Source organism: Astyanax mexicanus, chromosome 6 (genome assembly GCF_023375975.1).
Source record: "Astyanax mexicanus isolate ESR-SI-001 chromosome 6, AstMex3_surface, whole genome shotgun sequence".
Lineage (NCBI taxonomy): Eukaryota > Metazoa > Chordata > Actinopteri > Characiformes > Acestrorhamphidae > Astyanax > Astyanax mexicanus.
This window is the reverse complement of record NC_064413.1, coordinates 23,425,682-23,669,474: the sequence shown is the minus strand read 5'-3', so window position 1 is coordinate 23,669,474 and position 243,793 is coordinate 23,425,682. Positions and strand designations below refer to the sequence as shown.

At 37.5% G+C, this 243,793-nt stretch overlaps 3 protein-coding genes across 8 annotated transcripts in view; 2 read left to right on the top strand and 1 right to left on the bottom strand.

Moving 5' to 3' along the window:
• Window positions 1-6,349: 6,349 nt before the first annotated feature.
• On the top strand, window positions 6,350-80,948 carry lama1 (laminin, alpha 1). The gene is made up of 63 exons (XM_007232015.4): window positions 6,350-6,643; window positions 13,966-14,136; window positions 14,441-14,553; window positions 23,257-23,499; window positions 26,524-26,703; window positions 27,520-27,609; window positions 28,560-28,677; window positions 30,078-30,256; window positions 30,747-30,852; window positions 31,662-31,819; window positions 31,941-32,081; window positions 34,460-34,627; window positions 35,834-35,938; window positions 36,075-36,289; window positions 36,807-36,918; window positions 37,011-37,121; window positions 40,567-40,694; window positions 41,259-41,345; window positions 41,945-42,156; window positions 42,676-42,782; window positions 43,429-43,609; window positions 43,727-43,863; window positions 44,301-44,534; window positions 45,075-45,218; window positions 47,800-47,982; window positions 48,224-48,409; window positions 49,539-49,666; window positions 49,834-49,954; window positions 51,113-51,253; window positions 51,967-52,085; window positions 53,262-53,348; window positions 53,454-53,647; window positions 54,816-54,958; window positions 55,085-55,186; window positions 55,274-55,385; window positions 56,429-56,585; window positions 57,027-57,237; window positions 57,827-57,943; window positions 58,419-58,582; window positions 58,723-58,861; window positions 58,993-59,095; window positions 59,668-59,784; window positions 60,669-60,851; window positions 61,687-61,841; window positions 62,015-62,158; window positions 62,249-62,382; window positions 62,519-62,666; window positions 63,705-63,829; window positions 63,938-64,088; window positions 64,229-64,373; window positions 64,576-64,717; window positions 64,845-64,959; window positions 67,095-67,262; window positions 68,720-68,871; window positions 69,546-69,728; window positions 71,471-71,660; window positions 73,311-73,417; window positions 76,299-76,488; window positions 77,338-77,490; window positions 77,738-77,891; window positions 78,870-79,003; window positions 80,263-80,479; window positions 80,603-80,948. The coding sequence occupies exons 1-63, from the start codon at window positions 6,583-6,585 to the stop codon at window positions 80,764-80,766; spliced, it is 9,279 nt and encodes a 3,092-aa protein (XP_007232077.3). The 5' UTR covers window positions 6,350-6,582; the 3' UTR covers window positions 80,767-80,948.
• Window positions 80,949-81,834: 886 nt separating this feature from the next.
• On the bottom strand, window positions 81,835-135,335 carry arhgap28 (Rho GTPase activating protein 28). 3 transcript variants are annotated; one of them, XM_007232016.4, is made up of 15 exons: window positions 135,122-135,335; window positions 108,334-108,518; window positions 107,236-107,456; window positions 101,707-101,782; window positions 101,067-101,239; window positions 99,067-99,232; window positions 98,880-98,971; window positions 95,951-96,028; window positions 91,315-91,474; window positions 89,670-89,752; window positions 87,007-87,204; window positions 85,180-85,314; window positions 84,361-84,488; window positions 84,205-84,269; window positions 81,835-83,221 (listed from the first exon to the last, which is right to left on the bottom strand). In XM_007232016.4, the coding sequence occupies exons 1-15, from the start codon at window positions 135,244-135,246 to the stop codon at window positions 83,130-83,132; spliced, it is 1,977 nt and encodes a 658-aa protein (XP_007232078.3). In that variant the 5' UTR covers window positions 135,247-135,335; the 3' UTR covers window positions 81,835-83,129. The 3 variants fall into 3 exon arrangements, with proteins under 3 accessions (XP_007232078.3, XP_015456446.3, XP_015456447.3); XM_015600960.3 differs by lacking the exon at window positions 135,122-135,335 and adding an exon at window positions 128,258-128,371; XM_015600961.3 differs by lacking the exon at window positions 135,122-135,335 and adding an exon at window positions 117,621-117,749.
• Window positions 135,336-206,817: 71,482 nt separating this feature from the next.
• LOC103026439 (L3MBTL4, histone methyl-lysine binding protein) overlaps window positions 206,818-243,793 on the top strand; it is a 162,655-nt gene continuing 125,679 nt past the window's right edge. Inside the window, exons 1-7 of one of the 4 annotated variants that reach the window (XM_049480330.1) lie at window positions 206,856-206,895; window positions 207,450-207,583; window positions 227,408-227,507; window positions 234,175-234,266; window positions 234,358-234,412; window positions 235,874-235,962; window positions 242,933-243,037. In XM_049480330.1, coding sequence (XP_049336287.1) covers window positions 234,189-234,266; window positions 234,358-234,412; window positions 235,874-235,962; window positions 242,933-243,037 — 327 coding nt within the window. In that variant the 5' untranslated portion in view covers window positions 206,856-206,895; window positions 207,450-207,583; window positions 227,408-227,507; window positions 234,175-234,188. Of the gene's footprint in view, window positions 206,896-207,449; window positions 207,584-227,407; window positions 227,508-234,174; window positions 234,267-234,357; window positions 234,413-235,873; window positions 235,963-239,116; window positions 239,271-242,932; window positions 243,038-243,793 lie in introns of those variants that run through there. The other 3 variants (XM_049480331.1, XM_022673370.2, XM_049480332.1) reach the window with 3 other exon arrangements.

The following is a 243,793-nucleotide window of genomic DNA, read 5'->3' as shown; positions in this document are numbered from 1 at the left end:
AAAAGTAAAAAAACAGATTGTCTGGGTCATACAGCACTGCTATAGGGATGTTTTAAAACTTTCGACAGGTAATGTATTTGTTGTTGCATCTTTTTAAAAATGGGGGTTGTTTTTATATTATCCATATTTGACGTGTTTTTTTTTTTTACATTTAAGTCTTCCAGCCGAAGAACCAAAGCAGTTCTACAACAGAGCAACAGTTTGGAGATGTGAGGGCACTGCTGAGTAGTAGAAAATATATTTAAATAAATAATATACACTGATTTAGGGGAGCTGATAAGAATTTTGCCTGGATTAAGCCTTCCTAGAACTGGCAAATATACGGCTCCGGCTGCTGGTGGAACAGTTCACAGTGAAGTCAACAACCAAACCTGTGTTGCTCCAACATTCTTCCATTCCATGTTACACCTGGTGTTTAATATCCAAATTGTCCACATGTGTTACATTAACTTTCATTAAAAAGATCTATCTACCTGTGTCTCACTGACAGGGTATATCTGTCAGTCTCTCTGTCTGTTTTTACCTTCATTAAACCACTCATCCATCCACCCATCTATCACTCACACACACGGGCACACACACACACACACACACACACACAGTGTTTTCTAACTATCCTTTCTGGCTGCCTCCCCTGATTATTTCCTAATTATGTGTCACCTGCAGCTTCTCATCACTTTGATAATTTTTCTCATCTTCTGTGCCTGGCTTTGATTGGCTGCACAGTGCTGTTTATTGGCTCCTGGTGCATTTCACAGCCACGCGCAGGCCTGGCACTGTTAGCAGTGGAAGAGCAGCTGGAGGCTGGTACCCATTACTGCCCCGAGCATCCAAATAGCCAGGGTGTTCTGCCAGGTGGGCCCGCAGCCTCCTAGAGGATGGTGCACGCTGCCAGCCGTGAGCATCTGCAAATAGGCTTCAGTTGCATCTGCTGCTAATGGAGACTCAGTGTTGGACTTCATCTCTTCCATTAGAGCTGTGAGGTTTAAAGCACAGTTATAGGGAAGGAAATGAGGACGGCTCGGTGTGGTCATGGATGCTGCGGTGGTAAAATGTGAGAGCTGTTACGTGTTAGCTTAGAGAGGCTATTACTAGGCTTGTATACACTCGCCCCTGACCCAGCGTAAATGCTGTTGTCTCAGGGAAAGCAGCTCTTCTGATACTGAACAAAATAAAGCGAAAATTCACCAAATGTAGCAGTGTTTTGAAGCGGTTGGACGGTTGTTTGTGCATTGCTACAGAATAGAGGTCTCTAGAGGGTTTCTTCTCTACTAATGAAATTCTCCATCAATGGTCTCTCAATGTTGTTATTAATGTCACATTCATTTCAGTCTGAAAATTACATGAGAAAATGAACAAAGCATAAAAATGTGTATTTTTATTGGTAGATTTAGCTGGGAGTTAAAGCGGATTTTTTCAAAGCCTTTTGCTGATGAGATGTTAGGTAATGAAGGACTAAATAATAGTTTGAGAAAGGTGGGAATGACATAGCCTCATTTTGAATCAGACAAGGGTCATTTTATTTCATTCAAGAGATTTTGTAATCAGAGCCAGCAAAAGAATTACAGATATAGGTTGACTGGCACACCTCCCAAGTGCCGGGGATTCGCATTCAACAAATTCTACACCATGCAGAACTTCAACTGGCACATTTTAAAACAGCTGGCACGTTTAGTTACACATCTTAAAGCTGCCGGCACACCAACCAGCACATCTTAAAGCTGCCCACACAACACTGAGCACATCTTAAAGCAGCCGGCACACCAACCAGCACATCTTAAAGCTGCCGGCACCAACCGGCATCTTAAAGCAACCGGCATACCAACTGGCACATCTTAATCTTAAAGCCAAACACTCCATCCCGTGCCATTCCTGGCTGCCTGGGCCTCTAAAACATAGCACCCTAAAGCAGGCACTTTATTTGGCAAATCTTACTCACCTTTACCTAAAGCTGCCAGAACATCATCCCGGAACATCCCACAGCACCCAGCACACAACCTGCCCTTCTGCTGGTGCCATTCCTGGCTGCCTGGGCCACTGACACAAGACATCCTTTAACCGGCACTTTAAGGCAGCCCTTTAACTGGCACAACTTACTCACTTTTACTTAAAGCACCCAGCTCACCACCTGGCTCACCTTAAAACAGCCGGCACCCCATCCGGCACATCTTAAAGCAGCCGGCACACCACCTGGCACATTTTAAAGCAGCCGGCATACTACCTGGCACATCTTAAAGCAGCCGGCACACCAAAGTATTTAAAGCACACTAAACACCACATCTCAAAGCAGACTGCACTTCAACTGGCACATCCTAAAGCAACTGGCACTAAAACCGGCACATCTAAAACCAGTCGACATGTCAACCAGCACAACAGAGCAGGTTTTCCCATAGACCAACGTTCAGTGTGTTACATTAACTTAACATAGCAAAAACAAATTACAAAAAAATAGAAATACTTTTTATAATTGCTTAATAATTATGTTATAATAAAGCTTATTTACAGGAGAGGGGAAACAGCTGTGTGTGTTTCAGATTTAAGAGTGCTTTTATAATGTAGATTAAGTAGATCTATTAAACAAAAAAAAAAAGGATTAGCGCACTGTTCACATTTATACCACAGAGGGTCAGGTGTTACCCTGACCTGTTCAATTTCACCGGGTCCAGATCCATTAATCAGATTAATAAACTACAGTCAATCAACAGTCAATACATCTTTACTCCTACTAATGTGGAGAGACCTACAGTACCGGTCAAATGTTTGGACACACCCAAAAAAGTGATTTAAAGGATACACATTATAGTCCTGGCATCCCTGTGTGATAGGTAGAGTTGTGCATACTGTGTTGGAACTGGAAATGGCTAAATTGAGGAGAAACTTTAGGGGAAAAAATAGGTGTTAGTGGACAAGACAATTATGATTTCCTGTTCTAAATTAAGACTCACTGGACTTCAGCGAGTACAGACTCAGTCTCAGTTCCCCGGTGACTGAAGACATTCTCAGTCAGACAGTTTCCATGAGGGCTGCTCAGAGCCGGTTACTGCACTCTACAGCCACATTTCATCAGATCCAGATGTCTCTGGCAGAACCTGAAACAGCTGGAATATAATCATGACTGAGGTGGCTTCAGTGAGGACATCATGTAGTTCTGAGACACTTGCCTGCCCCCTGTTGGTTTTGGTGTGCTGTTATATTTCAAGTGGGCAGAAAATTCCTTATTCTACAGGCATTTCCAAGCTCACAGTATTGTAAGTTAACATTAAATTAATTAGAAGAATGAATGTACTAAAACTTAGTACAATCATTAGAAAAATAAGTGATGTAAAATCAACTATAATATTATGTTGTAATTGATAGATAGTCCTAATTAAGGATAATATGTTTGTGAAGTTTTGTAACATGCAAGTAACAATATATGGTGATTAGATACTGGGACTGGTGGATTTTTATTTTTTTCAGGAGCCTCACTCATCCATGCTCATCTCTCAGCCACTAGGTGGAAGCATAGCAAAAGCATAGCAGAAGTTTGACCCCGAAATATTACCCTGATAAAGGAAAGAACTAAAAAGGAAAACCTTATTTCAGTAAAATATGTATTTATATCTCCAACAAAGCCAACAAAACTTTCCTTGATAATGTTCCTGGTCAAAACTCAAATTTATCTTGTTTTTTTTTTTTGCTGTTACTAGAAAACTCCTTAGAAGTCTCCCTTACTACCAATATTTGTACCATAATTCTACCTAAAATACTCAAAACATTGTATCCAGAATATGAAAAAAGAAAATTGTACGGAACAGGGGTGGGCAACTTATTTCCCCAAAGAGACACATGATAACCTGTGATAGTTTTGTAGGACCAGACCAACAATATGATCTAAATTTGTCTCACTGTTAGTTTTATCTCTTTATAAAATGCAGTAATTATAATTTTTTGTACTTAAAAGCTTCATCTTTTTTTTTTAATCTCAGTCTATTGTTAAAGAAAGCTGTCAGTGTGATAATTAAATAATATAAATGATAAAAAAAATCATATAATAAACAAGTGATAAATACATTCACAAATAAGAATATAAGAAGAAAAGCAGCTCTCCCCTGGTGCACTACCTGTAACACAATGATACATGCAGATTTTTGACTTACAAATGACTTGAGTAAAACAGTAAAGCTAAGTATTAGTGGTTAAACATTTCTTTTGTTTTGTTTTTTTGTTTTTTAATAAAAATATCAATTGTTGTTTTGTGTGAAAAAATAACATGCTGGGAGTAAAAACGTCATGCTGCATCAAATATGATATAGCACTAAACATTTTGGTTATGGATTTTTGAAAAATAACAGGACGGAATGAGATTATATTAAAACAGATGCACACTGTTAACAGCCGCACACATGAGCAGGGATTCAGATATAAAATCAAAACTGTATCAAAAGTACAAAAGTATTTGGTGGAACCTTAAAACTGTTGTCAAGGTTCCCCCTTTAGGAAAGCCTGTCTCAGAGGGAGTGCTGTAGGGCACACTGTGGGGGGCAGTGTAGGGCACGGCATCTAATTTTCTTCAATGTTTTTTCCTTATCTCCATTACAAGGGCACATCATTGTGTATTACATTTTAATGAGGCATCTAAGTTGGCACTGCATGAGTTCTTTTCATCAGAAAGGCACCATAAGTAAAGCTTGAAGTTTATCCTATTATGAGGGTCCCTATAGAGCACCACAAGCAAGACCTGCCCAAGCTAGACAAGCAGCACGACCACTATCACCAGGCTGGTCCACCAGCATGACCAGCAAAAACAAGCTGGTCCACCAGCAGGACCAGCAAGTTCAAGCTGGTGGACCAGAATGAAGAGTGTGGCCAGACTGGTCAACCAGCATGACCAGCAAGAACAGGCTGTCCACCAGCACGATGAGTATGACCAAGCTGTTCAACCAGCATGATGGTTAACCTTCTGGCTTACCATGTCACTTTAAGGGGTCACTTTTAAGAAAAGCAAGTGTGAATACAGGCGTTTTAGATTTATTTATGGTTATCTGTCTTCATTTACATACCTATTACATAAGTATTACATATATCAAACACAAACCCAAAAAACACAAGACAATTAAGCCTAGTTAAAACTTCAAAAAAGGTCTATAGCACTATCCTGATGGGATTAGTTTCTTAGGGGGTCCTGGGGTAATTTCTTCTTTTAGGGGGGACCCTCTGTGATTTAATGCCTGTCTGGAACAACCATGCACGTTTTTTTCTCAGACATCCTTTGAGACATGTATTGGCTGAATTACCTACTTTTTTTTACTGCACTCCATGGTCCTCCGGTAATTTTAGTCTCGTCCATACGGGCATCTCTAAGTTTCGTCACCTCGTGTTTAATAAAATAGCTGTTAGTTCAGTGCTATTATACTGCCTAATTACACTTTGGGCACACATTTCCACGGATATCCACATAAACACAACAGCGAGTGGAAATGGAGGAGCTACTGAACATGATGTCATATGGCAGAAAAAGTCTAAAAACTGTTTTTTCAATTGCAGTCGGGATGCAGGAGTTTTATCGCTGAGTAGAAGTATGAATTTTTTTTACAGACTTCCCCCTGAGAAACTAATCTTGTCCGGATAGGGCCTTTTGACTAAGACCTCTTATAAAATGAAAAATTATGTAACTTTGCAGCTTAAGGAATTGCTTAACTTAACTTGTGGTTTAAAAGATTTAAAGATCTTCTATTCAGATAGGTAGGTAGGTAGGTAGGTAGGTAGGTAGATAAATAGAAAATATGTGAAAAATATGCATTAGAATCTAACAGATAAAAAGGGAGTGTAATGATGAATAAATGACTGTGCAAGAGGTGCAGGTATGACAATACTGAAAATACATGTGCATATCACGTATCACTGTATAAAGTTTCTAGAGTGTCCAGGAGTACAGAAGTGTCAACGATGCAGATAAAACCTCTTATTTAAGTTATATAGCAATGTGTACACTTTTGTATGATCGAATTGGGTATTAATCAAAGTGAATGTAAAGATGTATTTTTGGTTAATAATGTAACAATGTTTAGCCTTTTTATTTGTTCAGAAAATAGGGCCTATTGATCTGTTTTTGTTAACTTTCTTTTTCTTTTTATTGGCTTGGTTTGTTCGTGTTTTAAATGTAAGTTCTTCTGTGGTTTAAAGTGATTGTTTAACTGATTAAACATTGTAAAAACTATTTCAGATAGAGGAGTTAATGAGTTAATGTGGTAAAGACAGAGGATTAATCCATTTGAGTGAGTGGAGGGGTGGAGCTCTGAACCCCCCTCGAGTTTCCCGCGGATTGGTACATTCCAGCCGGCACTTTGTAGCGGGACAGAATGAAAAGTTGAGACAAAAGTAAGAACTGAATGAGAGAGCGAGAGAGAGAGAGAGAGAGACAGAGACAGACAGAGAGAGGGAGCGCTAGCTGAGTACATACCATGAAAAGAAAACGAGTTTAAATTTGTTGTTTTTTTCTGAGAGATTGTAAATTGTGCAGGAGTTTATAGTAGAGGACCCAGTCCCTCTGTTCCAGGGCTGCTGCTGCTGCTGTATCTGAGTTTATCTGTATTTGGAGACATGAGGCTCGTCCTGACCGCACTGCTACTGTGGGCATCCTCCGCCGAGTGCCAGCAAAGAGGTGAGCTGGAAATAATTCTTCCACTTTTGACTCTGCACTTTCTCTCAGTGTCCACACACACACACAGGACCCGTTCACAATACTGCGTGTTTCTGAACTACAGGACTACAAGCTGGAAAAGTGCAGAACTGAAAAATATAAAGAGTGTGAGGCTGAACTGTGGGCTGAGGAGACTGTGTACTATAGGGCTGCACGATATTACAAAGAACTGGCATTGCAATATTTTTATTTTAGTGGGAAATATTTATATATAGTGATTATAAAGTTTTAAATCAAGGATTTTCATCAAAATATCACCAGTAGGGATAATTTCTTACAACATTTTGCACTGATTGAATCCAACTCTTCATTATGATTACATCCAGTGATGCACCAAATATTCGAAAACCAAAATTATTAGTCTGAAAATGAAAAAAACAAACAAACATAAAAACAGTTTTTGTGTTGGACTGAATACAGGATAAGATACATATACAATACATATATATATATATATATATATATATATATATATAGATAGATAGATAGATAGATAGATAGATAGATAGATAGATAGATAAACATGTGATAAACCTGTGAAAATCCATATTCAGTATTCACCCCTTGGCTGAATGTGTCACAGTTTGTTCGGGTTTCAAAATATTTTGATATACACAAAGTTTATTTTGCCATTTAAGCTCTTCATGTCCAGCTAATAAGCAGAAATGGTACGAAATCAAGTATACACAATAGTTTTGTGGTAAATTGCCAGGACCTTTAAGGAAAACAAATGAACTAAAAAAAAAATAGTGTTGTAATGAAATGGAAAAAAAACCCACTTTAGAAATTGATTTGAAAAATTAAAGTCAATTTACACAGACTTTGTGCTGGAACAAATTGTGTTACTGAGCTCTCTACTGCAGCATTTACACACTTACACACAGCACATTCACACTTACATCATAATAACTAGAAAAAGACAGAAACACAGAGAACTCTGTAACTATTAAAATTTTAAGTATTTGTTTAGGGAAAATACAGGTTAAGCTGCAGAGTGGTTTCCTACACATTCCAAAGACTCTTGGAAACTGGAGAAAACTAGTACAGAAAGACGTCTGGCTGACCCACATGGCAATGCCTTTAACTCAGTTTAATATTCAGTTTCAATAGTGAAGAGAGAATTATAAGTCAGAAAGGTGCATTAATAAAGTCATTGCTAAGATGAGAAAATAAAAAATCAGCTTGTCTGGGTTATATCACAATGCTACTGGACACCTAAAAAGTAAGAGTATTCTTAAACTTCTGACCAGTAGTGTATATTTGTTTAATTTCTGCTATTTATATTGTGACATTATTGCTTATATAGAGAATATGGAAAATGTGAATTTTTAGAAAATTTGACTGTACACCCGGCAATGAATGTCCTTCAGTGTGGTCATTGTGCCTGAGCACATATTGAGATAACAATGCTAAAACAATGCATTGAGCAGCTCTACTGTATAGTGTGTTTCATATTTAAGGTCCAAGAGTTCAAATGGAGACAACAGCTTTAGTTGAATTCCAGACCATGGACCAAAAATCTAGACTTTTCTCATATTTTTTTATCAGAATTTTATAATATTTTAGCAAAAACATCATAAAAAATCATTCAAAACCCTTAACTGATTCAGAATCAGCCTCTTAAGTTTTTTTTTTTTCTGGAGCCTCTTTCTGGCCACTGAAGCTGCCCATCGAAATTCAATGAGAAATTCCTGAACACTGTTGAATGGGAATTGTTATGGCTGACGCCTCTCAGAGCTAAAGAACAGCAGTGGCAACATGCAGAGGTGTCCTCTTCTCAAAGACACACGGCCACATTATCATATGGCCATTGAAGCACTTTTTGTTGATGCTGAATACATTTCCATGAAATTTGTTAAAGAGACGATACTTGATTTAGGCTAAACACTTTGTCCAAAAAAAAGAGGAGTCTCTTCACTAAATGGCTGGTCGTTGGACTTTGCAGTGTTTGGGGGTGTCTGTTTTGTTATTTATTGACCTCCTCAGTCAGCAGTGTAGTTACCATTAAGCTCTGGTATGCATTTCAATTACCTCTGGATGACATAAACTGTGTAGCTTTCTTTACTGCCTCCTAACAAAGAGCTCAACCTCCTTAGACCCGGAATCAAATTAGAGGATGTTAACACGCCGCCCGGCCTGCGTCCATCAGCATTGTCACATTAACAAGGTTTCTAAACAACTAATGTAGTTTTCATATATGAGCTGCTGCTGCTGCTGGGGTCAACAGCACTAATAGGATTGTAACTGTGGTACATTAACACTGTTCCCCTAAGAGAGAGAGAGAGAGGAAGAGAGACAATCGCCACTGAATTCCAGCTATCAGGTTTGATCAGTGAGAGTGTGTAGTAACTGTCGAGTGCTTTGAAGTGAATACTGTTATCATAGACGCCACTTTCATCTAGAGCTACTCAAAGCCCTCCTATTCCCAAAGGCTTATTGAGTATATATTCCACATATGATCCCAAAGCCACCAAAGACAATAGGACTACTCTGCCTGCTCTACTGTAGCTCAATCCAGCTTTTTTTCTCACCAGCCAGATCTCCTTCAAATCTGTGCTCCGACTTTCTGAGTAAGAGGCACTGCAACTAGCTTGTGCCAATAGGTTTTGCTGGCTTTGATTGAAGGAGAGTCTGATGAGGATGAATAAAATCTAATTTTGTTGTGATCCATGCCTGATAGCATTAACTGTTTCAATCTAGGGCTGTGATTTACATGTAGTGATCACTTTCACACCCTCTTGTACTAATTCAATCATACCCTTCAGGGCTGATAAAATGATGGTCATGTCTATTTTTTTTGGATTACAGGGTAAATATACATAAACACATATGTAATAATAGAAAAACATATATTTGTTGAGATTTTTAAATACAGCAAAATAAATACATTTCAGAAAACAGCTCAATAGTGCATTCTGCCCTTCAGAAGACCAACATATACATTATCAAATATCAGTCAGTATAACTGAATATTAGTCAAATATACAGATCTGGAAAAAAATAGAAAAATTTACCAATTTACCAAATTGAAAACCTGAGGAAGATGGATGATCACAAGCCATACAACTAAGCTGAACTAATTGCATTTTTGCACCAGGAGTGACTTAAAGTTATCCAAAAGCAGTGTGTAAGACTGGTTGAGAAGAACATGCCAAGATGTACAAAAACTGTGATTAAAAATCTTTGTTATTCCATTGATTTCTGAACTCTTAAAACTTAATAAATATGAACTTGTTTTCTTTGCGTTATTTGAGGTCTGAAAGCTCTGCATATTTTTTGTTATTTCAGCCATTTATCATTTTCTGCAAATAAATGCTCTAAATGAAAAAAAAAATTGAATTTGGGAGAAATGTTGTCCGTAGTTTATAGGATAAAACAGCAATGTAGCAAAATCAGTGGCCTCTTAATTTTTTTCAGAACCTATAACATGGAGGTTTTTAAACATTTAATAAAAATTCAGTATACAAGTGTACATAAGTATACTTCACAAATGTAGGCACATGAGCCTTTAAGTTATTTTAAACATGTCTGTCCAGTGTCTTTCTGTTGTCTCCAGCTTGTCGCTGACTTAGCTTGAACTCATGATAACCAATCTTATCATGTATTGAGCTGCTGAAAAGTACTTTTATTTTTCCAGCAGACAGGTCACATTCCTAGAATGACTAAAATCCCAGCAGAATTAGCTTCTTTAATCCTGGGCTACTCTGATGAGTTAACCTTTGCGAGGCGCTTTGGTCTGGAGCAGTCAATCATGGGGATGCTGTTGTCCAAACATTGTGGCACGCTGAAGCCGGAGCCCAGCTTTCTCACAGAAGAATGCTGGCCTCTATGAGCTGTAGAGTGGGGAGGGGGTGGGGGAGCTGTAGGTCTCATCTCTGTCATGCTCTGTTTTGATCTAACCCAAAATCCATTTGATGCTGTCTGGAAAGTCTAAATAGAGAGCCTTTTTTTGGACAGGAGTTGGTTCAGGAAAATGCTGTACTGTAAATGAAATTTCTGATCAGATTAAACATGTTTAGGTTTGGTAGGTCTAATATTTATTGAATGGTACAAATGTTTCTTAGAAGAGTCAGTAGATCTGGATTTGAGGGAACTACTGACTTCATTACACAGAATTCAGTAGTTGCACTAGGTGTAGTAATGGATACAGTTTGGAACATGTAATTGATTTAATATTAGTGACTAAAAGCTGAGTTTATCAATGTAGTTTCCCATTAAATAGCTGTAACAATTAGTTTTTTTGTATTTTCTAAATAGTGCCATAAATTTATATGGTTTCCACCCTCGGTAACCAATTTTGGTACCAGCTATTTTGAAATTATCATTCTAATTTCCTCATAGTATGTCATAGTACGGTGATTTTTTTTTTTTAAGAAAAAAAAAAACTATTTTTTTAACCTAAGGAGTCTTGCTTCCTCCCAGGGATGTATGTATTTGTTTCTGCTTCCACCTTTGGCTTTACTGGATTTACTGGGGACTTTTGTCTTTTTCTGATTTCTTTACAGCTCCTTTGGGACCCTGTCAATTTCTAAAATCTCAAAAAACTAAATTGATTTCATTTTAAGCAAGTCCAAAATACATTTCAGCTAAAATATATGAAAACCTTTGAAAACAATGTACTTTGTTCTGACGCTTTTTTTTTGGTAACATCCCTTATTATGTCTACTTATTTGGCAGAATATTAGTTTTTTATCAGTATTTATGCCATTTAATTGATGCTCTTATAAAGAGTGACATTTTAATCAATTTACACAGAGGGCTCCTGTTAGTGTAGCATGGGCTTATCAATAAGGCCTAGTCTGCTTTGCGAGAACGTCAGTTTCTAAAATCACAATACAAATAAATCTGCCCTAATTAAATATTTAACAACTCAAAATTAATATTTTGAGTAGAACAAAAGCCTGTATTGTCACTAAGTGAACTAGATATTTAGAGAGAAAAAAATACAGAAAAAGCTAACCAGCCTACTGGATTGTGGGCCTATAACATGCAAATTAGAGCCGTCCAGATGTGCTTTTTATTTAGGCCAGTTGCTCGTCATTTGTGGCTGGTTTGAAGTCTGATCTACAGCAGTGTTTCCACAGTCTGCTGTAGTTGCTGACTAAGCTCAAGCTCTTTGGCGTCTGTAGAAAGTTCTGTAGAGTGCTCTAGGTCAAAGTTCACTGTGAATGATTGATCTTGCCTTTATGTTTTAAGCTTAAACTGAGGTGAATGTTCAAGTCTTTGGCTTGCAGCTAGCTGGAGCTAAACCCATGCACCAAATACTTTAGAGGATGGATAGAAAAGCTGCTGCTGCTGTGTTATAACATTCCACCACTTCCTTAAGCTCCACAGTATTAGCCTCCCTCGTGTAGTTTGGAACAGTGTGGCCAATGAGTCTGCTCTCGTTTAAAGCGGTGGTCTTTGCTTCAAGTAATGAGTGGTCAGGACTAGAAAGGGATGGGGGTTATCTCCAGACACCAAAAAGGCCCGCTCACATGAATAGATGGCTGCCATTGTCAATTGCCCAAGACATAGTCATTTGGACCATCAATGGTTGGTGCAAACGCGTGGGCGGGTGCCGGGGGGTCACTCTTCAAAGACAGACCCTGCGGAGAGAGGGAGGGAGGAGGGGTGGGGGAGAAAATTGAAAAGTAGATGATGTGTGCCGACTGATGCTGGGAGACGCCTGTTACCAATTAGAATGGCTGAACTTAACAGTAGTGCATGTTAAAGGATTAAAGGGTTGTTGATCAGGCCTTGATTCTTTTCTTCTTTCTGAAGATGTTGCCTATTGTCTTCATTGGGCAGGGACTGCTGTCTATAAGAACTTTGGTGTCAGATAGTTAGTTATTTGGTCAAAAAAAGGATGATAAATAGACTCGTTCTCAAAAAACGTTGAAAAAGTAGTTTTAGCACCCAGAAGGAAGTGTTTGATTGCAATACCATTCAGACAGAAGATGAAGGTTATTAAGAACAATAAATGATTAAAAATAAAGATTGATATGGGCAACAATTTAAAACTAGTGTGTAACATGTGTATCCCATGCAGCTTGAATAATCAGGCAGTTCCGGGAGATGTTGTGGTTGAGCATTGTACCGGCATTGGCCAGTATACCAGTTCATACAGTATATTGGAGGGGAATTTAGAACCGGTATGTGTTTTTTTGTTTAGAACAGCCCCACCAAAGTAAAACTAGAAGAGCATCATAGTTAACGCTAACCAGTTAGCATAACAAGCTAACATACTGACTATAGCTGAGCAGAGCCTTACGCTCGCTGTCCTGCTTGGAGAAACATGAGAACGGCACTCGTGGAGCCTCTGCTGCTGCTTCTTGCAATATGAGTAAATATAGTCCAGTTTAAATATGTTAATACTGTAGCTTGAAGAATAATATTAATGTAGACTGAACTGAATGTATTTGTTAACTGGAGAACCAAGGGAATTTTAATAAACTGATAAACAGCTACTTAAATACTGTAATGTCTCTAATGGATTCAATAATAAGTTAACGTTAACTTATTGTAAATTGAATTTAAACTTGAGTCTAACTTGTGCAATAGAACTTTTGAGAAATATATTTTTGAATGCTTACATTTTTAGTATTTTAGGTTTATTTATAATGTTTATGGAACTACTTAAAATATTTAGTTTAGTAAAATAAGCCGTGTTAAAGTGGTGGCCTTAACTCTTTTTAATTTCTATTGTTTACATTCTTCAGCTGTTTTCCTGATAATGAAGTCTGATTCTATCATATATTGTGTAAGTTTGTGGGATAAAGTAATCAAAATCTTAATTTAAAGCCTTAGTTTTTAAATATGTGCTCCTAACAGTACAGTATAAATCTATATTGAAGCCCAGTGATGCAAAATAAATATTAATAAATAAATAATAATAAAAATACAGTGATATACCATGAAACCGTTAGAAGCTTACAATATACCGTGATATGCATTTTTGGTCAAACCATCCAGCACTATTGTAGTTTACATGTCATTGTGTACCCTATAGCTATATAGCTACACACTTAGCACGACATGTATAGTCTCAGCTGTGATTGGCTCGAAGGTGTAGGTTTGAAGCCGAAGTTTTATTTTGGGCTTTAGTCAGTTATTTCCATCTAGACAAAATGTAGATGACCTGTCCACCTAGTTTCAACTCTGTCTGTCAGTTCCATCTGGGTGTAACTATTTTTTTCTTTGAAGATGAGTTTAAATATGGTGCACTGTACCTTTGCTAATTGTTGGTAAACTTTGTGCGTCAAACCTTCCAAAGCTAACAGTACTTTCTTCTGTTCCTCAAGGTCTCTTTCCTGCAATCTTGAACTTGGCCAGTAATGCTGAAATCTCCACCAATGCAACCTGTGGAGAACCTCTTCCTGAGATGTACTGCAAGCTCGTGGAGCACGTTCCTGGAAGGCGAATCCGTAACCCTCAGTGTCGGACGTGTGATGCTAACAGTGCTAACCTGAAAGGTATGTCCAATTAGAATCTCTCTGATCTGAGATATTTAGCCTGTATCACCACCAGCTGCAGTTCCAGACATGTGATTTACACTTTAATGACAGAGCCAGTGTGAGTCACAGACCTGAGCTGAGGCCTCTTCACAGCCTAATTCATTACCTGATTTACGATGTGTCAGGAATTACACAGTAGAACATTTCTGACACTGAGTGCTATTTGGTTGATTGATGGATTGCGCTGCTTGGAAAACGCTTAGGACTGAATTTTGGAGACATAATTGCACCTGTCTGAGGATGCTGTTTTTTCTTTGAACAGAGAGACATCCCATAACCAATGCTATTGATGGCACCAATCAGTGGTGGCAGAGTCCCAGTATCAAGAACGGACGTCAGTTCCACTGGGTCACAGTCACTCTGGATCTTCGACAGGTAAAACTACAAGCACACATGCACAAAATCACTATGGGATTATCCGCAGATATATAACAGCTCTCATATCACGCATATAATGCATTTAGCACAAGTGAAATAAAATCTATATCAAATAAATAAACAGACTTTCAGCCTTTCCAGGCCTAGACATGCTCTGCCGAAATCAGACCCCAGGGCTGTAAATGCACTACAGTCAGTTTCCTCCTCCTCATCATCATCATAAAGGGCTGACTGTCAGCAGCTGCAGCAGTCCTGTGAGCTTACCTTACGGCCAAGAGCACACCTGTTACTGTAGTGCTGTAAGGCTGATTTACGTCCATGCACTGGATCCATTACCTTACCTCATAATGCTGTCTGCATATGTGAGTCTAAGAGTGTTATCTTAAATCTTCACTAAGACCTGACCGGGTTTCACTTGTACAGCAGAGTTTGAATGGAACTAGAGGCTACCGATGTTTAGGCTATAGAATGTGCTAGACACAACACTTGGTATTTTAATCTTTTGGTACGTTAATATTTAACCTATTACATTTTAAAGTCTACAGCTCTGGTAAAAATTAAGAGACCACTTCATTTGCTGAATCAGTTTCTCTGATTTTGCTGTTTTATTCTATTAACTACAGACAATATTTCTTCCAAATTCCAAATAAAAATATAGTCATTTAAAGCATTTATTTTCAGAACAAGAAAAATGGCTGAAATCGTAAAAAAGATGCAGAGCTTTCAGACCTCAAATAATGCAAAAAAAACAAGTTCATATTCATACAGTTTTAAGTTCAGAAATCAATCTTTGGTGGAATAACCCTGGTTTTTAATCACATTTTTCATGCATCTTGGCATGTTCTCCTCCACCAGTCTTACACACTGCTTTTTGATAACTTTATGCCACTCCTGGTGCAAAACATCAAAGAAACTCATAATTATTAAGTGGTCTCGTATTAGTTTTTTTCTGAGCTGTATGTTTGGTTAAAAAGACAAAGACAATATAATTTTAGAATGCACAAGCTTGAGAAATATAAGATCTTGTTCCTACTGTCAAAGCAAGCCAAAATAGTCAACAATTTGCTATTAGAAAGAGCAAAGTTTGAGTCATTTTCAACAAACACCCAAAGCAATGATAACTTGATCACAATGACTTTGAGATTCGAGACAGGGGGATCTCTGGGAAGCACCATACCCAGAAAATGTATGATGCACACATGGTCAGTTTCTCCATGTGGAAACCCTTGGCTCTGATGGCTGTATTGTCTGCTGCACACCACCAGTAAAGTGAGCATTTGATGGCTATTGGAACCAAGTATTCAGAAAGACAGACATCCCATTTCTCCTGCAACTCACTGGATTCTCCCACATATTGATAGCATCTTCCTGATACTTAGAAATTCTGTACAATATTCCTGAAATCAGGTGTGCTTGCTTACTTTTTGAGAGTGTTCATGCAAAACAAATCAAGATGAGTGTGACCCAGAGGCATCATCCTGATTGGTCCCTTCTTGTAGTTTAATAAAATCACATTACATGAGTTGAACAATATAATATATAAAAAAATAACGCATTTCTTAAGAGAAACTCACAATACTGTTTTTCCTTAGTATATTTTCTTGGCCTGGTTTGTGGTAAACTTAGCTATAACGTGAAAGTCAGCAGCATGAGCTGCAATACAATAAACAGTGATTTGTTTTATGTGTAAAATGTTACAGGGTTGCTTACCTACTTAACTTGTTTCAGTTATTTTCTATGTGGATAAGCTGGTTATGACAAAATGCATGCCGGTCAGTGCTAGGCACAAATGCCGATGTAAAGCCATGCCTTATGCGCTAAGCTGCTCACTGATTCCAGTGGACTTTGATGTAAGCTAGAAATGATCTGTTATGGTATGTGTAAGTGTGGGAACATACATTTGAACACTTGTTATACCTCTGGCCTTTAGTCTCTGCTTGAAGCCTGCTAGTATATCAACAGCACTATGCTAACAGTCTACAAAAGTTACAAAAGTAACATGAAATACCTCATTTGGAGGGAATGACAGTGACCATGATCACACAGAGTTCATAAACTCCACCCCCCCCCCCATGCCCTTTATTGTTTGTGCTTTTAGCCTAAAGCAATTTTCAGATGTAGCCCCCTCTGTAGCGTAGAGCTTAGTCCAGCATTACAGCCAAAAAAACTGCAGATCTGCAAACTCAGGCTTGGATTCACAATTCCAGCGCTGGAATTTAAGGCTCAGTCCAACCACATGAAAAGAGGTGAGTTTAGCCACAGGCATTTTGCTAATCTGGGGTAAAGATGAGTCAGGCTTTTGTCTGAGTTGGGGAAAGCGGGGGAAGGGTGTGCAAAGGGGGGGATGGACACAATACAGGCCAGGACAAAGCAAGCCAGCGTCAGAGAGGCCAGACCAAGACCCCGGGGGCCTGAGGGCATGCATAGAGGATTATCAGGAGCTACACAAGAAACTAAATATAGTAGCACCTGGAGGGGCGAATGGTTAATTATTCAGCAAAGGAAAATGCAATTAGTAACCTGGTGCATATATTAACACTGGACTCTCAGGTTTACTGTTGACTCTAAACTCTGTACAATGAGTTCTGATGTTTTACTTCTTTCTTTATAAAGGCAGACAGTCCAAATCTGATATTGGCATATCTAGATGGTAGGGCTGAGAATCACAGTGCATCTCATGATATGATATTTTAAGATAGGCTGTCAATTTGATTCTGTGACACTCAGTATCTCACAAGACAATTCTCTACAATTCTTTGACACACAGCTCTGGAAAAAATAAAAGACCACTTAAAAATGATGAATTTCTTTGATTTTACCAAATTGAAAACCTCTGGAATAAAATCAAGAGAAAGATGGATGATCACAAGCCATCAAATCAAGCTGAACTGCTTGAATGTTTGCACCAGGAGTGGCATAAAGTTATCCAAAAGCAGTGTGTAAGACTGGTGGAGGAGAACATGCCAAGTTAAATTAACACTTAACTTATGTGAACTTGTTTTCTTAGCATTCTTATTGTCTGCAAATAAATGCTCTAAATCAGTGGTTCCCAACCTATGGGTCGCGACCCAACCTATGGGTCGCCAAAGATCCACGATGGGTCGCGAAGCCCTCTTGATTTTAAGGGTTTTAATATTAATACTATATATAGTCTAGGGTAAGCAAAATTCGCCGCGCTGCGCTCTCTCTGTCTCTCTCTCTCTCTCTGGCGCGCGCGCGGGCGCTCTCTCCGGCAGCGCGGAGCTGAATTCAGCGCGAGGCTGAATATAATAATATAATAATATAAGAATATAAAACTCAGTTTAGTTAAATAAATGAAAATGAGTGAGGGCCTGTAAAGTTAATCAATTATTGTCCAATATTTGGACAGGTTGAGGTTTTGGTGAGCTGTTTTACTGATTTGAAACTGAAACTGAAATTCTTTTTTTTTGTTTGTTTGTTTTTATTTTATATAAATTATTTTTTATTCATTTTAAATAGTTGTATTATTTTATTGATCTAATTATTTTTTTCTTCATAAGATAAAAATTCCTTATGTTTTATGTATCAATTTTTCCTTTTTTTCAGTTTTTATTTGTCATTTCTAAACCCCCCCCCCCCCACCCCAACCCAATTATACACTTACATCTTTTACATTTGGGGGGGGGGGGGGGGGGGGGGGTATGTTGGGTCACCAAAGCTTACAATGGTAAAAATATGGGTCCCTGAAGAAAAAGGTTGGGAACCACTGCTCTAAATGACAGTATTTTTATTTGAAATTTGGGGAAAATGTTGTCCGTAGTTTATAGAATAAAACAACAATGTTCGTTTTACCCAAATATACACCTACAAATTGCAAAATCAGAGAAACTGATTTCAGAAACTGAGGTGATTTTTTTCAGAGCTGTATGTGTTACTAAATAGGGTAAAATACTCTCAAATAAACAAATACTAGAAATTATGGATTTATTGGTGTCAGGTTCACAGAATTTCACAACCAATATTCTTCACAGCAGTTTTACCTTGTGGAGTAATGAAGAAGTAACTTTATAACTTTATAAATTAAATTGGAGGGTAAGTCTTAGGGAGTTTAGAGCACCATGGTTTCAGCAGATCTGACTTAATTAAGAAACAAATCCAAAGACCAAGCCATGGGTTCTAATGGATCAGAGGGGTCTCATGTACTTCTGCTGAGCTAGAATTAAAACTGTGTGGTTAGATAGTACACCTCCGCTCTAGTAGTTTATGCAGCTTTAGTACAGTTCCTGTTTATATACTATATTATTAGATCTTTCAACATTCAAGATTTCTGCACTTTGTCTACAAAGCTTTACCATTCAAATGCTTCAAACCCACTCCACCACCTTCCTCCCTCCCTCCCCCAACAACATGACACTCTGTCCGGTCTAGAGGCCAAGCTGACCATGCGATTCTTGTCACCTCTAGGAACCGTGTTAATGCACCATGTTTACAACCTCATCAAGAAAAGCCTCATTTTGGAGAGTGTAGAGAACAGGTTGTTAGCGTGTGTCTGTGAGGGCCAACACAGCTGGCCTGATCGGACTGTAGGTGTTTGGACAGCAGAGTGTGTATGTTTACAGTGGACTGTGACATGGGGGGTCTAACAGGATGAGAGAGACCCCCAAATGGCTTCCTCTAATGTTTGTTTGGCCTGGTGCTGTTAATTGGATCAAGCGCTTGGCTCCCTGGCTGAGGGATTCTATGGGATTGGCATCGGCAGATGAGCTCACTAATTTGTCACACCTTTCCCTGATAGAGAACGGTTTGCTTTGGGGGTTTGCAGAGCTGTGAATACAGTATGGAGCATTTTTAGCCATGTGGCGGTTCTGGTGCTTATCATATCAAGGATTGTTCTCATTTTGTCTTCTGTTTTCTTTGGAAAAGGAGAAAGTAGCCTTGAATGTGTCTTCTAGACAAAATGCTTTATTAATGGTACTCAAGGATAAGTGATAGCTTATCAGAGGGGGTTGACCATGATGTCACTTTAAAATAAACTGTACACAATTAGAGGATCATCAGTTTTATTCAGAGATTTTGAATGGACAAAAGTATTGGGAGACCTGCTCGTTCAATTAGTGCGTTTATATACTTTATCATTAAAAAAATATTACTACAGGACATTTTTCAATGTTTGTCAGTAATCCGATCAATGAATTTACATGAACTGAGCCACAGTATGAACATCGGTTTCTGTGTCGCATTAAATAATCATTGTTTATTTGTTTTCAGTACCAGGGTCTGTTTTTAAACATGCACAGACTAAGAAATTCGAGATCACTTTACATGCATGCACTGCGAAATTCAGTAACTGAGTTAAAACCTAGATTTCTTTATCAGATTCCTTAATTTGTGTTTAAGACCTGTGTAAATAATCAGTTGCAGTAATCTGATCAGATTTTGAGTGCATGTAAATGCACTCATTGTTTCTCCTAATTAAAGGCTTTAAAAGGTTAATCTTGCTTTTGTTGGATTAACTGTCTCTACTGTCCATTGAAGACTTTGTACTGGATTTTACAGCATTGCTGTAAGGATTGGATTGCATTCACAGTGGAGCCTATAGGTTGTTTTGGTTTGTCTGCTCTGGACAGTCTAATCATATTAGAAATGCAGTGGGACTGGACAAGCTGTGTGTGTGTGTGCAACTTAAAATTAGAAATATCCACAAACCTTTGGAATTCTTGAGTGTATTTTATATTTTGTTGTTTAATTCATATAGATGTGTTAAATTAAATATGTGTAAAAGCTTTAAACTCAAAGATTTCCCCTTGAAAGTTAGATTTAATGTCTTTTTAACTGCGAGAGCTGCTACCCCTGTCCTGACCTGTGCTATTTTCCATAGCAACCCCCCTCTGATATCTCAGGAAGCCACCATATGATTACCATATGCATATAAAAGTCATTAAACATGTCAGAAGTTGTTGGTTGGGGAGCTGAACCCTCTAATAGAAAGCCACCCACTCCTTTGATTTCTATTTTGCAAGCGCCTTCATACATCTTGTCACGACAAGGGGTCTGGAAAGTCTGTGGTCTCCAGATCAAATGTGAAGATAAGTGTGCATTTAAGACGCCTACTTTCTTCCACATTCATCTCGAGGAAGTCCCTCAGAGGGCTCGGTTCCGTCCCCATTCTGCCGAAGAGCCTGCAGGCCGGTATTGACTGGGCTGAGGATGTTGGCATGTTTGTTTGTCTCATCACCTTGACATTGCTAAGCTGTGAGCAAACACAGGACTCGGAGACCACCAGGGCAACAAAGCAAAGGGCAAATGGAGGAGAGGATGAAACGCGCTCGTGATGCAGAGCGGGTGTTGAAAGCCCACTGTGAACTTTGAAGCCTGTGTTTTCATCCTAAGACAATCAGTCCAGAGCGTCTGGCTGGTACAGGTCGAGCCCCCGCTGGTGCATTCCTGAGGTCAGTAGAAGGGCTTGGATTCCTACAGACTCTGGAGAGGGGAAACCCGCATGTCAATTAAAGTGTGTAATTTTGGGGGTTGTCTGTAGGGCTACAGGGTGTTGTGGCTTTTATTAAAATCCATTAGAATGAGGCCAGTTGTCATGATAACTGGTTATCCACTTAAAATTCAACATGTGGCCTTCACTAGAGGTGGGAGATATGGACGTAAAATATTATAAAACATAAAACATGTAAAACATTTTGTGCGATAAATCAAGATATTCTTCGCAATGTGACTGATTTTTTTTTTATTAAATTAAAGAACTACTACAAAGAGAAGTTCATAGTTTTATTTAACATAATAGTGTTCTCATTTTGTATAAGAATGTACCAAATTAATTATTATATCTCTTTTTTCTCCAGTATTTGATACACAGATTATTTATATTACAGTATATATTGCAATATCATTTTTTTTCCAATATCGTGCAGCCCTAATAATAATGTAAAAAAGATGTTTTAATAAAGTAATAAAGTATTTAAGTTTAAAGTATTATTTAAAAACATTGTATACTAAATAATGTGGCACATCTCTAGACCAAAATATGAGCAAAATATGTATATTTTTATTTTCTTAATATTGTCCATTGTTTTTGTTAGTAAGTAAACCCCCTCATTAAATGTACATGTTTTTAAACTTTGTCAAAACATTATTGTTAATTTATTTGTTTTATATATTAAGAGTATTTAAACATTTTGTATTTTAATTGTCTGGTAAACATTTAAATTTGTAAAAGGTCATTACTCTTTAATGTTTTGTAATTGCATTGTTATGCTACTGCATTAAAATGGTGTTTATCAGTGGCATAAAATGGACTTTAAATGAGAAAAAATATCATATTTTTGTGTTTATCATATATTTTTTTAACAATATATAGTCCAAACTAAAAGTTTTTGTGGCAGGCCTAATTACAACTGATTATTTATCAAACAGAGTAGGTAAATCAGAAGTAAATGTAATGGAATTAATTGCATAATGCTTAATGTAATTAGTTCATATAATACAGTTGAAACAGTTTAGCAGAAGCAGAGTAATAACTCCCATCAATGTAAGGGTTAAAAAGTCAGTGTGAAACGTGAGTGTTCACATCTGAAGTGGGTTTAGAAGACTGTGAGGAGAAATGAGAAGCAGGTTTGGGACTAGGCCTGGATTTCCCGTCAGGGGTTTTGGGGAAAGGGGTGTCATGAAAGAGGGGTTTTGTTCAGAGAGCCTGTCGGAACCTGTTCTGTGTGAAAGGTTGGAGAGACAAGGAGTGGGAAGGAGGAAGACAGACGAGAGGAAGACACAGGCGGCTTGCCTTTGCAAGATCAGCAGAATGTGCAAAAAAGACTCTGCTGTGCACGTTAGAGGAAAGATACAGGCCAGAAATAGACAGAACGACAGACAGAAAGACTAGCATTCCCTGGAAGACGGTTAAAAAGCTCTCCATCCTAACCTGCTCAAGTGTAAAATACTGTCAGTCTGCACAAAAACAAAGGAAAGACACAGCAAAGATAAAGTGTGTGGTATTAAAACGGATGTGGCAAAATTATTTGTCTTTAGCAACTACACATATGCCAACATGCCACATGTTATGGGACAGAAAATATTATTGCGTCCCTTTTGATTTTGCCTTGCTGAACTGACTTATAGGAATACGTGTGGGATCTCCTGCATTGAATATTAGTATGGTTCTAGCCATGGCCTGTCATGATAATTACATTATTATATATATCATCATATACAGCTCTGGAAAAACTTAAGAGACCACTTAAATTTCTGAATCAGTTTCTCTGATTTTGCTATTTATAGGTATATGTTTGAGTTAAATATACATTGTTGTTTTAATTTATAAAATACGGTTCTCCCAAATTCCAAATAAAAATATTGTCATTTAGAGCATTTATTTGCAGTAAAAATGAGAAATGACTAAAATAACAAAAAGATGCCGATCTATTAGACCTCAAATAATGTACATCAAACAAGTTCATATTCATAAAGTTTTAAGAGATCAGAAATCAATATTTGGTGGAATAACCCTGGTTTTTAATCACAGTTTTCACGCACCTTGGCATGTTCTCCTCCACCAGTCTTACACACTACACTGCTTTTGGATAACTTTATGCCATTCCTGGTGCAAACATTCAAGCAGTTCAGCTTGGTTTGATGGCTTGTGATTGGCACATCCCTGTATATAGTTGCTCTTAGCCTTTAAGATAAGATGCACTGAAATTACTTATCTGAAGTATGTATTTTCTCTCTTAACAGATCTTTCAAGTAGCTTATGTCATCATCAAGGCAGCTAACTCTCCACGGCCAGGAAACTGGATTCTGGAACGTTCTCTGGATGGCATCAATTACCAGCCCTGGCAGTACTATGCCATCAGTGACACGGAGTGTCTGACGCGCTACAACATTACCCCTCGCCTCGGCCCTCCCACCTATAAGAGAGATGAAGAGGTGATCTGCACCTCCTACTACTCCCGCTTGGTGCCTCTGGAACATGGAGAGGTGAGTAGCTCACATTGATTACTGTGATCAATTTGATACTGTTGATGTGGTGGAAGACTTTTAGTCCATCTAGGCTTTTCACAATAGTTGAATTATTGACATGATTGGCTGAAATTTTTTTGCTGACCTCAGTATTGAACATTGTGTTACTCAGCAGCATTATTTAACTTTATATTTATTTTATTTTTGGTATTTGCACATTAAGGTGTATGATTTGAATATTCTTAATAATTTTTATTGTTATTAAGAGTTGTATTGTTATTTTGTTTTTTTTACGTATGACTAGTCCATAGGTGTTAATGTGAAAATTTTCAGATGTAGTTTTACAAGCATTTTTATAATTTTGTTATTTTTGCTCAGAATAAAACAAACTGATATGATTTATTTTTTTGGGTGTATGTCACTATGATGCTTAGAATAACATTGCACACCTAAACATTGCTTTGTTTTTAGTGCAGTTGCAAGATCATTGTAGTTAAATTTTGGACAATATGTTGCCCCAGAAATATATTTCAAAATCAATATTATTGTCATTTTAAGAGTATTTCTATACCATAGATATAATGATAATATAATACTGAGAAATTCATTTATTATCCACATTACTATTAAAGAGCAAAGAACTTTAAACTACACTATATAAGGAATATAAATAAAAATCTTAGAATTCCAAACATATTAAATAAAACCACTTGGTTGTTTATAGGAGATTCTAGGCTTAAAATGCTTAATTATTAGAAGCAAAGATTAAAATAATTATTTTTTTACTATTGTTTATTGCCCATTTTGTTTATTTAGCAGGATTACCTATCAATATGTTTATTTTATTTCTGGTATTTGCATATTATGGAAGACGATTGAATATTCTTAATAATTAAAAAATATATTTATACCCTATTCTAGTAGTCTAGCTTTATATGTTTTTTTTTTCTGGATGAGCAGCTGGTCTTGAGCTGGATTTTTTAGCAGGGTTATTATGCTATTGTGTTTTCATTTGGTGGCACTGGGGTCTTGGGTTCAAGTTCCTATCTGTGTGGAATTTTCATGTTATCTGTATATTTGTGTGTGTGCATACTGAGTGTTAAGAATTGTGTTGAAGGTTGATTGTGAGTGTCCTTAGCTTCTAGAAAAGCACTACATAAGGAATTATAATAATAATATTAATTATTATTACTATATCAATGGTATAAAATGTGCCTTAAATGACATTGGCCTGCTCAGTTCTGTGTTCAGCTGTGTAACCCAGGTGTTCAGACAGAATCACAGCGGTAGGTTAGTTGAATGTGTTGCTCTTGTGCTTTAAGGACCTTTATTCTAACAGTATAAAAACCCAGTCATCTCAGATGGTTCTAATTGTGGGGAATGTGAATTTGTGAATGGGAAAGTGCTGTGGGTGGGGGGGGTTCGGGGGGACCCATGCAGTGAGTGTTAGTCTGGCAGTAGTCCAGTCTAGAGGATCTGACTCGGCTGTGGAACAATAAACAATGCTTTCTCAGTGTACCGGGTCCATTTCTGAAACCCACTGAGCAACAGAACAAGAACTGCTCCACTGACTCAAATATCAAGCTTTACAGGAGTTTGGGGAGTTTGTTGTGCAGACTGTGAGTGTTTAAATCTGTAATTTTAGTAGTGCCAGGTTTGGAGAAGTAGATCAACATACATGGTTGTTAACATAATTATGTCAATTGTTCTAATGGTTTTTCCAGATTTGACCCAACAGCACACCAAGCAGCCTGCAAAAGTTAAACTAATATTTAAATGCACTTACATTTTATTATTATTTTTTTTTAGATTAAATAGGATGCAAAGGGTATTGTTATTTTTTATGTGTGACTAGTTCCTTTTAGCTGAGGAAAAAAAAACTATGACTGTAAAACTGGCATAGACTTATTTTTATAGCTGCACCTATATTTGCCTAAAAATGGCAAAATGATTAAAATGTTAAAAAATGAAATGCAAATATTAAAATAATAAATTGTTTTACTACAGTTTAACAAAGATCTAAATAAGTTTAATTAGTGAAGTTAAAATTAAATAAAACATAGATGTTCTTTATTATTTTAGTTTGCATCTTTTATCCTTTCTTTACTATTTGGAAGGCAAAAATAGTGGATTAGCCAATCAGCTAACTGGCGATGCTAAGCGCTAACTGGCGAAGATAACAGTTTTTTGAGCTGAATTAATGGCTGACGTTTGATAACAGATGGATAGCTGTGTGTTGGTTAGATTAGTAGGTTTTGTGGTTTGATATGATATGTGGATAATGGCTTTAGTTCACTCCCGTCTTTAGTTATTAAACTCAGAACACTGGAATGCAGCTAGTGCAGTAAGAATTGGAGAGTGTTAGCTTGGATGCTAACTAAATTCTGAGGTATTTTAATGGCTAATTTTTTTTTATATCAGAATGATGTTACTGTGCTGGTTAGATATGGTAAGTTCTGTTGTTTGATATAATACGTGTTTGATGTCTGTACATTACTCAGCTCTTCAGTTATAAAGGTTAGAACACCAACACCAGGTTACAGTGCCGGTCACTGCTTGTTTTCACTTCTGTGTATTTATGTGTTTTCCGTGTTTAAATCTGAATTCTGCTTTTATTCTTCAGTTCTGTCTGTTTCTCTGCATCACAGAAATCTAAATCTAATCTATTACATTTATTTTACAACTTCTACACAATAAATGTGTTTTATAATACAATAAATGTGGGTGGAAATATATATTAAGTCAAGACTGTTTATGAAAGAATTTTGTGCTTTTGAAATTGGCCTGTTTCAGTCATGCTAGATTTATTTTCTTATGACATACTGGATACAGTTAGCCGTGATGAGGGGAAAAGAGCGCCATCTACCCACCCAGAGAGAGCAAGGCCAATTGTGCTCTCTCAGATCTCCGGCAGCCGATGGCAAGCTGCATGAGCGGGATTTTGAACCAGCAATCTCCTGATCATAGTGGCAGCGCTTAGCCTGCTGGACGACTCTGAGCCATTCCATGATATGTTACAGCTCTGGTTCTCTCTTCCCTCAGATCCACACGTCTCTGATAAACGGCCGGCCTGGTGCTGATGACCTGACGCCCGAGCTGCTGGAGTTCACCTCCGCCCGCTTCATCCGCCTGCGTCTGCAGCGTATTCGCACACTTAATGCTGACCTCATGACCCTCAGCTACCGAGACCCCAAAGATGTGGACCCCATCGTCACTCGCCGGGTATGATTAAGCTTTTAGTTTTTATTCAATTTAATGACATTTATTTTAGCCATTTATTTAACTTGAAAAATAATTTACTACTTTTTATATATTGTTAAATCAACAATGTGAGTAAGTGTGTAAATTGGCTACAAAAGTCCAATTTCCAAACAATAAATAGAGTTTTCTGCTTCATACGCGAAGTTAACATGAGTTGCCAGATTAAAGCAACAACGAGTCTTACTCTGTAGCTAATTAGTAAATATATATGTTTTGATGCCCAAAATGCCCATCTCTCTTACACTAGTGGTGGGGGTAAATTACATCGCTATGGTTTGCAACCGTACAGATACCTAGTGATTACCTGTTCAGCAGAAAAATAGCCAGTCTCTTTTCATGGTTGCAGTGCGCTTGCACTTGCATGCTGTTGTCTATACCTGGCAACCCTGACTGTGGAAAAGGGACTGGTGAATGGTACTGGGGAGATTTCTGTGACATACTGCACAGTTCTAATAAGAAAATACTGGCTGAAACTCTGCTAACAAGAGCTGCCAGTGCTTAAACTCATGATTTATTAATATCTGATGATACATCCTGATCATGTTATGAGTTACTACAGAAAATATCATTCTTAATGGTATAAAATCATACATTCATACATGCTTTATTACTCTGTTTATTATATATTTGTATATGTAACACTGAGTCTGTTATAAAGTGTTATTTAGAAAGTCTGCTTTACCTAAGACCTCACAGTGAGCTACAGCAGCCAATCAGTGTGAGTTTTGTGTTATGTAATGCGCTTCTCCCTCTCTGTGCTCTCTCTCTTGTCTACAGTATTATTATTCAATCAAGGACATCTCAGTGGGCGGGATGTGCATCTGCTATGGCCACGCCCAGAGCTGCCCCTGGGACCCTGTCACCAAGGTAACGACAAACACTCTTCAGTTCTCAGCCAACAAATTTCAACACGACCTGTCACTCAAAGGAGATTACATTAAGAGTGTGAAATTCCACCCTGTCAAGCTAATTGATGGCACCCATGGCAAACATATTGCTTTTAATCTTATTTTATGATGTAGTTCATTGGTACACGTTAATGTTATTACGATATATTTTAGCTAGAGATGACAGAGCGCTGTGGTAAATGATGCAGTAATGCTGCCGCGCTGTGTAGATATATTGGTAATCTCTTTATAGTGAAGATGATTATATGTCCTCCTACATTTGAGCAAGAGTTTTCAAACCAGCAGGGTCTTTCAGTAAAACAGTCAGACCCCCGTGGTTTGGAGGAAATGATCCAAATCAGACTGTGTTAAGCAAACCTTGTTGCCTCCACTTTTTACCTCATTAACAGTGGAAATCACGTTAACAAGAGGCTGAGAAAGCAAGCGGTAAACTCTGGCCCCCTTGACTGGGTTCTTAACAAGCACACACACAGACACACACACGCTGACACTCACACACACACACACACAGTGTTAATTGGGTGGTGGTTGAATTTTGGCCTGGGAATGTCTTCAGTGTGTGTGGTTGGTGGGGGATTCCACAGTGGTGTTCCTCTGATTGACAGGCTGTGTAAATGGAGAGCATTTCCTTTTGCCATTTGTTTTCTCCACCCTCCCTTTTGTTGCATGGGGGTCTTGGGGTTGGTGTGTGTGTGTGAGAAAGAGAGTAAAGAGAGATTTTCCGAGCTTTCAGAAATGTAAAGCTTTTTTTGCCCGTGTCACTGCTTTGCACTCTCTGTACTTAGAAAAGTGTAGTGTGTTACTGTGTATTTGTGTGTGCGAGAGAGAGTAAGTGAGTGTGTGTGAGTGTATCCAAGCTAACCCTCTTATATTCTCTCTCTCTTTCTTTTTCTCTCTTTTCTCCTCCAGAAACTGCAGTGTGTGTGTGAGCACAATACATGCGGAGAGAGCTGTAATGAGTGTTGTCCCGGCTACCACCAGGAACTGTGGCAACCTGGGACCATATCTGATGGCAACACATGCGAGAGTAAGCCTGATACACATCCACAGCACACTACAAAAAAAAAAAAAATTGGGGTTTACAAAGCCAGTATCTAATGTTTTTTTGCTTGTAGCCACCATTCCTACATCTTATTTAATAACAGGAAAAATGTTTGTAATTCAGCGTGTTCTTAAAATAGCGGCATATGAAATTTCTTGGTTACAGAATTTGCTTGTGTATAATTTAATGAATCTTTTCTTCCTTGTACTTAATGCATGTCGTGTTTAACAGTTGAATAGGTGTTCTTTTCGTAAAATTCTTTACCCTTTTTCTTCAAACAAACATGGGATCACTGTGGTCATAGTGTTTTTTTTTATTAATCAATTGTATTGAACATCACAATCTACACATAAGCAAAAACAGTAGACTGTTGTTCTATGAGAAGACAGGAAAGAAATATGAATATAACAATATTATGTAAGGTTTGTAATCAGAAGAGACATGGAACAGAGAAAATAGAATAAATGTAAGTAATAATGAGTATGGTAGGCTCACAATATTGTTAAGTGATTAAATAAGTATGAGGTGTGCTGTAGAAATGATCAGTTTAGAGCAGGGGTTGGCAGTTAAGTTTGGCCGTGAGCCAGATATTTTCCAAATCATTATGTGACGGGCCACAAAAAAAAATCTGTATTGGACAATGAAGTGTAATCGGATTAGTAGCTCTCCAGCCCAGAGGGTTGTTAAACCCAATTGCACAGTTGAATTCAAAGCAGGTAAACCCAAGAATAAAGGAAAAAATAAATAAATAAACACACTGCTCCTTACGCGGGATTGAACCCTTGTCATCAGGGTCAAGGTCTAATACATTATCACTGCCCCGGCTAGTAGATTGGGACACAGCCGGGGAAAAATGCCCTCATAAGGAGAACGGGCAAAAAAACAAGAACAGGCGGAAACATTTTATTTTATTTATTTTTTCATTATTGTCCATTATAGTTCATTATAGTATAACCTCACAGGCTTGATGTTTAATACTTGCGGCCAGAGTGTTCATTAGTTAAGGTCATATTTCTGCTGTAAAATCTTTGCTATTTTTTACAGAATTAATTGTAGCCTTTTTTTGTATATTACTCATCTTCTACTCACTCTATTGTTCACAGCAACTATAAGTAGGGTTTGCCCAAACCTTTGAATGCCATTACAAGAATTAGTCTAACTTTTTTCCTCCTATTTTTCTTCTGAAATTACTTCTCCAATGTCCAGATTACCTTTAATATTCTGATGCTTAAAAACAGCCAAACCTGACTCTACCTCTTTAAGGGTTTTAAGCACAAGGTTTGCTTAAGCACTGAAACTGTGGTTCTTTGCTGTGTTTTCTGTTTCCTCCTCTGCTTAAATGAACACATCTCCTTTCCCTCTCTGTGTTCTTTCTCATTCATCAGAATGCAACTGTCACAACAAGGCAGAGGACTGTTATTACAACCAGACCGTGGCTGATCTGAAGATGAGCTTGAACACACACGGGCAGTTTGTGGGAGGCGGAGTGTGTATCAATTGCACACAGAACACTGCGGGGGTTAACTGCGAGACTTGTGCTGATGGATACTATAGACCACACAAGGTACAGAGCTTTGCGTGTGTGTGTGTGTGTGTGGCCAAATAAGCCCCCTTCCTCTCATGTAGCACCTGTTTTATTGCCTCTGAAGTAAATCTGAATGGCTGGTGTGTGTGTGTGTGCTCCTGATTGCCAGAGCAACAGCAGGTACAATAACAGTTTACCGAAAGGATCATAATGATGGGAAGGCAAATAAAGAGTTTATGGTATCAACATTGTCCTTTATGGTGTGTTTATGGTAGTAGCATTCCTAAATACTGTGGTAAAAGTTGATGTGAATTCAGCATGTCAGTAAAGTTGTTGCATGAGGCACAGTATATCGGCTTTATTCAGGCAGTGTGGTAGATTGTAGCATTGGAGCAAGATTTGGGATTTGGTTGTTTTCTATTGTAGATATGATCATACTGCCAACATCCATGCATTACATGTGTGATTAAAACAGTTAATACATTGTTTTTGTTTGCTTTGTGTTTATCTTTGTGTTTGTTGCTTTCAGATGTCCCCATACGCTACAGAGCCGTGTTTGGAGTGTAACTGTGATATGAGAGGCTCAGTCAGCCATGTCTGTCTAAAAGACGACAAGCATGCTAACCCTGGCAAAGGTACAAACATGCACACATAAGGGCTGTAAATGTAAATGTAATATTTTTTAAAGCTATGGATTCCAAAATATTTGCTTATTTCCTGCACATATTAACATTACCATTTATATTTCTGCATCCCCATTGATGCCACTACTCTTCATAGCCAGGACTCATAGGGGGCATTATTGGCCTTGCTTTCTAAGAAGCGTCATTCCAAATATGTAATGAAAGAAAACAAATACGACTCTAAAACTCTAATGTGGTCATACCTGCCCAACAGGAGATACTCCTGAACATCTCCTGAAAAAAAGACATCACAGAAAGATGTAAAATGATGTAAAATTGATCAAAAAGCAAGTGTAATGGCCTAAACATACATAGCTTGAATAAAATTGTTTTTACAATAAAGTTCTTCTTTTGTTTTGCCCGTCCCCCTTAAAAACCCTGTCTGGCGAGTTTTCAATAGTTTGAAATCTTGATTTTGAAAGAATGGGAGGCCAAATTTTAAAAAAAGTTTCAGATACATGTGGATAGGCCCTTTCTGTCCTCCAAACACTAAGTGTGATGCTGACCAGTGTAAATATCTAATAATTGTAAGCAGGTTTTATTGTTCCTGGCTTTATGTGACACATGCTAACCTTCAATACTCCCTTGTGGAAAGTTCTAGTGGGTTGGAATTGGAAATGATAAATTGATCTACCCCCTTTTTCTAAGTGACATCTTCCAAAAATAAGTAATAATACCAAGCAGTAATTTTTTTAAGCTTATATTCTCTGTTGGCATGTTTAGTTCTGGATCAAACCGCTTCTCTTTATTTTCTTCTGCAGGTCTTCTTCCAGGTCAGTGTGTGTGTAAGGAGGGTTTTGCTGGAGAGAAGTGCGATCGCTGTGCGTTCGGCTACAGGGACTTCCCCCTGTGCACACGCTGTGAATGCAGTCTAGAAGGCAGCCATAACATCGACCCCTGCAGAGAGTGCATCTGCAAAGTAAGACCCCCTATAACTAATGGGAAATTTCATTTGGGCACAGAATGCTTTTTCAGACCTTTTCTGACCCTAAAGTCGTTCCTCCTGAAGCTGAGCAGCTGTGTTGTCTGTGTTTCTGCAGGTTAATGTGATGGGTGCCAACTGTGACCTGTGTAAGCAGGGCTTCTACAACCTGCAGGCCAGTAACCCTGAGGGCTGCACTGAGTGCTTCTGCTTTGGGGTCTCTGATGTGTGCGAAAGCTCCACCTGGAATACATCATTGGTATAAAAACACACATTTATATACGCACAGCAGTTAATAACAAAATGTTTAATATGCAAAAAGGCTGCTTTGCTGCAAAAGCCTTGTATCTCTATTATAGCTTTTTATATTTTGACATATTGTGAATCTGGCAGTAGTTAACATTGTATTACAATGTTATGGATAAATTGAAATGCTCCATAATTAAATTGGAATTTGTTTTATTGTTTTTTGATAACTTTGAAATGTCAAGTCAAGTCAAGTCAAGTAGTTTTATTGTCAATACTGCATATGTACAGGACATACAGAGAATTGAAATTACGTTACTCTCCTTCCCAATTTTACAGCAAGTACAGATAATAGATATAATAAAGGAGAATGGGAGACACTATGTGTACAATACAGCAGGGACACAAATAGACAAACATGAGACAAAAACAAGGTGCAGTGGTGTGGGGGAGGAATAGATATATAAATATAAGTAAATAAGTAAAAATATATATATAATTATAATATAAAAGAGTGGGAGACACTATATGTTCAATACAGCAAGACACAATAAACATACGAAAGACAATAGTGCAATATTGATGGTGATCGAGATGGAATGACAGTAAAAATAGTAAATAACAGTAGTGCAAATACGGTATATGGTATATAGCTTAAGGCTGGTAAAGTGAATGGGTGCGTAAGTCCTTGAAGTTCACAGTTTAATTAAGTGGAATTAAAGTGCGTATTGACAGTGCAAGTATATCAGTAGTGCAGGTGTTGTGTAGTGCAAGTCCGTTTGGAAGGGACCAGTACTTTGTGCATTGTAGTGCAGAGTTTCAGTACTTTATTAGTGGGGGGGTCAGGATGCTGAGTGAGTGTGTGCTGGGGGCAGGATTGGGATGGGGGGTAGAGCAGGAAGAGAGTTCAGCATCCTCACAGCCTGATGGATGGGGCTGTCTCGCAGTCTGCTGGTCCTCGCCCCGAGACTCCGCAGTCTCCTCCCTGAAGGCAGCAGGCTGAAGAAGCTGTGTAGTGGGTGAGAGGGATCTCACGCCAGACGGAGGGCTTTCCGTGTGAGGCGGGAGCTCTACAAGTCCTGAAGGGAGGGGAGAGAGGTGCCAACAATCTTCTCAGCTGCTCTCACGATGCGCTGGAGGGTCCTGCGGCAGGATGCTGTGCAGGCCCCGTACCACATGGTGAAACAGCTGGTCAGTATGCTCTCGATGGCCCCTCTGTAGAAGGTGGTCATGATGGGGGTGGGGGCTCCAGCTCTTCTCAGCTTGCGGAGAAAGTAGAGACGCTGATTTGCCTTCCTGGCCAGTGACGCTGAGTTGGTGCTCCAGGAGAGGTCCTCTGTGACGTGCACACCCAGGAACTTGGTGCTGCTCACCCTCTCCACAGCAGTTCCGTTGATGAACAGAGGGGTGTGCAGTGTGTGAGTTCTCCTGAAGTCCACAACAATCTCCTTGGTCTTCTCTGTGTTCAGAGAGAGATTGTTGTGTTTGCACCAGGAGGCCAGGCGGCTCACCTCGCTCCTGTAGTGTGACTCATCGTTGTTGCTGATGAGACCCACCACCGTCGTGTCATCCACAAACTTGACGAAGAGGTTGGAGGTGTGTGCTGGTGTGCAATCGTGGGTCAGCAGAGTGAACAGAAGGGGGCTCAGCACACATCCTTGGGGAGCCCCTGTGTTCAGTGTGGTGATGCTGGATGTGCTGCTGCCAACCCGCACTGCCTGTGGTCTTAATTTATTTTACTCCAGTTTTAGTTATACAGAGTGCATCTTTCTAGTGAAATCTAGTGAAACGTTTTGTATTTTTTATTTTTGCATATACAGCTCTGGAAAAAATAAGAGACCCCTTAAAAATGACCAAATTGGAAACCTCTGGAATATAATCAAGAGGAAGATGGATGATCTCAAGCCATCAAACCAAACTGAACTGCTTGAATTTTTGCACCAGGAGTGGCATAAAGTTATCCAAAAGCAGTGTGTAAGAATGGAGGAGGAGAACATACCAAGATGCATGAAAACTGTGATTAAAAATCAGGGTTATTCCACCAAATATTGATTTCTGAACTCTTAAAGCTTTATAAATAAAAACTTGGTTTTTTTTTGGCATTATTTGAGGTCTGAAAGCTCTGCATATTTTTTGATATTTCAGCCATTTCTATGCTCTAAAATACACTACTTTTATTTGGAATTTGGGAGAAATGTTGTCTGTAGTTTATAGAATAAAAGAACTGTCCATTTTACTCAAACATATACCTATAAATAGCAAAATCAGAGAAACTGATTCAGAAACTGAAGTGGTCTCTTAATTTATTCCAGAGCTATATATTAAAAAAAAACACATTTTGTGGACTCTTAGTCATCAGAGCTTTTAATCACTTGTTCTGTCATTCTACAGATCATACACAGAGATGGCTGGCTCCGACCCTCCATCCACAACACCCCAGTTTTCACTGCACCGATCACTGAGGACAATTTCATCATCGCTAACAATAATGCTACAGCCACCACAAGCTACCTCCATCAGTCCTCCTGGTCTGCTCCAGAGTCCTTCCTAGGCAATAAGGTTTGTCTCTCTCTCTCTTTTTCTCTCTCTCTCTTACACTTCACCTCCCTGCCATCTCATCCTCACGTTCACATTAATAGCTGCTGCCCTCTAATTACACCTGATCGGGGACGGACTCGTTATTACATTATTACATTTAGAAATAATTAGCTTACACATGACCAGGGCGACTCTTACTATTTGTCGCCATTGATCCCCAGGGTGATTAATGAAATTGAAATAAGTAATTATCCCTCTAACACTAACACCAGCTCTAAGTGAAGGAGAAGGCAATTATCATTAGAAATGACTCTCATTTAGGGGTCCTGCTCTCATGTTCATACTGAAATTAAATGTCCAACAGGTGTCCAGCTGTTGCCTGCGGCTGCAAATTTGTGTTTCTCAGATCATTACTGCAAGAGGCTTATAAAAAAACATTCTCATAACAAGCAGCTTTCAGCACGCGCTGAGCTGCGTGATTTACTCACACACTTTTAATGATGATAAACCTCCATCCATATTCATTTATATTTTAAATGTAATACATTTGGTTCCACTTTAAATAGTTTATAATGACTGTTTAATTCTTTATTAACAGTCGATGAAATAACAGTTTAAGTACTTTTGATGTAGTAACTGTTATAGTGTTACAGTTGTGACTGTTATTACACAGGTGTACCTCAATAGCTGTAACAACATATTCTCTATTTTATTTATGATTATGCACTTGTCATGAGATGATTATTATTGAAGTTATGAAGTTAAATATGAGCTGCTGATTTTACAACTTCCAGCACTACAAATTAATCCACACCAGCTGTTCTGCTGTGATCCATCTGTAGCAGGAAAATCTGTGAAGACAGTAGCTAAAATTTTATTATGTGATTATTCATGTGTTCTTACACAGTTATTAGCTTTTATTATAAAGAATAACCCAAATATGTGCACAAGAAAGCTGTGTTACAAATGACTGATGGCCCTATCATGCAAAACCTCATATTTGCAATCTCATTAATGTGATTTACAGAAAAAAGCTAAATTAAATGTAAGAATAGCTTATTTCAATGAGTTTTTAAAAAACATGTTTATTGGTCCTGTTGATGTATAATGTTGACAATATAAAAACAGCTGTTAAATTATGTAAAAAAATCGAAAAATAGGAATAGAATGAAAGTTCTTGTGCAACTGACTATGTAAAGAATTAAAAATGAATGATTTTCTCCGTAGCTGACCGCATATGGAAGTTTTCTGAACTACAGTGTGGCGTATGATGCGTCTGTCGACAACAACGTGGACAAAACACTCCCATCACATTTTGATGTGGTCATTCAGGTAATTTACGTCTCCATGCACTGCAATTCTGAAACACAATAAAATGTTTGAATCCATTTATTTATTATTTTTTTTAAACTCTCACTTCCCCTCTTTTTTCTCTCTTCCTGTGCCCTTTGACTCTGTGTGTCCGCAGGGGAACGGGAGGAGCCTGAGGCAGCTGCAGTCCCGGCGTGTGTTCCTGAACCCTCACATGGAGCAGCATGTGGTGCTGGAGTTCCTGCCGCACTTCTTCGTGGATATGCACACGGAGAGAAGAGTGCAGAGAGACGAGCTGATGAGCGTACTGGCGGATGTAGCCAGTCTGAGGATCAGAGCTCACCTCAACACCAGCGTGGACGGAGTGCTCCGGTGAGATGGGGTTTTAGTGGTATCAGGTGGCGGTTCTTCTGGACTGGTGGTCCAATAGAAAATGAGCTGTGCAAAATCACAATACTACACTTAATTTAAGCTCAGCAACAGAAATCAACCCAGATTCTTAAATAAAAAAAAATGTATAGAAAAAAAGCGTTTTGACATAAAATGTTTGATTTGTATTTAAGAAAATATTTATTTTAAAATTAAATTTTGTATTTTACTAGATTTTCTATTACAATTACAATTAGAATTTTAAGTAACATTTCTCATCAAACTTGAAATATTTTTATGCAATGCTTGAATAGAAATCCATAAGATATAGTCATGTAATATCAGGCAGAAAATTAACAATATAATGCTTGTCTGTTAAGGAATTTGCAAATGATGTACCAATGAAACTGTATCATCTATAGCAAATGATTGTCTGCCACAAGTTACATTGGGGTGGGCCTTCGTTAATCTTGTTTATTGTTGAATGATATAATAAAAATCTATTTTTTTTTATGTACAGGTTAAGCTCTGTGTCTCTGGCTGTCGCTGACCCCATATCCAGAAGTGCTGCTCCAGCTCCAGATGTTGAGCAGTGCGAGTGCCCGTGGGGCTACTCAGGGACTTCCTGTGAGGTAAGAGTGGAGCAGGTCCTCAGTATCCATGTTGTTAATTGAATATTTAAGGCAGACTGTTTCTTACAGACGTTCTGTTTCTTCCTCTGCAGTACTGTATTTCTGGATTTTATCGAGTGGGAGGAATCCTGTTTGGAGGAAACTGTCTGCAGTGCGAGTGTAATGATCACGCCACTGAGTGTGACATTAACGGAGTCTGTCTGGTAAGTGTTCTTTTGTATTGTTTACATACTTGACTTATTTAAGAGCTTGATTAATTCCAGCATCATAATAATTGCATTGTGCAAGACTTGCAGTGTCATATAAGGCAAATTAAACCAAACACAAAAACACATTAATACTGTTTAATTTTTCCATGACTAACCATAAAAACAAAAAAAAAGAAAAAAAATTACTCTTATCTTTAATTCACACAAGCGGTTCTAAGTATCACAATATGGCGATAATTTTATATAATATAATATCATATGCGCTTATATTTGTGAATAATGTGATCAATATTATACCCTGAAATATCATGTCATATCACCCACCCCTAATAATCACATCAGGGTACTACTTTTTTGCTGTTTTTAGTCAAAGAAATTCAAACAGTTCATATTTTCCATTATATATTTACTAGAGACTGATAATATCTGTCCAGAATCAATTGTTTTACTTTAATCCTGCATATATGAATATATTTGGAGTGCATTATTAGTATCATGACATTCTGGATCATTGATTTCTTTTACAAATCTGACAAAAAATAGTTATTAATATCTGAGTTAGGGGTGTGTCATATAGGGCTGTGACGATAATTTTATTACCGCAATACCGCGGTTATGGGACGTCACCGCGGTGATGAGCTCATTACCGTCATTACCGCATTTTTTTATGGCTGTCAAATCTGATTGACTGCGTTTTGAGCGGTAGTAAAATGCTCCATATAAGCACAACTGTGGTGAATTCAGTATTAATATGTCAAGTGTAAGTCCTACACTATAGGGCTGTGCAATATATCAAATATATTTTGATCGCGATAGATATTGGTGTCAAACGATCTCAAAATTCATAATATCGAATATAATTTTTTTGTCATTTATCTGTGCTGCCGCTGCACTGGCGCGGCGGCGAATGGGTTAAGCAAAACGCGGTGCGTGGTACTCATTGAGGCCAGAACAGCTCTGGAGTCTCCTGCTCACTTCGTCTCCATTGAGGCTGCTGAAGAGAGTGAAGATTAGCAGCACTAATATTGGCTCGGAAATGGAAGCTAGGGCAGGCTCAGTAAGTTGAGAAAAAAGGAAGAAAAAGACTCAGAACAGAAGAGAATCATCTGCAAGTTTTGCCGGAAAGTGGTGTCTGCACCTCTCGCCAACACATCAATCTAATTCACCCACCATAAGGTAAACCATAGAGCCATGTAAGGTGTTCCGTGGTCACATTTTGAGAAAGTAAAATATATTAATTCATTGTCTGGCTGTTGGCTGTTCTGCGTGAGCACCGCGGAGAACGCGCAGCATTGCGCCTCAGTCTTGGGAAAAATAGTAAGGTTGGTTGAAGTGTAGTTCAAACAGCAAAGCAATGATATAAAACTATAACCACCATCTTTACTGAAATGTTGTTATCTGACCAAGTCTGAGGTAAAATGCGCTGCGCCTTGTCTCTTTCACAGCACGCGGAACTGAGTTCAGAACCGCTACAAATATAACCATATAAAACTCAGTTCAGATAAATAAACTTCAGATGAGTAAGGACACGTAAAGTGAAACAAAAATTGTCAAACATAAAGGACAGGTTTCTATTATTTTAAAATGGAACTAATGTCTTTTTTTTGGTCGGTTGTCTCTTGCGAGCCGATTTCTTAACGTCACGACATTTTAATCAACATATTATATGACGCGGGTCCCGTCAGGATATCTTGCGGCACAGACAGAACTGAATTGTTATTGGCGGGAACAGGAGTTTAATCAATCCAGAGGATGTGGGAGCACATTAATAAATAGTTAAGAAAATTGTAATAATCACGCAGTGATTCTCATGCACGCAACAAAAAAACCCTAAGCACGAAAAAGGAGCGGAGAATGGACCGACACGCGCACACACACACCGATTTTTTGTTTTGTAATGTGGTAAGAAACGTGACCGCACTATTCAGCGCGGTTTTAATAAATATTTTTTTTAATTTTAAGCACTAAATGTAATTTATTAAATTTATTTAGGACCGCGGGGCAGGTGCGGCAAAACTGTGTATGTGGCGGGCTGATGCGGGATTAAAAGAAGGATTTTTTTTGCGGAATGGTAACGGGACAAAAAAGAAATGATGTCTGAATTAATTTCCTCCAATCGAATATAATTTAACATGGTTTAAGAATATAAAATAATTTATAAACAAACGAAATATTTAATATTGAGCTAATAGCCCAAGTGCAAAAATACAAAATCTGTAATACTCTGCACTGCACAATTCAAACGAAATAGCCGTAACGCAGCTGCGCTCCTGCCCTGATGCAGCCGAAGCCTGGTGTGAGGCAGCAGAAATTCTTGGGGTGAAAACTACATAACTACACAACATAAGGAGACATAATGCACTCCAAATATTCAGGAGGGAAGTGAAATAAATGATACTGTACAGATATAATCTGTATCTAGTAGATATTTAATGAGAAATAAGAAGAGTGTGAATAAAAAAAAAAACAGACGCCTATCACAGACTTCTTGAGCCTTGAGCCCGAACGGCCCGAGGAAAGGGGTGAGAAATATATTTTTTTCGGGGCCGGGGGTCAGTGGAAAATTTTGCTGTGGATTAATTCGTCTTTTTTTTTTAAACGAATATTAGAATATTCGCTACCAATTACTGCCGAATATCCTGAGCTCAAAACCGCTATTCGGGCCAGCCCTAAAATAGATCTATGGATGGAGAAGGGGGAGGCGGACAAGCTCCTCCTTCAAAAAGTCTGCTCGGAAAAAGACAGGTTAGCTGTACAATGACGAATTATACAGGCAGCATATGTTCACTTGTTATGCTGTATTTATGGTTTATGTAGAGGTTGTGTGTAGGCTGTATGGTTTGAAGAATAAAGATTTGTTACCAATAAATTTGTGGTGATTTTTTTTTTTTTTGGGGGGGGGGGGGGTGTTTTGGGGTCTCGCGGTTAACCGCAATATCGCGGTGATGCGTCAGTTTTTTACCGCGGTTATAAAAAATCAATACCGCCCCAGCCCTAGTGTCATATCAAATTCAATAATAAAACTTAATTTTTGACATTTGACAATTTTTTAACATTTTGTTGCAGTAGTGTATTCTTGAAATATTTTTTTAACTTAAGTGTTTTGTCATATCGTGAAAAGTATCGTTATTGCGAAAATACAGTGAAATATAGTGATACTATTTTAGAGCCATATCGCCCACCCCTAGCCCTAATACATTTGGTGTTTATTTGTATTAGGGTAAAACCTTTTTTTTAATTTCATGAGTATTTCTTAATTAAATGTCTTTCAAAGCTTAAGTTAAAGTGATAAACATTTGCATCTATTAATTTATAATGCCTAAATAGTCCATTTGAAATAGTGTGCAGACTAGCCCTGTGATGTGATTGTGTGCCTGTATGAGATTGAGTATGTGTGTCTGTGGTTTGCAAAATACTGAAAGTGTGTTTCTCCCCCAAGGGTTGCTCTCACAACACTACAGGACCCCACTGTGACCAGTGCCTGCCAGGTTACTATGGTGACCCCACAGAGGGCACCGCAGAAGACTGCCAGCGATGCGCCTGCCCGCTGACACTGGCGTCTAACAAGTGAGTTAGTGTGTGTGTTTGTGTGTGTTTGTGTGTGTGTGTTTGTGTGTGTGTGTGTGAGTGCTATTATGCAGTCAGCTCTCAGCTTTGTGGAATTTGTGGGCTTGGATTCAACCCGGAAGTGAGTGAGCTGAGAATGTTAAGACTGCAGGACTGCAGGCCAGGGCTGGACGATAGGACACAAATGCATTACAATAATATTTAGAATAAATAGAATTGGCAATTTTTTTTTTTAAATAATAATAAAACAATTAAAATGAGTGCATAAATAAATAAGATTATTAGTACTCTAAAAAAAATACATGTATAAAAACTTTAAAGTATTTATCATGTTAAACAGTATTCTCACAAAATTCATTTTATTACAGTGAAACTTGATTTATCCATATTTTATTATAGCGTTTAAAGTAATTAAACATACAGCCACTGAAAATAATATTTTTATTAAAGACTTTATCTTAATGTATCATGTCATACTATCCACCATAGTGCCTACTGTCTATGTGCAAAATGCTGAAAAATATTTATATACTGGACTGTTTTTTTTCCTGTTTGGGTTTGCAGCTTCAGCCCTACCTGTTCTCTACAAGGTCCTGGAGAAATCATGTGTGACCAGTGTGAGCAAGGATACACAGGGACAAAGTGTGAGAGGTATAGTGTGTTCATGTCTGACAGATCATAAATAAATAGACTGAAATGACTTAAATCATCCCCAATATATTATAAAACAAAATCATAATAAAATCACACTCCTGCGGCTCCAAGTGGTCCAGCGGGCTAAGTGCTGCCACTATGATCAGAAGATCACTGATTCGAATCCTGTTTATGTAGCTTCCCATCGACTATCGGAGCCCAGAGAGCGCACAATTGGCTTGCTCTCTCTGGGTTTGTTGACGGCTCTCTCTCCTCAAATCACTCCAAAGGGTGATGTTGATCAGTACAAGGCATCTGTGAGCTGATGTATCGGAGCCGAGTCGCTGCACTTTCCTCCGAGGGTGCTGTGATGCTATTCAGTAATGCTACATCATGTGCTAGTCTTCACCCACCTAGTGATAGGGGGAGTCCTAATGATTGGGTTGGGTAATTGGCCATGTATATTGGGGAGAAAATGGGAAGAAAAGAATAAATAATTCACACTCCTCTCACAAATCTTCACTTTGTACTTTTTTCATTCAGCAAGGCTCTTGGTTTTCTTCTGAAAGCTTGTTATTTTGTTAATGGGTGTTCTCTCTCCTTCATGTCTGCTGCAGGTGTGCTAATGGATATTACGGGAACCCCACTGTCGCGGGACAGAAGTGTTCTGTGTGCGAGTGTAACGGTAACGTGGACCCGTCAGAGCCGGGCCACTGTGATGCTGTAACTGGCGAGTGTCTGAAGTGTGTGGGACACACCTCGGGCCGACACTGTGAACGCTGCGAGGACGGATACTTTGGAGATGCTGTGACAGCTAAGGACTGCCAGGGTATGAGTATAAAAGAGCTTGACTTTTTATGATCAATGGATCTGATTTTTTTTGTTTTTGACAGTGTAAACATCACATGGTTTATCAATCACAGAACATTTGTAGATTTTATTTACGAAATATCGTCACTCTCTGATGTGGAAAAAGAAGTAACTGCATTTTTGACCATTTTACTACATAATTACATACATAATTTAAACCAACTGTGCCTTACGCTGGGTCAAAATTTCTTGAATAAATGGACCTGAAATAAACTATTTTTTAATTGATAAGTAAGTTTTATCTCTCCCCTGTAAAGTAGCTGTTTAGAAGATGATTTTCATTAGACAGCAACGATATATTAATATATATTAATGTATAATCCTCTGCTGAAACACAGCAACGACAGTGAATAAATACTATAAAAATATGTGAATAGGGACATCTAGTGGAACATGCTGGTATTACATGTCTTTGCCTCCATTTTCTCATGCAGATGTGTTGTAATTTGATGTTTTTTCATATTTTTATTGTCTTTAGCTTGCGGCTGCCATGCAAACGGATCAGTCTCCAGTGTTTGTAACATTATAACTGGACAGTGCGACTGTAGGGCCAATGTGGTGGGAGACAAGTGTGACCGCTGTCAGGTAATAACAGAACTCTTATTATTACTCTAAAGCCCTATTTGTACGGGATTAGTTTCTCAGGGGGTCCTGGGGTAATTTTTTCTTCTTTTTTTTTGAGGGGTCCTATGTGATTTTATTCCCGTCTGGAACGACCATTTATGTGTTTTTCTCAGACATTCTCTGAGAAAATTACAGACTGAATTATCTACTGTTTTTCGCTGAACTCTGTGGTTCCAAGATAATTTTGGTCCGGACTCTGAGTTTCTTCACCTTGTGTTTAATAAAATAGCTAATTGTCCGCTGCTACGCACTGTAATTACACTTTGGGCGCACATTTCCATGAAGATCCATGTAAACACAACAGCAAGTGGAAATGGAGGAGCTACTGAACGCCAAAATCTCACTAGTTCTCCTGTTTTTCCAATAGCAGTCCTGATGCAAGATTTTAATCACTCAGTAGAAGTGTGGAATATTTTTTCACAGACGTCCCCCTGAAAAATTAATCCCCTCCAGATAGGGTTAAAAAAAAAAAATCAAGATCTATATTTAACTGATATCATACTAATACTTGCTATTGAAGCAGTGTCATCTCTATCATCTTAATAACAGAACCAAGATAATACATGTTGAGGATGTGTAGCTAATGAGTTGTTTTTGTGTTGACCAGGTTGGGTTCCATGGCATTAACAGTGGTGATGGGTGCAGACCATGTGAATGCAGTCAGTCTGGGTCAGTCTCAGAAGCGTGTGAGGAAGACGGACAGTGTCAGTGTATTGCCGGTGTATCAGGTGCTAAATGTGATCGCTGCCAGCACGGCTTTTACAACTTCACAGATGGCGGCTGCACACGTAAGTGTTCACGTTCTGTAGTTCTATCTGTTGTCTTTGCTTACTGAGTATACATAGTCCAATGCAGAATAACTGTAAGTTGTGCTCACCCAACTAATGTAAACTTTCAATGTGCAGCTTGTGACTGCGCTCACACACACGGAAACTGTAACGCTGAGACTGGAGAGTGTATCTGTCCACCACATACCAGAGGAGAGAAATGTGAAGTGTGTGAGGAAGATCACTGGGGTCACGATGCAGTAACCGGATGCAAGGTAACATAGATCAAAACTACACACACATTCACTTTCACCCACACACATACAGCAAAAATAAGAGACTACTTAAAAATGATGAGTTTGTTTGATTTTACCAAATTGAAAACCTCTGAAATATAATCAAGAGGAAGATGGATGATCACAAACCATCAAACCAAGCTGAACTGCTTGAATTATTGCACCAGGAGTGGCATTAAGTTATCCAAAAGCAGTGTGTAAGACTGGTGGAGGAGAACATGCCAAGGTGCATTAACAATTTGATTAAAATCCAAGGTTATTCCACCAAATTTTGATTTCTGATCTCCTAAAACTTTAATGCTGTCCGTAGTTTATAGAATAATAATCATTTTACTCAAACATATACCTATAAATAGCAAAATCAGACAAACTGACAACAATTCACGATGCATCTGCCTGTGTGTTTGTCTCTGCAGCCATGTGAGTGCAGTGTGGATGGCTCTAACTCGTCTCAGTGTGATCTGCTAAATGGTCAGTGTGCGTGCAGACCACACTTTGCGTCCCAGAAATGCGACCGCTGCGCTTTAGGCTACAGGAAGTTCCCAGAGTGCACTGCATGCAACTGCAACACTAACGGCACCCGTGAAGACTTCTGTGATGATGAGCTGGAAGTGTGTGGATGTGAGGACCATGGACAGTGTGTGTGCAAGGTACTGTGAGCAAGTGATCAGTTCTAGATAATCATTATACTGTATAATGATGATTTCCTGCCACCTGTGAAACACTGATAGAATAGATTCATTGGGTTACAATGCAATAAATATTTCTTAACATAACAACAATATTTAAAAATCAATATAAATGTATATTATTTTTAAATATTATTTAAAACAATATTGTTAGCTTAGCTTAGCTTAGCTATTTTAATTTTCTTAGCTTAGCGTAGCTATTTTTTTCCAGATGGAATGCTCATTATGGGTTTAAAACAGGGTCTCTGTTGTTTTTTCAAAAAATTGAGATATTTTTACTGGTAGAGTAATGGTACCACATTACGGAATGAGGACAGTTTGTGTAGTTTGTGTGTTAATCTTTTGTAAAATATTATTAAATGTAATATTATTGATGATTTATTTATGTATTTACATACTGGTACTTATTTTCTCACATGTAAAATTGTCTGTGGTTATGTGTATTATTGTATATGCATTATATATATTTATATGTTTTTAATGTCTATCTGACTCTCTCAGGATAATGTTGGTGGAGGCGGTTGTGATGAGTGTAAGACCGGTACTTTTGGTCTCTGGGGCCAAAATCCATCCGGCTGCAGCCCCTGTTTCTGTTTTGGGGTCTCGACTGTGTGTGAGGAGCTTGGCGGACTGGTCAGAGTGCCTGTGAGTGCACATCTTTTTTTAGTTTCCAGCATTACATCATTATTATATTATATTTACATCATATCATATTTTACACATTGTATTATTTTGTAAATGTCATTTTGGCTCATTTCTATTGGTTAATTTCTGCCTGATTTAAAAAGCAGCAAAAAATAATTTTTGTATGACGGCAATATATTATTATATTATTATTCCAATGTAAATAAATTGTGCATACCTGTTTAAATGAGCTACTTGCACATAAGTGGAATTCAGACTTACATACATAAATAAATAAATAAATAAATAAAATATTCAGGGTTTGTCTAAGGGTTTGCAGTTTCCCATACATGGACTAAACCTAGTGTAGGATTTCATCGTATTTTAAATGGAACTATGACAGGCCTAATCCCTGTCTGGAAAACTATATTTAAGCAATGACATGAGAAGATACGATCATAGATACATTGCTGCATTGTTGTAGCTGTGCTGTTTGGCTTGTAAGCGCTGAATCTTTGCTAGGATACCTGTATGTGGTGGAGTAATACATGGAGAAATTCGGTTACAGTGCATTACTGGCTGATAACGTCACTCATCGCCTCTCAGCCAATCACACTGCAGGGTCGGGACTAACTGTGGTATATTTATTTCTTAACAATTCAAAATTGAGACTTTAATTGACACCTTCAGATTTAAACAAACTTTATTAATGATTAATAAATCAGAGCAATGAAACACTTCCTGCTAGAATTGGAAAAAAGAGCCAAACACTGACTGAGTGTAACTGTGAGGGCCATTGTTTATGGATTTAGGGGTGAAGCCTCAAGTAGAGACTGTGTGAAGCACCTGCAGACTTCCAGTTTGGCTGGAGTACAGTCACAGCCCATCTGTACTTCAAACACTGAAACGAGTGTAATGAGGGAAGACTGTGGGGAACAGCAGTAATGTAGTATTAATTAGTGGAAAGTGGGTACAGTATGGAGAGAAGCAGAATGGCAGCCCCATCTGCAGTGGCCCTGAAGATAAGCACTGTTCCATTTGTGCCTGTCTGAAGGATATGACCTTGTTTTTTTATTATTATTTGTCTGTGCCTATAAGTCATGTAGCCAAAACAAAAAGAACGCCTTGCTAGGAAGATATTTTTTATATATTTTTAAATTGATAAGAACGAACGTGCCAGGTGGCCTGAAGTCCGCCATGATAAGATTCAGTGGCAGGTTGTAGCTCTGAGTTGTAACGTAGTAGGTAGTGTGGGTCTGAAGACTTCTAGGCTTTTAAAGAATGCGTGTAAGGTGTGTATTTTGATGCTTGCTGCAGGAGGAAGCCAGTGGAAGGATCTTAGTGAGTCATATGAGAGAACTTTGAGTAGCTTTAGATACAGTGAACAGGCTTAGCGCTGAGGATGCTTTGTAGAGGAGGAATAGAATATAAAGTAGATACAGTTACATACTTCAGGAAGGCTGCATTCGTTTCGATGCAGTCGATGCAGTTAATAAATCGATGCAGTTAATAAATGACATTTATAAATTTATATAGTTGTAAAAGCCAAATTTCTATGTAGATTTTCGCAATGGGGGCTAATTTTTTTAATGCTTGATACTGCTTCAAAAAGGAAAAATCACACTAATTTGTCCCATTTTCCCTGACATTTCAATAAGAAATAGATTATATCTGCCCATTAATTTATTTTATTTACATTTTGGCTACATAACGTGCATTATTCATATCTTGAAAATTTTGCATTACTGACCTCTAGTGAAGTTTGGTAAAAAGAAATCCTGTATTTTGTAAATATTGTAATACAGAAAACAATACATTTCTTAGTAGCCCTAATTAGGAGTGATTGGGTCCTAAAATAATTTCATGATACTTCAGGGTATTTTTTCCAATAATAATATTTTTGGTAAAAAGACAAAATGCTAAAAATATTTGTTCAAGAATATACTACTGATATACTAAAACAAATAAAATAAATGTTAAAGTTTTATATATATAGTATATAGTATATAGTATAACAGCTTCAAACCTTCAGTAGAAACAATACATTTTTATAAAATAAAAATATTTTATAAACAACATAACACAATACTAATGCTATTATCAAGATTTGTATTTTTTCTATCTTTTCAAATATGATTGTGCTATTGTTGTGAATGAGACGATATTGCACACCCCCTGCACTTTAATTAATTTAGTTCATTTTAATTATATTTGAATCATGTTTTATTCATGCTTTATTCTTATTTTTATTTCCATTTTTATGCATCTCTTTGTATTTTCTAATTTGTAAAGTGCTTTGAATGACTATTGTGTATGAAAGGTTCTATATAAACAAATTTGCCTTGCCTAATTGCTATGTAGATGACAGAAACAGATATCAATATTGCAATGTCATTTTTTTTCCAAAATCATATACCATAGTCCACACTGATATACACATGCTGAAGGGTGATTTAAATCTGACAGCCATGGAAACAAAAACTGCAGTATTATTGGATTTTTTTTGGAAAATAAACTATATGTTATTACAACAGTTAAAATAAACAGCTCAGCTCAGCTTAGAATGCACATCTAAAATCATGAAATCTATTTTTCCTGTTAGATCACTGTGGGTCCTGAGGCTGAGCGTCTGCATGTAGTGAGTCAGAGTGACCTGAAGGGGACGCTGGAGGGTGTGTATCACACAGAGGGAGAAATGCTGCTGGATGTGACTCAGCTCCAAAGTGCCTCCTCACTCACTGGGCCTTATTACTGGAGACTGCCTCAGCGTTTCCAGGGCAGCAAGGTAATACCATGCACTGGACGTCACGGACTGAAAGCAGTTCACTAAATAATGATGACCTTTGATTGTTTTATTGGTTAACTAATTTATGCTGTTGTTTTACTAATATTATGTTTTACTTGTTTTAATAATGAACATGTTTAATGGTCTGAAATAGATGCATTGTTGTGTATAATTTCTATTATATTGTAAAATTCTATTGGAAACAGCAAGTAAATAAAATACCTGTTATTTTTCCTCATAGCTGTTGTCCTATGGAGGCGATCTCTCGTATTCTGTAGCTTTTGCTGCTCTGGATGGATCAGGTCTGTCCAATTACGAGCCACAGGTTCTGATAAGAGGAGGCCATCTAAAGAAACTGGTTATTTACATGGACATGCCTGCTCCAGAGAACAGCATCCGCACCACCCAGCGTGTCCCTCTGACTGAGGTTAGGAGTAACCCTTACTCGCACTTATAACAAAGCTTTCATTGCTGTGTATCTAATTAGAAATGCTACACTAATACTGTGCAGGATCTCCCTTTTTTCTTTCAGAAGAGAAGAAAAAACTTTCAGAAAAAAAAAAAGTTTAAAAAAAAACATCTGCTTTGTGACATGCAGCATTATTGCGCTGTAACCAATAAAAGATGGATTAGTTGAATTGCGGCCATAAAATGATGCACATGGTCAGCAACAATGCTGAAATATAATGTATTTTGGAAGATTACTATAATCCAGTAACAATGGGCCCATATTTTACCAAAATCTGATTTTTTTTTTACTCTTCGTACACTTCGTACACTAATAAACAAAAGCAAAATACAGGTTATTTTGTATTTTTGAAAACTAAAATATTCGATAAGGACAGTTTTTATGCAAGGTTTTGTTGAGTCATTTCGACAAAGTCCATTTCTAGTTGTCTATTTATGTTACATACAATGTCCAAGATGCTGTTAAAGCAACATTTGTGTTGTATTTCTACTTAAAATAGCAGCTTCAAAATCATTGTAATTTGTTATAACATGGAAATTGTTGTTGCTGTTCCAAGCTCACCCTGCAGCTACGTAACTGCACTTTGTATCTCTAGTGGAGCTTGAGAGAAGTGAATAACATTGCTAAAAATGGATTTTAATTGTAATATTAATCTGTGTAAGTCAGTCCATATGCTTCTTTCACTTTTTGTGAAGTTTCTGTCTCTTTCAGTTTGTCCAGAAATGCATGTATAAAGTGTGCTCTTTAAGTGCCACACTACCCGAAAGGAAAGAAATACCAGTTTTCACAAAATGCTTCTTTAACAAAACTGGCAGTGTTTTTACCTGAATGAAAATTTGATTTAATCACAGACATAATCTCTAGAAAGATATAAATAGGTATATATATATACTCAGTCCCTTCTGCATTAAATGTTTGATATATATATATATATATATATATATATATATATATATATATATATATATATATAGTATAAATGAAAGTCTAGTAGAGAATCAGCAGGCTGATTTAGCTTTAAATAGGTATTTTCTGAGGAACAATCTGAAGCTGAGTGTTAATCAGTAATCTTTCTTTTCCTGAACAGCACAAGTGGAAGTACTTCAACGCAGTGTCTGAGAAAGCTGTGAGCCACGCAGATTTTATGTCTATCCTGAGCAATGTGGAATACATCTTCATCAAAGCTTCATACGGAACTGGACTCCAACAAAGCAGGTCAGCACCCTGACCAGAGACCTGTCTGATTACACTTCTTATTCTTATTAAGTTACATATTAATATTTTGGTTCTGATGGCAAATTATCTCTTATTTTTATACATGCTGCAAATTTCTACTTGTTTTGACTGTAGTTCTAATGATTTTTTTTTTCTTTTTACACCAGAATCTCAAATATCTCCATGGATACAGCCGTGGAGGCAGATGAGGCACCCGAGGGCACGCCAGAGGCCAGGCTGGTAGAGGCCTGTGAATGCCCTCCAGGATACGCCGGTTTGTCCTGCCAGGTATCGCCATCGTTTCTTCTCTTACACAATTATACTTCTAATCTGTGGTCAGTGTTTTGGTATATATTTGTTCTGCATGGTACCTGCACTACTCAAGTCGGCTTGCTTTTTGGTGCCTGGCACCTGGTTCAATTTAATATTCACTGTAGCTGGTAATGGTGCAGCTTTCGTTGAACTCTTTTATCAGGCATTCCAAAGAAAAGTTTGTAAATTTTCAAAAGACCATGCTGTAATTTTACATTCTGTCACTGTGAATGAAATGTAAACATATATGTGATTAGTACTGTAGTTTAACCTATTAACATGCCTTGACCCATCTACAAGCTACACAGGTATAGATAATACAAAACTCATAATCTCTAAAGTAAAAAAAGTTATTTACATTCTGAAAATTTGAGGGTTTTGAAATCTTCTACAGGACACTTGGAGAAGCTGCATGTTTTCTCTCTACTTCACCTAATAATTTCAGACCAGTAACAGGAACCAACCCAAATTCTGCGTGTTTAAAAAATAGATGTAAAAACTACACAAACATAATGAAACTAAAGGTTTGGAAGTCATGAACTGTTTCATTTGTATTCAGGATGTGTATTCATTTTAAAATAAAGTTCAGGAAAGAGCCAATTGTACGATTTTATTCATTATATTTTGACTCTAGCAGATTTATTTGATTATTTTTCTATACTTTCTATTACAATTACGATTGTAATATTCAGTAACGTTCTTTGAAAGCTTAAATAGAAATCCTCAGTGTTATTATTTTAGGCAGAAAATTGAAAAAAAATCCTGGCCTGTTAAGGGGTAAAATTTTTAAGAATGGCTAGTTTGTGCTAAATGGAACTACAAACTACAACAGCTACTAAAGGTTCCAGATTCTAGATACTAGGCAACAAATGGGCCTAAAAACAGAGTAGTTATCATGCAGCGTAAAAAGTGCCAATGAAGCAACTGAAGGCAACACTTAGCTCAGATTATACCACAAAAGCTATATTTACAACATTTATCTCTGCATGGCATCGAACAAAAAGCTAACTGAAGGTTGGTTGTGGCAGTGTAGGAGGAGTGATAATGATGGTATTTAGAAACCTGTTTATGAATATGAAGTGGGCGTGTCTCTGTCTTTAACAGTGTTTGTTTGTGTGTGTGTGTTTGTTGTAGGAGTGTGCTCCTGGGTACTACAGACAGCATGTATCGGAGCTGAATATGAAGGGTATGAAAAGGCCTATGATGCAACCCTGTGTGCCCTGCAAGTGCAACAACCACAGCCTGGCGTGTGACCTGGACACGGGCAAATGCCTGGTGAGACAAATTTCTTCATATTGTATACATCTGGATTGTACTGCCTTAAGACCAGAGCACACTGTCTCAAGATTTACTCTATATTCCTAGTCTATTTAACTTAAAAAAGAGGAAATCTTCTCTTGACCTCAAAAATTTTGTCTCTGGATTTTGGAATGACTATTGATTGGACTAATCTCTGCTTGTGTGTGTAGCTTCAAGGCTTTTCCAGATCCAATTTCGTTTTTTTTTTGAGGCACACCGGATTATAAGGTGCACTATCAACGAACGTCTGTTTGCAGCTAATGCTGCTCCAGCCCTGGTGCTGGAGAACTAAACTGAAACTCCTGTCCTGTATAACGCTGTACTTCAGGGGAGTGGCTTTACTGCTTCTTACAACCTGAATGGTAAAATTCATACATAAGGTGCACTGAATTATAAGGCACACTGATGATTTTTGGGTAAATTAAAGGATTTTAAGTGCTCCTTATAGTGTAAAAAATATGATAACCTTATCCACCTTATTGAGGCCTTTATGGTTAGTTCATTATTAGGATCTATAATAAATCTACAGGTTTGTTTCTTGGTTCATAAATCAGTATTCTCTGACCCTTTGAATGCTTTGCTGCCCATTATGAATAGGAATCATTCTTGACTATATTTAAAATTAAAATTTAAATATTTTGACTGTAACTGCATTGTACTGTTTTAATCTGTTTTCTCATTATAACCAGGGCTGCCAGCACAACACTACAGGGGAGAACTGTAACGTGTGCGCTCCGGGTTATTACGGTCAGGTGAAGGGTTCCATCAGTGACTGCTCACTGTGTGCCTGTCCACTGCACAGCAACAGGTAATTCCTACTACTGACACTACTCAGCTTAACACTGGATCTGTAAAGGACATAGTTTCAGTTAAACATGATATTGTTATGCTATTTCTTTTATATACCATAATTGTTTTTACTGTATGTAATTAAGTGCTTTGTTTATATTGAGCTACATATACAATGCACTACAGATTTTGTAAAATAAACAGTAAAGTGTATTTTAGATGTTTAATCTAAGATTAGTATGTTTGGGAGCAACATTAGCTGATCATATGATAGAACACACTGTAGATTTGTACATACAGTCAATTTAGTCAATTTAGTACTGGAAGTAATCCAATAATGTATTACAACTTCAGGGCCATTTTAGAAACATCTAAAGCTTCTGTGTATTTCTTGCTTCAAAAACTACTGTATGCTTGACAATAACTTCCACAAAATATAAATCGGAAGGTAATTATTTTTTTTAAATAAACAGGTGTAAAACTTTAAGTTTAGCTTTTGCACTTTTGACTTTCTTTGAATTTCTTGACTTTTTTCAATAAATATATCATTACAACGTTATAAATTCATCTCTGGAACCAATTAGGAGACCACTTCAGTTTCTGAATCAGTTTCACTGATTTTGCTATTTATAGGTATATGTTTGAGTAAAATGAACATCAAACATTGTTTTGTTCTAGAAACTACAGACAACATTTCTCCTAAATTCTGGGCTGGAATAATAAAGTCCAGAAATCAATATTTAGTTTAATAACCCTGGTTTTTATGCATCTTGGCATGTTCTCCTCCACCAGTCTTACACACTGCTTTTGGATAACTTTATGCCACTCCTGGTGCAAAAATGGCAGCTTTTGAAAAACCTTTCCTAATCTATTATTAAAAAATCTCGTCCTCACTGGTATAATTAAAAAAACACTCAGTCGGCCTGTAGCTACTGATTACTAAACATGTGTGAAAACAATACAGCACAAGGGCTTACCAGTATTGTAAAAAACAAATATATATTTCTGAGCTTTTCTATTGATGCATTATTTGTGAAATTCTTTCATAAACAGTGTTTAATAGTGTAGACATACTGTGATACTTTATATTTACACAGATGTAATGACAACAATAAGCTCTTCACTTGAGCATGTGCAGCCTTTGGAAGGTATAAAAGGGATGCTGATTGTCTGTTATTTGTGTGTATTTGTGCAGTTTCAGCCCCACCTGTGTGCTGGAGGGTGTTGGTGATTTCCGCTGTGATGCCTGTAAGCCGGGTTATGAGGGACGCTACTGTGAGAGGTAGGCTTGGGTCTGTGCTCAGACACTCGCACACGCTTAGTTTGAGCACAATTGTGAATTTATGGGAATACAGTGTACCGAGGTTCACACTCTCTCCTCCTGCAGGTGTTCACTGGGTTACTATGGTAACCCTTCAGAGCCAGGCGGGAAGTGCGAGGTGTGCCAGTGCACAGAATCTGGCTCCCTGCACCCAGTGTGTGACTCACAAACAGGAAAGTGTGAGTGCAAGGCCGGGGTCAGGGGTCACCTGTGTGACCAGTGCGAAGATAGACATGTCCTCTCCAATGACCAGTGTTTGTGTGAGTATCCTAAAAAACACTCAGACACACCCTCTTTTACTTCATACACGCCCTAATGTACACCTACTGCAATGGACCCAAATGGATCCTTAATCCCTGCTTAGAATTAAACTTTATAGAGAGAGACCAATAATTTGGTGCGCCTTATGTATGAATTTTACCAGTCAGGTTGTAAGGAGCAGTAAAGACACTCTGCTGAAGTACAGCGTTATACAGGAGTTTCAGTTTAGTTCTCCAGCAGTATAAGCATTAGCTGCTAACCGCACCAAGCGCTAGCTCTTTTACCATTCAGAGATTAGTATTATTGACCTGTAGTCTGCTGCTAACCCTGGCTTTAGTGGAAACATGGAAATCTAAGCTTACTGTAAATAAACGAAAGCACTTCACTCCGCAAAATAAACAGTTTTCAGAAGAGAAATCTGTGTAGAATTACATCCAGCGCTTGTTTGACTTGTCTGACTTGTCTAAAACTTTTTTTTAAGAATTACATTTTTGTTTGCTTAACTTAGCTTAGCTTTACAGGTCTCTCCACCCAGTGGCGAGACCTGCTGAATTAGAAGGGAAACATGGCGACACCCCTGTTCCTTACTAGTGCCGCATAAAATGCACTTTATAATCTGGTGCGCCATAAAATTGATAGTGCACCTTATAATCTGGCAGCTCTGTTGCCTCAATAACGAAACTCACAATTAATTTTGTTCCACATTCAGCTCATGTAAGGAGCTACGAAGTTTACAATATATTATAAGTGCATCGTGAGAGTCTATAGTGGTCTTAAAATCACAATAGAATTCCACTTTACATCCTTAATAGAGCCCTAAAAAGCAAACATGGATCCATTTCAGTCACAACCATACGCTCATATTCTACCCATAGGTTTTAATTATCTTTCCACTATAATGACTCTAATGTGAGGCAACAGTGTGTAAACATGTATTTTATAGTTCATTGTTTCTCTTAATGAACTTATTTTACAAAACGCTTTCATGTTGTCGCTATTTAAATCTAGATCTTTACCACTTATGTTCAATTAAATGCTCGGCTGATTTAATGGCTTATCATTAAGTTGTTATGTAAACATAAGCAGCTCTAAAAAGGCCTTTCATCTCCCTTTATGATGGATGGCATAGTAAAGAGCTTCATACTAGCTAATGTCTGCTTTCTCCAGCATGTGATGATGGGTGTACTGGCCTGCTGCTGGATGATGTGGATGCAGTCGAGGCCTCCATCCAGTCTTTGAACCTCAGCGGTGTGATCCTGGCACCCTACAGCCTGCTGATCAGCCTGGAGAACCAGACTCAGGAGCTCCAGGTAGGTGCCTGCTTACCTTGATTCAAAATTAAATCAACTTTTCAGCACAAAAGCAAGCATGAACTCAATTCTCACAAAGTATTATTTTTGTTGTATTCTATAAAACAACCTCTTTTGTCCGTTTAGACCGCATTCTCATTGGAGCGAAACTCATCAAATCAGCTGATAAACAAAAGAGAAGAGGATGTTACCGATCTCCACAAACAACTGGATGAGCTTCAACAGAAGGTTTTAATTATATCTAATCTCTGATCTATTGGCTGAAAGTCTTTGTCATCTTCTTTAAATCTGTGGTCTCTATTTTTCCACATCCAGGCTGAGAATATATCTGCTGTAGGAGAAAATGTTCTGCAAACTTCTGAGGAGAGAGTGAATAAAGGAAAAGACCTTCTGGATGTTATTGACAAAATTCACATTGCCATCCAAGGTAGGTCTCTGATATGACAGCATTTCTAATGTAGATATTGGACAGCCCAATTTTATATGTACATCTATTAGGGGTGTACTAAATACAATATTTGTTGTACACGTTTTTTTTTTATTTAAACACAGTGTCTGTTTTTAATTATTAGTTTGCCTGTCAAGATTGGTGTCAGAAGTAGTTCGCCCACTAGATCTATCGTTAGATCCCACAGTTCTGATAGGATAACCCTTGTGAAAAGACATTAAATATACTATTTTTATATTTTACTGTATTTCCTTAAAATGTGTTTTTAAGCAATAAGCTTTAAAATAAACGTTGAATTAATCGAACATATATGTAGTGGCATTAAATACTGCTTAAACTGTACTTTAGTCTATTTTGTTCCAGTAGTGTTTGGGTGTACACAATATGTGCATCAAAATGCAAAGTAGTACATTTACAATACACTTCAAGTGGATAAAAAAATGATGTATAAAAACACATACTTAAGTCTACTTAGGTTTGCAGAAGTTATATATGAAAAAACACAACCTAATGCTTTTGTGTTGGATGAAGTTGCATAAGTTGTTTCAAAATAGTACATTTAGTATGCATTTAGGTATGTATTCATTTTAATGCTAAAAGTATGTACTTTTCCATGTTAAATATACTTTTAAAACTATACTTAAATGCACTTTTCTTTTACAAGGAAAGAAGTAAACTTTTCTGAAGACGTATTTTATAAGCACGATACTGTGTTTTATACTATGAGAGTTTTCCTAAAATTTGATTTAAGAAACATTGTAAAAATTGCATTGCTTACTGTAAAGCAATATATATTACAGTCTTAATTGTAAGCTCTGTATTGTGATATGTGTCATATCACCAGGTTTTTTCCCAATGCACATCCCTATTTTCTATTTTATCTCCCTTTTAATTTAGTTTTTTTATTTTGTTAGCTTGTTTTTTAAAGAAATGTAATGAAATAAAAAGAACCAGGACCAGTCTTTACAATTTTAAAGATATCAGGGCTATTTAAACATGTTGGTTGCTTGTGATTGGTTTAGTTCTCGAGGAGAATGTGGGAAATCTCAACATGACCCTGACGGAGGAGGTGGAGGAAGTAAACAGCACCACACTGATGGAGCAAATGATGGCTCTGATAGAGAAGATGAAGACGATTGATCTGTCCAGCAGAAACACCACTGCAGATGATGAGCTCCGGTAGGCCTCTACACTTATTTTACTCTGATACTTTTGTGAAAATATGTCAGAGACTAGAATATACTATTAATGTTTTAATAATAATAACAGCATACAACTGAGAAGTAAGGCAAATGAATATTGCTATGTTGTTGAATTTGATTTCAAAATCTAGTAATTTGTTTAGAACAGAAGTACACTAATTCTAAAATATAATTTACTACCAATCAGGCTGCTATAGCAAACAGAAAGTAACAAAAGCTATAGCAATGTGATAAAATCCTCATTATTATTCACTAGAATTAAAGTCTATGGGCAGTATGAGCCAGACTGTGTGTATAATGTGTACAGTTTATACAGATACAGTTAGCTTTATGAATATATAAATTTGAACAGTAAATCTACTAGAATGCAGCATAAACTGCTCAGTGTGTGACATTGGGCTGGGTATTGTGTTTGCAGTGCTGCAGTGGCTGTGCTCGAGAGCATACAGAAGGACGTGGTGGAGCCGTCTAATCGTACTCAGACCCTGAAGGAGAAGATCTCTACAGCACTAGCCAGACATGACCAGCAGCTCATGGAAGCCCAGGATCTCCTGAATGCAGCTCAAAGCCACAATAATCATACAGAGCATCTTCTGAAGAACATTCATACTAATATAGAGGAGTTTACGGTAAGAGTTAGTCTTTTTTGTGTTATTTGGTTAAATATATATACTAGTGCATCTAAAAAAAAATTTAATATTATATAAGACCAATTGGTACTTTTGGCAGTGTGCCAAGTCCTGCTGGAAAATGAAATCCGCAGTGTTTCTGTGAAAACACTGAACTGACTTCGGACTTGATGTAACACAGTGGATCAACACCAGCAGATGACATGACTCTCCAAACCATTACTGATTGTAGAAACTTCACACTAGACCTCAAGCAGCTTCATGCTTCCCTCTGCTGACAATTTTTTGGAGATGTGGATTTCATTTTCCAGCAGGATTTGGCACACTGCCCACACTGCCTAAAGTACCAATTGGTCACATATAATATTCTAATTTTCTGAGACGCTAATTTTTGGGTTTTCATTGGCTGTAAGCCATAATCATCAACAATAATACATCTGTATATAATATGAATTTCACATTTTTAACTGAATTACTGAAATAAAGTACCTTTTAATTATATAAAAAAAAATGAGATGCACTAGTACTTAATAACTATTTTTTATTTAATTAATCACTTTTTAAATTAATTACTTTTTATTTACCACAGTCTTTACGGCACAATGTGAGCAGTCTGAACCAGACAACAGTGACCAATCTAGAGGATGCTCAGGATCTTCTCACTGATGCATTCAGCATTGCCGGAGACTTGCACAACCTCACAATGGTAAGGCCTTATATTTCACTGCTGCATCTAGTTTGAATGTTTAATAAGGTAAAACAAACAAAAAGCTAAAATTAGTTTAATAATTCTAATAATTCTAATTCTATTTATTTAAATTAATAATATTTAGAGATCTACAGAGATGTTCTTAAATGTGATTAATTAAAGCAGCAGTCCGTATTATTTCGTTTTTAAACAGAAAGCAGAAGCGTTTCTGAGTAGAGAAGGGATATAATATTGTGTTTAATGGTACCAGTGTGCTCAGCCAAATATATTCATTCTATAATGTCGGGTTGCTTTTCGTGGGAGTTCTACTGGCCACGTTACGCATCTTTACATACTTGCGTCGCACGTACAGCCTCTAAAAGAGGATCCAGCTCAGTTTAACTGAACATAAGCGGCTGGTGGAGCATTGGAGACTTCAGAAGGGCTCATTTACCTATAGTAATGATGATGCTGTGTGTTTCTGTCTGATTAGAAAGCAGAAGAGGAGAAAGATGAGCTGGTAGAGTGGAGCCCCACTCTGAGGAAGCATGTGGACACTCTAGTGATGGAGCTGACCAAGCGAGACGCACTGCAGCTAGTGTACAGAGCAGAAGACCACGCCCAGGCTCTCAGCAAAGAGGCTCAGGCGGTCTACAAGTGAGTGCTCGTGTTTTTACATGTGTCTTAACAATAAGCTTCCCTTTATCGTATGTTCTTAGTAAAGAACACTAAAGGTTATTTAGAAATAAACAATCCTCCTGTAACATTTTGTGATCTGCTGTTTTTATATTGTGCAGTACGCTGACTGGAGTGAGAGAAGCCTCAACGAATATCACCAGTGCCTCCCAAGTCAACTCCAATATCAGTGATAATATCCACCAGGCCGAAAATCAAGCTCTTTCTGCCAATCAGACTGCTAGCTCTGCCCTTAGCCTGGTGAGTCATACAGTACACACACAAACCCTTGATGGCACAGTTGATTAACTCAAACCAATTTTTAAACAGATTAAATCAAATTATCATATTGCTCGTCTTGTACTTTACTTTTTTTTTTTACCACTTAAAAGATTCTACATGTGAACGAGTCTTTAACTGAGCTGGGCAAACAGGCAGTCCAGAGAAGCTTCACAATTCTTAACGACAGCGCAGCTTTAAACAACTTCACTGAAGGTAAACAATCACACATACAGCTCTGAAAAAAATTAAGAGACTACTTCGGTTTCTGAATCAGTTTCTCTGATTTTTCTATTTGTAGATATAAGTTTGAGTAAAATGAACATTGTTGTTTTATTCTATAAATTACAAACAACATTTCAACATATTTACAAATATTGTCATTTAGAGCATTTATTTGCAGAATAGTAGAAATGGATAAAATAACAAAAAGATGCAGAGCTTTCAGACCTCAATTAATGCAAAGAAAACAAGTTCGTATTCATAAGATCAGAAATCAATGTATTATCAATATCATGCATCTTGGCATTTTCTCCTCCACCAGTCTTACACACTGCTTTTGAATAACTTTATACCACTCCTGGTGCAAAAACTTCCTCTTTTTAATATATTTCAGAGGTTTTCATTTTGGTAAAATCAAACAAAACTCATGATTCTTAAGTAGTCTTTTATTTATTTCAGAGCTGTATACACAAATACACATACACACAAAGTTAATCTATTACTCCATCAAAAGAAACCTTGTATTTGTGTGTGTGTTCATATTTCTTATTAATATTCCTTTACAGATCTTGCACAGAATGTCAGTGATGTTAATGGCAGACTCAATCTGGTCAGAGCAAGAGTGGACAACTTCACCCAGCTCCTCCCTGACAGCCTGACTGCCCTTAGGAACCTCTCAAATGGTGGGTCTCAAACTACATTTGAAACATGTCTTCAGTCAAGTTTTCTCAAGCTTCTGTCTGATGAAAGATAGTTGCTTTGAGATTGAGATTATCTATGGTATAACAAAGTCATTATAATGAGAATGTAAAAATATGAATATAAAAAAGGGAACAAAAAAGTCTTCTAGACTGAAGAAACACATGAGGAACCATGTAGTAACTTAAAAGTGTACAGTGAAGCATGTGAAGCCTTTACATGCTCTTATCTGGGGAGCTGTTAACTTGTGGTTTCTGAGGCTGTACACTGAGATGAACTTATCCTGTGCAACAGAGGAAACTCATGGTGTTCCAGTCCTGGGGTGGTTCTGATGAGAGCCAATTTAATCACAATGTTTTTGTTGGTCTTTGCGACATTCTTAAAATCTTTTGTCTTAAAAGTATTTTGTCTTTACTTAGTTGAGTAATTCTTGCCATAATATGGATTAGAATATTAGTCAAATAGAGCTATTCACTGTATACCTGTAAATCTACCTCTTCACAACTTTACAACTGATGCTCTCAAACACATTAAGAGGCAAGAAATTTAAGTAATTAACTCTTGACAAGTTCAGCACAGCTGTTAACTAAAAGCCTTTCCAAGTGACTCTACCTTATAAAACTGACTACCCTAGCCACTTTTACTATAAAGTTTGAAAACACCCTTATTTAAACCAGTTTAAAAATGCTGTCAGAATGGCCACTAGAGGGCAATACTCAATAAAATAAAATACTTTCAAGATTCAGACTGTTTGGTCCTGTGAAGGCACATGACTGGCAAAACAGATTTAGATTTTAATATTTAGTGTATTTTATATCGTATGTTGAGTTTGAGGTGTTTCTGAGTTGTGTTCCTTATGTACACACAGGAGGCAGAGAGCTGGTCGTGGAGGTGAAGCAGCAGGTGGAGAAGGCCAATGCTTCACTGCAGAAAGCTATAGAGCGTCTGGACGACTACCACATGAAGCTGGAGGAGTCTTCCTCAGCTATAAGCTCAGCCAACAGCAGTGCCAAGACTGTCAACAACATGGTTAAAGACTCAGAGAACACAGGTAGGATCCTTTATACATGTAAATGATTCCATAAACATACTCTGTGGTAAGGGTTAGGTCCAGGATTAGTGTAAATTTAAGATTAGGTTTTGGGTTAGATTCATAGAGAATCAGTACATTTTTTGTATTTACCGTATTTTACAGACTATTAGGCACATTAGGGGTGGGGTAGGTTAACTAAGTTAATTAAAGCTAAGTAAACAAAACTGTAATTCTTATATTAAAATATGTATATATTTTTTCTTTTAAAGTCAAATTTGTGCTGGATGTTAGTCTACACAGATTTCTTGTCTGAAAACTGTTTATTTAGGTGAATAAAGCGCTTCCGTTTGTTTACAGTAAGCTTAGATTTGCAGATTTCCACTAAGGCTGGCTGCAGCAGCATTAGCATTAGCATTAGCGGCTAACCGCAGTTAGAGCTAGTAAATGCAACCCGAAAGCGATATAGTCGCACTGGATTATAAGGGCACTGACAATTTTTTAGGAAAATGAAAGGATTTTAAGTGTGCCTTCTAGAACGTAAAATACGGTAATAGACATTTAGTCGAACATTATGTAAATGTTGGGTGAGCATCTGTTTTGATGGCAAATAGTAATACAGAAATGGTAAAATAGAATATATTTTGGAAAATGTGAAGTTTCTCTTTCTACAAAGACACACAATATTATATTTCAGATTAAGGAAACATGAAACAATGTAGTAAGAATCCCTATTAAAAATACAATATATCTGTTTTGTGTCTGGTGGTTTAATATTATGATTAATATCTAAAAAAATCGAAACGTTTTCTTAATGTTTTGTTTTTCTTTCTTTTCTTTTTTTGTTAAAATTCAGCCAATGCTGCTGAATCTAAGCTTAAGGAAGCCCATCTGCGGACAGAGAGACTTTTTGACAGGCTGAAACCTCTGAAGACACTTGGAGAGAACTTGAGCAGGAACCTGACAGAAATAAAGGAGCTGATTAATCAGGCCCGCATGCAAGCAGCTTCAGTAAGCGCTCACAAAATACAGTATATATATATATATATATCTTCCACTATGCAGTTGTACTGCAACCCATGATTTCTAAATTCTGAAGTGGTAGATGATTCTATGAGTCTTATACTTTATCTCATGAAGTTGTAAACACTAACTAATCTGTTCTGTTGTGTTTTTTTTTACAGATTAAAGTCGCAGTATCAGCAAATCGGGATTGTGTGCGAGCGTATAAACCAGAGGTGACCTCCAGCAACTTCAACACCCTCACCTTGACTGTAAAGACAACTGAACCAGACAACCTGCTGTTCTACATGGGCAGTAGTTCCAGTGTAAGCCTTCCTACACTCTTGCACTTCACTCGTATTTAAGATCTTTCCACAGGGTTCACTTGTTGATTGGTCTGTTTGTGTTGGTACCAGGTGGACTTCATGGCGCTGGAGATGAGGCATGGCAAGGTATCCTTCCTGTGGGACGTGGGCTCTGGTCACGCTCGGCTGGAATACCCCAGTGTGCAGATAAACAACAATAAATGGCACAGAATTAATGCCACTCGGTAGGTGTTAAGGTTGTTTTCTACACACATTGATCTTTGATTGGTTGTCAGGATGCAGAGAAACACTTTGCTTGTTTTGGCATGTTTGTTTTTTAAATGCACCATTAATATAATTTCTGTTTTAATCTCTTTGTAGATTTGGAAAGCAAGGCTCCCTCACTGTTCAACAGTTGGACTCTGAGCCAATGCCTTCAGTAAAGACCACAGCCCCGGGCTCATCCACTGTCATGGACATCAACAAATCCACATGGGTGTTTGTGGGAGGCCTGAGCGGTCAGGTTAAGGTAGGTGAAGTTGCTCACCTACACTATTATCGTATTTTTCGCACTATAAGGTGCACCTAATTTTCCCAAAAATCAACAGGGTGCATTTTATTCCAGTGTGCAGTATTAGCATTAGCTGCTAACCACAGAACTAGCTCTTTCACCGTTCAGAGGCGAGAATTAATGGACTTTAGTCTGCTCATTTACGGTGTTAAAACAAGTTACGTGGATGCTTACTCAAGGATGCTTACAGTTGCATTCCACACACACTCAATACACATCGGTGAGAAGCGGCAGCCAATCACGTACAGCGTGCTCTTTACCGGAAACTACCCTCCACTGCATCGTGTCACGCACACATTTACACACCAGTTTAGAGTATCCAATTTGCCGATCTCCATGTTCCCTACTATTGTCGCTTAAAATGCAGCTTATAATACGATGTGCCTTATAGTCTGTAAAATATAGTAATGTGACAAACCAAAATACTGGCCTCTATTATTATTCATAGCTTTTAAATACCTTAATTAATCCAATCACAAATCTGAGATTTATGAGAATTACTTCACAATCTCTCATTACACAATAAAATCATTTAAACTATTTGGCAGCTGAGGTAAATACACAATGGGAACTTTTTTGGACATGGATTATGCTTGGTTTTAGACTATATTTTCCTTTCAGTGGAAAATTCCAAAAAGGTATGCCTTAATTTATATATTGGAAACCTCCCCTATATGTTCAACTGTTTGTGGACACCACATCTAATGAACGCATTCAGCTACTTTAGGTTGCAACCATTGCTGACATAGATGTGCAAATACACACACACACACACACACACACACACACACAGCTTGTCTAGTCTCTATAAACCTATCAACACCATGCCTAATGCCAGGTGTTGGCTAAAGGGGTAAAAATCCAGCACTTATCCTTGTAGCAGTGGATCTGTGTTTTCTGGAATGATGGAGCATCCTTCAGTACTTTTATGATAAGTTCGGAATTTAGGGATGAGGTGATTTTAAGCTGACTTATGTTGTTTTAAATTATTTCTAGAAATCCTCAGCAGTGAAGATGACTCACTTCAAAGGATGTATGGGTGAAGCCTCTCTGAATGAGAAGAACATTGGCCTGTGGAACTATGCTGAACGGGAAGGAGGGTGTGGAGGGTGCTTTAAAAGGTAATGTCCAAACATTTATCACTGCAGGCAGATATTCTAACAAAATATATACATTTATTTACCTAAAACATATACTATATGTGCTCTAGTAATATTATGTGTCTGTAGTCCGCAGCTGGAGGAAACTTCCTTCTACTTCGATGGCAGTGGATATTCAGTTGTGGAGAAATCTCTGCGCTCCATCTCCACCAGCATCGTCATGTTCTTCAAAACTCTCTCACCCAACGGCCTGCTGCTCTACCTGGCCTCTAATGGCACTGTATGTTCCTAGCTGTTTAAACAATCATATTATTAAGTTTTTTTTTATATATATTATTATGTGACATGTCATGCTATAAACATACGATTTGCTTCCCTAAAATCTTCTTTATTGTTGATTAAATGTTATATGTCTTACAGAGAGACTTCTTGTCCATTGAGTTGGTAGAGGGTAAAGTACATGTGACCTTTGAATTGGGCTCTGGACCTCTCACACTGACCTCCTCCAAAGCTTACAACACTGGAGTCTGGTACAAAATCGCTCTGCAGCGGAACAAACGCAAAGGTGGGCTTTGTTTTTCATTGAATTACATAATTGTGGTTGACTCTTTTAAACAATTTAACAATATTGTGTTTAATGGTACCAGTGTGCTGGAACGACCATCCCTGCTAAGCCTAATATATATTTCTTCTAAAATAAGGCCAGTATTAATAGTGTTTTAGATTATGTATATGACAGAAACATATTAAACCTCTTCTGTATGCAGGATACCTTGCTGTGATGGCTGCTGACAATGCCTCAGAGAGAGAGGTGATGGAGGCGGAGTCTCCTGGAACTGCCTCAGATCTCAACCGTTCAGACCTGGATCCTATTTATATTGGTGGACTACCAGCTTCTAGACCAATCAGGTACTGTGAGCAGAAACACATGTAAACACATATGTTTTATGTACTCTGTTTAAAGTCCTTCAAAAGCTTTAAAAACCTCTTTGGTCATTAAAAAAAAAAACAAGCTCTTCTCTCTCTCTTATTTCAGGAGGCAGGTTGTAGCCCGCTCGTATGTGGGCTGCATTAAGAACGTGGAAATCGCACGCACAAATTTTGACCTGTTGAGGGAGTCCTATGGTGTGAAGAAAGGATGCATTCTAAAGGTAAGACGCACAGTGAAGTTGAATAATGACATGCTTTCCAAAAAAATTACTTTCCAATCATTTGAATGTATTATATTTTCTGTAGTAACAACTTTTTTTAACCTCCTAAGACTCGAACTCTTGCATGCCATGCATTTTTATTTTTTTTCTGAGTAGTGTAAAAGCAAAGAATTGTTTTACATGATGTAGCTTCTAAAAAATGATGTACACATATGAGGACCTTAGTTTTATATTTAAAAAAATAATAATTAATTCGCAATTAGCAATGATGTGCAAAACTTTATTTATTTTTTGTCTGAACACAGCAGCATTTTTTTGCCTGAGTGCAAAAAAAGTATAAACAACAATTGTGCCTCTTTGCGCAATATGGCTCATTTAAAGTGCTGCTTCAACACGAAGACATAAAGTAAAAAACATAAATATTTACTGTATTTACTGTTCATTTACATTTCTGAACAAAATCGAAACTGTAACGCGTGAAACTCTTCTGCCACATAAGAGGAAACCAGGCTCTTGTAGAGCAAAATTTAGTGTGGTCTAGACCAGTGGTTCCCAACCTATGGGTCGCGACCCAACCTATGGGTCGCCAAAGATCCACGATGGGTCGCGAAGCCCTCTTGATTTTAAGGGGTTTCATTTTAATACTATATATAGTCTAGGGTAAGCAAAATTCGCCGCGCTGCGCTGCGCTCTCTCTGTCTCTCTCTCTCTCTCTGGCGCGCGCGCGGGCGCTCTCTCCGGCAGCGCGGAGCTGAATTCAGCTCGAGGCTGAATATAATAATATAATAATATAAGAATATAAAACTCAGTTTAGTTAAATAAATGAAAATGAGTGAGGGCCTGTAAAGTTAATCAATTATTGTCCAATATTTGGACAGGTTGAGGATTTGGTGAGCTGTTTTACTGATTTAAAACTGAAACTGAAACTGATATTATTATTTTTTTGTTTGTTTGTTTTTATTTTATATAAATTACTTTTTATTCATTTTAAATAGTTGTATTATTTTATTGATCTAATTATTTTCTTCTTCATAAGATAAAAATTCCTTATGTTTTATGTATCAATTTTTCCTTTTTTACGTGTTTATTTTATTCATCTATAGTAAATGTCAGTTTTTATTTGTCATAAAATGGATTTTAAGAAGAGATTTTAACTTTTATTTTTAAGAATGAGAAGTAAATTAGGCCCAATGCAACAAAAGTCCTTCTATATTTTCTTAGAAAACTCTTACTTATTTTCTCACTATATTTTAAAGGCACTTTTATACAGTCTTTGTGTGCAGGCCCCTTTGTAACTTTTTTCATTTTATGCAGCATTTTATTGTCTATAATAAACAATGAGACAGCCAACAGGAAACAGATCCTCTGGAAAATATATGAGAACCTTGTCCAGTGGGCTAAGCACTGCCACTGTAATCAGGAGACTGCCGGTTCAAATCTGTTAATGTAGCTTGCCATAACTAGTGATAGGGGTCCTAATGAGTGGGTTGGGTAATTGACTGTCTATATTGGGGAGAAAATGGGAAAAAATGTTGAAAAAAATAATATATAAAAAAATCAACATGAAAAACGTAATATTGTTAAATTAGACATTAATACTAGTGTTAATGTAACTAGATTACCTGTATTAAAGTTAAATTAGGGTTTACTTACTAATAAATAACTCAAACGCTTACATTTAGAACCACTAGACTGAACAACATTCATTTACATTGCCAATAATGACCACAAGAGGGCAGTCACTTGCTGTTCATGAAACTGAAATATTGGGAACACAACAATATGCTATAATAAATTATTTAATAAAAATAAGCTGATTTAAATATGCACATTAATTCCACACGAATATAGATACTATAATTAGCACGAGTAATGCAAAAGTATATTTATTAAAAGATAATACATATGTGCAGTGTACTGTATGTGTCTTGTGTGAAAATGTCCACATTTATATCAAGTACATTTCAATGCACTACTTTTGCAGTGTACATATGGGCATTGTTATAGCTGTGGGGTATTGGGAATGATTAGACATCTGTTAGTGTATGTAGAGAGCTGAATTTGAGACAGATTGAGCCCACAGGCTTGCTTGTATGACACTGAGCATTAACGCGTGTGGCGTGTGTGTGCTGCAGCCTATCCGCAGTGTGTCTGTGCTGGGCGGAGGATACGTGCAGATGCCTGCTGTCACTGTGGGTCCTCAGACAGAGATCATCAGCAGCTTCTCCAGCAGGAACAGCAGCGGCCTCATCCTGGCAGGCTTTAACTCCGCCTCCGGACGCAAACGCCGGCACACACAACAGGTACCAATCACACCTGATGCATATTTATTTCCAATGAAAATTCTGTATAGAATCTTGTGATGTGTGATAAAAGTGTAGACTGAAAGATTTACATACAGTTTAAAATGTTTCCCCCCTACTTCAATCCAAACAGTGCTTGGGAATAGATATTACACTTTATGTAATTCCTACAGTCTAAACTATTAACACACATCATAGGATAAAAAGTAAAAGTAATTATGCTGTAATGTGTAATAAAAGTGTCCTAAACCTAGAAAACACTTGTATGAAAAGTGTGTGGTTTGGTGTTATTCACAATAAATGTTGAAATATGGCAGATCTGTCTAGGTTTCTATTTAAATGTTTATATCCTATTTAAAATCTTGGTGTCCCTAAAGCATTGGCAGGCAGTATGTCTTGAAAAAATGTAATGTCTTCAACATGGGCTAACAACTAGGGCTGGGTATTGTTTTAAACTAATTTGAATTCGATACCGATACCCAACCTCCTTTTGCGATACCTTTTCCATATATACAAAAAAAAAAAGACAAAAAGCAATAATTATTTTTACACAGTATACAGCTCTGGAAAAAAGAGCACTTAAAAATTTGTTTCTTCGATTTTACCAAATTGAAAACCTCGATGGATGATCACAAGCCACCAAACTAAGCTGAACTACTTTAATTTTTGCACCAGGAGTGGCATAAAGCTATCCAAAAGCAGTGTGTAAGACTGGTGGAGGAGAACATGCCAAGATGCATTAAAAAAATTGTGATTACAAACCAGGGTTATTCCACCAAATATTGATTTCTGAACTCTTAAAACTTTATAAATATGAACTTATTTTCTTTCTGATTTATTTGAGGTCTGAAAACTTTTTTCAATCTTTTTGTTATATCAGCCATTTCTCATTTTCTGCAAATAAATGCTCTAAATGACAGTATTTTATTTGGAATTTGGGAGAAATGTTGTCTGTAGTTTATAGAATAAAACAACAATGTTAATTTTACTCAAACATATACCTATAAATAGCAAAATCAGAGAAACTGAATCAGAAACTGAAGTGGTCTCTTAATTTTTTCCAGAGCTGTATTTATTTAACAATCGACAAGGATAATCTCATTATCATACTGTCACCATGATCGGTTTATTAAGAACAAAAACAGAATAACTTTGATGGCTTAAACTACAAATATTTTTCCCTAAGCATACTGCTGGATGCATTTCAGTTTTTAGGAGATGTTAATGTAAACTTTAATGTCAACTTTATATAAGAAATAAAAAAATCTTTAAAACCTTTTTTAATTTCAGTGACGGTCTAAAGTATTTTATTCAAATGTATTAAACATTTGCAGCATTTCTTGTTGTATCTCCATTATAATGATATGTAGCTTCTAACGTCTTGCTTCTTCTGTTCGTTAGTCTTTTGGAGCGGTAAAATGAAGAAATGGTTTTTAACCCTCTGTCTCTCTTTCTAGTCTTTCCTGGCTGTTATGCTGGTGTCAGGCCGATTGGAAGTGCACGTGAGCGTGGCAGAGGGAGCAGGAGTGCACAAAGCTGTTATCAAATCACAAAGTGGCACATTCAGTGATGGGGAGGAGCATTCTCTTATCCTACAGAGAAACAAAAGGTCTGACACAGCTCTACGCACTGCATATTCTGCTACATTCTGCTACATTTTAAATCTAGGCTTTGCTTTATAAAGTATAATATTCTTGTTATCAGTTTATCAGTTATTTATGCTTTGAGCATTAACACTAAAAGAACATGCTTTACACATGCATTTCTGGACAAGCTGAGGGATACAGACCTGGCACTGATAATAAAAAAAAGCATGTGTACTGATGAGATGGGGTAATATTACAGTATTTGAAACTAATTTGACTTGGGTTACTCAGCGTGACGTCCTTCACGCCTCACAAGAGTAACGTATTGTAATTAGTAGTGTGCCAAGTCTGAAATAATAATAGTAGAGACTCTATTATCTCTCTTAAGAATCAGTGAAACATCACAGCAATTTTTAAGATATAATTTTACGGTACAAATGGTACTGTATATAATGTTGCTTTAATTACATTGTATTGGTTATGTGAGTTAAATGTACATCTGATTTGCATACATCTGTATGTCGTAGCGTCAAGTTTGCATTTGTTTAAGTGGCAAGCAATGCAAAAAAATATATATAATAATAAATGTATACAGAATGAGTACACTGTTATCAAAAGCATTAATTAACATTTAAGCTATAATTAGTTTGACTGTTGGATTTGTTTGTAATAAATGTTGCTCTGTGTGTGGATGCAGGACGTTAGCAGTGTATGTGGATGAGGAGCAGCAGGAGACAGTAAGGCTGGGCTCTGCTGCTGAGAAGGTTCTTTCTCTGAGTGATTTCTATATCGGAGGGGTTCCAGAAAGAGAGGCCACTGCAGTGCTCACCTTCACCACCTCCTTCTACGGCTGCATCAGGAACACGGCGGTGGATGGCATGTGAGTTACAGAAACAGCACTGCTCTGACTCCTGAAATAATCTACTGAAGCAGCTACTTTACCTGCAAAAATTAAAGGCTCTTAAACACATACTAGAGGCACTTAAACACAAAGTAAACATACACACTTCATATACAGCTCTGGAAGAAATTAAGATACCACTTCAGTTTCTGAATCAGTTTCTCTGGTTTTGCTATTTATAGGTATATGTTTCAGTAAAAAACAAAATTTCTCCCAAATTCCAAATACAAATTTTGTCATTTAGAGCATTTATTTGCAGAAAATGAGAAATGGCTGAAATAACAAAAAAGATACAGAGCTTTCAGACCTCAAATAATGCAAAGAAAACAAGTTTATATTCATAAAGTTTTAAGAGTTCAGAAATCAATATCTGGTGGAATAACCCTGTTTTTTAATCACAGTTTTTATTCATCTTGGCATGTTCTCCTCCACCAGTCTTACACACTGCTTTTGGATAAAAATTCAAGCAGTTCAGTTTGGTTGGGTGGCTTGTGATCATCCATCTTCCTCTTGATTATATTCCAGAGGTTTTCAATTCTGTAAAAATAAAAAAAATCATCACTCATCAAGTGGTCTCTTATTTTTTGCAAAGCTGTATACTGACATATAAAGTATATAATTCATCACTGTTATAACAAAATCCATAATATCTCTGAAACTGCAATTTTCTTTTCAGTATTTTGTGTAGTTTGGGTTTTAGACAGATATGTTCATTTTGGTGCTTTCCTAGTAGAATGAATATAATTGTGTAGCATTTATGTTTATCTATTTATCGTGGAAATATACAGTTGTGCTTAAAAGTATGTGAACCCTTTACAATTGTTTTATATTTCTGTTTAAGTATCACCTAAAGCATCTTCAGATTTTCACATATTATAAAAGTAGATAAAGAGAACCCAGTTAAATATTAAACAAAATTATTATACATGATCATTTATTTATTAAAGAAAATGATCCAATATTACATATTTGTGAGTGGCAAAAGTATGTGAACCTTTGCTTTTTTAGTATCTGGTATGGCCCCAGGGTATAACTCCTCATAATTCTCCTTTGTTTGTAAAGAGCAGACTTATAGATAGATCCCTGTTCTTTAAATAAAACAGGGTGCTCACTCACAACTGATTGTCATTCTGTTGATGCAAAATTAACTGCTAATCCTAGAGGTTCACATACTTCTGCCACTCACAAAAATGTAATATTGTATCATTTTCCTCATTAAATAAATAAACCAAGTATAATATTTTGTTTTTAGATACTTTTAGATAATCTGATCAATCTGATGATGTTTTAACTTTCAAGCACCACTGTACACATAAGAGGAAACATTAAGATTAATCTCACCATTTTTATTTCTCTGACTGTATTCCTTTTTTATAAAAGTAAAACAAATGGTCAATTAAATGTATTGTTTTCTTTGGACACATTTTTGCAATGCTACACTGATGCACCATACAGGAAGAGTCATTCTCTGAATATGCATGATGTAAACAGAAACTACTACCATCATGTAGTCTGCCTTACAGTCTGCAGTTCAAGGAGCACGTATGATTTGTGTGCAGATAAACAAACCCAGTTGTAGTCACCAGGTAACATTCCTCAGATTCCAGTGTGTCACTTGGAAACGAGACGTACCTGAGCGTTTGAGAAAGTCCCCTCAGGGTACATGTTTAGGTAGTGATAGTGATAGCCAGTCCCCTCACTAATGTCTGTGTGTTCTGCAGGCTGCTGGACCTGTCAGGAGCTGTGAAGTACGAGCAGGTGGACCTGGACAGCTGCTTGCTGGAAGAGCGGCCCAAGCACATAGTTCTTCCAGACGAGGGCGACGTGGAGTCAGAGCCCACCGCTCAGCCCACACTGCGGCCTTTACCACCCCACACTGAGCTGAATGCTGCTAGCCCTGGAGCCACCACTGTGAGTGTATAAACACAGCAGAAACACACGTATAAGCATGCTTTCAGACCCTGTAATAAATACTATAGTTGCATTCCAAAGGATAGGCTGCAGCTGAGGTAGGGTGGGTCCTCGGTAGGACTGTACTATGTTCTATTTCATTGAGTATATATTTCTACTCCTAGCTCACTGGGTCACATGTATGGAACAGCCTGTTGCATTGTGTCTGTGGCTTTATTATACATTTTTAAACATTTATAATTAACATTTTCATGGTGCTGGTGCTCCCCACATTGTATGTGGCTAAACAAGGGCTGGGAAGGATACATCAGTTGCGTCCTTGACATTGTTTAAAATATAGGCTGCATTTTAAGGCTGTACACTAAAGGGTCCTACACTTCCGAAGAGCCTTGTAATGACAAAATATCTGATAAATGCAGCCTAGGACGTTCAAATGGTTCTATAAAAGATGCCATAAAGAACCATATTTGTAATAGTAATTTTAAGAAGTGTTTAAATTGGTAAAAAATCTGTAAAGCTTTTTTCATTGTTCTTTACATTCACACATCTCTATTACAAACATTGTGCTCTATAGAACCAAAAGTGAAAAAATAGCATCACTCAAAGAACCATTTATTAAATCACGTATGTTTACGGCTTTTTAGGTATCTCATATTTAAATAATTTATATTTAAAGACTTCACAAAGTGAATTATATAATTAGATTGAAGGAAGTTATGCTGTGTTCCATTTCTGAATTAAAAGTAAGTAACCAGTCATCACTGAGTTCAGTAATAAGAGGGCTCTACAGCACATTAACAGTAGTAAAAACAGCTGCCTTTTACAGTTTATTAGCACTATTAGACTATCTATTTGTGTCTTGTAAAATCAATTGTTGCCCAAAATACAGTATATGCATATTAAAACTTGATATATCGTCCCTGTCCAATAAAAACAAGTATCTCCATTTTTATCATTTTTTTCTTTTTCTTACATTGTGCCAAAATGTCTTGATGAACGGACCAAAATAAATACTTCAAAATGACCTGAGATAAACTATTTTTACATTGACTTCCATTAAAAGTTTAGAAGGTTTTTTTGTCTCTCTCCTGTAAAGTTGCTGCTTTGGAGATACTTGTTTTTCATTGGACAGTGATAATATGCATTACTCAGCAGTATCACTAACAGTGCTAACTTGAGACAATGCTAACAATAATGATTAAAATTGTGATTTTTTTCGTTGGATTCACCATAAAACACCAGTAAATGATAGAAAATCGAAGTTTTTAGTGCGCAAATATGGCTTTATTTCACCTGATCACCCTTAACGTCATTCCCAGCTACAACATCTGACTTTACAGGCTAATTAAACACAGAATTAGAAAGAATGGTAAACATGTTAGTCATATTTAATAATGAGTTCAATTATACTTTCAGACTCAATGGTTTGATATCAAATGTGAGAACAGAACATCTTGTGGCTAGGTGTGATGCAAAAAGCACAGGAAGTCTCGTAAACCCACAGCGTGCTATATTAAGCTCTTCTACGTGTACAGAAAACTCACTGTGAGGAATGTAGCCACTGCACTGCATGCTTCAGATTCCTTCTGACTTCTGACTCATCTTTATGATCGTGATAAGAATGCTGTATCTCTGCCTGTGCTTTCTCAGTGTGCTGCTATGGACCAGATGGGAAGTATTCCAGAAGCCCACCAGTTTGGACTCTCCAGAAACAGTCACATGATCATCAGCTTCAAGAATAAGACTGTCAGGTCCAGGTAGGTCGTTTATAACCTCCGGCACAGGGGGCAGAAGTACACAAGTCACATACTGGTATTTAAATAGAAGAATAAATACTCCAGTAAAAGTATAAAATTACATGGTTCCAAATGTACTTGTAGTACAATAAGAGTCACAATAACAGTATTTATTACAGCAATAAACAAAGTTAAATGGTAACTAATAGTTAAAAGCTAATTATTAATTAACACCAGTTAGGACATTAATAAACATTACAAAATTTGAATGATTAACAATGTTGTAAATAATAATAAATGGAGACATTAGTTAAAGCATGTTGTAATGACTAATAATGTCTTAACTAGTGTCAATTAATAATTAGCTGAGATATTCCATCATTAGTACAATTAATTAATGTACCCTTGTAGATAGTGTTATCATTTTAAACTAGCAAAATAAAAAAATTGACACTGCCCATTTGAAATCAATGCCTATACTCCAGTAATTTACAGTATTCCAGTAATTTACTGGTTTTAGAATACGAGTGGAATAAGAGATAAAGTTTACACAAAAAATTAACATACTGAACTTAGTCTGCGTTGTCCATTTAATTTGGAAAGCCTTTTTTTAAGGCCACTGAAAACACCAGCATTTCTCCTTCACATGACTGATTGATTCCTCAGTATTAATTCATATCAGCCAATATTAAGCCTTATAAGTAGGCTAGTAGATGCTTCAGTAGATACTTTTGAGTAAGCTGAGTATAACAGTGGGAAAAAAAACTGTAGATTAAATGTAGTAGATTTACCAAGTCATCAGATTTAATATACAGCTCTGGAAAAAATTAAGAGACCACTTCAGTTCCTGAATCAGTTTCTCTGATTTTACTATTTATAGGTTTATGTTTGTGTAAAATGAACCATGTGATTTAATTCTATAAACTACAGACAACATTTCACCAAAATTCCAAATAAAAAAATGAAAGAAACTCTTATTTTTTTCCATAGTTGTAATTATCAGATTATCATAAACAAACTGCTTTTTGACACATTAAAAACAGTGATTCAGATGTATCTGACAGAGCAACCTCTGATACACACTTACAGCACACACCTCTGATAACCTGTGAAATGTGGGGAGTAGAAGTGACAGAAATAGTAAAGTAAGAATAGTCACTTAAGAAAGTGACTTAGGTACAGTAACAAAGTACTTAAAGTACGTCCTTACCTGCCACCTCTGGGCATGTAGGATCAGTTAGACAAGCAGAAGTGCTCGTAATCAGAGCCCTTCCTTTGTACCCTTTGAAAAATCCTGCTGTAGTAACAGGGTCATTATCTTGTCTCTCAACACTTTGCATTAATGCTGTCATTCTTTTCATTTATAATCCAGCTTGTTCTCTCATCCTGTAAAGGTGCCACTGGGTCCTTTAGCAGATATGCATAAGCATTTAGTAGAGGAGCAGGTCAGAGCTGGAGAACATGACCTCATATTCCCAGTGCACTGTGTCTGTTGAGTTGTGCATTATTCAGGACGCCCGAGCCTGGACCTGCTTACTCAGCCGCTCCTCGCCTTCTACCATTACCACACATTCAGATTCACTGACTGCTCTTACCACAGATTAACACACTCCATCCCATAACCTTATCATTAACCCTGTGTCCATTTTAGTAACATAGGGGCAGTTAATAAGGCTTCATGCCTTTTGATGAAGGAAATCATGTTGGATTGTGAATCACTAGCTTTATTGGCAGAAAACAATAAGTAATCATGTTTCCCCTTAATAGATATTATATGTACAAATATTTGTGGACATCCCTTTTAATGAACACATTCACACTTTAAGCAGCAACCATTTCTGACATTGTTGTGCAAATGCACACTCACACAGCTTGTCTTGTCCTTGTAGAGAAGTATTGCAATAGAATAGAACTCTCTGGAGCAGATGAACATTTAGCTATTGGCACCCTGCCTAATGTCAAGTCTGAGCCAGGGGGGGTGTAAAGCCAGAATTAAACTGTAGAGCAGTAGAGCTAGGGTTCCATCCAGTACTTTCGGGATGACCTCCTGACCTCCTAACTAATGCTCTTCTTGCTGAATGCAATTAAATCCTCACAGCAATGCTACAAAGTCTAGTAGAATGCTTTGCCTGGACAGTAGAGACAACAAAATCAGGATCTCTCTTTTTTTAACTCTTGATTTTGCAAGAAATACTGCTTTTGTCTATGTAGTGTACCTTTTGTATATAAGTAAATATGATCAGATTTTTTTCAGTCAAAAGCTTGTATCTCAATTTTTGCTGTTCATCATTATTTGACAAATTGTGCATCTGGGAGTTTTACTTTGCATTGTCTCAAAATTGAATGATGAATTGACAAATGGAACTGCTGCAAAATATTTTTCACAATAACTTCCATTAAAATATATTTCTTTTTCTGCTATTAAGGATATATATTTTTGTCTGGAATAAGAGACCACTTAAAAATGATAAGTTTCTTTGATTTTACCAAATTAAAAAAACTTAAATTGAATATAATCAAGAGGATGATTGATAATCACAAGCCATTAAACCAAGCTGAACTGCTTGAATTTTTGCACCAGGAGAACATGCCAAGATGCATGAAAACTGTGATTAAAAACCAGAGTTATTCCACCAAATATTGATTTCTTTTTTATTTCAGCCGTTTCTCACTTTCTGCAAATAAATTCTCTAAATGACATTATTCTTATTTGGAATTTGGGAATTTGGCTTCGTATTTTTTTGGAATAAAACAACAATGTTCATTTTACTCAAACATATACATACAAATAGCAAATTCAGAGAAACTGATTCAGAAACTGAAGTGTTCTCTTAATTTTTTTCCAGAGCTGTAAATATAAAATATGTATTAACTTATTCAACTCTCTTCATTTTCTATTCAGTTTCACCGTAGAGCTGTCCATCCGGACGCTGGCTCCCAATGGGGTCCTGTACTACATGGCTAATGCTAACCAGCAGGATTATGCTGTGCTGCAGCTGCAGGGTGGCCGGCTGCTCTTCTCATGTGACCTGGGGAAAGGCCCTGCCATCACCACCGCCCACGCACACATCAGTGACGGACAGTGGCACACTGTGAGTGAAATCTATATCTAGAAATAAAGAGTACAGAGTTCTGTTTCATTTAGGTCCAGTCCTATTCCTCATTTGAACCCTACCCCTTGTTTTCCAGTGTCACCCTTCCCCTCAGAGTTACAAGAGGAAGTGGATAAAATCCACTCCCTAAAAAACCAATACAACATTAAAATAAATAGTTATTTGATTATAGAGATTTAAAGTTATCTAATTTGACTTTTAATCAAAACAAGCTGAACTGCTTGAATTTTTACACCAGGAGTGGCATAAAGTTATTCAAAAGCAATGTGTAAAACTGGTGCAGGAGAACATGCCAAGATGCATGAAAACTGTTATTAAAAAACAGGTTTATTCCACCAAATATTGATTTTTGGATTTATAAAACTTTGATTATGAACTTGTTTTCTTTGCATTATTTGAGCTCTGCATCTTTTTGTTATTTCTGCCATTTCTCATTTTCTGCTAATAAATACTCTAAATATATAATATTTTTATTTGGAATATGGGAGAGATATTATTCGTAGTTTATAGAATAAAATAACAGTGTTTATTTTAAAAATAACAAAATTAGAGAAACTGATTCAGAAACTGAAGTGATCTCTCAATCTTCTCCAGAGCTGTATTTATACAACCCTGCTGTAAAGTAATTATCTAAGCATCACCACAAGCATTTAACGCATGAATGCCCTACATGTGCAAATGAAAAACGACCACTGAATCTTGAAATAAAAATAAAAATATTAAAATAAATATTACACACAGTTTAATATAAGCAGGTATTCAGTTATTCGTAGTAGATTGTGTTCTGTGTTGGTACTCACGCTTGTGTTCGTGTGTTCCTGTACACAGGTGAGGACAGACTTCGGTAAGAAGAGCACTCTGATCAGTGTTGATGGGGTGGACTCTGAGCGCACTGCAACTAAAGGCCACACTCTGGATGTGGAGGGGAAGCTGTACTTGGGTGGACTGCCCACTGGATACACTGCCAAGAAGATTGGAAATGTTAGTGTTTGCAAATTCTGTAAAAGAATAATAGGAAGCTTTCAGATTAAAACTTGTTTATGGCTTTGAGATAAGTAGTATCATCAGATTTGAGTTGTTTAGTTAGGAGACAATGTAATGCCTTCTGCTTTCCGTCCTGCAGAGTCTGCTATAAACAGTCAGGAACTTCAGGCTTCATATTGTTCCCATTCTGCACAGATATGCTGTATCCATAACATACTGTTTTCTGTTTGGCCTCTGTGTGCAGGTGACTCACAGCATAGCAGGCTGCATGCAGAAGGTGAAACTGAACGGTGCTGAGGTCAATCTGCAGAACACAGCTTCATCCCACCACACTGGACTCTGCTTCACCTCTGCCCAGGAGGGCACCTTCTTCAACGGCTCAGGATACGCTGCCTTCGGTCAGTATTAAACACCAGCCTGTGAACCTGAGAGCATATACAGCTCTGGAACAAATTATGATACCACTTCAGTTTCTGAATCAGTTTCTCTGATTTTGCTATTTATAGGTATATGTTTGAACATTGTTGTTTTATTTTATAAACTACAGACAATATTTCTCCCAAATTCCAAATAAAAATATTGTCATTTAGAGCATTTATTGGCAGAAAATGAGAAATGGCTGAAATAACAAAAAAGATCTCAAATAATGCAAAGAAAACAAGTTCATATTCATAAAGTTTTAAGAGTTCAGAAATCAATATTTGGTGAAATAACCCTGGTTTTTAATCATAGTTTTCATGCATCTTGGCATGTTCTCCTCCAGTTACACATTGGTTTGATGGCTTGGGATCACCCATCTTCCCCTTAATTATATTCCAGAGGTTTTTAATTAGGTGAAATCAAAGAAACCCATAATTTTTAGGTTATTTTTTTCCAGAGCTGTAGGTTTTATTCGTTACTGAATAATACAGTACATGGGACTTTTACTATGTCCCATGATTTTGCCACATCCCGTCGAAACTAAAGATATGTGTGTGAGGTCTGCTGCACTGAATGTGAATGATTTCTGAGAGAGTCACTTGTTTGTTGACATGGACAATTCTAGACAGATGCCACCTGCCACAATCATTACCACTCACTGCACTGTCCACTGCGGATGCTATGGCTGTTGCTATGGATGTTATTCATATTATCTTATATTAACTTGGAATCTTTTTGCTGTGAAGTTCCCTTTAATAGATACAGTATTCTGCATGACATCAGCATGAAATTCAACATTATTATGGATAATGTGCTTTCAGATTAATAGCTGAATAAAAACTGGAGTTTAATTTAGTCTAGAGATTTAATTAGAGTAGCATTAATTTTCTGGTAAAAGCTGTGAGATCTACTGTGGTCATTAATGTTGCTCTCTCTCTCTCTCTCTCTCTCTGCAGTGAAAGAGGGTTATTATGTGGGTTCTGACGTGACGGTGAGTTTGGAGTTCCGCTCTACGGCGCCGGAGGGAGTTCTGCTGGGGGTGAGCAGCACCAGGGTAGATGCTATTGGACTGGAGCTGATAAATGGCCAGGTAAGAATCACTGTGGCCTCCTTTGCACTGCAAGACCACATGGAAATTAGGGATCCTAGCTCAGCTGTACAGGGCTAGGATACTAACTAGGATACATACAGATTTCTGCTGCTCCCATCCAAAGCCTTAATATTAACTGAATTAATAAAATTTAGTGCTTGAAATTTGCTTGTATTTATTAAAACAGCAAAATAGCATCGGATAGCGCTGTCCCATTTCTTACCACAGTTCAAACACATCATCAGGTGAATTGGAGAAGCTGAAATTGTGTGGTGTGTGTGTCTGTCCATCCTTCGCTTTGATATTTATCAGTAATATCTTGAGGGTTTTTCTTGCTTGCATTGGCTTTTAACTTAAAACTGCTTGTTTTTTTCTTTGCAGCTTTCTTTGAGCCAGTCATGCGTCTGTTATGTTAGATATAATGTTTTATATAGTTTGATTTTAAATTACATTTCTTTGAGTTATTCTCAGTGCTGAATGCATTGATCACTGGGTAAAGGGATTGATTTAGGAATAAAAATTAAATACAATTTAATTTATTTAAATTAATGAATATATGCATTATTATTGTTATTATTAAATTATCTTTATAAATCTTACTGATTGATTAGCTGCTTTGCTTCTGTTCATTATGCAGGGAAATCTTTGCGTAATTTATTTTAATTAATTTAATAAATATACTTTCATATACATGAATAAATTCTACATGCACATATGTGGTCCCCCTTCCACGTCGCCTGGATTGATTCAATTCTGTCCTGCGCTGCAGGATATTCTGAAGGGTCCCACGAGTCCCTCTTAGTCTAGCATAGCTTTAGCATTTGTTTGTTTACCAAAAGACTGGTTGTATCAAACTAGCTTTAATTTAATGATGTTGCATCATAATGCTGCGTGGCATGTTGATATAAACTGCTGAATTGAATTTAGGTTCATGCTAATTTAATCTATCTCTTCTTTCCTCTCCTCTCCTTGTCAATCCCTACTTTTTTTGTGTGTGGAAATAGAAAGACTGGGTTGGTTGTCGTCACATGTCTGCACTTCCTATACTTATCATTTATAATTAAAAGTGTTTTGTAGGGTTTTGTAATTGCAACTGCATGACACTTAATAAAACCCTGAAGCAGTGGCAGCAGAGAATGCTTCTAGAAAACTACATATAGTTGTCCCCAGTTAAACACACAATATATTTCAGAAGGATGATTTACATTTCAGCAGATCTTCTGAGACTGATCATCGCTCTGATTGTGCTCTTTCTCCAGGTGGTGTTTAATGTGAATAACGGAGCCGGGAGATTCACGGCCGTGTCCAGGAGCAGAGGGCTGCTGTGTGACGGACGTTGGCACACCCTGGTCGCTAAAAAGCTGAAGCACAGTCTGATTCTGATTGTGGACGGCTTGACCGTGAGCACTGAGAACCCCCACTCTTCCTCCACCTCTGCCGAGACCAAGAACCCCATCTATATTGGAGGATATCCAGGTACAGCCCCCTTTATATCACACCCACAACTAGATTTACACAAATACATTTATCCAAAGCAAAATGTTGTTTAGTTTCAGTCAGATTAAATTAATGTATTCTTTCTCTTTTTCTTAAACCCAGCTGGCGTGAAGCAGAGCTGTCTGAGCTCCAGAGCATCATTCCGTGGCTGCATGCGAAACCTGCGTCTCACTAAAGGTCACATCACAGACAACTTAGACTTCAGCTCGGCCTTCGCCCACCCAGACGTCTCGCCACACTCCTGCCCGGCCTCTCCCGCCGCCTGACCCCTCCAGCACGTTCCAGTGTGTAATGATTGTGTAAAAAGGAAATGTAATTAATTTTTAATATTTTTTTTATTTGTTTTTAAAATTATTTGTGAATCTGATGTCCAGTTCAGTTCTACTCAAATGTTTGTCACCACTGACCTGTTTGTTAATGAAATGCAATAAAGTGCTCAGGAAAATTCTTCCTTCTGTTCTATCCATTTTATGTTCGCAATCAATAATATTAATTTCAGTTAAAGTTTAAAGGTACATTTTTTTTTAAAATAAGCGATTTCTGTGATCAAGAAAATCAGACCTCTGGTAAATCATTTTTTTCACTTTTGGGTTATACCCAAAATCCATGACAATCCATAAAACCATACCAAATCACATTGCAACCCCAAAACAACCACCTAGCAGTATCCACAAACCACCTCCACAGCAATCCTCCAGCAACCACTAAAGCAAAAATCTCCCTGCAGTATTACAGCAATGAACAGGCTAACCATTAACAACACAGTATAGACTGATAATGATAGCTAACAAGCTAATCTCTAAAAACACAGACTGATAATGAAAGCTAACAGGCTAACCGCTAACAACATAGGCAGATAACGATAGCTAACAAGTTAACTGTTAACAACAAAGACTGATAACAATAGTAAACCGCTAACACAGCACAGACCGATAATGATAGCTAACAATCTTAACTGCTAACAACAAAGACTTACACAGCCAATGTGATATTTATGGAACACTGGCTTAATACCGTGGTATACTGTATTACCCTTATATGCCCAACCATAATGCCCATACGAGTAAATGATTTACTATAATATACTTATTGTATACTTATATCATTTTATAGATTTCCCTGCTTTAACACACACCTGCAACACTGAAAGAGCTTAATAAAGTGCAGGGAAAGCACTAGCTAAATGCTCAGCGTAGGGGCGGAGGCTCCAGGACTAGTATTGAGAAACACTAATATTCATGTATTAGTAGAACTATATTATTGAGGTTTTCAATAATACTTCAGTTGTGAAAGTGTGTGCGCTGTACATCTGAACAAACAGACAAAGTCGCAAGTTTTTAGGGTCATAATAATGTTAATAAAAAAGAAAATAAAAAAATCATTTGAATGTAACATCAGAGTACATTACATGTAACAGTTTACAAAAAAACACAACGTATTTTGTTTCTTACACTGTTTTTGACAAAGTACAAAAAAAGAACAAGTTGCAATAATTAGGTCTTCATGTGTTTAAAACTCATTAAGAACAATACTTAATTACAAAAGCAACAGAGTGATCATAGTGTTGGCAATCAGTGGAGATGCGGACGCAGACTGAGCCCGATTTGGACCACACTCTACATAAGACTTCCTTTTTTAACTCGGGTCCAGGTTTAACTGGATACCCGGCCCACAGGGTAACGTAAAACCAGTCCTTATTAGTTCATTCAGGCAAAGCCCAGCCAAGCCACAGTGATCCAAACTCTCCGGCACGGAAACCCAACGCCTCACATGATAAAGAGCCTGTTTGGCAGACTTCTAATCTCTCTCTCCTTCTAGTCGCCAAACGCTCAAGAGAGTTCCACTCGGACTGTAAATCCACACTCCACAGGTTACTGTGCAACAAGGTTTATAATGTAGTGCTTTAGAACAGCATGTGTGCAGACTGAGTTCATGCAGCACAGTGACACACAGCCGCTCCATCCAAATCAGCGCATTTAACTTGGCTTTAAAATGTTCACTTGCCTTTAGCTAAGAAGTAATAACAGTAATAATGATAATAATCACTATAAGACCAGTCCTTATACTGTACCTATATGTCATAACTTCAGATGGCTTTACTGTGAGCATGCAGCATACGCAAATAATACAAAACCGGTCACGGTTTACATGGTAAAATCACAAGACAGCAGGATAAATTAGTTGTATAAATATTATATGTACATGCTTCTTTTTTTACACTTGATGCCTTGTAGGCAAAGGGAAAAACATGCTTCCACAGAAGCCCTGAATCATTAAAAGACCTCTGCAGATAAGAGCACACGTTTTTGGCTTCAAAACAATCCCAATGGCCAGCATTGCGTTGTGTTGATCATGTGTGACGCAAGCCTTGAAGGAAAAACAAACAAGAAAAGCCCTCTTTTCGGCGAGAGCGCCTGTCTGGAATCCAGATTTCCACTCGAAAATCCTTCTAAAAGCTCAGTAAATTCCTGGGCTCCGTTGTTGAGAACGCGTGTGTTTAAAGTGTTAAAGTGGAAGGAGGTACGGCCAAGTACATCCTCCTGTTCCCACGAGCCTCGCACTGAAGTGACCACAAAGAAGTCGCTGCTGTAGAATCCTTAGTTGACCTCGAGTTGTAGCCTAAACATCCTCAGGTTGTTCTGGACTTTAAGAGCCATTCACAGTGAGGATTCACACGGTACACCTCCAGTAAAAGAGTGTCCGGATCCAGACAGCGCTCCCCTGCAAACAGAAAAGAAAAACAAATGAGTGTTGAGTTGAGTTTTTACATCATGCGAATCTTGACGTTGTTCTGTATACTGTATCAAAATAGACCATATCAGAGATGAGATGATCTAAATGTGTGATTTTATTCCACATCACTTCTAGTCGATGCTACTTATTCATGTAAAATACACCCAGACAAGCAGACATTCAGACAGACAAAGATTGATTAAGATTAAAAGCGAGATCAAGAATTAGATGGCGAGATATATAAAGATGTATAGAGAGAGACTAAGAGATAGAAACAGATCAAAAGAGAGAGAGGGATGGAGAGAGTTTGAGCGAAATAAACAGAGACAAATTGGCATAGAGACAGAAATTAAGAAATAGATAAACAGATTGAGAGAAAGAAAGATTGATAAGTATAGAGAGATAGATTGAGAAATAATTAAACAGATCGAGAGAAAGAAAGATAGATAAGAATAGAGAGAGGGAGATTGAGAAATAATTAAACAGATTGAAAAAAGAGAGATTGATAAGTATGAGAATGAGAAGTAGATAAACAGAGAAAAAGAGAGATTGATAACTATATAAAGAGAGATTGAGAAATAGATAAACAGATCGAGAGAAAGAGATTGATAAATATAGAGAGAGATTGAGAAATAGTTAAACACATCGAGAGAAAGAGAGATGGATAAGTATAAATATATTAAGAAATATTTTAAAAGATCAAGAGAAATTTATTTGAATTTGATTTATAAATATAGAGAGAGATATTCAGAGAAAGATTGAGAGAGGGAGATGGGGATTAAGACAGAGACAGTGAAAGAGTAAGAGAGATAGACAGACAAATAGACAGACTGAGAGACATACATACAGACAGACACCAATACAGAGATTAATATACAGAAGGGAGAAAACGAGAGCAAGAGACAGAGTGAGACTGAGATGAATAGTAAAATCAGATGGAAATAAAGGGAATGTAAACAGCAGATACTGACCTATGTTGCCGCCGACCTCAAACAGATAACACTTGTGTCTTCTGCTGGTGGTGTGAGAGCCCTGCCTGGAGAAGAGAATGAAAGATTTAGAGACGATCATGGTCTCTAAATCTGCTCTGAATAAACTGTAGAGAAGAAGATGATCTCTTCACTCACCCGTCCTCAAAATCAAAACGTGCGATCACGTCCCGTGCCCTCGTCTCACCGTCCAGCTGAATCGCCATCGACACCTTGGCGTGAAGAGGTGCCTGCACCCGGATTACACCTTCCCGAAGATCAGTCACCTGCGAGAACAATGCAGGAAACAGAGCTGTAATGTTGTAGTAAAAAAGGGTAATAAACAAGTCATCATAATGTAGGTCTATCACGATAACTTTTTTTTAATAAGAGGATGATCTATAATCCCAGGTAAAATGTAAATAAAGATATTGGGACAGATCATGGACAGGTATTAATTCTAGTCGTAGACTAAATTTTCTGGAAAACTAGGCTAAAATCCTGTTTGGGAAACTTTGTATTTACTGTCATTTTTATGCTGTTAATACAGGTTAATGATATTATAACAGCATATTAATGCAATTACACCATTTTAAATCATAATAAATGTTTAAATGTTAATAAATACCAACAGTGTTACTGAAATGTAAATATGGATGGGTGGATGGATGGATGGACCACTTTACTAAGGTAAATTCACAATTCAATATGCTTAAACACATAAATGAATAAATAAATATATAAATAAATAAATCATTTAGAGCAACTAAGCTCTACCAATCCATTAGCATATCAGTAAATATAAATGCAAGTAAACACAAAGGGTTCCTTATAAAAAAATATTTTTTATATCCACATATATCCACATGTATGATAAACTGACAACATAATTATTGTGACAGATCAATCATAAACAACAAGATAAGTCCATGAATGTATTAGTTTGACTTCTAGCAACTGAAAGATATAATATCCCACCTCGCTCTTCTCCTTCTCTCTATCTGTGGTGCGTCTCCTCAGCAGCTTCCTCTTGGTCTTCTCTGAGCTGGGGGTCTTTTTGCTCATGGCCATCTCGTTCATCTTCCGCACGTGAGAGATGAGGAAACAGGGCACCTGAAATGAAGCCAGAAGAAAAATTCCATGTCAGGGGGGATATGGTACAAGAACTCAGACTGGGATTTGGGTCAGTTTGATCTCCGTCTCCCGGATTACGGATTTACAGTATTTAGAAAGCCATTCATCTACAGACTCAGACTGAAGAGAATTTAATACTGTGAAAAACTGCCCAGATAAAATGATTCCTTATATGGAACTGACAACATTTATCAGACCAATACTGCTGGTTGCTTTTGCCCATTTAAGAACAATATTTTTTTTCTTTCACATTGGACACCTTAAAAGGGCCCATATTTTATATAAATGTACTTATAACATTTGTCTGGCTTTACGTATAAGAGACACTTATAATTCTCTTTACTACAAACTGTATTTCCTCCCTCATAGAATTAGGCAGGCTTTATGCCTGATAAATGTACATTAACTTGTCTAGCACTTCTTTATTACATTTAGATTAGGGCTGCACGAAACTGGAAAAAAATTACATTGCAAATGTTCTTTTTTCTGCAATATATATCGCAATATTAAACAATGCAGGGCTCATTACGTCACCAGCCACACCCCCACACATGCGCTGTTTCGCGTCTGGACCGATCAAGAGATGAGTCAGCGCAGAGCACTCAAAACCCGAGGAAAACAGCAAAGTAACAGTAATCAGCCCTTTAATTAGGCATTTAAATGGCTTTTTAAAAGGTAAATAAGAGAGTTTTTTCTGGGATTAAAAGCATAAATTAAGCTGTAACTGGAAATATCTGCACAAAACTGTGCTGGGGCGAGGTGCACAGCTTTCGACACATGCGCTTACAAGCGTGTGCCAAACCATGTGGATGGAGGCCATGCGGTTACCTCGTGTTACCTGCCCCACATGAGCTTCTTAGGCAGCAGCAGCCTGTCACTTACACAGACACAGAGACAACACTGTGTATCTACTTCTTGTGTCAAGATTTTAAACATTGCAACATGACGTGTTTGATTTAATTGCCTTAAGTGACATCACATATCATGCGATTGGACTATTGCATGTGCACACATCTCGATGATAATGCTTAGTCGATATATTTCGTGCAGCCCTAATTTATATCCTTTAAAAGGATAAGGTAGTGTATTTAAGTTACTGTTGGGCTCACCTCCAGAAGGCCAAACAGCCAATTACGTGTAAATATGACTTTATAACAATGACAAATTCAAACATTTCTACACTTGAAAGAATTCTCAGTTTTATTAACAGTAGCTTTTACAGCTTGTTTGTAAATTAATTCTGCTATTTTTTTCTCTCAGGTTATAGAAACTGCAGTGAAGTGTGCTAAACGAGTTTGCTAGTTTAAAGCATGACATCAGTTTATAGCTTTGCAAGAAGAGAAAGAGGAGAAGGGGAAAAACTCTTAAGAACTTTGGGCTGGAGTTTGGACAGTTTCAGCCTGTCAGAGGAAGCGAGTCCTCCCTCTCCTAAAAGTAGATTTAGAAGAGAAGTGGTGGTGAAGAGTTGTATCCTGGTGATCTATAGGATGTTAGCTTGTGTATGTCAACTAGAACAGGACAATATGACCATATTTTATCATATCATATGATACATCTGTAAAAGTGATAAATGATTAAAATCTCTTTAGCATATTGTGATACAATATTGTTTCCATATTTCCCAGCCCTATTCTCATCTACACTGTGATGAATGACTGGTGCTAGTCTTACCGTCCACAGCAGGTCCTGGTGCACGATCAGCAGGCGGACCAGGTGAGCTGCTCCTGCTGCTCCCTGCATCTCCTCCTGTCTGGAACTCTTCCCCCGCCAAGTGAAGAGGTTCGGTGCCACGATCATGGATACGTTCCACAAGCTCATACGGTTCTTCTCCTCAAAGGCCACCACCTTCCTAAGGAACTCCAACAAAGCCTGATTGATAGAATATGATAGAACCCCATAAGTCAGCGAAGGTAAACAACACACAAACTCTAGAACAAGAAAATACAATCTGTTTAGTTATAAACACTCCACGAGTTAAAATAGTTCCATTACTGCTCTGTTTGTAGCTGCGCTGTCTGGCTTAAAGGCGCTGCATCATTGCTAGATTACCTATATGTGGTGGAGTAATACATGGAGAGCTTCGGTTACAGTGCATTACCGTCTTATAGCGGCATTCGTAGAACGCCTCTCAGCCAATCACATTGCATGGTCGGAAATAACTGTGGTATAATAGAGAATAATTCATTTTGCCTTGCCATGAGCACGCTGGCCATTGTTCAGCCACTTATAGATTTTCACCTCAAATTTCCTGTCAACGTCTAAATCCTCCAACCTTCTGAGACAGCTTAATAACACCACCACAACCATTCTTCTACAGCCTTGAGTCATGTTAATGGCATTACTGACATTTCACAGCTAGTAGTGTGTTTGCTTTCTGCTGTTTGGAATGAGGATGACCTGTTTAAAAGCACATATTTTGATTTTTTTTTTTCATGTTTCTTTTTGAGTCTTTGAGCAATGACGTGCTCAAAGGGCAGGAATAGTCACGGGGCATTTCCTCTTTTGGTTCCTGACAATCAGGTGGGGAGCTGAATAAAATGATGACCCAGCAAAGAGCCGACATTCTTCAAATAACAGTGGAGCTCTGGGACAAATGGGCACCTGTTAAGCTATATCAGCTTTTAAATAATAGTAAGCCATAAGCGTAGCTCTAAACACATATTAAAAGCTGCCATATTTCAGCCTCTTCTCTTTGATGCAGCTTCAGGAGACAATGAAATTATAGCTCACAGCAGACTCACCCAACCGGTTCTTCAACTGTAAGCTCATTCAAATGTGTCTGCTTCCTCAAAATGAACACACACACTCACTGACATGCCTACACACACACACACACCTCTAATCTAAACTCCCCCCATAATTACTTTACTACTGCACACTTTAGCCTGGCGACTGCCTGCAAGTGGCTCAGAAGACCACACAGCACTCCTCCCATAGAGTTCAAACAGAGAAGGGTACCAATTAGCAGAAAAGGAGAGGAAGCAGACACAAAAGGCCTAAACACCTTCAAGTCTGTCTGTCCCCATGCAGGACGGTTTAGTGTGTCAAAGCCAAGTACAGGCAATGGCCGATTGCTTAATTGGGTCCTTTGGGTCTTTTATATGAGACTTGATATAAAAGAAAGTATGTTCTAATATACCCACACAACCCACACTGCCTCATTTAACCTAACATTGTTTCTTATAATGGGTTTACTAATTTACAAATTCATAAAACTTAAAATTTTCCTTTCATTTTTTTTCCCTATAACAACCAATGCAGTCCCCTCACATTTGTTTGGCCCAAGCATGACCTTTATTGTTGCTTTCGTTTTATTTCTGCTGACAATTTAACTACATTATACAGTATTTCACTTAACAAAGCAAATTGAAAAAAAAAACAAAAAACGAATGTTTTATTTTAGTAAAAATCATGGTACCATTAAATCAAGCATTTCTAGGCCTCTCACAATCAATACAATAATTTATTATACAATACACAGAGGACATCACCTTAAAAAATAAAAAGGAATAATTGCTGACCAGACTGAGCCTGTACGCTGACTTTGTTTAAAAACAGTATTTTTAGCTCATTTATGTTATATTTATTCAGTATATTTAAAAAAAAATAATAATTTAATGGTTGAATATTCTTAAGAATTCATTGCTCAGTTAAAGGTGTAACTGAATTATTCTACTATATAATCACAAAATCAGTGGAATAAAATGGTCTTAAAATAAAAGTACTGTTTGTTGCAAATATTGTCTAAACAAATATAGATCTTGTGACAGGCCTAGGTTTGATTTGTATTAGAATGTTAATTCCTAAGATTTACAATGAAAGAAAATCTTAAATACTTACAAATCTCTACTCAAATGACCAAAAACTTGTAATCGTGTAGACTAAAATTAAAACACTTTAAACCTCCACATGCACACACAATCTAACAGTAGTGATTACACCATGATAACACACCCAGAGTGGTTGGATGCCACCTCAGTGTTGCTGAGTACCCTAGCCATCACTGCCTCTTCTGGGGATTAAACCAACGATCTTTCTTAATAATCTTATTAATGTATATTGTCAGTACGATAAAAAAATTCTACCACAATACGAGAAAATATCAATAGATTGCCCAGCTGTATGGTTTGTGTGTGTCTTCATTGCCCATCACTAAGCATCAGTTGTGTATATAAAACTAGGATGATTAAATTTAGAGGCTAAACTCTCCTGCACTGCTGTGTAATGGCTATGAAATTCAATCTCAGGACAGAAAAATACTTTTATATTTGATCCAACCATCTGAACCATCTGATAACCGCAGCTGTGGGGCATTGGGTGACAGAGCAGCTTACCTTCAGAGTGTCTCTGTTAACTTCAGGCAACAGCAGGACGAGGAGGTGGAGGGCCTGCAGCTGGTGTTTGGGCGAGGAGATTTCTAAAACACCAGAGACAGAGCTGTTAATATCACCACACACACACACACACACACACACACACACACACAGACACACACACACACACAGACACACACAGACACACACACACACACACACAGACACACACACACACACACACAGACACACACACACACAGACACACACACACACAGACACACACACACACAGACACACACACACACAGACACACACACACACACACACACACACACACACACACACACACACACACACACACACACACACACACACATATACACACACACACACACACACACACACATATACACACACACACACACACATACTGCATACACACACCCACACCTACAGAACTGTGCTCAGTGATAAGCAGTTATCTGTTGGCCAACAGGTACAAAGCGTTCCATTTAAGTTTGATAACAAAAGTAGTTTGTGGTGCTGAGAACCACCACACAGACAGCGGACAGACAGTAAGGATGTAGAAAAACTGTACAGCTATACAGCTCTGAAAAAAAAGAGACCACTTAAAAATGATGAGTTTCTTTGATTTCACCAAACTGAAAACCTTTGGAATATAATTAAGAGGAAGATGGATGATCACAAACCATCAAACCAAGCTAAACTGCTTGAATTTTTGCACCGGAAGTGGCAAAAGTGACCCAAATCAGTTTGTAAGACTGGTGGAGGAGAACATGCCAAGAGGCATGAAAACTGTGAGTAAAAACCAGGGTTATTCCATCAAATATTGATTTCTGAACTTCTTAATATTTTATATATTTTAATATTATTTTAATATTTTCTTGTTTTCTTTGTATTATTTGAGGTCTGAAAGCTCTGCATCTTTTTTGTTATTTCAGCCATTTCTCATTTTCTGCAAATAAATGCTCTAAATTACAATATTTTTATTTGGGAGAAATGTTGTCCGTGGTTTCTGAAATAAAACAACAATATTCATTTTACTGATTTAGAAACTGAAGTGGTCTCCTCATTTTTTCCATAGCTGTATATATTGAGTAGCTTTTTTATATATGATTTGAACAAATAGACCACTGGCTTTGTTTGACTCTGAATCCAATCAGGATTTCTGTTTAAGAGAAATGACTGGAAAGTGTTCCAAAGACAATGAGTTACATATGAGTGTCATATGTAAATTCTTTCCCCAAATGCCACAGAAAACATCTCAATTACGCAATCACTAAAAGTAAATGGAAATCTGATTTTGTCACATTTTTGTCACGTGGTATATCCAGAGCTCCCAACAAGGGCATGGCATTAACCACAGAGAGAAATCTGATTATGTTGTGCTGAGTACTGATAAAAGTGTATCAAACTATAGCATACTTTCGATTAAAATATATGAAATAATCAAAAAGAATCTTGGTAAAATTTGCAATTCCATGATGAACTGAATCATTTCCTAAAGTTATAAAACTAAATAAAACATGGGACAGCATGTGTTCAAAGATGAATAGTCCTAGCAGAGTATTTTTCAGGTCCACAGGCTGTGATTTATGGAGGCTGAAACAGTAAGTGTAAACAGTAATTGGAGGAGACTCACTCTGTGCAGCAGTGAAGGCAGGCAGGTGCTGCAGTGTGAGGAGAGGATGCGGCAGCTCTCTGATGAACATCTTCAGCAGACCAGCTGCATCGTTGTGCCTCACCTGCTCCCAGTCAAAGCTGCCATCATAGAACTTAGTGTCCAGCTCCTGCCGCAAGTGCTGTAGAAACACACACAGCAAAACGCTCAAAATTAGACTTTACACACACTATCTTCTACCTCATGAATAAATAGACGAACAGGGGTTCTTTTTTTAACTTTTCTTCAAACGAAGCAATCATAAATACACAAATACAGCTCACTGCAAATAACGAATCCAGGTAAATAAAGCTAAGTGAATAAACTGTGCTTACAGGCTAGTTTACTGTCTAAACAAGCATTTTCTCTGCACCATTCAGCTTTGCTAATCAGTTCCACACGTCCATCGGTCTGCAGCAGATGTGGGTCCCCCACGTTAGCATAGTAAGACCTAGAGCGAAGTGGTTTTCCTGCAATGGCGCCATACAAATCAAAGAGAGGCCATGGCCCCTTGAAAGCCATGTTCTAAAGGCTTGTGGGACAGTAAACAGCATCAGGGTCAAGTGTTGCAGGAAGTATTGAAGGTTTAGTGCTTTTGCAGTACTATAGTATATACATATATACATACTCTTCATCAGAAATCATTAAATAGTTGCACCCAACTTGTGGAAGTGTTGGATTGCAGTGGTGTTCAGAAGGAAGATAAAATGTTATCAGGGACAATAAATGATTAAACCTTTAGACTGACATGGGCAAAAAACAAAATATTATAAAATTCCATGTGTTCAGCATTGATTATACATGCAGTTCCTGCATATTTTGTGGTATGGCTAAAATGTGTCCAATAGCAGTAGGGGACAGTGCCACTGGGCATGACACTGTATTTGTGTCTTTGAGGCAAGCTCTTGAGAAGGCAGCAGTATGTGGATGAGCATTGTCCTGTTAGAAAGGTGAACCACAGTAGAGCTTAGATCGAGCCCAAAAAATCCAGCCCGTTTCAGCCCTTTTTAAAAACATTTTCTGGCTGTTTAAATAAGCGAAATCTGTTCAGAATGATGTTAATGAACATTGCAACACTGAAGAAGCACTGGCCTGTTATTTAATTTTTTTTTTTTTTATTAAGAACCGATCTCCCCGTCTACTCCAATATACTTAACAACAATGTCTAAGAATATAAAACCCTTTTTGATCGAACATTTATTTTTTTATTTTAAACATATAGCCTAAGTGCAAAACACATAAAACAACAATAAGGCTATGCACTGCACAATCATTAAAACAAAACAGTCCAAGAACAATAAAATAATTTCCAATTACTTTCATCTACTCTTAAAATAAACAATGTTTTAGAATATAAAATACTTTCTGAATAAACAATTTTTTTTATTTTAAGCATAAAGTAAACAACATAAACACATAAAACAGCAATAAGTCTATGCACCGACAAGTGGAGGAGCTCAGATGTGTGCAGTGCTCACTGCTCAGTTCCAGAGCTGCAGGATTATAACATTCTAACTTGTTCAACTTTTTATTTGATTTGTTACTTTACTATTTTGTGATCATCACACCATAGATTTATATAAAATAAAAACAGCATTAAAAATCAGAACCTGATCCAACCCGGCCCAAAGAAAGTGGTGGGTTAGGGGAGAGAATCTAAGCTCTACACCAGAGTATGTGTTGAGGAAAGGTAGGGCAGTTAGTTGCAGAAACATATTTATGTCACGTTGGAATAAAGGGAGCTCCAGGTTAAAGTTGAAAGAAGACGGCTTGAAACCGTCACGTCACTGGTTTGATTCTCTAGGGCAGACTTAAACACTCTCCCTCAAAATTTACAACTGAGATGTCTTTAAGCAACCTCCGAATCTAAACCCCAATTATTCCCTGGGCACTGAGATGGCTGCCCACCACTCTGTGTGTGTGTGTGTGTGTTCCCACTGCCCAAGTATGTGTTCACTGCAATTGATGAGTTCAATTCACAGGCTAAAATCTGTTGCTGCTGCTGTGCAATGATAACATCAATACAATGACAATATACATCTTTATCAGATTTGGTGTTTAAACTGTAACTTTAATCTTTTGTGTGGTTTATCTGTATTGTGACAACCCCGGTCAGTTAAAGCCTGTACCATTCACTCCCAAATTCATAAACAGAAATAAATTAGATAAAACTAACTGTTTTCTTTTAAATAACATCATAGGATTCCTTTGTGAAAAAAAAAACTTAAATAATGCTGAAATATGTCTGTACTTAATTTATGCTATTTTGGAACCAGTAATTTGTACTTAATTACTACTTGTTTGTAGTTATACATTTAGTGCTAATTTATATAATTTTACTCAGTATATTAGTCATGTTATTGTCACCACTATTTAATACAGTTTAAGTATATTTGTGTGAGCTGTCCAACTAAACATTTAAAACATAACATATTTTACAAAATCTAGATTTAACGTTATATTCATTTTGAGGTGTGTATATAAACTGGGAAAAACAAAAGCAAAATATCTCATTTCTGCAACATCAGCTGTTAAAAGTTATTTTACATACATAAAACTTTTTAAGTATAATTTTCCCTACAGTACAGCCATTTTGGCTCCTAGAAAACATTTAGTAAAAGTATAGTTCTTCATAAAATAATACTAAGTATATATTTTTATTAAGTACATCACCAGTAAAAAGAAAATGCACAGCCAATTAAAGTATCGTTTTTAAAACTATACTGAAATACTGATTAAGCAGGTAAAAATGTAAATACAAGTAGCAAAGGCATACTTTAATTGTTCTTTATATAGTTTTGGTACACTATTAATTATTATATTTAAATACACAACTTTTTCCCCTCTAATGACTTTTGGCATGCCATTGTACAATTCAGGCCTGCATTTTAAATGCATTTGTCCACATATGACAGGAAATGGTTTCCATACAACATTATGAAGAATGTCTACGTGATTAACTTTAATCATGTGCTGAAAGGTACAGCTGCTCTTTAAAATTCCCTTTCAGGGTCCATTTCTGCCAGCGCTGGTCTGGATTAGAGTCAGGACCACCTGAACGAAGCCCAGCACTCAGGAGACTCTCCCTGGAGACCCGTCAGCAAGCCGACACCATGCAAACACAGCAAGCTTTAATCCATTCCGAGCACTCACACATGGCACAGTCAACACAGGACACAAAGAGTGTGTGTGTGTGTGTGTGTGTGTGTGTATAGGGAAGTATAAAGATAAATGGCAGTGGTAAAGGGAGACGAGACAGGAGGAGTGTCGGAAATACTCCAGCCTGTAAAATGCTTAATGCATGGGTCATCAGGACGCCACATGTGCCATTCGTTCTGCACTCATGGCACACGACCACCTAATGACCTCATTGAGGCAAACAAAACTAGAGCAACATGCTGGCTTTGTAATGTCGAGTGAGATCAAGTCAATCAAGGCAAGAAATGTGCGGGTCTGGGGAATTTCAAACCAGCTGATCCTGATTTACAGGAAACCTAGATTTGGACAAATCTGTGGTGCTTCTGTTTCCTTTTGGGGAGTAAATAGTAGAGGAAATCCACAAGCAATGTGTTTTACTATAATTTAATAGTTCACTAATGCAGTTGAAAATAGGACCAAAATTCTATAGTGTTTACAGTATAAATATATCTGCAACTGATTTGGTGTTACTTTTTTTTTTTTACCAGGCCAAAACACAACTATTTTGACAGCTTTTAATATACTCTGATTACAAAAAATACTAAAAGCCACTCAAAAAATAGTTATAATTCGACCATTTTTTGTGTGTGTTTTCATTACCCTGTGACGCCCCTAACTCCTGTTAAATGTGGACCAAAAAAAGGCATAAAAATCAGAAATATAAAAAGGATTTTTAGAGTAGGGTAGTAAAGTCAGTATAAAAGTAGAGTTAATGATGATTCTTGTATGGGACAAAAAAGCAGTATAAAGTAGACTGTATATAGATTTATATGGGTTTGTTTGTTTGTTTTTTTGTGCCATGTCAGCAACATTTTGGCTATTTTATGGCATCAAGAATGTTCGTGACTGAAGCATCACAGACAGAAACCTCTTCCTTCATAAAAAGGATTTCCAGAAAATTAAGTATTTTAGTATTAAGTATTTTTTAATCAGTTCTTTCATATTTGTAACCCTATAATATTTATTTCTGGTGATTAAAAGTGCAGGGCAGTCTATTAAGATGTGTTTAGAAGTTAAACCAGTATAAAAGTAAATATATAAGGGCTTGTATAGGAGAAGTATGAGAGTATATCAGTAAAACCACCAGTTTGAAAGTATAATGTATCAGGTTTAGCATGGGAGTAAATTCAGTATTAAAGTCTAAAAGGCTATAATTATTTAAAGGGAAGTGAAACTTGTATGAAAGAATAGTGTATTCTATTTTCTGTGGAAATGAAACCAGTATAAAAAGTAGAGAATCGTCATTTGTACATATAAACGTATAAAAGCAGAGTGTATGAAGACTATTATGGCGATATATATATATATATATATATATATATATATATATATATATATATATATATATATATATATATATATATAAAACCAGTATACCCTAGAGTGTATAAAAATTTAGACTAAAGTAATGTGATCCTACCTTCACTCTGGAGGCGGAGCCAGGCACTCTAAGAATTCCTTCAGTCTGTAGCCCAGTCTGTTCCAGCTTCGACAAAAGCTGTAAATAAACAGACAGATAAACATAAACAGAGAGTTACAGATATCACATTACATCATGATGTGATCTTTCTAATCTTGCCGGGCTAAAGAGGTTGAATAAGGTCCGGCATGTGCTCAATAAAGCTGTGGCATTCCACATCTGCTTACTGCAGCTTGTTTTGGTCTTGTTGTTTTGCCTGTTTCTCCAGCTGCTTGTCTCTCAGGCTCTCTGTGACTCTAGCACATTGTTCAGAGATAACCCAGTGGGCAGCGGGAGCTTTTTTCAGCATTCCACTCCATATAACAACAGATAGAAGCTGCTTTATCTCCTGCGCTGATAAGTCAATCAGACTGTGAGACTCGTGTTGGAGTAGTGAAGCCTAAACACAAACACTCCTCTCCTCCCCTCTTCTCTCTCAGCCCCTCTTTCATTCCATCCCATACTGAGCACTCAGTCCCCTGCAGCGCTGAACACCAGAGACAGACAGCACTTGATGTAAATACAGCTGTTTAGAGTTTAGATGATCAGAAACTGGAGAAAACTCAGAATTATGCGCAGCTGTAAAACTGCGGAAACTCTACTTCTTACTAAACGCATGGTGGACATTTCAAAGAGCTTTCTATTGAGATGGAATAATGATGGAAATTAATATACCCGGTACTTGTGAGTACTATGTGTGTGTTATACACAGTGTTAGAATTTTAGAATGACCAGTATACATTATCTAAGGCTTTTTGTCTCTTAAATAAACCTTTTGTTCTTATTCCCAAAAACATTTTTGATTCATTTTGGAATAAATATTACAAATTACATTTGTTGTTCACTGTTATTAAAGAATAACTCCCAGCACACCCACAAGCTCACAAACTTTACATTAAGTCTAATAGATGTCTAATTGTATGATTTATGGTTTTAAAAGTTGGACATATCCAATTTTCTGTAGAATATATATATGTATATATATATATATATATATATGTATATATATATACATATATATATATATATATGTATATATATATACATATATATATATATATATATATATATACACATGTATATATATATATATATATATATATATATATATATATATATATATATATATACACATACATATATTTAACCTTTATTTAACCAGGAAATCCATTGAGATTAATATCTCTTTTTCGAGGGAGACCTGGCCAAGGTGGCACACCATTTCCAGTTACAGACAAAGTACAATCAGACAGTTCACATAAGGGCATTCAACATAGACAAAAAACAACCAGTATATAACAACCAATATATTTAATTGGTCCCAATGTGCTGATCAAATATGTTATCTCTGATATAAAAATGCGTATAACATGTGGAACGCAGTGAGATACATAAACCTACATGTTCATTTTGTATGAAATGTTGTGAATAAATGAACAGTATCTTAATTACTGACCAAATCATCTATTGTGAAATTGAGTGAATCTCCAATTAGATTTTTTATGAATATTAATGAATGTTTTAAATAAAGAAAACATAAAAGTCAGTTTTAGACATACTGTGTGTAATCTAGTCTGAGGATCACATGGAGTTAGGGGATAAATATGTTGTTTCTGGTTTAAACAGAGTTTAGTTGACTGAACGTTTTAAAATGTTCCCGCAGCTCTACTGCAATTGTACAATGGGCTGCACATGGCATATACAACTCTGGAAGAAATTAAGAGAGCACTACAGTTTCTCTGATTTTGCTATTTATAGGTATATGTTTGAGTAAAATTAATATTGTTGTTTTATTCTATAAACTACGGACAACATTTCTCCCAACTTCCAAATAAAAATATTGCCATTTAGAGAAATTGCTGAAAAAACAAAAAAAGATGCAGAGCTTTCAGACGTCAAATAATGCAAAGAAAACAAGTTTATATTCATAAAGTTTTAAGAGTTCAGAAATCAATATTTGGTGGAATAACCCTGTTTTTTTAGCAGTTTCATGCTCTTGGCATGTTCTTCTCCACCAGTCTTACACACTGCTTTTGGATAACTTTATGCCACTCATGGTGCAAAAATTCAAGCAGTTCAGTTTGGTTTTGATGGCTTTTTATTATCCACCCTTCTCTTAATTATATTCCAGAGGTTTTTAATTTGGTAAAATGAAAGAAACTCATCATTTTTAAATGGTCTCTTATTTTTTTGTCCAGAGCTGTAAATGTATTTACAGTAAATTGGGCTTATACGACCAACATAAATGAACATAAATTGTAATTCATGCATATTTAAATAGTGTTTCCTGACACAAGCCTTCACTTGATTACATAGATATAATATGTTTTATTTAAGTAATCTATAGCAGGTACTTCATAAATTGTGATGAGTTCATTTTCTGTATTTTTGGAATATTTAACTTCTTCCCAACCAAAGTCTTACAAACTCCTTCACTAAATTACATAGTGGAGAAATAATCAGCAGAGTAAACTACTTTAGTTAAGGGTTTGGTTTCCTCACAGAATGTAGACAAGTAGTGTCCTCCTACACAGCAAAACAGTGCTGCCCAAAGAGTGCAGCCAAGAAGATATACGTCAGACATACTAGGAAAAAAAGACAAGCAACTTCACTCCAAGGAATCTGCTGAAGCAATGCTGAACCCCTCGGTACAGTCTTTCGGGAAGAGCTTGTTAGGAAGGTAAAGAAAAAAGGGCCGAGCAGGGCAGAATAGGGAGGGAGGGAACAGTGACCTAACCCTGACAAGTGCTGACCACAAACTTTCCAGAAGAAACACAGTCTGAAAGCTTCCACTTCGGGAAGACCCAAGCTCATCACTGCACTCCCTCAAACTCACACTCCCCTGCCCAACAAAACAAAACCAAGCCCAAAAACAAGATAAGCTACGCACCTTTTTAAAAACAAGGGGGATTTTGGAACCAGGAAATTTCTTTTGGTCGTTTTCCAACAGCGTGTTCAGAGGAACTCCAAAAATGCCAGTTTCTGCAGAAAAGCAAAGGGAGTGTTTACACCAATCAAAACACTTCAAGAAAACAAGCGAGGAAAGGTTAACACAACTTTAACACAGTGATACTCACCCCGTACTCTGCCCCGGACAAATCGGTTCCTCTTCAGCTCGATGCCCAGGGCGTCATAAAAGGTGGTCAGCTCTATGAGACAGATACAGCCGATCTTCTTCATGTCATCTGAGGAAAGGTCGTATACTCTGGTCAACCCCTGCTTGGGCTTCACAATCTGAAATGTCTAAATAAAAAAAAGGAATGAAATAACAGACGTTACCATCGATGAACATGAACATCAACAACAACATTTTGCTTTATTATAAATTGTCCTTTGATTATCGTAAGACAGAGAGAGAATAGGGTCAAATATTAAACACATAACTGAGTCAATGACGTGATGCTTACATCATGGACAACTGCATTATTTTCTATTAAAAAAAGGTTTAAATGCATAAAATGATGACATTTATCAATCAATCAACCTTTATTTTAACTCGGAAGTACATCTCATTTTTAATATAGCCGGGCACTTTCAAATACAGGGATTAATTACATTTAATCATTTTATAATAATAGTAAATAAAAAAAGATAAAAATTTAAATAGAATAAGAATAAAAAATGATAACAAAACTTGATTTAATTAAGAAATTAAGATCAAAATATGACAAGATTAATACCAAAAAAGTTAGAATTAAGCCAAAACTAACCTTTACATTGTAGAATAAAAATGAATAATAAAATAATAATAATGATAATGTATTAATAATAAAAAAAGATCTAATCAAAATAAGTTTAAAAGAAATAATACAAAACTATTAAAAAAATAAAAATATAACAAAGAAAAGAAAGGAAATAAAGAATTAAAAGAAGAAGAAAAATAAATAAAAAATCAGAATAAATAAGATTAAGTAAAACAGGTAAACAGGTAAAGGCTGTCTGAAGGTGGTTAGATATTAAAAGTTTAAAATGACTGAGTGACACCAGTGAGCTGAGATTTAATGTTTCCTGTAGTAAATTCCAGCTCGCTGGTGCACTGTAGCTAAAATCAGATTTTCCCAGTTCAATGTTCAATTTATATGCAATATATCTCCTATACAAGTACTCAATTTAACTTTTCACAAAATGCAAAAATAGATAACTGTCATTTGTCTGTTATTTATGTTACTTACTAAAAGTAACATATGGTGCGACCCATAATAGCAACAACTGTACTAAAATCTTTAAATAATAAAAAAATAAAGGACAAATTTCTGTGGCTAAAAAATGAATTACAGTCACTGACACAGTATGCTTACATTGATTGTTATTTTCTAGAACTTTCTATCAGTTTTATTTGTTTTACAGGACAAATAAGGGTGTCGGCTACAGACAAAGTACTAGAGACCCAGACTTAAGTAAATGTACAAGTACTTTATCAAATAAGTGACTTTAATAGAAGTTAAAGTGTTCTTTAAACATCATACTTAAGTAGAAGTACTAAAGTTTCCAACATTTTTTGTACTTAAGTAGTATAAGTATATTTAAAATGTTCTACTTAAGTACTGAAAGTACAAGTACAAGTATTGTGTAAATTTTATTTTAAATGTTTAAGCTAAAGGACGCTCATAAATGCTTTGGATGTAGGAACAACACATGAACAGGAATGAATAGGATAAAGAACATTTACATAAAATCTTAAATTAACTCTCTAAACAAATTTACACAAAAGAGAAGCTAAACAGTAAGCTGTTAGGATATTTTAACAAATTCATTCAAAGGCCAAAGGATTAGAGCACCCTAATCAAACCCGGTGATAGTGCAGAGAATCTACTGCACTGGCTTTAGTGATAATGTGGTTTTGGAATGATTCATAACATTTCTATAATTTTATTTATTTTATTTTATTTTATTTTTTTATTACAGCTAATTCTGTTGGATGAAAAAAAAGAACTAAAATCACTTAATCCAACACACAGGAGTATCTTCTGCAATTGTGAAATGTTTTCTATTTTTAAAAATTGTGAACCTACTACAGAAGTTCTTTAATTAGGAACCTGTGTTAGTATAGCCCAATAGTGTCCTTTCTCACACTCACCGGTAAATCTCTGTCCCCTTTTCTGATCTTCTGACAGTCACGGCAGTCGCGACCCTTCCGGTGAGCCGTCACGCCCTCCGAGTACGGCACCTCAAAGGACAAGATATCTGGCTCCAGCTGACACTCTGATACACTGCTCTCCACAGGGTTGAAGGTTGGACAAGAGTGACGGGCTATAATGTGGACACACATAAACAGACAATCTTTAATACTTAAATCTAATAATTTATTACAATCATTAAAATATGCACTGACAGGCCAGAAGTCATAAAACAGTAGTTTAAATTGATCATGAAGTGCTATATAAGCTGTACGATGGAAATAATTAGTTTGAGTGAGGCAAGATAGTGATTGCCAGGTGGATGGGATAATTCATTTTTTGATGAGATAATCCAATTTGTACAGTGTCACATGTTTATAATAAATAAATCACAGAAGGCATTACCAACAACAGTGGACAGCACAGTGGGTGGAAAGGACGGACTGTGAGCAGCAGTGTCTGTCTAAAAATCTGTGTTCTTTAGATTTCATGGGACATACTAGTTCCTGTCCCAAGACATTTGGAATATGTATTAGCACACAGCTTCAGTAAAATATAAACCAACATTTCATTCATTATTATTTAGCATTCCCAACTAACCTTTTGGTGGTGTCCAGTAGGGCAGTTTTGGTGGAATCTGGCCATTTGTGGACATGGCAGGGGCATGTTCAGCAGGCTACAAGAACAACAATAAATATCATGATTAATGACAAAAATTAAAGGTAAATTAGGTAAATTAATTTACTAAACATAAGCAATTATACGGGAAACAATAAATGTCACAAAGCAGCTTTACAGAGATACAGGTCTAAGCCTCTTACAAGTGATAGTGCCAACAAAAAGACGACACCTTGGGAGGAACCAAGACTCAGTAAGAGGAATCCATCCTCCTCTGGTTGACCCAGACAGCACAAACAAATAACAGAGGGAAACAACCGTATACAGAGATAATGTGGATCTATAGCTAATATAGAACAAGGTTCTGAGTGTGAGTGGGTGATGGGCACATGCTCAGTGTTGATGTTAATGTAAAGAGATAATGGAGAGCTACAGCTAATGCAGAAACAGTTTATGAATTCTGAGTGTGAGTAGGTGATAGGCACATGTTCAGTGTTAGTGCTAAAGTCCAGACAGTTTAAACATCCATATGTACAGCTATGAAGTGAGGTAGGAATAAATCAGCACATGGTTCTAGAACAGGAACGAATCACAGCATCCAGCAGTGCAGTGGACAGCAGGGCCACTTACAGTACAAATCATCGAACAAAAGTTTTACACTAAACGGTACAGTTAACAATAGCACTGTTGACCCCAGATGAACTCCTTTGCACAATTCTGCTGTTCTAGAATGACCACAATGACCACAGCCAGTTTTTCCATAGGTTAGACCCTTATATGGGTATACACTGCAGCTTAGGGAAAGCGGTCAGGTTGAGTACATGAACAGCAGGACTGAAGAATAAGCTCCAACAAAGGCCTCAGATTTCTCTGTTCAAAGCGCTGAAAGACCACCCATCGGCCTCTGCTGAAACCCAGTCTGAAAATAGCTACGACCCAGGGGTTTAGACTAGAGCGTATATCCACTAAACTCTCTGGCCTTGAAACTTCCAATAAAAGTTCCCAGTAAAGAAAGAGAGTTAGAAAAAACAGATGCTTCTCCTGCATTACATACACTACTGATAGCATCATTCAGCATAACTCTATTATCTCAATTCATCTCTATAAACTTTAGAAATCTGCAAAAACAATTAAGGCTACATAACATGCATATCTATCGCATATCTGTTGAACATCCATGCAAAAGATAATCAGCACAGATTTGTACCATTATATCCAAGATCCAAGCAAAGCAGTCTATTCCAATGATGCGCATACAAACACAGGATCCCAATATTTAAAGCGTGCCCACAAATAAGCTGCTGCCCTCATCATCATGACACCTGACCAAGTTTTATTTTCATAATCGTCACAACCTCCCACTGCCCTTCATCTTTATTTCATTGGAAAGGCCCATTACAAGCCGTCAACCTCTTCCGTAAACTAGACCGCATTATAGGAACCACACTTGGTATCAGTGTTGGGTTTCAGGCCTGCATATAAAGAGCATATCCAGTGTGTATATGTGTGTGTGTGTGTGTTTGAGGCAGAATGTGTCTCAGCTGCCAGTCCAGCTGGCTATGAGTCACTGCTCAACACTCAGTGCCAGACACATATTCTCCCTCTCTCTTGAACACTATTTGTTGGCCAGATGACCACTAAACCATTCCAGGACACCATATTTTTGGATATATGATATAAATGCACTGCAGCATTCAAGGACTAATATGTGCACCTAATGTTAACCACATTTCCATGCATGTAGTCTCTCAAAAACAGTCATTCTGGTCAGTCCCTGGCAAGCCAGCCCACTTACTCATTCCCCACACGCAGGATCTTAGTCACAAAACTACAATGTGGTGGTCTAGAGAGCCTCCTTTACACGGCTGGCATTCATGGATATTTGCCTGCAGCCATTATTCAGTCCGAAGCTTGCTGTGACAGCTTCATGCAGACTGTGCTAAAAGTTAAAACAAAGCCTCAGGCCTTCTGTGCTGTTAGTATATCCTCACTGGATTTGAATAAAGTGCCATCCCATAAAGACAATGAATACCTCTTGGATAAGTCAATACTCAAGTAAAAAAGTATTTGTTATTTTAGGGAAAATCTGACCTATGTAGAGGTAAAAAAAAAAAAAAACACGCAAGGGGCAATATTATAAAGCTTAATATAATTTTCAATTCCATTTTATTTCATTGGTTGAAATGTGAGGTCTAATTTAACAAATTTCACATGGTGTGGCTCAGAGAAATAAAATTAGTTCCACCTTGCAATGCCCTCTAAAAGAATAAGCCTCAACCAACATAATTTATATTAAATGCTACTTAATATAACTCAATGCTCTTGTCAGCTATTTCTCGAAACTGGCAACTTTACAGGAGTCCTAAGAAATGGGCTGGGTATTCGGATTTCCAAACTAGGGAGAAAATGGAATAATTTTTTAGAAAAAATCAAAATGGGCAAAAAACAATTATCTAAAAGCGTTTAGCTCCAATTGTTGACACAGATGTCTACACACAAATATACACAATAGTCTAGGATTCTCTGGTGCAGACCATGATCCTACTGGTACTATGCCTAATGCCAGGCGTGAGTCAGAGGGGTATAAAGCTCCACAGCATTAAGCTGTAGAGCAGTAGATCCACACAGGGCCAATTCCCTGGAAGGCCAAAAGTAGTAATGACCTATTTTTTGCCAATCTCACTAAAGCCCTCATCACTAAATGCAATCAAATTATCTCAACAATGCTCCAAATCTATTAGAAAGCTTTCCATGGATAGTAGAGACAGTTCTGCCAAAACAAAATAAATTAGCAGGTGTCCAAACACTTTTTTCATATAGTGTACATCATTAACAATAATTTCCAACATAACACAGACATTAAATGACCCTTAGAAAAGACAGAGACGCATATTAAGATTTTAAATTTAAATGTGATGTTTTGAACCTGCAATACTTTACTAAAATGCTTATGCCTATATAATATATAATAAATAATAGCCTAGTAAACATGAGACATCTGGTTAAAAGCAACTAGAGAATTGCTTTAAAATATAACTAGTGTCTGTCTAGCTTCTAGTATAGCAGCTCACTGTATAAGATTATAATGTATTTTTTCTTAAAAAACATTTAATGTTCAGCAAAGTTCAAAAAAGGTTGTAAATTGCTTCCCCTCACAAATATAGCTAAAATACTATGAGACAGTTTCCTAGACAGGGATTAAAGGCTTGGGTTACTCAGCATTCTAAATAGAGATTTTACAATGAAAAAAAAAACAAATTCTACAAATAGGCTTAATTCCTCTTTATTGAATGAAATTAGGAAATAATCTGAAAGGTAACTATCACTCAAAGTTGTACTCAAGTTGTATTTTTTGCACTATTAGGCACACTGGTTTATAAGGCACATTATTTGACACTAATAAGTAACACAGGTGTTGCCATGTTTTCCTTCTAATTCAGCAGGTCTCGAGGTTGGGTGGGAGGTTAAGTAAAGCAAAGCTAAATTAAGTCAACAAAGCTGCAATTCTTAAAACGAGCACTGGATGTTAATCTACATAGATTTCTCTCCTTAAAACTGTCTATTTGGGTGAGTAAAGCACTTCCGTTTATATACAGTAAGCTAAGATTTGCAAATTTCCACAAAGGCTGGAGCATTAGCATTAGCGGCTAAGCGCTAGTAAATGCTGCCCGACAGTGCTACTCTGAGGAACCCTGATTGTTCCAGTAAGCCAGAGTGATATTAGCTAGCAAATCATCCTATGTAGCTTGTTTTAACATGGTAAACACGCAGGCTACAGCCCAATACACTCACGTCTGAACGGCAAAAGAGCTAGTGCTTAGCATGGTTAGCGGCTAATGCTAATGCAGCTTCAGCAATGCTAGCCAGGGTTAGCAGCAGGCTGCTCCTTAAAACCTGATTGGTAAAATTTTATACCAGATAAGGTGCACTGACGATTTTCAGGACAATTAAAGAGTTTTAAGTGTGCTTTATAGTGTGAAAAATACATTATGAATAACTGAGTATAAATAACTAGTCACTACCCACTTATGGCACGCTGTCTGACTCTGTGTGGTGTTTTCCATTCTGGCTTTTCCACATACCAGCCTCAGTCAGTGGGGCAAGTATGTTTGAAGATGAGCAGAGAACAGCTGACCCAGCAGTTGGGTGCAGCGACGCTGCTGCTGTCTCAGGCATGCTGAAGAGACCCCAGCCTTCACCTTCCCCCCACACTAGACACAGCTGTCACTCATGCCTTCAGCATGTGCTGAAATGAGACGGGCACATGAGCATCTCTGGCACTTCGGCCACTCCGACTGGGTTTGAATCAGGAGCTGCACTATCAGGTCGCAGACAGCGGACAGAAACACAAACAGCTTAGCAGGCATGTGTGGGCAGCAATAACAAGAAGCATCAAATTCACTTTATCCCAAAATATAATTTGCCTTGAATGCACAAAACAAACAGTGGTGTACTGTTCAATTTGACAGCTTTAAATGTGCACCCACACACATTCTTCATCTAGAGCACAGTCAGCACTGTGTCTAAATGTCCACAGAAAAGGTCCTTTCAGGGCAGACAAGGCAGACGATCTGTTCACACTAGTGACACATATAAGTCATATAAGGACAATAAAATTTTGTTTTGTAAGAAAAAAAAATAAAGCTATTTGCAAGTAATCAGATCAGATTTTTTTTCCAGACATTAAAAACATATATCTATTTTTATTTCAAATTACCTCCAAAAGTGTTATAGAGCTGATTTTATGTGATATCCTGTACAGGCCATCAAAAATCAATCAATCAATTTGGATACAGTGTACATATGATTAACAAAAGAAAAGTGTATTAAGTACATTAAGTTCATACAAGTATACTTAACATAGAAAAGTACATACTTTTTAAAATTAAAATATGTACTTAAATACATACTAAATATACTATTTTGGAAAACTTATGGCAATTTAAGTACAGTTCCTAAAGAATTTAGCTTGTGTTTTTGAGTGCTTTTTTCATACAACTTCGGCGAACTTAAGTAGATTTAAGTATGTGCTTTTTAAACATAATTTTTAACACGAAGTATTTTGTAAATGTGCAATTTATGCAGTATTTAATTACACTATATATATTTTCTATCAACACAACATATAGTGTAAAGCATATTGCTTAAAAATACATTTTATGGAAATACAGAGAAAGTATATTTAATGTGTATTTTCATAAAGTGCATTAAATAAAAAAATAACTTTTAGTGTTCGTTCACCTAATTTAAACATACTTTTAATGCTCTTAAGTATACTTTCTTTTTACAAGGGTTGCTAAAAATCTGATCTGGTCTGGCAGTCTTAACAAAACCTTCCACTTTCTGTTCAGGAGGGCTTTGCTAGTTAGCTAATTAGCTGGATCAGATGTGGTGTGAGTAGGGTAGTTACAGAACATGATGCCACTAAAATGTGCAGGACAGGGGGTCCTCCAGAACAAGGGATTGGTATCTGCACCCTAGCTGACAACTTAAATCCAGTCTTTTGCTCACCGATGTGTCGGGAGTGGAGAAAACGTCTCGGACGTGTCGTATGGGCTGCTTGTTCCTTTTGCGAAGAGTCTGTGTGTAGTTGTCCAGGCGCTTCTTCACCATGGCAGCCTGAGAGCGAGTAAGTGTTGAGAGGAGAGCTTCGGTAGGGCTGTCAGTCGGAGCTCCAGACACCAGCGTGGACAGACCAGCTTCGTGCAGCCACGCTTCCTCCAGCTCTGCTTCTGAAAAAAACAGAGAAGTACAAGAACACTGCTGTCAGAATAAGGATGATTCTGAGTCAAGCTTCCTGCCCTTTTTTAAACATGGAATCACTTATGAAGTCAAACTGGATTTCCCCACACACAATATGTTAAACACAATATTTTTTCACTTATTTTTCTTCTTCAATGATAATTCTGCTTTCAGTTTAAAAACTAAATAATATGCACTGCCACTTCAACTTTTTCAATAACTACATTTACATGGCTCGTGTCATAGTAGCTCTTCTTTTGGTTCCTCCCAGACTGGATATCCCTTGTTGTCCTCGCACATTGATGAGTCCTGGGTGTCCAACACCCTGCCTGCCAACCTATCCCACAAGTCTGGCCATTCTGGAGATGCTCTGCCTAAGCTTTTATCAAATTTCTTCACACTGTTCCATCTGACCATTTTTTCCTACCACCAACATTACCATAAGAACCGACTGTTCAGATATGTTCAGAGATGTTCTCAGACTTTTACACGAGCCATTGTTACAGAAAATCTTAAAAAGCGTTTCGCACCATCTATGAGTTGTCTTAATGATGGCTCATCAATGTATACAGCTTTTTTTATAAATGTAAAACAACAAACGAACCTAAACAGATATGAAACAATCACTATGAATTCTTCTACTAACTGATCTTTGTAATCTTAAAGAACTAATTTATTTTTACACAGACTGGCAAACTTCTTAACTACTTGAACTACTTTTTATACAACCTTCACTTCAGTGTAAACTTCAAGGTGTTCCCAGATTTTATTAAATAATACCATTAAAAGCCAAACAAAATAACACCATCTCCACCCACAATATTAAGGACTGTGGCTAAAAATAACAGATTAGATTTAAATACTCACCGTCCATACTCCCCCTCTCGATCATCTCCTCTTGGCCTCCTTGGCAGTCCTCCTCGATGTTCCTCATCTCGCTCCAGTAGTCATCCATGGAGTCCTGCGAGTCTCGCGACACGGAGCGCTCCGGAGGGGACGGAGGCATCGCCTCTGCCGAACTCATCCTCGCTAAGCCCCGATACGGCGCTTTCCTGCCATAAACAAAACAGTGGGAGTGTGCTTACTCAAACCCATCAGCCTCAAGCCTCACGTCTGCTGAGGGGGAGTCGCTAGAGAAGAGGCATTGTGATATAACACAATGACAGGACTACATGCCTTGGTGTGAATCACCATGGAGGTGTAAATGTAGGAGACAACATTAGCGTTACTGCAAAAAGAAACAGAAATGCAGTGTTCATACACCCACGGGGACGCAGGCACAGATAGGAGAGGAGGCATATATTATCTCTACACTGAATCTTAGATTTACAGAAAGATGAGCCAGTGGATTCGTCAAAAAACATAATTGGAAGGCGCCAGTTAGGGTTCTTTGGAGGACTGATAGAAGGTGCATAGAAGAGCCACTTTTGAATTAGTAAGGAGCATTTAGAGCATTTATTTGCAGAAAATGAGAAATGGCTGAAATAACTAAAAAAATGCAAAGCCTTCAGATCTCAAATAATGCAAAGAAAGAAAGTTCATATTCATAATGTTTTAAGAGTTCAAAAATCAATATTTGGTGAAATAACCCTGTTTTTTCATGCATCTCGGCTTGTTCTCCTCCACCAGTCTTACACACTGCTTTTGGATAAATGTTTGCCACTCCTGGTGCAAAAATGTAAGCAGCTTAGTTTGATGGCTTGTGATCAACCACTTTCCCCTTGATCATATTACACAGGTTTTCAATTAGGTAAAATCAAAGAAACTCATCACACAAGTGGTCTCTTTTTTTCCAGAGCTGTACAATGTAAGAATGTTCTGAGCTAATTAAAGTTTGTCAAGAAACATCCAAGCCAAGCACCTTGTTTTCTTAGAGTCATAGTCACACAAACAGTTTTTTTTTATAAAAAAAGCAGACATTGGAAATGATAAATCATTTTTAAACAAATAAGTCAATACATAAATAAATAAACATAATTTTAAACAATCAACATACCGACTCATTCACATAAACATGTTTACTGTATGATTACTTTATAAAATAGAATTTACACAGTTTATATAATTTCACTAAACTATCACAATAAACAATACTCCAAATTTGGTGGAGCTCAATTAAATTTTCCTTTAAATCAATGTATTACTACACATCTCATCACTATTTGCCAGTCCTTTTTTCTCCGTTTCTGCAGAAACAGACTCGACATGCTACAGTCAGCCCCACTGCTCTCTTGACAAAAGCATGGCTGTTATCAAAAGCCACACACTACCCCTGTTCCAAAAGAGCAGCACATGCAGGGGCGCCTGCTTGCTGTTTTGTAGCTCCAGCGCTCCAATTACAAGCAAAGCTGCTCACATCATCCTGCCCAAAATGCAGCCATGGGACGCGATAGGTCTGACAGGACACAGGACACTCGGAACGTCCTTGAAGGTCTCTGAGATGAAAGGGACAGACACCCCACACAGGCCTTCTCTTCTTTTATCACTCCTAGCAGCTGTGGGGGAGAAGGAGGTGAACAGAGTAACCCCTTCACCCTACCATCCTTTCACTGTGGAATCTTCTAGATAGAAAGAAGAGGCTCACCCTGGCAAGAGTTAACCGTCTTCAGAACAGTAATTACTAAAGGACATAGAGTTAATTTAGTCCTATACGAATGCATCATCGTGTCAGTCATTATTTTCTACATCAGTAAAGCTTCCAGAACATTTTTACCTATGGCAAATTAAGACATAAAAATTATCACAGGATAAACTAATCCTTTTTAAAATGACGTGAGTAAATATTCTCTCAAATACTGTGCTTTTTCTCAAGTACAGAGGCACTTCATGGCTTTTACTGTACATGTATACAGTAGGGCTGCAACGATTAGTCGATATAATCGACAATGTCAGTTCATTTAATTTGTCAACTACAAATTTTATTGTCGACTAATCGTTAATTTATAACAGTACCACATTACACAAAGTGCTGGTGGCAGAAGTGCAATGGGAGATGGGTAAATAGCTCACTCACACACTTTACACTCTTAATCTATATCTCTAAAAGTGCCCAAACACAACAGATTACATATTTACTCACTAAATAAAAGTAATTTCCATGTTTAAACAACCTATTAAATCTTACATTCAGCTGTTTCTATGGTTTTTAGAGATGGAGGACATGGCAGAAATAATTGTTGACTAATCGAACAAATAATCATCAGATTAGTCAACTACCACAATAATCATTAGCTGCAGCTCTACTATGCAGTGCAATGAAATTACGTTCCTCCGGAATCAACATGGTGCAAAATAAAGTGCAAACGTGCAACCTATGTGAGGAGACATTTAGTATTGTTGTGAATGGCAACATTGGGCCCTATCATACACCCTGCACAAGGCGTGTCGCGATGCTCTTTGCTACTTTACAGCCCGTCAACAGTCTATTTTCATACCTTGCACTTGCACTACTAAAATAGTGTCAGGGCTTAGGAATATATCTACACTGATGGGTGTAAAGGTCTGGAAGTGAGGTGTGTTGAGGTAAATTTCTAGCGTGTACCTCTTTTGGCAGCAGAAAACACAGGTGCGCCACTGACTGAAATTAACCTAGACAACGGTCAATCGTCAGTCAAAAGTCCACATGTGCGTACACCCCCACTCATTCAATACACACACGAGGACGCACTGCAGAGTGCAAAATTGACATTTAACATTCATTCCACCTGCTGGCGTACCTTCACAATGTGAACGTGCAGGTCAGTTTCCTTTGCTAAAACGCACAAAGTGCCGCACTGTTAAGATACAAACGTGCCAAAGTCAGAGCGCAGCTGCCTCTTAAAGGGAATGGCAAGTGACTAGGCCTGTCATGATAAGAATAGTTTGTGGATAATTTATTGTCCCAGAAATGATTGCGATACACGTTATTTTTGTCATTTTAAGACCATTAAATGCCACTAACATAATGATAAGAGAATAACAAAAAAAGGCAAGTATACACATTATAAAGACCAAAAAAGTTGGGGAATTATATATGTATTTCTTCACCTACTTTAGCCCACACTGTGTGTATAGAGTCACAGTTCACGCTGTTCACTGTTAGCCTATATATGTGAAAAAACATACAATTAAACACAATAGATGATATCATGATTATGAAAAATGATTGAGCTCGTGTTCATTTATTGTACGATAAATCGATATTGCAATTATTGTGACAGGCCTACTAGTGACAAACTGATTATTTTACAGTTTATTTCACATAACACAAAACACAAGGCATATTTTTTGCGCCTTCGCTATAACAAAAGACACAGCGGCATTTTCTAAATCCAGCTTTGCAATCCGCATTTGACCAATGCGCTATAGATTGCAAAAATAGAGCATCTTGAATCATTTAAATCTGTGGTAAACCTCAGGTGTTAAATGACAAACAGTCTTCAAATCCAGAAAACAAGTTAGAGAAATCCCCAATAGTGTCTAGCAGCTTTTGGACACGTCATTGTTTAGAATGTCCCAAAGCCTACAAAGTTCATTATATACAGCCCTGGAAAAAATGAAGAATCCTCTTCAGTTTCTGAATCAGTTTCTCTGATTTTATCATTTATAGGTATATGTTTGAGTAATATGAACACTGTTGTTTTATTGTATAAACTACTGCCAACCTTTCTCTCAAAATCCAAATAAAAATGTTGTCATTGAGAGCATTTACTTGCAGAACATGAGAAATGGCTAAAATAACAAAAAAGATGCAAAGCTTTCAGACCTCAAATAATGCAAAGAAAACAAGTTCATATTTATAAAATTTTAATAGTTCAGAAATCAATATTTTGTGGAACAACCCTGGTTTCCAATCACAGTTTTCATGCATCTTGGCATGTTCTCCTCCACCAGTCTTACACACTGCTTTTGATTTTCAGCTTGGTTTGATGGCTTGTGATCATCCATCTTCCTCTTGATTATATTCCAGAGATTTTCAATTTGGTAAAATCAAAGAAATTCATCATTTTTAGGTGGCCTCATATTTTTCCAGAGCTGTATATACAGTCTTGTGTTTGGAGATGACAAAAGTGTGTAAATCAAGTAGTCACTCATCATGTATTTTTATTACAGGACACCAGGAAAGTATATTATTCCACATCCCTAAATACAACTAATCCCATCCAAAACAGATTGGCTTTAGAATAGCATGCTCTTACATCACCAAGTAACAGTTCAGTCAAATTAGACGCCGTTAACAAGAAATCAAAACAGACAGCCATTAGCCTAGCATTACCCAAATTACACTGAGGCTAATTGGAGACTAATGATTCTGTTCACTATTAACCACATTAGCATGCTTGTTTAAGCTGTTTCCTTATCACTGTACACAGAACAGATACAGAAACCCAAGCCAAGATGACATACTCAAAAAGCACTGCGGAGCGAAGCAAGAACGCCTCACTTTAGATTAGCAATTTCCTATTGAAATATTGATAAGGACAAACTAGCTGACAATGAACCGTTATCTCCGTTCATGTCTCTGGTTCACTCTCTCAGTTTCATTGTCCGGAAGCAGTGCAGGCCTCACTTAGAGGAAGTTATTGATTATGAGCATGCGAGATGGTTTATGTGTTAAGAGCAAAACTTCATTCTAATAGCATTCTCCACATTCCCTGAAGAGCTCCTGCGCTTAGCTTCCAACAAACTCAATAAGCCTAGCCTAATCATACACATACACAAACACAACAACAAGGCCCGAATACATTCTCTGGACTCCTAGTTAATCTCTGGCTAAGTTTGGAATGCATTACAATACATTTACATGACGAATCCACAGTGTAAACTGGGGGAAGCTTTCCGCATTCACACAACCGCGCAAAGTATGCTGTGCTTGTAGAAGAACGGGTTTATAGCTAACCCAAACACAGTCAGTGAGTGTGTGCTCTTGCTGCTTCATTTTGTGAACCAACTAGTGCTCACCAAGTATCTGCAGTGAAACAAAAAAAAAGTCACCAAGAAACTTAAACCACTTAGAAATTCTTCCTTAAAAGGTTTAATTGTTTTTAAACTTCTTTGCTGATGTTCACAACTATTAAACAGCTGGCAACCTGCTAACAAACAGTAAGTGCTTGACTATTCAATAGTCCAAGACTGCTTGAGTGCCATCACTTTCATAAGTAGATCGGATAACCCTCACTTTCCACCATCACTCACTCACAGTTAACATGGGAGTCTGTTTGCTGGCAGTTTCTCTAATTTTGCTATTTATATGTATATGTTTGAGTAAAATGAACATTGATATTTTAATTTATAAACTACAGACAACATTTCTCCCAAATTCCAAATACATATATATTAATTTAGAGAATTTATTTGCAGAATATGAGAAATGGTTGAAATAACAAAAAAAGATACAGAGCTTTCAGACCTCAAATAATGCAAAGAAAACAAATTCATATTCACAAAGTTTTGAGAGTCCAGAAATCAATATTTGGTGGAATAACCCTGGTTTTTAAATCACAGTTTTCATGCATCTTAGCATGTTTACCTCCACCAGTCTTACACACTGCTTTTGGATACATTTTTGCCACTCCTGGTGCACAAATTCAAGCAGTTCAGCTTGGTTTGATGGCTTGTAATCATCCACCTTCCTCCTATATGTTTCAGGGAAAGGAAGTGCTAGCCTTCTTCCTTCCAGCGTTTGTAGCATTATTTAGTAGGGCGTTGTGTATAAAATAAGTATAAATACCTACATAAATAAATAAATAGAAGGCTATACCAAGAGATATGACTATTACAGATCGTAATGTCACATAAACTAAAGAAACATATACCTTACAACTTAAGGTGCACAATTTAAAGAATAAATACTACTATTGTATCCCATACTTTGTAATACGTCCTTTGGAAGAAATGACAGCTTGCAAAACGTTTCATTGTAATAAGCTAAATGTATTTTAGTTCTAGCAGTTGTACAGCTACTGGAAAAATGGTGCCTATCCACAATTTTCCTGTGATGTTTAGATCAGTGGACTGTGAGGGTCATTCCAAAAGCTTCAGAATGCATCTCTTCATGCAAGAAGAGATGCATTCTGAGATTTTCAGGTATGTTTTCAATGAATCACCCTGTTATAGAAGACATCTTCTTTTTCAGGTTCAGTTCTTTTGATAACCCTGAAGCATGATTGACCATCCACCCTCATGCTTCACAGTTGGCCAAATTGTCAATTCTGGTGCTGACATTCTTTAATCTTTGTAATACCTTGAAGATTTCTTAATCAAGGTCTGAGACCTTGTCTAAAATGCTTAGGATGCCAAAACTTTTGTTTTTAATTGTTTAGAATTGTTCATATTTTTGTAATGAAAGTTGTGTGCAATAGAATTTGATGAACATGTTTTTCACAATTCAGTTCACTGGGCCAACAGTTCTCAAAATTTTGCATTAGACAGTAGAGGTTTCATAACACAGGGGGTGGGGCAGTCTGAATTCTTAGAGGTTGTGATTTTGTGTTTTCATCAGGTGTTACAGTCAACAGTAGGAAACAGCTGACAGCACTAAACACTGTGAGGAAAAATGAGTAATTCACAGAAAAATCTATCCAAATATAGTCATCCAGTTGCCAAAACTGTAGACCTTGATCTGAAGAGGCCATTTGACATTACTTTTTTTGGCTAATGCAGTTTAAAGTTCACAGTTTACGAACACAAAAGTCTTTAAAAATCTTTATACAAAAAAAACTCTAGTTTTAAGAAATGTTTTATTTGTCTTGCTGGAAAGTGTATTTTCTACTGTACATTGAACACTACAAAAACATGCTTTAACATGATAGTGAAACTTAAGTTTTTGCATCACCAACATCTTTGGCAAACCTACATTCTTACCTGATTACTGTACAAAAGGAATTCAGATCTGTATCTCAATTCTCACTTTCAAAACCTGCATGATCAAGCAGAGAGGTATTATTAGTCACTCTGGGAAAATCAGCTTTATCTTTCAGACTTCCGTCACATAAAGTTCACAAACCTGCAGCTTGCATAACGATGGCCGTGCAGTATTGATTAGGCATGAATGAAATGCGCTGAAGACACGGTTTGACATACCAGAGTACGAGATACCAGATTCACAACAACAAACAAAAGTCAAAAGAGAGCATTGGGTTATTATTATAGTATTGATAAGTAGTTGCTAGCTGTAGTGTTGGCTCTGGGTAGGGCAGAACTATAGACTTACAAAAAACTAACAAACAAAAAAAAAATAACCCTAATATCTTGATATGCTTAAAAAAGAAAGTGATACAATATATATATGATAAGATAAAACCCTTATTAAAGAACAATGTTAAAAGTATAAACAAACATCGCTGCCACAATGAGATTGTGAGATCGCTGGTTCGAATCCTGTTCATGCAGCATGCCATCAGCTATCGGAGCCCTAAGAGAGTACAAATGGCCTTGCTTTCTCTGGGTGGGTAGATGGCGCTCTCTCCCCACATCACTCCAAAGAGTGATGTCGCTTAGCACAAGGTGTCTGTGAGCTGATGTATCAGAACCTAGTCGCTGCGCTTTCCTCCGAGCGTGCTGTGATACTACTCGGCAATACTGCATTAAAAGCAGTTCAAAAAGAGGTGGTGGCTGACTTCACATGCTAGTCTTCACCCTTCTGGTGTTAAAGCTGCACTAGTGGTAGGGGGATTTTTATTGTGTGGATTGGTTTATCAGTCTTGTAAATTGAGGAGAAAAAAGGGATAACATTTGAAATAAATTTATTAAAAAAAATAAATTATAAAAATTTATTTTTAACAGCCAAAACTATTTACTACTTAAATACATACGTGTATGTATGTATGTATGTATGTATGTATGTATATATATATATATATATATATATATTTTTTTTTTTTTTTATGGTATTCACTGACTCAAAAAACTGCACTGCACATTATGTTTTTTGAGATGGTAAAACAAAGTCATCATGCTGCTTCTTTAGTTACTTAATAAATAAAGTTTCTAAGCCATAATTTGCACGAGACTGTCTGTGCTCTGTTTAGTGTCAGACACCTCTGGAAATCAAACCATTTCCATAAAAACAATCCATGTGTGTTATTTTTATCTAATTAAAAATCACACACAGATGGCTACCTGCTTCACAGATGCAATATTATAATTAGGGCAATTTTATTTATTGTGCAAACAACCGTTTTGAACATGAAACTGTCATGATAATTACATTATTGACTTACTGTACTTTATGTAGACATGACCCAACAATTTTTCTGACGTCGATATTGTCTATTGTGATTCTTAGCATGTTTGTTTACATATGAGAGATACCCAGTCGCACAATGAGCCGCGAATCAATGAAGCATGCATCAAGCGGACTGTGAGAGGTGAAGATGTAAAGACATGTTTACTTGAGTTCAAAAAAACTGCATTAAAACTATGCTGAAAAGGCAGCACGAATTCCCCCCAAAAATCTTACCAATATCAAATAAAATTTATTTTATAATTTATTCAAAGTTAACTGCTCTTAAAAAAAGATCATATTGCCATTATTATACTTTAATACAGTATTAAAATGACAATAATATTGTGTATTATCACATTGTTTTCTGGGACAGTACATCATACAAACATAAAAAAAGTTGTGACAGGCCTATTTAAATATATCAATATTTACTATACATATTGCCCAACCCTGCTGTGACTTGTGTAAGTAAAGTGGGTGGGTTGCATAGCTTTGCATGTACACTTTAAACAGGTACAAGGGAGAGCTTTACTAATTCCAAAGCTCAGAGAGAGTCTTCTTTATTCATTCACAGAACTGTAATCACAAAAAGTAATCAAAGCACTCAGTGACAGTGACAGCAATCTTGCTAACCTAGTAAGTCAGGAAGACTTTGTATCCAGTAGCACCTTCACTTCACTACAGCACAGAATACTGTACAGTACACACTGTTTAAAACAACGTGCTCACAGAACAAGAGACTTCCTTACATTCTGTATTAAAACACACAGTTCAGGCACGAACCCTGACAAAACCACTAACCACAGAACACACACTAAGATCAGATAGAGTCAAATGTACTGAATGTTTCTCTCTCCAGCTCATCTATAGTGAGTAATTGTAAGAATGTATCTTTATTTTCCCCCGCCCCAAAAACACGAGTAACACCAGAGAGGAAAAGACAGATTACCTTCAGTCTCTCATCCAGTCGAGGAGGACAGAGGAGGGCAGTAGGGCAGCCGGCTTTGATCTGAGATGCAGATCATAAAAACAAAGCCACTTGAAAAAAAAGACTGAGAGAAAAGAGAGAGGGAGAGGAAAAGAGAAAGAGAGGGAGAGAGACAGAGAGAGAGACAGAGAGAATAGAATGGACAAAGCTAAACTGACCCAATCTCAGGATTTCCTCCTGTGACGGCAGGAACTGTGTGTGTGTGTGTGTGTGTGTGTGTGTGTGTGTGTGTGTAACCTAAACTCATCTCCCCTCCCACATACCTCTCTCCATCTATCCATCCCACTCTACGGGAGGCCAGCAACTTTCCAGCGCATGCACACACGCTCACACACGTTTCTCTCCTTCTCTGCCCCCTCCCCGTCTTTCTTTTTCACTCTCCTCTTTCTCCTTCATCTATCTCTCTCTCTCTCTCTCTCTCTCTCACTCGTTCATTCACTCTCTTTCTCGCTCTCTTTTCCCATTCTCCTAATTCTTCTCTTTCCCTCCTCTCTCGCTCTCATTCCGTCCTTGATTCTCTCCATTCAATTGTTTCTCACCCAGTCTTTCTTCCTGTGCATTTCTCTTTTCTCATTCTGGCTGTTTTTTTTTTTACATTTTTTTTTTTTACTTTTTCTTTGTCTCAAAGTCTCTCTTTCTCTTTCACAGTCATTGCATTTTCTTTTTCCTTGCTCTTTCCATCTTTTCCCGTCTGTCAATGTCTCCATTCCATTGTGTCTCATTTAGTCTCGTTTCAGTCCTGTGAGTTTCTCTCTCTCTTTCTCTCTCTCTCTCTCTCTCTCTCTCTCTCTCTCAATCTGTCTGTTTTTCTTTTTTTGTTCCTCTGTTGTTCTCTCTTTTTATTGCAATGTCTCTCGCTCTCTCCTGTTCACTCACCTCTACCCCTCCTTTTTCTCTTTCTCCATCCTGTCCTGTTTTCTCTCATTCTCTCTCTTTCTAATTCTCCCTCATTTTGTCTTTCTCTCCTTTGTCGCTCTCATTCAGCCTTTCTTTTTGTGAATTTATCTTAATCTCTCTTTTCATTTTATTATACCCAATATCTCTCTCACCTCTATACTTCCTTCCTGTGCTGCTCTATAATGTCCTGCTCTCTCTCTTTCCGTTCTGTTTTATTGTTGTTTTGTTCCCATGCATTTCTCCATTTTTTGTATTTTGCGCCTCTAGTCGTTGCATTTTCTCTTTCCTTGCTCTCAATCTCTTTCCCTCTTTCATTCTCTCTATTCCATTGTGTCTCATTCAGTCTCGTTTCAGTCATGTAAAATGTTCTCTCTCTGTCTCTCTCTCTCTCTCTCCCTCTCCCTCCTTTTACTACTCTTTTATCATCTCTTCTTTTGCTCTTTCGCTCCTCTCTCATCTGTCTTGCATTTTCTCTGTTACATTGTTTATCATTCATTTTTTGTTCTTTATGTGCATCTCTCTCTCTGTCTCTCTCTCTAATTCTGTCTGTTGTTCTGTTTGCTCTCTTTTACTCTTTTTCCCTCTTTCATTTTGTATCCTCTCCCCATTCTCTCTCTCTCACTCACCTCTACCCCTCCCTCTTCTTTTGCTCCATCCTGTCCTGTTCTCTCTCTCTCTCTCTCTCCCTCTCCCTCTCCCTCTCCCTCTCCCTCTCCCTCTCTTCTATGCTCTCTGTAGCTCTGTTGAAGCCTCTCAGTGCTTTAATCTTTGCAGCCCCCACCGCTTCCTTTTAGAGGTCATTAAATGTCCATTGTCTGCTCTGTTTACGTCCAGCTTTCTCTACTGATCCCACCATCGAGCGCAGTGAAGCTGGAAGGTGATGTGTGGAGGTTTGAAATCTCTGGAGGTGCAGCAGTGAAACGAGGGTAATTTTGGTAAACCGGTCCCAGATGTGGGCAATCACCATTCACATCATCCCTCGCTTTCACTTAAAACAAACATTCCACAGAAATACCTGAGCAGCCACCCTGTAACAATCCATAACACAGGTAAATCTAGACTTTTAAACTGATTACTTACTGAGCTAGAAGTATTTTTAGTTGGTCTTCTACTGCACTTTATGTAGCTACTGCTTTTATGCAGAACTTAACTCTCTGCAGTAGATAAACATGAGCATATTGGCACCATTCCTGCTTGGGGTAAGCGAAAATGGTGATCATCCTACATCCTAACCTTAATAATTTGACAAACTTGTCAATGAATGCAGTCAAATCCTCACAGTAATGCTCCAAATCTAGTAGAAACACCTTCTGGACAGTAGATACTTTTTTAGAGTTATACCAACAAATGCCTACCTTGATTTCAGACTAAACATCAAAAGATTGAGCGGGTGTCCCAATAATTTTGCCCACACTGTGCACTATCATTACTTCTTTCACCAAGTTAAATTTACCATGACACCACATGTACTCTTACACTTCATTCTTTGCCTTGTAAAAAAAAAAAGTCCAAAAGGAATCAATCATCCTTAAAGTGGCATATGCTTGCCTTTACTTCACCTTTTGGCAAAAACACTAGTCCACAATAATATAAAATATAGGTCACAGACAAAGCAGAGCTAAACTGGAAACGCGGGGCTAGTTTTTGTCTTGAAACTAGAAGCCAGACGCTAGAACCAAGGGAAAACGCGGAGGGTCCCTCAAAAAGTCATGACCCAATTCCTTTCAGGAATGTCAACAACCAACCATGGTGCCAAGACCACCATCCAACAGCTACAAACCAACCCCAGAACTTGTTTGTTAGTACTTTTGTCTTGGCGCAACTTGGTGAAGGGGCCGCCTCCACCTCCTTGCCCTTGCCTGGAAAACCTTTCCATGTGCTCAGTCAATGTCTGTACGGCCCCTCACCGTCCATTTATTTAATTGACTAAAACCTTTTCCATCTTCCATATTGATTAAAATGGGCATCCACTTCAGAGCAGATAAAAATCACAGGACTGTGCCAAATTGCTGAGTGTGATTTGCACAGCCCTTCAAAACGTTGAAAATGTTTACTCACCCATAGATCAGTCAGGTTTTTCCACTATTCGGGGGCAGCAGAAACGATATCAGCGGCTCAAGGTGATTTCACCAGAAAAGTATGTCGACCTCCCCCAATTAAACTTCCACCCTAATAAGAAACATCTGGTTTCTAAAAATTCCTCAGAGAGCTTAAACACAGCAGCATGTGCCAGGTTCTACTCTGTTCTACTGCAACATAGGGCCTTAGCAGTGGCCATCAATCATCAGCTCACTGGCACACTGGACTGATTTCAGAGCTTTGGTGCATAGTGAGGTCTGTGAATCTAAAAATATAAAGGAGTAATTCAAGTATGCACGATTGTTCAGTTGCTCAGCTTGTTTTAGGACAGCTTCATGTGTGACAGATGGGAGGCATACCAATGCTTTTTTCTGTTCTTTTTTTTTTTTAAAGGAGAATCATGATATGGGTTAGCCATGTCACGGACACTGCGCTTAGCTCAAAAACTGCACACCACAGCTCATTCTGGACAGGATGTAGTAATGTAGTAACCTAGTAACTGGTGCTGTGCATCTTGCAGTTGCTTTAATCAGTGCAGAATGGAAATAATGCATGCTTTATCTAAAACTTTTATAAAAACAAAACAAGAGAAATCATTTAATCCTTTTAATTTTGCTTCCATATTCTCTTCAAAAGGCTTTTTGTTTTTGAGTGGGCTGGTTATACAGTATGCACATTGTTGCAGTGTGTTTAGCTCATTCCTATGCAGGATTTTCTTTGGAATGAAGAGACCACACTGTTTAAGGTTTATATTATGTCACTTACAGGTACCATTATTACAGGTCATTATTCAACTATTCCAAGAGAAGTAGAGTTTGTAATTTTATGATACCTGTAAATACACATGACCGTATTGATTTCTAGTGTTTTTTATTATAAGAGTCAGTTAGTATTGATTTCTTGGTTAAAACACTGTAGAATGTACCTTTGCATATGTAGTGTTCATGACCAATGCTTGAGAGGCTAGACAGTGTAAAATTCAGCATGCATCAATATGGGAACTGAGGCCAAATGTCAATAAAGCTGTTGATACACAAATGTTATTCAGAGTAGCCGGGAGTAGCCTAACAGAGAAGCATAATGTGTACTTCTAAAGGGAAGATATGATATGCTATGTTCAGCTAAGTCACATGCCAAGTCACAGTAAGTAAAAGCTAATAAAAGCCATTTGGTCGTTAACATACTGTAATAAATAAATAAATTAGAGAATCAGACCATTTTTAGCCCAAATGGTCAGCTAATACTGTATTATACATATTTTGCATGCTGCTGTAGTGCCTTATAAGTTACTCATCTTGGTAAAGACTTCTAACACCACTAACCAGATACCACTCTTAAGAGTACATAACTCAGCACAGTACAGTGATTTTCAGAACTCAGCAAACTAGCTATCAAACACCTGTAACACTGGCTAACTATATATATTTTTTTTTTGGTTCATATAAAGAAAACTCTTTGGACACACTGACATGGGTCACGGCTGTCACGGGCTGGTTAGAGAATACATAGTAATGAACACAACCAACAATTAAACAATGAAGCTTAAATGTTACGAACAACATTAAAGCATACAGATGCAAAAAACAACAACAAATCATGTTGAAAATATGCAAAAAAATAAAAAATAAATAGAAGTTCTCCATGTCAGACCACATAGCAGAACACACTACTTGGGCTAACTCCATTAACCTCTACATTCTTTAACCTGTTTATCTTCATTTAAACACAATCTGGATTAAAGCATCATCCAAATGCCATAAATGCTCAAGTAAACATAGAAACAGAATCTATAACTTCCTTTGAAACTAGAAAGTCCTTTGAAACTAGAAGCCTCAGCACAAATGGTCACCCAGGTCAGGCTACCAAGCACCAAGCAGCTCATGTAGTCCACATGGCCTGAGCAACTGCAGGCTATAGTGGCTTTTATGGCAGGCAGGGTGTGGGATAAGGGGGTTGGGGGGGCTTCACGTCCTCTAATGTCCGACATGGCAGCCCCATGTGTGCTATATTTACTCAGCCTGCTCTGTTCTAATAGGCCAGGCCTGTCTCATTAAGGCTGGAGCCAGAGTTGCTGTGTCAGCACATTCTAATGGCCAAAAACTGTTTAAAAGGCAGGGCGTTAACAGGGCATCCTACAGAACAGATCAATGCAGCATTGTGAGTGACGCTGGACCTCAAAAAAAGATCCTTATCTCTGATACAGGTAGCAGGCTGGATTATAAAGCTTTTGCCACGCAACATGGGTGACTCATTATAACAGAGATGGAACAGTAATGACTTGTCAAGCTTCTCTGAAGAAGATGTTTTGCTGGGATAATTGAGTATTCAGCTTTGTCCCATACAAGGCTTGACCATGAGCTGTGGCTACATGAGCAACACTAGCCACTATCTATTGTGGTAGTGACGGACTATTATGGGCATCCACGGGATCATGTGATCAGAGATAAGTTGTATCATAAGTCTTAGCCAGCATAAACATGCCTTTGTTGACCAGCGTGTCACTGAGACGTGCTCATAGTCAATAAATATCTCTTTACTTTAGCCATTCAGAGGAGGACATGTGCGTCACGAACACACCAAGTGCAAGAGCTGCATATTGGCAATAATATGGCAATACGATACATATGGTAGTCAAGACATTGCGATTAATAGCGATACTGTAAGAAAAATAATATGGAAAAAAAAATCATACTAATAAAATCTGCATAAAATAAAAGTACTTGTTATCCAGTTAGATTCAATTCAGTGGGATCTGAAGGCAAATCTAGCATTACATTTTATTCCAAATGAACCAACATCTTTCATATATCAATATTTATCAATACTTTTGTACACCCCTACCATCCAGTGGCAGTTAATCATGCCATTAATCTAAGGTTACGTTCACATTACAAGCCACATTGCTCGAATCAGATTTTTTGCTCAGATCAGATTTGCCTTTCTTGACGGTTCACATTCACAAATGTAAGGGACCTGTATCTGTGTGTAATGTGAACAAATCTGTCCCTGAAATGTCTCACATGCTCACATTGATATACAGTATGTATAAACGCTGCCTTCAACAATTACAACAAAAAACGGCATATTTGAGAGGCGGCTCGTAGCGTTATAAAGGGAAATGGATGTGTTAGCAGCTCATATGTGGAGCATCTTTTGCTGAAGTGAAGAGAAAACAGCTGGTCTGAAGTACATGCCCAGGTCGAGGAGGTGAAAAAAGGCCAGGCGGTTTGCTTTTGCTGTTTTAGCAGCTATAGCTGCACAGCTGCACCAAGAGATAAAGTGTGGGTACGAGAGAGAAGCACGTAGCACATGCGTAAAAGCAAAAGGACGCATGAATTCTGATTTGACCTTTTCCATTCATGTTGCATGTCCATGGATCGGATACATATCTGTTTTAGGACCACATATGGAAGTGACTCAAAACTGATAAAAAAAAATCATATTTGGCACGTTCACACAGTCATATAAAAAAGAAATAAAAAATCAGATCTGAGCCGCATTTAGCAAAAAATCTGATTTGAGTCACTTCAGCCTGGTAATGTGAACATAGCCTAAAATAACCTATGTACACATATATGAAGTCACACTTGTAACTATAAGAAGGCGAGGGAGCATCCTTTGCTCATGTTATGGGCAGGAACTTCACTACCATGAAATTTCCTGTTTTGACTGTAGACAATAGGAAAGAACGGAGTGTAAATACCCATGGCTTTAAAATGTACAAAAAACATCACCACACACACACACATCCACACCCACTCTTAAAGTCAACAGGAGTATGAAATTAACTTGCAATCAAGATAAGAGAGGTTATATAACTGTAATAAAACCAAGCCCATGCAGCAGTAATGGAGGTTAAAACAAGGACTACTACAAACAAAAGGGTTTGTAAAGACTACAAACCTTTGGAACACAGATTCTGGTGCCCAGAGACTCTTCTGAGACTCTTCTCCCAAATGTATTTCTAACCTAATTACATAAGCACAAAGTGCACATTCTCTCTGCCGGTACAAAGTGGCAAAAAAATCTGATTTTACCACCAAAATTTTTTTCTTCAGGCTGTTTACACAATTTTTTAAAAAGTGAACTGTATCTGACATTAATTGGTACAGTTCACTCTCCCAAACTGATGCATATAAGCAATAGAGCAATTCTATACATGATGTTTCGGCTTCATCCTTACCAGCAAGAACCTGATGACACGATTCAATATATATCACAATATAATTCGATACTGTAAGCAATTCTATATACAAACTCTCTGTATGTATACAGCTCTGGAAAAAATAATGATGTTTTTCTTTGATATTACTAATTGAAAACCTCTGAAATATAATCACGAGGAAGATGGATGATCACAAGCTGAACTGCTTGAATTTTTGCACCAGGAGTGGCATAAAGCTATCAAAAAGCAGTGTGTAAGACTGGTGGAGGAGAACATGCCAAGACGCATAAAAACTGTGATTAAAAACCAGGGTTATTCCACCAAATGTTGATTTCTGAACTCTTAAAACTTTATGAATATGAACTTGATCTTTTTTGTTATTTTAGCCATTTCTCATTTTCTGCAAAGAAATGCTCTAATTGACATTTTTTTTTATTTGGAATTTGGGAGAGCTGTACAAGGAAAAAAGAAAACTATAATTATGAAATCTTAAAAAATACTTTTTCTCTAATCTTCATAACTGTAAGATCTGAAGTGACGGTGTTTAAACACATCACAAAACGAAGCAAAAACAGACACCAATATTTACATGTACACTAATAATTAAATATTGTAAAACAAAATATTGCGATACTATGATATTTCAATGTTTTCTTACACCCCTCCAGCTTATAACTGAGAATGAGCTGTTATGCAGCATGCTGTGAAAAGGCCATGTTTTTTGGCCACATTGTTTTTCTTTGGTTTGCATCTTTGAGACACTGTAGCCACATCCTCCTTTGGCTGTGTTTTGCTATTTCTCTAGAAATATCTTCAAACTCAGAGTCATTGTGATGTGTGGCTTCTAATAGGCTTTAATTTGAACAGAAACAGAACCCCAAATATTTATTTTATTTATTAAGCCTGTTAACACTCTATCCCACTACTGAAAACCTCCCTCACTGCTGTTGTCCATTTCCATTTCTCCTCAGTATGTGTTGAGTTGGATTCACCTATGAATTTCATGAATTCTGATCTGGCTGTTCAGACTGAATGCATCACAGCGTGTCAGTGTATCAGATATGCGTCAGATTTCAGAATCAGAATGTGTTTTTTGCTGTTCACGCTGCCATACAGATAACACATTTGATCAGATTTAGGCCACTATTACCTGCTGTGTGAACCTGTGTAGCCTATGATTATCACCATTTCACTACAGCGTATGAAAAACACAGATAAGTATACAGGTGTTCATTTGAGTGAAACTGGAATGAAACAAAACAACATTCAGGACTCCGGAATGCGTCCTGTAATCTGAAATAGTGCCAACATTTGCTTTAACATAATACACACACATGAACTTCTGAATATGTGAATATGTGAAAATACAGGTACTTCACATTTTTACAAACAAACCCCTCACTCAGGATCTTTCACACACTTCTTTGCATAGAAATTTTCTATTCAAATTTCCTCTCGCCAACACAGCTTGTTAGTAATGTATGTAAAAAAGTTCTTGCGGTTGTGGCCCTGAAACTCGGTTATCACTAGCGTGCCAAAAAGTACAGCACAGCTACCGGCCCACGCGCTCAGGACTTCTTAACAGAGTTATCAACGCTGCTGAGTTAATCATTCATTAGCGATTCTAAAACAAAGCACATTCCTGAGTCTGTCAAAAACGGAGGAAAGACGTAACCTCAGGTCATGTTTTGGACGTTTCAAAAGAGAGACAAAAACAATTCTGATGACCCCTGAGTACATTCTGGGTAAAGTACATTTCTAAAAAAAGTAAGGAACATTTCTCAGCAAATCCTTGTGCAACACTATTCATTCCTGATGTTGCTTTTTTGTTACAGTGTGTTTTAAATACTTCCTATCTTCATGATTCTTCAGTATACACATAGAAACTCCATATCTATTATAATTTGAGGGTAATAATTACAAACAAAACAAAAATCATTGACTGTATTAATAATTATATCCATCCTTTTATGTAGAAGCTAGTGCTGGGTGATTTTGGCCTAAAAAAAAAATCTTTGAGTTAAAAAAAAAAATTAAAAATCAGATTTTCGATTATAATCGAAACAAAAAAAAATAATTGAGAAGTAATGCAATAAACGAGTCAGCAAGACAGATAAACACTTCAGAAATGAAATGAAGATATTTTAGATTAAAAAGATATGTCTGTATGTAAAATTTGTGATTACTCCATTCTGAAATTGCATTAATTCGACTGTAATTCGAATGAACCAAATTAATCGTGAAAATCGCCCAGCACTGGTATAAGCTGTGCCCAACAGCAAAGAAAGTCAAAATATTTTACAGATTTTAAAAGCATTTTAAGTACTAAATAGGCATCACAATAATATTGTTGTTTGAAAAATCCACATAATAGGATAATAGTAGCAGTTTTATTTACTTTAAAGCTTAAGGAGTATTTTTGTATAACTGTTTATACTTGCAGTTGCGCTAAATGTTGTGCATTATTATTATTTTATATAAAATTCAATTCAGTTTTATTTATAAAGAGCTTTTTACAATAAAAGTTGTCACAAAGCAGCTTTTACAGAGAAAAACAGGTCCACGGCTTTTGTGAGCGAGCACCACAGTGATGCCAGTTGTGGTGACAACAGTGACAAGAAAAAAATCCCTTACATTAAGAGGAAGAAACCAAGACTTAGTCAGAGAAAGCCATTGCACTTGGGTCATCCTGGACAGCACAAACAAATATCAGAACAAAAATCAACAGTACAGAGAGCTAATGTGAAGCTATAGCTTATGTAAAAACAGGTTTTGAGTTATATGAGTGAGTAGGTGATGGGCAAATTCGACTTAGTAATTAACTGTAGTCAAATTTCACATATGTAAAGTGTTTGAAACTGTTATACTTACACAAAATAAATGTTTAACATATATTCTGTTGCAGAGTTTTTTTTTAATTATTATTATTCTTTACATATTTTTCAGTTTGTGCTTTTGTATATATATATATATATATATTGCCAAAGTTACAGTGACTGCAAAAATAATCTGAAATATTGCGCTATTATTTTACAGACATATCCCCCTCCCCTAGTAATAAATCAAAGGCTCTTATCATCAGGATGAGTAACCAAATCCTTAAAATCAAAACCTTAAAACTTATTACATTAATTCATCTTATGATATAGTTTAATGCTAGATATCTCTTATCATCTCCCTTAGAAACAAATCTAAGTCATAAAAGCTTCAAGTGCTGTGAGTAATGCTGGCAGTTTCTTCACCACAGTTTCTTTATCAGAAGGAAATCAATTAACTTCTTCCAATAAAGCTCGAGTTAAACTGTCATGATCTCAGCTGGTCGAGATTCCACAGCCTTTCTTATCTACTCCTTTGTAAACGCGACGACAGGCAAGCACATTTACGAAACGGGAACACAACACTATTTACGAGTTAAATAGAACATCCAGCTGAAAGAATAGAAGTGAAAGAGGTGTACCTGTGTATGGTGGTCTCCTTCTCCATATAAGAGCTCTGTAAACACTGACCTCCTCGTCTCATGGCTGCGTGGAAGAGAACTGGGCAGGTTTTACCGCACGACTCTTTCCTCTCTACCTTCTCTGCTCTGGAATGTGGCCGTGCAGTGCAGTGCTATGAAAAGCACCTGCCATAGGTATTTCCTCTTTCATTTGGCATGCATGAGGTCATCAGTCTCTCTGTGGTACATAAGCTCTACCTGAGCAGCAGTAAACTGGAACTTACTCACCACACTTCTGTGGATTTACACATTTGCCAAAGTCAATACACACAGAAATCAGTTCCCATGAGACTGCCTTCTGCCTTATACATTAACACAGCGATCATTTAAATACCAATTCAGGACGCCAATAAATCAGGATCTCATTTTTCCTTATATCGCCACGGTCATTAAAACAGGTCATAAAGTTTATGGTGTACAAGTCGATTTTAGCTTCTATTTCTTACTAATAGGAAACTGATTGGAACATAATAAAAAGTCATTACTTTAGCAATGAAATCAGCTCATGTATTGAGAATATGATGGATAGATGAAAGATTTTTGTTACATTCTATGATATTTCAAGTTACATTATTTACATTTACATGTTAAATATTATTGTTCTTAATACAGAATTAGAGTCCTGGTATGTTACATTTATACTAAAAAAAACATTTATTTTATTTGTATTAAAATATTTTTTGTGTTTTGTTATATCACAAAGAATCATGTTATTGCACAGAAATACCCTGACGTGATATATTTTAGGGTCATATTGCCCACTTATAAGTGTTTTCAGACAAATACATACAACCATCCATCCATACAACCATCCATTAATGTACTATTGTTCTTAAATATTTTTGGGATAAAAGGGGCAGATATTATAAGATTTTTTTCTTCTTTCTGCTGCCTTTCATTTTATTTGTGATTTGTATATTTCTCTTTTTCTGTAAAATTGTATTTTGTTTATAATGAAATGAATAAATCTTCTAAACTAAACTAAACTAAACTAAACCATCCACAATACACAGAATATTTCTTAAACCAATAAAATTGTCCAAATGACTTATCGTATATTTTGCACTGCAAGGCACACCGTAATATAAGGCGTACTATCAACGAACGTCTATTTTCTGGTCTATTTTCATACATAAAGCACACTGGATTATAAGGCGCACCATCAATAAATGTTAATCATGTAAATCTAAGCTGAGTAAACAAAACTGTAATTCTTAAAAAAAAAAACATTTTAAGAGTCAAATAAGTGCTGAATGTTTATCTACACAGATTTCTTTCCTGAAAACTGCTTATTTGGGTGAGTAAAGCGCTTCTATTTATTTAAAGTAAACTAAGATTTTCAGATTTCCAATAAGGCTGGGTGCAGCAGCGCTAGCATTAGTGGCTAACCGATAGCCACGGTTAGCGCTAATAAATGCCGACAGTGATACACTGATGAATCCTGCAGTATTGAAGTATTCCAGTAAGCCAGAGTGATATTAGCTAATGGTTCGTCCCACTTAGCTTGTTTTAACATGGTAAATTCACAGGCTTCAGTCTGATATACTCAGCACTGAACAATGAAAGAGCTAGCGCTTAGCACAGTTAGCTGCTAATGCTAATACTGCTCCAGCCTTGGTGCTGGAGGATCTTCACTGAAACTCCTGTATAACGCTTTACTGCTCCTTACAACCTGACTGGTAAAATTCATACTTAAGGCACACCTTATTTTAAAGCACACTAATGATTTTTGGGAACATTAAACGGATTTTAACTGCGCCTTATTGTGCAAAAAATATATAGTATTCAAGTCACACTGTTTTGTGCATTAAAGCCCCAAAAATGGAGATATGAACATTACGCTATGACGTTATGCAATGATCCAAATCCTAAACCAAGGACATCTCACTTCTGCAAAGTGTGGATGACACATGCAGATTATCCACATCCAGGCCTATTGTTACTTTAAATTTATTCACCATTGTTCTGACATTCAGCCCAGAGATGTCAGCTGCCAGAACACAGGCATGTGCACCATATAATGCCCACAGAGAGGAACTATGACACGACTGTGTCACACCTTCACTCGCTGCCAAGAAACTGCCACTCCAGCCGCGACTCTGCTTCCTCTGGCTGCTCGGAGCTCGGGCAGAACAATGGGAGCAGCCACACTCAATAGGCCTCAGTCACGAGGCTGCACCATAAAAACATCTGAAGCGAAACAAAAAGGTGGTTTATGGGGAGAGCAACGACTTCCCCGTGATATGCTCGGGAAAAACAAGGAAAAAAACACATGGCAGTAATCAAACAAATCAAAATAACAAACAAATAAATAATTAAAACAGGAACAATAGGGTGGCAGCACATGTGCAGTGGTGATCGGACCCCTGCTGGCAGCAAGAGGAACAAAGCTCTTACTAGAATAAAGCTACAAATACCGTGACAGCTATATCTGTGGTCACTGCCACAGTGTAGGAAACCACTGTTGACCTCCAGTGTGTGGACACTTCCAGCACATTGTTGACAGTGCCCATGAGCAGCAAGTCAGATGACAATGACAAAAGCAGCATTCATCTAAAGACACCAGAGTACAAGCTTTCCCCTTTGTCTATGAGACAAAACTCAATGAGGGAGATTTAGGAATAATCCTGCTTCTCACCCAAGTGCTCACACCCAAGTGCCACCAATACAATTACACAATAAAAAAATAAAGGTGTTTTTATTCCATGAACTTAAAAAATAATAATAATCAGGACCGACTAAAAAGAGTTTCTATTAAAAATATTCATTTTGCATTTACCACAAATAATTGAGTAGCATAATAATAATAATAATAATAATAATAATAATAATAATAATAATAATAATAAATTATCCACTACAAACTATTCTGTATGTATTACAAAATATACAAAATACTTGCATCATTTATGACTCATGATTGAATGATTCAGAAACATAACTACAATAAATGATTAATTATACAGCATATTCAGACATTGCTCTTATTTCTACTATAAATAATTTAGTATCTACTAAAATTATTCTGTATCTACTATAGATTATACATCGACCGTTATAAATAATTAAATCTGTATTTCAAATGATTCTTTAACGATTCATGAACTGCTATTAAGCATACATTATGAATCAGTAACTACAATAGTATCTATAATTCTATATCTACTATAAATTATTCAACTAACTGCTACAAATGATTTACAAAATTTGTATATACTATAAATGGTCCAGTAACAGACATAAATGATTTTGTGTTTTAAAACGATTCAATATCTGCTATGAACTGCTATAAATTATGAAGTATGTACACTAAAATGACTGTGTATCTATTATAAACAATTAGTTGCACAAATACACATGCAAACACACAACTCTGCACTTTTAACACTCATTATATGTAACGTGCCTGTGTGTGCGTCTGTGTTCATGTCCATTTTTGCCTTTGTGTGTGTGTGTGTGTGTGTGTGTGTGTGTGTGTGTGTGTGTGTGTGTGTGTGTGTGTGTGTGTGTGTGTGTGTGTGTGCTAGTTGTAGTAGGACCAGATTTAATTAGTTCAGAAATAACAACAGGTAAGTAGCTTAATAAAGGGAGCATACCGACCAAATACCTCCCAGATTAATTTAGCCTTCAAAAGAGCCGCTTTTAGCCTTTAGCGGAAACACTGAAGGCTTGACCCCAAGAAACAAGCAGAAAACATAAGTTAAAATACAGCTCTTTCCTAACAAATTTCTAGAGAAACGTAAAACAAACAAATGTAACTGTATCTGTTTGGAACACATAATGGATGTTAGGCCCATTACAACCAGTCTGTAAAACACTGTATGAACATGTCAAAACATAGCCCAAGGTTAAGAGCTCTATGTTTAGCTAAAGGCATAAATCAACAGAAGATCAAGGATGACGTCCTCAGCCTTGATAACACAATCGACGAGATCTCCCATGTACAAGCTATTCTTATCCCTAGAGTAAACTGGCTGGCCATCCCCTGCGTAATGTAAATATTTTAAGACATAATGGCTGTTCCTGATCAGACTTTGTGGTTATGAGAGGTGTGCGAGTGCTGGAAAGACTTGACCCAGATAGACTTTACATCAACAACATGTCATCAACATCTTGTCCTGCCCTTCATATATACTAACCTAAACGACTTCCATAGAGAGACAGTGTATTTATATCCTAAAAAAGGTGTGTGTGTGGGGGGGGGGGGGGGGGGGCAGGGCCAGAACTAGCCTTGAAGTGTGGAGTCAGCCTTGGTCAGATTTTAAAAAAAGAACAAAATACTGCATCAGAACCCTTTTTCTGCCTTTCTGCCTAACCCCTGGCACCACTCTTCACTCACAGCATCTTCAGATTTAATTCTCAAGGTCCGCTGACCAGTCAGGGCCTGAGTGTGACACACTGAGGACACACACTTTCATAAAAACACATTTGAACTGCCCTGCAGAAAAACTGTCTAAAAGCAAAGTGAGAGTCTTAAAATGTGACCATAACAACTTTAGAACCACTGTCCAAACCCACATCTTCTATTCACAGCTTGTGCTGGAATTAATCGCCAATCATTTAACAGTTTAGCAACGTCCATTAGGGACAGACACTAAAAGTGATTATACTATATTATATTATGATCACCACCTATGATTGCACCAGATATATCTGGTCAGAGTTTATTGTATTAATTTCACAGTTTTTTCCACTACATGCCTCCAACAGCTCATGGTCTGGATCATTGGAATTCATTTAGGTAGTACACTAAAGTGTGTTCTATTGTGATATCTATTCACAGATTATGAAAGGAGAAACAGAAAGTCTTAACCACTTTGATTTTTAACAATGGTCATTAGGAATAGATACCAAAACTGATAATGTTATCAGTCATATTCTGGTGGATCTGACGAATATTGATTGTACAAATATATCTGGTCACAGTTTATTGAATTCAACTTGCCTTTTTTACTGCATGCAATAGCTTTAATCATTGCATTTAACACATTCAAAACACAAAAACACTGAAATACAGAGTACTGAGCAGCCACATCAGCAGCACCCAGGGAGCAGTTGTTAAGTTAGGTGCCTTGTTTAATGGCATCACATCCCATAGAACCAGTGATCTTTCCACCCCAAGTCCACCTCTCTAACCTCTAGGCCACAGTTGAACAACATCATGTATAGCTATTAAAATACAAACAAAAAAATATCTGAGAGATGGGCTAAAAGACTACTCTTCTGTTGTGAGATTTAATCTTAAAACCATCTGTCTGAGAGAAAACATATGAATGGCACTAAATGGACAGCATTAAGAGGGTAGTTTTACTGCATTTAGCACAAAAAAATAGGTATAGCTGTCAACACATAAACAAAACCAACAAAAAAAATCCTCTGAGAGATGGGCTCAAATGGCACCCTTCTGTCAGCATCTTTGTGAGATTTAATCTTAAAATCATCTGTCTGAGAGAAAACGAGCATAATGTATGGCATTAAATGGACATGTTTTGCAGTACTAAGAGGGAAGCATTAATGCATTTAGCATTATGAAGTAAGTATAGCTGTTAATACACAAACTACATAAATATCTCAGAGAGATGGTTTTTTCTGTCAGAACATGTGTAAGATTTAATCTAAAATCCAACAATATATACAGAACTGGAGAAAAAGAATGAATTAGAATTAAAATGATGAGTTCTCTGGAATATAATCAAGAGGAAGATGGATGATCACAAGCCATCAAATTTCAATTTTTGCACCAGGAGTGGCATAAAGTTATTTAAAAGCAGTGTGTAAGACTGGTGGAGGAGAACATGCCAAGATGCCTGAAAACTGTGATTAAAAACCAGGGTTATTCCACCAAATATTGATTTTTTAACTCTTTATGAACCTTATGAATATGAACTTGTTTTCTTTGCATTATTTGAGGTTTTAAAGCACTGCTTTTATGTTATATCAGCCATTTTTTTTTCTGCAAATAATTGCTCTAAATGACAATATTTTTATTTGGAATTTGGGAGAAATGTTGTGTGTAGTTCATAGAATTTTACTCAAACATAAACCTATAAATAGCAAAATCAGAGAAACTGATTCAGAAACTGAAGTGGTCTTTTATTTTTTTCAGAGCTGTATGTCATATATGACAAAATAGCCACGTTATACCGCAGTATCACTGAATTTAGCACAAAGAAGTAGACATAGCCCTTAAAACACAACCAACACAGCCTCCAATGGTCACGTTTTACAGTATTAGGAGAGCAGCATTACTGCATTTAGCACAACCAGCTTAAATAGCTAAGCTAATGCTTTTCTAAGCCAAAGCTATTTAAAAGGGTTTCCCAGGCTGCAAGTAGAGCAATAGCTAGCTAACCTAGCGTTAACATACAGCTGCTGCCCGTTGTGGACAGCTGCTATAGAGAACACAGCTGGCTCAAGCTGTCACAGACCCTAGTGGGCAATGTGGGGGAAACACTGGTGATGGACTGCTGTCTACTAACGGACTGAAGAGCATTTCTGTGATATCGCCATTGCTAAATAATAAATAAACGGATTAATTTAATAACGCTAAATGTAACGGCTAGAAATGAAGCATGTATTATGTGGTATTTTTAGTGACATGCTCAGCAGGCCCTCAATTCTGAATGTATCAGTTTAATGGCATTAATGAGCTATTTCTACCATAAACCATACTGTAGACACCCGTATGCACGCGGCTGCCTCCACGAGCGTTTCACCACCGGCTCGAGAATATTCAACACAGAGCGCGTCAGACTTTAAATCACTCTAAAACTTACTAGCCGGAGAAACCCGAGCCGCAGTGTGTGTGTGTGTGTGTGTCTTTACCTGCTAACGGGAGAGTGTGTGGTGGCGGTGAGCGGCTCATAGCTCTCGTCCGCCAGATGAATCCTGGAGGCAGTGAATGAATGGTAGGCGGTTAAAACGACGCTTCCCGAATCTTTTAAATCCATGTCGTTACATTAGAAACACGCTGATAGAACAGTAGGTAATAAAGGACAGGGCAGCACACACACCGGCCGCCTCTCTCTCTCTCTCTCACTATTCTCACCACGAAAAGTAAACAAAGACATTTATCCCCCCCGGTCGCTAGTGCTCAAGCTGCGCTCGCGCACCATTGGCCGCGAGCAGAGACGCGCCGCTCCGCTCGTCCAATCACCGACGGAATTTCCTGAATACATTATAATCTAATTAATTCTCTCCAATTAATGCAGAGCTGTGTCTTAACGTCAGTGGAAGCTCGTGCTGAATACAGTATTAATTACATCCACTCAAATATATGTTCATAATATATTAAATATTACTAATTAAAAATATTACAACACAAACAACATTTCAGCTGATGGACCAAAACAATACAGTCCGGCTATCTTAACAATGAACTGCAAACTTTAATGTTTTAAATAAAGAGACCTGGATATGTCTGGATGGGCCTGAACAAAACGCTGTGCCTTTGGGGACTATTACTTGCACAAAGCCATGCATGTGTGTGTCCACAAGTTGTATTATATTTTATTCATTTATTTAGTTTCAGACCTAAAATCTTTTTCAGAGTATGGTAAACCTGTGTCTCAGACAGCATGTAGTGTATTCATAATCATTATGTATAGTAACTTTATGTGTGAGAGCTTTTAGAGCATTGTAGTCAGCAAAATAGCAAAAAGTCTATAAAGCTATTTAGAAATGCTACAATTTGTGGATGTGAATTTCCAATAAATATTTTCAAAATGTTAAATTAGGATTGTTTCTGGTTGGTTCTACTCCGACTGTATCATTAACTACAATCTTAAATCATTTTTTTTAAATAGCCATTGAAACTGTCATGTTTTTGTTTTGTTTCCTGAAAAACTTGAGATATTACAATATTATTTGTAATTATGATCACACATGATATAATGGGATAAAAACAGTTATATAATATATAATATGCTGTAATTGTCATAATGTCTAATGATTTTGAGTTACGCTCTCATAACTATGACATAACATCTCATAATAACAATATACTAAATCATTTCTGTTTTATTGTAGTTGTCAGCAAAAAGGCTTATGTAATGTAAACAGAATGCAATGATTTGAAATCTTCATATAGCCATATTTTCTTTACAATAGAACATAAAACACAAAATAACCTTTCAAGGGCAACAGTCAAACTTGGATGCTGGTGATCTTCGGGCCCTCAGGTGCCACTGCATTGAAACCAGGCATAATTCTGCACTGGAAATCAGCCTGTGGGGTCTATGGGAACTTTTTCAGAAATCACTGCCTGTGAACACAGATTACCATGCAATCCACAAATGCAGGTTAAAGTTGTATCATGCAAAGAATAAGTCATTTATCAATATGATCCTGAAGCTCATTTAAAATTTCAATTTAGATTCAATTGATCAATTTTTTTTCTCCATTTTTCTTTGTGCATTTTAGATGAGCTTTGGCATCAGAGATACTAAGTATTGAAGTGTTTAAGATCATATTTTTTCTGCATGCATTATAGTCTTATTAAATGTCTCAAATTAAAGCGGTGCTGTACACTGAGCCCGGTTCTCTATAGCACGTTCTATACCTGCTATGTAACTCTTTAATTTGTTAGTTCTGTATGAATTATGAATGCATAGATTACCCTCTTACATTAAAAATGAAGGGGAAAGCTCTTAATGGCTATCAATCAGAGCCTGTGCTGTTTCTGGATGATTGCTGCTCCTGGTCATTGACCTTTGTTGTGTGGGTTTTCCCTGTCTCAGATAACGAGGGAGTCATTTTCAGCATGAGATCCTCTTCAATAACACATTTACTGGCGACAAAAGGGGTCTTTTCCCCCTTTAACTGTCACATGCATGCTCACTGTGTGCTGACAGACAGCCTATACATGTCTCATGGATGTATAGGAGTCCTGGCAGATACTGAGTGGGTTATATAACAGCGGATTTAATTACTTTCATTGGATTTAAACCTGCAGCTTTAATTTGAATGTGATTTATTTGAACATGAACATTAAGCTCTGTCTCTTTATAAACAAAACTGAAAGTGCTTACAGCGAGTTCTCCTGGTGTCATCGCTCAAATGTCACATCATGTGCAGGACACTGGTCTCTTGTGCCTCCTGACCTACATAGTGTACTTCTCTTCTCGGGTTCGGCGTGCCCACTGGGTTTCCCAGAAATCCAGAGAGAACCCCATCTGAATTAATTGCCCATCTCTCTCTGGATCCCTCTTACACTGTTGTCCAAAAGTTTGGAATGACTGTTTTCATGAATACAAAATCTATTTATGAATACAAAATCAATGTAACTTCACATATTTTAAGTAATATAATAAAGAATAGGATTTGTACAAAAAAGTATATAAATAATACTATATGAAATAATATTTTCCAAATCAGAAATAATGCAAAAAAGAATGTAATTCATTCACACAACACCAAGCAATAAAACACCAAGCAGTTTTAGATACCATATTTTTTCCCCATTCTTCCCATTCGTCTCATATAACCTACGTTTTTTTTTATTCTATTGACAATTTATTATATTTATAAAACTTCAGACTACAGAGAAATCACATTTTCCCAGCCTAATCACTTTTCACTTTTCATTTCTTGTCATACATCCACCCCTGTGTCAGCCCTGACGTTGTCAGTTTGCTTGCACAGGACAGTGAACTGTACAGCAAAGACTCTATTTCCCAGCATGCTCACTCACCAGGCTTCCCTGACTCTCCTAATCATTTGAGGCTAAGGCATTCACACTCGCCAAGCTTCTGATTGCTCACACCTGGACTGCTTTATATAAATACCCCCCTGTTTCCTTGTGTTTTTTGACTGCTCTCTTGTCGTGCCCTTTTTACTGTTTGTTTACTGTTGATTACATCTTTTTGCCTTACCCTCTGCCTTTTGAATTTACCTTGTATAACCCTTTTACTTGTGCAGCATTTTGTGCTGCCATTTTAATATTGATACAGTGGTAGCCTTTCTCTGACTACTACTATAAGCCCTTCCCCTGTGTTAATAAATTTGATTGATTGGTATCTGCGTTTGTCTGTCCTTGGTTTGGACAGTGTGACACCCTGTCAATAGCAAATTGCTCAACAGGGTTGAAAATTTTTATATTCTAATTAAGATTTGTTTTTAATGAAAACGTGGTTGCAAACATTTTGAATTGTTCATGGTGTCCTTTGTTTCAAAAACTGCTTTTTTAAAGTAATATTTAATTGACCATGATTTTGTAAGACAACAGGATGGACAGCTTACTCTTAACAGCTAAGTGTGGAGACAAAATAAGAAATAATTATGTAAAATAATTATTATTAATTGCTAATCGTATAGTAATTGTTTTCAGTCCCTTGGAAATAAAGCAGTAAAGAGGTTGTGATGTCAATGATGTCAAAGGTTACAAAACAAAAGTAATAAAAAAAAAGTAATAAAAAACATCATTTAAGCATTACCTGATTCTCTTCTAAACAGGCAGTTTGTGAAATGCACAGATATGTCCTCTTTAATGTCCGTAAACATCATTCATCTGAGGTCACATTAGTAAGTCTGAAGCACATAGCAGGCATAACACAGATGTCCTGAAGCATAAGAGAGATGATGATGCCATCTTATTTGTGCAGGCAGACAGGAATGGGCCGTGACACTCTGACCCAGAAACCAAGCAGGGGGTGAGAAACACACATTGGAAGTTCAGCAAAGGCTGCAGGAGACATTAGAAAAAGAGAAGAGAGATCACTAGTTGAACTCGAAATGCACCAAATCACTAAAACTATTATTGATTTTTGTTTGACAATTTATTTATTTATTTATTTTTTATTTGAAATGCTTTTGAAAATTATTGTACTTTGGGGTGATATGTCTTCTGCCACTTCAATCAATCAACCTTTATTTTCACTCAGAAATACACTGAGGTTGACCCTCTTTTACAATGCCGCCAAGTTTTTACAGTTCAAAAGCGATGGAAAATATTTTAAAGATAATTAAAAATAATAAGGAACAAAATAGTAAAAAAAATTATTAATAAATAAAATAATTTTTAAACAGACATTTAATATAGACGAATAAAATATATAAAAAAGAAAGTAAAAAGAAAAATAAATAGGACATTTTGAAAAGACCAAAAAATTAAAAATTAACAAAAAGAAATTGACATAAAAAGTACAAAATGCGTCACGGTTTACCCAGGCAGGTAGACAAGGAGACGGACACAAGTGCAGGTAGGGCGAAATAAATAAATAATTTATTAAATAAATAACAAAGAAACAAGTAAACACGTAACAAGGATAATAAACCAAAATAAACGAGGGAGACTAGAGAACATAAACAAACAAGAGATAATAAGAATAAACAAACAGGGAATAACAACAAGGAACTAAACTCGATAAAATAATAACTAACAAACAAACCGTGAGTAAATAAACAAAGAAGCAAGCGAGAGACTTAATAAATACAAAACAAAACAGGGCAGGGATAAATACACAAAATAACCAATAACCAGAACAAATCAGAGAACCTAAACTAAACCAACTAGAGAATAAAATAATAAACAGGGAATATATACAAGAGAAGGACTAGAAATAAACAAGGAAATAAACAAGAAGCTAAACTAGACAAGGTAAAACTAAACTAAGCAGGGCAAGGGAAACAAACAAGGAATAAACACGGAACTAGGGCTTTAGCAACACAGAAACGCGGAGAGACAGACAACAGTGGAAGGTGCAAAGACCGACAGAGACAAAGTGCCAGAGGAGGGCTATTTAAAGAAACAGGAAACACACTATAATTAGAAACACCTGGGGAAGGGGCGGAGCTACAAATGAGAAACAGGTGGAAAAGTACTGAGACGGGAGACACAGGGGAGCACAGGTCACGTGGGGAAGACACACAGAGACACGAGACGAGGCCAAGACGTGACAAAATGTATAAAATATAAAATGAAAAAAAAGATAATAATCATAAAAGTAAAGTAAAATGCTATGAATGATAGAAAAGATAAAATGCATAATAATAAACTAAGAACATGGGAATAAAAAATAAATAAAAAAAACTAATTAGATAAATATTCTAGCCACTATTCTCAAAAAGGAAACCAAGTTTTTGTCTGCACTTATTGGTGAATTTGTTAACTTAAGAAGATATTAGTATAATCTTATAATCAAATCAATTTGTTGAAGATGTGATTAGATAGCTTGTGTGATGATACAGTTTAGATGAGTTGCGACAAACTGTGGACTGATAACATTGCTATTGGCTGTTCAGAAGCCTGATGGCCTGGGGGAAGAAGCTGTATGACTATAAATATTTTATTTATAGTATCTTATACTTACTGTATAAGATACGTAATACTTAATATGGGTGAACTGTACTGATATGTATTAACAAGAAATTGATAACTAAAAAAAAAATGGTCTTTTTAATCAGCAAAGTTTGTAAACGCAAAGTTCTCTACAGAATCTCTTTGATAGTCATTCATGGTCATTTCTAAGGCTGAAAAACTGGTATTGTATAAGAACAATTCAGTCCAAAAAGCTAAAATACACAAACACACTAATTATTAATGAAAGCAAGTAGACACCAGTTAGCATAAAAATATTTATGCTTTACCAGTTTAAATAAAGAATCATTTAGAGGGTCTTACCGTAATTTCTTATGAGACAGTCCCACCTTATTATTCTAACCCAGTAATTTACTGCAGACTAACCACAGCCCATTTGATTACAGCTCATGATTGCACAGATTACAATCATTTAGAATATTGTGAAACTGCAGCTCTCTAACAAACTGTGTAGAGCCTCCTTTTGCTCTTAAAAACCTCAACTCTTCATGGCATGAATTGCACAAGATGTTGGAAACATTCCTTTGAGATTGTGGTTCATGTTGACATGATTACTTTACACAATTCCTGCATATTTGAATGTTTTTTTTGTCAGAAAGCAAAAAATCTCCCATTGTTCCACATCCCAAAGGTGCTCTATTGAATTGTTTTCTATTCCCTGTTCCTGGAAGTCCACTGCCCTGTATACTGCGCAATGACTTCCCTGCTTCCAACACACCTGATTCAACTAATTAGCTCTTTAACAACCCTTTATTGAGTTAAAGTGGGTGTGATAAAGCAGGAAAAGCTTTAAAATGTACAGGGCTGTGGATCTCCAGGACCAGGGTTGAGAAACACTGTTCTATTGGATTCAGATCCTGTAATTAGGAAAGCCACTGAAGAAGAACACTGTCATTTTATTTATACATTTAATCTGTGTCCATGAAGGGATGCACACGGTCAGCAACAATACTTAAATATATTTAGGCTGTGGCATTCAGTCAATGAGCGATAAGAAATATAACCCCATCACCTCCTCAAAAAAAGAATAATATACTTTAGAGCAATCTACACAACATAATTTAACCTTTAGTGTAGCCTTTTTGTCAGCTTGAACCAGTTTGGCCATTCTCTGTCGACCTCCGTCTTTAACAAGGTGTTTTTATCTGTAGATCTGCCACTCACTGAGTTTTGTTTTATTAAAGCTGATGTCTGTAAATTGTGGGATTTGGGGATTTAGGGCCCTCTCTAGTGAGAATGGGTAATTGCATTGAGCATCGGAAAGAATAATTTTAAACTGAGTGCATGTGATGTGGTCTTCTTTTAGAGCGGATGAATCCGATTCCAGGTTATGTTCAGTCAGAGAGAGAGAGAGCATCAGAAACTACTGAGGGAAATGTGGTTCTCAGTTTTGTCAGTGTAAATACTGTATATTAGTTTTAAAAAAAACAGCTACGTATTGTGATTTTTAGTTTAGGGTTAAAGTGTTTGTAATGCACTTTAAATAAATAAATTGCAGTGTGAAAAAGTATTTTATGTTGTAAAGCAAATATTGTACATTTTAGATGAGATACTGTCACAGTGTATAGAGCAATTACATCCAACAAACAGTTAGCTATTAAACTAAATATGGCGAAATGCAGTTTGAAGGCATTTTTCAATGAGCAATCATGTGAGAATAATAAACAGTCACCTTCACTAAGCAGCTGATAAAACACTAGCTTTAGGAGTAGATAGATGGTCAGTTATATTGTAGCTATTTATATTGTTTGCAATAATCAAAAACCTGCTAGCTAAGAGAATGCCCACTGTACTGTACTAAATACATGTAAACATACAGTACTGTGCAAAAGTAAATTACACTAATTCATTTATATGAGTGTTTTTGCCTGAAAAAGCCCCACATCTGATTTGAACAGATGCAAATAAACACACATATAGTAAAACGTAAAAATGAATTCTCATTTATTAAGTAAGTAGGTTGTATCCTGAGGCAAGCTGTAGAACAAAGTTTAGTTCCGCATTTCTCCTGGATGCCCTCAGCCAGCATTTAACATCAATAAGAGTTGATTTACCAAAGCAGTTGTTGATATAATGAGAACTAGAAATAGATGAGGAGAGATTAGGAAATGTTTTAAGAAAACTGTGCTGTTAAAGCACTGCTTTTTGTAAAATTTCTGTTTGTATTTATTGTAATGCTGGTGTTTTACTGAGCTAATAAACACTTACTGCCCAGATAAGAAGCTTTTTTTTACTGAAATTCACACAGGGGCCTAAAACATTTGCACAATACTGTATATGCACATGTGTGCTTTTAACCTGTAAAATAACCATTGTTTAGCTTTGATAAACATGTAGCTAATATCACATAAAGGCGGAAGCAAAGTATTAAGAACATCTGTCAGATAATGTTATCACAAAAAGTACAACATTAACTCTATAGTATATATCATGTCAGATTCATGACATTAACTGGACTGGAATGGTCACGGTCTAACATGTTCCTTATTGGCTTCGGACCTGAGTTTCCCCTCTGAAGTCTCCATTGCTCCACCAGCCGCTCGTACTGAGCCGGATCCTCTTTTAGAGGCTGTATGTGTGACGTAAGTATGTAAAGACGTGTGACGTGGCCAGAAGAACTCTCACAAAAAGTGACCAGACACCCCAGTGTTTAGAATGAATATATTAGGCTTAGCTGGGATGTTCGTTCCAGGACACTGCCACTTTAATTGCACCATCCTGAGTAAAACAATGTTGAACTTAAAAGAGATCACAGCTGGCACATTTGGAATAATTGGTTGATATAAAGATTACCTGAATCTGTTGGCTTTTATCTGCATGATTTCTTCCCTTGCACTGCTGCCACATGATGAGCTGATTAGAAAACAGCATGAATGGGTACTAGTTTTTCAAGTCTTCCTAGTAAATTGCATTTTACGATTAAATAATATGCACAACAGTGCATGCATATTCAGATAATAGAGCTTGTGGCTACTTGAGGAGATTCCATGTTTATATCCCCATTACCATGCGAGCACTTTCTTTGCTGAAAGCAGAGCTGGTTTAAAAGGGAAGGGGAGGCGTGCCAGCGTGACCTCTGAAGGAAGCAGGCTGCAGCGGCCTGTGCCACTGAGAGTGAACGCAGAGAGTGAGAGAGAGAGAGGGGTTGTAAGGTTGCACTGCCAGCCGATACCCTTCCTGGGTCACCTCGCCACCCGGGCAGCTAGAGTTTCCCACACTTCTCTCTCACTGTTTCCAGTGCAGCCTTTCAGTAGTGTCATCAGAGCCCTGCCTATTTACACTGATCCATGATCAACTAGCATCAGGCAATCTAGATGTATTTCCATATGCACCAAAGAACAAAGACCCACTTGGGATCAGTTTTTGCCCATTGTGCAGCTGAATGGGCTGTAGTGAGCTGACCTGGTTTGGTGTTTGAAGTGATAGTCTGCATTTCACTGCAGGTTTACTATCTGCATCTGTCCCTTGCACCTGCTTTAATTAGAATTAATTCAATCAGGTACACCATTTACAGTATGCCTGGTACACACAACAGGCTTATATGTGCTGCAGTGCAAGCTTGAGGTAAATACATACACATACAGCTCTGTAAAAAAAATAGGAGAGTTTCTCTGATTTTGCTATTTATAGGTATATGTTTAAGTAAAATTAACATTGTTGCTGTATTCGATAAATTATGGACAACATTTCTGTCATTTAGAGCATTTATTTTCAGAAAATAGGAAATGGCTGAAATAACAAAAAGATGCAGAGCTTTCAGACCTCAAATAATGCAAAGTTTTAAGAGTTCAGAAATCAATATTTGGTGGAATAACTCTGTTTTTAATCACAGTTTTCATGCATCTTGGTATGTTCTCTTCCGCCAGTCTTACACACTGCTTTTGGATAACTTTATACCACTCCTTTTGCAAAAATTCAAGCAGTTCAGCTTGGTTTGATGGCTTGTGATCATCCATCTTCCTCTTGATTATATTCCAGATGTTTTCAATTTGGTAAAATCAAAGACACTTATAATTTTTTAGTGGTCTCTTATTTTTTCAAAGCTGTATGCAGATTGCCTAATGTGAGTACACTCTCAGTGTTGTGCTGAGAACTGTCCAACCTTATTATACCTGTAAAAAAACAGCCAAAACGTCCCAATTAAGGGTCGTCAGAGGCTGCATTTGAATACAGATTCAGTGATTATTCTGTCTTATATCAAGGGCTCCATAATTTGTGATTGTGAAATGCATCTTTTTTTTCCATGGCAGTGAAGGAACCAGTGGGGGATTCCTGCCAGCCAGCAGATCCCACGAAACTTTGAATGCCATTGAGGACTGAAGAATATGGCATCTTCAGCAGAGAGTTGTTGAGAAAAGATCTTTTTAAGGAATTTAATGGGTTTTAAGTCAGTCAAATCAATTAATGATACAAATTAAACTAATAGTCTCTAGCTACCTTCAGACAGCAGGTACCTGTTTGAGTTGAGTTTATCTTTCTATCTTTATTTATTTTGGCATTTTATTTATTTAATTTTATTTGTTACCTTTTAGCCTTTTTATTTATTGTATTCATTTCATCTTTTTATTTGTTTTATTACTGATTTTACTTTTGGCCTTTAACCTTTTTATTTCATTCATTTTGTCCTTTTATATTTTATTTTATTTTTTTTACTTTATTTTAATACCATATTGTACCTTTTTTTATCATTTTGGTATTATTTTAGTCCTCAATTTATTTAATTGTATTCATATTTTATTATTCGAATTAATCTCTTTATTTCATTGCTTTATGTTTTAGCCTATCTACATATCCTTTTATTCTGAATTATTTTAATTCTTCTTAATTGAAACATTATATTGTTTGCTTGTTTTTATAATTTAAACTTATTTTTCAGTTCCTTTAATTTTGTAAATTCTCAGCTGCATTGAAAATGAGGGTTACCCTCAATGTATTACTGAGTGAAACTAAATGAGCCAATGAGCAAAAGCTATGCAAAAACTCCATAATGCCAATGCATGAAGAGTTGATACAGTAATATGAACAGAAAATCTGCCTTAGAGCAGATTTTGATTAATCATTTGATTCAGCCCCTTAGAGTTTACATTCCCCTCAACCGGGTCATAGCTAATATCTGATTAGTAAAATTGTTGGCCCAAAGATGGCAGTTTCTGGTTAAAACTCAGATTGGTAGAGTGCTACAGTGATGTGTACACATGATCTATAAAGCTCAACCAGAGTGACCATTGGGTTCTTGAGTCCTGATTGTTTTAAATGTTTTATTTTTAGGAATTATGGGAGACATTGCGCTCTTGTGTGCTTTCAATGCAGCTGATTTTTTGTATCCTTTTTCAGAAGTGTACAGTCCTCATATAGACAAATGTGTGTCCGTCCAAATCATGTTCGATCGCCTGAATGTACGACAGGTGGGCTCCAATCAATAGCTTAGAGAAACAGGAGGTTCAAAGAGCAAAGTTTTAGGTTTCACATGCAAAGAGTATTAATATACGCAAGTTTATGCAAATTATTTGTTTTTCCTTTTTTATAAGTTTGCAAAAAAGGAAAAAGAATCAGTTTCCCCTTTTAATTATGGGCCGTTACATGACAAAATGACAATAACATGAAAAAAGTGACAGGATCAGAAAAACCAACTGATTTCACCGTAGCTACAAATTAACTAATTCTGGCACAACTACTCACACTGCAGGATTCATAATAGACAAAATTAGACAATCTTGGTGAGATTTATGAGGCCTGAGTCGCAGCATATAGCTGGAAAGAAAATGCTACTCTTATCATTAAACTAATCTAGTTGTCTGAGGGTGTAACATACTAAACCTGAGCACGGAAAATCAGCTGCCCGAGCTGTTCTTGTAATCTGATAGGCCAAGTGGAATTCTGGCAACAAAGCAACACTTCCTCTCCACTATCTTACTGATGGGATAATGGCAGTAACAATAGACAACTATGCGACTCACAAGCCCCAGTTCAACAAAGTGAAACGGATCATGCTTTCTCCAGAAGAGTTTAGCACAGATCTACTGAATACAAATCGACACAATTAACGTTTTTGTGTTAACTTAAAAACAAGACTAAGAGGAAAATCAAGCTAAGAAAACTAGACTAAGAATACATAATTAGAAATACTAAACAGATATAACATTTTCAAAAAAATTAAAATAAATAAACAAAGAACAACCAATAACAGGACAGAGAAAATGAAAGAGCTCACAAAGCATACCAAAATCACACAAAAGACTCTACAAAGAACATTGCAACAAAGGGGCTTACATACAGCGTGAAGGTAAGGAACACCTGGGACAGGTAATGAGGGGTCGGGGTAACAAACAAAACGAATGGGAACACAAATGACAGGGTGGGGCTAAGGTAGAGACAAGACAGTAACACAGGGCCGTGTACAAGGAAAAACCATAACAGGCTGAAGGGCAAGACAGAAAGAGAAAGAACAGAAAAGGAAACATACAAAAGCTAAAGATACATGTGATGCAGTCTTAGATCAGATTGGATGAATTTGGGGATTTTAGTAAAGACTATGTTGGCTCTCTTTTAGTTTGCCAGTCTGCCTTTTTTTAAGTTACTGATGCATAAATAAGCAAATGAAGTCTGAGGATAATAAGAGGTTAAGAAATTTAAGAAATTAACTCTTAATAAGTTCAGCACAGCTGTTAACTGAAAGCCATTCCAGGTGACTTTACTTCATAAGACTGACAGAGAAAAATGCAGTCAAGATATGCAAATCTGTCACCTAAGCAAGAGGTGCCTACTTTAAAGAATCTAAAATATAAAACAAATTCTGGTTTGTTTAACACTTTTTTGTTAACTAAATAATTACCCCTTAGTTGGACTAAATCTAACACTTTATTTATGTTAAGTCCAAACCTTTGACAAGTACCGTATATACAGTACAGGCCAAAAGTTTGGACACACCTGTGGAGTTTGATGTACTTAACAAAAAATGAGCTGGCCTCCACAGTCACCGGACCTGAACCCAATCCAGACGGGGTGAGCTGGACCACAGAGTGAAAGCAAAGGGTCCAACAAGTGCTAAACACCTCTGGGATCTCCTTTAAGACTGTTGGAAAACCATTTCAGGTGACCACCTCTTGAAGCTCATTGAGAGAATGATGCCAAGAGTATGCAAAGCAGTAATCAGAGCAAAGGTAGGCTATTTTTTTTTTTTTTTTTTGTTAAGTACATAAAACTCCACATGTGTTCATTCATAGTTTTGATGCCTTCAGTGAGAATCTACAATGTAAATAGTCATGAAAATAAAGAAAACGCATTGAAAAAGAGAAGGTGTGTCCAAACTTTTGGCCTGTACTGTATTCAGACCTAGTTTCATGTCAGGTTATTTTACAAGCTCTATTATTTAGTCCTTTTCCAAATGTTTTGTTTAAATTGATTTATAGGCACACAATCAGCCATTTTACTCTTAAAAGGAATCAGAAATGGTTGGAGCAGTAAGAAAAATGGAAATGCAGAAAAGAATGTATATTAACAAATCATGAAATATGAAAAGTCTTGGGTTCATACTGTCTGCAATGCAATAAAATACAAAGAAAACTTTTAACTATGATTGAAATGCTCAGATTTTTTTTGTTAACCTCTTAAACCCATTGATTTGTGGTTCTGCTATTGATTATAATGGAGGAACTAATATGTCTTGTGTCTTTCTTTGTCTATCTCTCTGTTTCTGTCTTTTCCTGTCTGTTTTGCAAGTCATGTGCTTTCTTGCATGTGGCTCTGTGTTCTTCTTGTCTCTGCCCCTGTATTCAGTGTTCCCACCTGTTTTCATTTGTAACTCCACCCCCTCGTTACCTGTTGCCAGGTGTTTCCTTTTTCCTGTATATGTATATATAGCCCCTTTGTTTCTGTGTTTCCTTGTTGGTTCTTGTACTTTTTCATATCGGTTAGGTTGATCATTCCATATCTCAGTTTTTTGTTCTTGTTTTTGTTAGTTAGTCCTGTTTGTTGATTCATCTTGTTTTGTGTTTATTTCTGTTTCATTAAATATATAAATATATATACTTGCCTTTGTGTCCGCGTCTCCTTTGCTGCAACCTGACAATATGAAAGATTTGATTACAGTTCCGCATATTATCTGACATCCCACAGGGTTCTATTTAAGGGCCTATGAAACTGATATTAGAGTAGTTTCGAGTATGAAGAACTCTGGACATACAGGGTTTAATGAGTTAAAGCTTTTACTCAAACTACTTGACAGAAATAGTAATTAAAACCTTGCTAATTAAATTTTTTTTTTACCAAGATCTCTTTCTACCTGGTTTTAATGTCAAAAGCAATCAGGACCGTGTGATGACCACTGACCACTGATGTTTTAGGTCTGTATCTACAGTGACCTAGGGCTGCCAATCTGCATCACATGATACCATGTCACATACATTTCCCATTCTTCTCGCTCCACTTGACTCAAATGAAAACACTGAGGTTGTTTTTCTGCTGAAGAATGGGCAGCGCAGGCAGCGCTGCAACACGATCGCCTCTGCCGGTCTGGGCCAGGGTGAGGGGCTACCCAGATGGATCTGCTGTGTGTTGACAGATGCTGGAACCAGACACCAGCTCTGGGGCCACCACATACATCTCCCCACTGTATTCCCCCCTGTATCCATCACTGACGCAGCTGAGAGCGGAGACTGAGCTGCTCTAATAAAGATGAATCAGTGAGCTGTGACAGGGGTTTGATTGAAATCAATCCCGCACTGCTGAATAAAACATAAGCATAAGCTCACAATGCAGAATTCACTGACAGGAACTGTAGAAGTGCTTTAAAGAGTCCAAGATTTATTCTATATATGGTGAATATATGAGCACTTTTAAACATTTAAAGGTCAATGTTGTTTTCTGCTTTAGTGCATACATTAGCTGAAGATGTATTTACACTACAAATGGGCAATATGATGATATACAGTGTATTTTTATTGTTTAAAGGTGCACTTCTGCTAAAATTTACTTTTTCTTGTTCTTTGTGAAATATAATAGGTCTCTCTGAGTTGTATATGCATGCTGCACATGAAACTCTTCCTCAACCTCCATTGTGTGCAGTAGCTAGTAAAAGAGAATGCTCTGAAAAGCGCTCACAGGCAGAGCTGAAGACACACAGTCAGGCACGTCTTGTCAGACAGGAGCTTACAGTATTAACAACATGGCAGTTCATTCCTGTGTTATTTGTGAAAATATCACATCAGTGTTTTTTGCTTTGCCCAGTAATTCAGAGCTAAGCAACAAATGGTTAGAATTTTCCAACTGCATGGGCAGCTCTGCAGCAGCTCAGCCAACAAAACCTTGGGGTGGAATTTTACTTTCTGGACCTAGACTACTCACCTCTCTGTGTGTTTACATAGGTTTACATAGGATCTCCAGTGGATTTTGCGTTTTTCAGAGACACTAAGATTAGGTCAGTGGCTGAATTGCACTTAGCAGGGCATTACACATGTTGTAAAGTAACATATGACATTGCAAAGACTGTTATTAGTGCAAAAATATCTTTATTTTAAAACATTTCTATCTGTCGTCTGTCTCGCTGCCTCGCAGTGCTGTTAACCAATCAGAAGCAATATGTTTGCATGTATGAATATTCATGAGCAAGAGCCGAAATCTACAGTGTACAGGTTTTAATGACATTTCAATGTTGGGAAATGTTGCAAAAGGGCTACATTTGGATTTTTTTTTTAGTTTTTTTTCTTTCAGGACAAAATGTTTCCACATGAGATCAGTAATGTGATATTTCTCTAGCTCGCCTCTTACAACCAACACAAACAAACAGCAGAGTAGAGAGATAGCCCTGCACTGAGGAGGAGATGAGAGTGGGTTTGAAAGGAATGCTGACACTTTCAGCTCCTACAGAGAGAGAAAGAGAAACATGACCATAAAAGGCCAGAGACTTTGTAAATGGAAAGAAGCTTAAACAGTTGTAGAATGTATTAAGATAAATTACATTGTGACAAATCCTAAAGTAATAAAACTAGAAATGTGCTTTTATTGAAGGACACACAAAGGAGGTTTCTGCTAGGCTGTAGGCTGTAACTATGTAATTACTATGGGAAACCATGGTTGTTTCAAGTTTCAGGTGAGTGTAAGGTGTTGTTAGCTGCTTGCTGTAATATCGCAGATGGATGCTTTGATGCTTTGATGGTGCTAAGTGCTTAATACATGATGTTGCAAGGTACTCACAATGCTGTTTGAGACAACTGCTAGTGAACAGAAACTAACAGTAAATAACTGGGTAACAGTAGCCATGTAGACAAAACCATACCATAAACTTGAACAGTCCAGAGAATCATACACAGGAAAATCAGCAGCAGAGGTAAAAACGATAAACAGTCCAGGTCAATCACGGCAAAAAGGCAAAAACGATAAACAGTCCAGGTCAATCACGGTAAATCCAAACAGAAGCAAGCAGGCAGAAATCGGCATCGAAAAAACAAAGAACAAGGTCATACACGAAAAATACAGAGACAGAGAATAGTAACGCTTTGTAATGAGGATAAACCAACAACACTCGGCACAGGAGTGTGCGTGGGAAGCTCTTATATACTGCAGGTTATCAGTATTCGGGACTTTCTGGAGGAGGAGGTGATGTGTCATTCTAAATACAAATATTGTCATTTAGGGCTTTTATTTACCGAAAATGAGAAACGGCTGAAAAAAAGACAAGAAAAGATGCAGAGCTTTTAGACCTCATATAATGCAAATAAAACAAGTTCATATTCAGAAATCAATATTAAGTGGAATTAACCTGGTTTTAATCACAGTTTTTCATGCCTCTTGGCATGTTCTCCTCCACCAGTTTTACACACTGCTTTTGGATATCTTCATGCCACTCCTGGTGCAAAAATTCAAGCAGTTCAGTTTGGTTTGATGGCTTATAATCATCCATCTTCCTCTTTATTATATTCCAGAGGCTTTTAATTTTTTTTTATAAAAAAAACCTCATTACTCATTATACACTTTCCAGAGCTGTATATGTAGCAACTGGTTACCCAGATCATCATTATGTTGTATAGGCATTAAAACACATTACAAAGCCTTGAGTCCTTATTTTGTGAGGTCTGTCCCCTTTTATTGAATAGCCCAGGGAAAAAAACAGAAAAACAAACCTACAGAGTAAAATACCACATACTGGAGTTGTCAGTTGCTGGACCTGGAAATGTTAAGTGTTTGATTTACAACGTCTAATTGGTTGTGTGCTTGTTTGCGCTGTGATTGTGTGGTTGGGGGTGGGAGAGTTAAGGCTTTATTTCTCATTGTAAGAATGTCATGTCCTAACAAGGGGCTGTTGTTTCTAAGGGTCATGCTTAATAACCTTCAAGGCCAGTCCTGATTAGTGAGTTCTCTCAGCATCTGAAGTGTTTCAGGACCTGAAGAGAGCGAAGAGGACAGATATGTGGATGAGACGAGTTTTAGCTGTGTTTGTGTGTTTGTGTTTGTGTGTGTGTGTGATGTGTGTGTGTGTTTGTGATGTGTCTGGGTGTGTTTGGATCTCTGTACTGCCACACTTCAGTTGTAGCACAGAGTGAGGATGTTCTGTTCCAGCTGTCCAGTCCTCCTGTATATCCTCCCTATGACGCATGCCCTCTCTTTCTGTGTGTGTGTGTGTGTGTGTGTCTAAATTAGCAACCAAATGTGTGATATTGACTGTAATCTTGTGTGATGACATCTAAGAAAATTAGATTTGTGGATTTATCTTTTTTTCTAGTTAAATTTTTTTATTTTTACTATTTTTAAAATAATTCTTCGATGTTTCTTAACTATTCAACAAATGTTAGAATGGCATCTTTTTTTCTTCATATGACTAAAACCAAGGTTTTAATGTTTTCTTATTGTTTCACATCTTGAATTTGCTTTGTACTTTAATATTTTAGTGTCTTACTACATATCATGTATATCTGCTTTTTGATAAACTATTTTTGCTTCACTTCTTAGCTAAAATGAAGAGTTTTTTGCAGCAAAAGTCAAATATATTATAAGGCACAGCTTTCTAGTGAAGAATTTGAGGCTCATCTGTTGGCTGTGAGGTGACATTAGGAAGGAATATTAATGAGCTGAACAGTTGGCACTGCTCCCTTCACCCATATTCAGATTCCAAACCAGTGAGATCAGCCATCAATCCTTCTTTTTCAGTCTTCATTATAAACTCACTCTTTCAAATAAGAGATTTTTTTTTTTTTGCTGCAGTATCTTGATCCTTTAACAGGTGTTTAGATTACACAAACACTTTTCTGGTGAAATTGGCATAAATAGTCAAAATGTACACCTGTCCATAATTGTTCATTACCACAAACGTCGAATCAGCCAATCACATGGCAGCAACTTAATGCATTTAGGCATGTAGACACGGCCAAGACGATCTGCTGCAGTTCAAACTGAGCATCAGAATGGGGGAAGAAAGGTGATTTAAGTGACTTTGACCGTGGCATGGCTACAGTATTTCAAAAACTGCTAATCTGCTGGGATTTACATGCACAACTATCTCTAGGGTTTAAAGAGAACGATGAGTCTGAAATTTGAGGAGTCTGACTGCCTCGTGGATGAAGCTGTTGCAGAGTCTGGTAGTGGAGGCTCGTATGGTCTGATATCTTCTGCCAGACGGCATCAGAGCAAAGGGTTCGTGTGAGGGATGGGTTGGTTCGTCCACGATGCTGCCCACAAATCTCGGTGATGGAGGGAGAGAGACTCAGATGATCTCATCTGTCCTCACTATGGAGATACTCTCTACAGTCCCTCTTTAGTACATAAGAGACTGAAATATCTCTATCCCCTAACAGCAATATTTGCTGCTTCATTCTATAATATCTATAAACTTTGTACCTCAGTAACTGCTGTGATTATGTATGTTCTATATGTTACAGCATATAACATATCTCTGAACTTTATCCTCACCATACACATTTCATTATACTGTATCAGTACTGCACTGTCCTGTCTGTTAAACTGTCCCTTGTGTGTTGTATTTATTGTATTTATTGTAGTGTTATAGATCTGTGTTGCACATTAATTAAACCTTGTACTTTATGTTGTCTATTGTATTGTTTCATGTTGCACCAAGGAACATCCTCAGGAAAGTAATTTCTTAATGACCTAATAACAATAAAAGCCTCTTGATTTAAAAATGACATTTTCTTTAATAAGGAAACACACTGGAGAGTCTTCTACAAGGTGCCTTATCTGTTCTCAGCAATAGGTCTTCAGGGTAATGATTATTGCTGCTCATTATGTCACGGTAATCATTTATGGCAGCGCTGGGAGACTGAGTGTTGCTTGGTCACTGGGGAATTCTGAATGGATGAGGTAATGGATGGTGCCAATGTGAAGGTCAGAAAATGTTTTTTGAATCTCACACGAGTGTCCAGACTGTCACTGTGGTGTATTTCTCCAAGCTTGAGCTGTAGAGAATACAGAAAGCTTTCTAGTACTTTCTGCACAAACAGTGACCACTCACTCCTACAGATAGAACAATTTATACACTGTATGTCTCACAATCTCCCATAGAATAAAACTTAGTGATGTTACATTGCTGAAATATAACATGCAGCAAAATGTCAGAATGCTGCTTGTAGTGGTTGTATACCAGCCAAAAGCATACCATGTACTGTATAGTGTAGTCTAATATGTTCATCGTATTTTTGTATTGCTTTTTTACTCTTTACTCTTTATCGTACCTATTTGATCTTGTTCATATTTAATCTTTTGTCTGGTTTCCCTTTTCTGTTATTTTTTCTTCTTTTTTGCTGTTTTAATTTTAGCTTTCTTTTATGATGTCCCTGTTCTTAATTGTGGGACTATTATAATTGCAATGCTCATGATGTTAGGTATATTTTTCGTGATCCGTTTTTTATTTAACTTTTTATATGCTTAACAGCAGTTGTGGGGTTGGATAGATGAGGGGATTACATACGGATACGTACATTAATAGGATCACACACACACACACACACACACACACAATATTCATATTACAGATGAAAATGATATAAAATGGAAAAATGAAATGACAATTAAAAAATCTACAGAAAGCTAAAAATCCTGGATATGAATTCTCACAACTTTTAATTGTTAAGTATATTGCTTTTTTATGTTTGGATGGTTGAAAGGACATAAATGTGGAGAGTTAGTAATTTAGGGGTCAATTTTAATATAAAGTGCTATTTGTCTGCAGCATAGTTGATTAAATTTTAAACAAACACTGTGTAAAAATAAATTTTTCAAGAATTTCACCAAATTAACACATTACTACAAATATAGAGATTGTTCACTTTAAAGTACTTACTGTTTTGAAGCACAAAACAGGAAGTGTTGTGATATCATCTCCTGCTTTTTTGGAGGGAAACCTGTCAATAGTTTCTCCACTGAATGAAGGCATGGACGACACCCACCACACCAAACAACCACAGATAAGTATATTTTCCTTCAATCATAAAGTAGTTAGTTAAAATAGTTTGTTAAACCTTAGGCTACGCTCACATTACGATGCTGAAGTGACCCAAATCAGATTTTTTGCACAATGTGGCTCAGATCTGATTTTTTTTATGGCTGTGTGAACGTGCCAAACTCAATTTTTTTAAAATGAGATTTGAGTCACTTTCATATATGGTCCTAAATCGGATACGTATCGGATCCATGGATGTGCAACATAATTGTGAACGGTCAAATCAGATTTAATGCATCTTTTTGCTTTTACTCATGTGCTACGTGCTTCTCTCTCGTACCTACTCATCTCTTGGTGCAGCTGTGCAGCTATAGCTGCAAAAACAGCAAAAGCAAACAGCCTGGCCTTTTTTCACCTCCTCGACTTGAGCATGTTTTTCAGACCAGCTGTTTGTTCTCCACTCCAGCAAAATATGCTCCACATATGAGCTGCTAACTCATCCGTTTCCCTTTATAAAGTTACGAGTTGTCTCTCAAATATGATGTTTTTTGTTGTTGGTGAAGAAGGGGACGTTTATACACTTATCAATGTGAGCATGTGACACATTTCAGGGACAGATTCTTTCACAATACAGACAGATACACATCACTAACATTTGTGAATGTGAACCGTGAAGATTTGAGTAAAGAATCTGATTTGAGCAATGTGGCTTGTAATGTGAACGTAGCCTTAGATGCACAACATGAATTAACATAGACATAAATGTTGGTCATTTGTGACCCATGTGTGCATTAGAGAGGTAGTGATACAAAAAGGGCTTTGATTCAAAAAGTAAGAAAGGAAAAAATAAATAAGGATGTATGATGGTCAAAAATAAGTTAGTTGAGAAATACCTAAAATTCTGAATGACTTAATTCATATATTATTAAAATATATCATAGTCATACATGAAGTTACATAGAAAATAAATGCGGGTCATGTTTGACCCATGTTGTTTATTAGAGGGTGTGTGCATTTGTTGCATTTTAAAGGGTTAATACACAAATATTGAAATATGAATTATTATACTTACAACAATTTTCTTTTCTTGTAGGTTTTACTCTCCTCCTGTTGGTGGTTAAATGTAAAACCCACAAAACAGCTCATCAATTAATTAATACAGATTATTTGAACCAACATGTGTCTGTCTGTGTGTATCTAAAATGCATATTTTAAATCACAATGTTCATATTTGGATAAAATGGCAAGGAATAGCTTTGTCACATACATTTTTATCAATAAGATTTTTTTTCAAATATTATTTTAGTTATTTTTTCATAAAAATATCATGTTACTTAAACATTTTTTGTTCACCCAGTCAGCTTACACTGCTTTACTTTCAATGCATATTCAGCCTTCATAATAATAATTTCACTTTATATTTGCCACATTGTCTCCATACTTCACAGTTTAAGCTTCACTGAGGTAAAGACTAAGCTGTCCACCCTGTCCTGATAAAATATCACTGTAATTAAAATCTAAAACAGAACTGAGTCACCATAAACACATACAAATTCTAGAACTCTAGCTCAACCAAAATTTTATTTATTAAATGACAGTTTTTTTCCATATTGTTCACCCTGTCACGGCGGCTGCACGACAGACTGGACACATTCACAACAGCAAATAAAAAGTGAAAATCTAAAGTTTTTAAGGTGGGAAATCTAAAATAACTTTCACTTTAGTTTGTGGGACAAAGGGCACAGTAATCTTTTAATGACTGAGGATCAATTTAGCATAACCAATCCACCTACCATCATGTTTTTGGAAGAAGGGATGAAACCAGAGTCCCCAGAACAATTCCATGTGGACACTGGGACAACATGATTAGGGAAGGTTCCCATGCATATCCTTTAGTCTGGCAGGAACCAGTAACACTCAAGTGATGAAAGCTCTTCATATTCCCAACCCTCCAGCAGCGCACATCTATTATATGTCTGTATTTCTACCCTAAAGATCACGTCTACTTTACACAGACATGGACATATTACTTTTTCAAAAGCCTGAAAAGATACTTATCTTTTAAATCGCTATTAAATCTTTTAAAACAGCATAATATAAATTTAAGAGCTTTCTTAGAGCTTTGTAAGAGGCTGTTTATACTCATGTGTTGAAAGTTTAAGCTATGCTGTGTTATTATACAGTGGATTTATATCCCAAGACAAAGGTTTTAATCTATTTTATTGGCTTTTAAAACCTTTTAAAAATGTATTGGATGATTTAGGCACTTTTCAACAGATATGTTTAGATATTACTTGCTTAATTCATGTGTTGAAACAGACTCAAATAAAAACTGCTCCCTACTCGCATAGAACACATTGCACACACACACACACACACACACACCTGGCTAACCCAGACAAAATGTTCCTTATAATTACTGTGTTGACACTATTGCCTTAAAAGACATTCCAGGAGCGTAAATGATCAGCTTATTTTAATTGCTTTGGCACATGGTACCTTCACATTTTAGTATTTTTATGGTATATTTACTTACTATGTAGGTAGTACTGTATTTTTCGCACTTTAAGACGCACTGGATTATAAGGCACACCATAAATGTTGTCTACACAGATTTCTCTCCTGAAAATTGTTTGTGAGTGAGTAAATAGCTTCCTTCAATTTACAGTAAGCTTAGATTTCCAGATTTCCACTAAGGCTGAGTGCAGCAGCTCTTAACAATCTCCACAGAGGACCCGTCGATGTTGAGTGGAGAGTGGGTGTGTTGTGCTCTCCTGAAGTCAACAACCATTTCCTTTGTCTTGTCCACATTCAGGTGAAGGTTGTTGACTGTACACCAGTCTGTCAGCCGCTGCACCTCCTCTCTGTATGCTGACTCGTCGCCTTTGGTGATGAGACCCAGCACGGTTGTATCATCGGCGAACTTGATAAAGCTGTTAGAACTGTGTTTTGCAGCACAGTCATGAGTCAGCAGGGTGAACAGCAGAGGACTCAGGACACTGCCCTGGGGGGCCCCAGTGTTCAGTGTGATGGAGCTGGAGGTGCTGCCCCCGAACCGGACTGACTGGGGTCTCCCCGTCAGAAAGTCCAGGATCCAGTTGCAGAGGGGGGTGTTGAGGCCGAGTGAGCTTAGCTTCCTGATGAGGTTCTGTGGGATGATGATGTTGAATGCTGAACTGAAGTCTATGAACAGCATTCTGACATACACTCTAAAAAACAGAGGTACGATATGAGTACTTTTTTGTACTCGAAGGTACACTCTTTATAATTGTACCCTCAAAGGTACAATATTGGTCTTTACAGGGTCAGATTTGTTCCCTCTGAAGTACAAAGTCATTTCTAACAGCAATAAGTACAAATTTGTACCATTTAACCAGCCAAAGGGTACATTCAGTATTCTGTATCACTGTACTAATGAACAATATATATTTAAATAGCACATTTTTTATTTGAAAGCCAGTCAATTTTGTATCATCAAGTTTTTGAGCCATATTTAGTTGATGATAATGTTTATAATCTTTATGATCTTTACTGCCACAAAAACCATGGGTACAAAAAAGGACTTTCACTGAAAGGTACTTTTTTGTGCCTCAATATAAGGTACAGCCCCAGCGACAAGCTTTGTACTCTTTTAAGTACAAATCTGTACTTATATTTCTTAGAGTGTAAGTGTCCTTCTTCTCCAGGTGGGTGAGGGAGAGATGAAGAGTAGTGGTGATGGCATCGTCCGTGGAGCGATTGGGACGATACGCAAACTGCAGGGGGTCCAGTGAAGAGGGCAGTTGTGTCTTGATGTTCCTCATGACTAGCCTTTCGAAGCACTTCATGATGATGGGTGTAAGTGCAACGGGACGGTAGTCATTGAGGCAGGACACTGTGGACTTCTTCTTTTTTTGTGCCTCAAACCGTGCATAAAAGTTGTTCAGGGCATCAGGGAGGGAGGCATCACGTTCACAGGACGGTGGCATTGTCCTGTAGTTGGTGATTGCCTGGATGCCCTGCCACATGCGGCGCGCGTCACCCGTGTCCTTGAAGTGGCTGTGGATTCTCTGGGCGTGTGCGTGCTTTGCCTCTCTGATGGCTCGTGACAGGTCGGCTCTCGCTTTCCTCAGGGCCACCTTGTCACCCACTCTGAAGGCGGAGTCGCGGGTCCTCAGCAGCGCACGTACCTCAGCAGTCATCCAAGGCTTCTGGTTTGGGCGTGTGGTGATGGTCTTGGAGACAGTGACATAATCAATACACTTGCTGATGTAGCCAGTGACTGATGCTGCATACCCTCCAAATCAACAGAATCGCCTTCAGTAGCAGCCTCCCTAAACATGTCCCATGCAGTGCACTCAAAACAGTCCTGAAGGGCAGAGATGGAGCCTGCCGGCCAGGTTTTCACCTGCTTCTGAACTGGTCTGGAGCGTCTGATGAGTGGTGTGTATGTTGGAGTCAGCCAAACACACATGTGGTCCGAGAAAGCGAGGTGGGGGCGGGGCTCCGCCCGGTACGCGCTGGGGATGTTTGTGTAAACAAGATCCAGCGCGCTCGCTCCCCTTGTTGCAAAGTCCACATGTTGATGGAATTTAGGGAGCACTGACTTGAGATTTGCGTGGTTAAAATCTCCGGCGATAATAAACAGTCCGTCTGGCTGTTTGTTCTGCAGATCGCTGATAGTCCGATAGAGTTCACACAGAGCCTCTTTAGCATTAGCACCAATGCTAGCGCTGGGTGGGATGTAGACAGCAGCTATTAGCACGGCGGAGAACTCCCGTACTAAATAAAAAGGTCTGCACTTGATTATCAGGAACTCCACCAGCGGAGAGCAGTGTTTGGCGACAGTCACAGCGTTGTTACACCATTCCGTGTTGATGTAAACACACACGCCTCCACCGCGGGTCTTCCCGGATAGAGCCGCGCTCCTATCCGCTCTGAACGCGGTTAGCCCGGCTAGCTGAATGGCGCTGTCCGGAATGTTATCGTTCAGCCACGATTCCACAAAAACCAAAACACAGCAGTCTCTGAACTCACGCTGGGTAGTTCGCTGGAGTCGGTTGTAGTCCAGTTTATTGTGAAGGGAACAGACGTTTGCCAGAAAGAGCGATGGTATAGCCGGCCGGCTAGGACTAGCCTTTAGCCTCGCACGGATCCCGGCTCTCTTTCCGCGCTTCCGCTTGCACCGCTTGCGATGGCACTTCCGCTGGGCTCCGGCGTCAGGAAACACCGCGGGCTGGCAGCCTGGGTCTCTTAGCAGGCTAAGTTCAAGTAGCGTCTGCAGAACCTCGTCCGGTAGCGTGTTTTCTGGCTGATTTCTCCACTGTAGCAGGGTCTGGCGGTGGTAGAACATGTGCACGGGTGTTCCGATGCACATATTTGCAGGAAATAAATGGAAAAAACGACAAATAGTAACACAAAAGCACCATTTAACGGACCCGGAGTGGCCGCTGCGTGTTAACGCGCCGCCATCTTGGGAATTTCTCCCAAATTCCAAATACAAATATTGTTATTTAGAGAATTTATCTGCAGAAAAAAGATGCTAAGATTTCAGACCTCAAATAATGTAAAGAAAACAAGTTTATGTTCATATTCATATATAAGTTTAAAGAATTCAGCATTCAATTTTTGCTGGAATAACCCTGTTTTTTAATCATAGTTTTAATGCATCTCCACCAGTCTTACACACTTTTGCTTTTGGATAACTTTATGCCACTCCTGGTGCAAAAATGTAAGCAGTTCAGCTTGGTTTGATGGCTTGTGATCATCCATGAAAATTAAAATAGATGTACTGTGTGTTTGTCTGCATTTCCTCCAGGTGCCCGCTCCCCCCACCCCCTAAAACAAACGTTAGTAGGAATCTGGCTGTACTAAATTGCCCCTAGCCTTGAGTAAATACATGTATATGGTTCCCTGTGATGCACTGGTGTCCTGAGCAGGAGGTATTCCTGCTATGCACCCAATGATTACTCATAGGCTCTGGACTCACCTCGACCCCGGCCAGGAACAAGCTGATAAGAAGATGGATGGGTGAACGTATTGACTTTACAATCATCTGGTCCATGTAGGAAACATCCCACTGCAACACTTAAATGAGAATGAACAAGTCATCACCAGTCTCATCTCTGTGACTGATAGACAGCACACCGCACTTTATACAACCCCATACCATAAAACAGTTAACTGATAACAGTCTGGAATTTCCTTTACATTTTTGATCTGGAGTTAATGTTATTAATTTCTTCAATAAAGATCTGATAAAAAAGATTTGTCTGACCACAATACATGCTCCCCTGATAGCGCTTTTCTGGTTCTGTTCAGACTTATAAGAACCACTGTGCTTTTAGCAAACCAGCCCATGTGTCAACCAGTTTCAGTGAACTGTTAAAACGTCACATTTAGAGTTCTGGAAAAAATTAAGAGAGCACTTCAGTTTCTGTTATTTTATTCTAAGTACAGAAACTAGCATTTCTCCTAAATTTCAAATAAGCTTGAGCTTTCACACTTCAAATAATGCAAGGAACACAAGTTCATATTCATATAATTCAAAAATCACAGTTTTTATGCATCTTGGCATGTTCTCCTCCACCAGTCTTACATACTGATTTTGGATAACTTTATCCCACTCCTGGTGCAAAAACTCAAACAGTTTGTTGGTTTGTTGGCTTGTGATCATCCATCTTCCTCTTGATTAAATTCTAGAGTTTTTCAATTTGGTAAAATCAAAGAAAATCATAAAATGGTACATTTTTACCAGAGTTGTTTGTCATCAACAGAGGTTTGCGAACCAGAATAATGTCAGTTACACGTTGAAAAGCATTATAATTGATGGTCCATCTCAGAATCCTTAAAGCCCAGCGAAATCAACACCATCAACACATGCTTCAACAGGCTTCTGTTTTGCAGAATAAAGTTTGTGTCAAGAGAACAGTTTTTTTTCCATTTGCATCAGTGCAGAATATGAAACATCTGAGTTTTTAATATTACTGTGCACTTTCATCTTAGACTGGAATGTTGACTGATGGAAATAATGAACATTTCCTTGTAGTGTGAGATTAGTGAAACTGAGTGAATTATTACAGATTTCATCTCTATGCCCTAGAGACAGTATACTGCTCTTTATACAACCCCATACCATCATGGACCCTGGCTTTTGGACTCGTTGCTGATAACAGTCTGGCTGGTCTTTTGATGGTCCTATGATGATCCATCCCAGAAGCCTCTAAGCCCAGAGAAGTCAGTGTCAGTTCTGGGCGTGGTTAACATAATGCATAAAGTTGTGCTGTTTCACTTCCAGAAGGCTCAGCACTCAAGAGAGAAAGTTTTATTTGGATTTGCATCAGTACAGAATATTAATACTATTATTAATTAAGGATTAAATTATTATTGGAGCTTTCTTTCCACATGATGTATTGAATGAATGTAGTGTAAGACTAGTGAAAATGAGTAAGCAAATTATCACCAGTCTCATCTCTTTGATCTACATACAGCATGCTGCACTTTATACAACCACATACCATAATCGGCCCAGACTGATAACAGTCTGAACGGTCTTTTTTCACATCTTTAATCCAGAGCTCAGGATGTCCATTTCCTCTGTGTGATGGTCCATCCCAGATGCCCCTGGGCCCATAGAAGCCACCATCATTTCTAGGAATGTAAAAGACATACAGTTTTACTGTTTCAGAGTCATTTTATTTTTATTTGCTCTATATTATACATATTTTTACAGAAAGTAGAATACATCTTTGGGCTATATAAAACATAAATGCACAAAGTAACTCACATTAAGCGTTTTTATAGAGGTAGCCAAGACTCAAGCGGAAATACAGACGCATGCTAAAAGTGATTTTTGCATAATCTGCCCTCTTTCAGCAATGGAGTTTAGAATATTTTCATTCTCTTTCTTCCGAGACTGGTGTGATGAATGAAGGAGTTAATGGACATTTCCTTGTAGTGTGATCACAGTAGGTTGTGTTTGGCAACAGATTAGGGGAGTATGAGGGAATGAGTGAGTCATCACCAGTCTCATCACTCTGACCTACAGACAGCATGCTGCACTTTTAAGTAAACACAGCAAAAGATCTGCAATCAAATGTAATATTTTGGTTAAATTAAACGAAATCAACTTTTAAACTCTAACATTACACAGTAAATATAAAATATTTAAAATGCCTCAAAACATAACCTGGCCTTTAGCAGAGAGCCACACATATTACTGCTTGCAACATTTAATTGCAGTTTACACTTCAACTCCAGGCATATCATTGAGCGTGTGGTTTATAATTGATTGTCTATTAAACATATACTCTTTTGCCTGAAGGAGTAACATGCATGCTCATATAAAACACCCACACCCATCCATGTCACTGTCACACACACGCACCTGATGCAGAGCGCAGTATCTTGGAGATGATCCTACACTTGACAGAGTTGTTCTTGGCACGCTACCTTAGAGGCAACACATCCGCTTTTGGGCTAGAGGTCATATTTCACTCATAGCCTTTTACCCAGCTCCACACTGGGAGACTTGCTGTTGTAGAAACTCTGTTTTTTTTGCCTCCCCGGTTTCCTAATTCTCATTATTATTTTGATGAGTTGCCTAAGATAGAGAGATTCTTTCTGACAGTTTTGTAACTAGTTTTTTATAGGCTCCAGTGCAAAATATGACCCATTAGATAATGGGTTGTTGATGTGACATGGCTTTTTTAGTAAATATAAAATGTAAGGCACATTATGCGACACTAGTAAGGCACAGAGAGAGGTGTTTTCCTTCTAATTCAGCAGGTCTTGCCGCTGGGTTGCGGGAACTGTAAAGCTAAGATAAGTAAACAAACTTCTTAAAATATATATTTTCTTTCAAAGTCAAAAGAGCACTGAATGTTAATCTACACAGATTTCTCCTGTTTATTTGGGTGAGTTAAGTGCTTCCATTTATTTACAGTAAGCATAGATTTGCAGATTTCCACTAAGACTGGGTGCAGCATTAGCATTAGCGTCTAAAACCGCTAGCGCTAGCCTGACAGTGCTACACTGAGGAACCCTGAGTGTTCTGGTAAGCCAGAGCGTTATCAGCTAGCAGTTTGTCCCACATAGCTTGTTTTAACACGGTAAACATGCAGACTGCAGTCAAATATACTCATCTCTGTATGGCGAAAGAGGTAGATCTTAGAGCGGTTAGCAGCTAATGCTAAAGTCTCTCCAGCAGTGTTTGCTGGGGTTAGCAGCAGGGTACAGGCCAATAATACTCAGCTCTGAAGGGCAAAAAAGCTAGCGCTTAGCATAGTTAACAGCTAATGCTAATACTGCTTAGACATAATTTTACAAGTGTCAAATTTTGTAATCTTGTAATATGTTTTTAAATGTATATACATTTGTTATGCACTCAAATACACCATACAAAGGGAAAGGAGCTCATTTCTAATTGATATTAACTTTTATTTTATTATACAACTAATACATCCTTATTTGTTCATGTTTAATGTTTAGTAATGTAATACTATTGTTATGTTTCAATTTCAAGAAATTACAATAAATCTGAATTCGATACAAAGAACAGCTGCTGTTCCAAATTGCAATATTTTGCTATGACAACACATCATTGATGTCCAATAAAAAAAAGTAAAAAGATAAAAGTATCTTCAAAACAGTAACTTTACAGGAGAGAGAAAAGGCCTTTTTACTTTTAAGGAAGACAGTGTAAAAAGAGTTTATTTCAGGTAGTTTTTAAAAAATTCTATTGGTCAATTCATCAGGAAATGACAAAAATGGAGATTGTTGTTTTGAGTTGGACAATGCCGATTCATAAGGATGTGCGATATCATCACCAGATCATATCTCAATCAGCAGATTTCTGCTATAAAAAATAATCAGTGTTGGTATCTTGCACTGATATTTTACTGAACTATTCCATTGCAATATCTGTATTTTTATTATTTTACTGTATTTCTAACAATTTCTTCTTTATTTTATATGTAACAAAATTGACATTCACATATATGTACCTGAGAATTTATGAAAATATAATTATTGGCCCACAATTTCCAAATCATTGTTCCATTCCAAATTACTCAGTTCTTATTTCTATCATGAACGTCTTAAAATCCGTTGCGCCTTATGTTTGAATTTGACAAGTCAGGTATTAGGAAGGAGTTTTAGTTTAGTTTTGCAGCACTGAGACTCGAGACTGGAGCAGTAGTAGCATTATCTCTTTTACGGTTCAGAGGTGAGCATTTTCGGACTGTAGCTTGCGCCTTTACGGTGTTAAAACAAGCTACAAGAAACGATTTTCTAGCTTATATCACCCTGGCTTACCGGCGCACTCAGGGTTTCTCAATGTTGTGCTGTTGGGGAGCATTAGCTGCTAACCGGGGCTAGCATTGATAAAAATTTGGAAGTCTAAGCTTACTGTAAATAAACGGAAGCAATTTACTCACAGATATAAACAGTTTTCAGAAGGAAAACATGGCAACACCCCTGTTCCTTACTAGTGTCGCATAGTGTTATTTGGTGCTCCTTACTGTGCAAAAAATACGGTAAGTTAAGTACATGACACATCTCCACTCACACAACTTTATACAATGCTGAAAGGAAAGTTACATTTCTGTTTTTGACACAGAAGCAGCTCAAGAATGGTAATAAATGTCAAAGTGAAAGGGATAAAACACTTGTGGAGTGATGGCATGCTGAAAAGCTCCATCTGAAGAGAAATGCTGTTTTAAACATGGAGTGTCACTTTTATCACTATTAAAGTGCTCAGTGTGACAGCTTAATCAGTGTATAACTGGCTCTAGCAGTTTCTAATGTAAAATTCCCCGCATATTAATCCTCACAGCCTCGTCCATTCTGCTGACGAGCGTGTGTTCCTCGGAGCGAGGCACCCCACTGTTTGCCAGAGGAGGGCTTAGAGGATTTGTGTTTGCTCAACCTTTCTTGGAAGCAACAGCGCATGTCCCCTCTAGTGAAAGTTTCCCAAACTCACAGGGCAGTAGATTAATGTGATGAGGTAGGGCATGCTGTGCAGAGGCCATAAAAATCGTGCAGTGCTTTGAAAAGCATGTTGAGTTGAAGCTTTTAAGGAACTGTAGGAAAACAGAGCCTATGGAACATATCATTTGATGGGACATTTGGAACCAGCCATAAAACTACCTGCTATAAAATGAAACGCACCTTCTTTTTTCCTCCTTCCTCTCTCTTTATATAGTGCGTCCTGTTTAAAAACTCATTTGCTTTACAGTGCTTTTAATGAGTCACTGGTGTGTTGTTTTTAAATCACTGAGATTAAAATAGGTTTTATGGTTGCTGTAAAAAAAGAAGGCAGAATTAGTGATTACTGTGGTCACTACAGTGATAATGGTTTGTCAGCATTTCTGTATTTAGTGTAATGAACTCTGATATTAGTGTCAGAATTAAATTGCACCAATTCTACTCAATATTTAAAGTAAAGGAGTCATTTTTTAAAACTTGAAATCTTGCTTTGTAGTTTCAGACTTCCCAAATCTCCCAGAAGTTGCGGGAGTCTACCGCATATCAACAACGGCAAGTCAGTAAAAAAATCTAAAACGAGACACAAACATACACAGAAGCGACACAACCTTTTTTCCCCAATCGTCTGTGTGAAAGAGAGGGAGAGGGAGAGAAAGGCGCTACACTCGTGTGAATGTTATATTTAACACTTTATCTTGTTACTGCCCTTAATTCACACTATCATGCTGCTATAGCAAAACTTGTCCTCTGGACTTCATGTTGCTGCTACTTGCCTACTCTCGCTGCCTCTCTTTTTGTGTATTTATTTATTTTTGTGACATGTATTTTTTATATTCTCATTTGTAAAAAAAATGGTCTTTATTATATTTATCTATTTTAATTGCTTTTTGGGTGTAAACTGAACTGTGAGATTACAATTTTTGTTTCAACTCATGTACCACATGTGATGTGAATGTCAATAAGTGTCTTTGAAGCCAGTGAGTCTGTGAGTCAGCCAATCAGTTTTTTAGTGTGGGCGGGCTGTGTTTTTTTTCCCCTTCTGGATGGGATGTGTTCAGTGAGTAAGAGGAGGAGCATCATGGCTCCAATCAAAACTCATTTCACCTCTGACTTCTCTAAAGTATATCCATGTCTGGTAAAAGTAAAAAACACATTGCCCACAGTATAAGTGATTTTAGCACTGCCCACGGGGGACTAAACGATTGATTGCAAAAGACATGTTGATGTGAGGTGATCCAGGTCTAGGTCCAATCCACGTCCAGGGGTACATCCCTAAAATAAATTTTTGCAACTTGGAATGTCATTAGTTTAGTCCAGAGAACTAGGTGTCACACCTTAGCCGTGTCTGTTTTTTTCTTTTCTTTTCTTTTTTTTGTTGGTGCTTTCTATTCCTGTCTTCTGTTCTCCTGTCTTGCTTTGTAGGTGTGAACTAGAGCTAATTTGACAGAGAAAAAACACTCAAATCTTTTGTGTTTGCTTCACACAAGAAGGATACTCTTATGTGACGTGGTGCACCAAAAGTAGCTTTTAGAGGATCTACGATCAAATTACGCTGCAAGAAACATTAAGTTTACTTTTCATTTCTAGTTTCAAGTTCATTTTGTACAGGACTGTAGGACTGTATGCAACTGTGGTACTCCTGAGTGTCACAACTCTGTAACTACCTGAACACCAAGATATGATCATGAGTTCAGATCCACCACAGCCATGTGCTAAAAGAGTGAGACAGCAGGAAGTATCCAGCTCTCACCCGCCTCTACCAGCCTGGGGCACATGATGAGATAAGGGGAGTTCTAGCTTGTGGCTAGTTTCAGTTTATACAGAGGAGTCTACAGTTAACACAGTTAAACTGTGTTTTAATTATATGAAGCTCTACACTGTAAAAATGAAAAAAAAATTGAAAACTCTTACTGCAACTAGATTTTTGAGTTTTGAGGCCAATTCAAACTTTTTTACAGTGTAAAATAATACAATGTATAGCTAAAATAAAGCAAAATGTTATGCAGAGAGAAATGTACAAAAATAAGGCATCTTGAAACCAAATTTTGTTTTAGGCTGTTTTTATTTTATGTAACTGTATCTGTTTATATCAGACATGTTTTCATTTATCAGATATAATCATCTCCTGATCATTAGTTTTTCTGTCATAATCATTTTACATATACTTATGCATTACATATACTTATTTAAATAAGCTGAACAGTAGATTATTAAGCTTTTAAGATGTAAATTGTTTGACATACTTAGTTCATCTTTTGATGAAAGATAATTGATCAGATCGTTAATTTCCTAATTACAAAGTGGCTTTTTTTATGACTAAATAAAATTGATGTTTCCTTTTTTTCTTAAATTCTTAAGACCATCTGCCAACCATAGTAATGTCCTTTTTTGGATGGCAGTGCCCCAAATGTTTTTATTATATAAAACATAATTTATAATTAAATAACTTGAGTGTGAAAAAAAAACACTTTAGTTGATTTCTTTCTTTATTTTTTTTATTTTTTAGTAATATTTTATTATTCATTATCTCAATGGTTATCCAGTCATCAATCGTAGATCAGTTAAGGCAATGTCTGTGATATCTATTTTTTACTATAGTACTGTACAGTCTGCATATCTCTAATAATAATACAATAAAACACACACACACACACACACACACTGAATGTTCCTCATTCCTCTTTAGGGATTGAGGGGATTAATATGTAATCAGTTGCTGTCAGCCTGAGGTGGTCTGCACAAATCTCCCCAGGATCCAGCGCTGATCTCAAACTCCTACAACATTTATAGCGAATATAGATATTTATTAATAATTTATTATTTATTAATAATTGATTTCCTGGCACAGCACATTCAGAGGCTAATATGCTTTAATATTATTTCTACTATTACTACTACTTTTACTATTGTTAATACTACTACCACCACTATTATTACTAATAATAATAACACTATTGTTACTACTACTACTACTGGTGTGTTATAGAATAGACTTTAAGGTACTGTTACTGGTCTATAAATGTCTTAATGGTGCAGGACCAGCATATTTATTTGATGTGCTCCAGCAATATGAGCTGAGCAGAACTCTTAGATCATCAGGAACTGGTCAGTAGCGTCTCCTAAAGTAAAAATGTAACATGGAGAGGGAGTGTTTAGCTACTATGCTGCTCATAAATGAACTAGTTGACAGAGAGCACTCAACACTTTTAAGACCAGGCTGAAAACCTTCATGTTTAAGCAGCTCCACACACTTTTCTCTTACATGTATTTTAATTTGACTTCTTTTTGTGTTTTCTAATTTATAAAGCACTTTCAATGAGCGTTGTGTATCAGAAAGATGATATTTAAATAAACTCATCTTGCCTTGCTATTACTACTACAAAAAATACTATTGTTACTATTTCTACTACTAATACTATTGTTACTACTACTATTACTACTAATAATAACACTACTGTTACTACTATCTTCACTATTACAACTACTATTACTACTAATAACAGTATTGTTACTATTACTATAATGACTAATAACTAAAACACTATGGTTGCTATTACTTATACTACTAATAATATCAACACTATTGTTACTACTACTAATACTATTGTTACTACTATTACTAATGATAACACTATTGTTACTACTATCTTTACTATTACAACTACTACCACTATTATTACTAATAATAATACTATTGTTACTACTAATATTACTACTACTAATTACAATACTATTGTTACTACTATTACTACTACTAATTATAATACTATTGTTACTACTACCATTACTACAAAATTTAATTCTATTGTTACTAGAACGTACTATTGCTACTACCTCCACTACCACTATTATTGTTACTACTGTTACTAGTATTGCTACTACTAGCACCACTATTTATACTTCTACTACTATTACTAATACTTTTACTAATACTGCTGTTCCTATGAATATTGTTAATTGTGAATAAATATTATAATACTATGACTGCTGTATTTCTACTACTCCTACTGTGTAGCTACTGTTACTGCATATCCTAATAATACTAGTACTATTACTACAATTACAGCAACAATAAAGCATTTATTTTTACCCGAGTTCACAAAATCAGAAATGAAAATAATATATAATCTAATATAAAGAACAAATATAAAACTAGAAAAGGTAAAGTTTGTGAACAAACTTTAAGTTGGCTTGGAAAAGAACGCTAATAACGTTAAAAAGTTGAAATGGTTTCTAAGCTGTTTCTGTCTGAAGAGTGAAGAGTCGTTGATATGCTGTTAACTTTTGGCTAAACGCTAAATGCCAAAAACGTGGAAATCTAAAAACGTTTGTTTAAATGGTGAAATCTAAAAATGTTTGGTTAAACGCTGAAATCTAAAGACGTTTCGTTAAATGCTAAAATCTAGAAACGTTAAGCTGTTGCTAACTGGTTGCTAACATATACCAGGTGGTTGCTAAGCTGTTGCTAGGCAGTTGCTAACATATTCCACATGGTTGCTAAGTAGTTGCTAACTGGTTGCTAGGCAGTTGCTTACATTTTCCAGGTGGTTGCTAAGATGTTATTAAGTGGTTGCTAGGCAGTTGCTAACATATTCCACATGGTTGCAAAGTGGTTGCTATGCAGTTGCTAACGTTTTTCATGTGGTTGCTAAGTGGTTGTTAACTGGTTGCTAGGCAGTTGCTATCATTTCTAAAGTGGTTGATAAGTGGTTGCTAGGTGGTTGCTAACGTCTTCCAGGTGGTTGCTAAGGTGTTGCAAAGCGGTTGCTTGGCATTTGCTAATGTATTCCACATGGTTGCTAAGTGATTGCTAGGCGGTTGCTAAACAGTTGCTAACGTTTTCCAGGTGGTGGCTAAAGTGTAGCTAACTGGTTGCTAGACAGTTGCTTACATTTCCAAAGTGGTTGCTAAGCGGTTGCTAGGCAGTTGCTAAAATATTCCACATGGTTGCTAAGTGGTTGCTAGGCAGTTGCTAACATTTTCCAGGTGGTTGCTAAGATGTTGCTAAGTGGTTGCTAGGCAGTTGCTATCATTTCTAAAATGGTTGCTAAGTGGTTGCTAGGCAGTTGCTAACATTTCCTAGTGGTTGCTAGGATGTTGCTAAGTGGTTGCTAGGCAGTTGCTTTCATTTCTAAAGTGGTTGCTAAGTGGTTGCTAGGCAGTTGCTAACGTTTTCCTAGTGGTTGTTAAGGTGTTGCTAAGTGGTTGCTAGGCAGTTGCTATCGTTTCTAAAGTGGTTGCTGAGCTGTTGCTAGGCAGTTTCGAACGTTTTCCTGGTGGTTGCTAAGGTGTTGCTAACTGGTTGCTAGGCAGTTGCTATAATTTCTAAAGTGGTTGCTAAGTGGTTGCTAGGCAGTTACTAACGTTTTCCTAGTGGCTGCTAAGGTGTTGCTAAGTGGTTGCCAGGCAGTTGCTAACGTTTTCCAGGTGGTTGCTAAGTGGTTGCTAAATGGTTGCTAGGCAGTTGCTTTCATTTCTAAAGTGGTTGATAAGTGGTTGCTAGGCAGTTGCTAACGTTTTGCTAGTGGTTGTTAAGGTGTTGCTAAGTGGTTGCTAGGCAGTTGCTATTGTTTCTAAAGTGGTTGCTAAGCTGTTGCTAGGCAGTTTCTAATGTTTTCCTGGAGGCTGCTAAGGTGTTGCTAACAAGTTGCTAGGCAGTTGCTATAATTTCTAAAGTGGTTGCTAAGTGGTTGCTAGGCAGTTGCTAACGTTTTCCTAGTGGTTGTTAAGGTGTTGCTAAGTGGTTGCTAGGCAGTTGCTATCATTTCTAAAGTGGTTGCTAAGTGGTTGCTAGGCAGTTGCTATCATTTCTAAAGTGCTATCATTTCTAATGTTTTCCTGGAGGCTGCTAAGGTGTTGCTAACAAGTTGCTAGGCAGTTGCTATAATTTCTAAAGTGGTTGCTAAGTGGTTGCTAGGCAGTTGCTATCATTTTCCTAGTGGTTGCTAAGGTGTTGCTAAGTGCTTGCTAGGCTTTTGCTATCATTTCTAAAGTGGTTGATAGGCAGTTGCTAACATTTTCATAATGGTTGCTAAGGTGTTGCTAAGTGGTTGCTAGGTAGTTGCTATTGTTTCTAAGGTGGTTGCTAAGTGGTTGCTAGGCAGTTGCTAACGCTTTCCTAGAGGTTGTTTAGGTGTTGCTAAGTGGTTGCTAGGCAGTTGCTATCGTTTCTAAAGTGGTTGCTAAGTGGTTGCTAGGCAGTTGCTAACGTTTTCCAGGTGCTTGCTAAGTGGTTGCTAACTGGTTGCTAGGCAGTTGCTATAATTTCTAAAGTGGTTGCTAAGTGGTTGCTAATTGGTTGCTAGGCAGTTGCTATAATTTCTAAAGTGGTTGCTTAGTGGTGCTAGGCAGTTGCTAACGTTTTCCTAGTGGTTGCTAAGGTGTTGCTAAGTGGTTGCTAGGCAGGTGCTAACGTTTTCCAGGTGGTTGCTAAGCTGTTGCTAAGTGGTTGCTAGGCAGTTGCTTTCATTTCTAAAGTGGTTGCTAAGCTGTTGCTAGGCAGTTTCTAACGTTTTCCTGGTAGTTGCTAAGGTGTTGCTAACTGGTTGCTAGGCAGTTGCATTAATTTCTAAAGTGGTTGCTAAGTGGTTGCCAGGAAGTTGCTAATGTATTCCAGGTGGTTACTAAGTGGTTGCTAGGCAGTTGCTAACGTTTTCCAGGTGGTTGCTAAGGTGTTGCTAAGTGGTTGCTAGGCAGTTGCTAACGTTTTCCAGGTGGTTGCTAAGGTGGTTGCTAAGCAGTTAATAGGTGGTTGCTAAGCCCTGGCTGGGGTGCCGGGGTGTCCAAACTTTTGACTGATAGCTGCTCCATACAGCAGCTCCTCCATACACTCACAGTACTGGAGGAGCAGGGGAGAGAAGGGGTTCCGTGCGCAGAGCTGCTCGTGTGCGAGATGGAACTCTGGGCCCCCCATTCATTTCTATGGGAAAACTTCATACGACAATTGTACGAAAACCGTACGTTGTATCACTTTGCAGATAAGATCTATAAGCTCGCCGAATTTGGTGTTCGTATCTCAAAAATTGTGGCGGTTACGGACGTTTAAACTTTCGCCCCATTCATTCCTATGGGAAAAAAATGCGTACGTTTACGAAGTTTTTACGAAAACCGTACGATATATCGCTTCAAAAAGCACAAGCAACCTGAACCGCTATAGGTCCTACGATACTGTAAAATTTCGTGATTCTACGTCAAAAGCTGTAGGAGGAGTAGTCGATTAAATTTTGCGAAGAGAATAATAATAAAAAGTAGAACTAGAAAAGGTAAAGTTCGTGAACGAACTTTAAGTTGGCTTGGAAAAGAAAGCTAATAACGTTAAAAAGTTAAAATGGTTGCTAAGCTTTTTCCGTCTGAAGAGTGTGAAGAGTCATTGATATGCTGTTAACTTTTGGCTAAACGCTAAATGCTAAAAACGCTGAAATCTAAAAACATTTGGTTAAACGCTGAAATCTAAAAACATTTAGTTAAACGCTGAAATCTAAAAACGTTTGATTAAACGCTGAAATCTAAAAACGTTTGATTAAACGCTGAAATCTAAAAACGTTTGATTAAACGCTGAAATCTAAAAAAACGTTTGGTTAAACGCTGAAATCTAAAAACGTTTGATTAAACGCTGAAATCTAAAAACATTTGGTTAAACGCTGAAATCTAAAAACGTTTGATTAAACGCTGAAATCTAAAAACGTTTGATTAAACGCTGAAATCTAAAAACGTTTGATTAAACGCTGAAATCTAAAAACGTTTGGTTAAACGCTGAAATCTAAAAACATTTAGTTAAACGCTGAAATCTAAAAACGTTTGATTAAACGCTGAAATCTAAAAACGTTTGATTAAACACTGAAATCTAAAAACGCTTGTTTAAATGCTGAAATCGTAAAACTTTGGTTAAACTTTTGATTGCTAATGTGTTGCTAGGCAGTTGCTATCATTTCTGAAAAGGTTGCTAAGCTGTTGCTAGGCAGTTGCTAATGTTTTCCAGGTGGTTGCTAAGCTATTGCTAACTGGTTGCTAGGCAATTGCTAACATATACCAGGTAGTTGCTAAGGTGCTGCTAGGTGGTTGCTAGGGTGTTGCTAGGTTGTTGCTAAGGTGTTGCTATGGTATCTGGGGTGGTTGCTAAGATGTTGCTACGTGGTTGCTAGGGTGTTGCTATGGTATCCGGGGTGGTTGCTAAGGTGTCGCTAGGTGGTTGCTAGGGTGTTGCTAGGTGGTTGCTAAGGTGTTGCTATGGTATCTGGGGTGGTTGCTAAGGTGTTTCTAAGTGGTTGCTAGGTGGTTGCTAAGGTGTTTCTATGGTATCTGGGGTGGTTGCTAGGTGGTTGCTAAGGTGTTGCTATGGTATCCGGGGTGGTTGCTAAGATGTTGCTAGGTGGTTGCTAAGGTGTTGCTATGGTATCTGGGGTGGTTGCTAAGGTGTTTCTAGGTGGTTGCTAAGGTGTTGCTATGCGGTTGCTAAGGTGTTGCTATGGTATCTATTTCGTGGTTCTACGTCAAAAGCCCTAGGAGGAGATAGTGATTAAATTTTGAGCGCGGAATAATAATAATAATAAGATTACGAAGAACAGTAAGTTGGCTTTTCCAAGCCAACTTAAAAACGCCGGAAAGATTTTCAGTGTAATCTTTGTGCTGAGACAGAAAGCCCAGCTCTGTACAGTAATTAGTCTCATTCCCAGCTGCTTTACTGAGGAACATTCCTGTAAATCACTGCTTTTATCTGGATGGATGTTAGCTGTGATAGATAGACTGGAGAACAGGAGAACACGTATGTGGGTTTGCTCCTGATATAAAGGTGTTTTTATCGCAGTTTGATGACGGTCATCTTTGTTTTGTCTTTTTGCAGTAAAGTGATAGATCAGAGCTCCCCCGTGTGGCTGGGGAATGCAGGTTCACTGTGTGTGTGTGTGTGTGTGTCTGTGGGCTTGTGTTTGTAGATGTTCTGAAATCTCTTTTTCTTAAATGACTCTGTTCCCCTTCTATTTTTTTATTTATTTATTAACAATTCATGTGAAGCACGCTGCTGCTGCTGCAGTTCCTGTCAGAATGTGAAGATACACTACATAGACAAAAACATTGGGACACCTGCTCGATTATTGGTTCTTCTGAAATGGTATTAAAGGAGTTTTTACTGCTTTTGTCTCTACTGTACAGGGAATGCTTCCTACTAGATTTTTTGAACATTGCTGTGGGGATTTAATTGCATTCAGTGACAAGAGCATTAGTGAGGTCAGGGTGTTGTTTGGTCACCACTCCACCTCATCCCTAACATATACCAAGAGTATTTGCAGTTTATAGCTTGTAAGTGAACAGTGAAATGGTGTAAATGTACAATTATTCTACATTTAGAGAGTACATTTGTTTTTTTCTCTAACAGATAATTAATGTATTTGTAACACTTGACTGTTCATTTATACTCATAGGTTTTAATCTAAATTTTCTGTTTTTTGATGGATACAAACTGGGACTTTTATCCATCAAAAACAAATCTAATGAAACAAATCTAATTAAATGGAACTGGCTGCTGTGTTTCCCAGTTTGTTCTGAACAATAAAAGCACTCTGGCTGTGATGGACTGATATGATTGTGCTGTAAAATCAGGCAAAAAATCTTTAAAATCTTTAAATCTCTTTTTAACAGCAGCTGTTGGTGAAAATATGACCACAAGTTGTAGACACAGGTAGAGTACCTGCTACATCTCTCTCTATATCTCTCGTTCCCTCTCTCCTCCTACTCCTCCTCCTCTTACTTATCTTCCTCCTCATCTCTCCCTCCGTAGTAAACACAGAAAAACCTCATTTGACACACCAAAGGGCATCGATCTCTCAGTGGAGAACAAACAGATGTAAGACAGAGCTGAGGACGGCTGACAGAAAAAAAACAAAAAAAAAACTTGCCTTTCTCTCTCTCTTTCTCTCTGTCTTTCTCTTCATTAGACAGCATTGCCCTGGCAGTTTTACAAAGGGCTCTCATGTGTATTGTGTTCTGCAGTGTGTGTGTGCGTGTGTGTGTTTTGTGTGTGCGTGTGCGCGCCTGGCAGTGGGATATTCAGTTGACAACAAGGCAATTACTGACTTCACAGGTTCTGTCAGTGTATTTGACTGCACAGAATTTGGGCTAGTTGAAGTGACATATACAGAAATTTAAAAACTGTATCAATGCTGTATTAATATCTGCACAGATACACAGTATATATACTGTATTTTCTGTATGTATCATTGTGTACATACTGTAATATATGTTTAACATACATTTTGTGACTGTTGAGCAAAATAAACCAATAATGCTCCAAAAAATGTGGTATAAGGCATATTCAGCCGATTCTGTGCCATTTCTGTCTCCAGGAAATTACACATACAAATGTGAACACAAAATAACTTTAAAATACTTTGTGTATTTTATGCACATTTTAGTTGTGTCCCTGGGTTTCACTTATTCCTGTTACCGTAAAACATTACCCCATCTGAAACATCTGGAAAATTCTACAAGTCACATCCACAACAGGAAGTGACATCAGTTGGTTCTTCTGAAGGTCATGGGAAGACCGAAATTAAGTTCCTCATTTGTTTTTCTGTATATTTTAACTTATTGTATCTCTGACTGAGGAGGACAATCTCAACACTCTTTTATTACAAAGGATAGTGTCTCGTACATTAACCTAATTGCAACATTAAACTAAGGTTAATTGTACATGAACCTAATTGTTTCCACTCTCTAACTATAAACTTTACCATGAAATATAATTATTATACTCCTTCAGAGATGTATTTGTTTTGCATTCTTGTGAGACTCCAATCCCATCTATCCTTTATTTTTTTCATAATAAATCCATAACATTTAAGTTAAAATGCACATTTTAGTTGTGTCCCTGGGTTTCACTTATTCCTGTTACCGTAAAACATTACCCCATCTGAAACATCTGGAAAATTCTACAAGTCACATCCACAACAGGAAGTGACATCAGTTGGTTCTTCTGAAGATCATGGGAAGACCGAAATTAAGTTCCTCATTTGTTTTTCTGTATATTTTAACTTATTGTATCTCTGACTGAGGAGGTCAATCTCAACACTCTGTCCTGTTACCTAAATTAATTCTTGGATCATATTTGTCTATTTTTTAAAATACAATTGTTGGGAAAATCACTAGAATGAGCTCAGTGTCCTCATGCTATTAGCATAGCTACCATTTAGCTATTTTTTATGTTTTTGCTAATTCTATGCTAAAAACTCATTCATGTTCATATAAAAAGTAACAGGAGTGAGTTCCAGTAACAGGGATGAGTAACATTAAGAGTTGTTGTTTTTTGTCATAAATATCAATTATTTGAACATGCAGTAAACCATTTCTTTAAAATAAAGACTTTCTTTTAAAAGATAGTAATGAATTAGAACTACTTCCCTACTGAACATAAGTACTAAAATGCTGTATCTGTATCTACTGGAGTATTATTATTTTCTCCTACTTCCCTTTTATTTTACTAGATATTTTTATTGAGTTTAATACTTTTACTCTGATACATTTTTTATGTGGTGCGTTGTTTTAAAATTTCAGAATCATTCCAAAGCCACTTTATCACTAAAGCCAGAGTGGTAGATGCTCTGCACTGTCACTGGTTTTGATGAAGCTGCTCATCACTGTGTGAATCAAGTGATCAAGCTGATCTTATAAGAAGAACTCGCTGCTCATGTTCTGCCTTTCACTGCTTTCTGTAAAACAACATAACACAGTACTCTATTTTTACTTTCAGTACTTGAGTAGTACATTTTACAATAAAATACTGCCAATACTTAAGTACAAAAACTGTTCAATACAGCAGTACTTCTACTTAAGTATGATGACTTTTTTTGATACAGCACTTGTACTTCTTGCTCTCTAATACTTTATACATCTTACATCTTTATACATTTACATATTGTTTTGGTATGTATAAACCATAAAAGTGTAAAATGTGTGTGAGTGCACAGTGTGGGTGGGTGAGGTCTACTTAGAACAGTGCTGGTTATAGAGATGGAGAAAAGAATCTGATGCACTATACGCCCAAACAAATACCAAGACACCACTTCTAATTCATTTCTGATTACAGCTACTGCAGACTCACTGCTTATACAGTATAATCAGGGGCGGATTTTACCACCACGTAAAACATACAATTGCCTGGGGCCCCAGGGATCAAGGGGCCCCCTGCTGGCCAAAAAGTTGGCAAAAAAAAAAAAAAAAACGAGACACATTATTTATTTTTTGTACACGCAAGTGTAGCTAGGCGAGGTAGACTAAGGTAGCTTTGGCACAACCATGAATCGGTCTTATCCTAGTGGTGCCCAAAAGAGAAAGAAAATTAAGAAAAGGTATTCCAGCACAGAAAGCTTTTTCACAGCAGCTAGAAATGAAACGTCTGACGAGGATGAGGTTCCTGAGACAGCTAGGTTGTTAGAGTCAATACTGCATACTGCCCCCCGGAAAAAAAACATTGCTCGGGGCCCCAGAACGTCCAAATCCGCCCCTGAGTATAATCACTATAGAAAAGCATTACCTGAGAAATAAAGCATCAACACATGAGCCTAAGGTCACTATACACCAGAAGCCAAAGCCAGACACTAAGCAGAGGGGTATAAATCCCACAGCTCTCCTCCAGTACCTCAGCGATGAGAAGGAGTTACTTTCAAAATCTTCCATCTTCTATCATCCAGTATCAGTACCTGACCTCACTGATGCTGCTGTGACTGCAGCCCAGTCACCACAGTGATGTTTCAGCTTGTTGTGTTATGTCTTCCCCTTTTACAACAACCCCGCCATAACCATCTAATGCTAAGTGTGTCATTTACAGCACTGGAAAGAAATTAGAAACCACTTAAAAATCATGAGTTTCTTTGATTTTATCAAATTGGAATATAAACAAGAGGAAGATGGATGATCACAAGCCATCAAACCAAGTGGCATAAAGGAAAAAAACAGGGTTATTCCACCAAATATTGATTTCAGAACTTTTAAAACTTTATAAATATGAACTTGTTTCTTTGCATTATTTGAGGTCTGAAAGCTCTGCATATTTTTGTTATTTCAGCTATTTCTCATTTTCTGCAAATAAATGCCTTAAATTACAATATTGTATAGAATAAAACAACAGTGATTTGATTTAATTCAAACATATACCTATAAATAGCAAAATCAGATAAACTGATTCAGAAACTGAAGTGGTCTCTTATTTTTTCCCAGAGCTGAATAGTTCAAGCTCAAGTTCAAGTAGTTTTATTGTCAATATTGCATATGTACAGAACATACAGAGGATTGACTCATAGTTTCAGCAAATAAACATTAACAATAGTTTTATAAAATATATAAAGGTGATAAACAACATAAATGAGACAAAAACTAAGACATACATTACAGCAATGGAGAGAGGGGCAAGGAGAGTTAAGCATCCTCACCATCCTCAACAATAAATCAATAATAATATGTTAAATAAAAAATAATTAATTAAACAACTGACTGTCATAAATAAAAATGTATAATTAACAATGAGTTATAATAACAATGTATAACAAATATTTGATATAACTAATCATCTTACATAATTATTCAATTAGATAATCTCAGACGCAGATGCAATTGCATAATATTTATTAATAAAACAAGAAAACAAATAAACAAACAATAAACCAAAACTTAAACAAGGAAACACAAAGTAAACATTATACAAAAAAATATGAAACTTGACTGACTTAAAACACGCACAAGAACCGTAAACTGAGCACAGACACAAAAGGACTATTTCTACACACACCTGGGGACAAGTAACATAGGGGCGGAGCTACAGATAGATAGAGGAGGAGCAGAGGAGGAGCAGAGGAGCACGTGGGGAAAGAACACAGACATGGAGGAGAAAAAATAAACAAAACAGGCACAGAGACAAAACAGGATGAGAACATTACAGATAAATAAACACTATTTATAATATAACTATATAAATAATAACAAATTATACATGTGCTTGTATATTTACCTAGATTGCTGTGAGAAAAGTAAGTAAATTCATGAATCAAAAATGATTCACAATAAAAGTCATATGCAAAGTCTTATTAGGCTTTAAAGGATCAATCAACTTGATTTTAGAATAAGAAAATACAAATAAATCTATATCTGTTATGTGTAATGATCTACATTTGCTATCAGTGTCATCCAAAATATACAGTATATGAAGAGTTTATTAGCAAGAACTGATAATAGTATGTTTAATATATTGTATATGCAATATATACAGTATTTCCAGGTTGGTATTTTGTGTATGTATGTTTTAAAGAATCTTCTTCAGTTCATCTTCTCTGTCTCTTACAGTATCAGCAGCTTCAGAAAGCCAAGCCATAATAATACACCTCTGTTCTCTCCAACCACTGGAGCACTACATATACTTTAGCAGGCAAGAACGTCACTTGTTATTGTAGAAGTGTCCTAACATTAGCTGATGCATCCATAAAGCTCTGTGCAGTATATTATCTGCTTGTAGATGACGCTGCTTTGCAGTGCTTTGCAGACTGAAGCGCTTTATGAATGCGGGGCTGAGCTAAACATCAGAGGAAAATGAAGTCGTTTCTCAGGGCTGCTGGAGTGTTTCACAGCTCTATTACAGGCTGATGAGCTCTTGTGGATGATTTTGCAGAGCGGCGTACATGACCAGTCTCATTTTCTGTGACTCATGCTCTCATGAATGATTTGCTGTTTTTCGTAAACAGAAAAGCAGCAAATGTTTTTATGCTGATTTGCTTGAGCCTGTTCTCATCCTGGGTTAACTCTCAGTGTCAGAACCGCTGATGTTGGATGGTACAGAAAAAACCTGATCCATGAACTCCATGAATTGTGCTTAGTTGGTGCTTAAAGGAATAAGAGAGACACTTTCTGCGTTTCCTTCAGTTTCTCAGAGACAAAATTTTTATACATTAAATCCACATCTGCTACACACCTGTAACATTTGTACAAACTGTATGATTTTATATGTACAATTTATACTTAAATAGACAAAGACAAATGTTGCAGTTATCCACACAATAAAGGACAGATGCAACAGTCTCCAGAAGCAGTTGATTCAATTTTTAAAATGTAATAAAATTAACGTTTTAACATATTTTATAGTATTTTCTAAGGTTTTGCCTTTGCTGGATGTAATTGACTGAATAAAGACAACATAAAAACAATCAAATCAAATCAAAGTGATAGAACTTTCTATTGCTTTACATCAACAGTTTAGACAATATGACAAAAAATCTGATTATTAAGAAAACAAGAATAAACAAGACTAGGAACAACTAAATTACAAAGACCAGAAAAAAATATTAAAGCAAACTAAGCAAATAAGGAACAGAAAGACTGGATAAACACAAGGATCTAACACCCAACAAACCTGACATGAGAACAAGCAGCTTACAAGTAGCAAACACACAGCAAACATAGCATACAAAAGACTCGACCATTTAAACAAACAAGCTTATATACTCGAAGAGGGTGAGGAACACCTGGGGCAAGAATCAAATGGGTGGAGTTACAAAGAGACAGGAGGGATTACTGATAACAGGCAGGGCTGAGGTGGAGACAAGACCGAAAAAAAACCCAGAAAACCAGAGACTCCATTAGAGGAAAACAAACAAGAGAACAGAGGACAGGAGCAGGAAAGACCCAAAAAAACAAAGCCGCACAGTGCACTCACTTAACACAGAAATTATGGTTATAATACAGTATAATTCCATTACAATGCAATGGTATTGTGGAATTAGGTTTTTTTTTGTGTGTTATTCAAAAATTATATGGTTGTGTAATTTTTAAAGAAATGCAGTCTCAAGTAGCTACTGGTGTGGACAAAGAAGAAGTGCTGTGTAGAGCTAGCTTGCTAGCTAGCTAATTTATATCTATTTTATATCCACGCTTTAAAGAGACAAGAAGCTAAATTTAACACATTCACCCAAACATCCATACATCTGCTTTTACCATTCTGTGGAGGTAAGGCAGACAGGTCGGTGCTGTGAGTTTGTTGTGAGAAGACGTTAGCTTTAGTGCTAATCTATAAGTGCAGGGGCACTGGGTGTGTAGCGGGTAAACCTCACAACACACCCGCTTTACCAGAGCTACAGAACTGAGAACCCATTTTTCGGGGTCAGGATGTTCTGCTGTTGGTTTATCCTCCTCTGGTTTTAAATTGGTAGGAGCAGACGTATGGGTGGTGGGTTATTTATACACAGGCACACACAAGGGACACCTGTGAAATTAACAAGGGGGAGAGGCTACAAATGAAATAGGAGGAATTACAGATGACAGGGCGAGGCTAAGGCGAAGACAGGACAATAACAACACAATGCCATGTGCTTAAGAAAAGCACATGGCTGGGAACACAAGACAGGAAAACAGAGGGAAGAAGCACATAGAACCAAAAGAGGAAAAAACACAGGACAGACACAGGCTAAGGTGTGACACTTGCAATACATGAAAGGCTGACTCCTGTGCAGACCAGTATTGCACTGTAAGCCTGGACAAGTTGAATTTACTTAAATAATTTGGAACGTTTCAAGTAATGAATGTTCACTTAAAACCTGGAGTTAATTAGACCTAAAACTTAATGTTATTGCACATACTTTTAATTTACTTTAATTGATGTACTGTATTTGTTTTGTGTTAGCACATTAATTGTCCAGGTGAATTAAATAGGTTTGTTTTTAGTCTTCCTTTTTACTTTATTTAAGAAGAATATACATTTTAAAATGTTCATAAAAAGTTAGAAAGATAAATTGTTTAATTTTCCCAAAAATCAACAGTGTGCCTTATAGTTATGAATAATTTCTACCAGTCAGGTTGTAAGGAGCAGTAAAGCCACTTTACTAATGTGCAGCATTATTAAGGGGTTTCAGTGATGACTCTCCAGCATTAAGGCTGGAGCGGTCTTAGCGTTAGCCAGTAACCACGCTAAGTGCTAGCTCTTTTGCCGTTCAGAGGTGAGTATATTGGACTGTAGCCTGCGTGTTTATTGTGTTAAAACAAGCTACGTTGGACGAACCAGCTGATAGCTGGATTACAGGAACAGTACTGGTGAGTTCCTCAGTGTAGTTCTGTCGAGCGGCATTTATTAGCGCTAAGCGCTGCTAACCTGGGCTAGCACTGCTGCTATCTGCACTATTAAAAATATTGGAAATCTTTCCTTACTGTAAATGAACAGAAGCGCTTTACTCACCCAAATAAACAGTTTTCATGAGAGAAATCTGTGTAGACTAACATCCAGAGGTCATTTGACTTTGAAAGAAAATGTTTTTTTCTAGGAATTACAGATTTGAAGGGAAACATGCAGACACCCTTGTTCCTTACTCTTGTCTTTTAAAATGCGCCTTATAATCCGCTGAGCCTTATGTATGAAAATAGACCAGAAAATAGGCGTTTACTGATTGTGCGCCTTATAATACTGTGTGCCTTATAGTCTAAATATGTTCAAATTTATGTTTTTCATAATGTTTTCTTATTATGATTAACAGTGCATGCTGTGTATATGTAAGGTTCTGGAAGTGTGATGCAAAAAGTGTTAAATAAACCAGAATATGTTTTATATTTTAGATTCTTCAAAGAAGCACCTCTTGCTTAGATGACAGCCTTGCACAACTTGTCATTTTCTCAGTCAGTTTTATTAGGTAGAGTCACCTGGAATGACCTTCAGTTAACAGGTGTGCTGAACTTGTCAAGAGTTCATTAATTAAATTATTTGCCTCTAATGTGTTTGAGAGCATCAGTTGTAAAGTTGTGAAGAGGTAGAGTTACAGGTATACAGTGAATAGCTGTATTTGAGTAATGTTCTAATCCATGTTATGACGAGAACTACTCAACTAAGTAAAGAAAAAAATTACTTTAAGGAATAAAGGTCAACATTTCAATAACTTTTAAAGTCGCAAAGACCATCAGTAACGCTAAGGTGGAACTAGCTTTCATCACGAACGCCCCAGGAAAGGAAGAGTTACCTCTGTGGCACAGAATAAGTTAATCAAAGTTTCCAGCCTTGGAAACTACATGTTAACAGCACCCCAGATAAGAGCAGCCAAATAATTTACAGAGTATTTTGGTTTTAAATTTACTACATGATTGTGTATGGGTCATTCTCTATTTGAAGTGGTAATCCAGTGGATAAATTTTTAAAAACCTATTTAATTTGTCCCAGAAACAAACCTTAAAATGTTTATTATCAACTCCACTTACCAAAGAGCTTAATTCCAAATAGATTTTAATATATTTTAACATAAAATGCAAAGTTTTGTTCAATTTGTCACTGGTGTTACGCCATCTTGAAGAATTAATTTTGTCATCAATTTATTTATTGCTAATTGAAATTACAATGGCTGAATGTGATAAAGAAATTCCATTTTACTTAACATGTTTATACACGAGCACTGAAAATAACAAAAAAAAAAACTTCCTAAACTAAATATCTTCCTATACTATTTTTAAAAAAACAATAATACATTTTTTGTCTAATAAACATGAAAATTTAACTACTGATATAAGAATTAATGATTCTAACATTTCATGCAGGATACTTTTAATAAAAAAAAATCATGAAAAAGGACAAACACCACATGTGACACCAGTGACATTTTAGTTAAAATGGAGGATTTTGTGAAAAGCCTGCCTCATTGGCAGTCAAGAGACCACATGTAACTACTTAACTACAATCAATAAAATAAAAGACATATGGCAATATATTTGATAAAACAATTGTAACAATAAAAGCACATAACACCAGTGAAACAAAGAAGTTATGTGCTACCTGATTAAGAGAATTATCGTCAAAGTAATAAAATAAAATGAGCAAGTATGGACTCACCTTCTCATGCCTTGAGATGCGTATTCTTTGATGACCTGTGACCCAGGGAAGCAGTTTAACAGAGCTAACGGTGGCCGTTTCTCATTACACAAGTACACAAGTCTGTACTCACGTACTTGGCAAGTACGGACTTGGGAAGTTTGGATCGCGAGTGCATACTCCCGAGAACGGGAGGAAGCGGGACGGTTGTTATATAATTGGAACAGCTGTGTACTTGATGACGTCACTCTTAGAGGAGCGGAAAGCGTTTCACCTAGCCTCTTTCTTAACAAATAAACCACATATCTGAAGTCTAAACCCCTACATTCTCGCCTAAAAATGACTTAAAACATTGTTTTAGCACACAGCAGTACTGTTTTGAAAATGTACAGGTGCTTACAGTTATGTACCTTCTCCTCCTGCATTACGCTGATACTGCTGCGAGGTGCATTCTGGGTTATCAGGCTGTAAGAAGTTCACACAAGTCACCTTTCATTCATCCTCGATAAAGTGGGAGGAGCAAGAACACATCCGGTATTTGTTGTGAACTTGGCTAACTGTGATCTTCTAAATGGACAGCACTTGGGCTGCGACTGGTAACATTTTCCGAGTCCACAAGAACACAAGTACAGAGAAGAACGCAGATTGAGAAACGGCCAATATCTATGATAAAATATAAATATATATATATAGAGTCCTGATAACACCAGTGACCAAAATCTTTGTGACAAAAATATTTTTTAAATAAATACATATATTTATTTATATGTATGTATTATATATTTTTAATGTAGTATGATGTTAATCATGCATATAGTAAATCTGGATCTGTTTTATGAAATCTCAAAAGTTAAACCTTTTAAAATATTTCTTTACACTAAAAATGTTTGTTAAAAAAAGTGTTAAATATTGGTTATGTGACGAGCTATTTTACATATGTAAAGCGCCTTTGAAATATGATTTAAAAAAGGAAAATCAAAGAAAGGTGTCAGGGTTGACCCAGGCAGAGAGACGAGGAGGCGGACGTATTCACAGGTAGGGCGAATTTATTAAATAAATATAAACAAATAAACAAGTAAACAAGAAACAAAGAAAAACAAGAAACAAAGGCGAGCTAAAACTAACAAACAAACAAGAGGTACTAAAGATAAACAAACGGGGAGACTATAAAACTAGGCAGGATAAACTAAAACAGGGCAAGGGAATAAACTAGGGAAAACACAGGGAACTAGAAAATAACAGAATAAACAGGAATATAAATATATACTACAAACAAATAGGGAGACTAAACAAGGAAAACAAAATGAATAATGAAACAAGACTATGAACTAAACAGGGCAAGGATAATAACAAGGATTAAACTAAGATAGACACGGAGAGAAACACGGAGAGAAACACGGAGAGAAACACGGAGAGAAACACGGAGAGAAACTCTGGGAACACGGGAAGACAAACGACAGGAGACAGTGCAAAGACCGACCAGGACAGGTGACAGAGGAAAGCTATTTAACTAAACAGGAAACACACTGGGAGTGGAAACACCTGGGGAAGGGGTGGAGCTACAAATGAGACATGAGGTAATGGAAAATCACAGGCAGAACACAGGGGCACGGGTCACGTGGGACAACACAGGCACAAGGACAGACAGGAAACAGGGCCAGGCGTGACAGAAACCTCCCCCTAAACGCGCAGCTCCCGAGGCGCGTAAAAACAAACCCCGGGGGCTGGCGGCAGGGAGAGGCCGGGGAAAACAGGAGACCGAACGGGAGACTGGACAGGGAACTGGACAGGAGATGGAGACAGGACAGGGGACAGAGACTGGACAGGGAACGGACACTGGACGGGGAACTGGACAGGTGACGGAGACTGAACGGGGAACTGGACAGGTGACGGAGACTGGACGGGGAACTGGACAGGTGACGGAGACTGGACGGGGAACTGGACAGGTGACGGAGACTGGACGGGGAACTGGACAGGTGACGGAGACTGGACATGAGACAGAGACTGGACGGGACCGGACATGGGAACAGGGACTAGAACAGTGACGGGGACGGAAACAAACACAGTAACAGGGACAGGAACAGAGAAACCACCGGGGACAGGAACTGGAACGATCACAGATACGGGGACCAGGACAGGGAGAGACAGGGGTACAAAAGACATAGGTGGGTGCCCAGGACTGGTAAAAGTCTGTGGGGACAGCCTGGGCACATAACTAGGGGCAAAGTCAGGAGGCCTAGGAGCAGGCCTGGAAATACGGGGCCTGGGCCCAAACATAGTTCTGGGAGCTGCAGGTGTCTGAGCTGGAGTCGGAGCAGCTGGGACTGCTGGTGATTGAGCTGGAGCAGCTGGGACTGCTGGTGCTTGAGCTGGAGCAGCTGGGACTGCTGGTGCTTGAACTGGAGCAGCTGGGACTGCTGGTGCTTGAACTGGAGCAGCTGGGACTGCTGGTGCTTGAACTGGAGCAGCTGGGACTGCTGGTGCTTGAACTGGAGCAGCTGGGACTGCTGGTGCTTGAGCTGGAGCAGCTGGGACTGCTGGTGCTTGAGCTGGAGCAGCTGGGACTGCTGGTGCTTGAACTGGAGCAGCTGGGACTGCTGGTGCTTGAACTGGAGCAGCTGGGACTGCTGGTGCTTGAACTGGAGCAGCTGGGACTGCTGGTGCTTGAACTGGAGCAGCTGGGACTGCTGGTGCTTGAACTGGAGCAGCTGGGACTGCTGGTGCTTGAGCTGGAGCAGCTGGGACTGCTGGTGCTTGGGAGAGCGGCGCGGCCGCCGCTGGAATCTCGGAGAGCGGCGCTGCCGCCGCTGCAGTCTGTGAGCGCGGCGCGGCCGCCGCTGAAATCTCGGAGAGCGGCGTGGCCGCCGCTAAAGTCTCGGAGAGCGGCGCGGCCGCCGCTTGTATCATGGGGTGCAGCGTTTCAGACGCGTGCTTCACGGGGCGTGGCAAGAAGAGATCCGACGCTGCAGCACTGGAGCCCGAAGCTGCGGTCGAAGTGAAAATCCGGACTGGAGTCCTACTCTCTCGTGCAGCGTCAGGTGTGAGTAGCGCGGGGAGCGCTGGTTCGCCGGTGAAAGCTGGCGCGGGGAAAGTCTTTGACCGCGGCTGGCTCGCCGCGCAGGGGGTCTCGGAGCGCGGTTCTGCTGCCACCGTGGAAGGAAGTAGCGGCAGGCGGGCTGGTGCAGGAGGATAGTCCTCTTCCTCCTCGCTGGACGCAGGTGTGAGGAGATCGGAGTAGTCCCAGAGAAAGGACTCCTCACAGCCTGCATCCAAGTCACCCCCGTCCTCCTCGGGGCGAGGACCGAGGCCGACAGCACACACCCCCAGCGCCCCCCCAAAATTTTCCCCGCTCCGGAGGGAGTCCTCCCGCGCCTTGCGGGCTTTTCGGGCCTGTTTCCTCCGAGACTTTTTCCCCTTATGAGTCTCGGTGGGCACCGCTGAAGCTGGGTTCACGGGCTCCAACCCAAGGAAAGGCGCCGGGAGCGGGTCATCGCCCCGGATTCGCTCGGCGAGGAGGCGGAGAAACTCCAGGTCCGCCTTCCGAGCAGCATGCCACTGGTTTACGTCCATTTGGTCGGTCTTTTTGTCAGGGTTGACCCAGGCAGAGAGACGAGGAGGCGGACGTATTCACAGGTAGGGCGAATTTATTAAATAAATATAAACAAATAAACAAGTAAACAAGAAACAAAGAAAAACAAGAAACAGAGGCGAGCTAAAACTAACAAACAAACAAGAGGTACTAAAGATAAACAAACGGGGAGACTATAAAACTAGGCAGGATAAACTAAAACAGGGCAAGGGAATAAACTAGGGAAAACACAGGGAACTAGAAAATAACAGAATAAACAGGAATATAAATATATACTACAAACAAATAGGGAGACTAAACAAGGAAAACAAAATGAATAATGAAACAAGACTATGAACTAAACAGGGCAAGGATAATAACAAGGATTAAACTAAGATAGACACGGAGAGAAACACGGAGAGAAACACGGAGAGAAACACGGAGAGAAACTCTGGGAACACGGGAAGACAAACGACAGGAGACAGTGCAAAGACCGACCAGGACAGGTGACAGAGGAAAGCTATTTAACTAAACAGGAAACACACTGGGAGTGGAAACACCTGGGGAAGGGGTGGAGCTACAAATGAGACATGAGGTAATGGAAAATCACAGGCAGAACACAGGGGCACGGGTCACGTGGGACAACACAGGCACAAGGACAGACAGGAAACAGGGCCAGGCGTGACAAAAGGAATCTTAGGTTAACTGTGCAAATGTGTATACTGACTCTTGGAATTGTCGCTAATATTTTAGGCTTTTTTTTTTTTAGCCCTCCAAACTTTATGACATGGTTTCCCACTCCAAATGGAGAATGACCCATATGTGTTCCTCTGAATGACTTTAATATTGATTTACAATGTAGGGGAAAAAATAAATATATTGAATGAGGAGGTGTGTCCAAACTTTTGACTGGACTGTATACTGCCTTCAAGATGATGACATCTTTACCAGGAATGTCCATGCATTTTTCAAACAAAAACTACAACAACAACAAAAATTACAAATATTAATCCATCCATCATTTTGCTGTTGACAAACCTGACTATATTCCACACATTTATTAACAGCACTGAGGCACAGTATCTGATGATAACAGATAAATATCCTGTTTGATCGTACTGTTTTGGAATAGTGCAGAGGGCTGCTGGCAGCACAGGCAGCCACTGAAGCTCAGCTGTGTTTGGCTACTCTTCCAATGTTCCACTAAATTCTCCCTCAGCGCCTGAGGCCCCCACAGACGCCACGGCATTTCCCTGTGAAACCCTCGCCTTTACCCCGCAGACCGCCATCTGTCTGATCACGCTCCAAATTCCAGCGAACACATTCTACTGAGCAAAACGAGAAATCAGGAATTCTACTTCCACTTGTACAGAAGTGGGGTTTTCCTATGTGCTGTAAAAAGGAAACTGAAAGATGAGGTAATTTTTTACTGATATAGAGAAGGTTGTTTAAGGATAATCATTAACATACATTAGTATAGAGACTCCATAACAATTACTTAATGATCCTATTGAGAGATTATTAATGATTTCTTTATGTTTCAGATTCAAGAAAAATCTAAATGACAGACCCCCACAAATATAACGTATTGGTTTAAAAAGTAGCTCCTACCCAGCTGGCATTTTAACACTGAATTAACGTTGAATCAACGTTGATGTTATGGTTGAATCAATGTTGGATTGGTGTTGATTTTAAAGGGTGAATCAATGTTGATATGGCAACATTGTTTCAACATCATACGTTCAACCTTTAATAAAGCATAGCTCACATTCGGGATGGATAAAACTGTATAGATAAGGAAAAAAAAACTGTATAAATGGTGAAAAATTAACAATTTTAGTAATTTTAGTAATTTTGTTCTCTCTCTCTCTCTCTCTCTCTCTCTCTCTCTCAAATATATTGTTTCAATGTTGAAACAACAACAAACTAAAATTTAACCATATTTCAACCACATTTCAATTTTGAAGGTCAGTTGTGTGCCAGCTGGGATAGCTCACATTCGGGATGGCTAAAATTGTATGGATGAGGGAAAAAGAAACTGTAAGGCATGATGAAAAATTAACAGTTTTTTTGTATTCTATCTCTCTATTTCTGAATATACGTCTCTGAGAGGTAGAAACTGTACAACTAGAAACAAAAAGCTTTAATTACTACAAGTAGCTAAAACTAGAAACTCCTATGGTTAACAGACCCAGCTGGCATTTCAATGCTGGATCAACCCTGAATCTACATTGATATTATGGTTGAATTAATGGTGATATTATGGTTGAATTGATGCTGGATTTGGTGTTGATTGTAAATCAAATTTGATATGGCACCGTTGTTTCAACGTCAACCTTTAATTAATTGTACGGAATTTTATTGTATGGAAGAGGAAAAAAATGTATGTAAATTTTTAAAAATGTACTGTTTTATTTTTATTCTCACTCTCTCTCTCTCTCTCTCTCTCTCTCGAGTATACATCTCTGAGAAGTAGGAACTTTACAACAAAAAACAAAAACGCTTTAATTACAATAAGTCTTCACAATAAACTTCCCTCAATAGTAAAGCTAAGTTTAAAGACCAATCTAATTCAACATTTAATCTCAAAAACACAACAGTAAAATAAAACACTGAACAAATAAAACATGAACATACCCCCAGATATGGTGAAAAATTGGTGCCAAATTAAAAAGCAGTTATTGCAAATGGAAGTAAAACCACTTTTCCATCCCTTCATCCAGCCGTTTTTTTATATGGTGATGAAATGTAAAATGCTAATTCAAAAAGCGGAAGGTTGAGGACATTATTTTGATTCAATGTTAAAAAATCATCGTTTGCATAACCATTTAACATTAAATGTTGTTTCAACGTTGTTTCAATATGGAAACAACAACCAATGTTACTTTTACCATATTTCAACCACATTTCAGCGTTGAAGCTCCATTGCGTGTCAGCTGGGTACTGTAAAATGAATTTTACGGGAGACATTTGTTACTGATCTTGTGTTAACAAAAAAAACTCCCTTAAAAAAATTCTGACATTCCATGGAAGTGAAAAATACCCCTTAAGAAATGTATATATATTTTTTAAGTAAATTTAATTTACTTACATAGCTCTGTTTACAGCTGATGCTGTTGCAAAGCAGATGGTATGAATTTAGTAGCAAGACAAAAAATCAATAAACCTTTAAATAAGCAGCTAATAAACATTGAAAAGAACATAAAATTAAGTGAAAGTGTAAGCAAATTATCAATATTTAAACTAAGATTTAATTAAAAGGGATAAAAAATAGTCTAAGAAAAACGGAAATGCAAATCAAATAAAAAAAAAAACAAGGGACAACTGACCAATTAAACAAAACCACAATGATGCTAAAACCATGTACTAAATAAAAAAGAATGGTAACACTTTATTTTAAGGAACACAAAGTAGGCACATATTAATTTTATTATTTGCTTAATAAAACCTTAATTAGACATTTATAAATGATTTATTCACTACTTATTAGTCTTTATTCTGTGTAAGTGTTATTGGTGCTTAATTAGTGGTCTGTTATGTGGAAATGATTAATAATGGCTGTATTAGTTCTTATAGTGCACTATAAACAGTTATGTTAGCACCCTGCTAAGCAGGTTATTAAGCATTGTGGAGTTATGTGTCATAACTAAGTTTTGGGAGTGATCCACGCCCTCACTCCTCCCACTTCCATCCCTATTTAAACCGTCACTTCCTCTCTACCTACTCATTGAACAAACCTCGCATGTGGTGTTGCCGACCGCTCCTTACCTGGTACACGATGGTTCTGCACCTGTCTGTCTCCTGCGACCAGCTGCTCCCGTCCACCCTGACTCCTCCACTGCCACTGCTCCAGGCTGCCTTCCCTGGTAGTGGTTTTATCTTGTCTCGGCTGCTGTGGCTGTTGTCTCCTCTACCTGGTCTGGCAGCTCCCGTATGGTCTCCTCGGTCCTTGAGCGGTCTCTCTTGCCGCTGCTGCTAAACCCTTCCTCCTGCCCCTGCGGGGCCTCCACACGTTCTCCGCGTTCTCTCTCTTTCCGCCATCTCTCCAGCGCCGCTGCCGCTGTTTATCCTCTCCTGCTGCCACTGCGGGGCCTCCACGCGATCTCCGCGTCCTCGGCGGTCTCTCTCCCTCCCTCTCTCTTCGCTGCTGCTGCTTCCTTCACGAGGCCTCCCCGCGACCCTGTCATCCGCGGCGGTCTCTCTCTCTCTCTCTCTCAGCGCTTCCGCTGAACCACTCCTGCTACACTCGCAGGGCTTCCTCACGTCTTCGCCGGACTCCTCTTCAACCCTTTTCGGCGCTGCACGCGCCCCTCCGGCGGCTCGCTGCACTGTTTGGAGCCGTCTGTTTTGCATTTCCTCCTACTACTGCCTCTCTGAGCGATACTCGAGCTTCGAGCGTGGACACGCCTCCTCTCTCTCTCTCTCTCTCTCTCTCTCTCCCATGCGAGTGTCGGCGTGCCTTCATATCCATGGACCGGCGGTATTTCCGCACATGTGTTTAGCGCCCTTCTCTTTCTCTCTCTTTCTCTCTCTGCCGCTACCACGGCCCGCTCCGACCTGCGTTTCTTTTCCACCCGACCCGCTGGCCGGGTATGGCTCCACCTTCCTACAGCCTCACTGGGCCGTTCTTGAGCATAGCCACGCCTCCTCTCTCTCTCTCTCTCTCTCCTAAGCGAGTGTCGGCGTGCCTTCATATTCATGGATCAGCGGTATTTCTGCAGATGTGCTCAGCGACTCTCTCTCTCTCTGTCTCTCTCTCTCTCTCTCTCTCTCTGCCGCTACCGGCGCCCACGCCGGTGCCGCTACCGCGGCCCGCTCTTCCTTTTTCCCCTTCCGGCCCGTGTTTCTTTTCCGCCCGACCCGCTGGCTGGGTGTGGCTCCGCCTTCCTACAGCCTCACTGGGCCGTTCTAGAGCGTAGCCACGCCTCCTCTCTCTCTCCTGAGCGTGTGTGGTAGTCCCTTCAAAAAAAAAAAAAAACATAGTTCAGTGACATTCCTGCATATGAGTTCAGCGCCCCTCTCTCTCTCTCTCTCTCTCTCTCAGCATCTTCTTTCTCTCTCTGCGTCTACCGGCGCCCACGCCGTTACCACTGCCGCTGCCGGCGCCCGCGCCGCTCCCGTGGCCCGCCCTTTCCTGTTTCCCCTTCCAACATGCTTTTTCCGCCTGACCCGCTGGCTTGGTGTGGCTCCGTCTCCCTGCAGCCTCACTGGGCGGTACTCGAGCATGGCCACTGTGACATTCCTGCTGCTGCTTTGGCGCCGCCTGCTGGTCACATGCTGCTAATTTCAGTGTAGACGGCTGCATGTCGGGAGACCCCCAGCTGCCTGTGATATCCCTGCCGTGGGCCGGCTTGCTGGCGGCCCGGAACTGGCGTTCCTTTGAATGCTGACCTCATTTCGGAATTGAAGACAATTATCCAACGTGGTGTCTATCCTTTGAGCTGGACAGAGTGCGTGGGTCGCATATGCTCCCTGCTTCCATCATAACCCTCCTCACCATGGTCGTAATCATTTTCGCCATCATTGTAATTATCTTACCATCGTATTCATCTTTGCCATCAGCATCTTCACCCTTGTAGTCGTTGCCTCCATATCTCTGCCACCATCGCTGCTCTGTCTATTGTATTGTGCCATTGTCGTCACCACGATCCTTGGCACCCTCACCATACTCACCTCCATCATCACCATCGCATGGCCATCTTCACCATCGTCGTCATCACCACCATCTTTGCATCACCATCGTCACCACCGTAGTCGTCATCTTCGTGGCGGTCTTCACCGTCATAATCACCTCCATCTTTGCCCACATCACCATCATCGCCGCAATCTTCTCGCCGGCATCTTCATCACTTTCACCTGCTTCGCCTGCATCATTGCCTTCGTCATCGCCATGGTCTTGAGCGTTATCTCGCTCTCGTCATTGCCCTCTTTATCGCCATCGTCATCACCACCATCTCCGCCTGCATCGCCGCCATAGTCTTCATCACCATTGCCATTGTCTCTGCCTACATCACCGCCTTCATCTCCGTTGCCGCCATCTTCTGGCCTGCATATTCGTTGCTTTCACCTTCTTCGCTCTCATCAACGCCATGCTGAGCATCGTCTCATCCTTATCGTGGCCATTTTCACCTTAATCGTCTCCGCCTCCTTTGTCTGCATCGCCTTCATCGTCGCTGCCATAGTTTTCGTCATGGCTATCATCGTCATTGTAGTAGCCATCTTCATCCTCATCATTGCCGCAATCTCTGCCTACATCACCATCAGCGCGATCTTCTCACCTACGTCTCCATCTTCCTCGTCTTCATTGCCATCGTCTTGGGCATCACCTTGCCCTCGCTATGGCCATCTTCGCCACCATGGTCACCATCGCCACCATCTCTGCCTGCATCACCTTCATCTCTGCCACAGTTGTCATAGCCATCCTCATTGTCGTTGTCTCTGTCTGTCATCGCCATCATCGCTGCGATCTTCTCGCCTTCGTCTTCATCTTCATCGCCATCGTCGTGGGCATCACCTTGCCCTCGCTTTGGCCATCTTTGCCACCATGGTCACCATCGCCACCATCTCTGCCTGCATCACCTTCATCACCTCTGCCACAATTTTCATGGCCATCATTGTCGTTGTCTCTGTCTGTCATCGCCATCATCGCTGCGATCTTCTCGCCTTCGTCTTCATCTTCTTTGCCTTCGCCGCCATCGTCTTGGGCATCATCTTGCCCTCACTTTGGCCATCTTCACCACCATCGGCATCATTGCCACCATCTCTGCCTATGTCATCGCCATCATCGCCGCAACTTCATAGCTTGCACCTTCACCGCCCGCATAATCGCCATCATCTGGGACATAATCTCGCCCTCTTCATTCCAATCTTTCGTTGCCGTTGTAACAATCACCCTCACCATACTAACCTTTGTCACCGCCTCCCTCGTCTTCGCCTCCTTACCCATCTTGCTACACCAGTCTGTCTGTCCTCCCTTCCCATCCTCCATCTTCCCACCGCCATTCCAACTGTCCTCATTCTGTCTGTCCTCCCTACTCTTTTTCCATCTCCCGTTGCTGCCATCTTCCCACTCCTTCTTCCCACTCCATCGCCCCGTCTTCCCTCTCCGTCTTCCCTCTCCTTCTTCCCACTCCATCGCCCCGTCTTCCCTCTCCGTCTTCCCTCTCCTTCTTCCCACTCCGTCGCCCCGTCTTCCCACTCCATCTTCCCACTACATTGCCCCGTCTTCCCTCTCCTTCTTCCCACTCCATCGCCCCGTCTTCCCTCTCCTTCTTCCCACTCCGTCGCCCCGTCTTCCCACTCCATCTTCCCACTACATTGCCCCGTCTTCCCTCTCCTTCTTCCCACTCCGTCGCCCCGTCTTCCCACTCCATCTTCCCACTACATTGCCCCGTCTTCCACTCCATCGCCCCGTCTTCCCTCTCCTTCCTCCCACACCATCGCCCCGTCTTCCCTCTCCTTCTTCCCACTCCATCGCCCCGTCTTCCCACACCGTCTTCCCACTCCATCGCCCCGTCTTCCCACTCCATCGCTCCAGCTGCGCATGCGGGTCGGTGGCTGCTTTTGGGGCCTTTAAACTATATGTAACACGTGCATCATTCCATTAAGTCGCTCATCACTACCTTTCCACTTCAACCAATTTCTGCCTCCAAGGACCTCATACATTCCTATACTCGAATAGGCTGGCAGCACCTTCAAATACCTTACTTAATTATTCCCTACCTTTCTTTCCTTTGACTTCCACACTGCCTTCCCCATGCATCGGTTCATCCTCTGGCTTTCTCAAAGACTACAAGGTCGGACTTCCAACACTCAGTTGCTTCTTAAATCCTAGCAGTGGTCGAAAGTTCTGATTTAATTTTTGGGGCTTCGGCTTCACGCTTTACAGCGAAGCTGCCCCGAACTCCATCCCAAATACTCTGAGTTCGCTCCCCCTCTTTCTTCTTCTCTGCCCAGTCAAGGGCGTGGGTCAATACTAGCAAACTATTAGCTAAATCTACATGTTGTAAGTGTATAATTGGCCGCAATTTTATCGATGCGAGTTTGGTAAGGTTATGGGTGTGCTGAACTTTACTGAATTAATCAGGGCTTAATAAGTCACTAATAGACCAAGAAGTGTACCATATTCTAAAGTGAGGTTCTGTTCATCACGAATTAGACACTAAAAAGAACTGAATAAATATTTTATCAATCAATCCCCCTCACGATGTATTTAATAAGGGGTTAATAAGTCACTAATATACCAAGAAGTCTATTTATTCACTATTGAATTCAAGCAGTTTTATTTTCTGTTGGTTTAAGACTCTCAGCTGTTAAATTTAAAATGTAGATTGACTGACTGACTGGACGAATGTGCAGATATAGCTAAAATGGCAACTGTAACAGCAATGGCAACATATGAACATGACTTTATATTTTAATATTTTAATATTTTAATATTACTATCAATAATACACATACCATCTATTACCACACATATAACAATTTATTTTATTATATATTTAACAATACACTTCACTATAAATTCAAGAATATATACTACCATATACTACTATATGTATAATACAAAAACAGATAAAGGTATGCTTAAAGTTTAGAAAAACATCAACATTAAAGAGTTCCATCAATAGCACTCGTGCTGTCCCACTGGCTGTAGCTTGTGCTTTTGCAGTCTTCCAACAACGGGCTGAGACAGTGATGGTGCCTTCCTTCCCAGGTTTCATCTTATAACAAAGGAAGAAAATGAGAAATAAACAAACAATGACCAACAGCAACACAATGCTACTTAGTTACAAGTGGGTCAGAATACTCTTAGATTAAAAACAAGTTTCAGTATTCGGAACCCATTTGTAACATGCCTAATTTAAAGTTTAACTGTGAAAGTTTAATGATCTACAGCTAAATCCTTAATACAAAATAAATTAGCATAGCTATTTCATGGGATGAAGTGAGATAGCTAGATTAGCTAATTAAAACATATCTCAAAGCGAATTTAGCTAGCTAACTAGTTAACTTAATGCTAAGATAGCTAATTATAACTTATAAATTAAAGCTAGGTTAGCTAGTAATAAATCGAAAATTAAAGCTAGGTTAGCTAGTTATAACATAAATTAAAGATAGGTTAGCTAATTATAACTTATAAATTAAAGCTAGGTTAGCTAGTAATAAATCGAAAATTAAAGCTAGGTTAGCTAGTTATAACATAAATTAAAGATAGGTTAGCTAATTATAACTTATAAATGAATGCTAGGTTAGCTAGCAATAAATTATAACTTAAAGCTAGATTAGCTAGTTAAATTAAAGGAAAGGTAGCTAGTTAATTTAAAGCTATACTAGCTAGTTAAATTAAAGTTAGGTTAGCTAGTTATACATTATAACTTAAAGCAAAGGTAGCTAGTTAACTGAAAGCTAAGCTAGCTAGTTAAATAAAAGTTAGGTTAGCTAGTTAAATTAAAGCTAGGTTAGCTAGTTAAATTAAAGATAGGCTAGCTCGTTAAATTAAAGTTAGGTTAGCTAGTTAAATTAAAGCTAGGTTAGCTAGTCAAATTAAAGCTAGGTTGGCTAGTTAAATTAAAGCTAGGTTAGCTAGTCAAATTAAAGCTAGGTTGGCTAGTTAAATTAAAGCTAGGTTAGCTAGTTAAATTAAAGCTAGGTTAGATAACCTTAGTTATATTAAAGCTAGGCTAGCTAGTTAAGTTAAAGCTAGGTTAGCTAACCTTAGTTAAATTAAAACTAGGCTAGCTAGTTAAAATAAAACTAGGCTAGATAATTAAATTAAAGCTAGGTTAGTTAGTTACATTAAAGCTAGGTTAGCCAGTTAATTTTAAGCTAGGTTAGCTAGTTACATTAAAGCTAGGTTAGCCAGTTACATTAAAGCTAGGTTAGCCAGTTAATTTTAAGCTAGGCTAGCTAGTGAAATTAAAGCTAGGCTAGCTAACCTTAGTTAAATTAAAGCTAGGTTGGCTAGTTAATTTAAAGCTAGGTTAGCCAGTTAAATTAGCTAAGTTAAGTTACTGTTTGAATTAAGGACCTTGCCTGATAACTGTAGAAGGACTGCGTGGAGGTGTTTCTGTTGGGTCAGAGTCAGTTATCCAGCTGGTTGACACAATGCTCACTGCATTTTTATCTGGTCCCTCCGTCCAACAAACGAGGGCGAACCATAACCTGTACATTTCATTCAGTTCATTCAAACTAAGAGCCAATTTTAGCATCTTTTCTTCGAACATCATCCAAAGCATAGTCCCGCCCTATCGCTCTGTAACTGGCTGAAACTTGTTTGTCTAAATCTTCTCCTCTTAAATGGTACTCTTTTGTCTCTTTTGTTCTTTACTAAGAAATACACTAATAAATAAAAAAAAAGCATTTGGTCTAAAAAAAAATATTGCAGTTTAGCAGTTTAGAGATTTTGTCTTTATTGCGATATGTTTTTATATTTACCAATATATAGACATAAATGGTCCATGCATGAATTGTCATATATTAAACAATATATGTACTTTTTTCCATATATGAAAACGTATTATTTAATATATTGCACTATATTTTACAATATATTGCCATATATTTTTGTTTCCTAAGGGATATTAGTTACAAAGAACTAGAAAGTAAACAAATATACCAAATAATTCCTAAATAATACTAAATTGTTCCAAATATATCAAATTATTTCTAAATATTCTAAATTATTCCTAAATATATAGAATTATTAAGATATATCAAATTATTCCCAAGAGTACAAGCCGTTTATTCTGAACTAATTAAGAACTAATACAGCCATTATTAATCATTTTCACATAACAAACCACTAATTAAGCACCAATAACTCTTACACAGAATAAAGACTAATAAGTAGTGAATAAATCATTTATAAATGTCTAATTATGGCTTTATTAAGCAAATAATAAGACATTAATAAGCGCCTAATTTGTGTTCCTTAAAATAAAGTGTTACCAAAAGAATGAAATAATGCAATATAAATAATAATAACAGTACTATTAAAAATAAAAGTAAAAAATAAAAATAATTAAGTTAATTAAGAGCCCATACCCAGTTTTGAATATTGATACAAAAATAATAATTAACTGTGTTAAATTAATTAAGCAGCACAATCATGTTTTTTTCTTACTGTGATCAGATGTACCTGACTGTAAATATTTTAAGACGGAAATCCTCTTAGGATGTTCAGTATATGTCATTTATGGACGTAATGAGTTCAAATAAAGGACAGAGTGCTCTAAAGAACTTGGCACAGTGACACATCTGTTGCTGCTTAATAAAAAAAGAAAAAGAAAAAAGCTAAAACAAGAACTAAAAGAAAAAATAAGATAGAGTAAAATAGTTAGAGTCTGTCTAAAGTAGTCTAAAATTAAAAGTTTAAAATGATTGAGTGACAGCAGTGAGTCGAGCTGTGGCCCCCCTGAGACTCACAGAGGGGACCCATTGTCCTTTGGTCAACTGTCTATAATTTTTTGACTACAGGTTTACAGCCAAAATTCAATTCAATTCAATTCAATTTTATTTATATAGCGCTTTTTACAACAAAGGTTGTCACAAAGCCGCTTTACAGGAAAAACAGGTCCATGCCTTATGAGCAGCACCACAGAGATGCCAATTTTATGGTGACACATAAAAAACTCCCTTTAAGAGGAAGAAACCTTGGAAGGAACCTTGGAAGGAACCAAGACTCAGTCCAAGACTCAGTCCTACTCGGGTTGACCCGCTCAGTACAAACAAACAACAAACAAATAACAAAACAAAAACAGTACAGAGAATTAATGTGAACTATGGCTAATATAACAGGTACTAATTTATGAATATAAGAATGTGATGGGCACAAACTATAGAGCTATGGCTAATACAGAAACAGATACTGAGTGTGTTAATGGTAATCAGTGCAGGGTTGCAGAGCCGGAGAACAACACAGCGGGCAGTGGAGAGCCAGGCTGGGAACATCAGGAACAGGGCATCTCCATACATGTAAAAGAGATAGATAGAGAAAACAGAAAGGAAAGGAAGAGAAAAAAAGCAGAAGTTAGAAGGGTTGTGAAATAATTCTGATGAGTAGAAGGACAGGGCTGATTCCTGAAAGCTGGAACCACAGACGGACACATCCAGGCAGACCGGCCGGCCAGGCGTCTCAGCATATGTGAGAAAGATAGAGAGAGAGAACAGAGAGGGGAGGAAAGAAAAAGGGGTTAGAATGGTTTTATAAAACTCTGCTGGAGTGGGATGGGCACTGGTAGCAGCAGCTCAGGACATGGGGATGTCTAATAGGACCAGGACATGGTCACAAAGGTCTAATAGGTTCAGGTGAGCTGATATAATCATAATAGTATAGTAAGGTCCGTGGTAATTATGATTAATGGTAATTATAATAATTAAATTAATATTAATGATGACAACAACAACAACAGTGACAGCAATAAGAATAAGAATCAGCTGGTCTGTGTGGCGGGACAGGAGAGCCTCAGCTGACCAGATAGGTTGGCAGGTTTTACGGAGTAACAGAAGAACCTGACGATTGAACATCCATCAGTGTCAGGCTGGACAGATGGGCAGTCATTACCTCAGAGAAAGGAAAAGAGATAGAATTCGTTCTGACTGGATTATTGGAATAAAGAAAATATATAACATTATCAGAGTGTGGCTAATGACTCTGGCAGTTCTGACTATAACAGCCTAACTGAAGGTAACATAGACATGAGATCACACTGAAACACCAGCCTCCATTCACTTTACCATCCACAAACCTGAGTGATTGCATGCAAGTGGCAAAACTACAACACCAGCTTCAACACCGGTTAACCACAATTACCACAATTGTCCATAAACTCCTGGATTGAGACTGAGTCTGAGTCTCAAACAGTTTTTGGAAGGTTATTTCTGAATGTGGTAGCTCTATAAGAAAATGCTCTTCCTGTTGTTTACTGACACACCCCTGACATCTATTAAGATAGGTATCTGGACAAAAAGCACATTCTTAGTCTGGAGGGAAATATTGAAAACATATAGTCTCACTACTACCTCTCTGCTCTAATGCCAACTAAATACATGCAAACTTTTCCCTTAATACAGTTGCACTCAGGCTTTAAAAACTGTTCAAAGAAGGGTCTTGCATATGTACATACTGTAGCTTCTTTCAGTCGAACACTCTTTAGTCCTTTACTCAACCTAGACAAGAATTTAAACTTCCTAAAACAGTATCTACAAATTAGGCACTTATAATCTTGACAAAACAAAATGACCATCCACAATAGAAGAGTTCTTTTTTTAAAATTCAATTATGTGATATACCATAAACCACATAACTCCATGCATTTGAAGGGCAAGTATGAAGCTGAACTACAAATTGAGATATTAATAGAAAATTAGAAAGATATCTGTTCTGAATGTCATTTAACTACTTGTACTAATAACTGGAGAAAATTTTAAATAGAAGCTAATTGCTAGACATTTTAGAACGCAACATATTACTGCGAGGATTGGCTCATCTTCATTTAGTAATTGCTGGAGGGAATGTGAGGAAACAGACTTAAACTTTGTTCATACACTCTGGTCTTGAGTAAAACTGAAAAACGAATTGGGAGAATATCTGTAATGCCTTTTAGTCAGTTTTTGGTGTTTCTGTTCCTAAAGAACCGTTGGTATTGCTGTTGGGGTTTGACAATATTTCCTTCAGGTTTTATTTGCAGCAGCAATTAAGTGTATAACTGGCTCGATACCACTGTCCCAACGTATGAATCTTGGAGTGTCTATGGGTGATACATAATATGGATGAAACAACATATAGCCTGAGACTACAGAGGAAAAATTGGTTAAGCAGTGGAGTGTATATATATATATATATATATATATATCCCTTTTTTTACTTAACCTAACTCAAGTTCACTCTTAAATTCTGGTGTAAAATAGACTTTTGGTGTAGTAAAGCATGATAAAAGGTACTTACCTATGATGAATAGCACACCTCTGTTCTCACACAGTGTTCCGAGATCCAGATATTTTAATATTTGTCCAAACACCCTTCAGACCTGGTGACACGGGGCATAATTTGCCCCGGTAAATCATTTTTTCCACTGATATTCAGTCTCAAAGTAGCTCCACACCTCCTTGCTAGAATCCGGAGAGTTCTGACATTTAAAAGGAGGCATTAATAACTTAAAAAGTGCACAAGAAGCTTAATAAAAACACTGTTTACATTCCATATCGCTAGCTTCAGCTCTGAGCGCCGCCATTACTGTACTGATAATGACAGACATATATACATAGATTCTGCATAGCCTGCCTCCTGGTTCCGGCTGCTATGCTATGCAGACTCTATGTATATATGTCTATGTTATTATCACTTTTCAAATTATGCCCCGTCTGAAGGGTGTTTGGACAAACTGTTAAAATATCTGGATCATGGAACGCTGTGGGAGAACGGAGGTGTGTTATTCTTCAAAGGTAAGTACTTTTTATCATGTTTTCATTCTGCATTCTGGAAACAAGTAAGAAAACAGCACACTTAGTTCTACTTAATTAAAAGTTAATAATTTCTGATACTGTGTGAATTATAAAAAGGTGTATGAATTAGAATTAGAGGTCTGTTGTAGTGTTGTTGTCATGTTGTCTCCTGTAGTCTGATAGAGTTGTGGTAGTGGGTCTGTTCTGCTTCTGTGATCTGTCTTCAGGAGGAAAATCTGTGTAACCTGATTGGTCTATTTGTTTGGTCTATTGCTACATGCCTTTAGTTATCTATTCTAACCCTACTGAAAAGACTGTAAACAATGCATTCCATGCCGAGCAGCCAATCCACAAAGCACAAGAGATAGCACATTCCTTTTGCTGGAAAAAGGATTTCTCAACAGATGTTGATGCCTGTATTCTTTCAAAGGACTCTTTGGGGACAAGAAACATCATATATATATAAAGTATTCTTAAAGGTTATTTTTGCTAATTTTCAACAAATTAAAAAAAGACTACATGAAACATGCAAAAAATAAAATATAAATCTATTCATGTATTCCCGCAATTTAGGGCTAGTTATTAAGGGGGAAACCCTACCTCCCTAAGTCAAAAAAAGTTGGGACAGTAAGAAAAATACAAATACATCAGATGCACAGAGTTTCTTTCATTGTCTTTGAATTATATTTGACTGCAGACAGTATTAAACCATATTATTTAACATTTTGTCAATTCAGCTTCATTTAATTAATTAATGTACATCCGTTCCTACATTTCAGACCTGAAACACATTTCATTTTGTGATTTAAAGGAGACATTTAAAGGAGAACTCTGGGGTAAAATGGACTTTTGCTGAAGTAAAACATGATAAAAAGTACTTACCTTTGATGAATAGCACACCTTTGTTCTCCCACTGTCATGGTTTGTACAGAATGCAGACACGTACAGATACTGATAAAACAGTGTTTATTATAAAATAAACAGAGGTACAGATACAGGTGGTCGATACAGAAAAACAGGTAATTACCATAAACAGGAGCAACGTAGACAAAACCATACCATAACCAAGAAACAGTCCAGAGTTCATACATGAGATATCCAGCAGCAGAGATAATCCAAGAGGCAGTAGTGATATACAGTCCAGGTAATACACAGAAAATCCAATATCAGAGGCAAAGGCAATAATCGGCTCCGAGAAAACAAAAAGCAAGGTCATACACGAAAATAGCTGAGACATATAGATATAGATATAGATAGATAGATATAGAGATATAGAAGCGCTTTGTAATGAGGAGAACCTACAATACGCGGCGTGTGTGTGTGTGGTGTGCTCTTATATAGTGCCAGTAATCAGTATTCGGGACTTCCTGGAGGAAGCAGGTGAGGTGCCATGTGATCAGGTGTGTGCGTGATGTCAGCGGGTGGTGCATTCTGGGTAGTGTAGTTGTTAACCTGAGAGCCTCCGTTAGAGCTGGGTGAGCTCCGTTAGAGCTGAGATCCAGAAATCTTAAAAGTTTGTCCAAACACCCTTCAGACTGGGTAAAACTGGGCATAATTTGCCCCGATAAATCGCTTTTTCCACCGTTATCCAGGTTCAAAGTAGCTCCACACATCCTTGCTCGATGTGGGGGAACGGAGGTGTGCTATTCATCAAAGCTAAGTACTTTTTATTATGTTTTACTACACCAAAATACATTTTACACAGGAGTTCTCCTTTAAACAGTTAATCAAATAAATAAATAATGATGTGATTTTTACAAACATGTGATTAGACTATATATAATTTGATACAAAAGCAGTATCCATCCAAGATTATGAGTCTTTGAGAAGTACAGATGGGCAGAGGATCTCCAGTTTGTAACGTGTGAGAAAATGATTGACATGTTTAAAAATAATGACTCTCATCACAAATATCATAAACCAGTGCAGACTAGCATAGAATTCCATGCTGGTCTATGCTGGGGCTTTTACAGCAGGAAAAGTACCTTGCTGAAAAATCCATCTCAAGACCAGGATTTGGATCTGGTCAAAGCTTTTGAAGGTCAAGGTGATTAAAAAAAGTTGGTCTTGCAGCTCTTCAAGTTTTATTTCTTACTTGTTTATCTCCAGCACTACCCAGCACTCCTACATTCTGTAAATAAAAGGGGAAGAAGGAACACAGATTCACACACTGTCTTATGATGCTCTTAGGATGTTCAGTATATGTCACTTAGGGACTTCATGAGTGAAGGAGTGAAAGTACTGTAAGGAACTTTACAAAACTTTTAAAGGGTTTGTGACATATATATCACTATGAGCTCACTTTTTTGGGATAAAGCAGTAAATAACTGCAGTTTCGGAACAAAGAGACAACAAATAAGGTGAACAACATCACAAATAATATAACACACACAGTAAATGAAATAATTATTTGATCCCTTGCTGATTTTGTAAGTTTCCCCACTAACAAAGTCATAAACAGTCTATAATTTTAAGGGTAAGTTAATTTTAAAAGTGAGAGATAGAATATAAAATCCAGAACAATCACATAAATTATAAATTATATACATTTATTTGCTTTTTGCAAAGAAAAATAAGTATTTTATTCCCTACCAACCATTAAGAGTTCTGGCTTCTATGGACCAGTTTAGGGACAAAATCATAGATGTGTATGTGCATAGAAGGCTTGAATGGGCTACAAAACCATAAGTAAGACACTGGGTTAGGAGACAAATGTGCAATCGTAAGAAGAAATACAAAATGACTGTCGATATGGGGCTAAATGCAACATTTTACCTTGTGGGATATCCTCGATCATGAGAAAAGTGAGAGACCAGCCTAAAAGGGGGGGGGGGGGGACTTGTTAATGATCTCAAGGCAGCTGGGACCACAGTCACCAAGAAAACCATTGGTATCACATTATGCTCAAGAAGGCACATCTGCAGGCCCGTCTGAAGTTTGCCAATTAACTTCTGGATGATTCTAAGAGTAATTGGGAGAAGGTGTTGAAGTCAGATGAGACCAAAGTTGAGCTCTTTTGCATTAAATCAACTCGCCGTGTTTGGAAGAGAAATGCTGACAATGACCCAAAGAACCCCGTCCCCACTGTTTTTGGGGCGTTTCCTCATCATCAACTTCAATCTACTGTGCTTGCCAACAAGGGTTTTGCCACCAAGTAAACCAAGTTGTTTGCCTGAAAACTGATGAGTTTCTTTGATTTTACCAAATTAAAAACCTCTGGAATATAATCAAGAGGAAGATGGATGATCACTGGTGGAGGAGAACATGCCAAGATGCATGAAAACTGTGATTAAAAACCAGGGTTATTCCACCAGATATGGATTTCTGAAATCTTTTATAACTTTATAAATATGAACTTGGTTTCTTTGCATGATTTGAGGTCTGAAAGCTCTATTCCAACCATTTCCCATTTTCTGCAAATAAATGCTCTAAATTCTAAATTACAATATTTTTATTTAAAAATTGGGAGAAATGTTGTCTGTAGTTTATAGAATAGAACAACAACAATGTTCATTATACTCAAACATATACTTATACTTATAAATAGTTAAATCAGTAAAAATGATTAAGAAACTGAAGTGGTCTCTTATTTTTTCCAGAGCTGTAGGTATTTCTCTCTGCAAAATGCAAGTTAATTTATATAATTTATACAAAGTGATTTATTGGATTTTATTTTGGATATTCTCTTTAATTGTTTTTAATTATAAACTTTTCATGTCTTTGTTAGTGGGCAGTCTTACAAAATCAGCAAGGGATCAAATAATAATTTCATATAGAAGTAAAACCTATAGAAGTAAAAATAAAAGAGAGAAAATTCAGGCAGGGCTTCAAATATTTATCTGACGTCTCTGTGTTGATTAAAATGACGTCGATGAGCGTGAAAATCCCTCATTTAATAATAATAAAGCAGTTCTGGTAAGCTTTCGTGTTCTGATGAAGCTCTAAATCCCCCACCTGTTTGTGAGCTGCTGTAACCTGTTCAGCCTGACGCTGAGCGCTGCCTCCAGTAGAGGGCTGCGTGTGTGCGCATGCGCTCTGCGGCCCACCGGAGCCTATTTCTACTGTCACCGCGTTGAGGGGTAAAGCGACGGGCAGGCACACCGTGTGGGTAAGCGTTCATATCATTTCATACAACCCCGAGTTACCGCACCTCGCTTTATAGATACCGAGCGGTTCAGACTCTTATTATAACCGACAGGATACAGCCGAAACCGTGGCGTTTTCCCCTCGCCTTTAAACGCGTTTCAGAAAGAGAGAGAGAGAGAGAGAGAGAGAGAGAAAGATAGAGATAGAGAGAGAGAAACAAATAGAGAGAGAGAGAGAGAGATGGCTATCCTTGCTAATCTCCCCTGTTTTCCCTCCTGTTTAAACACGTTAGCTAACATATAACTATAAAGTGGGATGCCCCCCTTCTTTCCCTCCCTCTCTCCCTCCCTCACACGCTGTGACCCAGTAGCTGAGACTGAACTGAAAGCAGCAGCAGCACGCCACACTCCACCATTTATTTATTTATCGACATTATAACACAATATTCTGCTATAATCTGCCCCGTTTTCCCTCCTATAGCTGTTTAACTGTGACCGTAAACAGTGCGCGGCTCAGCGAGACTCTTAATTTTCAGCTCTCGGAAATGTTTTCTTTTCTGATTTTAAACACCCGCAGCGGTCGAGTTCGCCTCAGTCTCAACTCTTCCTGATGTCTGACTGACTGCCTGTCCCCCACTTCTCCAGCCCAGCTCTGTTTTCTGCCTCTAAACGCCGTGTTTTCAGCAGGACAGCGCTGTTTTTCTGCTCCAGGTGGGTGGAGGAGGGTCCGCTGGCGCTGGTGAATGACATTTAACGCCGTTTTATTTTGTTGGCGAGTTAAAAGTTTCATGGCGCCGCTGCTGTTAGAGGCTGATAAACAAACAAACAAACAGACAAGAAAACCCATAGTTTACACCTCATGTTAAGCACTTTTATCTAATAACTGAAGAGAAAACATGTAAATATAGGTGTACAAGCCTTATAACTGGGTTTTAAATGGGTGTTTAATTGGTTTGGGATTGTTTTTGTGGGCCATGTATTAGACCTGGTGTAACGTTAAACTAGTAAAGCTAAGCTAGCTAGTTAAGACTGTACAGCTCTGGAAAAAAAATAAGAGACCACTGAAAAACGATAAGTTTTTAATTTGGTGAAATTAAAGAAAAACCTCTGGAATATAATCAAGAGGAAGATGGATGATCACAACCCACCAAACTAAGCTAAAGTGCTTAAATGTTTGCACCAGGAGTGGCACAGAGCTATCCAAAAGCAGTGTGTAAGACTAGTGGAGAAGAACATGGCAAGATGTGTGAAAACTGTGATTAAAAACCAGGGTTGTTTCACCAAAAAATGATTTCTAAAGGTCTGCATCTTTTTTTTTCTTTCAGCCATTTCTCAATTTCTGCAAATGAATGCCTAAATGCCGATAATTTTACTTGAAATTTGGGAGAAATGTTGTCCGTAGTTTATAGAATAAAACAACAATGTAAATTTTACTCAAACATATGCCTATAAATAGTAAAATCAGATAAACAGATTCAGAAACTGAAGTGGTCTCTTAATTTTTTCCAGAGCTGTGTATGTTTATCGTTTGTGTTCTTTATCTTAAATGTGTAAAACAGATAGATATTAAGGTCATTAATTCATCCAGTGCACCTGTTGTTGAATATGAATATGCACACGTTTCTATCCATCCTTTTCTATACATGTCAGAGACTGGTAGACGACACCCCAAGCAGATTGTCAAACTCCAAATGAGTCAATGATAGAAAAAGCTGTTTGGCAATGGCAAAGAGGATTTGGCAGTTTCATCTTTCTAATAGTATACGATGTATTGCCAAGAAGTATTGTTACAACAACAGCAACGAGAAATTTAACCGGCACAATCCCTTTTCTTTTGAGCTATGTTTATAAACAGCAAAGTAGTGATAACTAACATTTTATGGGAGAGCATCAAACAATGTAGAAAAAAAGAAAGAAAACAAACAAACATACTACATACATGCAAACTAAAACCTGACATGTTATACATATACATATATAATCAGTCTTCAACAACAGGTGTTAGTTCAGCTCAAGTCCATTGTTCTGGGTTGGGATTTATTCAACCTTGCAGTCATGCCTTCAAGAGTCACCCTTCTACTGAGACTAAGAAACCAGAATCTGTGTTAATATAGTATAGAATAATAATATTACAGACAATAAATGTCTTTTAGCTGCAGTGAATGTATTGAACAGCGTGCCATTTTGATTAACTGTGAAGGCTTCTTCATCATGTAAAAAACAAACGGCAGTGTTCAGGCCATAGCTGAAAATTTAGTTTTATTTATGTAAGTGTGACTATATGTTCCCTAAACATATACAAATACTGTGCCTGGTAGACCCTTTGAACTGAATGTTTATAATGGCTATAAATTTGCTCATAGTTTTATTGGGGTTCAGTTGAGAAAATAAATCTTTGGAGGAAGGAAATATTTAACCTTCACTTCTATAAACAGATGGTCTTTTTTGCATTGCTAATTTCCACTTCATGGTTTTCTGTTTGTTTCAGTTTTATAGCAATATCTGAGGCAGCATCACTGAATACTCCATTTCTTTTTAAGTAGCCAATTCTGCCATGATGGCTTTAATGCTTTTTTGTCTTTGGAGTTTCCCCAAGTGTGAACTGATGGAGTCTGTCTGTGTAAACGTAGGCTGATGTGTTACGCAGAGATCCATAAAGATGTACGATGTGGGCTGGGGATGTTTATTTTCATTTCGGTGCCGGGAAGTTTTTCAGTTGCTTCCAGCTCTACTGCTGTCCTGTAAGCACTTCCTGTTCTGTACAGTAGCTCAAGCTGAGCATGAGTTTATTGCATAGCGAGCGCTCTGGTGATTACAAGGGCAGTTTGTTTGCTTGTGTGTTTTGGTTCCCTTTGAGCAAACATTTTGTAGTCTTAATTTAATAGCTTTAAGCGGGAGTTGATTTTTGTTTATTGAATGAAGTGTTGGGTTTCCGAAATCAGTCCAACATACTGAGGTTTTTTAATTTTTCTAAACAAAACCTCTGTCATGTAGAACTTAGTAGTGTGGATTGAACTTGAACTCTACGGTGAAAGCTTGTCTTTTTTTTAGTGTAGAAGTTTGATGTAGATGTTTTGTATAGCCTGTGATACTGGTTAAATATGCAGCTGGTTCAGAAATGACTCTAGATGAGCTCACAGAAATTTGATGAGTTTGGCCTTGCTTGTTATTTTTACACTTTCAAAACTGTTCATCCAAACCACAAAAAACAGCATTCAGAATACCCAAAAGACCACAAACCCTTGTTACAGGTTTCGAAATCAATATTTAATGTATGTAATAAATGTTGCCTGATTGAGCAATAAACTAAACTAATAGTCCTGGGCAATATAGTTTCTGTATTGCTATATCATTATCGTTTTCCCAAAATGACTGATATTTTGTATTAGTGTTTTTAAAAAAGAAAATCACAAACAATTACACTGTATCTGTATGTTATTTGCTGTTATTTTTAGAATGTTATACAATAACATTACAAAATGTATTTTTTCCTGGTTGACATTACCTGGCTGGTTTTACCATAATATGCTTTGTAGAGTTTCTCCTTGGTTTAGTTCTTCAGACTGTGGTGAGTGGAGAATAATGCAAAATTAACATTTAATATGCTCTTTTAAAGGTTATATGTGGTGTAATTGTTTTTCTCTTAAAAGAATAGTTCAAAATGTAGTGTTAACTGATTAACTTACAATATATACAATATACATTCTCTTAGGTGTATTTTTTTAGAACATATCTCTCTGATGTAGATTATGGTTAAAATACAGCTCAGAATGCTGTTCTGATGGCTGCTATTGCACTATATTGAGAGAGAGAGAGAGAGAGAGAGAGAGAGAGAGAGAGACTGGGTTTGTGTGGTCATGAAAAACCTGGAAAAGTCTTTTTGAATTTGAAAATAGCAATTTCCAGGCCTGGATACATTTTGGAAAAATAAAAATACCCAGAAAGTTTTGGAAAATTTGGTCTTTCTGTTTATCAAGAGAGAAAATCTATTTTGGGCTGATAAATATGTCAGTATTCTGCCCTACACAATTTAGCTCCCAGGATCTGACACTCATTTTATTATTAAAGATTGTGTCAACATTCTTATTAGATTCATTTTAGGCCTGGTCATGAAAATTTGCCTTGAAGGCATGAAAAAGTCGTAAAAAAAATTAAATGTATTGGTAAAAAGTGTTTGATCCCTGGAGAAAGACACATACATTTAGAGACACACACACATACATTTAGAGACACACACAGACTGGTCTTTAGTTCATTACATTTTTGGCAAAAAGACAGCTCAGAATGCAATTTGTACCTGGAGGACATTACCATGTTATCCTATTATACCATATAGCCTTTTAAAGGCTTTAGGACAAGCAGAGCATGTTGTGTTTATCTTTGAACACTGAGAAGCAGCTATCAGAATTGTGCTCATTTAGAGAGGAATTTTACACACTTTTTAAAGAGCAGTTTGGTGTTGAATTGTTCATTGGGGAGAAGTTTTGACAGTGATGTTAATCCTGGATTACAATATTTGCAAATATGTTCTAAGATGACCAGCACTTCTTTAGTTGTTTTCTGAATGTTTATGTAATGTTAATGAGGGTAAAATAGTTGTAGTTTGCCCCATATATTTACCAGACAAACTCTTCTCAATCAGGTTTTGTCAGGTGGAGGAAACTGGTTTACTGTAATAACCAGTTCAGACCTGGTAAATTCCTCTAAAACAGCACATTTTATACTAAACCACTCTAAATTTACGTATGCAGAGATTGAGAAAATCTGATGGAGTTTCCCTTGCTGAATGATGAGTTTGGAAACTCTATGTGGTATTCAGTGTCATCAATATGGCCCAGCTCTAATTGCTCATAATGAAACTTTTTTTCTGCTGTGCTTTTTCATGTGTTGTCTTATATTGCAGAATTAGACTGTCCCATCTTTAGCCTCAGTTTCAGTATGTATTTATTTTTCTAAAATGTAACAGGTTAAGAAAACGTATTAGGAAAGCCCAGTGGCTGTAAATGCACAAGGCTATTCATCTGAATAATTCTTTAAAACATGTTGTTTCCCTTTTGTTTGGAGTCCTTACATTTCTCAATAAACCCCCAGGGCAGGGAAAGTGAAAGCGTGTGTGAGGGTTGAGGGATTCTCTAGACAAATGGACTTTGTAAGCAGTAAAATTGTTTTTGAATAGTGTGGAAATAGTTCTGGGATTTTGAGCACATTTCACCTAGATGGAGGTTTAGTCACAGCTGTGACCACTTGGTATGTTTTGTTTGTGCACTTTGCACTGTTTGGAACATCATGTAATAAATTAATCTTTTGTGAAGATGCCGTGGAGCGCAGGCGCTGCTATTTAGAAACGCCAGCTTACCGTGTTTGGACTAATGTTCCTGGGAATTTTGTATTTTGTACAAAGCCTATTTTGTCTGTCTGTCTTCTAACATGTGAAAACCCAGCTGTGGCAAATCCTGATTCTATTATAAGTGCTCATTGTTGGTGCTGTGTCTCACTTCAGAGCCAGAAGCTCCTTGAAAAGCCCTTCTCTCTTTTGCTGTTTAGAATAGATTGTCTCACCTCCTAATCTAGGCTAGGCTAACCTGGGTTACAGATGTAGCCCAAAGTTGTCGTGTTTTGTATCTTCAATCCAGTGAAAATGGGACATTGTGTTTTTTCTGCATATCTATAGGTTTCTGCAGCATCTGTTTACTCTGTGTGATTCTTAGAACTGTGACACTCAGGTGTCTGATGATGGGGTGACTGGATGTGTTGTGATGATGGTGGTGTGTGTGTGTTTTTAGTAGAAGTGGGTTTTATTACAGTGTAATTATGTTATGATTATTTTCTTTCATAATAATTTTTGTGAGTAACTTGCAGACATGTGAGGGGTAGGTGATATGGAAAAAAATATCTCAGTTAGGGGTGAAAAAACAATATTACAATATTTGAGGGTATTTTCCAATAGTGGTATTCTCAACAATAAGACAAAACACAGAATTATATTTTAATAACTTTAAGGCTATCAAACTGCAAAAGAATAAATGCTAAATCTGGACAAACACCTTTTTGTCTATAGCTTTGGAAAAAATATGAGACCACTTAAAAATGACCAGTTTCTTTGATTTTACCAAATTAAAAACCTCTAAAAAATAATCAAGAGGAAGATGGATGATCAGAAGCCATCAAACCAAGCTGAACTTATTAAAGTTATCCAAAAGCAGTGTGTAAGACTGGTGGAGAACATGCCAAGATGCATGAAAACTGTGATTAAAAGCTAGAGTTATTTCACCAAATATCGATTTCTCTTGAACTCTTAAAACTATGAATATGAACTTGTTTTCTTTGCATTATTTGAGATCTGAAAGTTCTGCATCTTTTTTGTTATTTCAGCTATTTCTCATTTTCTGCAAATAAATGCTCTAAATTACATCATTTTTACTTGGAGTTTGGGAGAAATGTTGTCTAGTTTATAGTATAAAACAAAAATGTTAATTTTACTCAAACATATACCTATAATTAGCAAAATCAAAGGAACTGATTTAGAAACTGAAGTGGTCTCTTAATTTTTTCAGAGCTGTATTTTGTGAACAGTAACTTATTAAGACTAATATGCGTAAAACCTCTCAGCAAATAGCAAGATTAATACAAAATAGACAGAATACTTCTGTTATTATCTATGATATGGATTATTTATTTTTTCTTTTAAAAAATATTTTCTGTGATTTAATATAGCACACCCTAATAACAACATTTATCTGTATATTTTGACCCACTGACACATTGCAGCAGAATAATCATATTTAAACTGCTGTCCAAATACTATCCTATACGTAGTAAAGTGATTTTTTAGAATAATTATGCTCTTTTTAATGGACCACACAGTTCTTTAAAGCGGCATTAAGGCTTCTTTTATACTCCTTTCACACAACAGTAACAATAATCAACATATCTGTTTGAAACAGTCACTGCCCACTTCTGTGTTTTCTTTATGTTGGCAATAGATCCACTAAAAGGCAGTTTAGAGTTAATAATTTTTGTCATAAATAGTCCATTACCTTTACTATCTTTAAGACTCATGCATGCACTGTTGAAGCTCAGATTTAAAATAAAATAATATGTCTGTTCTGTGAAGAGAAAATAAAGGGCTTAATACACAGCCATCTGTCTCACTGGATGCACAGTAGACATCTCAGCAGTAAACTAGATAAAAGTTGAGTTTGAATGAACTTGTTCAGTGATAACACTCTTTCTGAGTTCAATTTGCGCATTAGGAAGGTGGCAAAACAGAGCTTCAGATGTGAACTGTACCTGTCGCTGTGGGTAGCACAGCATCAAAGTGAAGCGGCTCACTGTCATCATACGCACACAGTGCTGTTGCCATTGCGGAGTGGTCTCACTGTGTATCACCTGACAACACAAGATTTTGCTCTATATATAAGTTTTCAGTATGACAGTTATTTTAAACATAACAAAAACATAATATTAGATAAATCTATATATTAGTATTATTTTAACCACCATTGATCATGCCATTGTCTGAATCCAGAATTTCAAGAATGAACTGGATGTTGTTTTTTTGTTTGTTTTTAAAATGTGACATTACTGTTTTGCTGGTGCATTTCTCTAATTTTTTTGCTCAATGTGGCAGATTTTTTTCATGGCTGTGTAAATGTGCCAACGCTTCAATGCAGATCTGTGCCACTTCCATATGTGGTCCTAAATCGAATACATATCCGATCCGTGGACATGCGACAGGAATGTGCTTCTCTTTCATACCCACAACACATCTCTTGGTGCAGCTATAGCTGCAAAAACAGCAAAAGCAAACCGCCTGGTCTTTTTTCACCTCCTTAACCTAATAATTTTCTTCAGACCAGCTGTTTACTCTATACTCCAGCAAAAATGCTCCACATATGAGCTGCTAATGCTTTCATTTTACCTTTATAAAGCTTTATAAAGAGTCGTCTCTCTAATATGATGTTTTTTGTTGTTTGTGAAGAAGGTGACGTTTATACACATATTAATGTGCACATGTGAGGTGTTTCAGGGACAGATTTGTTCACATTGCACACAGATACACATCACTTACATTAGTGAATGTAAACTGGCAAGATCTGAGCAGAATCCGATTTGAGCAAAAAAAAACCTGATTTGAGCAATGTGGCTTGTAATGTGAACGTAGCCTAATTTTTAAAAAGATAAACGGCATGTAGCTAATTTTAGTGTTGTAAATCTATAAGTAGTGTTCTTAAAAGTACATGCTGTTACAAACCAGCTGCTCTCAGCCTGCAGGCACAAGATGCACCTTTTTTGAGAATAAAATAAAATACTCCATAAAATACTCCAGGCCAGTGATGTCATCATGCTCAGATGAGGCTGCATGTATTAAAGCAGACTCTCACTGAGCTGAGGCAAATAGCCTGTAATTAGCCAAGGCTGCTGCAGTCTCTGGTACTGCTTAGATACAATAGTAAACTAATAGAATATGCTCTCCTACAACCTTAAAAGGGGTTCATTGATGTTCTTTAGTAAATATAGTGTTTTTGTATATCGAACATTGTCAATTCTTTGTCAGATACAGAGGGTCTTTAGATGGAGGGGGGAACATTTTGTCTTGTGGTGTCTTTCCAGTATGCCATTGTCAGTATCTATTAGAAGCGTTTCAAGGAAGGTCAACCACTGATCTGACAACAGGGTCCGAACAGAACTTGTTAAGATGCAATTTTTTTTGTGGGACAGTAGGTGGGCTGTGCCTGATGAAATGCAGTCAAGTGAAAAATTAGTACACCCAATGAAAAAACAGTTAATCTCTATAACTAAAAAAACAAAACTGAAGAAACCACTTTAAAACATGAGTTGTAAAACATAATAAACAAAAATAATAGAACACCCCCACATGCATTACTGCTACTAAAGTTTTCTAATTTAAAATTCAAATCAGGTGAAGCACACATGCTCAGATGATTACACAATGAAAAAGTTATGGTTTAGAGCTGCAGCAGGGTCCTGGAGCATAGAACCTATATCAATTCTTTATTGTTTGTGACAAAAAAAACCCAAAACAGAGCAGATGCAGAGATTGACCATGCAACATGGCAACGACCCACAACCCACAAAGGAATGGCTCAAAATAAAGAAATTGATTTCAGGAATGGCCAAGTGAAAGAGGTGATTTTAGCAAGGCTACATGTGCAAGAATATCCTCAAACAGCTGAAGGAATTCTGCATGGAGGAGTGGTAAAACGCTTCCCAGTGGATGTCTGGGAAAAGTTGGTTACAGGAAACGTCTAATTAAGGTTATTTCAGCCAAAGGGGCAAATACCAGCTATTAGGGCATAGGGTGTTTAAACTTTTTCCTTACAACAAATGTACACTTTTTTCACTACAATTTACAACTTATGTTTAAAAACATTTTTTTCCAAAGCCCAAACTGTATGTAGATACAGCTCTGGAAGAAATTACGAAACCAATTTAGTTTCTAAATCAATTTCTCTGTTTTTGCTATTTTATAGGTAAATGTTTCAGTACAATGACATTATTATTTTATTCTATGAACTACAGACAACATTGCTCCCAAATTCCAAATACAAATAGTCATTTAGAGCATTTATTTGCAGAAAATGAGAAATGGCTGAAATAACAAAAAAGATCCAGAGCTTTTAGACCTCAAATAATGCAAAGAAAACAAGTTTATATTATAAAGTTTTAAGATTTCAGAAAGCAATATTTGGTGGAATAACCCTGGTTTTTAATCACAGTTTTCATGCATCTTGGCAGTCTTAGACACTGCTTTTGGATTACTAGGATAACATGCTGCTCCTAGTGCAAAAAATCAATTGGTTTGATGGCTTGTGATCTTCCAGGTTTTCAATTTTTTTTGTTTGTTTTTCAAAACAGAGGTTCTGAACCTTTTTACTGTTAACCCCTTTTTGGGATTTTAAATATTTCTCAGACTAAACAAGTAATAAATAACTCAACTATTTAACTTTCTCAAAAATTGGCCTTGGGAAGTCAAACCAACGGTACAATACAAAGAAATGTACCACCAGAAATGTATCAGTCTCATACATTTAGTAGCATCCCTCTTGCGACCCCCTAGGGACAATGTAAGGACCCCTTTGGGGGTCACAACCCCCAGGTTAAGAACTCCTGCATTAGAACGCAGGTGCATGCTCAGATAGGTTGGTGGCACGAGTGGGAACTATACAATCTAATACTGGTGGTTTTAGTGTGGCTAAAGTTAACTAAACTTAAAAAAAAAGCTTATGTGTACAAATATGATTATTTACTTACTTTGTTGCAGAGTGCCTCACAGCAGAGCACAGTGAGCAGCAGGGGATGTGTTTGTGTCTGTTAATGGTTCTGTTATTGTGGGTTATAGCTTTGTTCAGAATGGCCGAGTGGCTAACAAGCTGCTGGATATGCTGAAAATGCTTGTTTGCTAGTATAAATGGTTGGGAGTTGCATGCTCCTCCATTAATTTGGTAGGTATAGTGTGCTGCTAATTGGCCTGAATAATTTGAGATGTGACTATAGAACTGACTTTAAACATTGTTAATGACTATTCAGATGTCCTTTCTTTATTTTTACTGCTCTAATCGTGATTCATGCACTGCAGTGTATTTTTCCCTGCTGTGGATTTTTTCACTGTCACATGCACTTCTTTTGAACCTTTGTGTTCTAAATAAATCTTTAGTGGGAAATTGAGTCTCTTTTCTGTGGATGTTTCCCTCAAGGCATGAGTGTAGGTTCTTTTGCTGGGGATTCTGTATGATAACATAAATTGAAGTGACAGGAACAGGCTTGTATTCTATATAATGTTTTGTGTGTTTTGTATTATTTCTTTCTTCCCCATTTTACTATACAAGCTGAACCTGTCCTATTATTTTCCTTTTTTCTGAATGTATTTTTAACATGCTGGCTTTTTCTCAAGTCGTTTCTTTTCAAGGATAGTGACACTGCAGTGTGTTACGTCTCAGGTTTGGATGTGCTCGCAGAATGGATGATAGCAAGATGAAGAAAGACCTTTTCATGTTGCAGCATTTCCATTGTTTTCAATTTCAATGGGAGGAAGGCAAATCATAGATTGTGGGGACAGAAATGTTTGTCTGCTAAAATATCAGCTGTGAATGGAGTTCCTGCTCTGAATTCCTCACATAGCCTTTGAGATTTGAGGTGAGAATTGGAGTTTATTTCCTCCTGAGAGGATTTTCTGGAATAAATGGGGATGTATTGTCAAACATTGTTACGGCTTCACTGCATTTAGATTATAAAAACATTTTGTTTTTGGCACAAATTCTTCAAAGCTTTGCAAAATTACTAAATTAGCTTTCTTGTTTATTATTCTTGTTTAGTAATCGGTCACCTATCTGTATAAATACAGTGGTGTGAAGAAGTATTTGCCCTTTGTTTTTTTTGTTTTTTTTAATTTTTCAGATTATCAAACAAATACAATCTGAGAAAATATCAAAAGCACTTAAAAAAAGATTTTATTTATTAAGGAATAACAGTGGTGAACCTTCCCAGGAGTGACCAGTCGACTTGAATTATTTCAAAAGGACATGGACAACTCATCCAAAAGGTCACAAAAGAACCCTGAACAACATCTAAAGAATGTATGTATAGCAATTCTCCAGAGTCATTCCTGACATTTGAAGCTTGTAACTGACATTTAAGTAGTACATTCTTTTCTTTACTTGGATTTTCATTTGGATGTTGACTCTATAGAAAGCTTTAGCTCAGCTAAGCACTTTTTCTGGTGAACAAAATGTGAACAAAAAGTCTTTAGAGCCTAATATAAGCTCCTTATATGGAAATATAATGGTTTTACAATATGTGACATTAGGGCACTGTTTTATACTTTCCTGTCCTTCAGTACTGTATAAATTGAATGGTAGTTGTGATGGTGAAAGCTGTGAAAGCTAGCCAAGTAAATGATGTTTTTTTAATGTAGGGATGCAAAGTTAATTGAAATTATTTATTGACTTTTATGTGCAATTTACAATCACCAATTCCATCAAACAAACTTTGATAATGACACTTAATGTAATGACGTTATCTCCTGTAAAAGAGCATGTTTTTGTTTCTCAGTAGAAAACGTAGTTTGACATGCTTCCATTTCAGTTTTTATGTTGTAAAGTTCATGGCTTAACCTCTGTCTCAGTAAATTACTGGCCAGAGCCATTAAGTGAGAAATCCTGTCTTGCTGAGCTGCTTCAGAACTTTTTTCTGTTTTGAGCAGCTGCAGCCTTTTCTGGATAGAAAGAGCTGAAAGTGTCAGTGTTCCTTTTAAATGGTTCTTGTCCTCTTCTGCCAAATAATTTTACATTACATTACATTTCATTTGGCAGACGCTTTTGTCCAAAGCGACTTACAATAATGAAGTACAAAAGTAATAGGAATTTAGATAACCCATTTTTAGATAGGCCTTAAAGGAGGTCGAAGGGTAATAAAGGGATAGAGAAGTGAAGGAGGGGAAGAAGGAAATGGGGTTAGTAGTAGTTAGTGTGTTAGAGGTGTTAGGAGAGTAAGTGTTCTTTGAAGAGCTCTGTCTTCAGGAGTCTCTTAAAGATAGCGAGAGATTCTCCTGATCTGGTAGTGGAAGGTAGTTTGTTCCACCATTGGGGAACTCTGTATGAGAACAGTCTGGATTGCTTTGTGTGAGTGTTTGGCAAAGCGAGGCGACGTTCATTGGAGGAGCGCAGAGGCCGGGAGGTAGCGTAAGCCTTCAGGAGTGAGTGCAGGTAGGAAGGAGCCTGTTCTGTCATCACCTTGTAGGCGATTGTAAGAGTTTTGAATTTGATGCGAGCATCAACTGGTAGCCAGTGGAGCTCAATGAGCAGCGGGGTGACATGTGCCCGTTTTGGCTGGTTGAAGACCAGACGTGCTGCTGCATTCTGGATCATTTGGAGTGGTTTTACTACGCAGGCCGGGAGGCCAGTTAGCAGGGCATTGCAGTAGTCAAGGCGTGAGATGACGACTGCTTGTACCAGGAGTTGGGTGGCCTGTTGCGTCAGAAACTGTCTAATTTTCCTGATGTTATAAAGCGCGAAGCGGCAGGATCGAGCAACCGAGGCCACATGGTGCGTGAAGGAGAGCTGGTCATCAACCATAACACCCAGGTTCCTAGCAACCTTTGTCGGTGAGAGAGAGAGAGAGTCGATACTTATAGAGAGATTGTGTTGAAAAGATGGTTTTGCTGGTATAACCAGAAGTTCAGTCTTTGAGAGATTTAATTGAAGGTGATGCTCCCTCATCCAAGAGGATATGTCAGAGAGACACGACGATATCCGTGCAGAGATTGAGTTATCTTCAGGTGAGAATGACAGGTATAATCATACATGATATAATCATACATGTCTATGCTCTATTCACTTCACTGAAGCTCTTTCAGTGGTGTTATTTTTGCACTATTCTGATTAATTTCTGTGTGGCAGTCAGATTTTTTTTTTCTGACTAATGTCCTGCTAATTATTGTTCAGGCCAACACCAGACATCAGTGTGCAAGAGACTATAATAGCTCTGTGCTCTGTAATTGATCAGGTACAAAATAACACTTGTAGTCACTTGCCACGGTGTGTAAATATATATATATATATATATACACGTTTCAGTAACCGAAATGCCTTTCTCTTCTACGCTAGTGGTGGTGGTGGTAAATTACACAGCTATGGTTACCTTAGCAACCTTACTGAAGCTGAGTGATTACCTATTGCATTCCAGCTCGGCCATTTCCGTGTCTGCAGTACACTGTTTGTATGCTGTTCTCTATACCTGGCAACTCTGAGTGTGACAATAGGACTGGGGACTGACGGTGCCAGATTCTGAGGCTGCAGCCCAAACATTATCGTCATGTACCACACAATTTAAATAAGAAAATACTGTCTTGAATCTCTGGAAATCTGCTGGAAAAAAAAGCTATTGTGTGCTTAAATTCAGGATGCTTTCTTAAAATCTGATGATGCATCCTGATCAGATATTAAGGTAGTACAGAAAATATAATCCTTAAGGTTCCTTATACTAGTTTAACACATTCAGAAATGTTTAAGGATTTATTTATACGTTTTACAGGATTCTACAGTAAAAATAATATTCCCACAATATTGACATGAGCACTAGGGGTGGGCGATATGGCCCTGAAATAATAATACGATATTTCATGGTATTTTCACGATAACAATATTTTTGGCTATATGACAAAACACTACTGCAACAAGTCCTGAGATACTAAAAAATACAAGAATTTTATCAGATTTGTAACAGAAATCAATGATCCAGAATGTCATGATATTAATAATATATCAATATAATAAATAAATTATACTGGACGATGATAGATGTATAATGTGAAATGAGAACAGTGTAAATTTTTCTTTCGCTAAAAACAGCAAAAAAATTGTACTCTGATATTTAGGGGTGGGTGATACGATATGTCAGGGTGTGATATTGTTTACGATATTCAAAAATGTTGCCGATATTATTGTGTACGATATGATCTGGAACACCCCTAATGAGCACAATTAGCAAAACAGGGCTTGACTTGAGTATGCAGTTCATTATGTGTCATTTGTTTTATACTGTTTCTGACACTGTGGAGATGTAAGAAGCAGTATAAGTACTGTGGATATTTTTACAACCCCCTGTGTCTCTTTCACAGACTTAAAACATTAAGCTAAGTGCATTTCTATAGACACATCACACACACTCATGCATTTTTTTTTTGTTTGTAGTTTTCTACTTTTCTGTATGTGAGAATTTATATTTACGGTCCATACAGGGCAGTGAGAGGGGCAGATTGAGCCCTGAGAATGTTCAAGTGAAATTTGTGTCCAGTCATGCCAAACTTCTTTTAAATAAAGTTAAAGCAGTGGACCTACTGACTTCAGCAGACTACAGTTCAGTGCTCACTGGAAAGCTATGGTTGAATCAACAAGCTAACAAAAACAGCAGAATCTTTTGTTCCCCTTCGAGAACCTCCTCTGTTACAAGAACGTTTAAGATAAATGAACGAGGAGCTTAAACTGACCGTGTGTATATACACTGTAATCGGACATAACATTGAAACTGTTGTAAAAGGAATAACATTGATCTTGTTACAATGGAACCTGTCAAATATTGGATATACACTGCCTGGCCAAGCTTCTGCAATCTCACAACATTTATTTCTGTCTAAATGCATATTTTTTTCCTCAATATCTCAGTATTAACGGGGAAATTTGGACCAGTCTTCTTCAGCATATATTAAACATTCTCAATGGTGTTCAGGTCTGGACTCTGTAGTGGCCAGTCATGTCTCATGCTCCCTGAGACACTCCTTCACCATTTGTTGTTTAACAAATTAAAAGCCACTCACTGCATCAGTTAGGCTTAAGTAACTTGTTGCCAACTGAAACACAATCATTCACCACTGTATCCAGCGGTTTTCACTGCTTTTAGTGATGTAAGTCTTGAATGCAGCAGCTCAGCCATGGAAACCCATTCCATAAAGCTCTATGCTTCTGTTCTTGAGATAATCTTAAGGCCACATGAAGTTTGGAGCTCTGCAGAAAGTTGGTGACCTCACTGATCCTGCTCTGTCATTTTATGATTTGCTCTGGTTCTCAGACACTTTCACTAAGGCTACACAGCTTTTTATTCCCAATTCCTTAAGTTCCTTTCGCGTTTTGTGTGGAAATGCTCTTACTTTCACTATTAAACATATCCTTGAGTTCTAGTGGTGGTTTGCTACAATTTGATTTAATAAAATGTTTAAGTGATCGTTGAGCAAAAGTTTTCGTACGTCCACTTTTTATTTCTCAAAGGTGATGTTTCCCACTTGTCCTTCCACTTTTAAATAATTTGTATGACAGTTCTTAACCCGATTTTTTTGTAGTTTCAGAAATATCCTTAGAGTTTCTTTCTCTGCTTGAAGCTTGCCAATAACTTGACTCTTCTGAATGAGATTAAATTTGAAGCTCTGCAGGAAGTTGGTGACCCCTGCACACTGTGTATCTCACCAATCACTGACCCTGCTCTGTAATTTTATGAGCTGCTGCTGAAGCTGACGCTTCTATTTTGTTACAGTATTACTGACCGTTGGCTGTAGAATATGTTTAGTAGTAGGGATGCACAATTACAACTCTGGAAACAAGAGACCACTTAAAAATTATGAGTTTATTTGATTTTACTAAATTAAAAACATCTGGAATATAATTAAGAGAAGAATATGGATGATCACAAGCCATCAAACCGAGCTGAACTGCTCGAATGTTTGCACTAGCATAAAGTAGCATAAAGTTATCCAAAATCAGTGTGTAAGACTGGTGGAGGAGAACATGCCAAAATGCATGAAAACTAAGGGTCATTCCACCAAATATTGATTTCTAAACTCTTAAAATTTTATGAATATGAATTTGTTTTCTGTAAATAAATGCTCTAAATGACATCATGTTTATTTGGAATTTGGGATAAATGTTATCTGTGGCTTATATAATAAAACAACAATGTTCATTTTACTTAAACATATACCTATAAATAACACAATTATTTTTTTATGCAACATTTCTGTTTTATCCTGTCTGTTAGAAGCCAGATCCATAGGGTGAAAAACACTTTGTCTAAAGAAGAATAGATGTTTTTACTCATAGAGAGCAAGTGCATGACCTATGTTGCTGTAAAAGTAAGGCTCAAATTTCCTTTGCAGTATATATACCACGTGTGTTCATAATAAATGTATACCCCTCAGTTTTATACCTTTACTTGTTGAAGCAATCTGCCAGTTTTTCTCTGTGTATACTGAGAGCGAATGATGTGGGTTCTATCCATCCATGGCTATATAGAAATGTCTCTGTACTAAACACTCTTGCTCTCACATACATGTGTGTATATTTGAAGTGCCAGTCAGCATGGGAGTATAGCTGCTGTCAGTTGCCTTCTTGACCTTTCTTTCTCTAGCATTTGGTGAAGCTGACAATTAGCTCTTGTAAGCTCTTATTGATGTCTGGTATGTGGGCTTCTAGTAACAGGTTTCTCAGTCTGCTGCAAGGCGACTGAGATATATAGCAATATATTAACACTGCTATAGCAAATGATGACACAGTGCATTAGTTCAGCACCACAGTAAAATCATTTACTGCGTAAACAAGCTCACGGAGTCTCTCGCACACGCTTCACTGTGAGTAACGGTGAGCGAGAGAAGGTGCACGGAGGAGAAATTCTGCTGTTAGATGAAGGAAATTGATGGATCAAGACTGGAAATAAGTAATCAGTGTACGGTGAACATTTCAGAGATGTGTCATCCTAATAGTCTGTGCAGGGCTGAGCTATCAGTGAAGAATGGAGATAGGCTGGAATTTATCTTCTGCTCAGCCCACAGTTTGTTTAATAGCCTTGTGTTTTGTCTACTATTATGGAGTCTTTTTTAACACTAATAATTAAGTCAGCAGTGGAGTTATTATGAGATGAGAGTGCTGTGATTAGAAATTGGATGACTTCGGTGGCAGCAAATAAAATATGATTTTATGCTGACCTGTTCAATATTAACAGTTACCTAATTAGACATTGTCAACTTGCATTAAACAATTAGTTTTTTTAATGCCCAGGAGGAAACATTACCATTAAGAGCTGTCCAGTATTCAAATTGTAGTTTCCTTATCATTTATGTTTAAGCATTCTCTCTCTCACTCTCTTTCTTTTTTCTTCACCTGTCAGACCTTTAATTCTTCTCTTCGCTGATGAAACCGAGATTTAGTCAAATGTTAAGCTGAGCTAAAGACGGCGTTGCCATGTGGGTCAGCCAGACGTCTTCCTGTACCAGTTTACACCTTTGTCACCATTGTCTTTTGAAGGTGTAGGAAAGATTACTTACCACACTCTGGCTTCATCTGTATTTTTTCTAAAGGAAAGACATGTATCCTTTTATCAGTCAGTCAGAGTATCTGAGTTTCTGTGTATTTTTCTAGTTATTATGATGAAAGGGTGAATGTGCTGTGTGTAAGTGTGTAAATGCTGCAGTGAGAGTAACAATCTCTTTCAGCACTGTTTTATTACAGAATAAAAGCATCGTAAATTTACCTTTTTACCATTGCTATGTACTATCTGTAAGCTGTTAACCAATTAATTGTTTGCTAAAAATCATCCCCCTCTTTTGCACAATGTGCAAAAAATGAGCACAAGCTTATCTAATGAGATTTCCTCTGGCAGGTTCTATACATAAAAATGCTTAATCTCATTAAATCTTATTAAACTAGTAATTCCGTTAATTAAATAATTTGATTAATATTCCCAGCACCAGTGCTTACATATGATCAGAAAGGCTTACCATACAATAAGTGAGCACGACTTCCATATTTTTTTTAAACTGATCTGAGAAATTATCTTTAAAACCAGAATCTTTTCTAAGCTTGTAAGTTGACTTTCTGTTGAAAAGAATGGTTTTATTTTATTTTGGTTTCATTAATATAAAAGTATGTTTAAAAAAAGTTTTGCTTTTTAGAAGTGCGTTTTTCATTTGTAACTGGTTTTAATTTACATGTTGTTGTTGGTGATGATTATGTTGATTTTGAGAGTTATAGTACTTATAACGTTATATACAAATATACTGATATTGTATGTGTGTGTATATAAATTGTTTTTCCTCAAATACAATCTGTTTAGTGAGTATTAGAAGGAAAAGGCCAATGTTTTTTTTTGTTGTTTTCATGCACAGAAGACATTCAGAATTATTTGGGGAAATCAAAAGATGAATAGTAATAGATCAGAATCCAGCTTTAATTTCCTGTTATTCATCGCCAAGGTGAAATGTGACAGTTTTTAAGTGAGAAGAATTGTAGGAACAGATGGTCTGAAAGTAAATAAAAGAGAATAATATTTAATATGTGTTTTAAATATTTCTAGTGTGCAGTAACTTTTTGAAGCTGGTGACAGCAGCAAAACTGCTCCTCCATCAGAGTTTTACTGAAGTTCTTTCAATTCCTGCTTATTTTAGAGGGTTTTTACTTCAGGAGGTTAAAGGCAAGCTTAATTGGGTTAAGGTCTGATAATTAAATTGACCAGACTTAAACCTTTAACTTTTATCTTCCATGTGTCCTATTTTGTTGTGTTGGCTATGAGTTGCAACTCCTTGCTTTCTTTGCAAATGATTGGATGTGTGTTTTCTGTAAATTCTGTACATTTCTGAAAATGTATATTTATGTAGATACTGGAGTTGGGCATACAGTAAAATAAAAAATAAAAAACATTGAGCTGAAATTGTAAAAAGATGCCGAGTACTGAGTTATGCAAAGGTTTTCATCAGATTTGCCACTTTTTCAAAGACTTTTTCAAGGCACATTTTTATTTTATTTTACTTACCCTCAAAATGCTGAGAGGTGCTTTTTTGTAATATGTGGCAAAATATTTTTGGTTGCCAAATATTCGGTGCGTTTATAATCTGATTTTTTTTTTCTGCTATTAGGAGAAGTGACGGTTGTGGCACATAATAAATTATCAAGCCAAATCACTTTTATTTTCCAGTCACATTAACACGGGTATAAAAATAAGCGTAGTAGTATAAATAAGAAAATAAGAAAAATTATAAACCCTAAACCATCAGGGGGTAGAAAGGGTGCATCTCTGATCATTCATGGCTGATGTACCTTTGAGCAAACAGGGGATTTTTTCTTTTCCAAAGTTGACGTTCAATACCCAAGGATTGTGCAAGAGTCCCGCATGTTTTCTCAACTTTTCAGCTATAAACATCCCTCAGGTCTTTATGTTGGTTTATCCTTTTTAACAACGAAAACACAAGTTTAATCCAGGGCTCAGACTAAGAGTATTTATTCAGAACTATTAATTATTTAAACAATCAATCTACTGACAGGCCAAACAACTGAAACTGGTTTCCATTGTGTGTCTTGACTAGCTTAAACACAAATGCTTATTTACTGTTTTAATATTCTTTATACAGTTTATGTAGCTGTCTTACTTTCTTGTGGACTATAAAATCACATTTTAATATAAACTCATGAGATTTTACTTTAAAATACATCCAGAGAGCATGCAAAATATTCAGAATCAGCATGTGCTTTTGGTAATACGGCATTCCTGATTTAAGCCTCATTTTAAAAGGTGTCTGAAAAGTTTTAAGTTATACTGTGCAAATTCTGTAAGCCTTATTCCTCCTCCAACAGTGCTGCAGGGCCACGTCTGTCCATGCACAGTTCTGTACTACTGAATCATGAAAGCATTCGTTCTGGTGAGAGAAATGAAAGTCAGTCTGCCTGACATTTATTCAGTGCTGGGGATCGTAGTTATTCACAGGAAATGCTAGAGACCAGTGCTTGGGAATTGGGAAGCAGGGGCATGCGGGGGATTTGGCTCTATTAACTCTATTAATCAGGTGCCGGGGGTCAAACACTGCTCTAACAACCCCTCTCTTCTCCTTTAGGTGCTGGTTTCAGTGCAGCACTCCACAAATTACCCACCCTCATCCATCAGACTAAGCAGCAGGATTAAGAGAATGCTCATGTAGGATGTGTTTATTCAGCCTAAGTGTTTGGAATGAGTTAAGAGAGCACTGTTTTCTTTTGATGCCAGGCCTCGGCGTGATTCGGCGAGGGCATAGAATGTGATTGGAATGGAAGCTGGAGGGCTGATTCCCTGATCGGGAGGATTGGGCGAGCGCAAACAACAAGCGGTGAGTCACTTTCAGCTGCTGTTATTATATATTATATATTTGTACAACTCTTCTGTACCCAGCATGACTGCATACATTTTAATACCAGCTAAATGTTTTTTCTATTAGAATCTGTACACTTATGCTGACCTTCCACCAATTTTCGCAGACAAATTTCCAGTGTTAGGATCAAATCGAGTTGCGGTCACATGATCTTGATCGTTCAGTGTTAGGTGGTTAGGATTCAAGGTTTAAGTCAGTTTTTTTTTCATCCTGGTGTTCAGATAAAATTGGTATTAAAAAAAAAACATAGATTTGCGGACACATTGAATTGTTACCAATTGTTAAAATTTTAATTTTCTACAGTTATGTTAATTATCATGATTTTTGACCATGACAGGGTGAATTATTTGGTGAAATGAATATGCAACATGTCTTCAGTCTCTGAAAATAAAGCACTCTAAATGTTGTAATGGCACTGAAGGTTACTTTTAGCAATGGTTATTTCAAGATGATGGGGTAGAAAAAAACAAATATAATTCTTAAACAAGTTATTTAATCGTTTTTAAGAATTATCCAACTTAAGGGGGCAGCACTGCGAACATGGCAACCCCTGTACCTCTCCTACATAATAGAAAGTACAAAAAGCACTTTGAAGTAGAACATCCTCTACAGGTGTGCTGGGGAACCTGTGTACTCATTGATTTCTTAGCCCATTTTTCTGACAGACAAAAAATGTTCTGCATGTATCCTAAATCTTTTTTTACATGCTGCATAAGAAGTGTTATTTTGAATTTGTGCCATATTTATATTTTTCTATATTTATATCTATTGTTTGTTATTTATACTTAATAACTTTTTTTTTCCTTCATATTCACATTTTCTTTTCCATATTCAACTCCCGTGCTACCAGTGTGTTCAGTTACACAACAGCTTCAATGCCATGGACTTATCACCAGATTGTGGTAAAAGTGATGGTGGTAGTTCTCTGTTACTTCTGATCAATCAGTGACAATTTTTTAAAATGCTATAGAATGTACAAAATGTACTTCAAAGTTAACATTATTTACTTTACATATATTTTAATGTCTGTTAATTCAGAATAAATCTTGTTCAGTGTTTGTTTGAATTTAGAACTACTATGCTGCATACACAAACAGTGTGTTATATTGACCCTCCTAACAGATTAGTTTGTTCTTGAAACCTGACAGTAGAATTAGTTTAATGTGAGCTCTGCAGTCACATAACCTGCCTTTACAAAAAATGTTTATTTTATTATAAGGATGCAGCAGTTAGCAGGTGAAAGAGTGGAACTTGAGCACCATTTAAATTGGAAAAGGTAGCATGAATAAGATCATGCCATCTTCATTCTTAGCTGCTTTTTTTTCTTTTTTTTTTGCGCTACAACTGCGCACCCTCTGCGCTTTTAGACTCTTTGTCCCATTTTTCTGCGCTACAACTGTGCACCCTCTCCGCTTTTAGACTCTTTGCCCCGTTTTTCTGCGCTACAACTGTGCATTCTCTCCGCTTTTAGACTCTTTGCCCCGTTTTTCTGCGCTACAACTGTGCACTCTCTCCGCTTTTAGACTCTTTGCCCCGTTTTTCTGCGCTACAACTGTGCACTCTCTCCGCTTTTAGACTCTTTGCCCCGTTTTTCTGTGCTACAACTGTGCACTCTCTCCGCTTTTAGACTCTTTGCCCCGTTTTTCTGTGCTACAACTGCGCACTCTCTCCGCTTTTAGACTATTTGGCTCGATTTTCTGCGCTAAATCTGCGCACCCTCTCCACTTTTAGGCCCGTTTCTGACACCTAGCGTTCAAACTTTGAATCTCACATTATAAAATCCTGCTTAACAGCGGGCCAAAAAACGAAATGGGTCGCAAATGGCCCGCGGGCCGTAGTTTGGACACCCCTGGTCTAGACCTCTTCAAAATCTGCAGAAACATTTAACTAAAAAGTTAACTTTTGCCATAGTTATACAACCTCTTTAACAAAAATGGGAGTCTATTATATCCATTTTTTGTTGTTTTATATTACACTGTTTTTGTCTCTTTTTTTTTTAAGTATTAAACTACCACGGAGCTAAATTTCACAACTGCTTCAGTTTCATCTGCAGTCTCAAAAATACTCAAAATACTAAGGTGGTGGTAGTGGTAACAGTAATCAACAAATGCTCACAGAGCAGATAAGGAGGAGGAGGAGGAGGAGGAAGATTAAAAATAGATGATTATGATAAAGAGCAGGCCTGTCGCAATAACAATAATAGTCATTTTTGGTGGAATTTATGAATTTTTTTTGGAAAAAAAAAAAAAAAAAAAAAAGTTTTCGAAAAGTCATGGAAATTTGGTCTACAAACTTGGTGTTTTGGTTTATCAATGGAGAAAATCTATTTTGAGCTATCAAAATGTGTCAGCATAGAGATATTTCAGTAATTTAGCCCTATACAAAACAGCTCTCAGGATCTGACGCAGATTTATTATTATTTAAAAAAAATTGTCTATTTTATCTAATTAATTTAGACCTACTATAATACATTTTATTTACAGTTTTAGTTGATTTTTGGTTTTATTGTCCATCATCTGCATTGATGTTTTAAAAATCGTATGGTCATGAAAAAATGAACTCTTCTTAAGTCTTAAATTCAATAGGTGTGAAGAATGAAAGACTGCAGCTGTTTGTGGTGTGAAATTTCTCTTTTTTTGCTATGAACCTTACTATTTTACATTTAGGCTTGAAGCTGTTTTTCTCATTTTCCCCCTCTCTTTTGTCAGTGTGCTTGGGCTTGAGTTTAACATAAGTTGTCTCCTTTTGTGCTAGGGGCTGTTATATGGGTCTGGCAGCCAAGCTAGAAAAGTTTTTCCTTTGGGTAAATAAAAATGCATACATTTTATAGTGCAAATGGTTCGTTTTGTGTGTGAGGTAAGGGTTATGCAACTGGCAATATAGAGGATGTTTATAACTGCATATATAGTAGGGGAAGAAATTCCAGATATTTACATAAGCATCCCAATTTACAGTCACTGGGGTCTTAAGGTGTAGAAGTATGAAATATCTCTCTTTGGCATATGAGAGCCTGGGGAGAGCACAGATAACGAACAGTGCAGTGGTGTGTGTCTTTCTGAGCTGAGTAGTCTGAATTTCAGAGATCTGCTGGGATTCTCTTGTCCTCCAAGTCTGCTCATTTATTATTTTTAGTTTTGTAGTAAACACTTCACAGACTAAATAGAAGAAGTGTGTAAGAAGAAACTGAATGTAAGGTCCTCAGAGTGGATCAGCAGATTAAGTGATTGTCAGTGTGACATGAGGATCGCGGGTTCGGATTTAGGATCAGCAGAGAGAGAGAGAGAGATGCAATGCACACAACATTATGGGTGACATACCAGAGTTCAAAAGAGGACAAATTGTTGGTGCACGTCTTGCTGGTGCATCTGTGACCAAGACAGCATGTCTTTGTGATGTATTAAGAGCCACGGTATCCAGGGTAATGTCAGCATATCAACAAGAAGGACCAACCACATCCAACAGGATTAACTGTGGATGCAAGAGGAAGCTGTCTGAAAGGGATGTTCGGGTGCTAACCCGGATTGTATCTAAAAACATTAAAAACCACGGCTGCTCAAATCACGTCAGAATTTAATGTACACCTCAACTCTCCGGTTTCAACCAGAACTATCCGGCGAGACAAAAAAGTATTGTGGTCCAAAACCAGGTGTTTCAGTTTCATTGTCCAACCCCTGTAGGTGCAGGGCTAGTAATAAGGGGGTTTATATGGATGGGTTTTGGCCAATTGTGCTTCCAAATTTAGGAGAAAATGGAAAAAAAAAAATATATATATATATATAAACCATTAAATAGAAAATAAACTTTGTGCTGCTTTTAAATATTTTTTTTTGCTGTATTTTGATTGGAGCACCCATAGTGACAGAAAATAAACTTTGTGCTACTTTTAAATAATTTCCAGTGAAGTTTTTTTTTTTTTTTGCTGTATTTCGATTGGAGCACCCATAGTGAATAAACTTTGTGCTGCTTTAAAAAAAAAATTTTTTTTGCTGCTTTTTGATTGGAGCACCCATAGTAATAACGCACTGCCTTGCCAAAAAAAGGTCACTTACCTTAAAAAATTTGTTGGACCGCCGTTTTTTTGGAACGTATTCGCTGTGGCATTGTTTTGATAAGCTTCTGCAATGTCACAAGATTTATTTCAATCCAGTGTTGCATTAATTGTTCATCTTGCAGCATTGATAATGGTAGAGTCTGACCACTGCACAAAGTCTTCTCCAGCACATCCCAAAGATTCTCAATGAGGTTAAGCTCTGGACTCTGATGTTCTCATGCTCCCTGAAACACTTTTTTTTACAATTCCAGCTTAGTGAATACTGGCATTGTCATCTTGGAATATGTTCGTGCCATCAGGGAAGAAAAAATCCATTGATTGAATAACCTGGTCTATGTTCAGTATATTCAGGTAGTCAGCTGACCTCATTCTTTGAGCACATTCTGTTGCTGAACCAAGACCTGACCAACTGCAGCAACACCAACTCATTTACTTTTTACTATTTTTTTTTTTTTACTATTTTTTTGGTCAGGCAGTGTATACTGATTGAGGAAACCAGTGAGAACTGATAAGAACAGAAGAAAATTGGAATGTACTGCATTAAATCCAGCACCTGTCACTGCTTCATATGTTTAAAAATTATTTTCATTAAAACACACCTTCATATATACAGGCATGGAACAATACATGTATTGTCTTTGGTTGTTTTCCAAAGACCAATTGTAAAAAACAATCCTACACCATCTCAATCAGTGTAACAGCAACATCGCCTGTCATAGCTAATTTCCCGCATTTTATTTAGATTTACTGTGTTTTGCACTTCTTATTAGATGCTTACTGCATCACTGCATTGGCTCTCTGTGTGTGTACTCTGCACACTGACAAAGTTGAGTCTATCAAATGTAGCAAGTAGTCATATCTGTGTCACACCACCATCGATATGTCATGTTTACTCAGTGTGTTAATTTAGAACTATGATCATCAGTTCTCTCTTATGACAGTTACCAGTAATGTAACATGAAACTGTTATATACATGGACATGGTATGTCATGTCAGATCATGACAGCACATGGCTCTCGATATAATCATGATCCTAAACATGTTTTCAGTGTTATATAGCAGTTTAAAAAAAAGAGTTTTCATCATGAAGAAATCTTTTTACTCTGCTAGGCTTGCTTTATCTAAACTCATTTTAGCCTATGATCACTTGCACAAAACATTTTACAGAATTTTTTTTTTTTTGCTACAAAATTTTGTCCAAATAAACAGCTCCCTTGTTAACAGCTTACTTAGGCTTATTGCGTAATTTAATTGGTCCAATAATGATTGCGATAAACAATATTATTGTCATTTTAAACCAATTTATGCCACTGGTGTAATGATAATAGCCTAGTGCAATGCAATTGCACTCCTTTATAAAGCAGTTAACCTTTAGATAATTAAGGATATTCAAACATTGTAATTGAATTGTAATTGTTGTTTTTTTTATTATTCTTAAAATGTTAAATAAAAAGGAAAAAGTCGACTGACTGACAAATTCTCATTAATGTGCTGTCCTGATTAAAGAAACTCAATAGAAAATATATTGAGGTCAGCAAAAATAATGAGGTCATGATAATTTATTGTAAGACAAGTCAGTAACATAATTATTGTGACAGGCCCTGATAACATTATAATTTAAAGACAGAATAAAGACAAAGTTATTTGTCAGTAACTACATTTGACTTCTCATTCAATTATTATTATTTTTTCTACATTGTAAATTAATACTGAAGTCATCCAGATTATGAAGAAACACATAAGGAATCATGTAGTAACTTACAAGTGTAAAACAAACCAAAATACTCTGTGAAGCATTTTTAGTGGCTCTTTTCTGGGGTGTAGCTGTTAATTTGTGGTTTCTGAGGCTGATAACTCTGATAAACTTATCCTGTGCAACAGAGGTAACGCTTGGTCTTTCTTTTCTGGGGCGGCCCTGATGAGAGCCAGTTTCATCTTGTTCATCTACACAATTTTACAACTGATGCTCTCAAACACATAAAGAGACAATAAATTCAAGTAATTAACTCTTGAAAAGTTCAGCACAGCTGTTAACTGAAAACCATTCCAGCTGACTGGAATACCTCATAAAGGTGACTGAGAAAATTCTGCCAAGATGTGCAGATGTATTTACAAAATAATTCCATAATTCCATGTTTTTCTTCAAAGTTTGGATATTCTACAATGCAGAAAATGTTTAAATAATAAAAAAAAACTATTTAAACTTTAGATTGGTTCTATATACACATCAAGTACTTTAAAAGTGGGACTACTGAACTAATAAACATTCAAGTCAAAATATTTAAATTTTAAAGGTTACTCATTTACAGTTGGTTAAAGAGAATTATCCACTATTTTGTTAAAGGATTATAAGTTTTCCTCAATTATGGTAATCCCCTTAGGTTATCTATTTTTCTAAACTTCAAATTTGACAACATTGGGGGTCAGTTGTGTTTTTTTTTTTTTGTGCTGTATGCTTTACCAGAATGTACTTCAGTCAATATAGAATTGATTGGCTCATTAGGATATCAACATTAGTGTGTGTGTGTGTGTGTGTGTGTGCGCTAATGCTTGTTTGGTGTCTCATTTTACAGTCAGCTGTTCTCTAATGATGCAAGGAGAGGATAAGAAAAAAAGGAAACAGATTTTGAATCCCAGAAGTGTGTCAGAGGACTACTGTCTCAGAGTGAGTATGAAGAGCTGCTTCCTGTCCTTCAGAAAATCTCTGAGTTCCAATAAGTGGGTTTTTAATTATGTTATTGTAATCTTCTCCTCAGGAGCGTCCAAAAGAAGATACGACAAAGATGAAAAATAAAGTGTCCACTTCAAGTGGTAAAACGTCTTATTCTTTACAAACTGTCTGTACAGAGAGCTTTATTTTTATTAAATTAAGTCCAGAATAAATCCAATTTGATTCCTCAACAGGCCAGGATTTTTGTCAATTTTCTGCATGACATTACACCCCTAAATCTTGAGGATTTCTATTCAATCGTTACATAGAAAGATTTCATGTTTAATAAGGAATGTTACTCAAAAACATAATTGTAATTGTATTAGAAAAAAAAATCAGGTGAATCTGCTAATGTCAAAATACAATGAATAAAATCATAGAATTGTCTCTTTCCTGAACTTTATATTAAAATCTATATTTTTCTGAATACAAATCAAACAGTTCATGACCTCCAAACCTTTAGTTGCGTTGTGTTTCTTATTTTATGTCTTTATTTTCAAACCTAAATAATTTGGGTTTGATTCCTGTTACTGATCTGGAATTATTAAGTGGAGTACAGAGAAAACAGGCAGCTTCTCCAAGTGTCCTGTAAGAGATTTCAGAATATAAATAACTTATTTTACTGCAGAAAAACAGGGTTTTGTGTCACCTACATCTGTAGGTGACACAAGGACAAGGCATGTTAAAGGGTTAAATAAAATAAGATCAGTGGAGTGTGATTGAGCTGTACTCATCATTTAAACTTAGTGTGTCATGTAAATCTAATGATTTGTTCTCTCGTTATCAAAGAAATAGTGGAACCCATAGGAAAGTGTCAGATTACAATGCTATTCAGAAGTAAGATAAACGATACCAGGAAAAATAAGTGATTAGAAAATGTAGACTAATATAATCAACTGTTGGACTTATTTTAAGTGATGTGTACTGCACATAGGAGATATATGTATAAGATGCCAAACTTCCCAGCATGGAGTTGTAGAGGTTCCTAATGGTGTCCTGCGACAATAAATCCTCTGCAGCTTGAATATTCACACAGATCCTGCAGATTTTGCTGGATGTGTGACGTGTAATAACAAACTGATAGTTTTGGCTCTGACTGCTGTATCTCCACACTGATTTGTTGGTTCATCTACATCAAAGTAAAAAAGGGAATCTTGACAGTCACGACAGGCACGACTACCCACAAAGTTTCATTTCTGTCATTTGTTTTTGGGTTCAACAGTTTTTTGACTATTTGTTTACATCACCCAGCTCTACATGCTGGTATGTGTTACAGTGTTGTTTGCATACCATCATTGTCCAATGAAAAACATGCATCTCTAAAACAGTGCTGCTCTAAAACAGCAAATTTCAATGTAAGTCAATGCAAAAATAATTTATTTCAGGGTGTTGTGGAGAATTTCTATTAGTTCATTCATCAAGACATTCTGACAAAGAGTAAGAATGAGTTTGTGTGTTCAATGCATGTAGTAAACTAAAAATTGATAAAAATGGAGATGCTTGTTTTCCATTGAACAGAGACGATATGGACGGTATATTGATAACTGATCTTTATATGTAAGCAGGTAATAGTAAGAAGAAGCCATGGTCGTGGGATCAGTACTTGGAGGAAGAGCAAGCCATAGCAGCCCATCTCAACCTCTTCACTGAGGTAAGGATCAACACAGATTGGTGGATAAGAGATGCTCTATAAACGGTGCATTTTTACTCACTATATGTTTATTTGTAGTTTTTTTCTGACATGGTGATGCTTGAAAAAAAAAAGAACTCCAGCCTGTCAGTCAAAAGGCATATATGCAAACAACTTTTTAATTAACATTTAGATTTAGAACTCGGTTGCTAGGTTGATGGTTCAATTAAAGATTATTGAATTATTGATCTTTTTGATTTTTCCATGTTATGATAAAACATATATACAGCTCTGGAAAAAATAAGAGACCACTTAAATAATAATGAGTGTCTTTGATTTTACTAAATAATAATAATAAAAAAAACTCTGGTGTATCGAGGAAGATGGATGATCAAAAGTCATCAAACCAAGCTGAACTGCTTCAATGTTTGCACCAGGAGTGACTAAAAGTTTCCAAAATCAGTGTGTAAGACTGGTGGAGGAGAACATGCCACGATGCATGAAAACTGTGTCTAAAAACCAAATGTCAGTATTTTTGTTTAGAATTTGGGAGAAATGTTGTCTGTAGTTTATAGAATAAAACAACAATGTTCATTTTTCTCAGAGATATACCTATAAATAGCAAAATCAGAAAAACTGATTCAGAAACTGAAGTAGTCAGAACTGTATGACTTTTTTATCATTTAAAGGGGACTTATTATGCAAAACTCACTTTGTGTACTGCCACATTTGTATTTCCACTTGGTTCATAAGTGCCCCTATAAATACTATAAATCCATCCATCCATTTTCTGTAAATCTGAACACACTAAGGAAACCTGCATAGAACCACGCTAGCACCAAGCCTTACCTTTCAACCACCACCAGAAAAGATGGTGTGGCCAGGAACAGCTTATTTGCATAAAAGTGGCAGAGCCCTTAAATGGCTTACTCTGAAAGGGATGGAAACTGGCAAAAATAGAGATAAGATCTCTTTATGTTAGTGTGATTTTGTGCAAAGAACTTCATGAACATGTATTGTAAAGGCCAATTCTATATGTATAATATTTTTTTCCATTTTAAAAAGGACAGAAATATTTTACTCTATTCAGTAGGAAATCACAGTGATTTTACAGCTGCAAATGCAGTAATCAGTAGTATGTTCCAGTAGCTTACAAACATATTTCTGTAAAATATTCCTGGGTTCTGGCTCGTATTCTCCACTCTTATAACTTGCTGAGGCACGGCTCAGCCAGTTTGCATTGTTTTGCATGTAGTTACCAAATAGTAATGCTCAGGGTGTAATAAAAGTCACAGAGCGTAAGGGGTTAACAGTTAGTATTTACATGCGCCCTCTGACACTTTTCAGCAAAGCCGTTTCTCCTTATAGCTTGCACTGCTCAGAGTACAGGGCAACACATCTCTGCTGGTGGATTAAAAAAATAAATAATGCGTGAGTGCAAAATATGTATTAACTTCAGTGTTAACTTCAGATACACAAAAGTGCATTTTAAGCACTAAACAGATGCAGTAACAGATACAGACACTGGCATAGTGTTACACCCTCAATGTTAATCTCAATATATCTAAGGCTACGTTCACATTACAAGCCACATTGTTCAAATCTGATTGTTTTTTGCTCAGATCGGATTCACATTCACAAACCTAAGTGATCTGTATCTGTGTGTAATGTGAAAGAATCTGTCCCTAAAGCGCCTTACATTTGAACACGGATAAGTGTATAAACCTCACCTTCTTCACCAACAACAAAAAACGTCATACTTGAGAGACGACTCTCAGCTTTATAAAGGGAAATGGATGAGTTAGCAGCTCATTTGTGGAGCATCTTTTGCTGGAGTAGAGGGTAAACGGCTGGTCTGAAGTTCATGCTCAGGTTGAGGAGGAGAAAAAAGGCCAGGCTGTTTGCTTTTGCTGTTTTTTGCATCTATAGCTGCACAGCTGCACCAAGAGACGTGTGGGTATGAGAGAGAAGCACGTAGAGCATGCGAAAAAACAAAAAGACGCTTGAATTCTGATTTGACTGTTCACATTCATATTGCATGTCTGCATCGCATATGAATCGATTTAGGACCACATAGGAAAGTGACTTGAATCTGATTTGAAAAAAAAAATCAGATTTGGCACAGTCACACAGCATCAGATCTGAGCCTCATTGAGCAAAAAATCAGATTTGAGTCAATTCAGCCTGGTAATGTGAACGTAGCCTAATCTACTCATGCAAAGCTGTGTTTTCTCTTAAGATCTCTTAAGGTTCTAAAGTGAAGGCGCATCATTTCCCCCAGCCGATCATTTCATTGCCTTTTGATTTAGTTAAGTACATATCAAAAATAAGGAATAATATAAAAAAAAACTGATCATGATCAGTTAAGCACTGTTTTTCCAGGACAAATTGATCAAGACAAACCTGAAGAACAGTGAACATATCACTTTGTTAGTTACAAGACCCTAAGCCATAAAATAATCTTTTACATAAAGAAGAGTCATGCAGCCTAGTAGTGGTGATGTTTTGCTGTGTACATGAGCAGAATAGTCTGATTTGTGTTTACATTGTTTATTCTGAAACAAATGTACAGGCTTATCCCATCACAGGCCTCTTGTTGGCTGGCCTATTCATAGGCTGTCACTGGCACTGCATTGTCTGTTTTATCAGGACTGTAGCTGGAGCTGCAGAGAGAACAAATCACTGGTTTATATGCCAGTAACAGTGTTGCATCTCGGAAGTGCTGTCGTGTAATAACTGATATGGTTGTTCCTAAATTTGCATTAACAGGATGGTCAATCAATAGCCTGCTGCTATAGAGATGGCCAGCACAGCAGATTGCTCAGCACATTTGGAGCTACAGCTATGGCTGTATCAAATCAACACAGTTATGGAAATATGAAGAACATATTGATTTTTATAGCCTGTGTCTAAATATTATTACTAGGTTATTGTAAGCTTGATTTACATGTGATAATTTTGCTTAGAATATAGTAGATTTTATACCTCACGTGAAGTCCAATCCTGCCTCTTGCCATGTATGACTGTAGATTCATGTGATTTTGTGAAACTACCAATGGACACTATGAAGTCTGTCCATACTGATTCTTTGAGTGAGATAATCAAACAAATCCTCTGTTAACTGTGATTCGAACCTGGATAGCATTTATTTTATTTTTTTATCCTTATTTCACAGCTTGACTGGGCTACAATGAGGTGGTAAGGCCTTGGACACAAGCAGTTGAAATGTACAAGCAGTTTGATGCACTGATGAGAAGATTTTAGTCATAAAAAGAACATCTGAGCTTCACACAAATTACATGATAGGAGGCTGGCAAGCTTATGTGTAGGTGAGATTTACTATTCTGCATTTTTTTCAATAGCGTGATAAGCAGACATCCACATTGAGTTAAACATGCTACAGCTGCAACTCTGCAACCCTAGTTAATGGTGAATGCTTAAATAGCTTGGTGCGGAGTTAATCCATCTGATGGTGCTAATCGTCAGTAGTACTGTGTATTTCAGAGATGGATTTTAGCAATCTGTAGGTGAGGCATGTACTTCTATTTAATTCTTTTAATTAATCACGGGTGTGTTTTGGGCATCAGTGTGTCACATGCCATTCCTTTTATGAGGTATGCTCTGACTTTGGCGGATTGGTATTTTAACGATGCAGCACTTCTGCACTTTTCAACATTAAGAGTACATGGTGCACCTGCATTGCCAAGATGAACAAACAATGAACGTCTAATGGTTGACTGTTGCCAAGGTACAAATCAGTGGTGCACCCTCACTTCCAGACCATCATGCCCATTGGCATAGGTATACAGCGCTGGAAAAAATTAAGAGATCACTTCAGTTTCTAAAGCAGTTTCTTTGATTTTGCTATTAATAGGTATATGCTTGAGTAAAAATAGCATTGTTGTTTTATTCTATAAACTACGGACAACATTTCTCTCACATTCCAAATAAAAAGATTGTAATTTAGAACATTTATTTGCAGAAAATGAGAAATGGCTGAAATAACAAATAAGATGCAGAGCTTTCAGACCTCAATCAATGCAAAGATAATTTGAGCATATTCACAAAGTTTTCATAAAGAGTTTAGTAATCGTTATTTAAACATATTTGGAGGAATATGTATTTATTTTAAAGGATTTTTAATTACAGTTTTCATAGATCTTTGCATGTTCTCCTCCACCAGTCCTACACACTGCTTTTGGATAACTTTATGCCACTCCTGGTGCAAAAAGTCAAGCAGTTTAGCTTGGTTTGATGGCTTGTGATCATCCATCTTCATCTTGATTATATTCTAGAGGTTTTCAATTTGCTAAAATCTAAGAAACTCACCCAGAGCTGTATTTGTAAGCGTCTTTGCTCATACGCCATTTAAATAGCAGAGCATGAAAATGGACCTGACGGGGTGTAAGATAGCAATGAGTTTGCGACGTGCCTTGTGCAGGCTGTCAGATGGTCCTTAATCTTCTATGTTAGGCTTTTTGTCTTCACTGAAGTGAAACTTTAGGATCTTAATGAACCTGCCTACTGAGCACAACACAGGGAATAAATTGCCATATTTAGTGCGCACCTTTAGAGTAGAATCCATCTCCAACTTCAGCTCTGTCTGAGAGGATATGTTCTTCTGAGGGGGGTGAAAATTAAACACCATCAATCAGTTTAGTGCATATAATACACTAGTGTTCCTGCTTGGGAGTGTAATTATAGATCATCGTGACAGGAGGAGGAAAAACTGGGTGAAAATTTGCTAACTCTGCATTTTTTCCTGACTGTTCCGTTGAATTGGGCTCTTTTAATTTACGAGCATCTCTTTACGCTGAGCAGATTCACCCTGTGTGCGGTGGGTTTTGGAGAGCCCTTATCATAGCTGTTAAATGCCTCTGTCCTCTTTAAGATAAATGTGTTGAGATGCGAGTGTTTGAGCCTCCTGCAGTGTCTTTGTTGAGCTGAGCTTTCTGCAGGTTGTTGGTTGCTCAGCGAATGTTTCCTCTGCAGTGTGGAGTAAGCTGTTTGCGCCCTTTTTTTTCGTTCTTTTTCTCTGAGCTGCTTGCGCTGGCTGGTACAGAGCAATACATCAAGGGACATGCAGAAGCATAAGCCCAGAGGCAGCGTTTGTGTAAGGGAACATATTGATTAGAAAGGAAGCTGCTTTTCTCCCTCAGACTTTTACTGATGTTAAGCTCAATAATGCTGGTCTAAAGGTGAGTGTTAGCACATAAAGCAAGTTTTTTTTTTTCCACTGCTCTTGTATGTCGGCCCTCCAATTAGCTTTCCCATTAAGAGCATCCACAGCAACGCTGAATACATGATTCATACAGGACCATGAGCAGCCGTTATTTTTGCACAATAATAACTAGTGATTAATGGCCGCTCTTGTAGTCATAGTCTCTTGTAAATGCACATGCATCCTCGTAAATGTGGCAAGGAGTGTTTGCTCTCTGAACTACAGCTTGATGTTATCTAGCTGTATTGTTTGTCTGTAGACGGATATGTGTAACTATGTAACACTAGAGAGGAGGGCTGTGTGTTTCGAGAACCTCAAGCCACACGTTATACATTATGAGTTAAAAAAATAAATCTCAGAGGAAATGTAGTGAGAGTTGGGTATTTTTATTTAATCCATTTTTTGCATAAATAAAACGTAATCGAGCTACATTTTAAACTTGAAAATAGTGATGCTGTGTTTACATTTATAAATAAAAACATTAAGTATTTCATTCTCCGCTGATCTTGCAAGTTTACCCCCTAACTGAGACACGAACATTCTGTAATTGTTATTATAGGTTTCATGATCGGCCAGGACTCAGACATGTGCAGATGCAATAAACAGATTTTATTGTAAAAAGGGATAATACAGAGAGTAGTCTGAGCAAGCTGGGTCAATACTGTTAAACAGCAATTGCAGGGGTTAAGCGTACCAAACGAGAGACCAGGGCTCAAAACACGGCAAGGCAATAGCAGAGGTCAGCAAGGCAAGAATCAGGGTCAAAAATACAAAATCAATAAAAGTGAACAAGAGCAAACACAGGCAATGAAAACGCTTTGTAACGTGGGGTAAACCATACAGTGCTCAGTACTGAGGGGCACAGGTGAAATCAATACTCTGGTGATTGTCTTCTGGGTATTGCCATGTGCAGTGTCATGTGACTGTGGGTGTGAGGTGTATTCTGTGTATCGTCGGCCAGAGACAGGAGATCGCAGGTAGAGCTTAGTGTGGGAGAGATAGGAGAGATAGGTAGGTTTATTTTAACAGAGAATATTCAGAAAAAAACATAAAATAAATGGTATAAATTTATAAGTTTTTAATAAGGTAATGATGGGCTGTCAAAGAGCCTTTTAAAGACCAAAGGTGATCTGGCATCATTAACATTGCACCTCACACCATGACATCAGGCCTTCTGGACATGTGACATGCGACATGTGCCTCCACACATGGATTAGTTGGTTTTCTCCATCAAAATAAAAGCAGAATTTATCATTTTTTAAGATTGTCATTTTCATATAAAATGTACTGTAGTAGACAGATTAGACTGTGTACTAGTAACAAAACGGTAAATCTGTAAAATGGAGAGGTAATTTTAGTTAATCATGCATGTGAGTGGTACAGTGGTTTACAGGTTTTCTTGCTATTGACAGACCGGAGTCTGAATCCCAGCATTGCTGACTTCCTGTGTACAGCAGTCCTGGTCATCCCTGTGCGTCTGTAGCGCTCTCTTCAGACGCTAAGCTCTGATTGATGGAGTAGGCCCGCATCCTCAATCACACTTTTTCATGAAGCGATCTGACGAGACATCTGTTCCCCTTAGAAATGTGAGCGAGGAGGTGTTTCCATGGCAACCTGAGTGCACAGACGCATCTTCTGAGTAGTGGTGTCTTGGTTTTTAAGAAACAAACCGTGGGATGAATGAAATGTTCTTTTAATGCTCTTGATGTCCTGTGTACATGCACTTAAAAGCTTTACTCAAGTTTGATTTTCTTTTCCCTTTTCCTCCAGTACCAGACATTTCCTAACAACAAGAGTGGCTTCAGGGTGGGGATGAGGCTGGAGGGAATCGACCCCCTGCACCCCTCCATGTTCTGCGTGCTGTCTGTTGCTGAGGTTAGCTTTTAACTTTTAAAAGCTTAACAGAGAATTAAAATGTAGAACTAGGCAATCTGATGTGCATCACAATACAGGAGTAACGATTTATATATTGCAATATACTGAGATACTGAGATAAAGCAATTACTGTATTTTTCGCACTATTAAGGCATACCAGATTATAAGACGCACTAATAATAAATGTCTATTTTCATACATAAGGCGCACTGGATTATAAAGCAGATTTTGTTCAACATTGGTAAGGAACAGGGTGTCACAATGTTTTCCCTTTTATTCAGCAGGTCTGTAAACCTGTAAAGCTATTCTAAGTTAAGTAAACAAAACAACAATTCTTAAACATTTCAGTCAAACAAGCACTGGATGTTAATGTACACTAATTTCTCTACAAAAAAAACTATTTATTTGAGTGAGTAAAGCGCTTCTGTTTATTTACAGTAAGCTTAGGTTTCCAGGTTTCCACTAAAGCTGGAGCATTAGCATTAGTGGCCAACCGCTAGCATTTAGCACGGTTAGCGGGTGAAGCCAAAGGTGCTCCAGCAGTGCTAGCCAGGGTTAGCAGCAGGCTACAGGCCGATAATACTAATACTCACAACTGAATGGCCAAAGAGCTAGTGCTTAGTGTGGTTAGCAGGAAAAGCCCACACTGCTCCAGCCTCGGTGCTGGAGAAACTTCACTGGAACTCTTGTAATGCTGTACTTCAGTGGAGTGGCTTTACTGCTCCTTACAATCTGACTGGTAAAATTCATACATAA

Bases quoted from the DNA above. Each gene is read 5' to 3' on its own strand.
- arhgap28 (XM_007232016.4), bottom strand. From the start codon at position 135,246: ATGGATTTAAAAGATTCGGGAAGCGTCGTTTTAACCGCCTACCATTCA. The intron at 107,457-108,333 runs GTGAGTATTTAA...TGTTTTTTTCAG, and splicing joins CGAGAGGGGGAGTATGGACG to AAGCAGAGCTGGAGGAAGCG. The intron at 85,315-87,006 runs GTAAGACTAGCA...GCTTCATTTCAG, and splicing joins ACCAGGACCTGCTGTGGACG to GTGCCCTGTTTCCTCATCTC.
- lama1 (XM_007232015.4), top strand. From the start codon at position 6,583: ATGAGGCTCGTCCTGACCGCACTGCTACTGTGGGCATCCTCCGCCGAG. The intron at 32,082-34,459 runs GTATAAAAACAC...GTCATTCTACAG, and splicing joins CCACCTGGAATACATCATTG to ATCATACACAGAGATGGCTG. The intron at 45,219-47,799 runs GTGAGTGCACAT...TTTTCCTGTTAG, and splicing joins GCGGACTGGTCAGAGTGCCT to ATCACTGTGGGTCCTGAGGC.